The sequence below is a fragment of the Maylandia zebra genome, linkage group LG22 (genome assembly GCF_041146795.1).
Source record: "Maylandia zebra isolate NMK-2024a linkage group LG22, Mzebra_GT3a, whole genome shotgun sequence".
NCBI classification, from domain to species: domain Eukaryota; kingdom Metazoa; phylum Chordata; class Actinopteri; order Cichliformes; family Cichlidae; genus Maylandia; species Maylandia zebra.
Genome location: NC_135187.1, coordinates 19,743,026 through 19,992,158, shown reverse-complemented (window position 1 = coordinate 19,992,158; position 249,133 = coordinate 19,743,026). Strand labels below are relative to the sequence as shown.

The following is a 249,133-nucleotide window of genomic DNA, read 5'->3' as shown; positions in this document are numbered from 1 at the left end:
ACCCCAAACAATCATATAACCCTCTATGAGCAAGCACTTGGTGACAGTGGGAAGGGAAAACTCCCTTTTAATAGGAAGAACCCTCTGATAAAACCAGGGGAGGAGGGGCATCTGTTGAGACCAGCTGGGGGTGAAGGACAAAAAAGATGTTACCAGTTGGCAGTAGATCAATCTCACTGCTAGGTTTAAAACTTGATAGTAATTGTCAAGCTAATGTGACTAGCTTAACACTTAATATCAAGAATTAAAACAGCTAACCAAGCAAAGAGCTAAGTAAGTAAGTTAGTAAAATTTTGCACAGTACAGTGACTATACTTATATATATATTAAATAGATTAGAACTGCTAAATTTAGTTCTAATATATCCTTATTTGTTAGGTAGCATTATCATTAAAGACTTTGATTCAGCTGAAACATAAATCAGCCCGTAGATATCAAGGTAGAGAAAACTACTAAACACCGAAAGTAACTGGGGGGTACAGTTAGGGCTTTGCTCCATTACACATGAGCAGGTTTCCTCTGTTTGTCAGCAAACCAGGATAATTTTGTGTAATAGTTTAGTATTTTTACTGTGTGAGTATTATTTTTACTATAATGTATTATAGTTGATAATTTTAAGTATGTCTGTGAAGGTTCTCAGTCATCCAGGTCATCGTAGTCAAAGAAGCTTGCAAAGAAAAGCGTCTGGACTTCTTTAAGTTGCTTGAAGACGTTTCACCTCTCATCCGAGAAGCTTCTTCAGTTCTAAGGTCAAATGGTGGAGAGTCCCAGATATAAACCTAGTGGGAGTAACCCCCCACAGAGGGACAAAAGGACCCCCTGATGATCCTCTAATCGCCTGAGCCAAGGTGTGAAACTGGGTGTGGGTCCCAATCAGCCAGAGTTTCCCGAAACCCTTTGAATAATTTTAAGTACTATCACAGGATCCAGTGTCACTACAGGCGTTTGTTTGGTTTAAGTCAACTTGGGAAATAAGTAACATTTTGCCAGAATTGGAATATTATCACATTCTGCAGACATAAAACAAATATATAGCATTTTATTCAGCAGCAACTGTTGTCTGTGGCCTACAGGGGTTTTCAGTGTGGCTGCTATTTATCTTCAACAAGAAAAACAGATGCTTAGATATGTGGCCAGCAGGGGTGTTGGAAATTAGAGAATTCTATCAAAAATAAATACCAGGGAAATCACTTAGAAATTGCTTGGAAATTCAGCAAATTATAATGATTTTAATTGTGAGCGGAACTCCTACCTACAAAAACACTATTAGGAGACGTAGCTACCCTGTAACAATATGGCAACTGCATGATTCAACTGGGAGGTAATGAAGCTGACAAAATGCAGTCTGGTTTCAACTTGTGCTACTGAACAGTAGGCAATAAGAACAATGTCTCACAACCCTTTGTTTTAGAGGTTCATCACTGCAAAGTATAGGAGTTTCCAAACTTCAGAATGTATTGTTTTGCGCATATAATCACCATCACAGCTGAGAGTACACATATTATATTATTTAATGTTATATGGTTATCTCTATAATCATGCATAGAGGAGGACAGAATTGTTTTCCCAGAAAATAAGGGGATTCTCATCCGCTTGCCCACCTTGTAATGGTTGAATTGATATGGCAACACATTTTTTTCCTTCAGCCCAGGCACCTGGTAGCTTGAATGTAATAATTACAGCAAAAGTGTCAAAACATGACATGCAGTGTGGCCAATTTCTTGAACAAACACCACTATAGAAAATAAAGCCTGTAGGATTTTGCAGGCCCATTGTCTCCAAATGGCCCCAAAAAATACACTGTGTGTTTCTGATTTAAAGGTTGCTCTCTGCTGTGCACCCTGGAGAGATAATCTTGAATGGGCAGGCTACATTTGTCCTGGTCAAAGGGGTTATCGCAGCCTTTCTTATTCCATTCTGAAATTAAATCAAGAGTATGAGAAGAGACTGCATAAAGTAGGCCACTGCCTTCAAAGGAGCTTCAGTTGCAGCTGTGCTGTGGGAGGACACTATTTTGATTACTGTCAAGTCCTAGTAATAGCAAGAACCGTGTCTTACATAATCACACTTACAATGAATCTTTCTAACGTCATCTACAGCATAGGAGCTCCAAGAGCAAAGATGATCATTTTAACAGCAATTCCACATGCCTGAAGGTTGAACGTATCGCAAGTAAATGTGACTGTGTATACAAAGCAAATATGCAGATCGTATTTTCATCAAAATATTGCGTTTGGTGTAACGGTGAACCATGGATTTGCAAAAAGTGTGTATGATAGCTGCAAAGGTTCTTCTTGAAGGGAAAACAAGGAAATTATCTGCTTTTGGACAAAGAAAACAGACAGAAGCTGGATCCACAAAATAAGATATCATCGTTTCAGTATATGTGTATGCTAATGAGTGTACTTCATACTTACTATAGCAACATGTGGCAGCAGTATTATCATACCACATTTGGAATGAAATCAATAATACATAGGCTAGTGAAAGGCTACCACACCCACTGTCCACTGCCCTCTTATCTCTGATTGATTGATCTCTTCCGTCATGCAGAATTCTCTGAAAGCATAATCTGCAAACTATTAATTATATATACAAGCAATGAATTTTCTGTTCAAAGATTTTCAGATATAGGAGAACCCAGTTTTATCATACAGTTTCTAAGCAAATGTTCATAAATTCTTAGGCACGACTAGCAAAGATAAAACCAGTCTGTGGAATGGAGCATAACCTCAAGTTTAAAAAGATCCAGGCTAAAGTTGGATGTGACAATATGTCAATGTGTCGTCTCTGTTTTAGTGGTCGGATGTCAGATCGTCAGCTCGATAATTAGGGCCCGGGGTGACCAGAGAGCACAGTGAACGAGCTCACAAGAAAGCCAGAGTCACGCTTTTGCACATTAGCCCCAACTGTCATTCTAATTAGTGGGTATGAAGAGATCCAAACACACAAAGGCAAGCAAAAAGAATATATATATATATATATATATATATATATCCGATGAACACACATTCATCGCAAGCATAATATTCTTCACCAAACAAATTCTGAGTAGGAAGTGTACTGTAGGAGAGTGAAAGGGCGATAAGGAGAAGAGCAAAGAGAGAGCAGAGAGTTCAAAAGGAGGAATCGAGGGGGAAATGAGAGAGAGTTGGAGAATAAGTTGCAGACAAAAGAGGCACAGGAAAAGAAATCAAGGCATTTCTCTGGGTCAAGTTAATGACAGATGCTGATGCGTGAGCATGTGCCGCCCTGCAGCGCACATGCTCAGAGATAGAAGGGGTGTGCGGCAGATTTCTAAGACCTAACACCTCGACTCACCCCACCAGCATTAATTATACACAACCATCTTTCCATCCAGCAAGACAAAGAGGTGCGTGCTCTAAAGGGGTTAAAACCCACTGGATGATTTATGTGTGGGCTGATCGGCGTGGCTCTCTGTGATAAAGATGTAGTGAATGAAGAGCACTTGGGGAAATTGTATTAATGGACACAAGACATGCCCCAACGCCTCTGAGAACCAGCACGTATATTGATCACTGATTGCTTGTGGATTGCTTCCTGATGATTTCATCCTAATGGCTCCGTAATGTTTTTTTGTCTCTAGAAATCCATTACAGTCTCTGTGATCAGCTACTTTACAAACAAAGGCCTTAGAGAGGATGGATTAAAAACAAGATGCCACACTTGTGAACTTTTTCTAAAATACAGTTTTGATTTGATTTTATGGCTACAAAGTAAATTAAGTAAAATTTCAGTAGATGAAATGCCCTTTGAACTTGACATTTGAATCATCCCTAACTAACCCTGTCCAATCCTGTAAAGGTTTAAAAGTTCCACAAATCTATTAAATAAAAATAATAACCATAAAGTATTAGAAATATTTATATCACATCAATGACCAACCCTCCTACTACTGTGTGCCCATATTTACTGTGCAAACAGCAACAGGATGAACAGCAGAAGAAGGACCGTTTGTGCTTAAGTCAGCCATTATTACTCATGTGATGCACAACCTTTTCAACTATATGATCAAAATTACAAGAAATACAAGTTTATACTGTAAATAGCGGCAACGGGGTGGACAGGTTATGCTTTAATACATCTGTGAATCATTCTGAAACAGAAAAAAATAGCATTTGTTGTGTGTTGTGAATTTAAAAATGTCAAACGTGGGGGATTTTTATGATTTATATCAGCAACTGAGCAAAGATGAATTTAGGCTATTGTGCTAATAAATTAATAAATTAGTGATTATTGCAAAATAAATAATTTTATAATTGTATGATTGATTTTTCCATGCTAGAGGGGGGTTAAACTGAGTAATGATCATATGGTCAGTTCTGTCATCAGGAATACTAGGAATGATCAACATAATCAAACCAAACATGTTCAATTCAATTCAATTCAATTTTATGTATATAGCGCCAAATCACAACAAAAGTCGCCTCAAGGCGCTTCATAGATACAGAGAAAAACCCAACAATCATATGACCCCCTATGAGCAAGCACTTTGGCGACAGTGGGAAGGAAAAACTCCCTTTTAACAGGAAGAAACCTCCGGCAGAACCAGGCTCAGGGAGGAGCGGCCATCTGCTGCGACCGGTTGGGGTGAGAGAAGGAAGACAGGATAAAGACATGCTGTGGAAGAGAGACAGAGGTTAATAACAGATATGATTCAATGCAGAGAGGTCTATTAATACATAGTGAGTGAGAAAGGTGACTGGAAAGGAAAAACTCAATGCATCATGGGAATCCCCCGGCAGCCTACGTCTATTGCAGCATAACTAAGGGAGGATTCAGGGTCACCTGGTCCAGCCCTAACTATATGCTTTAGAAAAAAGGAAAGTTTTAAGTCTAATCTTGAAAGTAGAGATAGTGTCTGTCTCCCGAATCCACTGGAAGCTGGTTCCACAGAAGAGGGGCCTGAAAACTGAAGGCTCTGCCTCCCATTCTACTTTTAAATACTCTAGGAACAACAAGTAAGCCTGCAGAGCGAGAGCGAAGTGCTCTAATAGGGTGATGTGGTACTACAAGGTCATTAAGATAAGATGGGGCCTGATTATTTAAGACCTTGTATGTGAGGAGCAGGATTTTGAATTCAATTCTGGATTTAACAGGAAGCCAATGAAGGGAAGCCAAAACAGGAGAAATATGCTCTCTCTTTCTAGTCCCTGTCAGCACTCTTGCTGCAGCATTTTGGATTAGCTGAAGGCTTTTCAGTGAGTTTTTTGGACATCCTGATAATAATGAATTACAGTAGTCCAGCCTGGAAGTAATAAAAGCATGAACTAGTTTTTCAGCGTCACTCTGAGACGCTGGATGGCTTTCTTACGAGCTCGTTCACTGTGCTCTCTGGTCACCCCGGGCCCTAATTATCGAGCTGACGATCTGTTCACCAGTTCAGATTTATAGAAAACTTCTGGGCAGCCATGTTGCCGACATCCCACTTGTTTGCACACTGTATCTGCTGTTCATCTCTTTAAACCACAGTAGCATTCCTAAACTAAATGCTCTGAATGATCTGAGATATTAAACGCTGGATGGCACAGACTGTAATAGTTACTGGCCCTGATGCATCAACCACACACACACATCTAAACATCTGAGCTCCTCACTAATGAAGTTAGGCCAATATTGTAAAAACCTTGGTGTCTTTGACAACCACCTCAGCTTTTATAAGCATGTCAGTTATCTCACCCATGTTATTTTAGTAAGTTAAGCTCAGCTTCATCAAAAATAAATCCGGAGACATTGATACATGTTTTTATCTCTGGATTAAACTGCTACAAGTCACTATACACTTGCCTGAGCCAAAAAAGTTAATACAAACTGTACCTGATCCACTCTTATTTTAGCTTCTCTTCAGTGGCTACCCGTTCATTTTAGACCTGATTTAAAGATTCTAGAGCTCATACCAAACTGTATTTCACATACACCCATGGTCATGACCTGAGGTCTTCAGCCAAGGCTCTGCTGGTCATCCCACACCAGGCTTTTTCTGAACTACTAGTCTGAGGAGATGAGATCAACAAGCTCAAGCTAGTCCTCTAAATCCCTCATAAAGACATATTTTCATAGGCTTTCTCTGTGCTGGTTTTGAGTTATTACTACATCATCCTTTGTAACTGTTCAATCACCTTCTCCAAGTGATAATTTTTAATTTATTTTATATTTGCCTTGAATTAAAAAAAATTGTTCTTCACTTTTAATCTCCATGTGCTGCCAGTACTCCTGTATACGGTGAACATTTTAGGACATCGTCAGGTCTCAAGAAAAAAGTTGTCAGGTATCAGACAAAAAAATGTCAGGTCGCAGTTCTCAAGAAAAAAGTTGTCAGGTATCAGACAAAAAATTGTCAGGTCTCAGTTCTCAAGAAAAAAGTTGTCAGGTATCAGACAAAAAATTGTCAGGTCTCAGTTCTCAAGAAAAAAGTTGTCAGGTATCAGACAAAAAATTGTCAGGTCTCAGTTCTCAAGAAAAAAGTTGTCAGGTATCAGACAAAAAATTGTCAGGTCTCAGTTCTCAAGAAAAAAGTTGTCAGGTATCAGAACACAAGGTACCAGAGAGAAAATCTTCCTGCAGGTGGTGGTGTTGTCATGTCCCACCCAGTGTTGCCAACTTAGCGACTTTGTTGCTATATTTAGCGAGTTTTCAGACCACCGTAGCGACTTTTTTTCTGAAACGTGACTAGCAACAAATCTGGCGACTTTTTCTGGCGTTATTAGAGACTTATTTATGACGACTTTTTGACATGAAAGCTCGTATCGCTCTTACTCTCAATAAGCAGCGGGTGCTGCGGTGGTGTTGAGTATTGCAGCATCGACAGCGATCAACTCGAAGGAAAATGACGATGGAGGCAAAAATGTCCTTAATATTTTGGGAACTTTATTCCTCATTAACACGCAGCAAAACTTTTCTCATGGGTGCCATTTTCGTTGTGGTATACTTTTTTTTTCTTAGGGGCGTGATGACGCAGCATCCGTGCTCTTACAATGAAACAGTGCCTCCTTGTGGTGGCAACTAAAATACTGTCTCTGTTAAACCACAGTAACCATAATGCAGTTAAACACTGTACAACATGAGTACACACAATGAATATCTTAACACCCCCTCTTGTACTCAGGTTGCTGGAATCAAAGAAAAGTTGTACAATAAACGATAAACAGTTGTACAATCTCTACCACACTTCCTTTTTTTTTTTTTTTCTCTCTCTCTTTTTTTTTCTTTTAAGCACCAAACATAACGTTAGCAAACTTAGCAAGTTTTAGCTTAGAAACAGGTTTGGTCATAACATCTGCAACCATTTCTTCAGTGGTGCAATATAACAGACACATTTTCTCTTCATTTACAATGGACCTTACAAAATGATATTTAATGTCCACATGTTTGCACCTCTGTCGGCTCACAGGGTTTTTAGCCAGGGCAATTGTTCCCTGGTTGTCCTCACACACTACTGTTTGAGTGTATCTGTAGTCATCTATACCTTTCAAAAGCTGTTCTAAATATATACACTCTTGCATTGTGGAAGCCAGAGCCATATACTCTGCTTCACAGGTAGAGAGCGCCACAGTGGGCTGTTTCTTGGTCTTCCATGAAACTAAAGAACTGTTGTTACATAGACGTACACAGTAACCAGTAGTGCTGCGTCTGTCGGCAGTGTCACCTGCCCAGTCAGCATCACTGTAGGCCACTAGACCCAAATTTTCATCTATGTTTCTTCTAAAACACAACTTCTTATCTTTGGACCCTTTGAGATATCTCAACACATGTTTCACAGTTCCCCACTGTTCTTCTGTAGGCTCATGGAAATGTTGCGATAACTTGCTTACCACAAAACTCAGGTCAGGACGGGTACCTGATGCAAGGTATATAAGACTGCCTACAGCCTCTCTATACATCCTCACATCTCTTATCTTAGTAGCACCTTCTGTGTAACACAACTTCTGATCACAGGGAGTTCCTCTGGGTTTACAGTTCTGCATGTTAAACCTCATCAGTATCTTGTTGACATAGGTTTCTTGTGACATTGTTACACATCCATCAGACTGAGTGAAATCAATACCCAGAAAATGCTTAAGTCTGCCCAAGTCTTTCATCTTAAATTTGACTGAAAGCATTTCTTTCGCATCCTTCATTACCTTTTCATTGCCAGCAGCAATTATCAGGTCGTCCACCCAGATGATCATAATCACCTTACCATCTTTTGTCTCTTTGGTATAAACACAGTGGTCTGCTGGGTTTTGCCTGAAACTGTTCGCTGTTAGGTATTCATGCAAGATCCTATTCCAGTTACGACCAGATTGTTTTAACCCATACAAGGATTTTTGTAATCTACAGACTAGCCCTTCTCCCTCTTCATAACCTTCTGGCTGATCAATGTAGATTTCATAATCAATGGGAGCGTGTAAATATGCTGTCTTCACATCCATTTGATGGAGTAACAGGCTCTCCTGCGCTGCTTTCTGTAACAAAACTCTTATGCTGGTTAAGTTGGCTGTTGGTGAGAATGTCTCTCCATAATCTATCCCCAACTGTTGGCTGTAACCTTTGGCTACGAACCTTGCCTTGTATCGGTCGTTTCCCTCAATGTCACTCTTAACGGAATAAACCCACTTCCCCCCCACTGTTTTCTTTCCCTTTGGCAAAGTGGTTAGGGTAAAAGTGTCATTTTCCCGTAACGAGTGAATTTCTTCATCCATGGCTTTGATCCAGTTCTTTGAGTTAGCTGATTCTATGGCTTCCTTAAATGTGTTTGGGACACCACACACTGCCCTGTAGCAGTAGTCTATGGTAGTGTGGATCTCATCGCTGCCACTGTTGGCAGCTACAAAGTCATTTAAATGTCCCGGTTTTCTTCTCTCCCTAAGAGGATACCTTTTGTTGACAAATCCATCACTTGTCACATTTGTCTCTTTTCGTTCACGCTCATCAGGTATACCACTTTGTGGACTTGTGTCTGTCACAATAGGTTCTGGAACCTCATTGTCCTTGTCACCTTTCTCTGAAGGTCTGTTAGCCATAGGCTGTCTTACTCTGCTACAGTCATCATTTAGTTCTCCCTCATCTGTCTGTGTTTGTCTTTCTACATTTACTTTGCTCACAAACTTAACAAGTCTATGTTTCTGAACTTTCTCAGTTTCAGGGTGGTAAACTAAGTAGGCGGGACTGTTCTTATCATAACCTACAAAGAAACCTTGGTCACATTTTGAATCAAGTTTCCCCTTGTCCTGTTTGTATGCATAGCACACAGACCCAAATTTCTGCATTTTTGACAAGTCTGGCTTTTTACCTGTCAGCATTTGGTAGGGTGTTTTCCCTGTTCGCTTATTAAAGCATCTGTTCCGTGTTACAGCAGCAGTTTGAATGGCATAGTTCCATAGGCATTTCGGTAGCTGACTCTCAATTAGCATGCACTTGCCCATCTCGAAAAGAGTACGCCACCCCCTCTCGGCTGTACCGTTCTGATGGGGTGAGTACGGGGCTGATGTCTCATGCTTAATGCCATTTTTCCTTAACAGGGTTTGGAAATCTCTGCATGTGAACTCTGTCCCATTGTCTGATCTAATGCATTTTACGTTGCCATATGGTGCAACATCCGCTAGAAATTTCTCTGCTGCCTGCACTGTATCAGTTTTCGTCTTCAGGAAATATACAAACACTGAGTTTGAATAATCATCAGTGAATGACTGCACATATTTGTACCCATCAATAGATTCAGTGGCTATCGGACCTGCTAAATCTGTGTGTACCATTTGTAAAGGAGCCTTTGCTCTTGTATCCGGATCTCTGTTTCGGGTTTGTGCAAACTTTCCCTGGATACACACTTCACATTCCTTTTCAGGTCTATCGGTTCTCCCCTTAATCTGCATACCGTTAACCACACCTTGCAATCTTACTACATCTTCATAGTTGCAATGACCTAATATCTCATGCCATGCCTGTATGTCATGACAGGTGTTACACTTATCATTACCCTCAACTTCAGTCTGCAAATAGTACAACTTGCCATACACATGAATGTTAAAGTTAGTACCGTCTTTGTGGGTCAACGTGTCCTGCCCTTGTTTAAAGGTGACTGTTGCTCCTAATGCAGTGGCTGACTTTACAGAGAATATGTTCTGGGGGTATGATGGAATAAACAGCGCATCTTTCAGCGTTGCTTTGCGTCGCTGGCCTGTATTGTCAATCAGGAACACCTCTGCGTCCCCCCTCTGTTGGGCGACGCCTCTGCACTGGGTACCGTCTGCCAGTTCTACGCTGTGTGACTCCGGTCTGAACGCGTCGTCGAAGCTCTTGAACTTGGCGATGCTGTTAATGATGTGTGAGGTAGCCCCAGTGTCCACCAACAGGCCTTTCTCCTCAATGCTGTACGCTGACTGCTGGACTTTGATGTCTACGCCCTTAATCCTGAAGGCATAATCTGGCGTTTCTGCTTTGGATCCGTTGCCGCTCTCATCTGCGACCTTCCGCGCGCCATCTTGTTTGTCTTTATGTCTACATGTGGTATCACTGTGTGTGCTGCTTTTGCAATGACTGCACCACGTCCTCCGTCTGCACACTTTTGCTCGGTGGCCTTTTAGTCCACACTTGAAACACACAATGTCCACATCGCTCTTGTATCTGCATTGTGCGCTGGATCTCGTGTGCTCACGCCCGGTTCTTCCTCCTGTTTTCATTACGTTGTCGCTACACTCGGATGCGCTTGACTTTTCAGTGTCTTCGAAACTCCGTAGCTTTGTTTTGAACTCAGCAAATGTCATATCGTCTTTATCGTGAGTAACGTGTATTGCAAATGGCTTAAAATTTTCAGGTAGTCCCTTTAAAACCATAGCAATTAACAATCCATCACCTAAAATCTCACCCGCATTGCGCAGTGCTGTAATGGCGGCCTCTGCTCTGATGACATAGTCTGTGACAGTCTCTTCCCTCTTTTTCTGAAGCGATGATAGCGTGGTGTACAGGTTGATGATTCGGGGCTTCCCCTTTCCCGCGTAGTAGTCCCTTAGTATTTCTAATGCTCTTCTCCCATTATCAGGGGCATCTCTCATAATCAGTGAGAGGCTTTTATCGTCCAAGAATTGGATTAACTCGGCGTAAGCGTCGGCGTTCTTCTTACCGTCTGCTGCTACTTCAGCCGCGCCGTTCGGTTCCTTCAGAACGGTGTCTTTTAATCCCAACAAGTGCAAATATCCAAGCACCTTAGTTTCCCAAAGTTCATACCTGGTCTCATCTCCGTCAAACATGAGTCGAGGGAGCCTGCTTGCTCCGCGTTGATCCATGTTGCTCTTTAGTCGTTAGCCCGTTATCCGTTTTGGCTCCGGATCTTCATGAGAAAGGGCTCTTCTTCGAGTCGGCCACTGGGCCCATAACCTGTTGAGTATTGCAGCATCGACAGCGATCAACTCGAAGGAAAATGACGACGGAGGCAAAAATGTCCTTAATATTTTGGGAACTTTATTCCTCATTAACACGCGGCAAAACTTTTCTCATGGGTGCCATTTTCGTTGTGGTATACTTTTTTTTTCTTAGGGGCGTGATGACGCAGCATCCGTGCTCTTACAATGAAACAGTGCCTCCTTGTGGTGGCAACTAAAATACTGTCTCTGTTAAACCACAGTAACCATAATGCAGTTAAACACTGTACAACATGAGTACACACAATGAATATCTTAACAGGTGGGCACCTCGCCCGTGCCAAAGCGCTCACAGGCGGAGGATAGTCCTCCCCCAGCTGCTATCAGGGCAGGGCTCCTGCATTGACTGTAACGCAGTCAGTTCTTTTACTGTTATGTTGTTTTGTGGACCACAAAGTTTAAAACTACACACACACAATAACTCCACCAGAGTGCCTGTTTCGGGTCACTTTTGCCGGTCCAAGCTCGGATAAAGGAGCAGGGTTGGAATTGTGACATTAAAAAAACAATAATTGCTAAAAGAAATTTAATTTGTAGTTCTAAATAAATTCTAAATGCATTTAAGACGTTTTTTACTGACTTTATGTCTCTACCGCGATGTTATTTCTCTCTCCAACAGCGTAGGTTACAATTATATTAGCATGACCAATTATGCAAATTAGGAAATGACATCATTTAGCGACTTCTAGTGACTTTTAGGACAACCAATAGCGATTTTTCTTACTGAGGAGTTGGCAACACTGGTCCCACCCGAATTGATTTCCAAATACGTCATCAACGTGTGACAGTGGGAGAGCGTAAGGTCATTGACCTCACCAGAGTTTTACTGCGGTTCAGGCTCCTAACGACACAATTCAGGGTCTGCAGCCTTAAAGTGCACAGCCTTAACGGTCCACAAGGGCCGCTTAAAGGCCGGAAGTGAGAGGCTTGTCAAATGGGACCAGAGTTGCCAACTCCTCAGTAAGGAAAATCGCTATTGGCTGTCCTAAAAGTCGCTAGAAGTCGCTAAATGACGTCATTGCCTAATTTGCATAATTGGTCATGCTAATGTAATTGTAACCTATGTTGTAGGACAGAAAAAAAGAAGAGACATAAAGTGAGTAAAAAAACGTCCTAAATGCATTTAGAATTTATTTAGAATTACAAATTAAATTTCTTTTAGTGATCTTTGGGGGGTTTTTTATGTCACAATTCCAACCCTGCCCCTGCTTCTTATATTAAGTTGCGGTTACAGTATGTTGTGAAAGTTACATATCAGAGAAGGAAAGCTAGTTTTGTACGAAACCAAATCAGTACTATTTTTGTCTGGCTAATTCATTCTAGCTAGCGACAGTGGTGAAATGTGATTTTTTTGTTTTTTATTCGGAGATGTTTCTGTTTTATTAGGAGACTGTCTCACCCCAACATCGTCAGACTCATGGCAGTTGCCTGCACTGAGTCCTGCTTTTTGTTGGCAGCTGAATACATTCATGGCGCAACCCTGCAGCAAGTGCTTCACACAGACAGCTGCTACTCTAATAGTCTGTGTTATTGAAGGATTCAGCACTTCTTTTGGGGTTTTTTATCCATTTTTAGACAGCGATTAGATCGGCTACACACTCCACAGAAGCCCAGAGTTACTGTTAATATCAAAAATATAATGCTGTCCTTTGAGATTTTAACATTTAAGACTGAGTGTAATGGATCTAAAACTGTTTAAATCTCTAGTCTACATCCTGGTAACATGGAAACTTTAAAAACAGCAGCAGAAGGTTTCAATAGTGTAGTCTAATGTGTTTTTTTCATTTAATAATAATCCATATTATGTATAACAGCTACATTCACCCTGGAGAGAAACTAGTGAGGGAGACCATCAGGACCAAGCTGGGTTTCTGGGTCCAGAGGTTTGGAGAAACTTCTTCCCTTTCTTTCATCACAGCTGTCCTGTGCCAGAAGTTCTGTTGACCCACTGAAAGAGGCTTCATTTAAGAAACACCAGGAACACTGAAGCTCATCGCATTGATCAAGCAGACTCATGATCTTCACCAGCAGCTCCCTCACAGGGAAATCTTCAGAGCTCCTCTGTAGACCCGCCCCAGAAGATGGATAAACCCAGCATTTCATGAACACTGTGATGGAGACCTTTGGTTTGTGTAATGTTATAAATACTCGGATACTCCCCAGAGGCTCCGGACTTTTACATAAAGATATTATATTCAGTCCTGTAGAAAGTTATATATTTAAAAAGATATGATCCTCTCTGGTTACTCTGGCATGAATAACTCTGCATCACTTTATGGTAAATAACACACTATCTGCAAAAAACTGTGAAAACTGTGACCTTTGACCTTCATCAGGTTTTATTTAATTGTGTTAGAGAAACTCAGACATGCTCTTTATGCAGCTGAGTACATCAAGTGTTTAAAACGGAAGCTGTGCAGGTCTGAGATACAAACTGAGGTCCTGTTAATGCTGATATATAGTGACACAGTTACATGGGTGATTAATCCTTTTGTTTTTTTGTGTTTAACTTTATCAATAAAACAGCTGCAGCTTTCACTACAGCACATGTGGTACTGTTTTCATCAGGTCATTTTGCAGTTAAAATTTTAAAGATGCCGAGGAGCAGCTCAACAAAACCTTAAAAGAGCTGAAGGCAAAAGAAAAGCAAGCCGAGGACAGGAGGGGATTCTGGAGCAGACTGCTGAGAAAGAAGTGACCCAGCAGCATCGAGTTTGAGGACATCAATAGTTTCTTCCTCCTCTCTCCACCTTTCTTTCACCCCATCCTTCTTCTTGGGACGTTTGTTTGTTTTTTTTAAAAACTCTAATCTAAATACATGTACTGAAACACACAAATAAAATTGCCATAACTTGACCTCATGTTGCCTGCTTCTTTTCTTGTGTGTCTGTGGATGTAAAACAGTAACACACTTTCTGATCTGTGTGTCTTTAATTGTAAATAAATGCAATATGTTTTCATTTTAAAATGCAGTGCAAAAAACTTCTGCTCTAAATCTTTTTTTTTGAGCAAAAAGCTTTTTTTTTGCCTGTTGTGGAAGTTTTCCATTTAAATAAAGCCTGCAGACGAGCGGTGAGCGATAGCTAACATTCTTTAATCAAACACACAGAGAACAGACAACCAAGCTTGATGAAGTCCCTGCATGACCGCGGGACAGACGGTCAGCAGAGTCTCCCTGAGCCTAGCATGGCTCTCAGTTAAATACCTTCTCCAGGAACAAAAGGCAGTACACAGCTGTTTCACACCTTAAGGTTCACACTCCCTTGCTACCTCCCAGAGTCCTAGAAGACACAAAAGACTCTTCCTGTGGAGTTGTCTGCTTCCCCCAACTTCCTTACTAGACCCCCACCATTTGTCTTACTGTATGAGTGTCAGACATGTTAAAATCCAGTGGCACCAAGGTATCATACAATAAAATAATGTGATTAATACATAAGTAAAAGAAATTCCTATACAATCCCACCCTTTGATTCTTAAATCAAAGAATCACATTAATACCAGAATTTCTTTCCTGACATTCTGTTTATCACATCAACATTATTGTTCACTTAAAGGAGTTTCACACTGTGTATCCTCACTTCACTGTTCTCTCACCACCCTTTGTTCATCTTTAATCTTCCCCACAATCTAAGCTCTCACATGCAAATGGAAACAACAATGATACAGAGGACAGGCCTTCTCCAGAGTGTCAAAGTACTTTGCATGGCAAAGTGAAACAGCATGAGGTGGTCATTCCCAGTCACAGTCATGGCTCCTGGTGTCTGTGCCATTTACAGAGTCATAATTCCAACGCTGATCTCCCTCTGCGCTGTCACCTTTGGAGCTTGGCACGCTCTCTCCATTCCTCAGTTTCTGTTCCAACGCCGCGGAAGATTTAAGGCAGAGCATGTCGTACACCTTAGTTGTCTTCCTCAACGCCGAATCTCTTTCACTTTATTTTAAGGTTTTGCTGTTCACAATCTCATGACAATCTCCTGGAAGCCCAGTGGTGCAGTCCACTGTCGTTTGTCAGTTGTCCTGGAGATGGTCCCTGCTTCTCACTGGTCCTCTTGAAGCCTTCTCTCCTGGTCATGGTCTGCATCTGCGCCTCAGTCAATCCTTCCATATCCCTCATGTCACGGTCTCTGCAATTTAAAAATGAAAGCTTCCCCGGACCAGTCCAGTCAGTCCCCATTTGTTATTTGCTGACAGTAGAACCTCTCGTGACGCAATAAGTTTCTACTGCCAGCAATGACGCCATTTCAAAAAAGAAAAAAAACAATTTAGACTGGATTACCTCGTGAATCCTTTTTGGCAGGGACTTGTTTTCTGATTGTCCCAAATAAGTGGCTTTCTCCCGAGCCCATTTTATTTTGGAGAAGCTCACTTGCGATTGTTCAACATGTTGTGTAGCGCTTTCGATTCCGATCTTGCAGGCCTGCTTTTAGAAGAGAAAATTGCCAAACACAAAATCTCAGTGCATTGTTAACATCAAAAAATATGAAGGCCTAGTTTTAGGGCTTGTCTAAGCGTACTCTCTTAGAATGATAGATCAAAACTGGCAGGTTCAAAGTGGTACCAAAAGAAAATGCATCAGCCAAGTAAATCCCCAAAATTTTCATCCACCAGTCACACCTCAGACAACAACAATATTCTATTAGATGATGAGTTTCTTCCCATGTAACCAGACGTGTGTCATGATAAGACCTCCCCCACACATCAGGAACAAGAAACTCAATAATCTATTAGTCTCCACTCATCTGACCCCCCCTGCAGCATTCTGTTCACCCCTGCTATGATTCAATCATCCTTCCCCAAAAATAATACTAGTTCACTAGTCTATGTATCACTTCTTAACCTGCTAAGTGAACCGGACAAGATGATGGTAACAGAAATGCATGCTTAAAATACTGTTTGATCTTCATGAGCTTCATTGCATGTGTGTTTGTGTTAGTAGGATTAATGCATTTTTCTGTTTGTGTAATTTTTGTGTACCTCTCCTCTTTGCGGTGCTCCAGACACTTTTCAATTCTCCACGTAAGGCAGTCGTTTTTTCTTCCCAGTTTCCTAAACCCAAATTTCATTTCCCACACTAAAACAGCCTTCCTCCATGTCCTCCCCTGCTCCTTCCACTGTGGTCTCATCTCATCTCCCCCCCTTGCAGCAGTCCAGTGAAAGTCAGTTGTCCTGTCAAAGGAGCTTGCAAAGAAAAGCGTCTGGACTTCTTTAAGTTGCTTGAAGACACCCGAAACCCTGGCTGATTGGGTCCCACACCCAATTTCACACCTTGGCTCAGGCGATTAGAGGATCATCAGGGGGTCCTTTTGTCCCTCTGTGGGGGGTCACTCCCACTAGGTTTATATCTGGGACTCTCCACCATTTGACCTTAGAACTGAAGAAGCTTCTCGGATGAGAGGTGAAACGTCTTCAAGCAACTTAAAGAAGTCCAGACGCTTTTCTTTGCAAGCTTCTTTGACTACGATGACCTGGATGACTGAGAACCTTCACAGACATATCAGTTGTCCTGTGTTTTCCACTGTCTCATCTTGCCATTTTCTCCAAAACTGGGAAATGTCCAACTCAGGCAGTCTTTTCAAAGGTCCATTTACACACAGTGAAGTTGCAGCTCGTTGGAAATGCACATCCATCCATCCAGTCATGATGATGCCATTTTTCTCCTTGCTGCCGCTGTGTTGCACAGCTGCTGCTGCTGGACCTTTTCTTCACTGCTCAGGATGCTGCTGTGAGCTCTTGAGATCCATCTCGTTGTTCTGGAACTGCATTTCTTGTCTTCAGGGAGAGATTCTTGGAGCTTGTGTTCTCAGGGTGACAAACACATGGAAGTTAAGCTGTGAAATAATTCAGCCAAAACCTGGCTTGAGTGTTTCTAATGGTGTTAACCTATAATTTTCTTCCGACTGCTGCACGTGGAAAATTGATCCAGGTCTGCTCTTCACCTGCAAGTGACACACTGAGACATTTTGATCATTCTTCTTATTCCTTAAACAACACATCTCCCCTCTCTGGTTCTGAACTCCCTTTTCTTAAAAACCCAGAGAGATTATAGTTGCCCTACGCTGAAAAACACCAAACCCTCTTCCTATTTTATTGCTTATTTTTATCAACAATTCTGCTAATTTTGTGTGTGTGTGTCCACCCTAGGGGAGCTGGTGTACCACCTTCTCCCGCTAGTTGGAAGCAACTTTTACACACATTTCTACACTCCTCTCCTCTCTTTTCTTTTCTTATTTTTGTTCCCAATTTTCAAGATTTTTAACCCCATTTTTCACTGTTTTTACACACACATCAACGTTTCCCACACAACCATTCTCTTTCATCTCACAACATACTTGCACTGACATTTCTTACCATACAGTCAAATATTGAATTTTATCTCTGGCCGCTGGGTGAAACGTCCGCCGCCACTGGATCTAGATCCCATATTTACATTCAGAGCGTCCCCTGCAATGGCCTTCTTCCCTTCTCGGCAGAAAAGTGCTAAAATACCGTCACTCCGCACACTGTATTGTGCAGACGTGATTATCAACAATGGACTCGAACCACCGTTCCCTGTGATGGACCGGTGTTTTTGCAATTACTTTCTGGCAGACGATTGCTTTTCTTTGCACAACACCGGAACCGAACACAACCCTGGGGGCTCGAACCCCAGGATTTTCCTCCCAGAGACTCAAACTCTGGAGCAGCAAGCACTTCACGGCTCGGCCAGACAAAAAACTCCTCATGACTGTATACAAAGTTAGCTACAACTCACCCATCTGCAGGAGTCCCCTCAAAGTTGATGATCTCGGTGGTAACTGAAACACACGACTCCATGACTCCTCCATTTCCTTTGCTTCAACAGCTGGTAGGACAAAGGTACCTTTTCCCTCAGGGGTGATCAGCCCGTCCACGAAACCGTTGTTCAGCGACCACATGGACTATCATGTCGACAACGCCATTTTGTTGTGGAAGTTTTCCATTTAAATAAAGCCTGCAGACGAGCGGTGAGCGGTAGCTAACATTCTTTAATCAAAACACACAAAGAACAGACAACCAAGCTTGATGAAGTCCCTGCATGACTGCGGGACAGACGGTCAGCAGAGTCTCCCTGAGCCTAGCATGGCTCTCAGTTAAATACCTTCTCCAGGAACAAAAGGCAGTACACAGCTGTTTCACACCTTAACACTAGAATTACTGAGCCTTTTTTTCCCTGGTGCGAGTCCCTACTACTAGATTTACTAGCCCTGCGCAAATTTGCGTAAATTCCACTGGCACTGCGTTGTCTTTACAGTCCCTGGCACAGCAGCTGCAGCAGCTTCAGCAGCATGCGTCTGTGCTAATATTTCCTTGTGCTACATGAATCGGCAACAAAGTTCCTGAGCTAGAAGACTCAGAAACAATCTTCTTTTGCCTGTCCACCCTGTACATGCCTTGTACAAAATGTAGGCATTCACCGCACAAGTTGAGTAAGTTCATGCCAGACTTTATTCACCGTGCCCCATAACGGCGTTTTGCGCTGCAGCAGTCTGTGCGACAGTGACAGTGAAGTAAAGAAATTGTCTGTTGTGACGTTTCTCCCATCATCCAAAAACGGCTCCATCAGTTTCATGACCACGTTCTTGATCCCAAATTTGTCTGGCTTGGTTGCGATATACTGTGTGAATGGACAACAAACCTTGGTAGGGAACAGCTGTTCATCTATGGTCATGTGTTCTCCTGGAGTGAAACTCTTAGCACAGTTCTTGTTGAAGCGTGTCCAGATGTCGGAGATCACCGCAAATTTATCTGTTTTCACCTGTTCTGCCCGCGTGTCCTTGTCATCAAATCGAAGGTGTTGCATAATTGAAATGAATCTATCTTGGGGCATTGTCTCTTTGATTACTGGCACCAGATATCTTTATGACCAGCAATCCACAATGGCACCAACAGGACACATGATTGCTCTTACAAACAGGATTGAAATGAATGCCATCAGTTCATGAACTGACAAATTCCAGTCCGGCTCTGTTCTGTGGGCTTGATGGACCGTACACTCCCTGATGGTCTGCAGCATTCACACGTCTAACAGGCAAAGGAAGCTTTGGAGCACACTTGTAATCTTACGCTGTCAGAAGATAAACAAATAGAGAATGGTAAATTTACATGGACCTCACTCTAAATGGGTTTATATAAATATCAGATGTAATATGGCTGTGACAAACCTTAGCAGACTCTGTGGGTCCAGCTTGTGCAGTGAAGCACGAGCGATTTGCTACTGCACTGGGCATTCCAATGTCCAATGTTTTTTCTTGAGAACTGAGACCTGACAATTTTTTGTCTGATACCTGACAAATTTTTTCTTGAGACCTGACGATGTCCTAAAATGTATACCGTACCTGTAGCCAATGTTGTTTCACCTTTATCTCCTCTTAAATATTTTATTTGCTGTTTCCCATCTCAGCTTGCGAAACACAAACTTCGTTTTTGAAAGGTGCTCATTAAATAAAGTTTATTATATATAATACAATGAATTGTATTGCCCATAGGTGTGAATGTGCGAGTGAATGTGAGTGCGAATGGTTGTCTGTCTCTGTGTGTTGGCCCTGCAACAGACTGGCGACCTGTCCAGGGTGTACCCCGCCTCTCGCCCTATGACGGCTGGGATAGGCTCCAGCGCCCCCCGCGACCCTGAAAAGGATAAGCGGATGCGAATGGATGGATGGATGGACAATGAATTTTATTACATGCATTATATTCGATGCACATGCATTATATCATGGCACATTTGTCGTGAGCCAGTGAAAATACATAATACATGCTGAACGATACTCCCCTTTAACACGAAAGCACTGTAAGCTGATATGCAAACATGTTTAACAACAGTATGCACATAAAACATTTGAGTTCATTCACCCTCTCACTAATGCATGGTAAGTGACAAGAAGGTGTACAAAGGCACATGCACAAACGCATGCACAGGCAGCCTACTATTGCATAAAGAGACACAAACTAACTCACTCAGCATAAGTAAAAGGGACAAGCTCACAGACAGAGTAAATTGTTCACTTACACTCTCCAGCACATTAAACTATTGTATATTATGTAGTCTTAATCATGACGCCACGCAAAAAGGCTGATGAACATTTTACCTATCAGTGATAGTTAAAATCAGTGATGTTCATCAGTGATGAAGAGACATGTACGCAAAGGTTTTAACTATATACACGATCACATAACCCGGGACATTACGTTCAGTTCACTAATAGAGTGGCCGCTGCTGTTCGAGCACATTATTCACAACAGTAAGGGAACATCCAAAAATATTTTCGCAGGCAAATAGCTTAACAAATGAAATCCATGAAAGATAGATGAGGAAGTCAGCGCTTCATTCATATTTGATAGCTAAGGCTTAAGATGCATTACCCAACCAACACAGCATGCCACACAGTGACAGTCCCAGAAATAATGAGCCTGAAGGAGCATCTGTGATGGCAGAGGTGTGTGTATGTGTGCATGTGGTGGCGACGGTGGAGGCGGGGGTGGGTGGGGGGTGTTGGGGGTCTGAACATGACATAAATCTGTACACACAGTCACATTGTGGGTACCCACCTTCCTCTGGGGTACAAAAACTATTCCCACAACATAAATCATCAGTTTTTTCAGGAAGACGTGGTTTAAGGTTAGGGTACGGGTTGAGATTATTAACAGTCATTAGAGACAGCGTTACAGTAAGCCTGCAAAAGAAATTTAAAAATAATGTAATTTGATGTGATGCCCTTTGAAGTGATGGAAACGTGGCTACACAGTCACAGCGTGTGTGATTATGCCGGACAGTAGATAAGGAATGCATTCTTGCAGTGTGACAGGCAGTGGACAGCTGTTGTCTCCGCTGCCTCGTCTTTTTATGTTGCTGCAACAAAAGATGAGAAAGCGGTTTAACATTGAAGAAAGTGACTCATATAATACAGCACCCACTCAAATAAGCACGTCTCCAAGTGCTCCGTAGTAGTTTCCGCCACCACAGCAAGTCACAAAGGAAGTAAACGCACGATCCTCCAACACATATCAAAATCTGAACATTACAGGCACGTTGTTTTCTGTTTGTCTGGCCCCAGGTGCCCATTAAGGCCATCCCTATTCTGCCAGTCAAGATGGCATCAGATCAGATGATGTGGCTGGATCGATAAGCAGGCAGGCAGACTCTTCATTAGGAGTCCCTGGGGCCAGGCCACCTGCCACTCACTCACTGGCTACTCTCTGGCAGGAGCTCCGTAGTCTTCCTCTGTGTTCACTCAATAGACTGTGTGTCCCCATTTCACATCTTGCGTGTGTTTGCATCATGAAACTTTCCTAGTAGAGAAAGGAATACACTTCCTGTTTACAACATTGACGTCTACTGAGACTTTGTTTGGGATCTGCAAGGACCAGAGACAGATGTGACTAGGTGCCCTGCAATAGCCCTGGCGCAGATTTAAAAATCTGAGGGCAAATAGCATTAAAGGTTTAAAGCAGAACAACAAAAGTGATGACTTTAAAGAACAGAAGAAGAATTAAAATGTGTGTTCACGTGTTTTACATAAGGCGGTGACTCATGAAAGTGGATTCCACTCGCTTGTACAATCAATTATGTAAGAAGTGAAACCTTTTATCGTTCTCATCCTGAGAAAAAGACTTCATTTCAGATGTTTCGTTTACACATGTGCACGGTGGAAGGCAGTTGTCATTGTGTTATCTGGTGCAGAATTACCGCTTCAGAATCTGCAACATGGACTGATAGTGTCGCATTCGAGGGATTTATCGGCAAAGCGACACACAAGACGTTAAACTAAAAGGGACCGCGTTTATTCATGCAATATGTTTAAGAAATCAAAATGCTTCAGGCTAATCATCATTTTGAGTAGTTAATCAAAGAGCTGCTGTGGGAAGCAGTTTGGAAGTAACCTAGCCAACCGTGCTGGCACATTCAGCTTCCCCCCCTTCAACATTGCACAAAGGTCTAATAGCTATGACACTTGAGCTTGATGAAAGCAGGGCAATGAAAGCAGAGTTAGGCAGTAAGAGGAGTTGGCCCTGCTCGCTGCCACTCCTCCACATGTCTGCAGGCTCATTACCAGCATGCGGGGCTCAATGAGCGCGGTCCTACATGCACCATTTACATACCACTACCCGCTGAGCATTGCTCACCTGTCACTTTGGAGTACTGAACTGGGCATTTATAAAGAGCTGCGTCCTCTGCACTACACTTGTAGTTTAGCTTTCAAGGGTGAAAAGAACGTACAAAATGTTCCTATCCAGCGAGATTGTGTTCCCTTTAATAACACACATTATTTCTCAGCACAGTATTTACACAAGGCTTATTCGACTCAAAAGTATAAAAAGTACATTATGGTTACTACTTACTATCCTTGTATTGTAAAGAGCTTGTGTAAAGTATCTACACCATGTATGCCATCTTACGTTACCCAGCAGATATGCTTTGAACTTCCCCCACGATTTGGGGACCCACGCTCCACAGAAGGACCCAGGAGGCAGGAGGGGGGGCTCTGTCATACCATGGAGACCCCCACCAAGCAGGAACAGGTGAGGTTAGCAACCAAAGGCAATTAGCCATCATCTGACAGTGGGAGCCTCCTGCTTCTTGTCTCTCTGCTGAGAGGATTCCGGAGCCCTGCATTGCTAAGCCTTATCGATCAGCACGCTGGAAAGGTCAGTGACTTGGCTCACTGACAGAGCACCCCCCTGTTTTGGCATTCATGGAACTCTGCACCCATAATGCTTTGCTGCCAAACACACTGGTTCCATGTGTTAAGATCAGCATCCTTTATAGTCTATAGGTAAGAGTCTACAACCAGTGCTATCTGTATGCAGCCGAGTTCAGAAGCACAGAAGGCCTTTGAAACACTCTTATATTCACGTACGGTGCCATTTATGAAATTGTGAGGTGCATCTCTGCTATGAGGTGTCAGGGTTCAAACCCATTCATATATATTGGATTTCAACCCTTTCGCTGTCCTGGTAATAGATTAGACAGGAAAAGTGGGAGAAAAAGAGAGAAGAAAAACAGGCCTACCAGCTCAACCAACTGAGCTACACCAGCCTTGCATTGCTCCAGATTTTTCAGCTGCACATCCGTGATGCAGCCTTTTTCTTGCCTTTGTAAAAATAAATAAATAAATCAAACTGCTTTGTCAGCAAGCTGCATTCATGATCTGTGCCAGATCATACTTGAGGATCATGAGATTGAAAGCCCCTTATTAACAGAAAAGAGCATGTTAAAATGTTAGGACTTCAAGAGAAATGACCGCATAAATGATGGAAGAGCTGCAGAAGGAGTTTTAGTGGGGGGGGGATAACTAAATAACTAAAAACTGCTTCATTTAGAAAGGATACTCACAAAAAAAGCATCATTTATGGGAGAATAACCACATTGAGACATCTGATTAATCAGCTCAATGATTTAAATGATTAACACCGTGTGTGCTGTATCAATCTAAGTTACATTTCCATTGCCAGGGTATGTTGGTTGTCTGTCTGACCGAGCACATCATCACCACATCAGCAATGAATTATGCAGAAGTAGAGATAGTTTTTTTTCTTCCTTTTCCCCTCCTCCCAGACTTGGTGGCTGCTAAAGAACTCTAAGTGCTGCTTCTCCCTTTAAAGAACATTAGCCATCTCCCAGCTTGGAGTTTGACTGCTCCTACTTCTTTCTTTTTTTGTTCCTACTCAGTTTTTATCCATTGCCTCTGCACCAACAGATAAGATTAATAGACTACAATAATTAATTCCCTGCGAGTAAAATACATTTTCACTCAGAATATGCCCTAAATCTGGTAATACCGCATCTCAAGCAGACCGCTGAGTAAAACATAACACGGATAACACGTTTCTGAGACCAGCGTGTCAGGCTGCAGTCGGCACACAAACACACACTCATGCATGCTCGTGTTTGCGTGTGTGTTCCACATGTGATAGACAATCACAATTAGCTTACACAGCTGACGCAGCCTCTGCAAAGTGATGAGGCGTTAAATTCACACATGAATAAACCCAGACAGCAAGGGATCTGTTCATTTGACCTGCATCACTAACCTCCCCCACCTTAAGTGAAAAAGCGCCTCAAGAGAAGGCAGAATTCAATTTAATCATACACTGTGAAAAGCAATGTCAGTGTCTTTAGCACTTGGATTCAGGAGCACGTCAAGGCGTAAGACTTATTTCATCTCTCGGGAACACAATGAGAGCACAGCGTTAAACGGGGGGGATCTTGTCCGGCCTTTTTCTGAGCAGCGCTGTATTCACATAATTTCACAAGTCTACGAGTTACATTATATCAATAGCCTTGCACCTAGGTCATTAATGGTCTGGCTCAGAGAGAGATAATCCATTTTCCTTTGAGTGTGCTACATGCTGAATTAGTTTGATATTTTTGGAATAAGTACACTTTTTTTTTTTTGAGGAGGAGGAGGAGGAAACAGCTGGCCTGGGTCTTTTAAGTGATAACAAAATCTGCTCACCAGATCCTCTGAAGCTCACTAACTCGCACACACAACTGCAACTTACCTTTTTTTGTTTTTGTTTTTTTATACAGATTTAACTTACATAACAGATAGAACCTCATTATTAATGAGCTTTATTTTGAGCTGGATTTTGTTGCCTCTCGACCAGCTGCTTCCTCATACTTCCAGTCTTGGATTTCATGGTCATATATATGAGTGGTATTCATTACCCTGTGCTTCGTGTTTGTGTCGCCGTGGGGTTTGAACCACAATGTAGAAGAACAACTATTGGATTGGAAGAAAAGTACGAATCCCTGTTTAATTCATTTATACTTTATAAAGTAGAGACAGTTCAAAAATTTCACTATTCACAGCCTGAAACTCCAAAAACAGCTCAGGGCCACTGTGTGGACCTACATATAAAATATCTCTTGGAATTATATAAACCCGCGGCTCAAACCTGAAGTTCAGTTGACTGAACTGAACTAAGACTGATGAAATGCCTAAAAGCACAGTATGCGAGGGAAAATAAATCAACCCTCTGTCACTTTGTCCAAAGGAAATACATACAGTGTATTTTCCTGGAGGAGAGAGGCAGTCCATTTAGCAAGCAATCAAGTAATCTGATGAAGTGAAATGAATGGGAGTGGGGTGGAATGGTTAATCGCCTGTGGAAGCATTTTATCTCGTAGGAACACATTAAAGAGGTATTCTGTCCATGTAGGCTATGTTGGGGGAGGCTGTGAAAAATCACAGTCTGCCGGCGTGTGAATTGATATGACTCTGGTGTTCTCTTTTAGCAAAATAACATCATTTTTTGTTCAGTATGATTTGCTCTTAGACAGGCTTCAACATGGCATCCAGCAGGAAAGAAAACAGCACGAAGCAACTCCGCTAAAGTCGGAAGGGGTTGACTTCAACATAGAAAATGAGCACAAAAAGGAACCAAAGTATAGTGTAGAGTTATTTACATTATAAATAACACCTGTTTATTTTTTTTAGGCTCTCCCACGTCACTCTGCTGTGGGAGAGAAACAGAGTGACAGGCTCCATTTATTAGACGACAGGTGTGATATGTGCTGTTCTCCTCTTTCCCACCGTGGAAGTGCTTCTCATAATTAAAACCATCTGCAGTGTCACCATAAATATCCCATGCGATCTTTATTGTGCTGTTTTACAAAGCCAACAACAAACTGCAAAATTCGTCGTTATTAAATGTGCCTCACACGACTGCAGTGTTTTACTCTAGATTTGGCCACACAGCTGAAACCGAAGGCTCTAAAATAATAGATTTATTGCTCACCAGGCTCACGGCCATGTCAGAGGAGCAAAGGAGAGCGAAATACAGCAGACAGTTCTGCGGAGTAAATAGAGATGAACATTTTAGACCGACAGCACTGATCTACAGCCCAAAACACTTCTGAAATAGGTGTAGTCAAACTTTGCTATTTTGGAGTAACTGAAACTGAAAATGTAGGCTCTAGACCAGGGGTCCCCAATCCCAGTCCACAAAGACCGGTGTCCCTGCAGGTTTTAGGTCTCACCCTGGGTCAACACACCTGAATAAAATGGTTAGCTCATTACCAGGCCTCTGGAGAACTTCAAGACATGTTGAGAAGGTAATTTATCCATTTAAATCACCTGTGATGGATCAAGGACACATCTAAAACCTGCAGGGACACCGGCCCTCGTGGACTGGGATTGGGGACCTCTGCTCTAGACCCACCCACCCCCAACCCTGACAAGGATAAGCAGAAGAAAATGGATGGATGGATGGATGAATCTGAAAATGATGCTGGTTGGTGCTAGTTTTCATGGTATGTTGCTAGGTGAGAATTCACAGTAAGATCATAACTTAACTGAAGCCAGAAATTAATTAATTACATTTTGACACCTAAATTCCATGGAAAATGCCCTAAATCAGGATAGGTGCCTGTTTTCAAATGGCCAATTTCTAAACTACCCATTCAGTATTGATGAAACTGTGCACAAAGAGTTTTAAAAAAGAAATGTAATGATCAAATGTCCATTATTATCTCTATTTAAACTTTGGACCTCTAATCTGACCTTTTTCTGTCTGAGAAGCAGGAAATCAATAATGCCGCAAAGTAAAGCACTACTGTGACTAAAAAAAAACACTCACAATCAAATACATATGTCCTTTGTATTTGTGTTTGTGGTGACATCCATTGACAGAAATGTAGTCAAGTGATGATGACACTAGCATATATTCATGGCATAATATATCTAGACTGTTTTCTGAATAAATAAAGAGACTTTTTCAGATTTTTTAAATTGTTCCATAATAAAAAGAAGAAAAAAAGCCATAACATAATCATATGAAGTGATTACAAACAGATGAAAAAACATATGCTTATAATTTATGATTAGAATTCAAACACTGTGCTAGGCTAAAATCCAAAACATAAAATATCTTGGTCGCATAGCCGATCAGCTCATTTAAATTTTCACATTTGACTGCACATCAAAATCGATAACCATCAGATTTTATTTCTGAAGTGGGAAAGTCCTATAAAAAAACCCACACACGTCATGATTGCAGGCTGTAAAACAAATAGCTATGTTAGCACTGTTATCATAACCTTGCTACCTGTATCAGCTAATGCTAGCAAGGTTGTTCAACAAGTTACACTGATAGACCTTATGGGTACAGGGCCCGGACACACATTTCTGCTAATTAATAAGTACCTGACATGATATTAGATCTTCACTCACCAGAAACTGAATGACAATCCCCTAAAAAGGTGTTACAAGCCGTACAATTTTTGGATAATTGCTCCAAAAGATAATACACACCGAAAGCAGGTTTCGGACTAGGATGTTAAAATTTTCATTTTATATTGTAAAATAGGAAAATTTTACAAGGTTTATATCCAAGAGTTATAAGTAAGGGCTAACTTTAGCAAAAGTTAAGCTTTAATTTGTGTACCCATCATGTAGAAGATGTGAAAATAAATTGACCTGCTGGTGACAGGAAAAATCAAGTGATCACCAAAGTCATTAGTATTCATCAATTATATCTAGAACCAATTTCATGGCAATTTACCAAACAGTTTAGATATGTCAGCCTTAAACATGGGGGGGGGGGGGGTGTCCCTCTCTGCCACCATGGATAAAACCTCCAGATGCATCAAATCAAGAACAGCTTCAACATGACGATCATGGTTGAAAAGAAAAACCACCTGTTGTCACTCTGCAACAGAGCATCGTTGATCAGAATCAGCTGTGTAAGTGACAAGTGACTCGTTGCGAATGCCTAGTCCACTCATGTCTTTTTTTGGTCTGCTAATTTACAGCTTCGCTCCGACTGTGACAATAATTGAAAAACTGTGGCTCATGATTAAAGTCAAATATTCCCTTTTACTGGTTTTAATGATTTATACTTATGTTCAAACAGTTGAGACTGAGAATTAGATCATAAAAATTGTTCAGTGGGAAAATGAAAGTTTGGTAAATTATCAATTAACTCCAGGAAGGCCTTGGCTGTGTGTGTAAATCTTGGATTGAAATCACTGCATCGCACACACAAAACTTCATTGCATTTGGAAAAGCCAAGATTACTAAAATATTCCTTGAGCGAGTTTTTGGTCTAGTCCAATTCTACTGGAAAACAGTAGGGGTGATTAAAGCCCAATAAGCAACAAGTACTCTGCCTTTGATGCTGTATTGGCCGATTTCACAGACGTGGATTAGAGGAGTTTGATCCTTACATTGAAGTAGGCTGGAAACGGCTTTAAATTGAGGCACACTGGTGAATTCGACCCAGGAAGTATTTAGAAACGTATCATCAAACATTTGTTTCCTTGTTCTGTGTGTTCTCATAAGACTCTTTTTAAACACTCACATTAACTTTTATTTGAAGACGGCTCGCCTTGATTTTCTGCACAGTAAATTGCATTAAGTCTTTGAACAGCTGCATTAACGCTTTTGTACTTCTGTAGCATTAAAATTTGGGAAAGTTAATTACTTTCCAAGTTTCTCTCTCCTAAGCCGAATTCGAGGATAATGAAAATGAGACGACCAAGCAAATATTGCTACAACGCTGCACGAACGGCTGCTGAAGTGAAGGAAGAGTTGGTGCTGGTTGTTACAGATTTTACCAACTGAGAGACTTCACGGACGTCGTGCTGCTTTCTTCTTTGATTCTATCTCTGTATCTAGGCCTCACATGTTTTCCGCACAGTCTGGAGCCCCTCCTGAAAGTGAAAGTGTGTCATCTAATGTACGCTGCCAGCAGCCACTGCTCCTGAGCCGTTCTGGGTATTGCGGATTACATAAACCAAACTGACATGCAGTGTGAAAAAGGCTTCCAATCAGTGTGTTTGAGAGTGTGTGTGTGTGTGTGTTCCTCCTCCTATAGTTTCTTTTGCATCCCTGACAACTGAAGCCTGAGCATCTCCAAAGACTTGCACCGCAGGGAGCCTTGTTTTGTATTATCATTAAAGACACATATGGGGTGTGAGAGAGTGTAGTGCTGCATGTATGCCACACTGGATCAAAAATTAGCTCTACACTGAGCGAACAGACTGTGACAACATACAGTGCTACTGCGGGCGCATTTAAAATTTTTCAGAAATTCAACAAAAGGGCTATTTTGTACCACTTATTTCAAAGAGAGGTACACAAAAGATTAGGACAAGACAATACCAGAGACGGCAGCATCAAAGACTTCTGCAGCTCTTACCAGGAAGCAGCTGATTGCTGGCATGCCAGCATTTTCAGAATATGACGTTTTGGCAAGTTTTCCATCAGAGTATGCGCGAGAGAAACAAGCTCGTCTCGTGCCGTTTTTTCCCACCAAACACTGGCATAGAACTACATTTTCTGTTTCGGTGAAAGAGCAACAAGTTGTGTATTGTTAGCATGTCTAATTGAATATAAAAGCTTCCTAAAAAGGAAAAACAAAGTTGCAAGTAGTGACACAAAGACACACCCTGTAATCCTAAAAAGCCGCGCACCATCAATGACTAATTGAGAGAGACTGCAGGGCAGAGTGTCAATATCGAAGGCAACAGCGACTTGGCACGGGTGCAACATTTTACCATCTCGCTCAGCAGCTGGTGATCATTCCAATCAGATATGGTTGGAAAAACTTACCCCCCCATATCTTCCCTTTTCTTCTCTCATTATCCTCTGAGCATCTTGATTTGCATCTCCAGCAGTTTCGTGTGAATGATAGCCTGTTTTAATCATAGTGGATGTGGATGAGTCACAGCTTAATTGATAAGACAATGGGAGATGGTGAAAATATTTTTCGTATGTTTTGTTGAAGCGTTTCCAATGTTAATACACATTTCAAAAGACAAAAAAGACATGTTAGGAAATGATAAATCACAACAATTTTATATATATATATATATATATATATATATATATATATATATATATATATATATATATATATATATATACACATACATACATACATACATACATACATACATACATACACACACACACACACACACACACACACACACACACACACACACATTAAAAAAAAGCCGGCACAATGACATCAAATGTAGTCCATTTATTAGATCTACTAATTATTAAAAGAAAAAAAAACAATTCATTCATTACATTCGTCAATTATTTAATTACAATATAAGGCCACTGGAGTTACTGACGGCATTATTACAGCAGACATGGTCTTTGAATTCTTGCATTATTATTAGTGCATATTTACCACATTAGTAAACGGAAGGCCAAAAGACGGTATTTTTTGCATGATATCATACAATAGCGCTGCATGGTCACAATGCAATCATCCACTTTACAGGTTCAAGTGCTACAACAGATCCCCGGAAAATCTGTATTAATGACATGCATTTGGTTGATATAAAACTCTATATGTCCTGCCGCAGAGATATAACTCTAAACTCTCAAAATATCAATGTTATTGCTGCAGCTTGCACCGTAACAAATTAGCATACAAAAATATAACATCACAGTAAAAATGTTTTACTACATAGGGCATGGTTGGAATAACAGATGGCTACAGGGGACAATAAATAACCCTTTTTAATACCGAGAGAATATTTACCCTCCACTTAGGCCAAAGATGTAAACTGATGGAAAATTGAAGAGCTGCCACTTCTTAAGTGTTTAACACATAAAGCATTAGCAATGCATCAAACGGGCTATTTCACCGATCATGCATGATCGACACTAAAGCCGTGGAAAGCTAGGCAAAGAAGAGCCTAAGATTGCCGTGGACTATGAATTCCATGCAAGATGCTTCAAACTTACAAAAGGCATAGAGTGCTCTTCTATGGAGAGCAGGTCGACCCACTATCACCGTTTTAGCCTTACAACATATACAGTCCTGAGTCAAATTTCCTCCTTTTGTGAAGTTTCCTACTGATCATTTGGTACACTTCACGTATCACTTAGCACTGTCCACACAATAATGTACTATGCATACTCTTAAAAAAACTTTTATGGACTACTGTAAACTTAAACCCATTATTTTTTTTAAATCTACTGTTTTTTTCTGACTTGATATGCAATAAATGTGCGATGGTTCAAGTTAAAAGCTGCACAGTGCAATGAAACTGTCAATGCACGTTCAGAGCTGCAGACTCTTGTAGCATCTTAGGCCTGAATCACACAGGCCTAAGGGGCCGGTCAGTGAACCACTGGCAACCTCTGGTTGCTAAGACAAAATGTGTACTCCCCAACTAGTTGGCAAAAGGTTTCTAGGAGTTGCTGACTGTCGCTAGGTCAGATTATTTTCAAAAAGGGTGGTGCACCAAAAACATTCTTGCAATTGTTTTGGTCAGTTTTCATAAAATACACCGACTTGTCTGCGAACACACTGTGAAACTTGAAAGAATGTGATGCAAACCAGAGAAAAAGAACATTTGCCTTCAAAGAAAAAGTTGTGCCTTACCACTGCAACTAACATTTTTTGAAAGGTGCTTTAAAGGTAAACGTTCTCCATGTCTTGTTTGCGTCACACTGGTCACAGTTTCACAACCACTTGACAAATAGTGTGTGAGTATTTCTAGCCAAGATTACATTTACCAACCAACTAGCGACAAACTGCCTGCAACCGAAGCAAACTCAAGGTTTTCACTCACTGACCGGTCTCTTGGGCCTGTTTCCATGGAGTTTTAGCAATCAATTTCACAGCCACTGCTAGCATCCTCCAGCAACCATCTGCAACCTGTCGAGGAATACACATTTTTCCCTTGTGACCGGTTGTTGCCAGATGGTCACCAACAGGTCTTTATGCCTGTGTGACTGAGGCCTTATATTCATTCAATTTGGCAACAGAAGGGATCTTGACTGCTCAAGTCACAGCAATGACACTGTATAAAATGTCTTTTTCTTTTCCTACTCTTTCATTTTATGAGCATATATTCTCAATCAATAACAAAAATCCATTTCAGCACAAAAGTCCCCTAACATCAGTTTATAACAGAACTCCTTTCAGACTGATGGGCAAACAGCCTGAGAAGGTTAATGGTGAGAAAAAAGGTCGCAAATTGCTTCATTCAATCTCCTCCATTATCTGCTTCTGCTGTCACAAACTCTGCTCTTTATGTCTTATGTTCATAAATCAAACCCAAAGCACACAAGTATACAAGTATTCATCTGAGGAGGATTTGGCTGGCGCGAGTCCAAAAGATAAGCCCTCCACTGAACACCTTTGACACACATAGAAAGAAGGGGTGATAAAGAATTTGAAGAGGACCAGAGAATCAATCAGGAAACCATCTGGCATCCCAGCAGCCTGAAGACACCGACAACCGTCTGCTCCTCCACTGTGTTCCCCTTGGACTCCCTGCAGAGCCTGCAGGGCAGCCACACTAGTGACCACAGCGGCGCTTCAGAGGGATCTATAGTTTTCTGAGCCTAACAGATGGACACGGAACGAGATCAGGGCAACCCCACAGAGCGATTCGTAAGGGAGAACGCTTCCACGTCTGTGCATACGAATTGCCTCAAAATTACACAATAATTAAACTCATCTCTAAAATAAATCATTTAAAAACATACTTGACACACCACATGAAGTGAATCCTTAAATTATGGCTATAATTTAGTCTTTTCAAGCTGCATTTCATTAAAGAGCACAAAACAGAATTATGCTGGGGAAAAAAAATTATTTTAAAAGCTAGCAAAACGGTCTAAGCCATTTTTACCTCAGATTCATATTCCTACAAAGCACACAAGAACAGAATACATATGGAGATTCTCCTGTTATCAGTAGTTGGTGATTACGTTGAAGAGGTACTAGGTACTTGCACAATGCCTTTTTTTTTTATTAAGTCCCTGGTACGTAGCAAGGAGTGACAAGCACTTTAAATGTCCTGAAAAGGCTCTCAACTAAATACCTGAAAAATTGTTCCACTTCCTACTCAGAAAGAGAGCCCAATACAAGAAGGGAATGTACAGAAAGGAGATTTAGCCCCCTCTAGAGGATAAGACAAGAATATAAAATAACGCCTCATGACATGCCTCTGAACATCACTGCAATTCCAGATGCTAGCTCGTAAGATGGTCAGAGTTTGCTGACAGATTTATGAAGCCGCTGTTTTCTTTCTATATGGATGCACAGCTTTCTTTGTGCCTTTCCCTCTTTCTGGGTAAAGCTTTGCATGCAAACTAAAAGACTGCAACAGGCGTGGAGTAGGTAAATGAAAAACAGCCCCCCAAAAATATTCCCATGTGCAAAGCAGCACTAGTTTCCAAACATCTCTTTAATGAGAAAAATAATGCATAGTCCTATAGGCTTGGTTTTCCCAACAAGTGTATATGCAGTATCCAGTAAGTACTGTAGAAAGTAAATACAGATAGATTTCACCCAGTGAGCAAGAATTTATAGGAGGTTTAAGTTTGAAAGGAAGCACAACCTCATTTGACGTCCGTTAAGGTTAAGAAAAACATATCCTAGGGTTGGAGTATTACATTTTCTCTTCAAAGAACCACTTCTGGTGGAGGCTATCAGAGCAGGGTTGGAGTGAGGGTGCTGGTGTCCCGTTGTCTGTATTGTCTATTGCCTCAACACACTTCTGGCTGTGGACGTGGTACAAACTCCCATCCTGAAAAATTGGCAAAGTATTTTCAAAATGGATATTAGCAATACATGTCTAAAGAACAAAGAGCAGATCTGCTGTTACTTTCATTATTCTTTATACATCAGAGTTTTAGGAGCATCAGAGCGTACAGAACACAGAGGACCTGCCCAGATTGATCTGTACTTTTATTTTTTGCTTCACTTTTCATTTTCCCTCCTTCTACTGTCCAATTTCCCCCTCCTCAAAGACATACCCCACATACCCCGTTTTACATTCATTCAATGTTTTTAGGATCCATTTACATTTAGACTGTGTCATGTCCCGACATTCAAATCACACTAACTTCCAGTATTGTGTTTTGAATCCTCAGCTTGCTACTAACACACAATAAAAAAATAAAAAAATATATATATATATTAGGGGTGCAACATACTCGTATCGATATTAAACCGTTCGATACAGTGCTTTCGGTTCGGTTCGCATATGTATGAACAATACAAAATTTGTAATTTATTTTATCAACTTTCCTTCTGACGATGCTGTCTGTGTTGAGCGCAGATCCACTGAGCGTTCAACACAGACAGCATCTTCAGAAGGAAGAGCGCAGGGCAAGCTAGCGAGACAGAAGTTAAGCTCTCCTTGCAACATGGAAAATTGAACCTCCCCCACCCTCATTCAGATCTGGCGTTTGGAATTATTTTGGTTTTCATGTGACATATGACCCTGAAGGTAAGAGCGTCATGGACTAAAGTAAAACAGTATGTTGGATGTGCCACGCAATGCTCAATTACATGGGTGGGAATTAGTGGGTTAGCGCAGTTAGCTCGTTAACGTGTTGGCCATCTAGCCCCACGCACAGGGCGATCAGGGGTAGCTCGTTAACGGAGATTTGCCGTGTTGTGGCGTTAACGTCATTTCAACGAGATTAACGCTGACAGCACTAGTGGGAACATAACGAATATGACTGCACATTTACGCCGACATCATCCTAGTGCAAAGACAAGTGGAAGCAGACAAAAACAACAAGCATGCATGCTACAAACTTTACCCGAGTCATTTAGACAGCCGTTAGCACATGATTCTCCTTATGGGGACCTGATATGTTTAATATTGTGGCGAGCTGAGACAAGGAGGAGACGGAGGTGTCGTTTGGTCTTGCTTCCCGTGAGCTAGCCAGGGAGCACAGCCGTTTATTGACATCTGCAGAAGAACACTGCCGCTAGCTAACTGCTCAGTGCGGCAACCGCATAGCAGCAACAACAACACCACACAGGGCGCCCTCTGACCCCGGAAGGACACACCGTCGCAGCGAGAGGGCGTCACCCGTCACTATGGCAACATAAACAAAACATAACTGTACAAACAAAACCCCGAACAGCCCTGACCCGCTACAATATGCTGCTAAGAATATAGCCCAGAAGAAGCGGATAGTATAGCTTTTATTTTGGAAAGAGCCATTTCTCTGTAATAAACTCTCTTTTCCAAAGATGAGTGATTCCTCAATCAGATACAGGGCTTGCAATATCGCTAGCCCGACGTCCCGGGGCTAGCGATTTTTCCAGTCGGGCTACCAAAATCTATCTCTGCCCTGCCCGTCGGGCTATTGTAGGAAGGAAAAATATATGTCAATGCTTTTGCATTCTTTCGGAAATGTAGCTGGGTAATTATGTCATTGGCATCGGTGAGCCACTGTCAATATGTGACATATTGAAATCGCGTTTGAATTTGCGCTTGTTTTTTTCTTTCACTTTGCAATCGCGCGAACTGTGTATAGAGAGCGACAGTACTGATTGGTGAGTGATGATAATTTGCGCACCAATTCCTCTGACATCGTCTTATCAATCGTTAGCTTACTATGCAAACATGACAAGTGAAATCTCCCGCAGCTTAAACATGTGAGAGGTTGATCGCGCAGAGAATCGCTGAGCTTATGTGAGTGTGTGTGTAAAAGCAGCGGGATATAAATTTTAGTTCTGCTGAGCCAAATAAGACAGGTCAGGGTGAAGAAGTGACAGCCAAAGAAAAGCTTACCGCAAAACGGAAAAGTTATGACAAATGAGACTATAAGGCAAAAAGAAAGTGCAGCTTTATGGTTTCATGGACAAAAGAATTTCTGTGGCTGCAATATGACGAGCTATATAACCGCGGCTGCACATAAGTGGTCCGCAGGTGCGCATTCGCTGTCAAAATGGGAAAAAAAAACGCGCACAAGATATGAAGTTGCAACGCCTGTTTGCATACATAAGATTTTCTGGAGGAGGACAGACATTTGTTTAAAACTCTTAAAGATGTCGAAGAAGCTCCTTTAAGCAATTACTTTGGTGTTCCTCCACCTCCAAACAAATGTCAGAAGGAGTCCGAACCACAAAAGAAGCGCGTATTCTCGGAAAAGTGGTTGCAGGAGGTGAGCTGGCTTCAAACAAATGATGAACGCACAGAGATGTGGTGCGGAATGTGCCCACTCTAGCGGACAAAAACAGTGCTTTTTATATGGACGCAAACGCGCGTTGCAACTTCTTATCTGGTGCGCGTCTTTTATTTTGACAGCGAATGCGCACATGCGGACCACTTATGTGCACCCGTGTAAATAACATAATGTTCTGCCGGGTGTGTTGTTAGTTTTCTCTCGATTTCTGAGTCGACAAGCGCCTTTGTTACTGGGACCAGTCAAGAAAGGCCCCCATTAGAACCCATGAGAAATGCAAGAAATGCATTATTGCTCAGTCTGCAATATCTTTCCCAGAACAAACACCAATTGCAAATAACATACTAAAAATAAACCTGAAAAATCTGTTTAGAACAGCGTACTATGTTGCAAAGAGTGAACTACCACTGGCAAAATTTAGCAGTCTTTGCAAACTTCAAAAAGCAAATGGCCTAGATCTTGGTTCCACTTGTCTCTCACCCGTGACTTCAGTGGAAATTTCAAATTCAGGATCTGACACAGACTGATTCATGTCCTACACAGTTCTTACAAGTTCATAGAAATTTCTGTTCAATTAGAACCAAGTATTTGAGTTCATGATTGTAATTTTTATACAATGTTGTAATTTGTTTTTCAACAATTTTTGATTAATGTTTTGTTTCCTTTACAATATTATAATTTAATGTATAATATTGTAAAGGAAACAAAACATCAATCAAAAAATTGCTCTCTTTTTTATTCGGGCTACTTACATTTATTTTGGGCTACCAAAAACTGAAGAGTCCCTGCCCGAAGGGCTACCAGGGATTTTGAAATTTTGCGAGCCCTGAGATATATTTATTTTTTTAATTACTTTTGTTTCAGCAACATTAAATTTAAAAACTGTACTTTTGAGTTAAAATATATATTTATAATTTTAATAAATGACAAATTAAAAAGGCATGAACATTTTTTTTGTATCGAAAAAATATCGAACCGTGACACCAAAGTATCAAACCGAACCATGAATTTCGTGTATCGTTGCACCCCTAATATCTATCTATCTATCTATCTATCTATCTATCTATCTATCTATCTATCTATCTATATAGATAGATATAGATATATCTATCTATATCTATCTATAGATATAGATATAGATATATAGTTATCATCTGAAACAAACATAAACATAAATTTGAATTCAGTGTGTTTTAAAAACAGAAAAAATGACATGTATTGTTAAAAGCCTAGGGCACTTTCAGAATTTGAATTGTACAGTGTGTACTACTTTCTCTCTGAAGGGATAATAGTTGATGGAACAAGAGAAACTAAGTGGCTGGTTAAAAGGTCACTGTAAGAGTGAGGAACTATAGAGTCAATCATTTAATTCAGTGTTGGGTGCTCATCTTTTAAAACATTAGTGGCAGTTCAAAAAGGAAAATAAGTAGAAATCTGAAATCAACAAAATGTAACAGAAAATTCAACAAAGAACTATATTTTAGACGTTGATTTTATATTCCACATCTTCTCTTCCAGACAGCAACTCAAAAATTAATGACATGCTGCAATTTCAGGGCCACCACATTAATTTCCTTTTTAACACTATTAGTTAAAATGTGGACTTAGATAGGGATAAACACAGAAACTCACTAGACTAAAATACTTTACATCTTACCTTTTTGAAGACAAATTTCTGGTCTGAAGGTACAGGCTGCCCTCGTTTTCTGCACAGCTGGACAGTCAAGTAGGTACTGATGCTGTCACCCGCGATGCATCCAGCAGGTTCCCTTGTGTTGTAAGAGATCTCACCATTCACAGAGTATTCAAAGAACTGTAGGATGAGAGAAAACAACTGGGGTCACTGGGTCACTTTATTAGATACACCTGTTAAACTACTTGTTAATGCACATATCTAAACAGCCAATCGAGACACATAGGTTAGTCGAAGTCAATATGATCTGCTGAAGTTCAATCCGAGCATCAAAATTGGGAAAGAAACGCGATTTTAGCGAATTTGAACGGGGCATTGTTGTTGATGTCAGACAGGCTTGTCTGATTATTTCAGAAACTGCTGATCTACTGGGATTTTCCCCACGCAGCTCTCTCTAGGGTTTACAGAGAATGATATAAAAAATAGAAATTATCCAGTGAGCACTAAATCTCTGGATGAAAATGCATTGTTGATGGCAGAGGCTGCTTGAAGCTGAAGGAAAGCAGCCGTAAGTCATTACAACAAATTTATAATACAGAAGAGCATCTCTGAATGCAGAACACTTCAAACCTACAAGCAGACGAGCTACAGCAGCAGAAAACCACACTGGGTGCAGCTCCTGTCAGCTAAGAACAGGAGACCAAGGCTACAATTCGGAGAGGCTCACCAAAATAAGATAACACAACGTCAGAGAAACAGAAATATAAAAGCATGGATCCACCCTGCCTTGAATAAACAATTTAGGCTGTTGTTGGTGGCATATTAATAGGAGGAAATACTTTTTTGGTACCATCACAGCCTACACGAGTATCGTTTCTGACCATCTTCCTGAAGCCTGCTTTCAGCAGAATAATGTGACATGTTGAAATTCAAATAATTTCTAGCTTGCTCCTTGAACATGACAGTGAGTTCACTGTACTCAAATGGCCTCCACAGTCACCAGATCTCAATCTAATAGAGCACATTTTAGGATGTGCTGGAATGTGAGATTCACATCATGTTCCGTTGACAAATCTGCAGTAACTGTCTGATGCTGTCATGTCAATATGGAGCAAAATCTCCAAGGAATATTTCCAGCACCTTGTTGAATCTATGCCACAAAAGATTAAAGCAGCTCTGAGAGCAAAAGGCAAACCAACCAAGCATTAGCATGGTGTTCCTAATAGAAAAAATGCAACAATTTCAGTTAGCCTAAATTCAGTTAAAACAGAAGAATGGCACTGTTAGGGATCTATATTTAGGACAGAGAGATGGCTTGAGCGTGTGTTTCGTCTCTGTAGCATGCCCAGTAGTCTCATAAGGCAGCTATCCCCACTTTCTACAATAATAACATCAGTTTGTGTCCACAGAGATGTTCTGGAATAACAATGCTAAATTTCACAGTGCTTCCTGGATTACTGAATATCACAAAGGAAAAGGCACTGGGAAATGTGAATTCCCTTTGTATCAACAAAGCCATCACATAATTTTGCAGCCTGGAATAACAGATGATATTCATTATTCCCAGGTCTGTAAGAGTACACAACACGATTCTTGTAGTCCGAGAGGAAATAGGATGACTATATGTTTAATCTGAAAGAAATTGAGATGCTATTTATATCCATGATTACCTTTGTCTATGATAAATGTAAAACAGGGAGTAGTGAAGAACAGAAGGAGAAGACATGGAAGGAGATAAATGGATCTGCCACGGAGATCAAAAGCAGTTTGTAATTATTGCTATCAAACATTAATGCCACTGGATGCAAAAGTTGTAGATAATAGTCAGGAACCCAGAAGAGTCGTTCTACAAGCAGACAAACCCATAAACTACAGTGGTCATGAAGCAATCTGATTAACTTTAACTAGTCAGTAATGCCTCCCAAAGGTGTGACAATGATCACTTAATGTTATAAAGTGCTTTACAAAACTAAATAAAACCAGACATGGGCCAATAAACTAAGAATATGGCCAAAGAACCTGAGCACAGTGGAGGCAATAAAATAAAACACTCTAAATCAAAAACATATCACACATTTCCAAAAGATTTTAAAAACAAAACTCTTTATACACAGATGGTACGAAGGCTCTTTTCACAAAAGTCTAATCAGCCTTTATTACAAGCCTTGACCTGAGAGAAATCAGCTGGGCTCCACACTCTGATCTAAAGGGTCCAGAAGGCATTTATTAGGTCAATAAATCAGAGATGTATAGCGAAGCTGTTAAAGGGCAAAAGACTGACAAACACGATTGTAAGGTCAGTTTTTAAAGCCATGAGTGTCCTCTCAATCATTAGAATTGTGCCAACTGAAGATGATGGAGACAATATTTGTTTGTTTGGAATGTTTGGAGAAATAAATGTCCGAATTGTGTTTCTCCAAACATTATTTTTCTCTTTTCAAATAGCTCAGAGGACATTCATATTAGATTGATTAATGGCAGTCTTCAAGAGTGCCAGGATTAACTGAACAAGAGTAAACAAATGATCGCCGAAGCTCACATATAAAAGGGCAAACAGTGTGCTGTGTTCAAAAACCAACATTCAATTAAAATCTAACTGAAAGCTGCGTTTCACATGATTGAAAATGGGCTGTAACCAAGTAGCTAATCAGCAAACTAGCTTGTAAACCTGTTTTAAGTTTAGTGAGCTGTTCAGCAAAGGAAGATGCAAGTGGTTTTTTTTATCACTGGCATTACTTACTTGGTTCTGGCCCATTCCATGACACAGATAGAGGATGACCCTTTGGCCCACCACTGCATTCTCATCTGTAGGGTTGTAGTCAAAACAGTAGTTGGTCTTGCCCCGGTTCTTAAGCTAGCAAAAGGCAGCAACAAAATATAATTAGGTAGTGGTACAACCTGGCTTGCAGAAGCTCATAAGGTCTTACTTTGTTCTCACCATTCCAAACATGCCTGGCCGATCATGTGGGACGTGGATATCGGGATAAATGTTATCCAAGTACCACTTGAAGCTCTTGCAGCCCAACTTCTCTCGGAGCATCCTCCGCTCCGTTACATCTCCAAAGGCCTCCTGGAGACAAACATGGCAAATGATCCTGTTTGTGGACTTCAGCTCTGCCTTCAACACCATCCTTCCAGACCATCTCCGAGGCAAGCTTTCCCAGATGAATGTGCCTGATCCCATCTGCCGGTGGATCACTGACTTCCTGACGGACAGGAAGCAGCACGTGAGGCTGGGAAAGAATGTCTCGGACTCCCGGACCATCAGCACCGGCTCCCCTCAGGGCTGTGTTCTTTCTCCTCTGCTCTTCTCCCTGTACACCAACTGCTGCACCTCCACCCACCAGTCTGTCAAGCTAATCAAGTTTGCAGATGACACCACCGTTATTGGACTCATCTCGGACGGGGACGAGTCTGCCTACAGGAGGGAGGTTGAACGTCTGGTGTCCTGGTGCAGCCACAACAACCTGGTGCTGAATGCCCAGAAGACAGTGGAGATTATTGTGGACTTCAGGAAGCACACAGCCCCACTCCCCCCCATCATCCTGACTGACACCCCCATCACCTCTGTGGACTCATTCCGCTTCCTGGGTACCACCATCACCCAGGACCTGAAGTGGGAGCCCACCATCACCTCCGTCATCAAGAAAGCCCAGCAGAGGATGTACTTCCTGAGGCAGCTGAAGAAATTCAACCTGCCAACACGGACGATGATGCAATTCTACACCGCAATCATCGAGTCCATCCTCACCTCCTCCATCACCGTGTGGTACGCTGGAGCCACTGCCAGGGACAAACAGAGACTGCAGCGTGTTGTGCGCTCTGCTGAGAAGGTGATTGGCTGCAGACTCCCATCTCTGCAGGACCTGTACACCTCCAGGACATTGCGGCGTGCAGCCCGGATCTCAGCTGACCCTTCCCACCCTGGACACAGTCTGTTTGACCTGCTCCCCTCAGGCAGGAGGCTCCGGTCCATTCGCACCAGAACCTCTCGCCACAAGAACAGTTTCTTCCCCTCTGCTGTTGGACACATGAACAATAACCACATGACTGTCCCCGCCACTCACACATGACCCTACGCTGTGTCACTGCATCATTTCATGTCTGGCACTGATCACCACCTGCACTCATGTATATATCCTTCTACGTAGCACTCTTAATTCTTATTCTCATGTATATATCTATGTATATCTCATGCACATATCCTTCTTTCTACATAGCACTTTAATTCTTATTGTTTGCACTGAAGCACCGCAGCAAATTCCTAATGTTGTAAACCTCAACATCTGGCAATAAACCCATTCTGATTCTGATTCTGATTCTGACAGTTCAACATGATTATTTTATTTTCACTTTTCTGCCTTGGCAAGCTAAAATAAAATTAAGAAGCACAGAATTGCTCTGCATTTATAAAAAAATAAAAATGAATTACCAGTGATATCTCATATTCAAATGAAAATTTTAAGTGAGAGCGCTGTCGATGCAGCCACCATCAGACAGCTGTTGTGTCCGATGAAGTATTCATAATATACCAGTGGCCTGAAATGGAATACAATAGCACCATCTATGGTCCATTACTCTATACAAATGCAGTTCACTCCAAGCAATAGCTCCCCCTCAAACAAACAGAACTTCCAACAGTCAAACAGGATACATGTGTCAATTTTACAAGAGTCTCCGTGTGTGTGCGCAAACAGTTCGTGCCTGTGTAAACACTTTTATGCATACAAAGTTACACATGTACACACCACGCTGATAAAGACTAGTTAATTAGATTATGAGAAAGAACACAGTCTCCACTTTAATGTGCCAGTGAGCATATGCTCACCACACCTTCCCTGCTGCAAGAAAGATTCAGCAGCACTGCAGGATGATGGATGATGGTGGCCTGCCCAAACACAGCTCTAATTGGCTATTCATCAGTCTATTTAGTGAGAAGAAAGATTCCCAAAGGACGCAGTGCTTTGTCAATGGCTAGGACCAGCATGGACTATCAGAACAATGAGGACTAGTCCAGGACACTTACCAGGATAATAAGACTTAAATTAAGGATCAGTAAAGGTCCTGATAAAATGCAAAGGTAAGGGCAACCAGCCCAGTGACAGTGCAACCTATATGGATGAATAAACGGTCACAGGAAACGACCTAAGGGAGCAACTAGGAACCGAGAGCACAGAGGTGCCAATTAGTGAAACAGCGGTGGAAAACAAGAGCTAATGATTCCAGAGGGCTGTACTACAAAGCAAGTTAGCCAACTTTTAAAGGCAACTCCTACAGCAACTTTGTAGCCTAAGGTATGACTTCCAGAGCTCACTGCCTAGTAACCAGTATACTCTCTTTAAAAAAAAAAAATAGCATCAGCTTTCCTAGAAGATCCTGTGAAGCTTGGTGCATCTATAGGAAGATGGCCCTCTGGATTTCTCTGCGAACATCAATGAGGATTACAAATGTTCAGTGTCGGGAACTTAATTCCTTGAGTCTTTTCCTGTTAGGATGAAGCAATTTCAAAGACAATCCATGGTTTGCTAGGCCTCTATATAGCAAAATACAGTAAATCCTAAAACAGACAGTGTTAAATCCTGGTAGATTACTTGCTGACCTCATAGGAGAGTTGAAGCTGAAAGATTAAGGCTAAATTTGTTGTACATGTTATTAAAATACAGCTAAGCGACACATTTAGTTTGCAGAATACACAACTATAATTACAGTCAGCATATCCATGCCTTATTAATGAGGCAGTGATTAAAAAGCCTATTAACTTTCAGTCTGCATTTTCCTTTTTTTTGCCAGCTGTCCTTTCTGGCTTTTGCTGCAACAATTGTTTTGCTGCAATTTCTCATATTTATATTTTTTAGTTATATTTAGGATATATTTGCTCTTTTTTGTGAAAAATATGCGTCTCTAGACCTGTCGTTGTTTGCAACTGATCTCTAGCAAGCTCATAACTTAAACCAAAATTTAACGACATCAATTCATATCTTAATTACGATTGCAGTACCCGGATTTTCCCCTCAATCATCCAGTGTTAATAAAGAGTGCCCCTTCAGTTGAGTACAGTTCTCAGTCATTCCTTCACCCTGCACCATTTCATATGTAGATTATTTAGGTTTTATGGTGCCTTGTTACTAATTAACAAGCTATAAAAATAGCTCACATGGACTGGCACGTAACCCATGTTGACAGCCACGCGGACCTGCCCTTCTACAAATCCTAAAAGACTTCCAGATCTCACTGCCTGCTGGCTGTTTTTTCTTTTTTTTTGGTTTGACTTGGGGATTTCTTGCTTTGTCTGGGAGTGTCGGAGTGAAAGTGTCACAGGCTGTCAGAATGTCAGGGGAACGGCACGTTTAAAAAAAAAAAAAAAAAAGCAACCATGAATTTGTTAGTCTAAGGTTATTTTGTTCAAAATCTACAAAGCAGGGCTGCAATGATTCGAGCTCATTTCTGTAATCACCAGAAAAACCTTTACTGGGAAAAAGATGCAGGAATTCCGTTAAAAACATTCAACAAGCTCCAGTGTGAGAAGAGAACTTTGTAGCTGCTCCCATACACTCCTGCTTGTTTTAGTTAGCAAAAATCTACAGTTAAGCTACAGAAGCTAAAATTAAATATGCAGATGAACTGTTAACTTCATCTGATATGACGTTAAAATTACGCAGGTTGCAGGTGGCTTTTTCAGATTTAAAAAGAATATAAATATCATATTAATATTTATATGTTAAATTATTGATTTCTATATTGATATATTAATTAAATTGTATTAATATTTTAAAATCAAAGCAGTCATACACACACCCCTGGGTAAGCTATGACATTAATGGGCAAAGACAGACTACAGACTATAAACAGGCACAGTACATTCATCCAGGAGACTAGTATAACTTTGTGCCAAGCAAAATTGTAAAATTGTAACTTCCTTGTAAGATATGTTCGTTTATAGATATAAACCTTATCTAGTATTGTTATTGTGTATAAACACATGTTCAGCTGTGAATCAAACAGGATGAGCAAAAACAGTGTTTGTTTGGAGGGTATGATGAATTTTTTGGCAAAGCTACCTTATCTCATGGAGATAAGTGCTACCTGATCTGTGCTTAGAGAGCATTTCCTGTTAACTACACTATCACTCACGCACACACACACAAAATCAGGGCACCCCCATGGGTCGGCACTGCTCTCACCGTGTCAAGGACAGGTGGGTGACACCCGCTGGCACCAAGTAGCACAGAAAGGTGGTAATCGCACACCGGAATGCCCTGACCCCTGTCACCTTGGGTGTCTGCTGCTCATATATCCCCCGTGTCACTTAATCAGGTGAGCTTTTGCAGCGTGCGTGTGTGCGAGCGCGTTTTGGGAGAAGGCAGAGTATTTTTGATATTTTTTCGCATACCGAGAGTGAGTTCACTGGTGAAATGAAGGAGTTAATGAGACAGTGCTGTGGTGAATGCAGCTATTTAAAAAGAGAAAGAAAGAAATATTCTGCCTTCACATTCACATCATCTGCACACACTCACCAGGCGTGCGTGGGGATTACGATGATAGTAGATCTCCTTGTATTCATCCAGCCAGACCTCAGCTGCTCTCACGCTGTTTGCCAACGCTTTGCTCCGTGAGTAAGGTGCCTTTTTCGGGAAGACGTGACCCACGTGGGAGCACGGGTGGACCTCCAGGCTGCCCCCACACTGCCAAATCTAAGACACATCAATAACACCACCACGAGGATTTGGTTAGCCTCTCAGCCATGATTCAATCAGGAAACAAAGCACAGTCTTGTTGCGGAGGAGCTTGGGAACAGAAAAGCTAGCCTGTTGTTGGAAAATATTTTTGGTTTCTTCCCTTTGGGAAATTACAGTTATTGTAGGGAAGGGATGTTTAAATTCTTTGCTGCAATTAAAGTATTAAGCTCTTCGGCCTGCTTTCACTCCATGTTTAGTTTTATTTTCATTGCAGATTCCACATAAATTGAGCAGCTGTCATATGGTTCAACAAATCTAAAGCAGACACTCCTGCCTTTTTTAGTGGCTTGCACTATGAATTGGGCCATAATCCCAAAAGGAGTGCAAACTTAATGTCAATTTGGACATAACACGTGCTTTACCTATGTTATCATTACATAAATAATACTGTATATGTCCATGAAAACACACAGCTCTTACCCTGAAAGAGAATTCCAGGTTCTCTCCTCCCCACACCTCCATTCCTGTGTCATATGTTCCCAAATAATGGAAGAAGTCCTTCCTCACAGCAAACAGACCACCTGCCATAGTAGGAGACCTCAAGACACCAAAAAATAAAAATTATATTACAGGATAACGAGCTCCATCTTATATGAGACAGATGTAATTATCTCAGTATGAAGAAAAAAGTATGATATGTCAGCAGTGCAGTTTCTGTAATAATGTAGCTGCCACACTCAAAGTTACATTCCCAAATACTCATATGGGATTTTTTTTCTATTTTTGGGTAATAAAGAGTCCTTAAAACACACCTGATGACATCTACGGGTGAACGTCGGCGTTTCTGTTCGTAGTCTGGGATGGTGTGCCAGGTAAAGACCAACCGCCAATCAAACCCTCCGATTTGAGGTTCCCCAGCATGGCCTAAATACTGGAAGGTGTTCCAGTCTATCACGTCGATGACGGGGCACACCACGGCCTCCGGCTCCTCTTTGATCCTTGGCGAGAAAAAAGGAAAGGAGAAAAAGGCGAATGTCAGGAGGGAGCAGTGTTACAAAGCAAGCAATTTGTTTATCTATAAAAGTCTCCATACAAACGTTGGTGCTGCCCTTGTTTGAAAGGCTGGAGCACCGAGACAGTGAGTCAGACACGGCTACATAACAGTGCTCCTGCAGCTGGCTGATAGAGATTCAGAGCTTCACACTCTGTGACAGCTGGACTAAAAGACAGCCTTTCTAAAGGCCGCACTTTGACAAAATAATCAAGGAGAGAAGGCATTTCTTTTTTTCCCTGGCGGGCGCTCTCTCACCTGTGGAGCACAGGCTCTAACCAGCCGTCGTGACACTCGCAATGACAATCCAGGAAGGTCAGAACCTCGCCTGTGGTGATGGATGCCCCGAGCAACCGGGCCCGCACCAGCCCCTCCCTCTTTGTGGCCCGGATCAGACGCACCTTATTCAAACCTGAGACGTACTTGTCCAGTGGCTCCTTGAGATGAGCTTTCAGAAAATAAACAGATGAGCAGATAAACCAAAATAAACAATCAGGTTGTTTTTTTTATGTGTTTGTATCAAGAGTTGTTTCTCAAAATCACAACAAATACAAAACTAGAGAAAAATCTATCAGCTACAGCTGGAAGTTTCTTCCCATAAGGCAAATTTTTTAGCGTTTCTTGATCAGTATTCCATGTGAGGGGATAAAAAGCAAGCACAGACAGACAGTCGTTTTGTTATCTCTGAGTCCAATCACATTGTAAAATCTGAGAGGGGACAAAGCTGGCATGTGGCTCAGGTGTCAGAAGCGTCACAGCGCAACGTGAGACTGTTAGAAAAACAAGTCAGCATTGATAAAAGAAGGTGATAAGCTATCTGGCACACATTTCCAATGCATTTGGAAGAGGCTCCGAATTCCCACCTCTAGAGGAAAGAGAGTAAAACTGTTTGATACACATTTGCCATATTCACTAGAAAATGGTGAGCTTTCTTTGAAGCAGGTAAACAAGACACACCCACCAGTCTTTTTAGGATGAAATTACTTCCTTTTATGCTCTCAGCCAAATACGCATTAATCCAAAAGGCGAAAGTTACATCATTGTTTGATTTACTCAAGCTCAACACTTAGTAAGTAAATATAACCACGAGCAGATGTTAGTGTTGAGGGAGAGGTAGGCATTGCTTCATTTATACATTCATGATCGAAAACACTTTAGAAGCATTAAAAGTTTCTCAACTCGTACAAAACAAAAACCCCAACAGGAATAAACACTGCATATAGTATATTATTTACTTTTATTATAGGTTTATTTGAATATACTCATAGAAGATGTAAAAAATATAACACTGATGCAGGAGATTTCCCTTTATCTATATCTTAGTTTATAACTAAAACTACTGATTGTTTTAGTAATCAAGTATTCTGCTGATTAACCCACTGATTGATGAGAAACACTTTTTGTCTTACTAATGAGCAATAATAATTACTTACTACTTGCTTATTTGCTCATTGATATTATTACAAATGGAAACCAATATTTTTAATAATTTAATTGGATACAACATCTGTCAAAACACTTTCATCGTGTTTATGCGGCATATTTAAGTCATATTTGCTAAAGAAAACATATTCATTAGTGCGAAAATAAATAATCACAAATGTCAAAATGTAAATAAATAAAAAGTTTACATGTCACCTAAGCTAAACTAAGGCAGAAATCAGTCTTTACTCTGTCTTCTTGGAAAGACGGAGTAAAGACCAACCCAGATTGAAGGTTTTTGCATGTATACCTTTTCATTTATTTTTGCATTAGACAAAATGTTTTCTTCAAATACAATGTGAGTTTAATACAGCACATGAACACAATGAAAGGGTTTAGTTTGTTTTTGTTTTCTTTGGTTTACAGATGTATTTTTTTAAGCTGAAGCCTGTTGAACAGGTTTGATTAAGGACTTCCACCGGCTTTTTTCCAGCGAAAGTTTTATTGGTGGTTGGAGCAACGCTTTGTGTAGTGGGACAGACTCCGCCTCCAAGTTGAACTACTTACATTGTGATGACTGAGGCTATAGAGTTGTGGATTAAACTAAAAATCAAAGCACAAAAATTTGCATCCAGTATTTTTTTATAATTCGATGAGCATATTTTCCAGTATCTCTGTTTGACTTGCCTAACTGATAACATGTCAGTATATCCTCCTCCACCCATCTAACTGCTACCTGTCTGTGTGCACCTGTAACAGCTCCTGACTGTCAGCCTGCCACCATTCTTGCCCACTGCCTGTCCATCAGTCTGTCTGTGCCTCTACCTTTGTCACTGTAGTCATCCACCAGCACCACCTCTTTCAGCAGGATGTCAGGAGACGTCTCCAGCACACTGTGAACAGTCCTCAGCAGGGTGGACCAGGCCTCGTTGTAGAAAGCAATCACCACAGAGGTCGTGGGCAAGGACCTGTAGTCATACTTCAGCTCTTTGCAGCTGGAGAGAGAGGAGACTTGGTTGTTAGAATGCAGACTAAAAAAAATTGGAGGTGAGGCTGGGTGGCTGGAATGACACTGCACAATGAGAGCTGGCTGTGTAAATTTGCATGTAAAGCTGGATCGTGGTTAACCTTCATACTTTTAAGATTTGATGACCAATAGAAGTAAACACAGAGCATTTATTATTCCATCTTAACAGCAGATGACTCAGTTTACGAGTTACACGTCCTCTGAGGTATTTACTGAGCCGTGTAATAGTGTTGCTGGGGCATCCAAACTGCAAAGGCTTCTTTTAAACTTTAGATCTGGGCTTTAACATTGCTAACAATAGACAACAGGTTACTTACAGTGGGTTCCATCTCTCTGGCAGCCTGCGGTGCAGTGATATTTTATCACTGACATAAGTGTTAATCTGGTGCGCTTTGATACTTTCCTCTTCTTTTCTTTTCTCCTCTTCGTTCAGATTCAGTTTCACGGCTCTGCCCAGTTCTCCCAGAGCGTTTAAATCCAAGGGGGGCTTCTCGTAGACTGGCTTCTTAAGGAGCTCATACTCTTCCTCTCCTGTGACTTCCCGTCGGTTCGTCAAGCTCACTTCCCCCGACTTGCGTTTGAAAAATGTAACATATCCCAGCAAAATGGCACCAACTATTAAAATAAGTAACTTGGGCCGTTTCCTCCTTCCGTATGCAGCCATCGTTTCGTTTCTTTGCAAGGCGCAAAGTTGGAGGCTCTCATGCCCCGATGAGCTGCACTGTGCTCAACCTTTGCTGTCCAAGTTGGTTTTGCTAGACTCCACAGCCGCGTCACCTTTCCGTTTGACTACTTCCAAGTTTCTCCTCCATAGTTCAGGCAAAGTGTAACTCTATCTACGTACAGAGTCCCCAAACTGGGTGAGTCTTCTCAGTCAAACGGAGAACGGTGGTCACTCCTCCTCAATTCCGTTACCCTGCCTGCTGCTGGAGTGAAGAGGGAAAGGATTAACTAACTCAGATTAGATTAGCTAACAAGTATCTCTTCGGATTAGAGAGCCACCTAACTGCTGGAGGAAAGGAAAACTAGGTCAAATCAAAAGCCTCGTATGCTGTTTCTTTCAGTTCACTCACTGAGAAAATCAAATATTATAATTAAAAATATTTTTTTTTCGTTCTCAGTCAAGTCTTTATGAATATAGTTTGTGTCCAACCGGTTCATCAAGTGCCGGATTAACGACATTTACGTGAACAGCAGTAGAAGTTCAAGTCAACTTTTAGTAGCAGAATTAGCAACTAGTTTCCGGTTATCAAATTAAAACTCCGTTCCCTTTCAAACTACCCCGGAATAACGCCACGTAAAATACTGCACAGATATATATATATTTTTTTTTTTTTTTTTTTTTTTTTTTTTTTTTGTTCGAAGACTTCAAAAATTCGTAAAATGACTGCCAGGGGTACACTAGCTTGTATAAGTAAAATAAGTCACTTCCGCTTTCGATTTTTTTAATCATCAAAGATTGGTTCTGGTAATTTCTCAGTTTTCGAGTTTGTTGGGCACCACTGCTTTATATTATGTCACAAAGCGTTGCAAAAGTTTGTAGGCTTTTAATTTGAAAGCCTGAAAAAATGAAGTTTATGATAAGCAGTCATTTTATTTCTATATCCAAGTGATCTTTTTATAGGTTCTCATTCATACGAGGCCCCTTGTCACTCATATGAAACCGATATGAAAACTCTTGACACGAAAGATGAAATCTGACACAAAATGTATGTTTAAGCAAATTAAAATGCTAAATAATTAAGGCGATCTTTCGAGGCGAGAAGGTAATTTGAGTGGCGCACTGTTTGATCGAGTACCCATATTGTGAAAACCACAAAGAGACACGGGAAGGTAACAAGTCAGCCGGAGTGTTGTAATATACCACGGTAGACTGCCCTTGTCGTGTCTGTCAGAGACTCAACATTCATGTGAGTGCATGAATGAGGGCGTTCTCATTTAGGACGAGATGATGGATAACATTTTCCATGCAATAGATAGCCTACTGTAATAGGTGCAAATATTAAAACGGAAATTAAAACACTTATTAGTTGCACCTTTGGGGTTTGGGCTGACTTGAACAGAGGTTCCTGTAACGTGACTGGGATTAGCTCTGACCTCACCATAACTACTGGTCCAACTTGACTGTATTGTTGATCACCCAGTAAGCCTAGGCTATATTTAATCAGTACATTTGTGTTTTACTAGGGAGGGGCAGGAGAGAAATCGGGGAAACTTGGGCCTTCACTATGTGCAGCAGTATATACATTTCTACTTTTTAAATTTTGCAGTGATGTTAAATGGCATCATTCTGAGATAGCACTTTCCAACTCTCCTTGACACTCGTAGCGTTTTATACAACTTCAACCAAGCACTTTTTTTTGCTTTCTAACATTCCCACACATTCATACTCCAGTGAACACATCTGAGAACAAAATGTTGGGGTTCAGTATCTCATTCAAGCATACTTAAGACTGGAGGAATCAAACTACCAACCTTTCCGAGCTACAGCCACCCCATGTGATATCATGGGAGGCATCTTTTTAGCATGGTGTGTTCCTATAGGACTGGTGTGGATCCGGGCTTCCTCTCCCCCCTAGGCTACTTTTAATGATCCCACATTTTAAAATATGAATTTACTGAATAAAGTTTGTCATTTCATCTGCACTTTTTGTGGTCACACCTTGTTTTCAGGTCTGTGACAGATCATTAATTATTACACTATTCATAAAATTATAGTTGGGTGTATCTTGGGAATGTATCAGTCATTAAAGCGTAGGAGTAACTGGGCTTGTTTTATTCAGTACATTAGAATACAATAGGAACAACCACATGAAAACAGACTGCATATTGTTCCAGTTACAGGGGTTTTATCATGTAAGATCTGTTCAGTTGAAACACACCCTTGTCAGCCTTTCACGACACATCTTGTCATGAAAGCCAAGTGACACAAATGCCCGTGGACCTGTGGATGAAAAAACAACATAGGAACCATGACTGAGTTTTCTAATGACTAATGCATTTTTAAAAGAAAAGAAAACACAGCACCCAGCTGTCACTGAACCACTAAAAGTTGCCTATCTTTGTTGCATCCTATAGCTTTATTGTGTATATTGTGTTACCTTAAAAGAGTATTCTGTTATTTTGTTAGCTTTTTTATACCACATACTTAGAATAAGTGTACTTTAGAAAGGTTTTTTTCTTAAGTAAGAAGGTCCAAGGATATATTAGTGATACATCATCTTGAATATCCAAATTTATTACATCTATAATTATAAGATCTGTTGGGCCATTGTCATCATTCAGCCTCTAAACATCAAAAACCCTCCATACACCAATGCAGATGCTTACCAATGATGTCCTCTGCATGCCTATGTAGATATCCAATTCAAAATAACTTATGATTAATGTTCGAACCATCCATTCTCTTCCGCTTATCCTTTTCAGGGTCACGGGGAGACTGGAACCTACCTCAGCTACCATAGGGCGAGAGGCAGGGTACACCCTGGACAGGGCGCCAGTCTGTCACAGGTTTCACACCCACTTTCACAAGTATGGCAATTTAGAATGACCAATTAATCTAACCCCACTAACTAATTAGTGATTAATGATTCTATGAATAATTGTAATTCCTGATCAGTTTTATATAATATTAAAACAAACGTGCTTTTCTTTCAAAAACAGGGACTTTTAAGTGATGTTGAACATTTCAGCTGTCGTGTGTTTCCTACCTCCTTTTTAAATTGTTCTGCTCCCTCTGTCTCACCCAACATTTTGCAACAGCACTCGGCAATTAGATAAAACATACATACAGTACCAACAGATTTTTTTTTAGTGAAAATATAATGCAGTGGTTCTATGCTGTGGGGCAAAAGGTCACTCCAGGAGGCAAACCTGGCTGAGTGAATAAGATTTTTATAGAAAAAAAATAGAACAACAAAGTTTGCCGATGGCATCTTGCTGGCCTTTCCTTTGATAAAATTCAACCTGGATCAGTTTCTATTAATAACTAATAGAAAATATTGGGTGTAGGCATCGACTTTTTCTCTATTCTGAATTAGGGCATGGTAGAAAATATCTGAAAACCACTAAAACAACCCAGGTAACCAATGAATATTGTATCACCCAAACTATGAAAGATGACATTCTCACATAATATTTCTAGATTTACTGAAACATGAATTGAGAACGGAGAGAGCAAACCACATATTGTTGCTTGTGTACATTTGTGAGCCCAGAGACAGGGAGGGGGGGGGGAGTGAAAAGTAAACTAGATATTAGCCAGAACATTTAATATCATTTTGGTTTTGTTTCCACAGTTGGCAATCAAGATCCTTCTCTGTCGCCTGCCATTAGCGGTCAGTACTGATTTGCTACCAGTAGGTGGTGCCAAATTATTATGAATGCTGCAGTCCGTGAGTGCAGGGGTGAGCTGTGTGGATTGCAGGCAGCAGATTGCAATAGCAGCTTTTCAGTCTTTGGTTGTTCAAATGTGAAATGCATGTTGTCGCTTATACCATGACAACAACAACAAAAATAAAAAGTACACATTCACACCTAGTATAGCTGCAGCAGCTCACACTTTTCTCCTTTTGCTACACCTGGCATTTCATATAACGAAAAAACTTCTTCCTCATTCCTGACAGTTTAACTGTGCAATGCGCTGTTTGTGCAGGCGAGTAAAACAAAAGGCATGTGTGTTTGTGGTTAGTCTTTTATTCTTTCAATCATCCCAGCAGTCATTTTATTTAGAAAAATCCTTCCCCATCCCCAACAGTCCAACCTCTTCTTCATATCAAGTAATCAACTTCCCTTTTGCCTCATCAGTAGTTTTTACTGGTCCCTTTAACCAAGCATTATTTACAAAGCTAACACACAAAAGGAGTCATCTCACAATTTATCAACTAGTTTGAATATCACATATTCATAAATTCAAATTGCCATTGAGACCAAATGTAATTCAGTGGGAATGAATAGCAAAAAAAATGCTATTCACCAGTCATTTTACCAACAGTTTCACTGAATCTCTTGGTCCTTTGATCCCAGTAGAAACACTAATGTGGTCTTGAGTGGAAAAAAAGAAGAAAAGAAAGCCTAACAGGAGTGTTTTTGATGTAGTTTCAAGTACAGCTTACACACAAGACTCTTAAGAGAACTGGCACAGAGCTGCTCCCTTTAAGGATTCTTGTGACTAAACAAAAAACAGGCTCTAGTGAGTGTTGTTTGTAGTTTTATAGAATTGAAAAAGCTCTAAATAAATACGCTGGCACTGGCACATTTCATTTCGGCACGCACGGGTTTGTGAGGGATGACAGGTTCTCAAAAGCAAAGTGACAGATGGGTTTAGAGGGTATTCTTAATTTAACACAACAGGGGAGAATAGATCACAACATCCGTGTCAACTTGATAAACCATCTGAGGCAAAATACACTTTAATAAATACTTCCAATCTCATTCAGAAGGTATTCTACCACGAAACTAGCTCCATAGACAAAAGCTAGAATTGAGAGGCAGTCTAGTATGACCACAGCTCCTTCCTCTCACATGATGGAGCACGTTAGGAAGCAGCGGGTTTGGGGCAAAATGCTGCCGACCTTACATTCCTAATCCATCGTTTTCCAGCAGCCTGTTTTTTCACAATTTTTTTAAAAACAAATATGAGGACATAATAAAAAGAATCAATATTAATTGCACTTTAAGGCATTATTCTATAGTGCATGGTGATTTTCCGATCATGTTTCCGATCAAGAAACTGGCTTTAATCTCTTTGAAGGCACTGCTTCGTGTGCTACACATCTCGCTGCTTTCAAGTTGTTGCAAAACCCCGAGACGGCAATGACACTTCAGGTGTGCTGTGTACTCCACTCTGGCTGTAGAGGCACTTGGATGAAAACAACAACAACAACAAAAGTCTTAAATTCAGCTGGTGTTCTTTAAAAAAAGACCTCACCTCTGTAGGTATTCACAAAGGTTTAAAAGCACTGGACTGGGTGAGTCATTGGCTTAAAGTGACTTTCTCCAACACCTCTTTTTTTTCTTTTTTTCCCCCCATTTCCATTCAGTGCAGACTTGAAAAGTAACAGAAATGGGAGCAGCGGGGGTCATACCTCCGCTACAGTATTTGCACTGTGGTCACGGAAGGCCACTTAAGGTTCCCTGCTACTATCTAGCTTCCTCCCACTACCACTCAAACTTCCACTGCTGGGTTTTGTCCCCTGGGACGCAGCGCCTCATCTGGGCATCCGTGCGGCCCGTCGTTGTGCGGTAGGCTGTCACGCACATGTCTGAGTGTGGATGATAGATGGTCCTGTCCTGAAAGGTTGGAAGTTGAAAGCGTGGAGTCAGTTTACAGGAAAATGTGAACCTGTGGCACACACATTCATGAATCCCTTACCTCTTTGAACTCCCAGATGAGACTGGGAGGTCTGACTTCCTCATCACGAGGGCAGTGCCTCATTCCGATGGAGGTCTGTCCTTCCAGTACTTCGGCACACAGCTCTGTCACAGAGTTGAAACGGATCTCCTTTTGAGATGTGTATTCAAAGTACTGGAGAGAGAAAGAGACAGTTATTTGGCCATTTTTTCTCCATTTACAGTTAAAATGTATTTCTTTGACACAAGCTTGTATTCACACATTTCTCTGAAAAGAAGCAGAGACTAAGAGATTAAAACTTTTCCTTCTTCTTTCTTCAGCTACATCTGTCTTTTGTTTAGAAAGCCAATTAGTGCAGTTTGGTATTTTTTTTCTTACCCACTAGGATTACAGGATGTTTTACTCTGCTGTTGCGCCACGGCTATAAATGCACTATATGATGCGTCGGCGAGTGTGTCGAGGGATCTCATGAGCAAAGACGGGGCCTTGGCCCTTTCAATCAAGCAGACATGAGCACAAACCCGACTCTTCCCCTCTGGTGTCATTTCAACAACCTGGTCCAGTGGGACAAAAGATGCAATGCTCCCTGTGCTACCCGTTAAGCGGAGGGTCAGGTAATCAATCTTTATACTTCCCCATCCTTTTCTTCACATCTCATACATCTTTCAGTTGCACTGGGGCCCCGTTATGGTCGTTTCTAATAAAAGACTTACTCGGGGTCCACTGTCTCTGGCTTCAAACTTATTTATCCAGGCTGTGCCATTCATTCTGCCCATGAGGCTCATGTATCTTTTAAATGGAACGTGGTTCTTATGTGGGCCAGGGAAAGGGGCAGGAGGGAGGTGGTGAAGGGCCCTCAGGTTTTTGTTTCACCGAGAAGCCATTCAAACATTGATTTTCAGTCACACATGGCGCTTTTTGTGACTGAGGACACCTGATGCGGTGCATCAATGGGGTAATCAGAGATAACAGCCAGGTTGAAGATCCACAGAAAGAAGTTCTGCCTATTGTCTGACTCCAACATTAAATATACATCCTCGCAGATAAATAATCTGGTGCCTTCTAAACCAGCCGTTACTGGAATTGGAAAAAAAAAAAAGAAAAAAAAAAAAGCGCCTGTGATTCATGTGCACCTTTTTTTCCAGCTATGTGTGGATGCAATACCACATTCAGTTTTCCATTCATTACATTCAAGTCATGTTGGACACACCAGCAGAGAGTAATTTTCTGGTGTGAATCAACTGTGGCAGCTTGTTTTAGGGGTTAGCAGAAAGTCTTGACATTTCAAGATATATCTCCCACGGGGGCCACGAGAAGCTGTGGGATTGTGTCAAGAAAGAATAAACACTGAAATGCCTGATGTACCTGGTTGCCTCCTTGGCCGTGGCAGCCGAAAAGAGAAATCTGGGAACCTGTGGGACTGTGCTCTGGAGCGTTGTAGTCAAGGCACTCTGAATGTATTCCTGAGCTACGCACCTGGCAGGAAGAGAGCAGTAAATATTAATAACAAGTGAAATGCGGCACTGTATATCGATTCCTGTGAGGACTCTTATTTTCTTGGATTTATTCTTTGCTGGCAGGTTAGACTTTAAGGCCACGTAGGATGCAACAGCCCTGAAGATGGTGGATTCAGTCATCTGATTAAATCATTAAATGACGGTATATCACCAGGAAGCGAAAACAAATTGAACCTTTGCCATTTTGCTTATTTTCCACATCAGTACACATATATTAATCAATATGAAATAAAACTTACTTTCGCCCAGTTTCATAAGAAAATGTAAATTTTTCTTTGTCTGAGTAATGCCGTTCTTTCAGGTTTTGTCACCGTGTACCTGTAGTGTGGGTGTGCATGCAAATTTTAGACAGTTCTGACAGCAGAACATTTGAGACTTTGGACGATGCCCTCGCTGTAGCATTTGACTTCACAGCTGTCACTGGGAAATGTGTGTCGACGTGGACAGGTGGTGGATTTTTGGACATTATAACTAAAGAAGAAATCTTTGAGGGAATTTTCTTTTTCGCTTCAGAAAAAAACAGAGACATTGCTGTGGCTAAAATGTAATTGTTTTAAAATCCAACACTGAGCCAAGAGCAATTTTTCTGTAAAGCATTTTATAACAGGAGACTTCACCAGATGTCTGAATTAGAAAGGTCTTGAGCCCAGTCAAATGGATTTCGAAGCCTTCCCACTTTCAACGGAGTTTTCTCATATCACGTCTCACCCGAATACTTTTGTTTCACACTTGAATGATGAATGAAGACACAGCCGCATTGCTGTCTTTTATAAATCACAACAAGATCTGCCATCAGTCCAAAAACTAAATAATTAATCTTGCACTAACAGGATCAATAACAGAATTCAGACACAGCATCTGAAAAGGAGACACTTACAGCCCCGTGCCAGCCCTCCCTGTCCTCGGGTACATGTAGTTCAGGATAGATGTTCTTCAGATACCACTCAAAGCTGTTGCATTTCAGCTTCTCCCTCAAAAGTAGCCGTTCTGAAATATTCCCATATTTCTCCTGTGAAGCAACCACACAATGCATGAGTCACTGCTGTGGGTGAAAAAGCTGGTTAGATTTAGGAGAGTTTATTAAGAATGTACATTTATGGACAGTATCGCTTTATTTATACATTGCAGCTACATTTTAATCATTAGAGCATGCACACTTTTCTTTAAATATACACTGTATGGACAAAACTACTGGGTCACTAACACATTACACCTACAGGAACTACTGGAAACCATGCAATGAAGTTCCTTGTGCAGTTTTTCTGTAGATGTTAATGCCAGAGGGTGTTTGGAGCTCAGCAGAGCATTATTTTATAAGCAAATTTGGAGCATTTTTAGGCTTTATTAGCCTTACAGTACATGTCTGCTCAACCTTGTGAGTTAAACCGATTCTCAGGGCCCATTACTTTTGTACATACAATTTACATAAGATATTTGACAACACAATTGATGGGTGTTTTCATAAAGGACACAGTTAGACTTTTAAAGCAAATATTTACATCCTGGATTTGAGAGGTGAATCCGGCTCCTGTAACTCCAAAAATCGAGTTCAAATAAGAATCTCAGGAAGCCAACTAGCAGATTATTGCCAACAGCATGTTTTAAATAGCTGTGTTTGCTAAGGCGTGAAGTCTACCCTAGGAGTCTAGAGTTCCTTTGGCATGTTTGAGGATGGATTATAACAAGACCGCCTAACACACACACACACACACACACACACACACACACACACACACACGCACACACACACACACACACACACACACACACACACTAAACTAATTCAATCATAAGATTTCTGATCTATCGAGTACTTTTTCTTTGTGATCCTTACTGCATTGTGCTCCCAATCTCAAAATTAACAAGAAAAAAATATTTAAAATAAATGAACAAAAAAACAACATAAAACAATAATTCCTTATAAAAAAACACATTTATAACAGCTATTCTTTCTTTAGAAAAGTGTAAAGAAAAGTTGGAATATCAACATGATTAAATGTATTCAATGAAAATTATATAACTCATTAATCAAACTAGTCACACGTCTATCGCTCTATAGCTGCATGACAAATTATGACAGCAACGTAATAGACTTGGAGCTGATGATCTTGGTCTGTGCTGTGTTCAATCTCCCCTGACCAGGTAATTTATTGTTTGATCAAAGATCCCTGACATTAATAATGCACTTTTTTCAGATAGTTGAAACTGAGATACATGAATCTTTGATGGTGCCCAATACTCAGAACCTGAGAGGCACAGCACTCACACCATACACACACATGTGAACAGCCTCAGTACCTCAATACACCTAACCCACTCAGTCAGATACTGATCTTATATCCACACCTACAGGGGGCAGTTAGATGAATCATCTAAATCTGACACCAAAAATAACTATTCAATTTACTGTCTACACATGGTGCTGGATAGTGTGACAACATATCAGTGCATGAAACACGCAAAGTGTCTTACCTTTCTGGCTGGAGGGTTCCTGTTGTAGAAGTGCTTTTTGTAAGAGTCCATCCAGACCTCTGCAGCTCGGACAGTATTCTGGAGGAAGTTGGGCCGCGCGTAAGGGGCTTTTTTAGGGAACACATGTCCCACGTGCGAGCAGGGATGAATCTCCAGGCTGCCCCCACACTGCCACACCTAAGGGTGGCAGATATGCAATTAAGTAAAGTAAAATGTATTTATATATCACCTTTCTAGATAACAACTGTGTCACAACAACAATTAAGAAATAAAAAAAAATACAAATATTAAAACAAACTCTTTAGTGGAGTCCACAGATCTCAAATGTTAATGTTACCTCATTTCAAGTGAAGTTTTTTCAATATGTTAACGTGTTCACAACACGAGTAAAAAAACAAACACAATCACGTTTCCAGGATTGTGTTTGTCAGGAAAATTAAGGTCAAGTACAAAGATGGCTGCTGAGCAGCCCAAGCACAAACAATGTGTAAAGTGGGCTAAAAGTAAAGTGCGACGGAGCAAGTGTCCCTCTCACCTGATGCCTCTAATTGTTTTTATTTTGTAACGTATTTCTCTCTCTCATGCAAGTATCTTTATCTAGTACTTAAACCATAGATGGGTGTGAGATGTGTGCCCCACCAGTAACACATGTTCTCAGTATTCATGGGTTATCACACCTATCTTCGAACTCAGCCTTACACACATGTCAGGCGACTGCATGCTTTGCATGCTTGTGTTACTTTTGTCTTTTCCCTAATTTATGTCTTCTCTGCCCTTCATCGTCCTGCCTGCGACCTGGAAATTAATCTCAGTATGCCTTGTTGAAGGACGCCTCAATTCCTACAGGGAAGGAAGGAAGACAGACAAGAGAGGAGGGTTGCTGGAGGAGCTATAATCAAGAATGCACAAGTGTTTTCTTTGCTAGAGTATTTTTACCTTCAATGTATAAAAAAACCCCACGCTACTCAGGTAGAATATGTAAACAATAGATCAAACAGTCTGCCCTTCACTTCTTATGTGTGATTAAAATGAGCCATATTGAAAATTTAATCAAAAGTAGCCGGTAACATAAAACATCATGAACACTGTTACACCTGCAGTCATAAAAATGCAGCAGCGGTTGGGCTATAACAAAACAATTTACGACCCAGCTTTGCCACATCTTGGATTAAACTGACATTGAGTTAAAATGAGGCTCCAAGGCAAGGATGTCTCATATTGTTAAAACACCTGTTGCCTCAGCTCCTTGATCCTCGTGTCCTTTCCTCCTCACATCTTTAGTGGGAAGGATTAAGATGCAAGGAAAAGGAGTCGAGAATGTAAAATTTGAGTAATGGGAAACGGAAATACCTGTCCACAGGCAGACATATAAAGATTTATCAAAGGTGCCGGTGAAGGTTGTTTCCACTGCTGAAGATTTTTCCAAAACAACATTTTGCAAAAACTCACAAAGTAAAAACATTACCAGCTTCACCTCACTGCTGGTAAACGATTATAGACCATATGGAGACCCTTCACATGTGGGACAGGGGAGGGTTGGGGGATTACTAACACTTGGGCCACCTATTTCCTGTACATTTGACCTAATGGACCTCAACCATCTTCAATCTCGGCCTTTGACACCTGTGTAAGTTTTTTCTTTTTTAGACTGCATCATCCACAATGGATCTTTTTCCCAGCAGCCATTCTGACATGAAATCATGGGCAAAGACAGCTGTTACTAATCGCCTTAATGAGGGCTCAGCACTGAAACAGATCAGAACCGTCATGACTGCAGTAGTAACAACTGTGTTTGACTACTACATTTTGTCCAATGGCTGCTGTGAAACAAGTCTATTGTGGTGTGTTTTGACAATAACACTGTGCACAGTTTTGTATCAAATATTACCAAAATGGTGATTCAGCTTCTTAACATTATTTTTAAGTCCTTATATTATAGGAACAGCTTGAGAGAGACAGGTCATGGGGAAAAAACAGAGGGGGTGGTAAGCCGCACAGTTGCTGCTGTTAGTTGGTGTAAGGTTGGTGCACTGGGCATGTGCTGTATCTGTAAGCTGTTGGTCGCCACATGATTCTGTTTAACTTTATGTGTATCGGTCCACCTTGTCTTGATGTTCCTTTTAAGCAAAGATTACAAAACAAGATCTACTACAGGTATTATCTGAATGAAGAAACTGCTTTATCAATCTTACCACAAAGGTTCAACACATACTTTTGTGAGTCATACAGCTGCATTTATACTAGAACCTACACAGACAATATCTTTTTACCTTACATTAATGGCTGGATCGTTCACCATTGATCGAACAAAAGATTAACATCCTTAAAGAAATGGTCTGGTATTGATTTAGTGCTTTTCTACACAAGTCTTATTTACATTTACCCACACATTCACCTAAGTGCTTTTTTAATTCCCACACTCGCACTCCGCATTGGGGTTCAGTTTCTTACCTAAAGATAATTTGACATGCAGGTTGGAGGTGCCAGAGATCAAAATACTGACCTTGTGATTAGTAAATGACCCACTCTACCGCCTCCTACACAAGGCAAAGCCATTATCATAAGTCCATAGGCAAACAGCTAATGCAAGACAGTCCTTTCCATCTTAATTCAGAAAGCATTTTACGCCGCACCACTATTTTTCAACACTCCAAAAAAATAGAGACCTAGAAACCAATTCACTAAACATAAATTATGTATGGGAAAAAGTCCCGGTGAGAGGCATTTTTGTTTCCACATGCATAACATATCACTCAGCTGAACAGCCCATTCTTCTTCACAATGCAGACAAATACACACTATAAATCATACACACACAATTTACATTCCTAATCTTGCATGCTCCTGCTTAAAATCTGTGCCAGCTTGATTGACGCCAGCAAGTGAAAAGTGACACCAACATCACAACAAGGTATCAGCCAATATAAGGCTGCAGTTTCACATACCCTGACTGACTGTGATCTGACACTGACTCACGCCAACTACGCACCAGCGGGCACAGGATAAACATTTTCCAACTAAATTTAATGATCTTTCTCTCTGCTCTCTATTGCAGTAAAAAAAAAGCTGAGTAAAGATATGGTTTGTCTGGATCTGGTAACAAAGCAACTCAGATTAGTGAGTCTTTCGCAAAATGTTTTAAAAGAACCACTCAGGTCTAATATCGATTAAGTGGCCCTGTGGGGGCTAAGCAGACACTTCACTGTGATTCTGAGTGATGGAAAATTAACTCACCCTGAAAGAGAGCTCCAGGTTTTCTCCTCCCCACACATCCATGCCCATGTCATACGTGCCCAGATACTCAAAGTAGGCCTTGCTAACAGCAAATAATCCCCCGGCCATAGTAGGAGACCTGTGAGAATACAAGAAAAACAAGATCATTTTTATCATGGCCATGTTCAATCCCGTTACACAGAAAAACTCAGCGATTCCCTCTGCGCAAGTAGTTGATGATAGTGGGGAGAAAAAAAAAAAAAAAAACAACTTCCTTCAACAGGAAGAAATGTCTGGCTGAAACAGGCTTAAGGAGGGCAGCCATTTACCTTGAGCAGTTGGGGTGAAACAAAAATTACAGAAAGGGACAGAAAAAAAGATGACAGGGAGAAAAATAACAAATTATGGAACAGAAGATACAACGTTACTGAACTGTAACAGTGTCATACAAGTGAACATCGGTATGTAACCTTTCACTCAATGAATCCAATCAGTTCCAACCAAATCCATGCATACTTGCAGAGACTGACATATGGATGGTTTAGGGTTTCCTAGCAAACTATAAGGTTCAAAACACCTTAAAAGTGGAGCTAGTGCCAGTCTCTGAATTAAATAGGGAGCTGGTTCCCCAGGAAAGAGGTTTATAGTCGAAGGCTCTAAGAACCACAAGTGAACCTGCCCTCTGGCAGCAGAGTGCTCTACTGGGATAAAACGGTACCACTGTCCTTAAGATATGGTGGAGTTTTGGTTCATTAAAGGCTTTATGTGTGAGGAGTATACCAATGAGGAAGCCAATGACATTAAGATAATTTGGGAGATATATCATTTCTTATGCTTTATTCTGATTATCTGAAAGCTTATAAGAGAACTGCTGCGACATCTTGATATTAACAAGTGTAAATAGTCCAACTTAGAAGTTAAAAAAAGCTATAATTAAGTCCATAAGTTTCTGGATAATGACAGGACTTTTGTAATTTTTGTAATTGCAGAATTTTAACTTTTATTCAACTGTTTTAGCAACTGTTTAGGAAATTGCGCATGTAAGACAAACTGGAAACTGATGAATACAAACTAAACTGTCCTGGTGAGGCTAATTTAATATCAGTGTTTTTTTACCTGTATTAAAATGTTGTGTCAGTGGTGCCAAATGCAGCAAAGAGATGGGAGGACGAGAATATAGACAAGTTGATTAACTGAGGCTATGAGAAAATGATAAGGTAGCAGGAAGCATAATGGATTTCCCAGTGTTTTAAAGATCAATCACACAGTGAGGATTTCTCCTGACTCAAAATGGGCATTTGGGGAATAACTATGAATACAAACACTACTGGTCTCATTAAAGTTAAAACAGTCTCTGTTACCTCACTTAACAGTGGTCTATCTAGTTTCATATTACTCTGGCCATTCAGTGTTGCATGTTAATCTTGAGTAAATGAAATCCTCCTTTAAAAAAAACAGCCACGATGCTTTTTCTTTGGGGGATCTCTTCACTGACATGTGTCAAGCTGATAAAGTGATCTCTCATGACAGTAGGCCTTGGAAAGTACCATACTGTTACCTGATGGGGTCGATGCGAGACTTGCGCCTCTTGCGTTCCATTTCAGGGACAGAGTGCCACTGAAAGGTGAGTCTCCAGTCAAATCCTCCGATCATTGGCTCATCTGTTTGCATGTAAAACTCAAACGTGTTCCAGTCGATGGTGTCGATCACAGGGCACACGATGGTACTCGCATTCTCAGAAATCCTAAGAGACCATAACAGGCAGAAAGGAGGGTGGCAGGAAAAAATGAAAAGAAGGGGGGAAGAAAAGTTGATTCAATGTGAGTCTTAAAGCTTAAAAACAATTTCTTCCTTTTTCGGATAAGGTTGTTAAAAATGTATTTAGGCACCTTTCCAACAGAGGCTCAATCCAGCCAGGAACACACTCACAGTGGCAGTCAAGAAATGTCAGCACGTCACCGGTGGCATAGGTGGCGCCAATGAGACGTGCACGAACCAGCCCCTCCCTTTTGTTGGTGCGGATAAGACGCACACGTTGCAGATCACTGATGTAGTCGGCTAGCTTGGATTTCAGGTAGCCTATTTTTGTAATGCAAACACAAAGAAATCATGATATCAAATGATTTAGTATTAAAACAAGTGGACAGACACACAAGTACTTCTATATTTATGGATTATGAAGTGAAATGTTCATCAGCTCTTGACACAAAACAATCATCTTGTCACCAACTTATTACTCCTTCATTTGTGTTTTATTGGCTGCTCACCATGCGTCATTACCTACAGAACTGCATACTAGTCCCTGATGATTTGGGAAATACCAGCACTCTGTTTTATTGCACATTTATCATGTTTATTGAGGCAACGCTGGTATCAAAAATAGTAGTAGGTAGGTGATTCATGCAGTTTTAAACACACGTCAACACTAAAACTTGATATGCTAGATCCGGTTTAGCCAGCTTTAAAGGGGAAAGCTGTCACTCCTCCAGCAGCCGGCTGTCTGGTTTAGGAGTGGCATGTCTAACATTCCAATTGGTCAGAGTGGCTGGAGGAAAGGAAATGATGTCACCGCAACTCAGTGCTCACTGAGGTCATCTTTATGGTGTAATGTCTCTGATCCGCACAGACTAGACTTGCTGTGACCAAATACTAATTCCATTAAGACAGACAGACATCAAGCACCTCCTATATCCAGTTTCTGAGGTGTAGTAGTATCATTCTTAGAGTCAGCACAAGTCAGCAGACGATCCATTTACTGATGAAAACTGCAAGATGTGACTGAAAGCACCTCAAAAGCCAGGGGGCAGATGCAGAGTGTAGACTGTTTTGCTACTGTTGTGCTGTTCCTGAGGTCCAAATGTTCCTGCTTAAGTTCATGACTTGCTTATAAAGATGCTGGCTAAAGATTTATATTGCTTTGTTCTTAAAATGACAAAATAACAAAATTTACTGGAAAAAACCCACACAATCACAATTTTAAACACAACCTTTTTTTTTTTATTTAATTACCTGGCCAAGTTTTAAATTTCTTATCCTTCCTGAGCAGATTTATCTGCTCTGGGAATATTTTCAGGACAGGAAATGTGTCAGGACTTGTTTCAGAGGACTGTTTTTTTTCTAATTGCTCTATTCAAAGGCATTCACTATTCATCCCACTATAGACAGCATCTTTATTTCTATATATAGCAGGCTCCTTCTTGAATCGTCTTTTGTACTTTGTCACTGTGCCAAAATCAAAGCGGCACACAAATGAGGTTTGGTTCAACTGGTTTACTAAACTAGGCCGAGCTGTCAGTCATCTTTGTTGCACAGCTCGTATGACAACATTTTACTTGTACAGAGACAAAATTACACACGCTCACAAACCTCGGTCACTGAAGTCATCGACGAGGATGATCTCTTTCAAGAGGACGGCAGGCGTGGCTTCCAGCACGCTGTGAATGGTCCTCAGCAGGGTGGACCAGGCCTCGTTGTAGAAGGCTATGATCACAGAGGTGGTAGGTAAATGTCGGTAGTCAAACTTCTTACTTCGGCATCTGAGGCATGCAAGTGTGTTTGTGTGGGTGGAGGGAGAGACAGAGTTGACACAAGCTTTAGTTTACTGTATTTTCATGGAGACACAACAGCACTGTAAATGAACTCATACGGGCATGAAATTATTTTTCATATGGCCAGAGCAGGCTCAGCGACAAGTGTGGCAGGAGGAGGCTTCTGGTCCTAATCCAGATGGCACTCATTAAAACAATAAAGAGAAGCAGAAATATGGATGGGGGTAGGGAGCGTATTACACCAATGAGCAACATACCACAGCAGCGCTCTGGGAGGGGGGGGGGGGTGAAAAAAAAAGAAAGAAAAAATTGGGACCAAATCAAAAGCTGGAAACTGGACAAAGAGAGAGCAAAATATGACACAGAAAGTCAGGAGAAACACGAAAAACAAAAAGGGTAAAATGTTTCTGTAAGCTCAAGACTGTGAAAGCACAAAATTGGCACAGATTTTTAGCAGTTTTGTAGCCAGAGTTCCAATTTACAAATATGACATTGCTGGAAGTGAGTTGGACACAACAAATCAAATGAGCTACTTCGCCCTCCCCTCAGAAGCACTGTGTTTATAGTGCTGCAGTTTCATCTCAAGAGAGCCTAAAGCTAATCCGCTAAAAAAAAAAAAAAAAAAAAAAAAAAAAACACCTGCTGGAGGAAACGGGAAAATAGTAATGGACTAGGTGCAGAACTACAACAAACATATACACCACTTCAAAATTAATAAACCTGGGAGGACATGACCCATTTGCTTACAGATTTACAAGCCCTAAAGCCAAACAAAAAGACTAGCGCATCTGGAGCAGTCTGACAAGAAGAATGAGAATTTACTGTTCTCAGATCTTACTGAGTGTAATAACAGCCAGTCGTGGCCATAATTTAGTCCTACGGCATGTTATCTGACAAGCAGCGGAAGTATATCAGCTGACATAACAACAAAACAAGTGCATAAATATATAATATGTTCATACAGAAAACACCCAGAGCACTGCTGCATCCTGTGTCACATCTGCACTCGTCAAATGTCCCTCTGCCACTGCTAGGCCCATGTCACCCATCGTTACAAGGAGTTACTTTCAGCCACTGAGACATTTTCCTCCACCCGGCGAGAGCATCTTTGTGTGTGTGTGTGTCGCAGTGGTGACAAGGGTTACTCCAGTTACACCTAGGTGACCCAGGAGACTCATTTTTCCAGCTCCAGTTTAAATAACATTTAGCTTGGGGTGTTCAATGAGCATAAATAGAACAATTGTATTTAGCTGTGATTGCAAATTTGATGCTAGAAATAATCTATAATGCTTTACAAATATACTCCAGGGCATTTAAAATAAACACACGGCCTTTACACAATCGAATGACGGTTCTCGCCAAGTTGATGCTGATGCAACATCTGGGTTTCATTAGCATGAGAGGCAGTAAGCGAAGAGACAAAAGGCCAAAGGGCCGAAGGAGAAACTGCTAATAAAAGACATCACACGGTGTATTTGAGCTGCTGACAACAACCGAGGATGAAATGAATCAATTCAGCCAAAAAGCCTCTTACAACAACTTCACCAAGCCCTGCACTGGATCACACAAGCCTTCATGCTTGTCTCTAACTGTCAGTGAAAACGTGATTCCAGTAAAGAGTTCAACTTAATCTCTACTGAGTAATTTGTAACCGTTGTAGCACTGAAGATGCTCCAGGCAATATTCAAGGCCTCGTGTATTAGCAAGGAAAATAGAAAGCATTAAAAAAACAAAACAATTTAAGTGAGTTTTCTTTCGACTGGTTGTCAGATGCCGTCACTCAGTAAGTAACTAATGGATTATTCTTGTTTTTTCTGTACTCACTCTTTCATCCTGTGGTCCTGGATGTGCCGATGAAGGGAGATCTTGTCGCTGACATAAATATTGATGGCGTAGTGCTCCACACTGTCCTGCTCCTGCTTCTTTTCTTCAGGGCTCAGGTTGAGGTGTGTGGTCCGGCCCCACTCCCCTGGTGCATTGTTGTCTGGTGGTGGTTTAATGTACAGAGGCCTAGCCAGCTGCTCATCATTCCCACTCTCCTCTGAGACCAGCTGTCGTTCCTTAAGATTTTGGTCTTTAACCTCATCCTCCACAGAGGAAGAGAAAGGGAAAGAGGAGCGCTCCAACAGCAGATAGCCAAGCCACAGCACCCACAGGAGGAAACCAGCCTTGGCCAGCAAGCCCAGCTTTCGAGAAACACGCCCCCTCATGACAGGAACCACCAAGGAAGGACAGTGACAGGCTGAGCTTCAAGGTGCCCTTACAGGACACAAGCCTCTGGAGGAAAGAAAGAAATAGACAAAAGTTTATAATCACACACATTTTATGTCACATTTTAAAGCAAACCACAAAAGGAGGCGGCTGAGAAACACCGCTGACAGGAGCAGACTATCGGAACTCATCTCAACAAAGCTCTCCCATTAGATAAGGCTTAATCAAGTAAGAACCCAAGTTCTTAATCTAAACACTTACATCCACGAAAGATCGTATCTGCCTCTAAATGCACAAGTGCCCTGAGGACATCGCTCCCATTGACCAGACCAGCGGTAATCAACGCCGACATCATAAATATGCTTGCATGCTCAGGGCCACATTAAGATGCTCATTAAATACAAATTGCAAAGATGGAAGAGGCTAAATTATGGCTCACACAGCAATGTGCTGAATAAATTAAGTCTGTGATGCACTCCAACGAGAGATATGTCAGCCTGATAAAATTAATTAAAACTGAGCTGTTTTATTCCCAGTGAATCGCACTGAGTCTTACCGGAAATGTTTCTCACATCTGTGCCTCATATACAGTCAGATTTTTTCCCCCTAAATCCAAAAGTTATATCAAGTCTTTTAAACTTTCACCTTTTATAATTTTCCTTCCTTTTCATTTTTGAATACCCTAAACATATATGACACATATTTGCAGCAAAGCAGAAAACACATATTTAAAGACAGTGGTCAAACAGCCAGGTTTAAGCATGCCTTTTGTTTAGATTTGGGTTTAATTCATTGTTAACTAGGAAACCTTTTAAAAGACTTGATTTTTTAAGAACCTGGTCTTTTGAAGGATTTCTCATTTTAAGACTTGTGTTCTCTTCCACTCGGCCAAATTCAAGGCTGATTGGAAGAAACCTTAAAAAACATTAAAAAAAACAAACAAACAATTGGAATAGGAAAAAAAAAATTATTTTTTGGCTTTTTTGAAAAACAGGATTTTCCCGGGTTTATCGGTACATAAAGACAGCAGTTTTGACATTTGCATTGGCTTAGCCAAAAGCTAGAAGAAGCCTGTGGTAAAAACAGACCACTTAGCTATGTTGACACTGATCTGGATGTAATCACATAATTGTGTTGCATTAATATTAGAGCAGGGTGCCATTTGCCGTAGTGCCAGCTAATGTCAGACAGGCTTAGTGGCAATAATGATTCACACACACACATACATACACAGTCCCACACACCACAGCAGGGCTTCTCCCTCCTCACAGAACAGGCTAATGATGGTTATTTCCAACTTTTACCAGAAGAAAAATGCAAATTATGAGAAAAGCTTGGCTTAAAATGGCCTTTGAGGAAACGCTTTAAAAGCAAATAGAAAAATCAAAGAGTGCACGCATCCGCAGTGCAGAGTAAAAAAGAAACTCAATTGCCAATGGGAGTCCTTCAAGGCAGCAGCGCAGCCTTTTCACTCCAGTCTGGGCTGTGGCCAGAGAACTCTGGACTCCTGAGGTTTCAAAATGGAGACGCCTGCAAACAAAACCCCCTTTTATTAGCAGTCCATCACACCTTCCACTCTCTCTGAATCTGATAGCCTTACCCAGGGCAGCTGCTTGGATCAAGCAGGATGGGGGCAGAGGGCTAAGATGCAACGTTAATCCTGACCTGCTTTTTGGTCATGAAACAAAAACACACAAAAAGAAGGGAGACGAGGGATAACATTGGTTTCCTGGGGTGCATTTTCTGCTGCATGTCCCACCCAGAGAGCAGTGAAAGGATGGGTCAATAGCTGATAAAATAAGACTCTATGTTAGAGTCACTTAAAATTCTGATGTCATGAAGCCCCGACTTCTCTCTACGGTCAGCCTGGAATGAACACTATGTACTGCATACATTGCACGCTTCATTTCCTTGTCAACCAGTCCAGAAACGACAAATAGCTGTAAATGGTGTAATATCCAAGAGGCACTAGCTGAACAGGTTACACAAACAATGCTTGACAAAGCAAAGCAACTCTTCCCCACCAACCGACTGGCTCTATTTCATTTTAAGAAGACAGGGATCACTGACTCATCGGAGCAACACAAGCAGCTCTCAGCTGCACTCTGTGTATATGGTACTGACAGAAAGGAGCCTGGGTGGGATGAGTGATGATGGCAGGCTTAATTTAACTGTTGTCTCTGACACACAAACAAACCCAAACACACTTGAAACACACTTTAAAACAACGCTTCCCCTCCTCGCTTTATTAAAGCTGATAGGTGCTCCAAATGAAAGCAAAAGTAAATCTCGAGTAAACCCCTAACACTGCCATCTCTCTCCCCACGGCCTAGCTGATGATCAAACTTTTATCTTAATTTGTATTTATGAAGAAAGGGGAGCTTTGAGGAAAAGAGAAATAGCAGTGGAGAGAGCGCCTGTCTCGAAAGCTGCAGTCGTAACACGCAAGTTCAGCAACAGGTCTCCGGATCTGTCAAACTAAATCAGTGTTTGGCTCCTAACTAGTCGTACAGTCAGCAGAGAGAGCAAAAGCCTCCGCTGACCCCCCTGGATGAAGGTCGCATTAAACACACGCATAGCACAGCAGCAGCAGCGCGCGCGCGTGTGTATGTGAATGTTTGTGTGGGAAGAATAACCTCAACTTTCTACAAAGCCTCCACTTGAATTAGCAGCTACTAGAGGCTAAATGACAACCTCTTCCTACTTTCAAAGAAAGTCCACATTAGTTGTGGTGCCAAAGTTTTTTAAGTTTAATTACTGCTAAACGAGTGAGGAGCGCAAATAGATTTTATCGACATCGTCAACAGACAAACTGTACTTTGAACTTGACGACACATTGTAGCTGGGAGAGCATTTCTGTGAAGAAAGACGAGGTTAGCTTGTGTTGAGTTTACCTTCGCAACAAGTTACATGTCTCGGAGTTACTTCGAGAGAGTTGAGGCCGTTGTCTGTCAGCCTGGCTGCGGTCTTCTCACACTCAAACCTCTGGCTTGCAGATGTCAGCATACCCACATCCTTTCCTCCACACTGGGTTTCTGACCTCTGTCAAGACAAACTGAAAAACTACAGCGGTTCCGTCGTAACCTTTCAAAATAAAAGTCCAACAATGACAGGAGTTTAACAATAAGTATACATAGGAATAAAACATTAAAAAACATCTTTATATGTACAGAAGTATATGTTTATATATGGTATCATTAACCATTAATGTACGTTATATAAACGTCAATGTGAATTTTTTTCAATAACCTAAATTATTCAATGAATAACACACGTAATTGTTCGTTTAAGCTATACGGTACCCCATGGTTTGTACTTATGTGTGTTGTCTACAATAGATTTTTACGTCTTGACATTTCGTCATATTAACTTCCTCATACAAAATCGCGGGGGGTGGGGTGGGGTTGTAGTTGGTACTTCCGGTGTTGTTAGCAACGTCTCCAGTTAAATTGACGAAGTACTTCATGCTAGCCTGTTAGCTATTCATTTGGCTCTGTCTACAACTGAAACCCCCACAGGTTTTTAATAACTTTAAACTTTGTATGTGACTGTCTTTGTATGTAACTTTGGAGTGATGACTATAAACGTTATATCCTGACTCTGTACAATGTGAAAACAATCTGACGTGAGTTTGTCTAAACTTTAATTTGTGCAAAAACTCCGATACTTTTCGAGATAAACACTCGACCTGCACTTGAAAACAATGATCTGAAGCACTTCGTCATTTTACCATGACTTTATAAGAGCCCAAAATGTTTGGCTCATGTGTCGCTGCTTTCTAAAAACAGTCATTTTACAAAACGCTACACCCACTTAGAAACTCCTGCCACGTTTGTAGTACGTTTATGAGCTGATAACATCATCTGAATGAATGAACCTTCTATCCAGATGTAAAGAGTGTCACTGTTTGCATATCATGAAGACATAGCAGACATAATGCAAGAGAAAAAAATAACATGAGCTGGTGTTTTACCACAGCAGCAACTGCAACTTTTAATCTTCTTTAAAGAGTTAATTGAATTTAATAGCAGGCTTACAGGTTTGTAATTTTGATGCAACGAGAATTGCATGGAGATCAAAAACTCCAAAGCATGCAATAAAGTCTGTTCAGTGGATTGATGTCAGGATACATGAGGCAAAAAGACTGTAGGTATTGCTTTTTGGTTTGATCGTGATGCCATGTAGTGTCTGACCCCCCAAAAGAGCAAATGAGAAACCACTGTGATGTTCACAGGAATGCCGAAAGGATCTATGCGCCCCACTGTACAAAGGGACTGTGTAATCCACACAGACACATGCACCAACAGCCCTTCCCTCTGTGCTCTCGCTATTATGAGCTTGGTTTGTTTTCTCATAGTTCCTGGTTCCTGCTCAGGCTGGACCACACTTGCCTAGAGTGTGCAAAGCGCTAGTGCAGCCTGTTTTTTAGGCAGACACCTGCACGGCTTGGTAACTTGCCAATATCCTTTATTCCTCTTGCTCTTTACTTTTCCTTTCCGTCTCCCCATTTGAAACCAATTGACACCTCTCTCTGTGAGGGTGATGTGCCCTCATCCGGAACTGAAAAGGGTCCCATTTCCCTGATAGGGATCTCAGGCTTTCACAGCTACAAGGAGGGCTGTTGTACAGGTCTTTCCTCTATTCAAGCTGTCATTTAGTTCACATATGCAACGTGCCCCATTTCCTCTTCATTCTCAAGTTAGTGGCAAAAGTGATTTAATCAGTGTGGAATCTAGTCTTGTTATGGTTTTTTCAATGTGAGGGAGCTTCAGATTTTCATCAACCTACATTTAAATTTCCTTTAAGCTTATAGCTTAACCTAATTGTGTTATTTGTCATAGGTGCACTACACTGAAATTAAAGAAAGGAGACCCATTTCTTAAGAGATTTTATTAAAATCCGGAGCAATCCCTGTGTTTTTGGCTCTGTAGGGCCTCTTGATTTATTGGTCATAGGCTGACTAAGCCTATCGCCGTCCTTTAAGATAATCTGCATTTGGACTCAGTTCAGTAGCTGCAGAGCTTATGATTGAGATCGTTCTCATTTGACAGACTTGGAGAACACAAGTCTAGGGGGTAGAAATACTGGCAACAGGATTTGACCTGGTGCCATAGGCTGCAGGATCAAATGAAAACAGTTCAAGTCAAGAGCGCCATCTAGTGACTGCAAAGAATACATCTGTTATAATTACACTTGACATTGGACTAATGCCATACCACCTTAATGCAATTAACAAACTGAATACAAAAGGTTGGTGCCCTTAAACAGCTTTGTGTTTCAAACCGTAGAGCCCATTCAGATGGAAACTAACTTGGTCCCATCACCCTTTGTGTTGCTACTCTTGTAGAATATTAAATAAGGACAACTATCCTCCCCTGTTTTTTAATAGACATAGATACCTCTGGGCGCTTCTAATCTTTTGGAGCTGAAATAGTCATGTGGCACTGATGCGTTACTTTGTCAGATTCTGTTTCCCAACTAATGAGTGCCGTTTAATTTGAGCAACTCATTTAACCTCTAAAATTAGAAGAACAGAGATGTCATACATGCTGAGTTAAATGGCTGCGGTAACTGTAGACTTATAAACTGCTAGACCTTCACAAAGGTGATTCAAAGGAATGTGTGTCTGGGCCTTTACATATCTACAGCTGTATTCAACTACTGCTCCATTCTCCTCTTAACTGGCTTAACGGTTGGGCTGATGATTTCATTAGCCGCATGTCCTTTGTGCTTAATGTTCATTTACTTTGTTCATACAATAAATCATAGTGAATAGAGGTCACATTGTGGGACCAGGCTCCTTTAATTTAATGGAGATGGATTCCAGCTCATACTCTTCCTTAGATTATTAGCTCCCCATAGAGAAGAAGACACAGTGACCTTCATCCATAAGGACAGAATATGGTTATCAATTAGTGACTGATGGTGAACGTTAGGCCTCTTTTATGACCTTGGATATGAGGGAATAGGCTATTATTGCATGAAGTAGAAAGATCTTACACATTGATTTGTGTGTGAAAGAGAATCCATTAGATATGTAACATAATGGCGATGGCACTGGTTAAAAACTAACATTTTATTCCTCAGAGAACTTGGCAGATCTGCAGTCTATTTAGGTAGTAGGCATATACATCAATGCTTTACACTAAGACACAAAAAAGAGACATCCTTGAATTTTATTAATTAGGAATGTAGCACTTCAAAATTCTAATACAACGTCAAGGCTTTGCACATGAATAAGGCTGTGATCAGATACCGATGAAAATATAGCAAAAGTCTAATTAGGAAGAAATATATGCACCCACTTCTATATGAGCTTTGTTCACTTTGAAACACTCAGGAAAGCTTGGACAATAAAGTTGGCAGCAATGGGAAGACACCTTCAGCAGAACCAGACTCAGGGTTGGGCAGCCATCTGTCATGACCGATTTGGGGTGATGTATTAAATGTTCCAAAAAGAGACTTTTGAGTTAGTAACACTAACAGTTTGATTAGTTTTATTTTGTGATCACAGTTTTTGTTTGCTGTTGCAGACAGTTTGGTCTTTTTGAGGTACAGCTGGCTTGGCATCTTGTGTCACATGAAAGTGTATTACAGATCTTTTTGCGGCTGTCAAATGTTACAAATTGAAATCTCAATGGACCCTTTTTTGTGACCTTTTGACACTGAAGAAAAAGCACTGAAACAATTTTCAATTTGCTGATTTTCATTTTGCATTAGCGGTCTGTTGTTCAATTCAGTTTTATTAATATAGCCTTAATTCACTGTGACAGTTGTCTGAAAGCACTGTAGAGAGAGAAACCCTGTATGACAAAGCATTTAGCAACAGTAGGAAGGAAGAACTCCCTTTTAAGAGAAAAGAGACCACCGCCAGGACCATATGACAATCTCTGGAGCTGATGAAGACAAAAATTGCATCCACTTGAGGCTAGCTCCAATATGAAGTGAATCCCATAGGCTTATATATATTATAACCAACCCAACATTATAGCATTAAAGAAAATATTTAGAGCACAGTAAAAAAAAAAATTGGCCTCAATGGATAGATTCTCCCTTCATAAGAACTCTAAGTAGGGTGATTTATTTTTTGCTTGTTTGTTTGTTTGTTTGTTTGTTTGCTGTTCATTTCTTTCAGGGAGAATGTACAAAATTCATTAATCACACAAAAACAGAAAAATGCTTTGTGCCAGATTTAGCTACTAGCTAATTTCCATCTTTGGTCCCTGGGCAGGTTAAAAAAAACAGTGAGATGCAATTAAAGTCCGTCAGTGGAGACACATATGCACACACTCACATACCTGCATGTGTGCAAATACACACACACACGCAAGCACAGATAATAACTAATTGAAAACAACATGCATATCAAAATGTTAATCGCAGGTATAGAATTATATAAAACAAGGTTAAGCATGAGAGAAGATATGGAAATCTGCACAGGTTTTCTAATTATTTGGAAGGATATTCCAAGCTTTAATTGTGTTATAGCAGAAAGCAATTAGCATTCTCGTATAAAGCAATATAGAAGCCTGATAGCAGTATCCACCTGGATAGTAGAGTTACAACCGTGGCTGCATTGATTAACAGGTGACCCAACACACACAGCAGGAGCTGAGCATCGTCCGCTAGGCCTCAGCTCAACTACTTTGAGTCAAACCAGACCTCTTTGCTGTGCCTATGTGTGTGCTCTTGGATTTTCTGAGTAATAGTATGGCTTCCTGTGTGGTACAGACCATCTTAGGAGTTTGTCCTTCAGTTCTTGGTGAGTGAGAGCCTTGTTTGTTAGAACATTACTTCGATGTGTGCATCTGTACTTTACACTCACACAGTTTATGACTGTGTGGAGCCCAAAACCAGTGAGTCACACGATGGTGGCTACATCCATCTTTTATGCTGTGAGTGGTCAGAGTGCGGTTCATGGTGGAGCAGTCGTCTATGTGACTTGTTTAGGGGATGAGTAGAAGAGAAGAGACAAAATGAGAGCATAGCATAGATCAGTGACTCCCAAAGTGTGCACCAGGGCTCACTGGTGGGGTGCAAAGGTACTGCAGGTTGGCATTATATTGTCAATTTCACTAGTACAAAAGCCCACAATGCAATACTATTACATGATATAATCATGATTATGATCATATCACAATGTAGAGGTTATACTCTATAGCTGTGACACACCATACCTAATATCTAGAGGAGAATAGATGTCCCTAAAAAGAAACAGCAGTAATAATGTAATAATGATGATGTTGTATCATTATTTTGTTTTAATAATGTCTCATTTAGCTCTATGATTGGCTTTAAACTGCTGTCTGACATTTGCCCCAGTGATTTTCTTTTTCATCACAGGTTTAACTTCCATTCATTTCTCATTTGATAAGCAGCACAATGAGGGCTACTTGGCAAAGCAGTGACTTGGCTAAGTAAACTTAATGGAGGGAATTGATTTGGGGCAAGTTTGAATAAAATATCGGCATTAAGTGTCAATCTATCAGTAATAACAAAAGGAAGTGGATTTTTGGAGGGGATGTAGTTATTTTGTCCCACCCCAGTACCACCTGAGCTCTTCCTGATATAACAAGTAAAGGCACTGTGAAAAGATGTGGTGTGGTAAATAAGCATGTATGGATCTGAAGGCAGTGGAGGGAAAGGCCACTGTTCAAATTTGACATGTTGTTTTTACTGTCACGCAACGCTGAGCTGAAGCTGGAGCAGGAATTGTGTGATGAACTGCATTCTGATTGTGCATGGAACAAAACTGAGGTCAAGTGTGCCATTCTCATAAGTGGTTGCCCCCAAAGACTGACTGTGTTTCTGTGCATCGCTTTTTTTCGTTGAAGTATGCAAGCTGGATGATACCAAGGTTGCAGGACAAAGCGCCATCCACTTGTTTATGCAGCTGAAGTAGACCCGGAGCAGAACGTATCATCAGCATTACGGCGTGAGAGAGGAGGAAGAATAGAGGGGAGATGAGGAGAGAGGAAGATTGGAGGGTGTTGTCTATGTGCCAATCAGCCCACTCAGCAGTCAGTCCTCGGCAGCCAGGGGGGCCCAGTGGGAGTGTCTTAAAGACACATACAAACACAACCACCTCTTCACTTTTCTCCATCTCTCATCCAGCACCAGGCTCCTTAGGCCTGTCCCTCCGTCACCAAGGCAACTCATCACATTCAGTCCAGTGAGCCATCTAACTTGTTTGTTTCACTTCTCATCCACAGTTTGAGGGGATTGTGTGCTAAGAAAGGGAGACAGACAGGGATCGAGAGGGGTGGAAAAGGGTGAGCAGGAAAACAGAGGAGAGGTGTATGCAGACGAAGCTGCTATGCCAGAAACGGGCGCAGAGTTTTGTGTGCCAGGCAGAATGCCACGTCTGCTCCTTTGAAACACGATCTGTTGAGAAATGAGTACGACTGTCAGATTTCTTTAATTAGCTCCTTCTTGAATAAGCGTGACGGCTGTCGGTGGTTTATTCTGACGAAAAGGAGGTTCGGGGGGGGGGGCTCTCTTTCTTTTGGGACATCACATGGGTAGCAAACACCCAGACTGGTAGAGTTGAAGAGAAGGCTGTTCATGCATCAGCCTAATTTGTAGGGAAATGGCGTAATATTTGCAATTAGGAGCAAGTGAGATTATCATCATAGGGAATTATCGCACAGCTGCCAAAGATAAAAGCACATGTCTTGACTTTAAATAACGATAGTGTTTGCAGTTGCACAGTCTTCAAAGGAGCTCCGCAGATCAGGCAAATAAGCCACTGCACTTATCCCGTTATATCACTTCAAAAAATTTAGAATGATGCGAACATGAGCAAGTTTCCTTAATTTTTTTTTTTTTTTTTTGAGATGTGGTTGGTAAAACAAATGGATTTTGACACCAAGGTCAAACCAATCAGCAGTTAAGTGCAGAGGGAGAGAGATTTTCAATCACGAGGTAAACACAGAAACACAATTCTCTCCAACCCAGCTGTGAGCACAGGAACAACAAGCACATGTAGGTAAACAGAGACATAACCCACACCAGACACTATCGGTCCAGTAGTGGGAATGGCAGCCAGGCAGCATATGGACCTGCTGATGGGGCCCCTGCTGAGCTTGAGGGCCCCTTGTTTGCCTCTGTTTGCTCCTGATAACACTGCTGGAATTGTTCCCCAGCAACCCTTCACATTAATCAAAAGCCCCAGGACAATACGATTGTTCAGAGCCGGTCCACGCAGCGGTGCTTTCACGGCCGCTGGCCTCATAAAAACATCCTCGCCCTCACAGTCGACACATAATGTGTGTCATCAGCGGCTGTGGCACCAAAGTTCTGCTCCCAAATGAGAGACTGGCAACTGCTGGTGCATGACTGAGGATTTTTAATATCTTCCTTTCCGCTCCAGTTGGAGCAGCCATCACACGGCAGCTTCTTATCAGGTTTAGCTTTTAGAAGTTCCAGAAAATATCTGGCTCCTTTGTCTGGCACATGCATTATTTCCACCGGGATTACTTTCGATTTTAGTCTTTTTGGAGTGGTTTGGATGTACTGCGAGGTGATAAACTGAATGTATTGATAATGGTGAAGAGAATTGTGCCTTAACAGTAAATTATAATGAGTCTTACTTTACCCCTCCAAATCTTTTTTTTTTTTTTGCCGACCTGAACACATTAAAATTGCATTTAACTGATATATGACAATCATTATGTCTTTCAATAGAAAAGCAGGCTCTGCTGAAAACACATTATCCCAGACAGATGGGAAAATGCAGCAATCCATCACTTTCGCCCTCGTCTTAGCCATTTTTAAAACCCTGTGCCTTTAAGGAACACCCTCATTATTGGCCTCGCATCATTTCTGAGTGAATCTGACAGGGTGTCAATATTTGCACGTTCCCTCGACTCAACTGGTGAGATTTCCCTCAGTGAATGTACACAGCAATTTTTACAGCCCAGCAAGGATTATCATACGTTGTCTTTGTGCAAGTAAAGCTTAATTTGAGTTTGCCCTGCAGGGGACCTTTTTTACCCTTTAAAGTTTTGTGTGATTTCAGAACGGATGAATAAACCATAATGACAGCATGCCAGTGGGAGCTGCGAGCTGAAAGTGAACACCTGTCACTGTCAGCAGTCTGCAGCTTCCCGCCACCAACAGACAGATCAGAAAAGGTCACCTTGTGTCTGTAGGACCTGATCGGGGGACTGGCAGTTGATAACTCAGCACTGGACTATACTCCCACTGAGGATAGAGAGGGGGACACTTATCACAGCTGACCCCTATCTGCTGTCAACTGCAGATTCATTTATCATCTTCTGAAGCTTGAATCACTCTCTGTCCTCTGTTTCTCCTCCTCTGTCTTGTGTCTTTCTACCCCCCCACCCCCACCCTAATGAACTTTTGGGCTTTTTTTGCAGTCTAGCTTTTCTTCAACATGTCAGTTTTCTTTTATGTTTCTCTGGATTTTGTTTTTCTCAAATGCACGCATTGCTTTTTCCATTTATACTGCTCCTTCTTTTCTCACTGGCTCTACTTGCCTTCCTGTGAATGGCAGCTTTCAGTGCTTCTGCTTTTTTTAACTGTATTTTACCCATTTCTTTCCACTTCACCTAACTGAGAGCCTTGCTTTTCCCTGCCTGTCTGACTGCATACACACAGCACACAGACTCCTCCCTACCACACACACCCTTGAGCTGGAGCACTTGCACTTATAGGAGGTGACATGGAGAGAAACAGTGGTCATCTAATCCATAACAGAAGATGAGAAAGGACATTTTTCTCTGATGTAGTTTATTCCTGTCGGTTGACAGCAGACTGCTGTGAATATGGCATCCAAATGAAAAACTGTTATTTACTCTGGATAAATAGCTTGGGTCTGGGAAATGAAGTTCAGGTCTATTTACTTTCAGTGCAAAGAGACATCCCCTGAAATGTCGTGCGGATTTTTAATCTGTCCCCCATAACCAAAGGGAGCATCGAATTGATTTCACCTGAGGTGTCAACACAGCGATGAAATATGGGGTTTCATTAAAATCACAAGCAAATTTTCCCAAACTACAAGCCATCAGCCCAGCGAGGCTTAGCGTATGTTGATATTTGCATTATCAAAGTCACATTCTAGCAGAATCCAGGGACACTGCAAAATGTCTGACTGCCTGTTCCTACGACACAGTCCAGTGAGTTTACAGAGGAATTTGTGATCCAAATCGCTTCATCGACTTAATGAACCTTTCAAGGGCAACCCCGAGTGTGAGTGCACGTAGACAGGTGGAAGAATCCCTGAGTTATGAAATCCTCAAATCGCTGTTGTTTCTTCTCTCCTGCTAACTCTAAAATACCTTGACTCTGAGCAAACCCCACCAAATATTTTGATGTTGAATGCAAGAGCAGCCCATCCACTCCCATTATCTGAGGATCTGGAGTGGATAGCTAGAAAAGTTTTGAATTAATTCCAATAAACCTTTGTAGGGGTGTAGAGTGGGGTTGTGTTAGCAATCCATTACATTTTGGCTTACATCATCTAAGGCCATCAAGGTCAGCTCTGTGATTTATTGGTTAAAAACTGACAAAAAGCCTTATTACTTAGAAACTATTATTCTTAGGTATGGTGTGTATTGTCCATATATAGAAAGTACTGTATAACAATTTTAAATATTTTGTCAAATTTAACCTCTGACCTCTCCTTCAAGGTTAATAGATTGATTTGAAAGTCAATTTGTAATAATGTTAAATAGCAATGTTTAAAACTATGTTCCTTACTGCTTTTGTTTGTATTGACAACATATAGACTCGATATATTGGAGATTCTAAATATCACCTCACTTTCGACCTCTGACCTCTCTTCAAAGTCAAATAAGGTCAAACTATCATAAAAATGTCCTTTATCTTTTAAAACTATACTTGAAATTCTACCACCTTAGTTTCTGTTGGCAACATTTTCAAAATGATACTGGTATATGGTGATTATAGTTTGCATCCAAATATCATGTGACATTTAACCTCACTTTTACATTTCACCACCTTTCTCTCAAGTCAACCCCAAAATGTTTTATTAAAACTGAGCTACAGACTTAAGGATGCTTAAAAAGAAGTATACACTACTCCCTTAAAAATAAATAACTCGAGAGTGGCAACTCTCGGGCAACTCACTTTCTATTAAACTTATGAGATCAGTTTGAAACCAGGCAACAAAGACTGGCCGTGGCTTTCTGTGTTTTCATTTTAGATTTTATGTTCAGCCGACTTTTAATCAACCTGTACTTCTTTGTGTTCCAACATAGTACTGTATTTTTTTTTCCAGCGAAATTTCCAATGAGAGTATTATTTCCATTTACATATTTCATATGTAACTGTTAATATAAAATAGTGAAAAAGTAGTGAGTAGCATTGTCAAAGGAGCTTGCAAAGAAAGGCATCTGGACTTCTTTAAATTACTTGAAGACCGCCTCTGTTCAAAGATGGTCGCTCACAAGAAGCCATCTATGTCCACTGTGAGCGACCATCTTTGAACAGAGGCGGGGGTTTACGACACCAACTCTCTGCCATCTATAATCCAGTTTTGAGATCCCTTCCCAGACGCCTTAACGCCCACTCACATCCTGGGCCATCTGATCTCAGGAATTCGCATGATAAGGTAGGGCCAGGTTTCACAATGAACTCACCCGAAACTCTGGCTGATTGGGACCCACACTCAGTTTCACACCTTGGCTCAGGCGATTAGAGGATCATTAGAGGGTCCTTTTGTCCCTCTGTGGGGGGTTACTCCCACTAGGTTTATATCTGGGACTCTCCACCATTTGACCTTAGAACTGAAGAAGCTTCTCGGATGAGAGGTGAAACGTCTTCAAGTAATTTAAAGAAGTCCAGAAGCCTTTCTTTGCAAGCTCCTTTGACTACGATGACCTGGATGACTGAGAACCTTCACAGACATAGTGAGTAGCATGTTAACCACCAGTTCCTTACATGGACTGTAGTGTAAAAATCTGTAATTATAACCACGACTTTACCTGATATTCTTCTTCTTCTTCTGAGTTATGCTATACTCACACTCTGGAAAACAAAGGTCAGACTGTGTGCAGTCAACTTGCAGTCATGTTTTCTTTGAAATGCTTGCTTCAGCACCAATCTGTGACCACTCCCCTGCTGTCTTCGAAGCAACTTTGATGCGTTAAAACACCAATAAGACTGAGTCAGTCTTTTACCAGTTTGCAGTCTGTGTCAATACAACAATTACCTGATAAATCTTCAGAAATCTGTTGTGTCTACATACACAGAAATTCATATTAAACAAAAATTCTTGTCAACTACTTACATTCAGCCAGAACCTCGTAGAGTTGAAACAGGTATTCAGAAACTCTTCTCGAAACAGAGACATAGCTGCAGGACAATGACGTAACTGCAAAATGATATAGGTTATTTTTTACATAAGAATATAATCAGAATAAAACCAGCTGAGTCAGCACCCCTAATGCAAAGTGACTCGCAGATGAGTTGTACTCATAGACGTAGACTAACTCAGATTACTTGCACCATGTTAGGAATCTGTGCATTCATAAATTAGATGCTGATTATTTGGAAAGCTTAGCCAAACCGTCTGAGAGTGATTGCAGTCACTGTGATTCAGACTGAAATTGTTTGGACAGGTTGCCTCTGACCATACGACCGTGCAGTCACCTTTCAATCCGGTTGTTCAGTCTGACGTCACTAGCCGTGTCTGGACCTAAACTCCGCTGCAGGTCCATATATCAAACGATCACTTTGGCATTACTGAGAGTTGAAAAACTGTCTAAAGTCTTTCATCTTTAATAAAATGATCAGCGTTCTGCTCTACCAGGTGTAACAATTGAGTTTAACATCCAGGCATCCATGAAAACGGAATTTATGACATTTAACGGAGTTAGAAGTTAGCAGGAAGTTAGCTCGCTAGCTTCTATCTAAATACAACATAACATGTCCTGACTGCGGGGTTTTGGAAACAAATTAAAACATACAGCTCTGCTATCACTTCCAGCATAAATGAAGACAGAAAACTAAAAAGCAGTGACGTTTGTAGGGTTACTGAAGTTGGGCTAGCTGGTATATAATGATGTGCTACGTGACCGCTAGTGACACAGCTATGTTAGCATAATATAAACAAGCTAACTTTTTTTCCACTGGATAAAAGTTAACGTGAGTGTTGTCGGTGGTCAGGAACAAATGTAATCGCATGGCAGGATGCTGTAAAAGGACCAAACTTCAGCCAGGAGAACAACTGAGATAATCCATCCACAATACAAGGTTAGTCATTCATATACTGCAGCATGGGCTGGGCTGTAGTTACATCCTAAGGTTTTAAAAACTGAGCTTAAATAAATGATTAGCGGTAATAAAAGCCGAGGGAGGTCAACAGTGATCACTGACTGTTTTAGGAGCTTTATGAGATCAAATAGAAGAAAATACAAAACATTAAACATGTTAACAACACAAAAGCCATATTAAACACAGACTACTTTAGGCCCGGAAGTAGGATTCGTCGTGTCATCACTGAACAACCGGATTGAAATTGGTTGAGCGTGATGTACGCTCAAACTCTTGGTGAATGGTTGCTGGAAATCAATCACTAAAAGTAGAAATAGAATTCAAGTTTTACTTGTCACAAGAAGCTTGGCATCTGATTTTTACTCTACACTGACTGAGCCATTCAGCTTGTTGTCTTGAGTTATTTGTTATTCAAGCTCCTTTTACACAGTTCTTGGTGTTTTATTATGTATTCTAACATTGAAGATATTCCACCAGTTCGGAGTGGGTCCCTGCTGCCCCGGCCAATTGAATGTGCTATGCTGCTGTCACTGGCTTCTATTCTCCATCACTCACCTCTTCCTAGATGTCAGCAGCTGCAGTTCAATTTAAAGTTAAGACACTGAAACAGCCCATTTGGAGCAGGGCTAAAGGTGAGGGACCTGTGAGATGTCTTGAGCTAAAACTTGGAAAGCACATTTTACTGCTTTAACATCTTATAACCAGCCTATGTGGTGCTGTTTATAATTCTCAGTAAGATGCTACAAAATCTATTATCCACTGTGTTTTTATTTTGTGGGAAAGATAAATACCACGCAATTTCAGAAGGCTTATGGTGGCAATGGTTGTTTTGTGCCCTGCCGATGCTGCGCTGGTTCAAAATGTTTCCTGGCTATTCCTCCTCTCGAGCTGCTTATTGCACTTCAGAATGACTGGGAGAGTCTCTTTGCTTGCATTGAGATTTTTGCCTGTTTTCTCAGCAGTGGGTAAACACGCTCATTGAAAACACAGGGAACACAAAATTGGAAAAGGTGTGTGCTGGCGGTCGAGCCCTCACTCTTCTTTGTATACCGACTACTACAACACCACTGGGATATATAAAGAATAATTTTGTGTCTTTGTGTTTTCTGGTTGTGTACAGCCTCAAAGACCTCCACTGCCAGATAATTGTACATTGTTCAGAAGTTTCTTTCATTGAAGACTTGGGCACAGTTTTTGTTTCTATTGACTGATGTGTCACTCTCAGTCACCCTGTCTGAAACTCATTGAAAAGTAGCGACAGTCTCTGAAGGGCTGCCTCACTCAGTTTTAATAAATCATCCCCAGCTACTCTGTTCTCCACTTTCTCTCTGAGACCGGAGAGTCTGCCTCTCTAACTTCGTCCCTTTCACTGCTTATCTAGGCCTGCTGCCTTTCCTTCCTTGCCACTCACTATCTCTGTTTTGCCACTCTCTTTCCCTTCATTTACTTTCCCCTTTCTGCTTGTCTGTCTTTATCTCTCTCAGCTGCCAATCTTTTTGTCCCTTTCCTACCATCTCTCACTCTAATGTCTCTGCTTTAATAGTTAGTTTCCTCTTCCCGCACTCTCTCTCTACTTTACAATGTCTCTTTAGAACCTCTTATCAATGCTAAGTTTCTCTGAAAGACTCCCTCCTGTGTCATCTCCCCAGCGAGTGTTGGCACATTGTTCTAAAAGCTCGAGAAGCGTCCGCACTAATTTGTTGTTGTTTTCGACAACAAAAATGGTGCTTTAAGATGAAACTGATCTTTGCCCAGACAAACCGTTTACCATTCCAGAAATAATCCCAAGCCTATGTTAACAGGCCTCTAAGTACAGCACGGTAACCACCTTGTTGCCCATGTAAACAGGTAGCAGATCGGTTGCATGTAGGAATTTTCTCTGATAAGGGTGTACAAGTACAAGGCAGTCATAGCTATGGAAAACATGGCAACTGGAAAACTGCCTGACTCAGATGATGAAAAGGATCTTAGAGTCGTACCAGAAAGATTATGCTTCACCAGAAATGGAGAATGGAGAAAAAAATAACTACGAAGACAGAATCAATCATCTAAAATTTAAGGTCTAGCCATTAATGTTGCTTGATGTTGGTGCTGGTGACTCATAAGAACCAGTCAGAAAAGAAATTGGGGGGTCTGCATCATAAATTTCCAGAAGTCTCGATTTTAGAGGTCCTAAAACACCAGAGTAATTTGGATGTTGGGTGTAAATGCAGTAGCTTCTGCCTTTAGGGGTCACCACAGCAGATCATTTGTGTCCATCTCACCCTATCCCTTGCATCTTCCTCTGTCACACCAGCCTTTTCCATGTCCAAACTTGCTCCGAGGTCTTCCTCTTTTCCTCCTGCTTGTACTCCAGCTCCACCACCTCTCTCTTTGTCAGTGCAACTGTCTCAAAACCATACATGATGGCAGGTCTCAATACCATCATGTAAAACTTCCCTTTAATTCAGGCTGCTGTCAGTCACAAGTAAAACGTGTATGTCTTATAGCTAAAAAAGTAGCTCAGCTGTATCGCCAGGGTTGAAGGAGCCCAAGATGTGGCTGTCTCACATTTTGTAAAGTAACAACAGAAGCATATAATTAATAGAGGACTAGCTCTCTGCTGCACACTCTGCCCTTTCTTCAGTATGTTTTCTCTCCTTTTATTGCTTTTTATTCCCCACCTCTCCTCCTTTGGCTTTCTCACCCTTTGTAATGGGCACCAAAACACAAAACACATTATGACCTTGTGTGTGTGTGTGTGTGTGTGTGTGTGTGTGTGTGTGTGTGTGTGTGTGTGTGTGTGTGTGTGTGTGTGTGTGTGTGAATCTTCAGCTCCTGGAATAGACTGAGGAATTGATTTCGTGGCCACATACTCCATCTCGTAAATAAGCCTGATCTGTATTGGCAATGCTTTATCACAGTGAGCAAGCTTGACTTTATGAGTCCTCGTTGTCCACTCTTTTGTCTTTGGCAATATTTAACACACTATAATTGATTATATGATTATTATCACTATATCACTTGGAGTATACCTACAATTCAGTGTTCCTGCACATAGCCATTTTTATTACCAGAAATTCACCTGAAGTAAATAAGAGGGAGGCATAGATAACTTACTGTTTATTTTGTGATAAAACCCACAAAACTGGTACATGTACGGCTCAATATTTTACCTCTTAGAATATTACCTTGCGATTTTTGGCCCTGCACAGGAGCTTAATACACATGTGGACTGCATGATGATGCTGAAAGTCCCCAATAGCTTTTTAGGCTTCTTTTGAATACAAAATATTCACAAGTATTAATTTAAGTTTTTTATGTTGTAAATATTTTTCAAAATTGTCTTTAAATGTTATATTTTCCTAACGTGTCTACTGACAACAGTACAGGATAGAATGAAAAGAGGTTTAATGTCCAATGTTGTTGATGTCATGATGCTGCACTGCACTCACACAGTGGTGTTGGCGCTTCAGCAGCCTGACTTGCCATTAATAGACTAATAAGACTAATGTTGCTGCGGCCAAAAGAAGACAAAGAGGTAATTTCATAACACAAATCAGTAGTGCAGATTTAAAACACAATTTAACCAAAACACAGCAAAAGTTCAAACTGTTCTGATAATGTGGGAACATCGCTGTGACTTCTAAAGTCTAAAGTTTATTTGTTCTCTAAATAGCATCAATAACGTTTGCTAATGTAGCTTAAATCACTAAATATTAACTTTTCAACCACCAGTCTGCTGGGATATCGTGGGTTTCCAGCCAAGAAAATGTTGGTCAAAATTTCTAGTCCTATTCTGGTCGAATTGGGCTTCGGGAGTTTGTTCACAGTACAACTCCAGATCCAGGTGACTGTAAGTCAAAATGATGTTACCTGTCTATGTCCAGCTGTAGTCTGTAATCAGGTTGGATATTGCTATAAACTGATATATCTTTTATTGACTGTAACATTTAACTTTTGGGTGATGGCACAAAGCTTGAGAGTGGACATGTGGTCAACATCACCAAAAAAGATAAAACTGTAGTTTCTGTTTTACCCACATTCGTTGATGATGAGTTCACATAACTGAGCAGTTTCCTGTACTGCTCAGTACTCTATGTGATTAAGAGACAGAAATAATTTTGTGCATATTTGTCATCTTATCTGCTTTGCCACAAATAGTTCTTTAACTTCTTTAATGGCTGAGCCTTTGCCTCAGGTTTGATAACCAAAGGCTCCGCCCTAAAATGGGTGGAAATCTCTTATTCACTCTGAATTATTCTTAGACATTTTGAAATAATAGATGCCACGACCACAAGTGTGAAAGATCGCGATTGCCAAACAGTTTTGTCATCAAAATATCAGTCAACACGTGCTAAATTTGCTGATATTTATCACAATATGAACAACACAGCAACCGTTAGCATGACCTGAGCTGTGCCGCAGCAGATGTGATGAAACTCATTTTTTCTTACTTTATCACTCCCACTTAAATTCTGTTTTCTTTTACTTTGAGCGCAACCCTGGCTTTATTTCACCTCATGTCATCATCAATCAAATGTCAGTGTCTTAACCCGGTGCCGTGACATTCAGCCAGGGGTGCCTACCACTGCACAAATATCTAATATAACACAAAGTGATAAGACACCTGTGACAAGACCTTTCAACTCCTGATCCTGCTTTCAGACCCCGTCTCCATCTCTCCTGCTGCGAACTGAATGCATTTCTTGACTCGATATTGTTGCTGTGGCATTACCATACCAAGTCGGCTGTTGGATGGGGAGTTTAGACCACAGTGGGAGGGGAATAGCTCTCTCGTTCAAGCTGTAACTGCTGATTGCAGACACAAAGTATACTGATGTAGAAAAATCTGTAGCACAGCAAATCCAACCTTAAGACCTGGCAATCTGTTAGAACAGATCTGCTCTTCTGCCTCTCTTACTTCTTCTTTGTGTGCAGGTTTTTCCTTTTTTTCATTTAGTTATCTGGCTTCAGCGTTAGCTTTCGGTTACAGTTGTGTTTTAGTGCTTTAGACTGTGTGTTTTCAGTCAAAGATGAGGAAAAAAACATTCCAGTACAACTTTAGGCTCACAAATTAGTATATCGTATTTTCTTCATATAATCTATACAAACAATTTTTTACCCAAGGCAGGTAACAAACAGATCATGCAGGAAAACGTCACTCCCAAACTTGAAATAGTTCAGCAATGTAACAAAACTTACAGACATATAAACTGCACATTTTTAGTGCTGCTGGTAGGTGAATCTTCTCACAATTAAAGTCAGATTTGCCGTTTTCCCCCGTTGCTCAGTGAAGCCGACATGCTGCTGCTAGAAGCTGCTGTAACAGCGCTTTCATATTTTACAGAGCATATTTTCCAGGATGTTAAACTTTTCTTTCATTTAGTCTTCAGAAAGAGCGTGCTGAGCTCATTTGCATTCAATTAGTCAGCTATAAACAGTGAATCCAAGCAGAAAAAAAAGTTCCCAGGGCAGTGAAAATAAGGAGTCATTTCCCTTTAAGGCTACTTTATGATCAGGTCATTGAAGGTATGTTAAATATATTTTTTAATCTGTATACTTCTGAGACATGTATGAACGCAGGGTAAACACAGTCAGCCAATATCAGCTCGCGCAGCATTCAGCACACAGCCTCCTTTCAATCCCTCTGGTAAACAATCCGTGTGGGGGGAGATTGAAAAACAGCAAGAACCCGCGTCCAGATTTACATTCTAATCAGGTGACACCCCCTGTCTACTCTGAAGCACACGCACTCTCGCACACTTTCCATTATTACAAAGTTGCACACACAGAAACCCAGAACACCCGATGTGCACAAACACTTCCTTTCACCCCACTATCTCTCTATTTTTCTGTCTCCCACAAACACACACACACGCTGACCAAGTCTGAGTGACAGAACAAGGTGAGTGGATATATCTGGTAGCAGGAGGCACTGTACAGCATGTCTGTCCTTTTCCTGCTGCCTTTGCTTCTTTATCTCTCACTTCTGGAGTCGTCTCTGCTCTATCTAATTTTCAGCTATACTGTTCATTTACATGTGGGGAACAGAGGATGCATTTAAAGGGGCTCAGACACCCTGTGCGTGCCTCCACAGCATCTGCCCGTCTCGCATAGAGGAGCACCACTGTTGACCTTGTCAAGAGCTACTGCTTCATAATAACATTTCTTCCCTGGAAATGCCAGAAGTGCTGCTTCATTTGATGCGAGACACAGATTAATAAAAAGCTATTTGGCTTGCCTCGTGTTTATAGTTTGAAAAGTATAATAATCTTGATGGCTCTAGCTCTGCTTCCGATGTCACAGTGCAAATGTTAACAGGGAGCTGTTCTCAATGGACTGCAGCTGTACGCTTGGTGAGACATCCCATTATGATGCAAAAAACACTCCACTGTTATCATGACAAACACAACGAGGAACATTTCTGCTGAAGTAGTTTATTTGCTTTAAACTGTGGGAGAGAACATATTTAGATATGGGATAACTACACAGAATGACAGTGATTAGGCTCAAGCTAGCGGTAAGATGGGGAGCTGTGTCGGCAGGTCCACGGCTGATAAGATCCGTCCACTCCTGGAGCTCACGCGTCATCAGTGGGCAGACAGGCAGCTCCACTGGCTGCAACACAAGACACGAGCGGGGAGGAGAGGCAGGACCCATGTCCTGTGTTGCAGCCGTTGGCCCAGCCAGCAAGTCACCTTCAGCTCTGGCCAGCAACAGCTGATCCACTGTGGAGATGAAGACTAGGAGACACAGGGGAAGAAAATTTGAGGGAAGGGGCGGGGTGGGGGGTGGGGTGGGGTAGGGGGTGGGGATAAAGTCAGTTACAATCCATTCTGTGTGAGCGACATAAGGAGCAGATGGGAGAAAATGAGAGGAGGAGGGCGATAGAGAGCGGTGGGACCAGAGAATAAAGCGGTGACCTGAGGGGAAAATGAATGGGAGCAATAGAATGAAGGAAAATACTAATGGAGTGCAAATGAGAGCAAGAAACAGAGGCACAAGGACGATGTGCCACACCGCGGACACCGAATTTATCAAACGGCCAATAAAAATGTCCCTTTTCACCTTGTAAAGAAGATGTTGGCCTTCCTGTCTACAAGTCACATCCAGCTTGCTGGAAGAGAAACACTCCTCTGCCCCAAATTGCCTGACTAGAAGGTTAATGACTGCTAGTGCCATGGGCCCACAGAGAAAGATCTGTGCGAGGTGTCCTTATATAGACGCCCCGTGGTAGAATTGGCGCACGTCATTCGGAATAAACGTAATCACTACTTTAGCTGTGCATTGCACAGTGAAAAGAAATTTAATCTGTTGGGTGTGACTGAGGGGGAAGAATTACACATGCATGCCAGCAAACCAAATATTTATTCCATGTATTGGTCTCATGGGTAAGTGGTTTGTCATCAGAAAGGCAGAAAGCATGCAATCAATTCCCAAACTACCCCCAAGCTCCAGATATTCTCGATCATTTTCTGCTCTTCTCTCTCTGGGAGTCTGCCATGTAACAGGCATTAAAAGGTCAAACCTGAGCAAACTCTAAGCGGCGTGTAACACAAACAAAGGTCTGAAAATGTCACGGTTTCACAGATATGTCCTCATATCTGCGTCAGCAGGCAAAACAACAAAAAATAATCAAGGGAAGCCTTTTTTCAATGACATTTCTTCTAAATTTCTGATGTGCTGTGTTTCCTGTCAGGTTAAATCTCCGGTCTCCTAACCCTTTCAAAGATGCTTACATCAGCCTCACCGGTTACACCAGGCTCCTGCTTTGGTGATGCACTATGGTTTGGCAATTACACGATTATCTTTCCCTCGCCTAGTTCCGCGTATGAAAATGGGTCCAACCTAGATTCAAAACTTCAGGGAGATGAACTCAGAGGACACATGAAAGGAGCTGAAGGACGAAGCAAGCAAAGAAAGTAATAGAAAGCCAGGGGCAGAATTCAATTCATTTAACCTTTTTTTCTATTCTGAATAAAAAAGCACGTAAGAAGAAAAGTAGAATACCATGCAACTGGGACTCTGAATATTTTGAGGGAGGTAGAGGTTTTGAAGTTTGAAAGTTTTAGAGGTAACAATGTCAAATATAATTGCACAGATATTTTTTTAGGAAGACAGAAATGGCTTCCATTAACACTTGAGAACAATCCTTTTTAAGTGTGTTTTCATGAATATCTGACTGCCTACAAGTATGTATGGCATTACTGGGCACCAGCTCCTTTTCTAATCAAGACTGCAGGGCATTAATAAGACATATGACAAAAACGGTGACTACTAATGGTTGACATACTACTGGAAACTGCCCAAGGCAACTTGGCTTTGGTGAGAAAGAAGCCACCCTGATTCTACATTTAATCATTTACGTGAATTGCCTTTCATTACGGCAGCAACAATGGGTTCTGGCACTACTGAAATGACTTTGCCAGACAAAAATCCTGCAGACACAGAGTGCAGTTATTTGGAATTGTAGGTGAAATATTGATTATAGGTAATAAGTGCCATTTATTCTCCATAAACAGAACAATGATCGCGCAGAGCGTCGTCTATCCCTTCACCAAAACCTCGCCATTGGAAAAGATCCTACACTATTGAACGATTCACACAAAAGGAGGCTCTACAATGCTGTATTGTGCCAGCGCTAACAATGGACTGGCTATTCTGATCACTCTCTGATAGGGAGACAGAATCCTTGCCGGAAGATCATGAGGAAATGGTACGAGGAAAATCTGCATACTCGATATCCTAATTTACATAATGCTAGTGCCCCTTTCTTGCCCCTGCTCAATAGACGGTTTATGCTCATTAACAAAATTGCTGTATAAACTTGCTTATGACAAGAAAAAAAAGTCAGGGCATAGCTGAAAAAATTCTGATACAGATATCAGATTAAAAATGTCAATTACCCAGTCTGTTTAATATCACATCAGCAAAGGTCATCATCACTGAGTCCACAGTGTAGCACAGATTCCCTTATGTGCATGTGTAACATGCCTGTGTACATGTACAACTGTGTCTGTATGCGTGAGGACCTTGAGAATGTAGACTGGCTCTTCAACCACCCTTTGCTTATCTAGGCTTTGACTTAAAAGAGAAAAAAAAAAAAAAACACACTGAAAACCACTCCGAATATGACACAGCACAGCCAAAGGTAAAAGAAAAAAGAAAAAAGAAATATGAGACGTGTGATGTTTTCATAAGATATCACACCATGTACATACAAAGTGGTACTATTCTGCTTTTCCTTTCATATGTAAAAAAAAAAAAAAAAGTATAGAACCAACCCTCATTTCTTTTTATCTTGCTAGGAAAAATGAGGAGAACGCGCAGCAATTTATTCAAACATGCAAACATCCATGACTGATAGTGTTCCATTCTGTGTTTTTCTATCCAGATATGCTTTTACTGCACTAGCAGTACATTTGGGATCATTGTCATGCTGAAAAATGAAACTGTTGCCAATCAGTTGCTTTCCAGATGGTATTACATGGTGGATTAAAATCTGATGGCACTGTTCTCTCTTCATAATGCCACTGGTTTTGACAAGATCTCCAACACCACTGGCTGGCATACAGCCCCAAACCCTGACAGAGCATCCACGATGTTTACAGACAGCTGACAAATCAGAAATCTTACATTTGGATTCATTACTCCATCAGACCTGTTCCCACTGATTTACAGCCCAGTTCTTGTATTGTTTGACATACCTCAGCCTTTTCTTCCTATTTCCCTTCATTAAGAACGGCTTGTTGGAAGCCACCCTTCCACTGCGACTATTTCTAATGAGGCTTTACTGAACAGTAGATGGATTGTGATGACATCAGCCACACATAGGTAAAACGAGTCCATTCGTTCACTTTATTAGTTTGGTTTGCAGTTGCTTCACTAATATAATTCACCATTTTACTTGAACCTAACACTGATATTATGAAGCGCACGGATAGTAGCATTGTGTGGTTTTTCTAAAAATGTTTTCTGTTATATTAATTATGTTTCTCTTTCTTTGAGTTACCTGGTTTGGGATGGTGGCTGTTTCCTGTCTGGGCAAAAGGTGTGGCTGAGGACTTTAAGAACAAAATGCCTGCTCAGCAGGACCAACCATGTGCTTATCAGAAACAGGGGTGTTTTAGGTTTACTTCTGTTATTCTGTGCTTAGTTAGTATTAGTATTTATTTTTGTTTCCCCCCTATTGTGTGTAATAGGGTTTGGCCGAACCACTATAAAAGCTACCCTCTTGTGTCTTTGTAATTAGGTCAGTTTGTGAGCTAAGTTGCCCACTTTGTTTGTTTAAGTTTCTGGAAATTACTTTTTGCAGAGTTATATTTAGTTGACCTCTTTTATGGGCCCACTAATTATATTTTAGAATTTTGTCTTTTTGAACTGTTTTCGAGGGTTAAAATATAGAAAACCCATTTTGAAGAAAAGTTTTTCTGTGTCCTCTATGCCTTGGCTGCTTGGTCCCTCACATGGATCAATTGAAGGTCTAGGTGTAACTCTCAAGTCCTGTGTCTGGTTTTTGCTGGATTTTTTTCTTACTTTGCTTGGACAAAAACACAACTTTGTGCCCATCAAAACTGTTTTAACTTAGACATTTTTCACGTAAAGAGACTGTCAACAAATGATGTGTAACAAAGTGCCTTAAGATCAAATATGAAGTTGATTCTTTGCTGAATGTTGATGTGTTCATACAACACTTGTTCATCCCTTGAGTTAGGAGCATTATATATGATTGGATGATTAATAGATCAGTGTTAAATGGCTTAACAGACCAACAAAAAATAACTGAAGGTCTTTCACAAAACAACCAATGTGAAAGACCGTCAGAAAGCCTGGTGAAAACTGTTGCTGAAGACCACTTTTAAAAAAAACTACCAGAAAGTGGAGCTTCTTGAAAAATGAAGGAAAAGGCAAAGAAATGAGGGCTGGTTCAAAAAGGGATATTCCTTCTGTGACCACAGCAGCTCCATCCACCTTCTGTTTACAAGGGGCATCTAGCCAAAGACAATTTTCCCAAACAGAGAGGAGCTAAAACAGCTTGTTTCAGGCAGATGAACATAGGGGCTGCAGTAAAGCTCAGTATAACATCAGTAAGGCTTATTCTGAACTCTCAATCAAGCAAAGCTACTTTAGTTTCTGAGCTGAAATAAAACACTATATTGCCAAAAGTGTTCACTCACCCATCCAGTGACTTCCATGGTGCATAAAATCAGGCACCAAGCGTTGCAGACTGATTCTACAAACATTTTTGAAAGGATGAGTTGCTCTCAGGAGCTCAGTTAATTCCAGTGTGGTACTCTGTTAACTCTTGTAGGATGCCACATGTGCATCAAATCCATTCCTGAAATATCGAAATATTCTAAATAATATAAAGCCACTAAATATTCCACAGTTAGTGTTATTTAAACAAAGTAGAAGTTATTGGTCAAGACAGCAATTCAGTCATGAAGCAGTAGGGTATGTAAAAATCACAGAGCAGGGTCAGCAGATGCTGAGGCGCATAGTGTGTGTGAGGTCACCAACTGGTGGCAGACCTCCTTCAGGTTAGCTGAAGAACAGTGCGTATAGAACTTCATGGAATGGGTTCCCATGGCACGCTGCCACTGGACTCGGAACAGTGGGGAAGTTTTCTCTGGAGTGACGAATTACGCTTCTCCGTCTGGCAATCTGATGGATGAGTCTGGGTTTGGCGGTTGCCATGAAAACGGTGCTTGTCTAATTCCATTGTGCCAAGTGTAAAGTTTGGTGGAGGGGGCATTATGGTGTGGGTTTCTTTTTAAGAGGTTGGGCTCAGCCCCTTAACTTCCAGTGAAAGGAACTCTTAATCCTCCAGCGACAATTTCATGCTCCCAAGTTTGTGGGAACAGTTCTGGGATGGCCCCTTCCTGTTCCAACATGACTGTGTGCCAGTGCACAAATCGAGATAAAGACAAGAAGGAGTTAATTTGGTGTAGAAGAACTTGCCTGGCCTGCACAGAGTCCTGACCTCAACCCAACAGACCACCTTTGAGATGAATTAGGGAGGAGACTGCAAGCCAGGCCTTCTCATCCAACATCAGTGTCTGACCTCGCAAATGTCAGTCTGAGTGAATGATAACAAATTCCTATGAGCACACTCCACAACCTTGTGGAAAGTCTTTCCAGAAGAGTCGAAGCTATTATAACTGCAAAACTTGGCCCAATATATTAAACCCAGTGGACTAAGAATGGGATGTCACTCAAGTACATCTGCAAATGAGTGAATACTTTTGGGACTATTGTGTATTTGCAAACATATTAACATATTAAAATTAAAATTAAACATATTAAAAGGCAACATGTTTGGTAATATGTAAAGAGGTTTAAATGATTATCATTTTACCAGGGAAGTTTTGTTTACCTATAAGAAGGATTCTAGTGTTTTTCCAGGCATGTCTTTGAAGAGAAACTGGCTACAAATCCCTTTTATTATGAACAGCACATAATGGACGAAGGCTTTTCTATTCCTCACTTTTCCTCTCCTTGTTATTCTCTAGGGATACACAACCTTTATAAAAAGACCTTAGCTGGTCCCTGCTCTGGGTCCCTTCTCTTGATGTTGTGTGAATGAGCCACTGTTCTCTCGGGTTCTGGATGCTGGGATCGTCCTGATTCAAACAAACAGTGTTTGTAGAACATCTTTGTTCTCCTCAACCAGATTTGCATGGTGCAGTATTCTGTACCAGCAGCTTTGGCTCACAAACAAACACACACACACACACCAGCCACAGCGCTTATATACACAAACACATACAAATATACACATGCATGCACACACTTACAATGATGTTCTGCCTCTGGCTTGTACACAGAAAGCACACATGCTCTCATTGTCTAAAAATGGACATCAATAAATGATTATGCTGTAAGGCAATGTTTAAAAAAAAGTTGATATAAGAGGAATATGTAACAAGGTCAGATAACCAGATCACCTCCTTTTAGGTTTTCCCGTCTACAAGCGTAGTATAAGCGATGAGAAGGTTGGTTGAAAATAGCACAAGAAGAAAGTCTGTTGGCCTGTACAAGTGCAGCTTCCAGTAACAGTTAAGTGACTCAGCCTTCTTCACAAATAATCTCAGCGGAGGAAATAATCACTTCAAAAAAAACTTAATTTTTTCATTTCAAAGCAGCTTTATGAAATAGCATTTCAAAGCCACCAGACTATTGATTGTAAATGAAGCCGAATGAGCTGCCATCCTTGAAGTAATGTGTGTGCGAGTGTGTGATAATTCCCAGAAAAGCACCAACAACATCCAGCTTGCGTTCAAACCAAATTCTTGAGCAAGTGAGGCTGTGACCTTGATCTTCTTTTTCTCTCGCTCTGTTTTTCTGCAGACTATTCATCTACACTGTGGATTGCGATTAAATGCATCACAAGCTGGGTGTGTTTGAAGAGCTCACACTCTGAACGATGCATTTACAAAGGAAATGCTTCCATAACTCGAAGACAGGGTCTGCCTGCACATGCATCCGTGTTTGCACTGATACAAAAAGAGAAAACCAGAAGCACTTGCTGATTAAAAAGTAGCAAATAAGCTCAGTTTTAACAAGACTGCACTGACAAGATGACTGCACACAGAACATTTAAACAAACGCAGCCAGTTATAAGGATGCAGCATACAAACGGACTCTCTGAGTGACCTTAACACTATTAATTTTTAATTCAAGTATATAATTAGCCTTGTTACTGAATGGGCTGTTCAAGTCAGCAGAATTCCAGCTTGAGACATGTTTAGTCAAATGTCTGCAGGGGAATGCCCTCATATAACAACTGCAGACCAATTAATATCAGTAATATGCATCACTGTGTAGGGGGAAACTGCTTAAAGTAGACTCTTGAGTTGTGACCACTCTGTAGCTGACATGTGCATGCATTTTAAGCACACGTGCATTTACAGTAGCACAGCGCATTGTGCCTTTTCTCTTGAGCTATCTCAGCACTATTGGAGTTGGTGTTGCATTTCAGAAGCGATAGCTGGCTCGATAGCTCATGCCGATGCTGCTGCTGCTGCTCGGATTGGCGTTTCCCTGCAGATGCTGACAGAACACTTTGGGGGGGTGTCTCTGCTCCCCACTGCGAGGTCCATACGTGGAAGAAAAGTCCCTCTGGCACCAGACCTGCCTCACCACTGCATTACGGAGACAGGTGTGGTTCTACATGGCTCAACGAGTAGTGCATCAGTGCCGTCAGGGCTGCAGGTTCCATCCTCTGTGAGTCAGCAGAGCACAGACAATTTCAACTACCTTCTGGTGAAACTAATTCTAACAGTCTGCAAAAATGTATGCTGAAAAGCTGCCGGCAATATGTTTTCTAATGTTCTCCTGCAAATATAAATGTCCTCACTTTCACACCGCCTTCAGAGACTTGCTAACACCACAATACTGCCTGGCAGTTATGTGATCACTCTCTATAGGCTTCAGGTTTCCTGTGCCCTGCAGGAAAATTGTTACTGTTCAGGTCAGGGGAGAAGTATTCCACAAGTCTTTGATCGTTCAAGCTGAATTTATTTGGCTCATCACAGCAGCAACATTCATCTCTGCCAATTTACTGCTACATTTCAGTGTTAGTGAAAATGAAAGCAAAATGCCTACCTTCCCATCCCCGTCCAGGTCCAATTTTATTTCTGCTGCACGCCTGTAAAGAGGGGATGAGGATGTAGTCGTACTTTATAGCACCATATCAACCTCTCTGACTGTCTTTGTGTCGCCCAGTCTGACTCTCCTTCGGACTCGCGAGTCAATTTAGTCCTGCAGTGAGAGGAGAATCCCTTTATCCGTGGACTACACTTTACGCGGAAGGCACCGACTTGTTCATTTCATTCTTGCGTGGAGGCGCCTGCCTGCCGGACCCTGATAAAGTGGAGATTTACTCGCGCACCAAGTGAGGAGCTATCCCTCACACTCCAGCTTACTCGGTCAGTTTCTGAAAGCTCTATGGCCCAGTGATTTAATGTCGTTTCAGCGTCTGGTGGCAGACCTCCTAGCCCCCCACTTGCCTCCCTAAACGAACGAATGCAAGCGCGCACACGCACGCGTGACCACAACCTGTGAAGATAAATAACTTCTGTGTTAATGGGCCGTCAAATTCACAACAGAAAGAAAATTGAAAAATAAAACTGAATATCTAAAACATCCGCAATGGCCGAGATAGTAATCGGTGGCTGATATAAATTCAAAGTCAAATAAAAAAAAAAAATAGACACTGTAAGATGATGCCCCAAACTCTACATTATACTGTAATATTAAAATTAAACTTCTTCAAGGGAAATGATGTTGAACTTATCAGCTGAGGGGATGTCGTCAGAGGTTATTGCGCCTTTCAGGTTCACGTGGGACCGTGATAATTTAGAGAAGGCTAAACAGTATTCCTTTGACTTGAATGTCAGTATTTGTACAACACGAAGGCTTGGAAACCTACCGAGAGACCGAATCGACATACCTGAAAAGGATATGCGTAAAACGCATCGGTCCGACAGTCAGTGCTTGGACACGCTGGGACGAGAGGGAGACTGTGTTGTCGCTGGTGGTGAATAAAATCTCTTATGTCGTGTAAAACCTCCTTGTAAACTTCTCTCTTGTCATCTTCGGTCTGTGTTCTGTTCATCAAGCGTTATATCTGACTGACCGGCTCGCTTCTTTTGATGTCGGTGGTAGGAGGGTACCCAGAGGCGCGCACTGGGGAGATTCTTCCTCCCCTCTGCCGCTTCAAAATATCCAATTTCACACACTGACTCTTTTTTTCTCCCCGCATAATTCCCTTCTGGAGCAGGTGCAATAATTTCACTGGATCCACCCGGAGTTTTATCAGAGTTAAGAACCCGAATCCATGTCGCATATATGTGTGGTTTCTTTCATGGTTTTGCAAGGTTTGCTATTGCTTTGGTAAGCACTGAACACAGAAAAAGGGGATATTAACATATCTCATGGCCATTTAACGTTGGTAAGTCATGATATCCAATAAGCTTCAAGGAATGATGACATCAAAGGGTATCTGTTCAGTACTGGGATGACTGCACTTGCGCAATTACGTTTTGGGTTTTTGTTTTGTTTTTTACCTTAGTTAATGACATTTAACTCAGTAATTGTTGACTCCAAACAGGGCCATTACAGTCATTGATGATACCTTAGACTAAATAGCCTTTATCGTTTAAACTTCGAATTTTAACATTCAATTAATTCCCAGTGTCAAGTGATATGCGATTATTTTTTTATTGTAGTTTTTTAGTTTTAGTCTTCTTCTTCTTTTTTTTTTTTGCAATATCAAATGAGAGAATGATGTTGAAATCAATACGCTCCGCCATGTGTTCCCTAACTACTCCGTTTCCCATAATCCAATGCAAGTAACGTCAGAATCTCGCGACCGGAGGTGGCTAACTGGAACGCTAGTTAGCTCAATGCAGACTTGATGAGAATTAGAATTTTCTACAGTCGTTCCGCTGCAGCTTCTCCAGTAGTGGAAAGGACGCCTGTCTAGTCTCCACTTTGTACTTGTTAAGCCGGCTAATCATTTACGGAGGAAGTTTTTATTTGCATTCGCAGGAGAGTTTCCGTTTTCTCACGTGCATCATCAGAAAAATGGAGATTTCTCCTGAGATAAAATCAAACAGCTTTCTGCTGGACGCTTCTCTGCTGTATAAGGATAGCTGCCCGGAGTTATCGCGCTTCTACATGTAAGAGACTTCACTATAACCAAACACGAATACCACTTAAAAGTATATTTTACTTGCAGTCCTTTATTGTTGTGATGCTAGCAAGTGGACGCTAGGTGGAGGTGTTCGCCCAGTGTGACCGGGAAAGTTTCTAGCTCGACGATGATGTCAGGGAAAATTATGATTGTAGCCCCCATTATAGTTCCTTATTACTCAGGCTATAGTTTCGCAGTTATAAGGAACTATAGCTTTGTAACTGATGTCCTGTCAATCATTTTGGGATTGGTTGAGCTCTGACGTCTAACATATTAAGCCACTGTTTAATTCTCATTCTTTTTTCACACGTTAATTTAAATAAGAATGGGTTATGTGCTCGTGCTTTCATTGCTTTTTTATAACTTTTTGTGTTACAGTCACCTCGAGGATAATCGGATCACTGGTGGCTACAGTGAAACTGCAGAAACACATAATACAGTGAAGTCTAAAAATAAGATGTGGCTGCTGCTTACGTTGGTCTTTAGTGGTGCCTCAGGTGTCAATAGTGTTGAAGTTTTGGAGCATGAATTGTTGTACTTTTCCACTGAAGTTTAGCCTGCTGTAGTTCTTCTACAACAGTGACTTACTGTAGCTGGACATGAGCCCATGTGAGAGTCCCAGCCGTGGCTGCTCGTGTTTGTGGGCAAGTTTGCAATGCCTCAGTGATAGTTTCAATTTAAATGAATTACAGTTTGGTGAAATGGTTTCAATTGGTGAGAACGAGACACCTTCCTAACAAGCTCTGAAATCAAAGCACAAGGAAGTAAACAAAGTGGTGGTGGTGGTGCAGACAGTCCCTCTAATCATCGGGTAAGAGAGCCAGGCAGTATGTAAGCCTCAGCCTCATCCTTGTATGGTTGGTAAACAAACCCAAACAGAGCCCTGATCCAGCATTCCCAAGGTGTCTTATTCTTTTTAGATTCCTGTAATTAAGTCTTTGAATTTTTACTCAGAATTAAACACATTAGTTATTATAGCCACTTTATGATTTTATTCATCATTTACAGTTCACTTCTTGAACTTCAAAATTTTGGTGTCTGATAGCCGTTCCAGACATTGGTGATTGCCGTGTTGTGGTGAAAGCTGGAAGTAATTTCAAGAGAAATCCTCTTAAGCCTTTGTCTGTATGTGTGTGTGTGTGTGTGTGTGTGTGTGTGTGTGTGTGTGTGTGTGTGTATGTGTGTGTGTGTGTGTGTGCGTGCGCTCATGCATGCGTTCAGGCTGTGCCCACTTGCTGGTATACAGACTTTTCTTCTTTATTAGGGTTTAAATTGAGCATTAATGCATCTAAAATGTTTTAAAATGTGCATATGTCTGTGTAGGCTCTTTCCACAATCCTTAGACTGTGCATATATGTGTGGACTCCTGCGATTCGTGCATTAGTTGGGTTTCAGCCATGTCCCTGTGTCCTTTGGCTTGTCTTCTCTCTTACCTGAGCCAGGAAATTTGTGGGCAGAACCATGAATGGAAAGAAAAACAGAGGTTTTAATGGTGAAAACCCCAGTCCGGGTCGTTTTCCGGATGTGTGTGAACCCACTGCTGCTTTAATAACATTGATCTGTTCCCCAGATTCCCCGGCTATGATTAGCTGTGGTATTTGAGAACATTTTGAACACATTTAACTCTGACCAGCTGTCCAGCAGGCAGGACACAAATCTAAATGTTTGGCTTTGTAACTCAGAGACCTCACTGGTTTTATGCCAAAGTGCCTGGCAGAGAAGACACAATGAACAGCCACTGCCAAAATGTACACTTAGCGCCATGAGCTAATTAAGTGATCCGAGTGATAATATGAGAGGCAGCATACAGGAAGGAACTCATGCTACGAATGAAAGCCTCAGACGCATGCTTTGAATGCACAACTGATCAAACCGTGCACCCGCGACAGGAGAGGAACTGAAAATATTTGAGTCGGCATACATTGGTGTACGTGATCAGAGTGCATTGATGTTCTGAATCCTGAGGAATTACGACCATGTCCATGTGTTCCTTTGGGGGTTTCCACTGTCTCCACTTTCTGCAGGCCAATGCGTCACTGGAGTGTTTGTTCTGTGGGTGCGCAATTACTCATACGCTCATACTCCGCATATTTGTAGGAGATGGTGTTACTGCCTTCTGGCACAGTCTTCACCTTCTGCCAGGCCAATGACTGAATGAGTTAGTATGTATGTTTGCATGGGGCATTACACCTATTGTTGAATTCGATGTACAAGTACTTGGTGTGCTTATTGTGGCTCACGTTGTTGAATCAGTGAAGCTTTTTCCAGTAAGTTCGTAATCATAGTTGCGTGTCTGGTAACTAGACCTTGACTGGCTGTTCTGATTACCAAAACAAATATGCATGTCGTCTGCTGGACAAACAATTTGGAAACTTGTTTTGGTTTCTTGTTTTGTCTTTTATTGTCCTCACACAGGCCTCACATGGTTTTCAGTCTAGAAGTACAGCTGCAATTGCTGTGTGTTGGTTAATATTATTGGAACTCTTGAGTAATTAGTGTGGGAGAAATATATAGCAAAAGCAAGAGGGCTTCAAGGCATGATTGTTCCTTAATAACTTCTGATTGTTTTCTTCATTTTGGCTGTGACATACCACATTCCCAAAAGAAATCACCTACTTAGTCGGCCTAACAAACCTAATTCAGGACCAATGTAGTCAAAAGAAGGTTAATATTTCCATCTGCAGTAGTTTATATTTGGTGGCGTGGCTCTGTTTTGGGACCTCCCTGCCTCTCCATGTGAATATGTGGAGTGCATAAGGCAACTGAGTGTAGGCTGAGGTATCTTTTGATAGAATGCCCTATATCAGATTTACACGTAGATTTGTAGAAGGATATCAGCCACGTGTTGTCAGCTCACCCTGGGATCAACTTATATGCCACATTTGCAAAGTAAACAGAGAAATCTAACCCTCTTGTTTGCTAGCTTGAAGCAATGATTTTGTTGCCTTTTTTGTTTTTTGTTCACCAGTTGACCTGCCAACAAAGCATTTTTGTTATTTTTATTTCAACTCATATCTGCCATTTCTTGATGTATGCTCTATCATCAAGGTAAGGAAAGGTAAGTCGATTCTGGTCATCTGGACACTGTTTTTAGCGGGAGAAAACGTCTTCAGTGTGGACCTCTTCAGCCTCTTCAGAGCCTCAGCCCCAGTAAGCTGTGTAGGCAGAGATCATCCTCACTGATCTTTGATGCCCACCCAGTCATTTCGTTCTAGAAGCAGGCCTGAAATATGACAAACCTCTCATTAAAAAAAAGAATTATCCAAAGGGCAAAGAATTAAAGGTTAATCCAGATATGCTTGGATTGCATTCTCTTAAGCCTCTTTTTCATTAGTACCTACTCAACTTGACTCCAATATGCGTAGGGCCATTACAGCAAGGAGGTCGAAAGTCCTCTGACATCATTTGTATACGACACAGGCTATATTTATTGCTTTTTTTCCAGACTCGGTTACCACGGTGTTGTTTTTTATGTAGCCATTTCCCTCATCGCTGCGTTTCAACAGTACCAGTTTTGATTTTTGTCACTCTTATGAGTCCTCGAGTAACTCCACTGACTAGCCAATGCTGATGGACGCCCATGGAACTCCGGGCAAGTGGCTACAAAAAAAATATTTGGTCCTAGGTATTACCACCTAATGGGAAACCATAAAAACAGAGTTGCGTCAAGCCAAGCCGAGCTATTGCTGACTGTCCTCACTGACCACTCGAGTGCTTAAGTCAAAAAGCTACATTTATTCAAAACACTTTATGAAGCTCACATCCAGAACCGATTCTAGAATCACCAGTTATCCTAACATGCATGTCTTTGGATTGCGGCATGAAGTTCAAATTCAACCATCCAGGAGATTTGAACCCAGTCTTCCTCCTGTAGGGCAGCATCACTAAGCATGGCATCGCTGTCTTGTTAAATTTGTCACTGCATTTTTTTCCTGCTGTTTGTCACCACCTTTTAAAGGCCTTTTTCCCTCTTCCGTTCCCTTTATCCAACACTTGCCCTCATTTCCTCTCGTACTGTATCACTCCTGTTACATCTTCTCTCAGCAGGAGCAAATGATCCTCAGACTGAGAAGGACCTGCTGGCCTCTTTCGCTGTAAGGTCCAGGTGATGAATGAAACCATGTGAATCGGTGCTGTAGAGGGGCATACTTTCTAGACTATTTCAAGGACTGATTGTGAAGCTGCTACCTGTGCTAGGCCTTTGTGTCTAAATATCTGAATGAGTTACAATCTCCGGTGAAGGTTTTTCAAGACATGCCAGCGGCCCTGTTGTTTTCCCTGATGGTAGCAATAAAATATTCATAATGCTTTTCATTTCATGCTGCAGACAGCACTTCTGTCTATAATCACATTATTACCTTGTAGCCGACACATAATTTCCCCTCACTGCCCTACTGCATCCTCTAGCGCTTCGTTGATCTCCCAGCTGTCAGCAGTTCATCCGTAGGACGCGTATCTTCAGCGTTTATCGCCACAACCGAGCATGCACTTAAAAGGAGATGCATGACAAGTATGTTAATAAGATTTGCACACTGGAAGCAGTCTTTGCGGTGCAGCCTTTCGGAGAGCTGGCTCATTCAGGAAGCTGTGGTAAGGGAGAAAAAGATTCCCTAAAAACATTCCTCGTCTCCGAACTTGAGTCATTCAGTTGTTTTTAGCAGGCTGGTTGTTGGAGGATTGTCTTTCATCTCATGCCAACAAACAGCTCTTGCTTTTGTTATCAATATGTATACTGTATAGTGGTGATGTGAACTACCATGGGAAATGTAAATCAACTAACTTCCTGAAAAGGATTTTTTTTTTTTTTTTTAAATGTCAGCAGAGAATGATTAAATAGCTTTCCGAACAACTAACTGCATTTCTGGAATTGTTCAAGGTCCATGAGTCATTATCACTTCACAACAGAGTGACAATCCACCACATCGGCCTCATACAGTTTCTCTTCATTTCCTGTATTATCTGCTGACAGGTCGTCTATATAATCTGACAGCTTAATCCAGTCACTGATTATTAAATTGGGGGTAGTATCTAGAGACAGTGATTCAGACTGTGCAGTGACTGATGACAGATATGTTGCAAAGCCCACAGCGTGCTCAGCTGTATCTGAAATCATCCATCAGTACAATGCACCGTTTCACATATGGCGCGGTTGAGAATGCCGGCGGAGCGTATAAACAAACGTCTGCCACCAGACGCCGCGGCAAAGGCCCGTAGGTTAACTCCAGATTAAAGCCGACCCCGCGCGCCCTCCTCCCTTTCCATAAGCAGACAGCCCTATTTCTGTCTGTCCCTGACACACATGCAGCCGGACAATAAATGTCCCTTTATCGATTTAAGCCCTGAGCTAATTTTAGTGTGGCTTAGTTGTGACTCAGTTAAAATATCTCATTGCGAGTGTTCCCAAAGCGGGGGCAGCCGCATGGGCGGTGAAGCCACTGAATTGGTTTGGAAAGCTGCCCCGTATTGTTTGGGAGAGACCAGTTTTTCCGGTTGCATGTTTTCCACTCCACATAATGGGAATAGATAGTCTTTTTTTTTTTTTTTTTTCCCGTCCCCAAAAATTGTTTCCATCTTGTAATTTGTGTGTTTGCAAACATCTATTTTATGCAAATATGCAAGCAATAAACATATTTATTTCAATATTTTCCATCACACTGTCTCTTACCTTGTTTCTTTCACTGGTCCAGCGTTACAGGAGTTGTTGTGATGTAAATTGAGAGGAGCATTTCAGGATACATGCACGTTAAATGACAAATAAAGTATTTTAAAAATGCACATATACAAGATGTACATTATTAAAATGATGCCTCATGATCGTGTTGTTGTGTTTTGACATAAACTCGGTTATAATTGAAGTCTCAAACTCGTCTCCTCTTTCTCATTCCCAGGCAGGGGTCTTTAAAGGCTAACGGTAAGTTCACGGAGACGTGAGTCCTTGAACGAACTCCCGTTTCATTAAAATTTCTTCTTCCTGTTTCACTTTTGCATGTTTTCATCAGTTCTGCCCCAGAGTGTAATAAGCACGCACAGAATGCAGTAGTAAGTAGGACCTTGTCACTGGCTTGTCAAGGTTGATAAAACTCACTAAATCCTCCGCCAAATACTCAGAGGCAGCCAGCTGTCTCAAACAGACTGCCCAGTGGAATCAAACACCCACACGTAGACACTCACAGACACACAAACTCTCAGACCCATGCCAGCCGAAACCACATAAAACGGGAGTGGTGCCATTTAGTAAGACTCCTCAGACTTTTCTCCTTAAATAGCACAAAGACTCGTCCCAAACTAAGTAACGTGGTGTTTGTTTGGAGTTCTATTAAAATGATCACATTTTTCTATGGAAATAGAAATATCGACTATTAAATGATAATTCCAAGATCAAACTATCACCTTTCTGTTATAAATCTCATTTCCTCGTTGTTTAAATTGTAAGGGGCCAGTCTCACGCTTGCATATAGTATTGTGCAAAAACCTTGAGCTACCCCTCGCTTCTTTATATTTGGAAATGTTTGTACAATTCTAACGAGTCTGAAAGTCAATATCTGGTGTGATCTCCTTTATTCTTTAACACAACCTGAACTCTCTGAGATAGCTTTCATTTTTTTTAAGTAGTCTTCAGGAATAAAAACCAAAAAAACAACTAGTTATTGGCCAAAGAAAAACCTTGAAAGACCTTAAGCAAGCCTGGAGAACTATTGCTCAAGAGCACTTTCAAAATTCCAAGAAAATCTAGTTACTTGGAAGATAATGTAAGACAAAAAGGAGGGTGGCTCAAGACTTTCAATTCAATTTATTCAATTCAATATTTATATAGCGCCAAATCACAACAACAGTCGCCTCAAGGCGCTTTATATTGTAGTGTGGACCCTACAATAATACATACAGAGAAAAACCCAACAATCAAATGATCAAAAGACTTTTGTGCAGTACTGTCCATTTCAGCAATTTTTGGTTGTTTGATTGTTATTTTGTTCAAAAGATACGTTTTAGATTGTCTGTGTCTTTCATTTGCTTTCAGGACCTCTGAAACAAAAGTTCTCCAGTATGCTGCACAACACTGGGGTGTGTCCGTACTGTTGCCAGTGGCTCCACCCTGACAATCACCATGTGCGGCTGAGGCCCAAGCAGCGTCCATCAGCACGGGTGCAAAGTGTCCTGCTCAGGAAGGCCAGAGGCAAACGGCTCAGCCTGGTGCAGAAAAATCTGCTGTGCCGCTTCCAGAAGTCCTCGTCGGTACTGGTGAGAAGGCAAACAAACTACAAATCTAAGCACCTGATTATGTGTTTTACTGCACTGCAGCATATTGTTCAGGAGTACAATGGAAGTGACAATTCAAAACCAAGGCAACACAAGGTGCTTTACATAAAACATGCAGGGCCAAAGGAACATAAAAGAAAGGCACACATGTATTTACAAAGAATAAAAAATAAGATAGCACCAAACACAAGAGTAAACATCACGGACGAGTCCAGTGCAGTGCGAGATATAAAGAAATCTCTCCAAAAAAGGAAGCAACGCATGGCAAACATGGATTTAAAAGAGCAGAGCACACCTCTGGTTATGTCTGGGAGTTTGTTCTGGTTATATGATGCATGCTTCTCCGTGTTGAGTCTTTACTCGGTTTAACCAAGTAATCCCAGCTTTAAGGCTGAACAGTTTCCTCAGCTGTAGTGATGTTAAACTAAAGGTCAGTAGTTATTTTGTGATATGTGGGATAGCTGCTGATATGTGATTTATTTGTGAAATCTGTATTTTTTTAATTGTTGGTAATACGGCTGCTTCTGATAACCCGCCATATTCTAATGATTGTATTCTCTTAAATATCACTTGGACTTTAGTGTGGACTTGACTGCTTATTCTGTAGCTATTATTGACCTCAGAGCATAAATGAGCCAGGGGAGATCTACACTGCCCTGCCTCTCGCTTTTGTAGAGCGAGAGGCAGGGTACACCCTGGACAAGTCATCCGTCTGTCACAGGGCTAACACAGAGGGACAGACAACCGTTCATCCTCTCATTCACACCTACAGCCAATTTAGCATCACCGGGTTTCCTAACATGCATGTCTTAAGATTGCGGGAGGAAGCCAGAGTATCTGAAGAGAAACCTCACAGACACATGAAGTACAGGAAAACTCCACAAGAAAAGCAGAAGCCTGGATGCAAAAGAAAAAGAAGAAAAAGAATGATCAGTTTATTATAACTTAACTAGTCCTGCATTGTCTCATAATCTATTTTTTGAGCCATTTTTGCCATTTAAATCGATGAAGTTATTAGTATTCATTCCACAGAAAGTGTCTGGTATCATTATGGCGCTCCACTTACTGCTCCAGCCTTACAGTTGTCCCATTAGGCTTAACTGTAAGAGCTAATGTTGCTAGAGAGTGCTTTGTCAACATTCACTCTGTTCACCCCACAGTCCTCTCCCAAATTGTTATAGTGGTCCCCTTTGTCTGTCGTCTTAATGGATGGCACCAAGCAAGAATAAAATGTAAAAACAGATTTTGGCCAGCACACACCCACTCTACTGATAAACCCATTTAGATGAGGAAGCTAGTGATGGAGCATGCAGCTATAGGGTCATTTTCCCCAGCACCGGTGATAGCACTGAAGAGCCCCTCTAGCGATCTGACATCAGCCTAATGAAGAGCAGCTTTAGTGGAAATGCTGCTGCATCATTAAAATCTGGTCTGGTTCATTTAGTATGCAGGTATTCACGACACAAAGCACTTTGAACCCACTCTCCACTTTGTATCTGTTGACTCTGAGGGCTAAGAGGTAGATAGAGAATGAGAGCGGTAGCAGGATTTAAAAAAAAGAAAGATAGTGAGAGGAATAAATGCAGAATGAAGTTCGAAATATTAAAAGGGGCAAGAGGGAGAAAGGCAGGTAGATGAGGTGAAAGGAGTCAAATCATGGACTGCAAAAAGAGCTGGGACCTTGTGTTATAATTTCTAATGCAGCACTTCTACTTTTAAGGGCTGTTGTGAAGGTGAGATTGGGGGTCTGATAAAGAGATTTATCAGATCCTGGATCAAGGAAGGATACACAACATGATAGTAAGGTGAACAAGCTATACTTGCTATACTTGTTAGATAAAATAACAACAAAGAAATAAAGGGCTGGGCACAATGTCTGTGTAGGTTTCTGCGGTAGTGTCTGTGGTAGTCTTAGGAGCTTGAAAAGAACTATCACGCCATGTTAAAAAGCTCAAATCAAACTCAAGTCATGCTCAAACTGGTTTCTTTAACATGATAATTAGTTCACTGTATTTTAATGGCCTCCAAAGCCAGCGCATGGGTCGTGGGATCATGGATCTGCTGTCACACATGTGGTCCAATCAGTCCCAGACATCCTGTCCTTAAGCGTGTGTGGCTCCCCTGTTATTAAACTCGTAGCTAAACAGAACTATGCTGTGTGTTTTATACTGAAGGCCACTCTTAAAGACATTGAGCCGTGATTATTCACGTTTCCGCCGACTCATTTGTCAACAATCATCACGATGAACAGTGTGGATGTTTGTCCATCACATGACTTCCTCGTAAACCAATATGGCGCCAAGAATGTCCTCCAAGGTATTTTTAACCTCTGTTTTCATGGTCACTAGCCTGCCCAATGTTCAAAAGACAGCAAGTCAAGCCACACATGCGGGTCATGATAGACTTGTGCTCAGTAAAAGGGCGATAGCAAGCTGATATGCTTAAAATGCACATTGATAGAGTCGTGACGATAAGAGGTGGAATGTGAAAAGCTTCCTTTGCTTTTCCTCCTTGACACGACGCTGATGAAAAGAGCAAAGCAGCTCTGACAGGAAGAAGGGCTCAGCACGAGCTTGGATAAAAAGATTGGCATCCACTTGGTTTCATAGTTAGAGCATAAAAGGGGAATCATTATTTTATTATTTTCCAAATGCATGAAAAATAATCCACAGAATGAGAAATGAAATGTGTCACAGTGACCATTGAATTTGGCACCTGTTGTTGTTGTTGTTTCATTTTTTAATTGCTTCATTTCAGTGGGCCAGAGTCAAGTGTTATGGCTGTGTACACAGTATATTAGTCTCCTCTTACGGTCAGCCACGTAAGTCTGTTGTGTAAATTTACCTTTGTGTGTTTTTTTTATCTTGAGCAGAGACAGGTGTTTATTTTAAACAACGTATGACTATTTGTAGATGCAAAGACTCATTTCTCTTGTGCGCTCATTTGTTTTCAGAAGCATCAGAACAGTTACGGGGCCTTTTTGTGGATGAGATTTGTTGTCAATAATGTCAATATTTTTATCGATCTTTTATAGTTTCATATTTGCATTTCTCTCACTTACCTGCATTTAGAAAGTCTTTGCACGAATTATCAGTTAAACTCTTTAACATTGAAGCAGTGTGAATAATCTTGAACATGCACGCTATATGCATGCTCCACCCTATATGCATGCTCCACCCTATGTGCATGCTTCACCCTATGTGCATGCTGCACCCTATGTGCATGCTGCACCCTATGTGCATGCTTCACCCTATATGGATGCTGCACCCTGCTGTAATAGGTGCCATTTTCAATGCACATGCCTTAAAACAGTGTATTTTTGCAGTAAATTTAAAAGAGCAGCTTTTCTAGCTAAAATGTAAGCATGCAAACATCAGAAGGGACCACTGGACCAGTAAATACAAATTTATAGTCATGCACACAAGCGATTTGCAGCGTTTATACTCCAGGGTGTAAATCCCCTTGATTTCACACTGTATTGCTATTGCCGTTTGGTGTGTGTGTGTGTGTGTGTGTGTGTGTGTGTGTGTGTGTGTGTGTGTGTGTGTGTGTGTGTGTGTGTGTGTGTGTGTGTGTGTGTGTGTGTGCTGCCCTTATGGTGGGATGACAGGCTTTCCTCAGCCCTGTGAAGTTGTCTTAGTGCTGCGATAAATCACTTTGTTTATGCGTGCTGAGCGGGTTATCCAGCAGTGGATCTGGGAATAGGTTGGATGCAGCGCCACAAAAGAGGCAGAGACCCTAAATGGAGCGAAGAATAGCCTATTGTCCTCCTGCATTCTTCTCTTCTTTCTCCTTGAGTTTAGTTTTAGACTTTCTATCAGAGTTGCTTGTCACAAGGAAAATGTATTCTGTGCTTTCATGTTTTTTCAGGTGATTAGTGCATGTCTGCATTAGGAAAAATATTTCTGTTGGTCCTTTTATTCATTCTCATTCAGTTCGTTTTCAGAATACAAGATGAACCAGATATGAAGGAGCAAAGTGACAGACCATAGGTCGTTCTGTTTTTGGCACATTACACACGGAGCCATCTTTCTGATGCGACTCAAATCTGTGATTTATTTTTTAAGTCACCACTTCTTCTTGACCTCACTGACCAGCTCTCATTCTAGTACCTTTACACACTCCAGTCTCTCTTGTTACTTCTCTCTTAAGTTCTATCTCAGCTCATCTACCCGACCACAATCTGACCTCTCACATTATGCTTTCTCCATTTCTCCTTCCTTTCTTGGCCATGTCTTCACCACATTTCGCTTTCATTTATCTTTAGTGGAAAATGTGCCGCTTGAGGCCATGACAGGAAACAGGAGGCAGCGATGTCTAGCTGGTGTTTTGCCTGTTTGCTGTCAGGGAGCAGAAAAGGTTCCGCTGAGGGGGAGCAGGATTACAAGAGGGGAAAAAATATTGGGAAAGACAGATGATTAGAGATGAAAGCATTTTTTCGATACAAACAGAGGAGTCACAGTGGGAGGTGGAAACACTCACTCTTGTGCCACGTGTTTGGGTATTTAAGTAAAGCATTTGAAATATGTTAACATCTACATACTGTACGTAGCAATGGCAGGAGTCACGGGAAACTGATGCCAGCTGAACTTGACATCCTTGAAGAGCAAACGAAAACCAAAATATGCATAATGTAACATACAGTTTAATTATTTTAAGCATCCACACTTTCTTCTCTCCACTGTCATCATGTCTGTAGTTGAGTAGACATGCGGGATAAACCCCATATAGAGAACTTAAAGTGGTACCACTGCAGCATGTCATCTCTCAATTAACGTCTTGATGCAACTATTAAAAAGTCTGCTTTGGAACTTGGCGTTCCCTCTGTTCGGCTTTCGCATCCTCACTCACCAGCATTTGAATCATACGCTTTCTGAAATTGAATCTGTCAGCACGTGTGTGCATTAATGGCATTCGCTGCATGTCTTCTGTAAAGCCAAGTACGGGCCATTCGTCATCTCTATAATAATCAGGGCAGAGTTCTAAATCCAGATCTGTCTCTGGGCTCTTTTCTTTATTCCTCAGCCTCAAAACTTCACCTGTGTTTTGAACAGCCTGATGGGTGGAGATATATCTCCAAGGTAAAGATTTTTGTAAATTTAAATGCAGACTGTACTCTGTGGTTGTGTTTGTTTGTTTGTTTGTTTTAAACTTACAAATGCAGACAGCTCTAGGTCATCAAATGTTGCTATTGTATTCTCAAACTACTCAGAACTGCATGATTTTATAAATATATTAAAAGTATGTAGTGCCTGGTTTGCATAAACTTCAACAGATAATGTCTGAGGGACTTTGACAAGTATTTCTGTCACTTTTTTTTTATTATTATTATTTATTCAGAGCTCTTTTTGAATGTTGGCTGCCTTTTCTTCTGTTCTCTGTCTCTCATGCTGCTTTAATAATATTGTGTTCTGGGCTGTTGGTAGGCCTGCCCATGACTGATGGTGTTCCATTATGTGTTTTTATATCCAGCTATGCTTTTATTGCATTAGCAGTATGTTTGGGATACCTGGATTTAAAGGGATCATGTATTGTTGGAAAATGGGAGTCGTTGCCAATTAGATCCTTTCCAGGTGGTTTTTCATGGTCTAGCAAACTCTGACGGTACTTTTCTGTTTTCATAATTCTTGTTTTGACAAGATATCCAACACCACTGGCTCAAACGCAGCCCCAAGCCATGACAGAGCCTCCACCATGTGTTTATAGATGGCTGTAGACACTCACTGTTGTACGTCTCTCATAACCAGTGTTGGGCAAGTTACTTTGAAAAAGTCATTAATTATAGTTACTAGTTACTTCTTCAAAAGAAAAACCTGAGTTACAAGATACAAGTAATTAATTACTTGAAAAGTAACTATTGCTTTACTTGAAAAATGAGGGTATAATTGGCCACTTTTGACTACTTTTGATTTTCCCTCTACATTTCACCTTTAAAAACTATTTACTTTGTCAGCTTCAACCGTCTGTTTGTTGAAAAATAGTAACGCGACCGCACCGCATTGTCTTGTTAGTAACGGTAGCGGCCTTGTAAAGATAGGTATAGTAATTAGTTAGATTACTCATTACTGAAAAAAGTAACGCCGTTAGTAACGCCATTACTTGTAACGCCGTTATTCCCATCACTGCTCATAACCACCTCCCTACAAGAGCTTTTCTTTTATACATATAAACAAAAAGAAAAGGATTACAGATGATCTGTACATTCAGGGTAATTAGCCCGTACCTTTAAGGCTGTGAAATAAAAGGAAAAAAGAAGGAAAAAGGGAAATGAAGAGAAGCAAAAACGAGAAATATAAACATTTGTATGATATTTCCCAAAGAAACATAATCGCTGCAAAATAATCCCATTCATTTACTGACTACAATTCAAAAATTTCAAGTTAGGATTCATCACTCCATCAGATCTGTTGCCACTGATTTTCAGTCCAGTTCTTGTGTCATTTGTCATACCTCAGCCTTCTCTCCTTGTCCCCCTTTCTCCAGAATGGCTTCTTGACAGCCACTCTTCCACTGAGACCATTTCCAATCCGGGTTGAGGTAGTAGATAGATTTAAGTGAATGTCCAGATGGATCTCTCAGGTCCTGTGACAGGTTTGCTGGATTTTTTCTGTCAGCACACACTGCACACCGTGCCCAGATTTTCATTTTTGCCATGTGTTTTTGTGACGGGATGATAGTGCCTAAAACTACAATTTGGGTTCTCTGCTGTGTGTTATGTGTAGATGCAACATTGGGCTGTCCCTTGAGTTAGCTGCTTGTGTTAAAGATTCACAGGTCAGTGTTAAGTGGCTTCATGAATAAGAAAACAGTCCTCTTAGAAAAACAACAAATGTCTAAAGAAAAGCTTTGAAAGACGCTCGAAAGCCTGCAGAACTGCCAAAACTTACAACCCTCTATTCAAGTGCATCACAGTAATGATGCAACTGCATGCAAGGAGTGTTTATGAACTATTTTACATTGCTGCAAAAAAACTATGTTATTTAAAAAGTCAGTTACTCCAACTCCAACCAAATATTGTTTTCAGTGGTTTGTGCCATGCAAATATTTTAACTGTGAAAACGAAATTCATAACTAATCAGATCTAATCTGTTTGGCCTGAGGGGAAAAAGCAGGATGGATTCTTCCTGCAAAACTAATATAACTATTTTATCCATTTGTCTAAAATGTCTCTATGTGACCAGAAACTAGTTCCAGTATAACATCTTTATACACCTGCACCTTTTTAATATTAGTGCATTACTTTGCTTATAGATACTCCAGACTTTGTGTGCCTACTTTACTGAACAGCACCAGTTATTCCAAGTTTGGAATACTTTGTTTGAGGAAAGGTTTTTTTTTTCACTGTTGAATGTCCTCTCTCAGCTGAATGTGCCTTTCTACATTTATTTTAGACTCCTTATAAGATAACTGCAGTTTAGGAGATATCCATCCATCTATCCATCGAGGGCTGGAGCCTGTCTGAGCTGTCATACAGCAGGAGGTGGCGTACACTCAGAAGAGGTCACCAGTGCATCACAGGGCTACTCAAAAACCATCAATAATAAAATCTTCATATTCAAACCACATACAATGCATAGATTAGAAATTCCACATTTCTAAAATACTGACCCAAGATAACTTCTTAAAAGGCAGCCAGTTATGCCTTTCCTTATTTTTGTGTCCTACATGTACTGCTACAATGGTGAGTGCTCATACTAAACATGGATTAATGTTTCAATTAGTGAGCACACGCACAACGCATGTGCTTTGCCTCATCTCGGGGTACAGAGTTATATCTAAGCACAGTTGACGTCAGATTTAAACCTTCAGTTTGCAAGAGGCAGCCAGTCAGAAGAAAGGTGGCTTAAAGGCCAGAGGAAACTACCTAAAATGTCTTATTTCAATCAGATCCAGCCCGTCATGTCAATCAGATGACGTGATGGGCCACACCAAGCACATTTATTTAAACAGAAATAATGATTATAGTGCACTATTATTGTGCTTTATTAATTGCTGCATGTTAGGTGTGTTTATGCAAAGCTACTCCTGTTCAGTACAGGTTTTTTATTTATATTATTTTTTATTTTTGCTTGAACACAAAATTCTTTGTGGTTTGAATCTGTTTCACGTTACATCTAGAGTACAAGTAAATAATAAACAGCATTTAAATGATCAGTTATTCAGCAGTATTTACTAAATGCAAGTGTTCTGAGTTTGGATCTTTTGTTAACAAATAGACTTAATCAAAAGATCTTGCATGCACTAGTAACACTGCGATCCATCCTCTAGAGAAAGTCTGGGGTTATTTAGTCCATCTGCTTCACAGAGCATTGGTCAGTCCTCATTGAGCCACACCCCTATGCACAGATGGGTGGGTCAGTTGCTTGGCTTTGTCACTATAAAGCGGGACTGGCAGGCTCCTTTAGTAAACACTTCTCTAACGGTGCGGTAAAAACGAAGAGGAACCCAGAACTAAGTGCTGGTTCACTGAAACCCAACTCTCCAACACTCGGCAGTAGCCACCTGTCAGAATCTGAAATGGCTACATTTGTGTCGGTGAGTTTTCCATCTCCTCAGCATTCAGGACTGTCAACAGTTTGGCTCAGATTTGCTGACCTCTGCAGCGGTGGTCTGTTCAAACCAGTTCTAATGTTGTGGCAACTCTGGATAGCTTCTGTCACTACTGGGATTTTTTTATGCTTAGATTTTGGAGGGATATTGAGGTTTTATTGAACACTGTGCACTGCATTTGCTACTTTAAATAAAGTTTTACTTAAGAGGAAAAAAAGTGTAAATGGCTCTTCTGTTCAAGATTTTTATTTTTCCTGTGCTGGAGTTAGCTGAAGTTATTTGACATTTGTTAAAACAGCAGAAAAAAATGGCATATCTTATAATTATAGCAGGGTCATGATGCTGGGATGATTTTCTATATTGTTACCATCACTCAGTTCATTCTGTGGTGTCTTATAATGGGCTGCAATTGATAAGAAGTCCTGCCTAATACTGAAGAGTATATATAAAGTAATTGTGGCTTACAATAGCAGTCAGTTGTTTTGTTTTTTATCTGTTTGTCCGAGTCACATTATGATTCCATAACTTATTTGATTAATCATTGATGGTTTATTAACAGCCTGTGTGCACACCATGACATGTACTGCTGTTTCATGCACCATTTCACTTGGACACACAGTCATAGGCCAAGAGTTATTATGCATGTTGTCTTAAATTGCAAGGATCTCCTGACCTGTAGTTCTACCTTGCAACTTTCCTGCTACTTGTTTTGCCTTACATGGAGTTTATATTTTATTTGAATGCAGTGTGTCTTATTTTGAATTACATAAAACAGTAGGCTCAGCTCAAGCATCAGAGAAGTTGTAGGGGAAAAAATGTTATAGAGTTAAACTAGAAAGAACTAGCCAACAGCTCTGATAGCATCTGCGAATCATGCACAGCTACACCTTTAAATCACAGAATAAGAATATGAAGCTGAATGTGAGCATGGTACATCTAATTTATTGATTAGTACAGTTTTGTTTTTCTTGAGCACAAAGTTCTGCGAGTCTTTGATCTGTTACCCGTTGTAACCTTTCCACATTGCAGTGTACCCTGAATAGGCGAAATTGCATGGCAACAGCCCCACCTTGCCGTCTCATAGGCTAAACACATTGTTTTCCCATCCTGCTTCAAGCAGTCCAACTATTTTCATATCTGCAATGTTCATTGGTAAAATTATCTTTGGCACAGCCAGTGGGAAGAGCCTCAGCTGTTAAGTGAATCTCCTGTCATTAGTAAGCTTCCTCTACCTCATTGTAAACTTTTCCTCAGCTTTGAGATGTCAGTACGTGTCCCTGACATCTGTGAGGCTTGCGGGTTGGCCTGCGTCACCTGTGGCATGTGCACCATTTTTATTACAGCTAGTCAGGCCCAAGTCCACACCAAACTGTTGTGCGTCCCAGAGAAAGCCATTAAACCGTGGAAATGGTGAGTTTTGATGAAAAATAATAGCTAGAATGACAAAAAGCTTCACCTTCCTCTCTAGGATTTACATAATTTGTTGAAATTATACACAAGAAGTTTCAACGGATTTCCTTCCAAGTACTCCTCTGGGGATGCCATGTATGCCTTCACCTCAAAACCTCATTGTGTATGAGCGCAGTGTAGACGCAGAGCATGCATTATTAATGGATATGTTCCTTTCCTTCTCCTTATCCCAGATGGCCACCTGCCATGCCTGCAATAAGACATCCAGGTACAAGGGGGTGAACAGGGATTTTATAGCTACCTTCGCTAAGACCCACAACACACCAGGGAGTGCTGGCAAGCACAAAACCCCACAGTCAACCAGCAGATCCAGCATGAATGCCCACAAGACTCCTGGCAAGGACAGGGCGCCTGCTCATACACCGAGGTAAGTTTATTTTGGTTTGCTGTTACTAATATGCGCAGAGCCAAAAGTTTAGTTACAGCCTTGCTTGATTAAACTTAGTTGGTTCTGCAGACATATGAGACAGTGATGTGTCAGGCATGTTGGGATTTGAGTGATTGAGTTTCTATTAAGTCAGCATTAAGGGAACAAGATGTGCGGGCGGCACGTGTTGGTTCCACGTTTTTCGGATCGTGTCGCTGGTGATAGCTTGCTTTTAACATTTCCTGCTAACCAACAAAATCTTAAGTTACTGTAACTCTTAACTGAACTCTTCCTTCTCTCTAGATTCTCCTCCTCCTCCTCCACCTCCACCTCCACTACTACCACTTCAGGATCAGGCTCAGGCTCAGCTTCCTCCAAGCCTCCTAAAATTAGAAGCTGGTTTGTCCGACATCTAAGCAAGATTCTCCAGCGAGAGGACAACCAGGGCACCAAGAAGGGGGGCTTGAAAGATTTTCTCTCCTCACTTTGAGCATCTTAAGATTATATGCGCTTTATCTTTGTGAATACTCTTAAAAAACAAAGAAATGGGAGGAGGCCCGTGTCGTAATCTGTGTAATCCAGAGCATCAGAACTTGAGAAACTAGTTGAGTTTCCAAGCCAGTGAAAAGGCACACAGTTTGTCCAACAGCGTGACAGTTGCTGGGCGGATTGGAGCGGCGCTCCTAGAATCCTGAATTGTAACCGGGGGCACCGAGGTCGCTATTTCAGCTGTCAGTCAGTTTCTGCATCTTCTGCACAGTCAGAAAGATGGGCGGACTTCTTTTCATCTAATTTAACACATCCCCCGTTTGTAAACTCCCGAACTGTGGATGTTGAAGGATTATAAAGTATTTATTTATCAAATTGCCGAAGCATCACAGGAAATCCGGCTTTTCTCTGTGGTGGCATTTGTGGCATGACGAGCTGGTTTACATATATATTTTCTCCATTTTCTAATGTTACAAAAATAGATTTATATAGAAAATATATACCTTTAACTACAATTCATGCTATTTGATGTTCAAACTTTTGTATTTGATTTATTTACTTATTTCAGCTTTCAGTTCTCTCCAGTGGGAACATTTTTCTGTTTTTGTTTTTTTTTTATTACAAAGTTGAAATATAGAAGTGATAAATGTAAATATCTCATTGTTACATATTTGTAAATGCATACAAATCAATCACCAATGAAAATATTTGATTATCATTCAGAATGGGACTCACCAGTCACTGTTTACAATGAAAAGGCACATCTGCCAAACATCTGTAGACTTACAATTAGTGTCATCTAAACTTTACATTTTCTTTTGATACTTTCTTTGGCTACATGCTTTTGCACCATTGCTCTATTAAATATGACTTGTGTGTTTTTTGTAATGTCTGATTACTTACGGTTGTAGATTAGCTGTTCAGTGAACACACATTTGTTTAAATCCTGAAATACCTCACATTTATATTTCACTGTGAAATACCTGAAATAAAACTGTGACTTTCAGTCTGTGAAAGTAGGCTCTTTACTTTGTTGCTCTGTTTACTGCTGCTTTTATGTGCTGTCTGCTGATAAATGCACATATTATATGACTATATATTTGGTATTCAGTATGCAATATCAGTTCTTGCCTACAATCTAGAAACTGAGCAATGTTTAAGACACTAAGATGTGGCTGCAAGAAAAATGTGATCAATAACTTTAGAAAAATTAGCTTAAAAAAACGAAATAAATACACTCATCAGCCACTTTATTAGGTACACCTTGCTAGTGCCAGGTTGGATACTCTTTGGATATTTTCTCCTTTTCAGGTTATTGTCAGTAAACTCTTCTGTGGGAAAATACGAGTGGATCGGAAGCTTCTGACATGCCATCATGTCCTCTTGAACATGTCTATATGCTTAAATGCAGTTTTAAAAGAATGTATTTATAGAGATCTTTAATGCCCTCATGGGGGAAAAGGCTTTGCAGACACTAGTCCGACGTAATATATATATTTAAAACTTAGATCCAAATGAACTCCGATGTTACCATGACTCAAATTATTCAAAATTTATTTAATAACGCAATAAGCAGATTGGAGCCATCTGAATCTATTACTAATTTTTAGGAAAGCCAAACCTTTACCTTCAAATGGAAGCATTTGAAACGCAACATGCATGAAAAGATGCTAAAGGCGCACGCTGATGGTTTGTTCCGTTGATGTTAAAGGTCACTTAAACGAGGCACAGATGATCTAAAACATACAGTGACATTTTGTTTCCAGTATCCTGTTATTAAGATTAAAACTGCCAAACTAGAAAATCATAGAAAATGGGTTGGGAAACGGATTCAATAAGGGAAGAATAAACATTTTTATCAGTGTTTACGGCTGAGAGAAACTGTCGTTTGTGTTTAAAAATAAAAAGAGAGAGAAAGAGAATCCAGGCGCACTTCCTGTGTTACCGCCGGTGTCCTGCAGGTGGCGCCGGACTTTAACAATCGAATCTGACTGCACAGGAAGTGCAGAAGCGCTGGAGCGGCGTTTGCTAGTTAGCTGCATGTTAGCACGATTCATCTTCATGGAATTAATAACGTAAAAGCTCCGCATGCACTTTTAATAACAACGGTATTTTTTTTTCGGGTGATCATTTTGTTCAAAGCAAGATGTCGGACAGAAAGCGAGCAAGAGAGAAGGAGGACAGACGACACCACAAGAGGGACAAGATACCAAAAGATGATTTGGAGAAACTGAAGAAGCACACGAAAAAAGTCAGCCAAGAAGTCCAGAAACTGAAACACATCGAGACATTGTGAGTAACTCCAGTTTCACTCTGGCTTTTCCTCTTTAATCCCGCAAACTTGTGCATGAATTATAAATGCGTCTTAATTGACACCCATTTTCAAGTTGATCAAGCTTATCCGCAATAAGCGAGGGGCAGCAACTTCATGTTGTTATTTTTTGTTTTAATGTTTTTGGCAGCATACTAACCATTTTTAATCTCTCTCTCATGCAGCTATGAGAAACCTCCACCGGGATTTATTAAGGTAACGTGTTCGCAGTAATAGACAGCTAAGAGTAAGAAGTAAATTACATGTGGCTTTTTTCAGGTAAAGACAAATCGTGAGAATTGGTGACAGTGATCGGTTTGTGTTGCAGGAGCATGAAGAAAAACCAGAGGACTGTATCCCTGCAGAACCAGGAAATGAAGAAGCCAGAAGCTTCCTGGCCCACGCTCCCACGAAAGGGCTGTGGATGCCTCTAGGGAGGGAGGTGAAGGTGATGCAGTGTGAGTATAGTGTGCCCGAGTTTGCACTGACGGGAATAAACATGCTGTTTACAGTTCTGCTCATGCAAATGCAGTCTTTAACTGAGTTTTTCACATCCCTCGGGAATCTTTTCACAGCTACAGGAGTTAGGTGTTGATATCAGAGGTGACACTCATTGCTAATTAGGCAAACAGAAGGAAATCTATCCCAGGAGGCAGCCTCTTGCCTTTAGAACAGGGGGCATAAGACACATGACAGTAGTGATTACTCAGCTGCTCACTTCAGCGTGTTTATTTTAAAATTTTATGCTTGTCTTCAGTGCTGACTCTAACATATTTTCATTATTAATCTCCTAGAGCTGTGCAGTGTTTTTGGCCTGGCAAGTTTCAGTCCTTTAGTTTATGTTTTTAATTTACAGTGCATACACTACAGGGTGTCTGCAAGTCCTATAAATGTTTGAAATGTGGTTTGCTGAGAACCTAAATGATTTCAAGTACAGCCATTCCACTCCTTATTAATATTTTTATCTGTAACAGAAATTGTAATCTTATTGATAGTATTTATTTCTCATGCTTCTTTACTTAAAATGAATTATTTGAAAAATTAAAAATCTGTTAAACAAGCTCACATGGATGCTGGGAAATGTTTTGAGTACGGTTTATTAGTGAGGTACCAGCAGCACTTATAGGTCTGGAACTGTAGGTGGGAGTAAATCTCCACTGTGAGTAGGCAGCAGTTATGATAGGTGATAAATGTTAACTGCGAGATCTTGACATTTATCACTGTGTCTATTGTTTTTATGACAAGAGTGATGGACCGAAGACTAATAATTGGTGTTGCAGAGATTATCTTCTGTCTGTTTTTCCCAAAACAATGAATGTCATTATGTTCAGTGTCCATTCATTCTTTCGTCCCACACATTTTCATGCTGCGAACAGCAAGAGCTCAGACACAAACATGCACACGCAAACAAAAAAGTGGTGTTTGTGTCTTTTTTCTTTTTTTTTTCTCCCTCAATCCTTTGTGAAAAACTTGTACATTTGTCGTCCTGCTTAAAGGAACGGCGAGAAATTACTTCTTTTACGTGGTGAACAGAATTCCTGCAGACTCGCATTAAAAACACTCAAGTCGTTCACAGATGCTACGCTGCCACTTGAGCAGTTAATCGGTGTGAAACTTGGATAGAAATTGCTGATTTGTTTTCAGGGCAGAAAAAGTGATAATGAATTTGAGATGATCTGTCACTGATAATCAGGCGCCTCATCATGAGCAGCGTGTTTTTTCGTGTGCGACTCTTGAGTTGCTGTTGCGTGGGGTTGTTGCGTCCCTCGCCGACTGCTGTTCAACAAAATCCAATTTAATAAAATAATATTTCTTTCAGGATTTTTTTTTACAGTTTGTGTCTTTTAATGCAGTTTGAGTTGTCCTTGATTTGCTTTATTAGCTAGATGATGAGTGGTCTAGACTGGGCTTACATACATATCCACCAGTCAATTTATTAGGTACGCTTTGCTAATACCAGCTTGGAACCCCTTTTGACTTCAGAACTGTTTTGATTCATCATGCTGTAGGCCTGTCTACATGTACACAGGGATTTTTGCATACGTAGGTTTTTCAGTAAGTTTTGGTCAGTTTTAGATGTTCGGTCAGTTTTAGATGCCTAAACTGAGCTTTTGAAAAGCTCCTTTCAGGGTGAGGCTTTCCAGTAACTCTGCGGTTACATATGGACAACAAAAATGGGGATTTTTGTCTTGCAACATCAAAGGTGTGCGACTTTTTGACGTCAGACTGTGGCCATGTTATTGTTTGTAAGGTTTTTGATTGGCCAGTATTTCTGTACAGTTGGGGTTATAACACCACATGTTCGCTTGGAAAGCACTTGACACCACTTGAAGTTGTTTTTGGTGTTTTCATGTGGACCGAAATGTTTTTTTCAGAATGAATGCGGAAAAATCCTTGTTAGTATACATGAACGTAGCCATAGATTCAACAAGGCGCTGGAAACATTCCTCAGAGAACCATGTTGACGTGGTAATGTCACAGTTGCGGCTGATCATCCTCCATGTAAATTTCACAACATCCCAAAGGTAGACTTTGGGATGTCGTGAAATTTACATGGAGTAAATGACTTGATTGGCATGTTTGAGATTATTGTCATGGGCACTGTAATTATGAAGGGATGGACATGGTCAGCAACAATAATCGGCTTGGCTGTGGCGTTTAAATGATGCTCAGTTGGTACTAAGAGGCACAGAGTGTGCATAAGAAGACATAAAACACATCATTACACCAACAACAACCTAAACTGTTGAAACAGTGCAGGGTGGATTCCTGCTTTTGTGTTGTTTGCACTAAATTCTGAACCCGACCAAGTGTTGCAGCAGAAGGACTCCTCAGACCAGGAAACATTTTTCCAATCTTCTTCTGTTCATTTTTCACCAGCGTTTGTAAACTTTACCTTCGTTGTAACAAGTGGTTATTGAGTTAGTGTTGGCTTCTTATCAGCTTCAAGCAGTCTGTCCATTCTCCTCTGACATTAACAAAGCACTTTACCAAGGACAACTGCTAATCCCTTGATATTTCCCTTTTTTTCAGACCCAACACTGGTTGTCTGGGGAAAAACCCAGTAGATCAACAATTTCTGAAATACTCAGACGAGCCCATCTGGCACCAACAATCATGCCACGTTCAAACACATTAAGAACTTCAGCTGCTTGTCTTGATCATTTCTGCATGTCTGAATGCACATGATGGCTGCCACATGATTGGTGACCAGTTGGTGCATCTGCGTAGTCATTTATGGCAACTCGCGATAACCATGACACTGAGCATATTCTATCGAACTACTGTTGAAAGCACCATGAGTTCGGGTTATTTTGGCAAACTAAAGTTCTTGAGATGAGGAAAATCAGTTTTACGTGGGACGTCTGTTTAATAGCAACTCTGCTGCCATGTACGTGAAATGTCTGATTCGTTAGACAAACAATGATTTTTGTTTCCTTTTGTAAAGGCTGGAGGTGCAAGCGCTACGGCCACAGGACAGGTGATCGGGAGTGTCCTTTCTTCATCACAGGCAACCAGAAACTGGAGCACTTCAGAGTGGTGAGTTTGTTTACTGCTGTAGAATGGTTGGCCCACCCACGGTTCCTTGCAGTAGAAAAATGCGTGAATGCAGTAGAAAAAAGTTAGTAGTCGCGTTTATGTCGTGGAGCTATGACAGAGACAGTTTGTGTCTGAGACTAAAGTTAAGTAAGGTCAGATTTAGTTTACACATGTGGGCAGCAGATCTCTGCACACAGCTCGTTCCAGTGTACTTTTAATGAAACAGTGCTCGCTGCAGGAACGCTCAGCCCCTGCAATGATTACCATAAATGCAACTGTGTCATATTTTCCTTCCTTCTATTGTCTCGATATTCCTAAAAGTGCTGACACAACACAGTTTGGAATGTATAGTTCCTGGATATAGTGTGAATTGTAGCACCTTACCTTCTTTTTGTGTGACATTGTGTACTTTATTAGGCACACGAAGACCCAATGTACGACCTGATTCGGGAAAACAAAAGGAATGAGAAGGAAACCAGGTATGTACAGTCATTTTCCTGCTGTGTGCATGTTAATTTCCCAGAGAAAGACTCATAATTTTCCACCGCTATTAAAGGACCCACTCGTGATACTCAGATCATATACTTGAAAACTCAGTTTTCCACTGTGTCCTCTCGCTGGAGTGGGACAATCTCAGATGACCTGGAAAGTCTCTCATGGTTGCTGGCTGCTTGTTCCAGTTTCTAGCAAATACTGTTTGACACCGGGATGTTTGAATTTGAGGCTAGTTCAGGAAGAAGAGCGTGCGCGATTGTGCGCGCACACATGCTTGTGTATTTTTGCATGCATATCAAAAAGGTTATTTAAAGGCCAGTGGCGCTTTGAAGTCTTACTTGCGTGTCTGTGCCACATTCATTTTGGCATCTTCTTTGAAAGGGGAGTGAAACAGTCCAACCTCTGCCAGCCTGCTTTCTAATTGCATGTAAGGTGCTGTCTATTAAATTGTGCTTGATGCGGTAGCCTTGTGTCACAATTGGGTAACGATGAAGAAGTTAGGAAATGAGAGTTTTGTTTTTTTGTTAGAATTACTTTTTGGCTTATTATTTGAGTGTATGACTTTTAATTTTATCATATATGTCACCCAAATAGTTTTTTGGGGGGGCCACATTTTTGCGTTGAATATGATGACGTTTTTCTCTCAGAGCACCGCTTCAGTTCAAGAAATAGGGGACAAAATCTGAAGCCGCCATCCTGTTCAGAAATTCACTCCAGAGTTTGGCTGAGCCTGACGTGAAGCAGTAACAGTCTTACTAAGCTAAAGAGGGGTGGTATTTTCAGAGTTACAGTCCATTTAGGACAAATTTCCCTGGAAAGAAGTGCCGTACCACGCTGCAGCAGAAGGATTCTACTGGAGCCGTGTAAGTTTTGTTGTCACCTTGCTGCTCACGTGTTACAGCGTGACTCAGAAATGCAGTATGAACACTAATATTTATGCCAGACATTGAATAGCGTACTCTGACACGTGCTTCGATAACAAAATCTAATCGTGCTGCAGCTTCTTTAGCACAAATATCCTGCTTAGCTTCATGTTATTTATTAAATTTACTCTGGTGATAATTCACACATGCCATTTGTCTTTTTTTGCACTTGAATTGTCAGCTGCTGTACGCACAACTGATCGTAGCACAGCAGTGTCCTTCAGCCTTATCCTCGCAGTGTGTCTCAAGCTGATGCAATTGTTTTCTAAGAAATGGGCTTTTGCAGACATAGTGTTGATGCCCAGTTGAAGCAATTTCTCAGTGGAAATCTGTGGACAACGTTTGCTAGCTCTTTCTTCCTCCAATAACATCGTCAGTACACACAAACTCTACTCTGTATCTGGTACAAGGCAGCAAGAAATTGAGTCTGTTTGAGGACAAGACAAACCGCTGCACTTTATTAGGTACACCTGTCCATCCTGCTGTGTATCAGGCTGCTGGTGGAGATGTAATGGTGTGGGGGAATATTTTCTTTGGGTCCCTGAGTACCAGATGAGCGTCATTGAAATCCAGTTTGCCTGAGTATTGTTGGCATTTCCATCTCTTTATGACCACAGTGTACCCATCATCTAATGTTTTGTAACCCAAAGTCACAAAATATTAAAGATACACTGTTAAATCTGTAAAGTACAAATTCTGTTCCAAATTATAGCCAGGATGTGCAGGAAGTCTTTGGTGTTACTGGACAAGTAGCCCAAAATCACCTTTTAAAATCTTGCAGTGGAGCTTGTTTTAGAAGGACCTTACCTCCTGCACCAGCACCACCATCACCACCTGGATGGTTCAGGCTTTAGAAGACCGACTCTGTGACAGGAGTCTTTGGCCTTGGTCTCGTTTAAATCCTGTTTGTTTTTGTTGTTTTTTTTGTTTTTGTTTTTTCCTAGCTTTCTGTGTACTGCAGGTTTTAGTGTGAGCACAATCAAGTAAAGGAATTATAACTAAAAAGCTGTTTTAGCACCTCAGTTTAAAGGTCATGTAGACATGTAGACTAAAACATGGCTGTTTTGGCTTCTTTCTGATGATTATTTTTTGAACATTTTAGACTGTTTAGACAAAGACATTGTAATTTTTCTGAAGATTATTCTAATTCTTCTCATCCACTCTGCTTTAGAGTCCTTTAGAGCTTGTGTATTTTTTCTAAGGGTGTCCTGCATCACTGAAGGGCCCTCCAATACACTTTTTTTTTCTTTGAGTCCTGCCCTTCAGTCTGTGTTGTCTGATTGGCTGCCTAGCCCAGTTTAAGAAAGCAGCTAGAGACACCAGTAGTCTCAGTTCTGTGAGTCTGAGCCTTCATTTGTGATGCACTTGTCTTCTCAGTGTGTTTCATGTAAAAGAGAATACATCGAAGCATGCAGGTGCTAAAGATATAATAATATGTAAGTCTTTTTGAATGTTTCCATAGTAGTCTTAAGATTTGTTGTGTTCTTATTAAACTAAACCCCAAATCATACGTGTGTGCAGAATATTTTCTTACAAAACTGAGCACTCCAACAAAAGTGAACATTTAAATTAAAATGAGTTTTACTTGTTTGGTAAAGATAAAGATATCTGTGAGACTTCCCAAAAAACTTAGAAGAAACCATTTAAAAATGCCTGAAACAAAATTGACGATGAAGTCATTATTGTCTCCTCCATTTTGGATTTAAGCAATAATGGACACCTTTTAAAAAAGATTAATTGAAAACTAAATATGTGCCCAAGACCTGAAGTTTTAATTGTTACTTGGACAGGTTTGCTAACATTACTAGAAATACGCAACCACAAGCGGGCACGTGGCTCACTCTGCCTTCTGGAAATGCTGGTACTGGGACAAAGACAGTGTGCTGCTCAGTGACATTTGAGATGCTTGCCAACCTGGGCATCAGTATGCCTCGGCTGTACTTTCCTCCCTGCACTTGACTTAAATACCACATCCTCTTCTCTCCTGCCTTCCCTCCTTGTCTGTAGGATCCAGCAGCTGCAGCAACTGCTCCAGGACACCACTTCCTCTTCCGCCTCCGACTCAGACAGCTCCTCCTCTTCTTCATCCTCCTCCTCTGATCACCATCCCAGAAAGAAGAGGAAAAAGAAGAAGGACAAAAAGAAGAAAGACAAAAAGAAGAGCAAGAGGAAGCGAAAGCACAAGTCCAAAACTAATGACTCCTCCGATTCAGACTGAGGGCATGCTGATACGCGAACTTGAGTATTACGTGTTTTGCACATAAAAAAGGAAAGGGACTGAAATGCAGCACAGCGAGACCTGCACCCTGAAGACGCCCCCATAAGCTTTTCCCCCTCAGGTTAAAAGCTGTTTATGGACCAAGCATGATGACTTCTCCCTCACATTTCTTTCCCCCCCAGGGCGACAACTCGCCTTTACGTCCTCTCTGTCGGCTCACACAGCACAGAGTCCGATGGAACAGCAGCTTAAGTATGAATGTGTGCCTTGGTACATATGTTTGTCAAAAAGGATTTGCTGCATGGGCAGTGACTCTTCAGCGAGTATGGAATGAGCCTTCTGGTTTAAGAGAATGTTCTTACATCGATTCTGGTAAGGTCATATTCAGAGATTGTATTTTTCTCTGGCATTGCATTCTTATTAAAAACTTTGATTGTAGAGTGCATTAAATGAAAATGGGTGGAAAAAATGTAAACGTTAGAATGTTTTTCCACACGAGCCAAAATGTTTGAATGCTTGTGACTGTACATAAACATTTGGAAAGATTTGAGGTTGGAATATGCTTATGTGCTCTGAGGAAGCCACAGAAATGTGGAAAGAATCTTTTGAGATCTCTGTATAGCCGTATACAGAGACATGCACTGCAGTACTAAAGTTTTCAAGGCATCTTTAAGTATAACCATCAGGCTTTGCAATGCTCTAGATCGGGTTTCAAATGTGAGGCCCACGGGCCAGAATCGGCCTGGCAAGAACTCCCATCCGGCCCACTGGATGGCTTTGGAAAATGTAAAGGAGGGCTTAAATTTCACTGTATTTTAATACATTTTACTGCATTTCCTACTGCTAAAATCCTTCCTCATGAGCATTCATACAACACCAAAGTAATTATGTCAAAAATAAACAACTAAATGACAGAAAAGTTCCCATTTTTTCACCAATTCCAATAGAAATTCCCTTTTTTTTTCTTTTTTTTTTAAATTTATATATTACAATGAGTCCACAGTAAGATGAATAAAACCATAACAGAAAACTTTCTGTGAATTAAAAACTGATTATGAAACAATGAAGTATCAGAACTTTTTCTCTAGTCTTAGACATTTATTTTTTACAATTCCGAGTCCAAAGAATCGTGATGACAGATCTCCATCCAGCCCTTCACTCATCCTTTTCAGGGTCGCGGGGGGCGCTGGAGCCTATCCCAGCTGTCATAGGGCGAGAGGCGGGGTACACCCTGGACAGGTCGCCAGTCTGTCGCAGGGCCAACACACAGGGACAGACACTCACATTCACATCTAGTGGCAATTTGGATTATCCAATTAACCTATCCCCACAAGTTGCATGTCTTTGAACGGTGGGAGGAAGCCGGAATACCTGGAGGGAGCCCACGCAAGCACGGGGAGAACATGTAAACTCCACACAGAAAGACCCCGGCCTGATGTTGGAATTAAACTCAGGACCTTGATGACAGATCTTTCATTTGAAATTGTACTTCCCTTTTCTTCTATTAAGATATCTGAGGGATTAAATGTGTAGTCCAACTTCTTTACACTGACAAAAAGGGGAGATTCCCTCTGCCCCTGCTCTGTGGACAGGGTTGTTGTTGTTGTTGTTTGGGTTTTTTTGTTTTGTTTTTTGATGATTTCTGTGAGAGGGGATGTCTTTAATATGACCCTGTCGGAGACCACAGCTGTAGCTGAGTGCAGAATCTCCACCCACCTACTGTTCAAACTACCTGAAAGACATCAAATCAAAAGCCTTAAACGAAGCAAGGAGGAGAGAGGAAAAGGCTCATTTCAGGCAGCGAATGAACTGAGAGTTTGCACCAAGTATGGTGTAAATAATGAATGTTTTTAAACTTCAATGCAAAGAAAATCTGGTGGTGTCTATGCATAAAAATGTGCAACAGGAAATGAGCATAATAGGTTCTCTAGAAACATTCCAGCTCTATAGTGACAAAGTCTGTGAGAAAGGGATCATTTCAGGGAATTCACAAAGTTATTGTCATGTGTCATGGGCGCTGTCGCCGGGCGTCACTCCTTCCCGAAACCGGATGAGTGTTTCCAGGTGGGCGATTCAGGGATGTGATTGTTCCGACACTGTCTGGCCTTCATGTGAGATAATAGTTTTTGACTCTATAGCTCATGTTGCCTTTGACTTGATGTTTTTTTGTTTTGTTTTGTTTTTTTAGAAACTTCACAGAGAGGCTGTCCATTAAAAATTACACAGCACAGTAATGGGGTGACCTTTATAGCCAAGCAACATTTTTCTTTTGATCTTGTCCTGCTAGCGGTCTGACGATACTTAAACTGAATAGTTTTAGTACACACTGGACAGGAATCCCTGCTCTCTGTACTCAGCTACCATCAAGAAGTCTTCAAATTGACTTCTCTAGGAGCAGATTTGCATGCAGACCAACAGTAGCTACTTAAAACAAGCATTACTCTTTAAGCTGCAGTTGAGGAAGTCTGCTGCTTCTCTTCTTCTAAACTACACACATTCCCTCTTCCTAATGACCCTGACAGAGACAATTACAGTAGACCTACAGGGAATAAGCAGGCAAGATTTCCATTTAGATTTGAGACTTAGGCTTTCTGAATAGCTCGTACACAGGGGACTGTATGTGTTTGTGAGAAATTACAGCTCCATCAAAGAGTAACAGATAATGCAGCCATGAGAGCGTTTTAGTTGCTTATTGAGAGCATAGATCCAAGTTTTCTCTCGTCATACTTGACTCTTCTCACTTGCTTTCTGTGGCAAATTTCTTTTTTTCTAGACGCTTGGACCAATAAACGAGGATAAATCAGCTTCCCTGAAACATTTTGTTCCGTGTTGACTTCTCTCTCTCTCTCTCTCCCTGTCTCTCGCTTCGTCTTTGAGTAGCACAATGAATCTCCCAGATGAGGTGCAGTCACAGAAAGCAGCTCTGAGGGAGGTTATGCCACGTAGAGAGAATTTGGTCAGTGGAGAGGCTTTTTATTAAAGCGCTCCGTCTTTTTGGACAGGGTGCAGGTCAGACAGGCTGCCAGACCCGAATCTCTGCTGATTGTGTTTTAGCCTCAACATGCAGTCCAGATTGGGAGCATTGGAACAGTTGCATGTTTCATTCTTCAAACTCGGCGTCTCTCTGCAACATTCACTTTCAGATCAAATAAAAAATACACTAAAGGGCCAAGTTTCATCTTTAAGTTCACATCAGTTTGTTAGGATAGTGTTTTCATTCATGCCTACGCTCACTGGCCTCTTCATTGGGTACAACTGCTCGTTAGCGCAAACCAGCCAATCACATGGCAGCAACTCAGTGCATTTAGATGTGGTCATGGCAACCTGGTGAAGTTCAAACTGAGCATCAGAATGGGGAAGAAAGGTGATTTAAGTGACTTTGAATATAGCGTGGTGCTCGGTGCTAGACAGGCTGGTCTGCTGGGGTTTTCCCACATAACCGTCTCTGAGGTTTACAGGGAACAGGCCAAAAAAAGGAAGTATCCAGTGAGCGGCAGTTCTCTGCTTGGAAATATCTTGTTGTTGCCAGAGGGCACGGAGAAATGACCAGAGTGCTTTGAGCTGATAGGAGGGTAACAGTAGCTACAACCAAGTTATGCAGAAGAGCATCTCTGAAGACACTATATGTGAAACCTTTAAAATGATGGGCTACAACAGCAGAAGAACGCGCTGGGTGCCACTCATGTCAGCAAAGAGGAAACTGAAAATACAACTCACACGGGCTCCCCAAAAGTTGACAGAAAACTGGTGAGACGTTACCTGATCTGCTGAGTCTCGATTTCTGCTGCGAAAAACAGGGTCAGAATTTGTTAAACAACACGAAACCATAGATCCATCCTGCCTTGTATCAGCTGTTCAGGCAGGTAGTGGTGGTATAATGGTTCTAGGGATCATTTTGTAGCTCATTTTGAGCCCTTTAGTACCAACTGAGCATCATTTGAGCACCGCAGCCTGCCTGAATATTGCTGCCGGCCATCTCTATCCCTTCATAACCCCAGTGTACTCATCTCTTAATGGCTGCTTCCAGCAGGATAACGCTTCTTGTATCAAAACTCAAATCATCTCAAACTGGTTTCTTGAACATGACAATAAATTTACTCTACCTTTGGGATGTGTAACAGGCAATTGACCAAATGGATGTGCAGCTGACAAATCTGCAGCTTTGTGATGCTGTCATCCATCGGCACCTTGTAGAATTAAAGCACTCCTAAAGGGAAAAGGGAGTTCAACCTGGTAGTATAAGACCTTAGGTTAGCTGTGTGTGGATTCAACTTGTAATTTGAAGTTAATAATGTATTTCCAGACATTAAAGGTTGTTATTTCCCCCAAAATAGGCAGCTGGGTTAATTTAGAAACAACAAAGGGCAGGGATAGCTCAGTAGGTAGAGTGGTGGCCCCATGATCGGAAGGTTGGGGGTTTGAATCCGCTGAACGGCCACCCTGAGGTACCCATGAGGAAGGGACCGTCCCTACACACTGGGCGTCCAATGGCTGCCCACTGCTTCACTGAGTGAATGGGTTAAATGCAGAGAGGAATTTCCCCACGGGGATCAATAAAGTACACATTATTATTATTAAATGGCAGGTGAACACATGAAAATAATAAAATGTTATACAGCGGAATAAAAGTTATCTGGATGAGTGGATTTGTGTGTTTAAGAAAACCCTGTTTTATATCTGCAATGTGTCACGAGTCCTTGTCAACGATCAAGCAAAGACCTCGAAGCCTCGGAGGACTCACAATTACAAAAAAAGCCCTGCATCATTTTGAATCCAATTTCTGTGGGATGCTGAAAGAAAACATGAATCTGTCAAAAACAAATCATGTATAGAGCAAACTGAAGAGAACAAGGAACGACTCACTAGCCGAAACACTCATTCATCATCAGACTCGGTGGTGCTTCTGTTTGAGCATGTATGGCTTGCCAAAGGAACTGGCACGCTGCCATCTATTGTTATTGTTGGTCTATTGCTGGATGTAACAGGGTGGTCTATATGAGCATTCTGTGTGCTCTAATTAAGCAAAATGCACTGAAACCCAGTGGACAACGCTTCATTAAAAAGAATGGAAACAAACAACAAACAATGATCCTAAATCCTGGCCCGTTTATTCACTTGATCTCAGCTTGAACGAAGACAAGTCTAAAGGTAAGAGCATCGTGTTTAGGCAGGTAAAATCTGATTTTGACGTTCTCTGCTGAACACCAGTCTTCTGTTAACGATCAAATCAAATCTGAAACAAAGATATGCAGCCCTTCAGATACTTATGGTCTGGATTTGCTTTCCAAAATATGGGAGGAAAAAAAGAAAGTAGACAATTAAACCTTTATGAGCAGATCTGCTGCACTTAACTCATGAATAATAACCATGTTTGCCAAAAGGGAAAATTAAGCAGCACCAAGGCTTCCCTCTGTTTTGATAGTGTTATCTGATATGACATTAAAGTTTCACACCAGACGTGCAGATGAATGGAGGTTGGCCCGCTGTTTGTGAAACAGGATGTGTCCAAATCAGAGCGAGTTACACAAGTGACAACTGACATCTATAAAAAGAAATCAGTCCAGTGCTTACCTTCTGAGTGCAACGCCAGAAATGAGAGTGACTCTGCAGTTTTACCGGCTTGCACTGTGAGTTTCCACTTGATTGAACGCATCATGTGATGCTTTTTTAGAAGTGTGGGCTGTCTTAAAGCAATATGGCAAAATAGAAATAAAAGATGAAAATATGACCTCATCTCTGAGCCCTTCGATTTGCTCTTGAGCCCTCTCGAGTTAGAGTCGGGGATCCAAAGGTCACAGTGACCAAATGACGCAAATAACACAGAGGGATAAAAGAATGCTTTTGTTTGCTTCCCCAAAAGAAAAGCAGCAGTAAGTGCTGTTTAGAATATATTACATACCATATTACATATCACGCAGCATTCATAGGTCAAACAAAGATTTATTATCTGAGTCAAATCTGTATGCTTGCACAGAAAAACAAAATGTGTTGACGCATCTTGAAAAACCCATAAAAATATCTGTTTTCTTCCTCTTACATTTTTGGGTCAGGTGTGCCTGTCCTCGCAGCCTATTTATGGAGTCAGATTGGGTGTGAAGTCGAGGACGAGGGCTGCCATTTAAACGGGCCGAGCTTTGCATCCTGTGTTTTTGCAGAGAGAAAAATAAACAGAATGAGGGACTAAGAGATTTCTGCTGGGTGTGTCGCTCCAGATTGTTTGCCAGGACGAACAGGGCTCCTGTATTAATCCTCCTGCTGCTGCTCCCGCTGAGTGGAGACGAGGACGAGCTGCAGAGCTGCCTGCCACACACACACTTTTTCTCTTTCAGCCACAAATGCCACTCATTCTGGTACCAAGCACAGCAGGTAATTAACGATCAAAATTAAAGGGACACCGTGGCTCGGAGATGCTGCAGTCTTTACAGAGTGCCTGCAACATTATACCCTCAGACATAAAGTAACACTAGAAGGTCATAATCCCACCCTCCAAACAGGAGGACATTCAATAACCATGAATTATTGAAAGCTCTGTTCCCGTTTGCCTTTCCTTTCCCGAGAGACTGAAGACCGATCTGCTTTTGTTTCATCAGTTACTGTGAAACAAAAAGACGTCTCCTTCAGATTTGAGTTGTTTGTCAGGTATAATCTGTTCAATCGTTGCTGTAGCAGGCCCACCATTTGTCATGTTGGTGTAGGCTCACTCGGGGAGGCAGAAGTCCTTTCTAATATTTCATTTTTTCCTAAATTATTCTCAGCCGAAAAATAAGCGCGTATTTATTTTCAGCCTTGTAAATTCTCTGTGCAAAGTCATTAATGATGAACTGCAAAGTACATTTAGTCCTCTTTAGGAGACAGTCCCTTCTTTATCAAGAATGATGTGTTTTTTTAAGGATCGTAGTTACTAAAAGACATCAGGGAAAATCAGCGAGAGCATGAAGTAACATTTAAGTATATGATGCAACACAGACTATTGTCTTCTGCTCTTGTCTTCTCTAATCAGTGTTTTCTTCCAGCCTGTTTTTTTTTTTACTCTTTTTAATAACTGCCAGATAGCCTACACATGATTTTACACGTGAGCCATATTGGGTTTTAATGTCAGTTTTTGATTGCCCTGCTTGTAGGAATATAAACAAACAGTAACAAACATAAATTAGAGAAGAAAATACATCAAATACACACAATTTGTTGTCATTTTCTCGGAAAGTGTGCTTGACTGTGCAAGAATGTTATAACCGATGAACGAAAATCAAACTGGGATGGTCATCTTCTTGCTTATCTGGCAATTAATCTAATCCAACACTGATATCAAATGCTTTTGGGATGATAAATCGATCTTTATAGCACATTTATTGAAGGACTCATAAGAAAAGATGCTTCCTGTTTCCTCAGCTTCCACATTTCTGTGATATTCCTGTTAGGTGATTTTGCTCTTGCATCCTTATCCAACACACTACACCTACACACACCCATACACACCACTGTCACCACACACTCCCTCACTACATGTTTAGGTAAATAAATTGACAGGGGGGGTGAGGAGAGGATTACTTTTACAGAGTGAAGGTTTCCACTCAGAAATACTCTGTAAAACAAGAAGAAAGTTTTCATTTCCCTTTCTGTATGTTGGCACTGGACTTAAAACTGTTATTTACCAAACCGAGCTGAGCTTTGGGGCTAAAATAATGAAATGACGATTTTCCATCCTGTAAAAAAATAAATAATTACTAAAAAGTCCCCTTCCTCCTGTTAACCAGTGACTGCTTGAGTTCTGCTGCTGTCGTGCATTCGTGCATCCTCTGTTTGGCAACACAAGCCAGCCAGCAGACGGCAGAAGAAAAGAGGAAGTGGAAACATCAGCACTATCTCTACGGCAGAGGAGGGAGAGAGAGAGAGAGAGAGAGAGAGAGAGAGGGAGAGGAAACACCAGTGAGTGACACGCTCTCACACACACGGACACAAACACACTCTCTCTCTCACTCACAACACACAACTCCGGACCTTTTAGTGGAAGAAGCGTCCTCGCGTCGTCAGGTTGGTGAAAGCCTCGTTTCCTTCTTCCTGCAGAAATGTTGTTGTTGCTGAAATTCCGTCTCACTTCCTTCGCGTTGTGGCGCTAAATGTTCCTGGGGGGTGGCTCGCAGTGTTTTTGTGTGCTCGCTGCGCTCTCGCCACGGCGTGCCCGAGTGTCTGTGCGTTACACCGGAGCGAGGCAGCGAGTGTGCCTGCGCTCACGGCTCTCTCCTCCTGCCTGTCGCTACTTTGTTTTCGGTGGCCTCACAGCGGCTCCGGGCGCTGTTATTTTATTGACATGCTCTTTCTGATTTTCTTTTTTCTTTTTTTTAAGCATCACTGCTCTCTCTCTCTCTAACATGCACGTTGAACTGCGATGCATAAATGAAAGTGCCAGTAAATCCAGGCTTTGTCCTCGGTTTAGTTTCTTGTTTTCCCCTTTTTTGAAACAAGTGCACAGCAATGCTGCAAGTTGCGTGTTTGCTGCAGATATACAGCCAAGAAGCAGCAGCGGTCTCTGCTTTTCCCGGCTTGTGTGATGGAAGTGCATGCTGCTGATGGCTAAATGCAACAACAAAAAAAAGAAGAAGAAAAAGCTGTACGTTTTCTCCCCCCCCCCCCCCCCTAATTAAAGAGCTGCTTTAATTGTGCGCCGTGTGTAACTCCAACCCTGCACGCTGGCCACACCGCGGGCCTGTGATTAGGCAAGAGGAGGGAGAGAAGAAGCCGGACAGCCTCTGATTCATGCAGAAGCTCTCTGCTATCCTCAAAACGGATCAGAACCTGCGATACCAACATGAGCTTCACTCACACCCTTTAAAGCGGTCTTCTTCACTTCTCTCTTTTCACTTCCGGTGGGTTTTCACCTGACCTCCCCCTTCAAATCAATGCGTTTTATTGAGTGCTGTTTCCCAAACTTCTGATTAGTCTTGTCCCTCAAAAAAAAAAAAAAAAAAAAAAAAATGAAGAAGAAGAAGAAGAATCTGTTGTCACTCCTCCCCTTGCACTGGCTGGATATCCAATCTCTTTGGGTAGAAAGACAGTAGTTAATCAGTTTTTCATCATTGCTGATTTAATAACCTTCTGCTTTGTTTTCCTGCCTTACTCCTGTGGCAAGAAACAAGACGTTAGACCACATTAGACCTCTGTTTGCAAAGATTTGGCCCTAAGTAGCTCCCCTTCTTCTTCATTACCGCAGAAAGTATGTTAATATTGTAGATAAACAACACGGGGGCTGGGTGCATCATTCCCAAGCATTACGTCTCCAAATTGCTCTTACGAGGAAAGACTGTGGAGTAGATCAGCTAATGTGAGATGTATATCAATTTTGATTTCATTAAAATATGATATCAAATGTTCTTCCAGCGTAGCCGGCGGATATCTGGACGTATTGGGCCCAAAGCTTCCTGTTGTGTGCGGCGGTCATAATCTAATAACGGATCCAAATGCATTACTCAAAGTAATTAAAAGCCTAAATGCCAATCAAAGGAGAGCTGATGATTTTGTGACTTTGATTCTTCCGGTGCATGTATTTATTGTTTAGTTCTCCCTACAGATTGTTTACTGTTTGCAGTCAAACCCCAAAAAAGAAAAAGCTTCTGGCACTGAAATCTTGTCTCTTGTCTGCAGATTCTATAAATGCATAAGCAGATATGTGTGGATTGGAGTGATTATTATCTCAACGCCTCATGCTGTGATTGAGAGTACACGACGAATAGGTAGAAATCAGTGAAAAACAGACTCAGAATCCATAGGCTAAAGGGGTGTAATGGGTGTTAAATCTGAAAAAAACCCTGTAACAGGATCGCTGTGACTTGATTCCAATGTGCAGCAACAAATCCATCGCACTGTTTTCCCCGCAGTGAAACGAGAAACAGCTCCATAATGCTTCCCTGACAATTGCTTTAAACTTGTGAGATAAGATGAGGTGGATGGAATCCATGCTGAAGATGAGAAAATCTACCAATTTGATGCCACGAATCCCACTTTTGTAACCACCTCACTTCAATCTGTAGCTGTTCTAAAAAGACCTCAACAGCAGACAGCTCAGCGTGTCTCGGCGCTGTCCTCGTCGCATCAGTCATCGTGCAGCCCTGGGTCTGCGCTGTTGTCTGCGTTCGGACCCTCTGCTCCTCTGGGCAACTTCTGGCAGAGTGAGAGCTCGTTTATACGCCCCGTTAGCCGCCAAAGACGTCCCTGTTGTGATGGAACCGCAAGCATGTTGGCATCATCGTGTCATGGTGAGATAAGATAAGATAAGATAAGATAAGATAAGATAAGATAAGATAGAACTTTATTAATCCCTCGGGTGGGTTCCTCTGGGAAATTCGACTTCCAAAAAGCACAGCAACGACCGAAGTTACAGTTACAGAATTGTTATATATATATATATATATATATATATATATATACACACACACACACACATATATATAAATACAGAGACATATATAAATAAAATATACAAAGGGGATAAATAGAATAAATAGGAATAAAAAATAAAAATACAAGTGAATTGCACATTTCAAGTATTGAGTCTATTGCACTGTTGACTATTTACAAAAAGTATTGCACAAGGTATTGTACAGTGAGGTGAAGAGGCACTACAGCTTAGTTGTTCCCTCCTTTGTCCTCCTGTTTCCCCTCCCTCTCCCCTCCAGAGAGGAGTTAAACAGTTTGATGGCGTGTGGGACAAAGGAGTTTTTAAGTCTGTTAGTTCTTGTCTTGGGGAGAAGCAACCTGTCACTGAACAGACTCTTCTGATTGTTTATGGCCGTGTGCAGAGGATGCCCAGCATTGTCCATAATGTCCATCAGTTTCTTTAATGTCCTTTTCTCTGCCACTGTCACCAGAGTGTCCAGCTTCATGCCGACCACAGAGCTAGCCCTCCTGATCAGTTTCTCCAGCCTGGATGAGTCCTTCTTTGCTGTGCTGCTCCCCCAGCACACCACAGCATAGAAAAGTACTCCAGCAACCACCGACTGGTAAAACATCCTCAGGAGCTTCCTGCAGATGTTAAAAGACCTCAGCCTCCTGAGGAAGTACAGTCGGCTTTGGGCTTTTTTATACAGGTGCTCTGTGTTGCATGACCAGTCCAGTTTATTGTCCACCCACAGCCCGAGGTACTTGTACTTGTTGACCACCTCCACCTCCTCCCCCTCTATCTGAACCGGCAGTGGACCTTCTCTGGACCTCCCGAAGTCCACAACCAGTTCCTTAGTCTTTGAGGTGTTGAGTTGCAGGTGGTTTGTGTGACTCCATGCGACAAAGTTCCTCACCAGACTTCTGTACTCCTCTTCCTGATCATCCCAGATACACCCCATGATGGCCGTGTCATCTGCAAACTTCTGAATATGGCATAATTCAGAGTTGTAGCAGAAGTCAGAGGTGTACAGGGTGAAGAGAAGAGGGGACAGCACAGTTCCCTGTGGTGCTCCTGTGCTGCTGACCACAGTGTCAGACGTGATGTCCTTCAGCCTGACGTACTGTGGTCTGTCGGTGAGGTAGTCGGAGATCCAAGCCACCAGGCAGGGGTCCACCTCCATCCTGTTCAGTTTTTCCTGAAGCATACAGGGCCGGATGGTATTAAAGGCACTGGAAAAGTCAAGAAACAGTATCCTGACCGTGCCTTTTCCCCCATCCAGGTGTGAGTGGGCTCTGTGTAGGAGGTACAGGATGGCATCCAGATTGTAGCCTAGAAGCAAAAGCACTGGGACACACGCAGTCGTTACACTGGAGATGCAGAACTTGACCAGAAGGGATTCAGTGGAGTCGTTTTTCCAGTATTAATGTCCATAAGAATATTATTGTATGCATTTTTTGCACTTTTGTCCTATATGTGCACCCCGTGACTTCTTACGACTGTGAGTTAGAGATTTTCAGCAGAGGTCTGGCACAGCTTTACCACTCAAAGAAGGCCATTCATGAGCCATACTGGGGAACAGAGCGCTACCTGTAGCCCCATCACCCTGGCTGTGAGGTTAGTCCAGCAGCGTCATATTTTAGGTTTACGTTCACACAAGGGACTCGTGTGCTTAAGTTTTTATCAGCTGCGGCAAACCTTCATTTCTTGTTAGCTCCCCTCGCCGAGTAAATATTTCTTTAGCTCTGCAGGGTTTTAAAAATCAGCAGCAGAAATGGAGTGTTGCAACACAAGAGCAAAACAAAGTTGGATGATGAAATGCGGCAGCAGTGACTCACCAAACAAACTGATGGAATTAAAATTGAGTACTTGGGCCTTTTTTTTTTTTTTAATCCCGAAATATAATCCAGGAAATCAGATTAGTACACAGAGGCTGAGATGGAGAGGCATTTGGGGAGAGGATGGGTGCCTGCCCTCGCCTCTTTGACTCGCATCACATGTGAGATCCTTCTCTGTACCCATTTGACGCTCCCTACTGTTTGGCATCTTCTCACCACCTCCTCAAGTGCAACCCTGTTAATTTCCTACTCCTCATGTCTGACAACCCCCCCCCCCCCCCCCCCCCCTCGCCTTTTTCTTATTAGCTTGCTCCCTCGCTTATGCTTCCTTTCTCACACATGCAATCCGTCTCTTGCAGTTTCCTCTCAGCTGCGCACTCTCACGTTGCACCCCCCCCCCCCCCCCATTTACTTTTTCACTCTCTGTTGTTGCTCCCCAAGGGAAGCCGAGGTATGTAAATTGTTTTCTCCCTGATGTATCCCGAGCTTACTGCTTGTTCATCTTAAGCTGCAAACACGTAAATGCAAGTTGTTCCTAAAACAACGCTTTTAAAACTGAAGCGATCTTTATCCCAAGAGTGCTTTTAGCACCTGTTCAAAAGCAATCTCGGTCTATTACAGTGAGCTGCCATTCAGTTACAGTGAACTCGTGAAAATGCAGGACACAAACTGACTATTAAGACCCCATCGGTCTCTGTCATTCTGTCCAAATACTCTCTGCTTCTGTGTGACGCCAGTAAAACTCTATCCTGGAGTTCTCAAACTGAAACAAAGGAAGTAGCATTTCCAAAAGTCTCAGTTTTGGGAGTTCTGAAATGCAGGATTGCGTAAACACAGTAAAAGTCATGTGTTTTAGAGCAAAAACATATTAGCGTGGTTGTGAAATATGAACTGAGCTTAAAAAAGCTTCACAACTTTCTATGCCTTTTTAATAGACGTTTAACATTATTATTAAAACAAAAAGTCTCTTTAAAAAGAGATCCTTGCTGTTATCCTTGCTTCCACTGGTCATAGATAGGCCTGTCATTGTACAGCTTCAGGGGAGATTAATTTGCAGTTCCAAATTAGTTGAATGTTGCCTTGCATAATTGCTCCCTGTGGTATGAAGTTAATTAAAACAGTACGTAGGTACTGAAGGTGCGGTGGGGAAGTGCCAGACAGCCAATCACACATAGATGGGTGAGAAGAGATCTCATCGGTACTGCTGCCATGTTCTGCTCTTTACTTTACTGATTGTTGCTTCGGGCTAAGTTCAGAGCCGAACAACTCGATGAGAGTAAATGAGAAAAAACTGATGGAGAGTCTTATTGTTTTTTACCACAAACCGTGATGTCTTGGCGGTTGCATAAGGCAACATGCTCGTGGGTACGTTTTGACCCTTAACCTTGGTTGGGCTTGTGTAACTATACATATCCTGCTCCTCGGGCACCGAGCCCATCCATTCTCAGAATATGAATCAGTTTAAGCGTAGACCATCCATTGGTGAATTTTTCGGTCCAAGTCTAGACTTCATGCGACACGAAGCGGCCCTAGATGACCCAGAAACTCATACGGATCCCTCTGTATGCTTGCTCTGCCCGCTGCATTCCAGCCGTGGTTCTGCCGCAGAGCTCTGTAAATACTGAGTGAGAGGTTAGCCAGCTCTCTTGCTCTGTGTTTGTGGTATTTAGCATCTCTTAGCTAAGAGGCTCTCAGGCTTAGAGCCTACTGACCCAGTAGGATAAATGAATAGATAGCCTCTCTGTCTACTATATCCCCACTTAGCTGTGCGAGAGGCTCGAGATGATTTTACATTTATAGCTGGCCACTTTTTCAGATGGCCCGACTGTGAGTAGGCATTAGTCCCTGCTGTAGTTGGATCGTGCTCACGTGCTTTGTGTTTTCAGCATCACTCGGTGCATGAATTATGGCACGTGTGCACAGGTGCTGCAAAGATTTGCAAAATTCTCTGCTGCGTCAGTTTTTATTTCTCTCCACTGCTTGCCTGTGTCATTTTCACAGCTGCTCGTGTGTCAGTATGACCCAGGTGCTTCAACCAGGTTTTATTATGTTGTAAACTAATTATAGCTCCCCCCCCCCCCCCCCCCCCCCCCCCCGTGTGTCTCTGAGCCCTTTGGGTGGTGTTTAATATTACAGGTCACCACCTAATCTGTCTTTTGGTGTCCATATATCGATGGTTTTATCAATACTTCTGTTCCCTCTTTCTGTCAATCCATAAAAATATGATGTGCCAACCTTAACTGAAGAACACACAAGTCACTGCTGAGTCCTGATCTCAGTAATTTAAAAGGAATCAAAGTTGGGAATGTAAATCTCTTTAGGTATATCTGGCCGGTAGGTGCCCTTGGTACCAATTTGGACAGCCTGCAAAAAGAGAAGACAATCCACCACTGTACATTTACTCCACTACTCACTAATTTGACCTGCCTAATGGTTAAAAAAAACTATTATCCACTAAAAAAATAAAGACCGTTACCAAGCTAAGAAGTGCATTTCTTGTTCTCAGTGATAAAAACTCGAGGATTTAGGTTCTTAAACGTGCCCCTAAGTGTCTTGTCCACTTGGATCTTAAGTGAGCGTGAATTGATGGAAGTGCCCTAGTTTTCAGCCCTGCTCTCCCCGAACTGTGCTTTTGATTTTTTATTATCCTTTTGATGTTAGATTTGTGGAAGTCGAGAGAGAGACTTTTATGAACTTGTTTGCCTTGCACATAAAAGGCAAACACTTCATCGTACTAAAATAACGAAAAATTATTGATGCATTTATTTGACTTTCATCTGATGTAAACTCTTTAAAGTGGAGCCCCACCAGTTGCAAATGTCAGCGTTGGTTTTGGAGAACTATTACGTAAGTGGGGGGGGGGAAAGCATAAATAAAGGCCTTTTGGATACAGAGGGAGCTGCGTGGAATCTGAGGATTATTTAGATACTCAGTTGGTATCAAACCTCTTAGACCTCTGTCTGCTTGAGACTAGTGGCTCCATGGTACTCCACATGCAGCGTAACAAACCCAAATTTCTGACCAGACTGACTGTGGCCCTTCTGTTTCATTGTTGGTGCTGGTGCGAGTTTTTATTACGGTAAAGTAATGTAAGGAAAACATTAAGTTCTGCTGCATAGAGTTTAACAGTTCTTTAAACGGTCCTTTACTGGGTCTGAGAGTGTTATGTGCTGCAATAAGTAGAGGTTTTTTTTAGTAAAATGATAGAAACCAAAGTTTTCTATTATTCTACTTTTTACTTCAGCCATTTTTACACTTTAACTCCATAAAATGACCATTTCAGAGGGATTCCCACTAGTGGAAGTACTGTGGTTTAAAGGGACGAGCGCTACCTGGACAGAGTGTGCATGTGTGCTGTTCTCACAAGGGTGCAATTACATGTCACACAGACTTCGTCCTAAGAAGCTGGCACGTTAAAGACCGTTTAATATTCTCACATGTGCCGCTTGTCAAGTGACGTTGTTAAAAGTTTAAGGGCATGTTGGAAAACGGCTTTTCAGGGCTGCACGTTTTAAGCTCGGCAGTTATTGGATGAGATAGAAGGTAGCAAAGTCCCGAGAAGTCCTCACGAGTCCCTCAGTAAATTTAACAAGAGCTTTAGGCTCTCTTGGTTTTCTTTGGGAACTCTCTGTAAATCCAGCAGAGCTTGCTTGAAGGAATTACCCAAAAATGGCCTTTAAAAATCTTGCATTTTTGTAGAAGAGTGAATTACAGTTGAGGTGAGAAACCCGCAAACCTATTTCACCCTTCATCTCCAGTGTTGTTGTGTTTTTGTGGGTTTATCTGTCTTCATTGTTCTTCTGTTTCTAAAAGTAAATTTGAGCAATTATTATAAAGTCTGAATTTTCTTTGATTTATGTATTGGTTAAAAGCAACTCTGTTAAGACTTAATTTAATGCTTTGAAGGAAAGCAAAAAAAAAAAGAGGACAATACTGTTAAAATGAGTAGCTGCAGTTTTTTAATGGTGTTTATGCCTCACAAGCCTTAACACACAAATATGAACACATTTTCAGGTATTAGCCTTTCTGGGTGCTTGCTATATTTCTTGTTGCTGCTGCGAGCTTTTTCATTTCTGGTTATTTCTGTTAATGTGAGAATAGAGGTGAGGGGAACGGTGCGATAACGCTTGGCTAAATGAACAGTATAATTAATGTATGGGCTGAGATTGTGAATTTTATCCCTTTCTGGCTTGACGCCTCTGATGTCAGTGCAGCAGGAGTGTTTTCTATTAGACAAGTCAAGGCTACATCTACAGAGATGAGATGTAGGAGTGGAGGGCCTCTCGTAATATACCAAGGTCACCAGCTCGCTCGTTCTCTCCAGGCCCGGGAACTACAAGCGCTGGATTGAAGATATGTTGCTTTATATTGGAGCTGCTTCTGGCTCTCTGAATAAATCAAAACGCGCAAGAGCGTACGAGAAGCAGAGCATTCTGATATTTCACCCTCTCGTGGTTGCATCCCTTGGATACCCAATCTTTATGTCGCTCTTTTAAAGAGTGGTTCTGATTTAGAGCTGGGCTGGGCTTTGCAGATGCACATCTGCCTGTTCAAGCAGTTTGCTGGTACTCGGGACCAGTTTAAAAAATATGTGGAAAAGCTACAAACAAAGGCCACTATTGCTCATGTTTGTGGTAGTCCTTTATCTCTGCTTCAGCAGAGGAGGGGTAATCAGACTTTGTTTTTTTGCTTCCTCCTTTTGGTGAACTCTGGTAAGACTGATGTCTTTCCAGTTCAGGCCAACCCTTTACCCAATTACTACTTGAACTTTTCACTGCAGGACTTCATGCAAGTGCATCTCCATAGCCTTTGTGTTGGTTAAATGTGTGTCATCCCACTCTCTATCCTGCATGTAGGTGGAGAGCTACGCAAATGAAGACGATGTATTGGCCTAAAGACTTTAATTCCTCCTCTTTTTCTAGCATTCTTGTCAGTGTTTCTGACTCGTCTTTATCTTCTATCGTCATGTTTTCTCCATTTATACAGCTCCACATATTCATATTGCCCAGTCTCTGACCCTCACTACCCACACACTGACCAGCAGCAGCAGCATTCGTCAGGGCATCATTGCTCCAAGCCTCATTGGTCATCTCTCTTGCTGCCACTGTACAGCTCAGTAGCAGCCTGAGGTGAGTTTCTGTTGGCTCTAAGCAGCCGGGAAAACAACAAACCATAATTAGTTGTCACACCCTGATGGCAACGTTATCGCTTGTTAGAAGGAAGAAAAAATCTCAAGCAGGGTATTTGATCTGGAAAACAGCCACAGCGAAAAGAAGGCCTCCCAAAGCCTCGCTCAGGGGGATGTCGAGCTGTCAAAGAGCATCAGGTCAGATGGTGAAGCTCTTTTACCTCTTTTCCAATAGTACCTTGGCTCGGTTCAATTTGACTCTACTTTCTTTGGGCAGTTTTCTATTACAGTTGAGTACCGCCTCAATGTGCGTGGGGTCATTATTGCCAAAAGTCTCGTGTCGTCATTTGTATGTGACACAAACACAACAGTAGAGGACATTGATGGTATTTCTGCTGCAAAACGTCTACGCCTCATCCTTGAACCACAGTGTTGTTTTGTGTGTAGCTATTTCCCTCATTGCAGGTTTCAAAGATGCCGGCTTTAATTCATGTTAAGGAGTCACTATTGTGACTCATCCAGTGATGACAATCTTTGGCCAATCAGTGGCACGCAGTCTGACGATGTCACATTTTCAGCTTAACTCAGCTAGCTTGTAACCCCGGACGAGTAGGCACTAAAAAGGTACCTGGTACCAGGTAGTAACACCTAATGGAAAACCATAAAGGCTGAGCTGAGCAGATACTAGTGGAGGCTGTTAAGACGGAAAGCTAATGGATGCTTGGTCCAAACTTGCCTCATCCCACCTCAGTGAACTATGAAAGACATATTAGTTTTACGTAACTGCCCAGGTTTGTTAAGTTGATCAGAAATACGTGTGAAAAACGCCTCTGTGTGTCTCTTTCTTGCCTCGTGAGCTGAGTAATTAGTACAGCATAAGAGTGCCAGCTGAGTTCACAACAAAATTAATGCATCATTGTCAAAAGCAGAGTATGCCTATGTCAAGACACCCATGTGGGAGATGGTTTTCTTTGGCAGAGACAAATATTTTGTCTTCTGTTTAGTTCTTATCAGAGTTTCTGCTTCTTGTTAGTTCTGCCAGTCACACTGTTGTGTCTATAGACACGAGTTCTTCGTGCCATCTGAGAATAAACACCGTGTTTTTTGTTGCTCTCACACTCGGCTGAATCATTGTGATGAGCTCGGGATTCTTCTGCCGTTTGTGGCTCGCTCAGATTCTCCATCTGTAAACCACCTGTCTTACCCCGTGTCACCCTGGCTGGTCTGTGCTGGCCACACATCAGAGTTTTCCATTTCCTGTGGATGTCACACGTCGACTGTGTGCTCAGCCCTTATCTTTTACCCTGCTATGTCGAAGTGAGGAATAACACATACGGCTCAGCTCGCTTGGTCACAGCATGGCTCTCTATTGAAAGAAGAGGGGTATTGTAGTGGCAGACAAGCTGGGTTTAATGTTGCCTTCGGGGCTTGTTGCTGTGTCTGTTCTTTTGTTGTTCGGAGGGGAAGCTTAACACCCAGTGTTTGTATTTTTGGTGTGTGTGTGTGTGTGTGTGTGCATGTTTGACTTGTCGAGCTGCATTTTCCAGCCCAGACAGCAAAGTAGAAGAAAGGTACAGGAAATACCGAGGGCAGTTTTACAATAATAGGGGAACTGTCAGATGCAGGACACTCTGTAAAAGCAGTGAAGGTTTGCTACATGCAAAGTGCGATTTCCCATTGGGGTTAAGAAGAGCTACTGTGGTTTGCTCTTATAGCTACTATATAGCACAAACCTCATCTGAACAGAAGGTACAAGGTGAGCCACTTCCTGTCGATATCCACGTGTAAACCAATCCTTTTCCTGTTGACAGAAAGTACGTAGACAAAGGTCAAAAAGCACAGACAGAACTACACAGCCCAATGTTATCAGATATTAATTTGCTTCCAGTGTGAATTGCAGGGCAGCCTGACCAGCTGAAACAAACAGTGTCTGTTTCCAGACACTCTGTGAAAAGATGTACAGTATGAGGGCTTGATATGCACCGATTACATCATTCCAATGACATCGCACCCACAGCAATGAAAGCCTGGCCTGTGGAATGCCCACCACTGGTGTTTTTCTTTCTCTCTTTCCTCTTCCTTCTTTTTCTGTCTTTGTTTCGCAAAAATGTGGGTTACAAGCAATTAACCCATAAAAGGCAAACATGAACCTCTGAATCCTTTGCCCCAGTTTATAAATAGCAAGACTTCAGCCTCATTTCTGCTTTTGCTGCCACTGTACCACAAGCAAAGCCCTCACCCCTCAATTTTACTACATAGCTTGACAATTATAGGGCATGGGTGAAGCCCAAATGAATAGCTTTTGTATGACTTGGGCTGGGGATGCATACAGGATGAAAGTGTTTTAGCCGTGGCCAGTCACCGCACTGCTAGGGTGGAGGCTGAGCTGGCATTGTCACTGGTTTGTGACTGACCAGACCAGGCTGAGGGCTGTCACTGGGTAAACATATTGAGGGGAGGGCATGGTTGTAGCATATGGTTAAAAAAAGATGTGGGGTGGGGGGGGTAAATAAATAATAGGAAGGGGGTGGAGAGTGGGAAGCTTAGGGCAACGCTTGGGGGTTAACAAATTAAAGGGTGAGCCCAGTGGTGGGGCACGGGGCAACTGTCAGGAGAGGGGGGAGGGCATTGTGGTGAAAGGGCGTAGTACGCCCTAAGTGGCTGGGGAAATAAGTCTAGCAGGCAAGAGAGAGAACAATAACAAGCATCTTGGAGACTTTAAAAGCAACAAAAAAAAACTGCCTCATGTGGAAAATATTCTCAAAAATAAGCCTCACCATGTTTTCCGTGGCACACATGAGTTCATTGTTGTGGGTGTGTGCAGTGGTGTGACGCTGATGAACCGTTGGTGGATGGCGAAAAACATTGTGCCCCCCAACAGTGCGGTCAGTCAGTCATTCAGTGTGGCAGATAGGCAGTGACCACGCAGCAGGGAGGAAGAGAGTGTTTTGGTCAGACCAGGTCCTGAAGCCACCCAGGAGATGCTGGGTGTGTTTGCGTGTGGAATTGAGGTTTGCTTGATGTATAGCCACAGCTGGGGGACAGTGGGAGGGGATGAAGAGACAGCTGGCAGGGCAAAGGGTGAGTGTAACGAGGAGTGTGTGTGACAGCCACAGTGACTCCTTTGTTCCTACTCACTTGTGCCAGTCACAGCAAGTAGATGGCTGGTGTGTGAAGTGACTGAATCCTTTCATAGCACCTAGACCAGATACACAGTTTAGCTTTACACTCAGCCTGTGTGTGTGTGTGTGCAGGCAGGGTGTGTGTGACTCTATGCAACAGAGAAGTGGCAATGGCGGCAAGAGATTTCCACAGGAGAGCCCATAACCATCTTCCATAATGCCAGTGTTCCTGTAGAGCGTTTATTATGCTTGTGATGATAGTCATCAGCGCTAACATAATTGTAGCGCCAGCAACACTGAACAGTGGCGTGCTTGCTATATGCTAAGGTAATGAGTGTTGTTGAGGGCCTGTGTTCTCTCCAGAGTTATGTCTTAATAAGAGGAGTAATTTTTGCTCTGGTGGAGAGGAGTTCTGCATGTGTGTGGCTTCTGCTGGAAACGCTGCTAACGTGTGGACTGAGTTTGTCAAGGTGCAAGGTCACATGAGACGTCTTCTTCACCACACCTTTTATTAAAGCCCTCTGGTTGTGTGTTTGTGTGTGTGCGTTTGCGCGCATGAACATTTTCCAACGTTTTCATTTTCACCCGTCAGAATACCAGCAGTCTTTCAGTAACAGGCTAATGGATAGAGGATAGCTTATTGTTCTCTACTATTAAAAGGTGCTTTTTTCCCCCTCTTTGAAACCTCTACACTGAAGCATACCCTCTTCCAACACCATTTAGCTTTCCAGTGATATTTTTTTATGAGTTCAATAAGCCCTTTCAGTGCCTGACATCTTCCTGTGAGTATCTGAACCATTTATTTCAAGTAGGACAAGTAAAAATAGCCATGAATCAATCTCAAATGTTCTCGGGCTTTTTGCACATCTCAATCTAGGCTACAACCCAACAGGGGATAGAGCATTCAAAGCTGGGCAGAATAACTGGCACTTCGGTGGAGGGGCACAGTCATTAAATACATGACTGGTGGCAACAATTTGGACTTTGACATACTTTTAAAAGCCATTAAAGGTGCAGCGGCGGATTATGATTTGTTGAGTTATGATGATAATACGACCCTTTGGTTATTACATGCTTCAGTGGAGATGGTAATCCTCTGATACAATTGATTTTAGTTTAAGTGCAGACCATGTTTCCGTTAGAAGATGTATCTTTTGAAGTTAAGTGTGCAACACTGTAGCAGCTGCAGACCAAATTATCAGTTCCCCTGAAATGTCACAGTACGATACAGAGTGGTTTTTGTTCAGTGCAGGGATGAGAAGCAACGTTCAAGCGGGGGAAGAGCAATTGTTTCATGTAGGATGCACATGGTAGGAAGTTGTGTTGTTTAGGTGTCTTGTGCCTAGGTGCTATATAAATACTGTGAAAGCATAAAAACGCTCAATTGATGGAGAAATACATTTTAAAAATCAGTATGTATGCAATGTGTGCTGCCAAACGCACCCTCAGAACTTCCTTAAGATTCATTCACACATTTACAGTCAACGCCCTCAGCCACCCTCACAGCATGACCCGCTTGGGCCCTCTGTCGAACCTTAAGTCACCTTAAGAAGAAAAGGCTCTTTTAGCGCTAAAATTTCTCAGTTAACAGCAAATAGAAAATCTTCAGCTGTTGGTTGTAAGAGTGAGCTCAGTGGCCTTTATGCCCTTCCATCTGTTGGATTGCTCTTTATTTTTTATTTTTCTGACCTAGGATATACTAATGCAGGATACTAACTACATGTTGATCTTAAACTTCTTTTGCAAGTCATTTTCCTCGGTGCTTTGCATTGCATAAAAAATTTCCATAAACCTCAGCTAATACTGCTGAGGCTCTATGTAAAATGAGAGATGTTAAAAAGTGAATGTCTCATTCACATCTGTGTCAGCTTCCACATGTTCATCTGCATATGCTTGTGCTGCTCTCATTTGCTGCTCTTGTCTGGCGTTCAAAGACCTCATCCTCAAAGGGGCATGAGCGGCAGCAGCTGACTTGTATTTAACTCTGCAAACGTGCGGGCGCACAAACACACACGAACTATTTGATCTGAGCTAAAATCCAGAAATGTAAACTCTAAACGAAAAGGACACTATGATGTCTGAGCGGCGAACAGGTGGGTGGCGTCTCTCTTTTAACCCCGGCCCCGTGATCAGCTGATCACAGCTGATCACCGGCTGACAACGTTTAACCCGAGCAGCGAAAGTCCGCGGTGATCTGAAAATGATGTGCCGGGAGTTGTGCCATTCTCGGCCGCATCAGTAACCCTCGAGCTCCCGGCTAGCTATCGAGCTGGTGGGTAGCAGACGTCTCCGAAAACGTCGAAGCACTTTAGCAAAGATGCGATATCTTGATAAACCGAGCAGATATTTGATGTTTACACAACTACTTTCTCGCCTGAAAATATGTTAAAAGTTTATTTCGTGACCCAGAAAGATTAATAAGAGTAATTTTTAAAACTTAGTAGCGGCCTCCATTAGCCGGAAACTGGAGCTTGGCTGGGCCGCGCTATGAATTCTGGGATATGGTGGGCCACGAAGGACACACCCGACCCATCCTTCAAATTCGGAAAAAGGAGCACGCATTTGTCGGCTGCATTCGGAGTGGTCTACGAATTTGGACAGCCTTCGGCGCGTCGCTGTGACGTAATCGGTCTACAAATGCGGCCTCAGGAGAATGCAGCCCATGAATTTGGACACGACATATATTGCCAAAAATATTCAGTCACCCATCCAAATAATTGAATTCAGGTGTTCCAATCACTTCTGTGGCCACAGGTGGATAAAATCAAGCACCTGGGCATGGAGACTGCTCTTACAAACGTTTGTGAAAGAATGGGTCGTTCTCAGGAGCTCAGTGAAGTCCAGCATGGTACTGTGATAGGATGCCACCTGTGCAACAAGTCCAGTCGTGTCTAAATAGTCCAGTTGTTACTAAATATTGGACAGTCAAGCGTTCGTGGTATTATAACAAAGTGGAAGTGATGGGAATCTCAGCAACTAATCCCAGAGGTCTGCCAACTTTTTGCAGAGTCAATCACTACAAACCTCCAAATTTCACGTAGGCTTCAGATTAGCTTAAGAACGTGTACAGAGCTTCAAGGAATCTGTTTTCATGACCAATCATCCAAACGTTACATCACCAAATGCAATGCAAAGTGTCGGTTGTTGTGGTGACGGAGACGTGTTCTCTGGAGTGATGACTCACACTTCTCCGTCTCGCAATCTGATGGGCGAGTCTGGGTTTGGTGGTTGCCAGGAGAACAGTACTTTTCTTGCTGCGTTGTGCCAAGTGTAAAGTTGGTGGAGGGGGGGTTGTTTTTTAGCAGTTGGGTTCGGTCCCTTTGTTTCAGTGAAAGGAACTCTTAATGCTTCAGCATACCAAGACATTTTGGATAATTTCACGGCCCCAATTTTGTGGGAACAGTTTAGGGAGCGAGTTTGGTATGGAAGAACTTGCCTGGCCTGCACAGAGTCCTGATCTCCAGCTGATAGAACACATTTGAGATTAATGAGAGCAGAGGCTGCAAACCAGGCGTTCTTGTTCACCATCAGTGTCTGACCACACAAATTCCCTTCTGGAAGAATGATCCAAAATTCCCATAAACACTTCTAAACGTTGTGGAAAGCCTTCCTAGAAGAGTTGTAGCTTTTACAGTTGTAAAGGGTGGACCAACATCGTATTAAACCCTATATATCAAGAATGGGACATCGCTCAAGTTCATATTCACATCAAGGAATACTTTTTACACTATAGTGCAGACTTAAAAGTACTTATATTAACTTTTTGCTTTATTTTTTTAGCATTTCCTTATTCCCATATTTCTTCAGCAAAGAACTTAGAATTGGCCAATTCCCGTGATATTTTCCATGTATATTGCTGTTGTGAAATCGGTGCAAATACTAATGACTGAAATGTAACCCAAGTGCTGCACGATTCATTTATCCATAATTTCATGTCAACTTGTTTTTGCATGGCAACAGTTCTGCAGTTGTTAGGGAGCAGCAAACAGCTCTTACCCATTAAACCAAGTGCTTCTAATTTGTCCCCACATTGCATCAGTAAATGACAAAACTGTGGTGCACGGCATGACAGGCTTTTCACAATCGGGAAACAAAAATAGAAGTAATATGTGTCTGTGTGTGTTGGCAAGAGAGAGAAAAAACAGTGTTGAATACTAAAGAGTAAAAAGCCAAAACAAAATGAGCTTTAATCAAGGAAAACTCGCATTATTTATTAGGAACTGGAAAAACTTCAGATTTTCAAACAATATTTTCCTCATTTGCGGTGGTTTCATAGGGTGGAGGTTAACACATTCACTTAACGCATGAAAGATCCCCAGTTCGAGAAAGTTAGGAAACACAGAACCACACGAGAGTTGTATTAGGAAAAGCATCCAGCATAGAAACTGGTGTCAAAGTATGCTGATCCACCCCCGCTGAAACTTACCTGTAGCAGGGTAACACTGCATGTCTGAACTTTTCTATTACCTTAAAATTATGATTAAAAGTGTCCAAAAAATCCTACCTGAGCAATGTTCAGTGTGTGTGTATGTGTGTTGTCATGCACACAAACATTGAATTCTGCGTTTGAACAACCCAATAACAGTCAATCAATGCTTCATGGGAAACTTTACAATGCAGTCTGAGTTTGAGGGAGAACATCCAGCATCTTCCTGTGTGCGCATCTGTGTGGGTCCCTCTGACGCCGACACAATACCGTCTGAAAGCAGTCCCGGTTTGTATGTTTGTCTAAATGCCGAACAAAAAGAAAGCCTTGCCTTAGCAGCTCAGCAGCAATCATTTGCAATGGAAATTCCCTGACCCGGGATGCCCAGTCCTTCACATCCCATTTGATTCAATGGAGCACATGCCAACTCTGCCAGCGCAGTGAACAAAGAGAGTTAAGCTCATAATATGTAACAAAACAGGTCTGAAAGAGCTTTCTAGTCATCAGCTTAACAGTAACCTTTCATTTTAAAACCTGAAGACTGTAGTCATATCTGTAATGCCTTTCTCATCACACTGTTAATATCTATATCTTTTTTTGTTAGTTTTTTAAATAATATGCTGTATGAGCAATTTTATAGTTCCTGTCTTTTTGTAAATGGTTAACCTAAATCTGAAATCATCTCAAACATACCTCAGCAGATAATAAGGCAGCCAGTCCTCCTTTTGTTCAGTTGTTTGTTACCTCGCCACACTCCACCTGATGAGTTGTTCAAAGCGTCCACGACTAGTTCTGGTTCTGTAAGTCAGCGTATGCTCTCGCTTTTTTCTTTTGCTGCTGAAAAAGATGTAGAACACCAGCACCTTTCAAAGCATCACAGTCAAACATTCCAGTATGTGAACAACAGTAATAGGAATAGGATGGTTATATCATCAGATCTAACTTGTGGACCAGCGTGTAAGGTGCAGAGCTGTTCAACTGTGGCTGTTCAGGCACACATTCGCTAAAAATGAAAGGATTTATTTGAAAGCTGGGCTTGAATGGTGTGTTCGCTCCTGTTTGTGTATGATGCAATGCAACAAGTAATTTTTTTGTTTTGTTTTTTATATTTTCCAGTGACCACTCATAAATCTGTTTCTCTTGTCATGGTTTAGGCATATAACCAAAGATATTTTAAAGCGCACATGAAGTGGGTGCAGTTGTTTCTCATTTAGCCATAGACGGTGTAAAAGATGATGAGAGGGGCGGGTCTGACTGTGAAACTGCTTGCTCATTGGCTAACAACTTGTCAATCGCAAGTCGTTATCCAAGGCAGCTATTTTTTTTATTACCCCTCAGCCATAATCATGTATTATCATCACTCTGCTGGGCGGGAGAGCGACGTGGACACTCAACTTTGTGAGCACGAGAACGAGACGATGTAGGATTTTCAAATTCGTACCACAAGTGCTTCTATTAAAAATCTTAGACGAGTTTGAATCACAGTGACCTCAGCCTCAAGGTCAAGGTCAGAGGTCGAGTTTTTTTTTCTGTTTTTTTTTTTTTTTTAATCTTCTGAATCCAATAAAAGTCAAGACGGAAGTTACAGAGGATCTTCAAATTTATACCACATCTACTAGAAGGCTGAAGTGTAGCATTAGCAGCCGTCAGTGTTTTTTAGTATGATATAAATGCGTGACTGAGGCCATAAACTCAGCAGGAAAGTTCTGACTGAGGTCAAGTCAGAAAGTCTTTTCCCCATAGACTTTTATGGGACCAGAAGACGTGTAGCAACTACAGCTGTCGCCATCCAGTGGCCTTCAGATAAAATCCAGGTTTAAGCTACGTCCGTGTTTTACACGGTCAGCGTATATAGTGTAAAAGAGTGAACTTTACACCGTTATACTTTTTCAGCCTAAGGCCTCAATTTTACTCAGCTGCAGACAAGAAGAGCTGGAGATCAGATGGCCGAGTAGTTATTAGTCCTGTTGTACTTCTTTGAAGTCTGCCACCTTGAGCAAATATGTACTTGGTGCATTGTAATATAAATTCTCCACGGAGAAGTGTGCGCAGTCACAATAACACACACGGACCCTCACGTTCAACATCTGATTAAAGCTACGTGATGTGGAGGCGAGCAGACATGTAATCCCTCCCTTACCTGAACCACAGGGGTTATAGAAGAGAAAGTTTGCTCTAAGATAATTTAGAAATCAGGGTCAGAGGAAAGAATGAACCATCTTTTATTTCTTTAAATCAGATTCGAGTCATTTGTTTTTTTTATCCCTCAGCCGTAAAAGGCTGTTGGGGTATTGTCATCACCCTGCCTTGCAGGCGGGCGACATGGACACCCAAGTTTGTGAATGAGAGTTTCAAATTGATACCATAGGTGTGTCTACTAAAACTCTTGGACAAGTTTGACTCTCAGTGACCTTGACGTTAAGGAGGTAGGAAAACCTTGTGAATGCAATAACTTGAGAACAAGGCAATGTAGGATTTTGAAATTGATACCATGCATGGATCTACTAGGAGGCTGAGAGGTACCACTGGTCAGTATTTTTAATGTCCTGGTGACCATTGAAATCAAAGTTAATGTAGACATTTCCTTAAATAAAACTGCCCACACAAGAGATAATACCAATATGGCTGGCGAATGGTGAGACTTGCTTCTGAAATACAATACATGGTATTAAGTAGTTGTTATCAGTAACCTCAGAACAACCAGAACATTCTCTACTTTGCACATTTTCAAGCAGCAAAAATAAAATATAGTAGCAGAAAGATGAGCAGTTTAAAGTTATGCTTATATTTCCTGGTTAGTATCTTCATCTGTCCTCGTTGTTTCTGTTGGCAAGGTGGGCTGCGTGACACATTAAGACTAACACTCACAGTAATTAGCATAACATTGCCATACTGCCCGTGCTCTAGGGCAGTGCCGCTCTCTTTTCTCTCCAAAATGAGTGAAACTAAGCCTTTAGCTACAGTATTGTTCTTGCATAATCCCCTCTGCTCTATTCTGAGGTGTACACTTAGCTCACGCCTGGTCGGCAACAGTGCGTGTGCTCTGTTTTTGCAGCTTCGTAGGATCCTGAGTGTGCAAGTAACTTCCCAAAGCATCTGTCTTTTCTGTTTGCTGTTTAGCACACAGAAGCCGTACCAACACTTCCTTCCTTACGAGCAATGATAATCCTGTTGAGAGATGAATACCCTTCAAGAGCAGTTTTCACTTAGCTGCGAAGAGATAACTACCGTCTGTGTTTTATGAATGAGAAACCTCACAGAGGAGGCTATAAAAGACAAGTGCGATGTCTGTTGTCTCCAGCTTGTGTGCGCTGCTTGTGGTTATGTATGCATGTTTTCCGTAATAACCTTTTGTCCGGTGCATTTCTTTCCTGCCGTCTGGTGTATAATTTTAGCATTTTAGGAACACAAATTTCAGGGCTGATTATTGCTAAACTGCACATTTGAGAGACTGCTTTAGCCTGACCTTGTTGAACGAATTTTGAAGAACGTTTTACCTTTTTAAGATATTTTTTTAACACGACAGGAAGCAATTTAATTATCCAATTGCTGCTTTTGTTAGGATTTTTTTATGACCTCAGTGGCAGTTTCAATGAGCCAGATTAGCTGGCATTTGGAAAAGCTGAGTTATTGATTTGCCCTCCAGAAACGAGGGTTGATTGGTAACATAGCCTGAAACTGGAGCTTGTTATAACTTGTTCCCTGTCCTAAATTCGGTTGGTCGGTTGTTTTTTCAATGAAGGCCAGTTTCATAACCTCAACCGTGTCAGTGTTTTAAAATAGGCAAAATGTTTACGTGGTTGTTTGCTTCTCTAAAATGCGCCCACCTAGAGCGAGGGGTGGGAGGATTGTGTGATAGAGAGGTGCTCGGATGCGCTCAGTGTTCTGCTAGAGTAGTCAAGGTCACTGTATGATGGAGGCGGGTTTAGATTTTTTTGCTTGTGAATGAAAAATGCTGCGCTGGTTTCCTCCCTGTGTTACAACGCCTTCCACCTCCTCCAACACATACCTCGCACGACAATGGGACTATAGACCTAGTTCTATAACTTCCCTTTCTATCCAATCGAAAAGCACCATAGACCCCCGCCTTGGTCATGTGACCTGACAGGGTTTTGTTGTGTGCCTACCATCCCCACTAAACACCCTCCACACACACACACACACACACACACACACACACACACACACACACACACACACACACACACACACACACAGATGGGGGTCAAGGGAACTTTTTCAGGATGGCTTGTTCCTTGAAGCGTGGCCCCTGAGGCTCCAGCCCTTTGTTGTCTGCAGTGATCAGTCAGAGGGGAGCTCTGCTCAAACTCTTTCTGCCCCAACTCTCTGCCGCTTTTGAAGCATTGCACGTTAGTGCTTTTCTTCATCACACACAGTTGTGGCTTTGGCAACTGTTACACACATTTTTATGGCGCTGAAGAAGAGATTTCATATTTGGTTTTGTCAACAGCGAACGGACATTTACGTTTCCGCAGTGGTTTTTTGATTTATTTCTTTATTTTTGAGCCAAAAGTTTGTTTTACCTCAGTTTTTAAAAATGTAAAAGACAGAAAGACAAAAGAATATATTTTGTATTAGATTTACATGTGATGTTCTTTCTCTTGATATGAGAGACTTAGAAAATGGTCATTGGTCACATTTGTTAATACTGCTATGATTGCTGCAACATAATTGTAGTACGCCTAATTCACAAATGTAAACTCACATTTATAAAATACGATCATACAAATACGAGTTTGGCTGGCTTGAGAAACTGAACGACACTTGGTCTAAATACACTAACAGCATCCAAAGTATTATCCTTCTTGTGTAATTCTGAAATATACCTGACCATTTTTGTTAGATGTTGGATAGGCTCAAATGTTTGCAATGGCTAACGTGTAATACTTAACCTCATGTAATGTAACTAACATTGTGCCTTGTAGTAACTATAGTAGGCTACTCGGCAACCATCCAAACATTTCATTCAGTGTCCTGCAAACAAAATATAATATTAGCATCTTCTCTTTTCAGCTGTTGTTGATTTTTTTTTTTTTTTTTTGTTTGCAGAATTGCTTTTTTTTGTAAGATTCTATATTTGTTTTGTTTTGTTGGTATTGAATTGGGTATTAAGAATCGTGTAATTCTGTTGATCCCAACTACTAAATTTCTGTTATGAAGACATCCCTACTCCCCACTTGATAGTCATCATGGTATCACATTTGGGCCGTTATTGTAAAGTGATTTATCTAAATGAACTGCATCTATATCCTCACAAGTCAACTCTAATAAACACAGCATAAAGACTTCACTGAATTTTCCCCAAATAGGTTTTTAAACAGTCTTCTATCTCCCATAGATTTCAATTTCTTCAGGTCTTTGAGTGCTTTATCTTATATTGTCTCACTAAGCAGTTAGTTAGCTTGTAATAAATAACTTGTTATATGTCTGTGCTGCAATTATTACATACTGTAAAAAGTCAGTCGGCACCATTGTCAGGGTTTGTTCAACATCAAAGGTTTGAGATTATAAGACTCTAGCAACTACATTTTTTTTCCTTTCTTTGCTTACACCCCGTGAGTTTTCTGTGGAGCCGTTTATTTCTAATAAATATATTTAGAACATGACATTTAAATAGTGCTTGTGCATTTGAATACCTTACCTAAAGCCATTTTTACTGTTATGACTATAAATGTAGTCACATCAGTAGTAGTCAATCTGTCCCTTTAAGTATCCAGCCCCCTCTTTCCTGCTTCATTCTAACAGTCCAAAATATGTAAGTTGATTACACCCCAGACCCTGCGGGCCTACAGCCAGACCAGCCACTGGAGACTGGAGACATGCATAGCATAACTGACATTTTTATCTCTTTAACCAGAATCTCTAGCTGAGGTAATTTAAGGTTCAGAAACCGCTGTTATCAACCTCAGGATTTCATTGAGGTCCGTTTAAAAATCCCGATGGTGAAGTCTGAACCGACCACTGGTTGAGTATGCGGAATTTTCTTTGGAGGAATTTGTGATGGTACTGTGTTTTTATAATAATTCTAAGCATGCATCCCATTATTATTACTAAGGGTCTAAGCCTGCCTTCCACTAAAGTAGACGTTAAGGTCTCTTTGCTGATTGCACACGTCAGCAGTGGTAACCATCCGGCACACTGATGGGTTTCAACCCAGCTGGATCCCAGCAAACTTAATGTTTCCTACCGCTGCGACAGATTACAAGTTTGGATCTACTTTTAAAGACAATATTGGATCACAAAGTATTTCCATAACTCAGTCCTACTGTTCTGTTCTGTTTGGAATAAATAAGCTGTGGAGACTGTGTGTTTGACCTGGAAAGGCTGCTAAGAAGCCCAAGAGCAGAAGGTCACTCTCACACTCTCGCACACACTTTTTTTCCTGTAGCCAGCAGTGGAAAGGCTTCCGGGGTAAACACCTAATTGCGCGCCTCTTTTCTGTTTTAAAGCTCTCACCGCCGACCTTGGTGCTGACTGATATTGAGTTATGTAATGGGCGAGGATGGCATGTTATTTTTAAATCTACAGAGAAAAGGGATTGTGTTTGAACAGAGCACATCGCCTATTGTGTATCAGTAAGGAAAAAAAACAACGTGTAATAGTCACCTTATGCAACACCCTTGACAACGCGCACTGTAAGTGCTGATTTAAATATACACACAGGGGTATTTTTGATGATGCAGATCATGTTTCATAAGCGCTTACATATCCTAAAATATCACACTTTCCATTTAGATTGATCACAGAGCAGTGAGGAACCTCATTCATGATCAGTGGGTCACCATATTTATCTGTTCACTTCTCAGCAGTTTATGATGCATGGATGCTGTAAACACCTGATATAATTAGATAAATAAATACATTCAGTCATTACTCATTACATTGGTAAAGAGATGAAGGTACATACATAGCAACTTTTTGCATCTGTTATCGGGCCACTTCTCATTTGTTTGTCTATGTTTTAGAGTTGTGTTTAAAAGTATAATCATGGGAAGGAAGATTCAGAGCAAAATGTTAAATCCCCAACCAGTTGTTGAGTGGTTGCTGGTAGCTGGTAGATGAATTTGATTGCAAAGAGGTATACAGTGCTGCACCAAAAATCTCCTTGCAGTTGCTGTGGTTGCTAGACTGATTGATGCGGTTGTGACACCAGTTTGTCTACAAACGCTAACCAACCACCAAGTGGTAAGTAAACTTAAAAAACTGCAACACAAACCAGAACTGCCACCCTGTTTGCAACCAATTTCACCCAGTGACACCCAGCAACCACTTGCAAACCGTCTGGCAAAAACTGTTTTTTTCCTGACAACCAGAGGTTACCGGGAGATCACTGGCCAGTCTCCAGACCTGTGTAATTGAGCCTTCATATGATACGCTGTGTTAGCCTTGTTCAGTTAGTGCACTGAACAAGGCTAACACAGTACAGTGCATGACTTACTTTCTTAAATTCCAACATTGCCTTTTCATCCTCAGTTTAAAGTTGGCATGGGTTAAGCGCCTGAGCCATTTGCATTATTAAAATGTAACTGTTTTTTTTTTTTTCATGCATTACAGATAGAGAAAGGGCAGATGATAGAGTGACTGATGGTCTGTGAAGAGTGCTGACTGCAGCATTGTGCAGACAGATAACGATATGGGCAATTAAAACAATTTATCATTATACACAAAACAATAGTGTACAAGTGAGTTTCAATTACGCCAGAGTTTAAGAAACTTTTAGTTAACATAAATATTTGACCTTTCCCATTTTGAGCTTAAAAAAATGATATAAATAAACTTTTTAATACTAACTAAGCTCAATTTGTAATAATTTCTTCCTTTGTGTCACAGTAACCCTGTTAATTTAAATAATAGTGGGCACTTACTTACAGTTACTCATATTAAAATGAGAATACTGGTTATTAAATGTATTTGCATAAGGCTTTAGTGGTGACCTTTTCTCGATAGCTTGAGATTTGCCCCATAAGACTTTATTAATAAATTGAGCAGAGCATCACTCTGCACTCTCTTATCTGCATGTGGGTTGTCAGTCATCCAGGTCATGGCACTGCCTGTATCACTGAGAGGTGTGAACAGGGCAACCTCCAAGAGGAGAAGCCCACTATGGGTTAAATACCTGGGGCTCTATCAGTTTTTAAAATGAATGAAATGTGAACCTAAAAAATAAGCCGACTTGCCTCCATTTCAGTCGCATAAGACTCTTATCTGTGTCAACACGCCGATAATCAAAAACCCCAATGCACAATGGTGTCACTGCTCACTTTCTTCACATAAAGGGAATAAATAAAGCCTGAGAAAATAAACTGTAAGCATAATGGAACAAACATAAAACAGTCATGAAAACAGAACAGGCATAATTATGAACTGCAAGCTCTGAGCTTCCTTGACATGCACGCTGCAATATTAATAGATAAGTGCAGACTCTAGCAGACAAACATCTTCTTCCTGTCTTTCTTGATCATATTAAGTGCAGTAAGTGCTTGCATGCATATTTTTCTCAGCCTGACTGTGTTTAGATAAAAGAGCTGAATGCTTTCCTGACTACACATTACTGACACAAGACATCCATCCATCCATCCATTTCCTTCCACTTATGCGGTCCAGGGTTGCAGGAAGGCTGGAGACTATTCCAGCTGTTCTATCAAGGCAGAGTACACCCTGGACTTATCACTCATCTATCACAGGACCAAGATGCACACACTTAGACTGAATTAGGAAAAAACAAACAAACAAACAAAAACCACTTTTAATTGGTATTTAGATTATTTGGGTTTACAGTACACCTGTCTGGTGTGCTGCACACACAGGTTTAGTCAATTGCCCCTGAACCTGTGTGCTATTACTACTGTCAGACAAGCAAGGAGTCAGCAGCACATTAGCGTGTGCAACGATGTTCCAGTCATTGTTATTCATAAGATAATAAGTGGATACTTGCACAAAACTTGGCAGTGAAACTCAGCTAAAACACTGTATTTACATTTGACATTTTCTGCATTAAAATACGCCCAGTTGCGTTTGGACCAATTAAGGAGCTGCTGTCGAAAATTTTGTTCCTATTAATTTTGCTTCTGTGGTTTTGCAGACTGTTGCTGTTTCTGCTTCTGCTTCTTTTTCTGGCGGGTCACTTTGGGGTCACCACCACAGCAGATCGTCTGTCTCCGTCTCATCTCCACCCTCAATATTCTCTGTGGTCTAATCGGTTGATGACACACTGCTTTAAAAGCGTCATTTGTAGAAAAATAATGACGACTATATTTTTGTGTTCTAATAACATTACTTTGATTGACGCTGTCATCGCGTAACTGTAGATTATTGTTTATCTTGATGGTTTACAGACCTAGCATATGCATGCATGGAGCATTGTTAATGATGATAAGGACTGGCAAGATGTAATTCATTTCTTTGTCCAGTAAGAATGGTCTACTGGTGCACGATAACTCCATTACAGGTTATCTCTCTTTGCATTTTATCTAGTTTAGAGTCTAAAGCAGGAAGTCTGTCTTTCTCAGTGCCCCGTTCAAACCCCAGGACTTTCCTCTTTTCTTTTTCTTTTTTTTTTTTTTGCAGGCTAATAGCTTGTGTTCATTTACGGCTGTAGTTTGATCATGCAAGTGAAACGTGTTACTCTTCTTAAGTGGAATAAGTGTGGATGTGGCTTTGAATAATAGATGAACCCCCGAAGTGTTATGGAATTATCTTGGCCTGACAACCTCCTCTGCAAGCACAATGTGGGAATGTGCCGATTCATTTTATGTTTAAAAAAGAGAAAGTCTGTGAATAAGAAAAGAAGCTTTTGAAACACCAGTCAATTGGATGACGTCAGCACCTCCCTGACTTTATTTAAAACCTGCATTTGCTTTAAATTTTCAGTTAACGCTTTGATCTACAACCATGTAGAAAGAAGTGCATCCACAAGCTCACATTCCTCGCAAACAGTGGTTATCTAGGCCATGGTCATAGAGCTGCTGACTGATATCCAGCTCCTGAATTTTATAAACAGTAACACTTGTTTTGAATATTTGCCCATGTGTTGTTGTTAATCAACATCTTGCTGCTATGTATGTGAAAACTTCTGTTTACTTTTCAGAAATAGGTCAGCATAGCTGGTAAATGAAACAATCAGCTTTAAATTATTAGTATTCTAATATGCCAAATTCTTTGTTTTTCCGCTGAGTAATAGCTGCTTTTAAGCTCTCACAGTACTCTGCAAAAGTCTAGTCCATAGTTCTCCAGGCTTCATGAAGGACAGTCAAAGCTTTTCTTTGGATGCTGGCTGCTTTTTGTTCTGTTCTCCATTCTGATGATCCCACACTGCTTAAATAATGTTGAGGTCGGGGCTCTGGGGAGACCAATCCATGACCGATAGTGTTTCAGTGTGTGTTTTTATATCCAGCTATGCTTTTTCTGCAGTCTCTGTGTGTTTGGGATCATTGTCATGCATGTAAACTCTTCATCACCTCCATATATACCAGTGACAATTTGAATCAGACAGTTCAAACTTGGTTTCATTACTCCATAAGACTTGTTGCTGTTGATTTTCAGTTCAGTTCTTGTGTAATTTAGCATACCTCATCATTTTCTGCCTGTTTCCCTTCTTTGACAGTCACCCTTCCCCTGACACTATTTCTGATGAGGCTTCAGTGCACAGATCAACTGAAGGGCCACATGTATCCGGTGTCAGGTCTTCACTGGATTTTCCCCTATTTTTTAATTTTCAGCTACTGTTCGTCTGGTATAAACAGTTATTTATAGTTACTTCTTCTTTTGTCCTCTGTTTGTCCAGCTTCCTCAAAATTATTGAGGGCGCTCGGCAAACCATCCAAAAAACATACAAGTTTTTTAAGTGTACAAGCTTTTTAATAATAATAGGGAATCACCTTTTTGGTGTTAAAATACTATTTTATGCCTGTGAAACATTGTTATTTTTGAGACTGTTAGTAAATTCAGGTAAAAAAGTGGGGGGAAAATAAATGTATGTGATAGGCTGCTAGTTACAAAAGTCCCCAAAGATAGACACAAAACTAGCTCATCCCGTGGAGTTATGTGCTCTGATGTGCTTCAGTGTTAAGTGGCTTAATTTAAAAGACAAACAAAAAAAAACAACCTCACAACATTAAACTGACAATGCTCTGGTAGGAAAGTGAGTAAAAAAGGCTTTTTGAAAGTCTGCAGAACTATTGCTCAAGACCACTTTTTAAAAGAATTTCAAAAGCTTTTGGCTTTTGAAATTCTTTTAAAAAACCAGCTAAGGCTGAATGGCCCAAGACTAGAGCCACAAACAGAGGAGACTGCTTCAGTCAGTCTGCTGCTTTTGGATAAACTCGACACATTTCAGATCTAACACAGAGATCATAAAATCAACTAACCAAAAAAAAAATATGTATGTGTAAACATTGCAGCAGGTCAATCAAGAGTTTTGAGTATCGACCCCCTCGTCACTTACATGCTTAAATTTTGGGTGGTACCATTTAGCGCCTTTTCTGTTCTGTTAACGAGGAACATTTACGGGCGGCTTAAATTCTTGTTCATCATTACGTAAACGTCTCAAAACACTTGCACAAAATAGTTTACTGAAATGCTGTCTGTCCACATGCTCAGAAAGGTCCGAGCATAAATATTTCCACCTCGTTGTGGTTTTTTTTTCTTTCTTTTTTTCTTCCTTTTTTTGAGGTTGTGTAGGTTTGGACTTTTTGTTCCATTTTGGAAGAGGGATATGCATATTAACTGCATTTGTGGAAATATGCCAAAATGAGCTCGTTAGAGTTTGACTTCAGATCATAAGACTTTTAACTCTGAAAGAATGGGGTGGTGTAATTTCTTCAGTAGTGTTGTGCAGTTTTTGAGTTTTAGTCAGCAGATGGTGACATGGAAGAAATGTCACGTTCGCCAACCTCGACAGATATGTCGTAGCATCCTGGATGAATCATGAGGGCTTAAAGCGACTACAAAGTCAGGACATTCAAGGAGGAGTTTAGATAGTTTGGACAGATTAATAAAGCTCTGGCGTGCTTCTCTCTTTGCTAGCTTTCGTCCCTCTGTCACAGTTTGCTGACAGTCGGAGTATATCCCAGATATTCTTAGCTCTATAGCCAGGACATAGGTCCTCTAAATATTTTCACTTCCTCAGGTCAGGATAGTTTCCAAGTTAGGCTCTGACGGCACGGCCGATCACATGACCGCTCATTTCGCATGCAGGCCTGTCATCTTGGTCATATTTCCGTGTCTTGGAACATGAAAGACTTAAATGAGGATATGATATATTTCAATTGGCATGTTTTGTTTTCACCGCTGTGGCTGAGCTGAAATGTTTTCCCGCTTGGGCGCTCGCCTTTCGGAGGCTCCCTGGAAGAACCGAGAGTCCCGACTGTTTGTATTTATGGGGCTGACTCTAACCAAAGTTGACCTCAGCCTGGGTGGAGCAAACATCTGTTTTTTGTATGTGTCGCTTGCACAGATGGCCTGTTGAGCTCTCAGCTGGAGATGAAGATGTCATCGTCTTGCACAAGCTGTAAATGTTTAATTTAGGCGTTTGGCCTGATGATCAGCGATCTTTTGTGACAGTATAAAACATCTGAGTCACTCTGTTGTTGCAGACTGTGGTAATTAGGGGGAGCGAGAGGTGGAAGTGAAAGTGTGAGCTGCACTGGTTGATGATATCTGAATCCATACATGAATTCATCGTTACTCTCAGCCCATGTTTTAATGCCAACATTTTAGATGCAGCAGCAGCTTGGCTCTTGAACAAGGGCGAACCTTGCTCTTTATTTTTGGCGTGCTAAATGTCACTGATAGGTTAGCTGTCTACTCTGACATATACACACAGAATAAGTCTTGGGCTTAATTTGTTGTGCTTGTAGATGGCTATTAAGGCTTCAACAGTTTAGACTAACACAGTGGAGCTGGAGTAGGGGGGCACTGATGGCATATTCATAAGCTATAATTACCCTTAAGTAATCCAGTCACCTCACTGAGTGTGTTTTTAATTCCTAGGCTTGAAACAGATGCATTGTTTGTCTTTCCTTGCATGTGAGCTTTAAGTTTTCTCGGCTGTTGTCGTCTTATCTTTGAATTTACCGCTTTTTTTTTTCTTTAACAGACAGACCTGTTTCCTCCTCACTCGAAAAACGCCTACTTCCTCTACTTCCTCCTTCTGTCTCAGCACTCTGTCGGTTGTTCTTTTGCCTCAGGCGAAGCACTGCACAGACCGTGGTGAACTTTTTGTTTGTGGCTTGTGATGCTGAAGTCACTTTACTTGGAGGCAGATTGTCACACCGAAGTCGCCCTCTCCATCCTGTTATTGTAGTCGCATGCACAAGAAGCAGGTTGATTGGGAAGAAAGCTAAGAGTACTGGTGGATGTCTTGCGGGTGAGTCCTCAAGTCTTCAGTACTTTTCACTCTTTAAAAGGCTACACAGGATGCAGTAGGCCTCAGGGTGTGGCTCCGTGTGCTCCCCTGCCTCCTTTAATCTCCAGTGTGCCACCTCCTTAAGCACGGCCATTGTGCGGTAGGATGTTTGCCGTCTGGAGTGGTAAAAGTCTTGGTATGTCTGTTCCAAGAACAGGGAACTTTCGTGGGTTTTCCTCCAGCAAACCAAAGAAGAATTGCGCTGTCAAAGAACGGACGAGTTTAAAGACAGCTGAGCCTTGTGGCCTCGTAATTTGGTGGGATGGAAATGTGGTGTCAGTAGTTTATGATTTTGGATTGGCTAAAGAAAGTGTATGCTTACACAGCTGATAAATCTGCTGCATTGGAAAGTAATTACTTGGCAATATGAATGTTCCCTCACGATAGACATTAAGGATTAGTTTTGTGCTTTGGAGCCTAATTTTGCCTTAGATTTTTTTTCTATTTCTCTGTCTCTGTTTTTTTTGTCTCCTCATCACTAATAATTTCCGTGTTTTTATTACTTGGTTTTACAGAATATCATCCAAGTACCTCTAATTGTTTCTGATTCACTTGTTTACCTTAATTTGCCAGCTTGCTCTGCTCCGAGCGCTATACTTAGGCTATGTTTGTTCTGTGTTTGGTAGTGTATCATAGCTCCATGCTCATTTCTTTTCTTGTGTGTGTAGATTTATGTTTAAAAAAACACAGAGATGGTATATTGAGTGGCACATGTAAACTCATAAATGCAAAAGTCAGCTTGGTGTTAGCGGCATAACTGCCTTGAAAGAGATTGGCTGGCTGCTGCTGAGAGTTGCTACGAGCAGCTGGTAGCGACCTTTGACAGGATATCCTGCTAGTGTTGTGTGAGCGAAGGCGGTTTGTGACACAGAGGCCCGCTGAGAGGCACATGGGTCGCACAGAGACTTTAGAAATTTTAGAAAATGGTCTATTACATAATAAAAATATTTTTAAAAAATGACTTGGCTAGATTGTTTTCTTTGTCTTGCTGGTATGCGAAGTCCCTCAGAACGTGACGCTTCCTGTTTGTTTGAATCTTGATGCCACATTTCTCAACCCTGTCCCTAGCTTTACCCTTTATGTCTTTGTCCTTTATTTGAAGCCTTTTTCTCAGCCCTTTGTCTTCCAATCAGTGGTTTTTCCTGTCGACTGGGTGTTAGGTATACGTGTGTTGTGGAAGAATGGGAAAACAACTAAATAAGCATGAAGATTTTAAGATTAAGTGTACTCTTGCTGTTATGCCTTTCATGGCTCTTGGGACTGTGCTCTGTTTTGTGTTGACACTCTATTCATCAGTGATTCCCAGCCAGGCGAGTTTTCTTTTTTTTTCCAACCTCCTAAATGGTTGAAGTGTTTAATTTATGCCAGCAGTAATAGTGCAAATGTAACTGAGCTGTAATAACTACTATTATGCACACTTCTGTATCGTTAATTCAATCATATCAAGTTAAAGTAACATATTTGGAACATGAAGCGTCAGATGGTGTTCATAGTTGATTTACCTTAACTACAGGGTGTGTTTTTTATGTACGCTCACAATAAGTGTAACGTGAACATCTACTGTGTGTAGATGTCTAAAGGTGTCACCTTTAGAGCGACAATAACTCTAGGTCCTCTGCAGCACGACTGTGGCCTTTTGTCTCAACTCAAATAAAAGATGGTGGTCTATTTGAAGACACGCACACACGCACACACACACACACACGCGCACACACACACACGCACACATATATACACAGACACTAACCCCTGCAGCTAGGCGGGCCCTTTGTAGAGGCATCAGATGAAGAGCTTGAAGGGGTTCTTTTGAAATCCAGCCAGCACACAGACTAATACAGACACACCCACACAAAGACAAAGTTACTGATCTCTCCATATACAATTCTTGAAGCTCTCATGCGAAAGCAATAAACATGAAACCTCTCCCACACTAATAGTTCACATGATACCGTGAAACCTTGTGGTGCAGACACACTTCAGGCACACAAGAGCTTGGGTGACCAGATGTGTTATGATAGGATTTTTTTACATTTACATTGCGTTTTGCTTGGTCTTTGTGGATATAGGGGGATAAAAAGGTCTTGTTAGTACTTGCACGTTTTGGTTTTCTTGAAGCATAATTAATACTGTTCAGCATGTGCAGGTAAGCCCTGATTCAGACCGCTCCAATCAGTCCCTTTCTGCTCTTTTGTATGATGAAGGTGAGCGCAGTAAAGACCACGATGATATTATATGTCACGTACCAGCTATTTGCTGATAAGTTTAATAAATCGCAATCGGTCAAGCCCCACCCACCTGCTGTTCAAGCCTTCTTTTGACAAGGGTCAGCCAATCAGAATAAATGTGGCTGAAAGGTAGTGGGAATGGCTCTCGAACCAGGAGCTGGTCAGACGATAAGTGATGTGCTGTGCCAAGGCCTAGCGAAAGAAATGGGGACTTCTTTGAACTCTAGTAGAACCACAGAATGATAACAGATCTCCATTATGTAAGTTGTAAGAGGTTGAAGTTATAATGATGAGCAGTTAAGAAACTTGTTACAATCATGACAAGTAAGATGAGTCAAATAGAGAGTTGTCTTGGAGAGTGGAGAAATTTGGCTACATTTTTTACAACTTTAAATTATTTCTTTTTTTAAAAAAGAAAAAGGTAAATGCATTAATTATTAAACTGTGTATTTAACCAGACTTTAATAACCAAATAAAAACTATGTAAAAGTGTTACCCGATCAGACTGTGTAATGCAGGGATGGGGGCTTATTTTCCTAGGGTTCGGCCCTCCACAACAGTCCCAGTTTCTAATGTGCCCAGTCCTGATCCTGGGTGAGGGTGTTTGCACATAACAGCCTCCTCAGGTCGTGCTGCTTTAAATGCCACTTAAATGTCCGAGTTTGAGAGCGACACTGAGGTAAATGTGTTAAAGGCGTCTGACGTTCATCAAGTGCTGCTAGGCGACACATCACGGTGTTTAAAAAGTGCCGTCTCATGGTCTCTGTCACAACATTGACGCTCTCACAGAAAGTTTCTTGGTGGAGCAGCCCAGTCTCACCATACTCTAGCACAAGTCATCCTGCGGTCTGATACGTCCATATAATGCGATAATAACCCTTGTCTTTCTATTTTTAACCCTCTGTTTCTCCTTTTCTTTTGTTCTACTTTCTCAGATGTCTATAATGTGCTGATTTACTTTCTTTTTTGCTTTATTTCTGTTTTTTATTACATTTTCTCTGGCTTTCTATTTATTATCAGTACCCTTCATTTTAACTTTCTCTGACACGCTGTCGGCCCCGCTTTCATTTACGTTGCTTCTCGTAGCCTTCCTACCTCTGTTCCTACTCATGTTCCCTTGCCTTCACCTTCACCCTCCCCTCGTCCCTCCACAGATTGTGGGACCCTCCTATTACACATCATGAATTATTGAGGTGAAACCTAGTATTGCCTAACAAAACACAAGATTTCTCTCCCCTCTGTTTCCTCTGCTGTCATCATCTCTCTTCTCTTTACTGATGGCTTTGTTCCTTAATTTCTACCTCTGGCAGGTGACAGAATCACACAATAATAAACTGTTTAATGGACTATATGATTAAATTAAACTTATAAATGGAAAGATGCATAAATTGTACTTTGATAATTTCACAGTCTCAGTCTTTTTTTTGTATTTGTCATTTATTTGGGTTTAAATAATGTTCAAAAGCAAAACAGTCATAATCCTTTTCTCTGATTTTTTTACTTAAATCAAATAATATTCTCTCTCTAAAGAAAACTGGTACCCTCTCCAAAATTCCAGTATCAACAAGGCTCTAGCTTCTTCTGTTTATATGTAATCATGGGGAAGATAGATACTGTAACCCAGCACTAAATGCCTCCTGGTAACAGCAGGTGGGCGAGTGTATAAGGACAGATTAATTGCACACATGTACTTTCAAAGCTTACAATAACTTTGGGCTTGACTCTGGAACAGTTAAACTGCGGGTTCATTGTATAAGAGTCATGGTGCTGAATACAACGTGTAAATATGAAGATTGCACCAAGAGAATTAAAAAGAGAGCATCCAATAAGGCTTTTCTGGTCCTCGACTTACAGTACCATGTCAAATTCTGACCCTACATTCTGAATGTTGTGACAGAAACCCAGACTCAGACCGGTCAGTATATTTTTTTTCATCTTCTGTTGTCCAATTTTGATGAGCTTGTGCAAATTTCCCAGTTTTTCTTTGTTCTTAAACACTGCTCTCAGCTGACAGCAGGGGCACCCGGTGTGGTTTCTGTCCTGCAGCCCGTCTGCTTCAAGATTTGACGTTGTGCGTTCAGAGATGCTCTTCTGCATACCTTCAGTGGTTATTTGAGCAACTGTAGCTCAAAGATGTCTGGCCACTCTCCTTTGGCAGCAACTATCCAGAAAACTGCGGCTCAGTAGATAACAAAGCCAATCTGAGCCATGAGCTTCCGAAATATAAGCAGTATATTAAGCAGTATATTAAATGCCCGACCAGAGAGGAGAGGACATTAGACCACTGCTACAGCACGATCAGCGGGGCCTATCGCGCGGTGCCCCGCGCTTCACTCGGACTTTCTGACCACGTCATGATCCACCTAATCCCCGCGTACAGACAGAGGCTGAAGCTCTCCAAACCTGTCGTGAGGACAAAAAAACTGTGGAGCAACGAGGCTGTGGAGGAGCTTCGCACGTGTTTGGAGTCTACAGACTGGGACACAATGAAGGCTGCTTCTAACAGCTTGGACGAGTTTACGGACACTGTCACCTCCTATATCCACTTCTGTGAGGACAGCATTGTGCCATCACGCACCAGGGTGAGTTATAACAATGACAAACCCTGGTTTACTCCCAAACTCAAAAAGCTGTGGCTGGAAAAGAGAAAGGCGTTCAGAAGCGGAGACAGGGACTGCTACAGAGAGGCCAAGTACAGGTTCACTAAAGAAGTGGACATTGCTAAACATCAGCACTCTGAGAAGATGCAGCAGCAGATCTCAGAGAATGACTCGGCCTCTGTGTGGAAAGGTTTTAGGAATATCACAAACTACAAGCCTAAAACCCCCCACTCCACTGATGACTTGCTCTTAGCCAACACCCTTAACGACTTTTACTGCCGTTTTGACGAGCCATCAGGCAGCCTTCACACCTCCAACGGCCCCAACAATAGAGGCACTTTAGACACTAATTCCCCCACCTCTCCCCCCTCCATAGAGCCATCACCACCTTCAAACTGTTCACCTACAACACCCCCCTCCTCACCCCACACAAAAGAGGATTTCACACCACCTCCTCCCACCACAACTCTTCATATTCATGAAGCAGGTGTGAGGAAGCAGTTTAAGAGTGAATGCTCGGAAAGCTCCCGGCCCAGACGGCGTGTCTCCTGCCACCCTCAGACACTGTGCAAACGAGCTGGCCCCAGTGTTTTCTGGCATTTTCAACTCCTCACTGCAGGCATGTCATGTGCCTGCCTGCTTCAAGTCCTCTACCATAATCCCTGTCCCCAAGAAACCTAGGATCACTGGACTAAATGACTACAGACCCGTGGCTCCGACATCTGTGGTCATGAAGTCATTTGAGCGCCTGGTTCTCTCCTACCTCAAGACCCTCACGGCCCCCCTCCTGGGCCCCCTGCAGTTTGCATACAGAGCCAACAGGTCTGTAGACGACGCCATCAACATGGCTCTACACTTCATCCTGCAGCATCTGGACTCCCCAGGAACCTACGCCAGGATCCTGTTTGTGGACTTCAGCTCTGCCTTCAACACCATCCTTCCAGACCATCTCCGAGGCAAGCTTTCCCAGATGAATGTGCCTGATCCCATCTGCCGGTGGATCACCGACTTCCTGACGGACAGGAAGCAGCATGTGAGGCTGGGAAAGAATGTCTCGGACTCTCGGACCATCAGCACCGGCTCCCCTCAGGGCTGTGTTCTTTCTCCTCTGCTCTTCTCTCTGTACACCAACTGCTGCACCTCCACCCACCAGTCTGTCAAGCTAATCAAGTTTGCAGATGACACCACCGTTATTGGGCTCATCTCGGACGGGGATGAGTCTGCCTACAGGTGGGAGGTTGAACATCTGGTGTCCTGGTGCAGCCACAACAACCTGGTGCTGAATGCCCAGAAGACAGTGGAGATTATTGTGGACTTCAGGAAGCACACAGCCCCATTCCCCCCCATCATCCTGACTGACACCCCCATCACCTCTGTGGACTCATTCCGCTTCCTGGGTACCACCATCACTCAGGACCTGAAGTGGGAGCCCACCATCACCTCCGTCATTAAGAAAGCCCAGCAGAGGATGTACTTCCTGAGGCAGCTGAAGAAATTCAACCTGCCAACACGGACGATGATGCAATTCTACACCGCAATCATCGAGTCCATCCTCACCTCCTCCATCACCGTGTGGTACGCTGGAGCCACCATCAGGGACAAACAGAGACTGCAGCATGTTGTGCGCTCTGCTGAGAAGGTGATTGGCTGTAGACTCCCATCTCCGCAGGACCTGTACACCTCCAGGACACTGGGGCGTGCAGCTCGGATCTCAGCTGACCCTTCTCACCCTGGACACAGTCTGTTTGACCTGCTCCCCTCAGGCAGGAGGCTCCGGTCCATTCAGAATCAGAATCATCAGAATCAGAATACTTTATTGATCCCTGGGGGAAATTATTTTTTGTTACAGTGCTCCATTTTAAACCAACATTAAGACAAGACAGACAATACGCTAACTAAGAATAGTACAATATATACATATATATACATAAATACATACATAAGTCACTTATAAATAAATAGTTGGAAAAGAAACATGTGTAGCTGTAGCAGCAAACAGTGTGTTAAGTGGATGCGTTGTACAGGGAGATGGCCACAGGCAGGAATGATTTCCTGTGTCGTTCAGTGGTGCTTTTCGGTAATCTCAGTCTCTCACTGAACGAGCTCCTGTGACTGACCAGCATGTCATGGAGTGGGTGGGAGGTGTTATCCAACATTGTCTTTATCTTGGACAGCATCCGCCTCTTCGACACCACCTTGAGGGAGTCCAGCTCCATCCCCACAACATTGCTGGCCTTACGGATCAGTTTATTAAGTCTGTTGGCATCTGCGACCCTCAGCCTGCTCCCCCAGCATGCAACAGCATAGAGGATCGCACTGGCCACAACAGACTCATAGAAAATCCTCAGCATTTTCTGGCAGATGTTGAAGGACCTCAGTCGCCTCAAAAAATAGAGACGACTCTGGCCCTTCCTGTAAAGTGCACCAGAACCTCTCGCCATAAGAACAGTTTCTTCCCCTCTGCTGTTGGACACATGAACAATAAACGTACGACTGTTCCCACCACTAACTCATGACCCTACGCTGTGTTCACTGCATCATTCCATGTTTGGCACTGATCACCACCTGCACTCATGTATATATCTTTCTACGTAGCACTTTTAATTCTTATTCTTACTTTTATTTTTTCATGTCTATTTAAGCGCAATTTATGACAGCATGTTTGCACTGAAGCACCGCAGCAATTTCCTAATGTTGTAAACCTGCTCAACATTTGGCAATAAAACCCTTTCTGATTCTGATTCTGATTCTGATTTTGTACCATTCTCTGTAAACCCACGAGTTGGTTATGAGGGAACATTCCAGTAGATGAGCAGTTTCTGAAAAACTCAGACCACCCTGTCTGGCATCAACAACCATGCCACATTCAAAGGCACTTAGATCACCCTGCTTCCCCATTCTTATTCGCCTTGACCACGTCTACATGCCTGAATCCATTGAGTTGCTGCCATTTGATTGGACGATCAGATATTTGCATTAACAAGCGGTTGAATATATGTACCTAATAAAGTGGCCGGTGAGTGTATATGTATTATTTGGGTCAAATTCTGCAAAATAATATGTTTCTGGAGAGAGAAGCAGAGCACGGAGTGGAAAAAGAGGTCGATGAAAGCAATAAAACATCAGATGCGGTAGAAAAGCAGAGAAGAGAAAAGAAGCGGGGTCAGATCCAGAAGATAAAAAAAGATGGAATGAGCTCTTTATCCCGCTGGCCTGCTTAACCCTCTAGCAGAGTGTAAAATAAACACACTCAGTCACTCAAACTCAGCTAAACCAGGTTGCAGCAAATCACCTGCTCTGACATGATGAGCTGTGACAGCAGCTAGCGCGATAACAAGGTTCCATTTACAGTGTAAAGAGGCTGCAGCGAGATGCCAAAGTGACAGATAAGGGAATTGATACACAGACCACATGGCTCATGTAAATCATGATCTTTTGTAGATATGAAGGCAAACGTATACGGACGCCAGACATAATCCTGGTGTGAAAAGCTTGTTTCTAAGAAGCTGTTTGCAGGAGCGCGGCGTGTCGATCGCTAGAAAAACATGTTGATCGAATGAGTCCTGGACCACTTGTAGCTCTGGTGTGCTATGTGTGTTGAAACGTTGTGTTTCTCAATTAAATTGAAGCTTTAGATAATGTGTGCGTGTGTGTGGCCTGGTACGTGCACATGTGTGTATTTCCAATCAATATGCCTCAAGGCAGTCCATCTTTGAGTCATCTGAAGTTCTTGGAAGATGATGACAAGGTGCTGGGAACACACACATACAGATACAAACGCACAAACACGCACACACTTCTCATCCTTATTGGAAAAACAAATCCTGTGTCAGGAGAATGAGCTTGTGCTCTGACTTAAGGTACAAACAAGTCTCTCGAATTCTTCACTTAATGGATCTTCCTGTAATTTTTGGTTATTTCTTTGTGTTATCACAGCAGGGTACTCGGTGAACTGAGCCTAAGTCTTGGTGCAAACATATCACAGTAGCTATCTTTGGCATTTATGCACTCCAGTTTCATGTTACTCATCAGATCCTGTTATGTCTGTGATAACATCAACAGAAATATGTCCCAGTGGACTTTATTGTTTGCCTTTAGTTACAACTGGAAGTCCCAGAAATTGCACTGGTAGGTTTAGTTAAAGCAATACGAAACAATTACATTCAAATAAACTGCTTTACTTATTTACTTTTTGTGAGTGTTTTTAAAAGACAAAAAGGGGATTGTTGATTAGAGAAATTATTTAAAAACCCAACATTGCACTCTGGTATCCAGCCATCCATTTTTTTTATGGTTATCCAATTCATTATTCACATTTCATTTATTAGATGTTATAAATGCCAGTACCATCGAATATCATCAAATAGTTAATATAGGCTTAGAACCTAAAAAAACCCAACTGGGTTCTGTTGGGGGTCCCTGATATTTAGATAATGCTAACATGTTGGTGCAGAAAACAGTGTCAACTTAAAGTCTTAGATTCACTGTGATGGTGTGTTAACCTTAAAGGATAAAGTTTAGCATGTACCCTTCATCTCATGAGGGTCTTTAATGCACTGTGTTGTATGTGTGCTGGAATAATCAGGAAAACTTTGGAAATGGGAGCATCTGAAGAGCATGTGAATGTACAAGCTTTAGCTAATGTTATGGCTCTTCATCCAACAGCTGTTGAGATATTTCACTTAAACGTTGCTGTGATATTTTAACCTGAGGAAACTGACAAATTAAACAGTGGACTAACATTAAAATCACTGGAATATCAGGGCTAAAAATGTTGACGGCAGTCTCAAGAACAGCAGATTTCTAGCTTTCATTTTCTGTCTCTCTGTGACTTCGGGTCAGTTTTGAGAGGGATGATTATCTGTACATAGATGACTAATGCGAGTTTCTTTGTGTAATGCAACTGAATGAATCATACATGTGTTAGTACAGTAAGGCTCCTGTATTTGGGACATGTATTTTTAACATGGAAAAAACAGGATGAGCCTGAAATTAATTTTTTCTTCTTCTTTTCTTAAAAGGCACATTTTTGTGAACAAATAGAAAAGCAGGATTCAAGAATTCAGTTTATCCAGATGTTTACATAGATCTCTTTCAGTGTTGTCTTTCCATTTTGTTTTTCCTCATCTTTTGTGGCATTATCTTTTCTGCGTAAGGTTACAGAGCTGGAAAGCGGAGCAAAACACTAATTTACTGAACATCACTGAAGGCAAAGTGTATCAGAAAGTATTTAACATGCATTAAGAAACCGTTCTAATCTTCAGCAGGCACGCTTGTTCAACGCAGAGGGCTGGAGTGACTCATTTTTGTGAAGTTGTGACAAACGTGACTTGAGTATGGGCATGCAGTTTGGAAAGAAAATGCATCCACATCTCAAGCTATTGATGCAGCAGCTGCCATGGCAACGGGCCCTTGAATAAAGGCTATGTGGATTATTATGGGGTGAATCACACACAACGCCAGGCCGGTGTCCTTAAATTAACACACTCTCTTTAAATGCACACGTGCATAGATTACATGTGGTCAGTGTTTGTAAACACGTCTCCAGTCATCCATCCACAAGTGCTTTTGCCATGTGTATTAACACTATAATAACACCATATTCCGCTCAGCAGTTTTCTCCCAGGAATTAGTCTGAGCCAGCCATTATACAATATGCATTTTCAAATTAAATATGTAATCAGACTTCTTCACCAGGAACTAGGATTATCTGAGTTTTTTTAGACAAGCTGAGAAGGTAAATTATTGATGCCTTCCTCAGTTGATTATGCGGATTTCTATGCTACATTTTCCACTCGAGACTCGTCCACTGGCGGGTTTCATTAGAACCCCTGCAAGGACACAGAAGTGGTTTTGCTCAGCTCTCCCCGCACGGTTCCGGGTGACTCTGATTTGCCTTTCTTTAAGCTGTGGAAGCACAAACTGGCTTATCCACAGCCTTTCAGGTCGATCTGGCTGTCGTCTCCTATGTGAGATATCATGCCGTTTTTGGTGCCCTGAAGGGCTGTGAGGAGGGGTCAGGGAGGAGGATTACAGGTTCAGTGTTAGCGTAGGGGTAATTGCATGAAAGTGGAGTGAGTGTTGACGTCTTTTGCCTTTGCTTTGTTTATGAACAAGAGTTCACATGGTTGCTTGTACAGATTCAAGGTATAATTGTTAAATTCAGTTACGTTGTGACCCATCCCCAAGCCAAGTACTAACATCCATCTTCTTTAATCTGTGCTTCATCGTTTTTCTGCTTTCCTTTTGCAGATCAACTTTTTTTTGTTTTAGCTTTTTTTAATCTGCAGCTAATCAAGTCTTTTTATCCATCCAAGCTAAGATATCTGGGTCATGTCACTTAAGTAGTTTACTCAGACTTGACAGAGCTCACTCAGAATAACAGAAGACATTGCTCAGATCTTTTTAAGGTTGTTTTATGCGCCCCATAATGAGTAAACTGACCTTTTATATGCTAAATTGAAGGGATACCCCTTGAAGCAAGTGCTACTGCACAGGGCTGTGGAAGAAGCTCTGCACTACTAACGTGTTTAACCGCTTGCTTTTGACTCTTATGTTCATGCTAATGTGGTTTAATGTGGCAGTTGCATCCTCTCTCCAAAGCAACAGGAACTATTATGTGAAAATGTCCAAAGGGACTTTCAAACTGAACTGTTCCACTGCTTGAGTCACAGGAAGATGCTGCTGAGTGGTTTATGGTTTTTCTGCTGGACAAAAATGTCTGAATTGAGAATAGAACCAAGAGTAGCAGTTGAATTTTGACTCGAACACCAGTGAACAATTTGAATATATCCAGATGTGTGGACTTTTTGTCTTCCCTTTTGGCAGTGGGAGTAAATGCACTTAGTTGCTCTAACGTCCTTCTGAATTCTTGTACAGAAAGTAACTGCAGTAACCACATTTAAAACTCCCGTTTTACAAAATACAGAGAGATTTACGTGGCTGTGATAGGCTTAATCAGCATTGTATGAGCTTGTTTGGCAAGGGCTCGAATTTATTGGATGGTTATTTATATGTAAATGTACCACACTCCAACTTTAAATTAGTCTACCCCTGGAAAAATTGATCTCAGAGGACAAATAAAAAGTCTGCCTGCCTTAGTTTGCATAAGCGATAGAAGTTTAACTGCATTCACGTATGACTTTCAGTGCCAGTATTTGCAGGAATAAGCATGCAGAGCATAGTTCTTAACTGAAGAGCCTGTCCTAGCTGTGGGCTAATGAACAGCATGCAGTGTATTTGTGGTTTTTAAACTGGTACTGATGCTAAACCCCCCACTGTTGTTGGCCAGCCTTACCTGAGATGATTTCTTGGTACGAAATAAAAAGAGCCAGAGTGTTTACTTTCTTGTGGGTGCACAAATTATAGTAAATTGATGTAAGTAGGTCAGTTGACTAACTTCCTCTAAAAATTTAAATGCTATACGAAAGTGATCTTATTGGTTTTAGCAGTTCACTAGCTTCTCCTGAAGATGAGTTTCATTTGCTTGCGCTCACCCCCCCCCCCCCCCCCACCCCCAGAGCGCTGTGTCTTATTTTTCAGCGCTGTCCTTGTTGGCCTTAAAATAGTCTTTGAATTTCAACAACTCTAACACAAGCAAACATCAGTGACTAATGTGCCTCATTTTCTGCTTCTTTTTGTTCCCCTTCACTCTACCCTACAGGTTTGGATGAGCCATCTTCAGCAGTACTGACAGAGGTGTGAGGCAGTGAGGCTCTCACCCCCACCCTGGGAGCCATGCCGCCGCCGGCAGATATTGTCAAGGTGGCCATTGAGTGGCCGGGGGCATTCCCCAAGCTCATGGAGATAGACCAGGTATGTGCCTCAGTGCAACAAAAGACACCGTCATCTCACCTGCAGACATTACTGTCCTTTAAATCCAGCACAACCAGTAAAAAATGTTTGGGGTCTGTGACGCTCACCGTGCAGATTTAAAAACCATAATCACAGTGCGTGTTTTGTATGAACACATTATTGCGCAGTAATCCGTTGCTGTGTATATAATGAAATCGCTTGGATGTTTGTAGGTGTCGCTCTCTGGAGCGGCTGGGCGGATGTGCTCAGGGCTTGGTGCAGCTTTTGCGTTGTTCCCATCAATTATACTAATTAGCCTCAAGGATGTGGCCTTGATTAAAGATGTTTAACAGTTAGTCACAGCTTTGACATAGCTTTAAAGAAATTTCACTGAATGCAAAGAGGCTGGCTCTGTCATTAAGAAAAGTGACAAAAAATATGGATGTTTGTGGGTAAATACCTGGGCTGTTTAGCTCACTGTCAGAGCAAAAAGTATTCATATGACTGGAGGTGAGATTTGGTATAAAGCACAACACCATGTACAAAACAGGTGAGCAACCTTCTCACTCTTACATTGTCTGCTATGGAAAACAAACTCAGTTAAAGCTTTATGCATCTGTCACATTACAATATCAATGAATCTTAGTGATGCTGTTTTTTAAAATGTAAAACATAATGGTCACAGCTGTGGTCAGAGGCATTATGTGATATCTCTTGAACACCTTCAGGGAAATTTCAGTAGGTTTGGACAAAAGCTCAAAGGAATAATGGATTAACTTTGCCTGTCAAAGGTCAGGGTCTCTGTGACCTCCTGTTCTTTTGACTGTGATGTCTGAGGAACTCCTCGAGCGAGTTTCGCTTCATCTGACACAAATGTTCACTTAAAGTAATGGTCGTGGTCAAGGATCATTGTGATGTCACGCAGTTTGGGCCATTACCCAAGACGTTCAGCATCACAATGTTCTGTTTGTGGCGATTATTGCACTGTAACTCGGTAGCGTGAGGAGATCTTGCGACCCTCTTCGCCTTCTTTCGGTTTCTTCTTTTCACCATCACTCTCTTCCGCTATCTCACCCTACCCCTAGTGTCCTCTTCTTCCAGCCTCTGTATGAACTTTTTTGCTACATCCATGAATCTCCTCTGTGGTCTTCCTCTTTCTTCAATCTGCAGTGTTTTCACTATTAAATTTCTTCCAAGTCTTCACTTGATATATTGCATGCATCTGGACAAACACAGATCTAAACTGCAACTTGATTGGTTGGTGGAGCTCCACGACTGTAAGGAGGGTTTTATCGTTTGTTTTTTAAAAACTGTAACATTAAATAGCTGCAATGCTAAAGCGCTATGAAACCTCATCAGTGCATAGCTATATATTCCACTGATTTACATAATGCAGTTGCTACGTTTATGCTCAACAGTTAACAACACTGGTGTGTGCTTTTTAAAACTGAAACTGCACTTCTGTGTAGATTTGCGTCGCAGCTGCTTTCGCCTGCACGCAGCTCGCATCCATTACGAGCCCACAGATAATGGCCATGCCGTATGTCGGCAGATTGTCGGGGTCTATCCAGCGCTAGATTACATGCTAATAAAATAATTAGCCCAAACAGCGACTACCCCGTGTGTGTGTGGGGGGGACATTTTTGCTGTTACTTTGTTTGATTGCACATACAGTTTTATAAATTGGCCTGTTTGTTGTTTGTGTGACTCACAGATGGGCTAATGATTGTAAAAGCTATGAGTCACCGTGGTAACCGGAGTCACAACTGCCCTTCTCAATGGATGAACTAGTGAATGAAGTATTGAACTGTGAAGTACATGTGCTTCTGGTGCTTTAAACACTTAAGTAGAGATTTAGGGGGTGTGGTTTTTGTATTAAATGCCCCCCCCCTTATCAGCAGCGCTGTTCCAGTCTGAGTAGATTGCCTTTAGCTTTGCTTAGGTCTGTCTTTACTTCTTTAAGCCACCTCTCCTCCTCCTCCTCCTCCTTTTATCTCTCCCTGTCATCTTCCTCTTGTTCCACCTCTGTGTTGCCTTCCTCCTCTTTGTCCTTCTTTGCTTTCGCTCTTGTTCGCTCCCCCCTCGCACTCCTCCTCCCCGTGTTTTGTTGTGACTGCGAAACTTGCGCGCGCTGTGCCTCTTCCTCTCTTGTCCTCCACCATCAACCCCCACCTCTTCCTCCTCCCTCTGCATCTCCTCTGTACAATAGGCCCTGCAGCAGCATATGGCTGTCTGACTCATGCGACGGGGAGTGGGCTTCTGCAGCTCGAGCTGTTTTGATACCCAGAGAAAGTGTGTGTGTATGTGTGTGTACATGCCTGAAAACTTGTATGTGTAAATTTTGTTTACGCAGGTAAAATTCTGCTTATGTGAAAATGTGCGTGGGTGTGTTTGTGTGGCAACATGGATCGTTGTTACTGTTCATGCGTGTGCATGCTCATTTGCTGTGTGTGTGCATGCATGTGCCTGTATCCATGTGCATGCCGACAAATATGTGTATTTTTATTATTTCTGTCTGTTTGTATATGCGCCTCTGCAGTGCACGCGTGAGTGTGTTTAGGCTACATCTGCTTCGGTGTGTGTCTCTGTGATTTCTGTATCTCTCCAAACATCTTCAGGCACAGAAGTCCAACCTTTATGTAGGAATGCGGGGGAATCGCTACAAGTTTAGACAGTTGTTTTTAAGTGTTTTTAATTGCTTTTTGTTTATCAGAAAGGCAATAGAGAAACTGGGGGAGGATTGGGTGGTGGGGTTTCTGGTGGAGTAGAGGGATGAGAGGAATGTTTGCAGGTGGAAAGGGGCAAGAAACAAACTCTAAGACTAACAGCCCACTTAGTTTTAGGTAATGTGCTAAAATTGGTTTTATATTAGTGTCACTGCTGTGGTTAAAAGATAGAAAACTAAAAATAAAGGCATTTATTTATATTTTGGTGTGTGCTTGTGTGCACGCATCTAAGCACAGTGGTTAACAGAAGAAAAGTCCAGAGGGATGTATTAAACTGTTTCCTTGAGTGAAATAAGACTAAATACCTTCAGTGAATGTGCAAAAATGGCTAGCAGGTTCTAGCGGGTCATGCTTTATTGCATATAAATGATCTCGGAGGGGGAAAAAAAAAAGAATAACCACCAAATGTGCTAAAGTGGAATAACTCCTTAGATAAACTATTGTGTGGTGTAACAGGAGCTGAAATCTAGTGGGTGGTATAGGATGTTATAGATAACAGCTTTGCTTTTCACCTTTGTACAAAGTGAATTCCGGTTATGTAGGTGCTACCCTTGAACTGTACTCCCGACTGGGCTTACAGTAAGTTAAACAAAGTGGCTCGTGTGGGTTGAAAGTAATAGTAAAGGAGAGGAAGATGTAGTGGGAGGTTGGACAGGGAAATGGTAGACGGGGAAACAGAGTCAGTTTAAAGCTTGGAGAACTGCTTGTATTTATAGGTACATAATAGGCAACATATAAAGTAGGGTCACTGGAAGCATCTCTGTGTTTCTCTCTTATTTCACATTAGCATGACTGGGTATAAAAAGAGTTTACCAGAGAGGATGATTCACTGAGAAGTTAACATGGGAAGGGTTTTACTACTCTGTCAAGAGCTGCCAAATAATTCAGCAATTTAACAATGAAGTTTTTAATCCTAAAGTTGCATCATCTGCAATCTCTGTAAGCAAGGAAGTAATCAAAATCAGATTTGTTTTTTCTTTTTTAATCATGAATGCTCCATCCTCTGAGCTTCAGTTGCTGTCGTGGGAAAAATAACAAGCCAGCATCCATGATGGCTCCTTAGTGCGCAGCGGCTTGGACGACATGCAAACGTTGCACGTATGCAGGTTTTGGAGCAACATTTTCTAGGAAGGGTTTGCTTATTCCTGAAATGCCAAACCACATTCTGCTCGTGTTACTGCAGCATGATCTGTAATGAAAGAGGGACTCTCTGCAATCCATGTCTGTCAGCGTCACCACTGAAAATATTCACTTTCAGAGCTACAGCATCGGTCCCTTTTAGCTCCCAAATGCCTTCTGAGTGTTTTTTAAAAGAAGTGATGCAACACAGTGGAAAACATGCCTCTGGTTGAAACATGTAACTGGCACTAAATTCTAAGAGCATTTATTTTTCCCAAAAATGATTAAAAATGTCTTTGATGCAACATTTAACATGTTGTGAAGGGGGGGTTAAGGTAAATATGGGGTTTAAATAGCTGAAAACTTTTAGAAACGTGGTTGTAGCGTCGAGTACTTTTATGAGTGTTTGTGCTTGCGTGAGTTTGTATAGAGATTATGCATGTAGCCTAGCAGCATACTGTATCTCCCACAGAGCCTGAGGATGATGGCAGTGGCAAGCAAGCAGATATTAAGTTAACACTGATTAGTATTTCTCGTGCACACGCTGCTTTTATTTATCTCGCTTCCCTCCTCATACACATCTTGCATGCTCCTAATTTTTCATCTTTCTGTGTCCATCTCTGTTTGTTGTCCTCGTTATTAGCTGCATTGCTTTTTATAAGTACACTGAGAGCAGGAAAAAAAAAGACTCAAACTCCTTTTATGCGTACACTTTTTCTTTTCACATACTTTTTCCTGCTTTTGTTTATTCCCCTTCTCCCTTTTGTTCACAAACAGCCCACCCTCTTTTTCTGTCACCACTCTGCCTTTCTTTCCTTGTCATATATGCCCACCATCCTGCCATCGTTATCTTTTGTCTGTCTGTCTTCATCACCGCAGCTTCTCTCACTGTCTGGGCTAATCCCCAGAAAAGCAATAATGCAATATGCTCGTATATTTTGATATATAGATACTCAAACGAATCCATCTTCATGCGTTTGGGGGGGGAAGAATTTAAAGAAAAGAGTGGTTAGAATTGGCCCAGCAGAAAATGAAGTATCCTGATTCAGAACCTGATATTGTTTTTCTGTACTTTTATTATCTTTGGTTGATCAAAGTCATTTAAAAAAGGTGCTGCCCCAACTACGTAATGAGTAAACATTGTGTAATTGGCTCAGTTTGTTTGTCTGTTCTCAAACTTCACAACAATATACCAGGCCCTGGAGGACCAGAGTACATAGGTTAGCTGAGCATTTGGCTCTGCTACTTTATAGCTAGCACCCAAGGTCAAAGTTAACACTGAAAACTTTTTTAACAAACCATACTGAGTAATATATCATATGAAAGGGCATGGAGAGAGCTGTACAACACACATTAAATTTTTTCAATGACACCATAAAATCTCAAGTTTTACAGCCAGTTTTAATCCAATAATATGGTTAAAGATAATAAAATACTCCATTTTAGTTTGTAATGCTTCAAGATCATAGGTCAAAGGTTAGACATCAGCGTGTTGTTGTGAAAGCAGGCTGACGTCAGCATCATAAAACATCAAAGTTTTAGTGTAGCCTTTGCCCCTCGGGGGGGAAGGTTGGCCTCAACATGAGTTGACTTGTAATGCTAAATCTTTCACTGCTGGTATACTAAGGCTGTTATTAGATGTCCCCAGATCTAGATTAAGAAACTTGTTTCACTTTAGACAGTATCTTGTTTTAGGCTTCCTGGGGAACTGAGGGGTTTCTGTATATTTCATTGAATCTTCATTCAATTTTTTAGCTGTGAAATTGTAAATGTGGTTCTTGAAAAGATGTACTCTGCACCGCTGTAGAAACACTGAATCACTAATAATGAATGAAGCGGTGCAGCAGCCATGGTTGATGATCCCACATCAGCAGTTGGATAAATACAGGCTCCTGAAGAACAGCCTCTCATTGTGCCAGTCCCGCAAAATAAAATAATTGCAGCCCTCTCTGAATTGCCTGTTGTTTTAGGAACTCAGTACTAGACTGTGAACTAAATGTAGTTTTGCCTTTTTTTTTAATTCCCAGAAAAAGCCTCTCTCAGCCATCATTAAAGAAGTATGCGAGGGGTAAGTCTTCATTTGCTTTTTTTTTTTTTTTTTTAATGTATGCACTAGTTCATGTCTTTTGGATTAGAATTTAACTGTCCCCTACCCCCATACTTGAATTCTATTTGCTGTTTTTAATGCACTTTTAAACCAAGTACACAGTGTATTTTGTCTCTATCCAATGCCTTTTAGGTGGTCCCTGGGGAGCCCTGAAAACTTTGCTCTGCAGATTGCTGACGCGACAAATTTCTACATCACAGAAAAGGTTTGCTCATCTGCAAAGCTGCTGTATCCAAGAGGGGGATATAAAGGCCTGAAGTGCACACTAACTTCTGCTTGTGTCCTTGTAATCCTCCACAGAATCGCAGCGACATTAAGAACGGCTCGATCCTTCGTTTGACCACTTCTCCTGTAAGTGTTTTGCCATTTGAAAAAGCAAATTCTGTGAATACGTATGAAATCGTTCACAATCTGGGACACGTCCTGTTTCCTTTTCCCTTTTGCCCTCCAGTACCAGACGGCAGTGCAGCTTCATGAACGGATCCAGTCATCAAGCATGGACGCCAAGCTGGAGGCTCTTAAGGACCTGGCTAACGCGTCCCGGGATATCACCTTTGCCCAGGAGTTCATCAACCTCGACGGTATCTCGCTGCTCACTCAGATGGTGGAAAGTGGGACTGAGTAAGTGAGAAGAAGACTGTTTCTTTTGCTGTTTGGATTTGCCTTGTTTGCACCGTTTTCCCCTGCAGCATCTTTTTTGTTTGTGCATGTGTGTTATAGGGAGCAGGGAAGAGTACACACTTCCAATGTTTTCCTCTGGATTTTGGATTTATGTGGCAATATTAGACTTTGACTCAAGAATGTGATCCATCAAAACTAGCAAACACAGACTCCAGTTCGATGGGATACCTAATTCAAATCTTACCATATTTAATTTCACATATCGCTGACATTATTTTTTGCAGGCCTGATGTAACGAACCACAAATTTGTAACAAGACCCCGGCGTTATTTAAAAGGGCTGCAGGTTTGGATGGTATTCAGGTGGATCTCCGATTTCAGTGAGAATAAAAGGGGATCTTTGGAGTTGCACTGTGCAGTCTGACCGGTTAAGTTCAAAGCATTTACAGCAGCTGACTGGCCGCTCATTCACTGACATTCCTCAGTTCACTCTGTTAAGCTGGATTTATTTTACTGGTGTCTCGTGTCATCGCCATCTTTGTGAAGATGCCTTTGATGTGGAACGCTTTTATTTCAGCGTGCTGCAGAGTTGTGCGGATGTTATTAGGTCATATAGCAAATGTCATTATATGCACTGCATGAAATAATCAGTCGTACATTTGCGCTGAATGAAAACCCTAACCTTGTGCATAAGTTTTGCCTCGGGTTCAACAATGCTACCCTGTGCTGCAAAGAGAAGAACAGGTTCACACAGTGCCCAGCAGCTCCTGTTCATCTTTGGTGACCATGATAGTGATATTGCACACAGCTGAGAGGAAATACTCTGCCTTTTGCATGTTCAGCACATCCAAAAACTCACAGTGTGTGTTGAGGTGGGGGGTGGAGGGCAGGCGTAGTGCCCTGGAGACCGTCTCAACTGAAGGTTAAAGCGAGGACTTTTTTCGCTGAGGTGAAACTTCTCAGCCGTGATGCCAGGGGAGGGGAGTGGGCGGGCGAGGGAGATGGGGTTTGTGCCAGTGGCGTGCTGTGGGGAGTGCAAAGAGCTCGCCAGAACCAAGAGTTGAATTACAGTATGAGTGCAAAACGTGCACGCAATCACACAGAAGTAGATGGACGGTGCAAACTGGCAGGGAGGGCAGGAGCGGCCAGCCGTGCGAGACGTGCTCGTTTTCTGCTTCGTGCAATTCCCATTATCCAGCCCTTCTTTTTCCAGGGGGAGAAACGATAGATCGAGGAGTTGTTTTGCACCTAATGCGTGGTTATAAACACACGACATTCAGCGTGTCCCGACAGAAGAGCAGTGAAAACCCAAAGTAAGAACTGCAGTTTTTTTGTGCGGGTGTCGTCTTGTCACGCTCATGATTGCTTTTAAATGAAGGTTCAAATTCTGGTTAGACATGTAATGGCTTTTTCTTAGCAGAAACCACTCAGTGATCTAGTGTTTGTGGGTACAGCTTGACAGGAAATCAGTGAGGCCTCTTCTCCTTTTTGAATATGATGTTCAAATTAGCAAATATTTGATCTTAATGCAAGGAGCTGTCACAGCAGCACCGAGGTTCCTCCTGTTGCTCCTGGCCCTTTGATTAAATATGTTTTTCATCTAAATTCCCATCAAATCCTATTCAGGGCTTGAGAGTTTGAGCGGCGCGTGTAAGCAAAAGAGAGCAGGGCGAGTGGTTCTGCTGCATTTCCATCTCAACAGAAGGAGCTTATGAAACAGGCATGCAGATAGGTATCAGAGGCTAATGCACACACTCTCTCTCTCACACACACACACACACACACACACTCATTAGTGTGCCTGCCAACCAACTTGGTGAACTGTAATTATTCAAGAGGCTCTGTGCTCGAGACTCATGAGGGCAGAGCAGTTCTGTGATCTGATGCTTCTGCCAAAGATGCTGCACAATATTCATGTGTAGATCAGCTGCCCAGCTAAACTCCAAGTTTAAGGCAGACATTGCCCTCTACTGACAAAAACATGGAGCAACTCATACTGTGGTTTGACACACGTTCAGAATGTACAGTGCAACTTCAAACTGATTAACACCGCCAGACTTACTATCAACTTCGGTCTTCTTTGACCAGGTTTAACATATGCTGCCACCTTGATATTGTCATTCATGTTTTTTCTGTTTTTGTCTTGTTAGCTCCCAGCATAATCTTGGCTGTTAAATTCACAAAACCTGTTCTAAACATTATTCCATTGAATTGTACCTTATTAGCAGTGTCATCCCTTTGAAAACTGGATTTACAGAGTAAAAGGAACACTGATACTGAAATCAAACTCCACTGTTAAAACAGTTTTTTGTTTATTTTATCAGGTGAAATTAAGAAGTTCTGCAACTCCACCCATTAAGAGCAAAAAAAATTGTCCCTTGTTTAAATCCCATGAAGGTTGTCTCTTTCTGGACCTGGCCCTCGTTTCCAGGGCTGCTGCTGTTTGTAGATCGCTTCCAGGAAGTCCCGTTCTGACCAATCCTGTTCTATCAGATTTCTCCAAATTAACAGTCTGACCCTGAGAGATGAATTCATGGTGAATTCACTCCATACCCATGTTTGCCCTCCTGTCTCAGTGCATGCTTATCAAATGTCTTTGAGCTATTCAGCTAGTCTAGTCTGAGACCTGGATCTTCCTAGCAGTGATGATCCACGACATAAAGGTTGAATCAGTTGGACACAGAAGCTGAAGTTTGAGATCCATGCTGAAATCCCAGAGCCCAGATGCATGTGGTCGGAAGCAGACTGCCAGATCTCTGAAGCAATACAGAGGTGCACATGGAGACAACCTCATTCATATTAGCTGATTTTTGCACACATGGGTAGTATCGCTGAACTTCATGAGTGCACCTGTCATCTCGAATCTATTCAGGGAAAGTTAACTCTCTGCAGATGTTGCTTCCTTTTGCTTGTTTAGCGTAAGGCATTTCTCCCACTGCACCTGTCACATATTTACAAGTTGGTCTCTGCTTTTTGAAATGTGCAAAACTCCGTTTCGTTATGCTCACTGTGGCACATTAGGTCTGCAGCAAGCCGCTTTGTCAGCCGTTTCTGCTTGGCATGCTTTGAGCACCTTAGCGATCCAAAGTGTTTATTTTGAGTCGGTGTATTAAAGTTGTTTATATTGAGACTTGTTTTACATTTGCACAGTAAGGAATCCTTCTTCTGTGTATGAGAGTGGACCTCCTTAGAGTCTGGTCTCTTTGAGGGATGCTTATTGTTAAAAGATTGTGATTTGTGTTGCTCCCTGCTGAGACTTTAAGGTTTTGTTGTGTGTTTCCCACCTGTGACACCTAAGTTTCTCTTTACAGGCGCTATCAGAAACTGCAAAAGATTATGAAGCCATGGTAAGCCCCTCCCATCCCCCCGGGTAACGTCATTGACTCTGTGCTCTTCCTAACCTGCTGCCTGAGTCTGCATGATGAAGACTCTGGCCCCAAAGCCTTATGGGGAATTACTATAATTATGTGTTTAACACAGCCATTTACAGGCTTCTGTTTTGAAATCAGTTTTGCACTTAAATTTTTATTTTTTTTTGCATGTGGTTTTGGGCAAAATAATCTTCTTACGTCTTTGCCTCAGACTGTTGGAAGGCCATGATTTATTTCTAAAAATGTAATGCCGTGAGAAATCTATAAAAACCCGATCAGATATGGCTATGGCCATTTGGGGTTCAGCGGAGCTAATTTATTAGTTTTAGTCGGTGCTTACATTGAATTAAATCTTGGTCTTCTTTCCTAAATAGTGCTCAGGGTGAGGGGGATTGTCTCTGCACTCACTATTAGACTTCAGCTACTTTTACATTATTAGCCAATAGCACATCACACATGAAGACATCACACATTAGGATCATCATCCATCTGTCAAATAAGATTTTCTTCTCTTTCTTTATCTTAAATAATCTATCCTCTAATTTCAGTGTTCCTCGATTTCATTAAGCATTTACTAGTTACAGTAACTACATCAAAATGCCCAGTACCATCTGCAAAGGCCTCTTCATTCTTCAGCTGTGGGTTACTAATGACTGTTACTAATCATGTACCATGCAGCAGTACTGACCCGTGTGCTGAAAGCATTTCTTATCATTTTATCTTCGGTTTCTGGTTTGCTGATTTGACGGTCGATGCCACTCTGTTGTGTTTAAAACGGCGATCTTCACTTTTGTAAAAAGTGTATCTTTTTTTTTCTTCTCGATAGAAGTTTCAGGAAAGATGCCAACATTTTTTAGTCAAACATTTATTGTATTTGACTATAGCCTCATAGGTGTTTGCTATATTTTCATGTTGCATCTACTAAAGCACCTAACAGTAAATCAGTGTAAGATAAACAATGAGCAACACGTTTAGGCCAGGTCACAGTATTTGCCTGAGCAATGCCAGTTGTAAGCAGTAGAGGTCAGTACTGTAAAAGCTACTGGTGAAACTAATAAAAGGCCAGAAATCCCAAAACTCATGTAAAAGTTAAGTAGAAAGGTAATGAAACTCCAGAAACTCCTACTGCTGTGATTTATGAGGAAGTAAAAGCTTCTATATTTCATCATTTGCGATTTTTTTTTTTTTCTCATTAAGTTCATGCAGCAGAAATATGAAGTGGAGGCTGTTTAATGTGGTCCTTGCTTTGGCCCCCTGTGACTCTTGCAGAGCTGATTGATTTCTCTTGATATTTGTGTAACTGCATGACTTCACTCTATAACATAGCTTTCTGGTCCTGATTGAACGCCGCCCTGTGCTGCCCGGCTCCTGCTGATTTTCTGATGGCCCCTGCTGTTTCTCGAAGGCCAGTTTGTCTGCACTGCATCTCAAGCCTCTGTCCCCATTTATTCTTCTCTCCCCCTCCGCCTGTCTTCTGTCTTTCTTCAGCCAGCCTGGTTGCGGCATTGAATTTATTTTCATATGCACCATTTTCTCTGTTTCTGCCTACCGCTCGCCCCTTGTTGCCGTCCAAGCCATCAGGGCTTTGCAGATTATACACTGCTCCAAGCCATCTGCTAGAGAGAAGCGTCCTATGGTTTGCGTGTGTCTCTGTGTGTCCTGCCCTTTAGTTTTGGAGACTTGCTGTCCTTCACTTTGACGGCCTTTGTGGAGCTGATGGACCACAGCATCGTCTCCTGGGACACTTTCTCTGTGGCATTCATCAAGAAGGTCAGACCAAGAAAACGTTTCATTAAAGGCAGCCCTGATTTATTAACGGCATTCAGAGTGCTGTTGTTATTCGCTGAATAAAGCTTTGATCGAACATTTACATCATGACATTTACAGCCTCTGCAATGAAGCTTGTCCTATGATAATGTCCCGAAGCTCAATGTCTATAAAAGTGTTTGGCAATGGTTCGATTTTCAGGACATAAACATTAAAGGCAAAAATACTCATTATGAGATGTGTGTTTAATTTTTTCCCTCATCTCAAAGTGTTTCTATTTTTTATTTTTTTTTACCTTTGTGACCTCTATGAAATGTGTTTTTGTAAAACATGTTTTCAGAGTTTGTACCTAAGTTTGAATTTAAACTTTTAAAAGTTATGAAATCTTTTCCATCCTATTTTTCCAGGATCCTATTGCCTTAATTTTCAATCAAAAATTGCTATGCAAAATTTAACCGTGTCTGCGACAGATCCTCTAAACGCTTTGCCCTGTTTTTTTTTCAGATTGCCAGCTTCGTGAACAAGACGGCCATGGACACGGCAGTGCTGCAGCGCTCCCTGGCGATCCTGGAGTCCATGGTGCTCAACAGTCAGGATCTTTACCACAAGGTGGCACAAGAGATCACCATTGGACAGCTTATCCCGCATCTTCAGGGGTACGTGAACGAAATTCTTCTTTTTTAACATTAATCGAGCTCGCTGGTTTCTGAAAAGCTTCATAGTGATAAATGCCTTTAACCTCCTATTTGGACTGTGTTTTAATCACAGGACTGATCAAGACATTCAGACCTACACTATAGCTGTCATCAATGCTTTATTCCTCAAAGCTCCTGAGGAGAAGAGACAGGTGAGGCTGCGGTGCACGCACACACACAAATACACTGCATATACTGTATCGTGCATCATTTCATGTTGCAGTCATCAGCATTTTTCAACTCTAACAGTGTCTAACTGTGTCTTTTGTATGCATCCGGTGTGCATCTGTATACAAAACTATAAAACATCTGCAGTGTAGTGCAATAAATAAAACCTGAGTGTAAAGAAGTGCTACCATGCTCCCATTTCTCCAGTCTTTCCCGCACACACACACGCTCTCTCACACATGTCACGCGTTTCCCTGTAGCTCATCACATGATCCCTTGCCCCAGCATCATAGGGTCCAGGGATGCGCTCTGACATTAATAATGAATGATGCTAACACAGAGCCTTTCTCCTGCGCAGCGCACAAAGTTGAAGGCACGCTAGACCGAAACGAGCTTCGCCGCAGTGCTGAAAACAGACTGCGTGTGGCTGTTTATTATCAATTTAACACTTTTTGTCACCGATCTTGCTCAGAGAAGATGTTGTGTTTTATAAGACTCTGTTTAGGGGACAAGCAAGCTGTTTCTCTTTTAGCTCAGGTTACGTGTTTGTGTTATTTCTGCGAACAGGCCGCTTTTAAAACGTGGGGCTGTGGGACCACAAACTAACACTAATCCTGATCGTTTATTTCAGCGTGATGCAGAAGATGTGAGGTGCTGGCTGCACTCTTTTTGTTTTGTTTTTCCTCTAAGGTCAAGAGTGTTTTGTGTGTCTGTGTGCGTGCGTTAAGGACTCGACCATCAGTAGACCTATTATTACAAACCCCCAGACTGTCCCCGTTCTGCTGACTCTGTTGCCCCCCACCCCCCTTTCTCCCCTCTCGCCACAGGCTGCTCGGCTGACAGAAAATGTTTTTTTTAACCTCCTCTCACACTTTTTTTTTCTCCTCCACATTCACTCACTCACTCACCCTCTCTGTCTCTCTGTCTCTGACTTTGTTTCTTCACTGCACACGATATGGTAGTATGATGAGCACATTGTGGACATCCTAAATTGTCCCCTGACAGTAAGTGCACCCTTGATTAGCACCCTTTGTAGTTTGCACTGTAGAAGACAACAGTTAGTGCATTTAGTATCCCTTCTTAAGTTCCTTTTTTTCGGATGGCTTTCTTACTTTTTTAATTAATTAATTATGTATTTTTCATTTTTACCCGTCTTAATTCCTCATCGTAGCATGGACAATCCTAAGACGCTTTGTCTTGATATGGCGTTGTGTCTCACTCTCTCTCCCGCTCTTCCCTGTTCCTCCCCACTGTTCTTTCTCCCCCTTTAGGAGATGGCCCATATTCTTGCCCAGAAACAGCTGCGCTCCATCATTCTCAGTGTAAGTCTACCCATACCCTTCTCCTCTTTACCCCTCCAGTGTCTTCCTCTGTCTCCTCCTCTCTGTCTTTGTCTCTCCCTGTTGCTGTTCGAGTTTCAACCTCTTCTCTTCTGTAACAAAAATGACACCTGCCACATCTTTCTCTGTTTCACCCCCTTGGTCGTTATCTCTTGTGGATACTTTTTCCACACCTGTTCCCTTTTGTCTCTTCATCATCTCTCTCCTGTGTGAAATCTCATTCTCCGTCCCCTTTTCCTTCGTCTGCCTTCTAATCCTCGCCATTCACATCCAAATCCTCTTATTCCTCTTTGTCATATCTTGTCGTCCTCCGGCATAATCCACTTCTCGCCTTTCTGACCCTAAACCCTTTCCCCTCTCCTTTACTTTTCCCATTTGTCCTCTACGCCATGCAGAATGTGATCCGGAGCAACACGCCCATTAATGATGAGATGGCACATCAGCTGTACGTGCTGCAGGTTCTCAACTTCAACCTGCTCGAGGACCGCATGATGACCAAGATGGATCCTCAGGACCAGGTGTGGAGTGGGACAGTCAATCAAAACGGGTGGTGGTGGGTGTGAAAAGGGAGGGAGGTAGATTACCATCAGATTTGCATATCATCTGCAGCGGCTTCATTTCTCAGCTCAACAAAGATCCCAAACAGACTGCTAATACGTTAAAAGCATCCCTGAATAGAAAAACACTGTAACGACTGGATGGATCATAGACTGACTTTCAGGTTCGTTGGAATTGTACAAACTCTGTTTTTGCCGTATATACTCTGTTACCATGTGTGTTTGTACCTCTCCCCCCATTTTTACAATCATTAATCTTCTGTTCAGTGGCTCGTGGGTTGTTTGGGCTGGAAGCATCCAAAATAATAATAATTTTGGCTCAATATTTAAATCGGGGAATTGGCTACTGTCCAGATTGCCTAGGGAGCTGCGAGACCCCAGACGATGGAGAATGAGGGTGAAAGATTTTAAGACTGTAAAGTGGTAAATGGAAGAAAAGACTGATGGGTTTGTGAGCAGCGCTTTAACATTCCTCTCTGTGTGTGCAGGCTCAGAGAGACATCATCTTTGAGCTTCGGAGAATCGCCTTCGACGTAGAGTTGGAGCCCAACAACAGCGGCAGCATTGAGAAACGCAAGTCGATGTACACCCGCGACTACAAAAAGCTTGGCTTTATTGTAAGTCTTTTTAGAGGGCTTCGTTAATCCGCTTCCTCTCTGATGTTATCCTCCTGGTAAAAAAAGCTTCTTTTAAACATATCGCAGCTAGTGCAATAACAGGCTGTATATCAAAGATAAACAAAGCTGACATGATGTCACCCACTGGTTTGCAAACTTCCTAAAGTTAATGATTTTGGCTCCTGTGGTCTTTGAAAGCCACATATCACAAGTGAAGTGGAGATCTCACTGAGAAACTGAGGATGTTCCACACTTACACAGGATAGTCGTGACCCAAAGGTTACTGATTCATCGTTCTTTGACAATGAAAAGAAGAAAAGGACTATCATGTTGTATTAACCTCTGACTATAAACTCATCATGCTTATGCTTTGGCTTTGCTGTTCATACCCAGTAGCTACGTTTTTTGTACAGCCTTGGATGCAATGTACCAAAATAAGTATAGTATTGTGGAATGTGTGTGTTCATGTGTTGCTTTTGTGTTGTATGCAGCAGTCTTAACTATGGCATAAGAACTTAAGCAAAGCCACTGTGGCTTGGTGTAAGCCCAGAGCCGTTTCGGGGCGCTTCCCATTCACACTCCGACTGCAGTGTGCTCAGTAGAGATAAGGCCAAATTGGCCTGTCTTGTCTCCACTGTGTGGAGAAAACCCACCCTAAAAATCCTTAGTCTGCTTTCAGTGCACCTCAGTTTGCACAGACACACACATACATACTCCGCGTGCACACATATAAAACTCATCGTTCTCTAGATCAGCCTTATCACTCCTGAGAAAAGTTGTTTACCTTCTAATATACGCAACGTCTATGCAGTAGATATTGTTGGACATGCTGGGAGATTGTTCACATTTGATTAGATATGCATGTGCCACGTAGTCTATTTCTGGTTTAAGCCTATAAGTCTGCTTGCTGTCAGGCAGAATTACAAAACTGATGAGCCAGGTCTCACTGTCCTCCATTTCTCTTTCATCCTCCGCTTCCTTTACTCGTCTTCCTGTTGCTGTCCTCTTCAGTATTCTGCGTCACATTTAAAAGTCAAGAAGATTCTCAGAGTGACGCGTCTTCGCGTGTATCTGTGCATTTAATTGTTAGTCGTCTGCAATGTCTGGAAATAATTACGTCTGACAGACTTTCAGCACAAACGGTTTCTTCCTGCATGTCTGATGCAATATTTAGATGTTAAAAGTAGTGCCTGTGTTTTTGTTATTTAAAAGTTTTGAGTCTGATTGTTGAATATTGTTGAATATTTTAGTATAAGTTAGTATTTCATATTGTTCCTTCCCCATGGCCCTTCGCTTCCAGTTAGAGTTACTTACTATATTTCGAAATTTACTTGAGTTTAGTGTCGTAACTACGATATCCATCTCCAAAATGTCAACTTTTAGCCCAATAATCTTTTGCATTTCACCTACTGTGGAAGATATTTTAAGTGTTTATACACTAGTAGAAGATATTCAGACTCTCAACAGACAGATATATATATAAACACCTAGCAAGGCTTGGAAAACAACCTTTTTAGTAGTTTCCATTGTAGTAGATCTTACAGGGTATCAGCCATGAGTGTGAAGATCATGTATCTGTTTAATAATCAGCGACAAGTGGTGTATTTGTTTTTACTTAACAGATTTCAAGTGGGCAGAGCTCTAGTTTTAAAAATAAAGTCTGCACCAATTATAATTTTGCATTATTTTAACCTAAATCTAATTACAGTGGGTTATTTGAGACTGCCAGCCTGCTGCGAATAAATCAGATCAATCCACACCCACACACTCCTCAGTACTTTTCTACTGTTTGTTTAGTGTTTTTTTTATTAACATTGTCTTTAATGGAATCAAAAGCTTTGAGGGGCTTTAAAAGGATGACCTCCTGCTCCACTAATGCGGCCCTAAAACTCCAAGTTTCCTCCCTGACAGAAGGAGTGTTTATGTTGTGCATGTGATCCCTCAGCTGGGGGGGAAAAGGGGAAATGGGATGTTTAATCGATTATATCAAAGAGATTAAAGGTTAAAAAGAAGATTTGGTGAAATGTGTTTAAAAACATGTCTCACACTGCACCTCTGTTTTTCTCAGAACCATGTGAATCCAGCTGTGGATTTCACCCAGATTCCTCCAGGCATGCTGGCTCTGGATAACATGCTGTACTTTGCCAGGCACCACCAGGACGCTTACATCAGGGTAAGCACGCACGTACAACCCTAACGCACACACAAATGCCGCACAGAGATTCCTGTAGTGTCCTACAAAAGCCTCACTTCCCTCCAGCTCATTCAGTCACTGAAGTTTCTGGCTCGTTCTCAACACATCTTTCAGTAAAACTGCATTTCACGAGGTTTCTCAGCCCTGACGATAAAACGTATTTAATTTCTTTCACCGCCAGTCTCTAAACAATGCTGCACTGACATTAAGTGCTTTTTGTCATCCTTTCATGATAGCCAGCATGATTTTATACAGCTTTCATCATTATGTGTGTGACGGTTTCTAGACACGATTGTGGGAAAAGAGAAGCGTTAGTGGTGCCCGCTCAGCCCTTATCAGACGAACAGTGGGAGAAAACACAGCCTTCAATTCCACAAATGAAACTGTCGCCAGCTAAAATGATTGGGACCTTGATGGCCTCGGTTATGGCGTGCTGCCACCATCCACGTAATTAGAGTGGGGTTTTTTGCTGATGACTTTTATGTGTAGATTTAATTTATGTTAATCCACGAGCTCTAAGGGGTCAGATAAGGTCAAGAAAAAGACTTATAGTTTCTACCTCAGTGTTTATTAGTAAAATACCTTCAGTGTGACATTGAACCCTTTTAAAAGGGTTTAAGGCCCCTGCACCTAATTAGTGTCAAAAATGCAATGCGTGCTAATGCTCACCTGTCACTGCAGCAGGTAGCTCTGAATGTTTGATTTTACACCGGATAGACTTCCTGACACAACTCCAAAGGGCATTTGTTTCCCAGGCTGGAATTAAACCAGCGACTTTTCGCTTTTCCAAGTGAATCTGCTTTAACCAAACCCAGTAAATGCTATTAATTCCTGTCAGTTAACCTGTCAGAGTGGAACACAGCGCAACATTACAAATTATTCTTCACATAGAGCTGGGGTATCAAACATAGGATCTGTGGGCCAGAATCGGCCCAGCAAAGACTCCCATCCGGCCCCTTGGATGGCTTTGGAATATACGAAGGAGGACATAAATTATGGCTTTTCCTACTGATAAAAACACCACTCACTGCTATTCATTCTGCACCAAAGTAATGAAGTAATAGATTTAAAAAAAAAAACCGAAATTACAGTGAAAAATCATGAACTTTTCTATCAAATATATAGAAGCAAAAATTAAAAGAAACAAAACAAAACAATTCCACCATCAGGCCGGGGTCTTTCTGTGTGGAGTTTGCATGTTCTCCCCGTGTTTGCGTGGGTTCTCTCCGGGTACTCCGGCTTCCTCCCACCGTCCAAAGACATGCAGTTTGTGGGGATAGGTTAATTGGATAATCCAAATTGCCACTAGGTGTGAATGTGAGTGTGAATGGTTGTCTGTCCCTGTGTGTTGGCCCTGCGACAGACTGGCGACCTGTCCAGGGTGTACCCCGCCTCTCGCCCTATGACAGCTGGGATTGGCTCCAGCACCCCCCGCGACCCTGAAAAGGATAAGCGGTAGCGAATGGATGGATGGAAAACAAAAAAAAATAATTTTCTGTAAATTAGGAAACATTCAGTTTTTTAATTAGTCTGAGCAATTTGCTTTTTTTTTTCAGCCTTCGGGCAACACACTCACCAGAAATGTCTTTTTTTGTTTTATAGCCCTGAGGAAATACAGTCCTTATTTCTTGCCTGGCTTATTTTATAACCTTTTGTTTCCAGATTGTCTTGGAGAACAGCAGTCGAGAAGACAAACACGAGTGTCCGTTCGGCCGCAGCAGCATCGAGCTGACCAAGATGCTGTGCGAGATACTGAAAGTGGGCGAGCTCCGTAAGTCTATATCAGCAAACGCACACACACACACACACACACACACACACACACACACACACACACACACACACACACACACACACACACACACACACACACACACTTTGCACACACTTTGCACACACTTTGAATAAAGACATAAAAAAACCCAAGATGCTTTACATGCAGAGATGCATATAGTTGTGTGCAAGAATACAAACATCCAGAGACACAAGTACACACAGCCCCTAACTGTTAAGATGAAAGCAACCATTATGCCCTGTAATTGTGCTGCCAGGAGTTCATTATTTAGTGATGCACCTCGCCCCCACGGAGCCCCTTTTCAGCCTAATATGCCGCCTCTGGACGGCACACTGCGCAGAGAAAGAGACGCTGTGCCTACGTCCACTTCAAATTGATGTGCCCTTTTCATCTGTCTTTACTTGTTTAAATAGCTGAGCTGGTCTCGGTTCCAATCCAGACTGACCCCTGCTGCTGCCTGTGGGGAGGAAGGAGGCATTTTTAGCTCAGTTTTAAACAGATCTGCCCTTTTCTTCTGCTTATATTCTTTTTTTCCAGAGGAGTTGGCTGCAGTGCAGGTTTTTGTTTTTTTATACTCTTGTCGGAAAATTGTCCCGATAAAAGTACCAAGCTAGGATTCAATACCAGATAAGAAAGTGTGGAAACACTGCTTTTTTTTAAACGTATTGTAATTGCCCTGTCTATTTTAAACATGCTCTTATCTCTGCCAGACTGAGCTCTAACGCTACATTTCTATCCCCGACTTTCCTACCTTGGTCACATTCTGCCTGCTCTACTTTTATCCCGCGAATGACCTGTAGACACGTCCTGACCGGGAGAGATGGGCTGGGTGAGTGCAGGGCACCGGTGGTGTGTGAAAACATGCTGAGCTTTTAGTTTTTCATGTTTCAGTGATCACTTTCATTCTACTCTGTGTTTGCCTGATGATTCTTTGCAGCAGATCTCTGGGTTATATTTATATTCCGTGTATGTCAGTGCTCTTTTTTTTCTTTTTTTAAATCCAGTGCTTCACTCCACGTGCCCTTTAGGCCTTTTCTCTTAGCAGACTGAAATTCTTCACTTCAGTCTCTCTTAGAAATATCAGTTTGACCTCATTCGTACCAAAATACAGATGAAACAGCCAGACTTGTCCCTAAATAGGGAAACATGTGTATCTCTAAGGCTTTTTCTAAGCTTCGAATTGAAGGGCTTATGCAACAGAGCTGGATCCCTGGGATGAATGCCAGACTGTCATTATAAATAAAACTTTCTGTTTTTGAGAGACTTTCTCCTTCAAATACAGTCCAAATTTCCCCCCCTCCCAAAACAAGATTTGGGATTCACTTTGAAATGTAAGAGCCGTGATGCCAGCTTTTGAACTGTGCACTCATAACGAGCCGGATGGTCCCTCTCTTCTTTAGCCCGAAGGATGCGACTAAGCTGACGATACTGTTATGTTATGACACAAAAAAATTCCCCTCCAGGACCGGATGCCCTAGTTGAATTATAGAAGTGACCTTGACTCGTACTTTTCAGCCTTTCAGTCCCCAGTGGCTGTATAATGTCCCCTTTACTGAGGGTGTTAGTCTGGGACACTGAACATACCATTAATATTTATGATGCAGCAGACTGTGTTTATGTATTTGTGAAATGGGAGGGCAGATAAGAATTGCAAAGGTGAACCCATAACCTGCAGAGAATGACCGATCTATCTGCGATATTATGCTCTGCTGACATGATAACGGCACATACGCCTGGTTAAAACATGACACGATGGCTTTATACATAAGTAGGCCATCGTTGGGTACAAGGTTTTAAAAAAAATGGATGTAGAGGAAATGAAAGGAAACAAGGCAAACACTGGGGACAGGAGAGAAAAGACAACATTTTGATATATTTTTATTTACTGAGCTCTAAATCTTAATCTTCTCATCCATCTCCCTCAGAGCTCCAGTAAATATTTGCTCAGTCTCACACTCTTTGAACATTGTATGAGTCCAATCCTTATGAGAGGATGCCACTGTGCCCCAGAGTACTCATAAGCTGCATTGCTTTTCTCCTGTAGTGAGCTAAGTGCATTTTCATACACACCCCATTAGCCCTGTGTATATTAACACACACTAATGAACGTACGAGTAGGACAAATGTAACATGGGCCTGGCAGGTGCTTAGAGAGTGACGGCTAGTCATTAATAGAGTGTGCGTGCGTGCGTGTAGCACTTTCCCCAGAGAGATGATGGTGGAGAAATGAGTCTTGGCTCTACACTGACATCATTTGGTTGACCTTTCGTTGGAGAAACAGTGAAATACCTGACACTAATGAGGATGTTAGAACTTTTCTCTTTTTATCAGCTTTGATGGTATTTAAGCCAAGATACTGTTGTGCGTTGTTCCACCAGTAACTTAAAATGTAACAGCGACGTTTCTCTTTATTGTAAGAGTTTGTACTGTGGAAAAAACTGTCTGTTTCTTGTTCACTACAAAAAAGTATGAAAACTAAGTCATGGACGAATAAATCTGACTCTTGACAGTTTGGAGGGCGGAGCCCAAAGGCCCTAATGTGATTGGTCACTTTCAAAGCGGTGACACCTCCACCTCTGTAAATGACAGACCACAGTGGTGCTAGAGATGGCAACGTTGTTTGGCCAGTTGGTAAACAGTTTTGGATAGGGCATCTAACATAGGTGGAGTTGCCATAGTAACATCACCTATTTAATTTAGGACTTACATTTTAAATTAAGTCTGTGGCTGTGAACATTTTTTTATGTTGTTGTTGATGTTTTGCTACTGTGTATTTTGTACTATGCTATTAACACGACACATTAACGCTAGCAAGTCTGGTTAGTTCTTAGAAGATTAACTGGTAGCTTGAATGTGTTTGCTAAATGTCTGGATAATTAGATGAATGGGTTTCAGATTTTTAGCGCTGACTTGCATCCTGCTGTCAAGATAAACTGTAAAAGCTTTGTAAAAACCTTGTTGAGCTTATAAGTTTTTATGCAGCCCCATCGCTACAGCCCAGTAGTTCAATCAAAGACTGAAAAACATGAAGAAATTTAGTAATGGCTGGTGTTGTTTTTTGCCAGCCATCTACATGGTGATGCTTTTATTATGAGTGTGCTGCTAAGCTATTTCACCACTCATCTCAAAGCACCACTCTGACTCCTGTAAGCACAGTTGCACACGAGCTGCTGGAACGTCTGCATCCATCACTGTAAAACAGTAACTTAAATGTTCTTGTGAATAATGTTCCACCACACAGTCTTAGTGCTGCAGAAGATAAATAAGAAATTGATACACTGAGAAAGCTGTACTCCCTAAAACTTTGATGCTACCGAGCTACACGCTGATGCAAAGCTGCAAAACAGGAAAAAAGTGTTCGCTTTTTTTTTTCTTTTTTCTTTTTTTTAAAAAATCTGCTCTGTATCCCTTTGTGGATAAAGGCAGAAGAAAGAGACCGTGGATTAATGGTGACAGCAGCGACGTCTCTGTGGCTCATTTTCTCTCTCCATCTGTGTGAAATGCAAGTATGGCTCTGGCACGCAGACGCTCTCTTCTTGTTTTCTCACGAGGATGAAACGCGGAGGGATTCTGGATTTGCCGGGGCCTGCTGAAGTTGCCTTTCTTCCCTGCTCGCATCTTCAAGCGCTTTCATTCTAACCACCTTTTTCTCACTTTTCTCAATTTTCGTTCTTGCTTTCATGCATCCTCCTTTTTTTATTTGTCCCTCTTGGTGTGTCTGAAGAACATCTGTCCCGCTCAGACTTGTAGTCCTTTCTCCTGCTTTTATGGTCTCGGTTGCTGTCTTTTCCCATGAATTTGACAAAAATGGCACAAGCACACCAGAAAGTAGCATTATACCATTGTCTAAAAGAAATACTATATAATCCACTCATGAATCTGCAGTGATAGTTTTCTTAGTCCTCGCTCAGGTGAACAAACTTTCTTCTATTCTGTTTTTCTATTCCACTCTATCCGTGTTTTGAGACCTTATAGTATTTTGCCTTTGTTGCTGTTGTTCAGATGTCACTGTACATATTTGATCTGCACAAAGGAGGCAAGCTTATATCAGCGCTGATAGAGCCTACATAATTCATAACAGCAGGTGTCACTCTCTGTCCTGCCTCCCAGTCTCTCTTTCTCAATTACTTCCATTAATACATACCTGTCCTGGCTCTATTTCTCCATTTCTGATGCCTCGCTTCGGATCCTAAAAGATTAATTGTCCCAACAGTGTTTCTGCTGGAACACGGGGCCTAATGGAATCTGTGTCTTTGAGACGCCGAGCCATGACTTCTCTCTCCCCGCTTAAGCCGGCCCATGGAATATTTATGAAGTTATTTAGAACAGGCCAGGCATGGTGAGTAATGGCCCTGCTTGGTGATTCACGGTGTGTCGTCTCTGTGCTGAGATGGAGAGCTGGGTGGTGAGGCATGGCGGGTCCAGGTAGGACGCACGCATGCTAGCAGACACGGATGCCAAAATCAAAAGGAGACCAAACCCCATTTCTAAGAACACAGAGAGAGGCAGACTGACGGTCACGTGATGTTCTTCAGGTTTGTTTCTGTGTCTTTCTTTAGAAAGCCATCAGCCAAGGTCAGAACAAAAGGCCGTGTACAGCACTTTGGTCAAATTCACTGTACATTTCAGCACATGAGCAGCATCGCAATAAGGAACATTTACAAAATTCTCTTAATTCAGTTTTGTTGTTTATATCGCCTCATCTGTGTATCTCTTACTTTAAGCAAAAATTTATTATACTGTTCATATATTTGCACCGCCTTCTAATATTCTAATAAACTCTAAGTGACGCTAGTTAGAGAGTAACGGGGCTGTTGTGATACATATGGCTAGTTGAGTCCAGTCACTCAAAGGTTTGTGTGTGGACTTGTGTGTATGTAGTATGTCCAAGCCCAGCAGGTGACTCAGAGTCATCCAAACTCATTAACCTCCCCTGCTGTTACCCAAAAAACAACACACACACTTCCACACATACACGTACAACCCTTGAGAGGTAACACAGTGTGAGATTAAAAGGCTGCTATGTGTTCGGACTGGGCCGCAGTGTGCCAGTGAGATGTAGTTTTTGCACACACTCACAGCCGCGAAATGGATATTCATGTTGGGACATGCAGCCACAAATATCATATCTCACATTCTCAGGCTTTTTAATCAGTCCGTTTCAAATGGAAAGAAACAGCTTCACAGCTTTAAAATGTATTTCATTACGACTTTATGGTTTCTGATTGTTTTCTATGGCACGTTAGTGTCTGTAGTCGCTATCTTTGCTATCTGTACCTTAACTAATTTCTATCCGTGAGCACATCTGAGGGACGAACGTGCATTACACACCATGTGGTGCATAAAAGGATGAGGACGCATTGCTCAGGGATGAAATTCTACCTCCTGCTCGTATGTCACACGCTGCGGGGAGGCCAACGCAGCATAAGAGCAATAAAGCCGTGCCAAATATTCAACAGTGTCACTACTTCAGAAAATCATATCAAACAAGAATAAGCTCAAACTTGCCACCGGTAAATGGTCCTTGAAGTATCCGTGACTCAGCTCGCAAGGTATTTATTTTCATCATAAAATGTTTCTGATATTCTGGAGATTTCCTAATGCTGGGATATTTTTAGTGCCTAGCAGCAGAGTTTGCTCTGCAGGATTGATTTGAGACTTTTGGATTATGTTTTCCAGCCTAAAACTTGTAACCTAGCATGAGTCCAAGCACATCAGAAGTAATCGATTTTGAGTCATTTCACTTTTGATAGCATTATTCACACTTCTGATTTGACGAGGCATTTTCCAAATTCAGCAACTTCTCCAACTACAAGTATTAAAGTGTACAAACATTAAGTTTTAGCTGTGCATTGACGTGGAAGCCGATCGTCAAATCACAGCTGCCACTGCAAGCCACCTCCTTTGTAATTCTCCCTCAGTGAATCAGGAGGAGATGATGGCAGAAGGATGTAAAGGCCAAGCGCAGAATCCCAAGTATCCCTCGAGTCATGACATGAGCATCTATTTGGCAGTCAGCAGCCACTTCTCACAGTTGTCAGTTGCAGGCTTGTGTTAACTGGGGGGAGGATAGCATTCTTCAGGGTTTTCCACTTCATAGCCTCGGGCATACACCAGGATTGTAAATTTGAGAGCACAAACAACAACAAACTTGACAGATGGGTGCTTGAGAATCTCAATTTTTGAGCATCATTGGCATTTTCCAGAAACTCCCGTCCCCTGTCAGTTCTCAGCATGTTGTGATATACTAAAGTGGCTCAGTGGATGAAACATAAGCCAGCCTATGCAAGTGCTGCCGATCTAAATTTTGCTTGTATGTGTTTTTTGCTCTTGGAGGTCCTTGGATGTAATTTACCAGCAAACCATGCTCTCAGCAATCTGTTTCCCCAAAAGACCTCTTACTGGCAGGCTGTCGAGGGTGAAATCAGACAATACAAAACCGCTGAGGTCTAGCGTCTTTATATAGTTGTAAAAGCACCAAAAGGTAGCTGCTGCGGAAGCTGAGAGTTACAAACGGGACAAAGTTTTCTGTGCTGTTAAAATGAAGGACGATGTGAATATGGTGTAAATGCACGTTTCTTTCCTATCAGATACAAAATGAGATCAAATGCAAAATTCTATCAGTGTAATCAAATATTCAAAAGAGGCCATTTCTGCGCTTGGAGGTTAAATTGTGGTTGCTAGCTAGTTGTAGTTTGCATGGAAGATGCGGCTTGTCTGCAAATATTTGGCATTTATTCCCCGAGCTGTAGTGAAACATGAAAAAGTACAACACGACCTAAACTGAGACAATATGGCTTCAGAGTAAAAGCAAAAGTTCTCTCTTTCCAGTTTGTGACACAGGTTTCACAGGTTTCTACCGCTTGGTGAGCAGTTTGCAAGTGTTTGCAGACCAGTTGATGTCTTTCATACAACCTACTCTAACTGAAGTAATCATGGGGCGATTTTCAGCACAGAGCCTTACCATCACTTTCACAGTAGTGACTGCCAGCAACCAGTTGTCAACCAGATGGGGAATAAAGCTTTTTTCCTTAGTGACCAGTGGGTAAATGGGGCTTTAGCAATCAATGAAACCAATTGGGGAATACATCTTTTTGACCACTGATTGCCAGATGGCCACTGCTGGGTCTCTAGGCCTGCATGCCTGGGGCGTTACGCAGCATTTGTTCCTTTCCAAAAAGTGAGGGCATTCCCAGATTAAAAGGAAAATGCACGTTATCGTTTCCACCTGACGCAGCTACAATCTTATAAGTCTATTATTTTTACTCGATGCACAGTACCTGTGTATGAATATGTTTCGTTCGCTCGTGCAGGCTGTGTTTGTGTGCATACCGCACTAATGCACGAACACATATGTGCATGTAAGCTGGATCATTTTCTGTTGTTTTGTAATGATTAACAAACAATTCTGGTTTTTTGCATTTGGACCGCCGCAGACAGATTGTGTGTTTGTTTACGTAAGCATGACTCACGCCATCTGAGATATTCCTTCAGAAGAATCTGGCACGAGGCATAATAGAGTGCATGGTTTAGCCCCCATATTTTGCATATTAAGATATAAGTTGTGTTTAGTACCTTTAATAATTGCAACCCAGGCACAGCAGACTCACAAAACTCACAGCTGGATGCAAGCCTCATTGTAGCTGAGAAAGGAAGTCTGTGCGAGCAGATGCTGTGAAATTTGTTGGATTTCTGTCTCAGTCCACAGCGCTGATGGATTCACTACATGCCTCCCTCTGTCTCATTTTCCTTTCTCTCCATCTGTTACCCTCCTATCCTTTGCTCTTCCCCTGTCCTCTAATGCTTCTTGACCATTGTGAGCAACACCACATGCTAAAGTGGTTTTGTTATGCAAATGAAAGCCCCCGAATTTCGAGGCTCCGACTTTTCCCTTTTTTTCATCCTTATCTAATCTGCATCCCTCCCTATAATGGCACAGTTGTTGTTGTTAGGAGATTCCAAATAAAACAAATGTAATATTTTGAACAAATGGTTTCCCGTTTATGTCTTGCATCTCTTGCACTGCCTCTTTTTCTTTTCTTTTTTTTAATCTTGCATTCCTGAGCAGAGCCTTGGACCAGCGACCCCCTTTCTGCTGGCATCCTTATTTAATGATCATTAGTTTCATGATTGAGATACTTTAATCAGAGCAGAGCCTTGCTGGTCTGGCCCAGATATTGTAAAGTTTTTATTGTTATTTCACATAGATTCCCGCCCCAAAATCTCATTGACCGTGCATTTGAAAGGGACACACTGACCCTATAACATTTGGCAGGGTCTTAATAGGCTCGTAGGATCATTAAAATCCCTGCTGAATTCATGTAGCAGTCTAGCACATAGATGGATCTACAAAAGCTCTCTCCCCTTAGATCCAGTATATTAGTAGAAACGCTACGCTTTGATGCATATAGGTTAGCTTTGATGTGTTTATTTTAAGCCTGATATCCATTACTTATGTGGTTTTAGTGACACTGTGCTGTAGAAATACATAGTCATGCAGCCAGCTGTGGTTTGCATCTCTGTGTACCTGCTGCTTTGGCATCCTGTACACTCACGCAAACAGTGACTGGATCCGAAAGATGATGCTGACGCTGCTTGCTGGACACACACACATACGCATGCACACATTCACACACGCTCTCCCCTCATCACAGTTGGACATGAGGCCATGCTGGTATTGTAATTAGAGTGGGGATGACACTTTTTGCTGTGTATTCATGTGGCATAGCTGCAAGGTGACTCTGAGAGTTGTTGTGCTTGCTTTGTGCACGCTCACAGACACGCATGCACACAAACAAATACACAGCAGACCTTGACAGATGTCAGGATGGCATTCAGCCTCTGTCTTCCTCTCACACATGCATAGAGATGTGCGCTCATTCTCTTTGGGCAAATGCTTAGTCACCTCCCTCATGTCCACGACTCATCTGTTTGGTCGCCAGTTGAGTAATTAGCTTTCAGCCGATGTCACCGAGTCCTCGGAGCGATCACGTCGAATGGACTCTAATAACATGACGGGTGATGGCGGCGTACACACGCAAACGCGCACACAAGTCCACTTTAGGAACGTGACAGTGACCCTTGAAAGCAGCCCACGTCCCAGAAGATGGATGAAAGGAGAGGAGAACTGCCCGAGCCCCCTGAGTGGCCTCGTCTTCATGATTAAATTTGTTGATGTCGTGGAACATCACTGTACCGATGTGTCTAATTTAGTCTGCAGCCAATGGCTTTGAACTCCTCTCTGCTGACAGAACTTTAACATCCTATCAGTCAGGCCATGAGCTACTGAAGCAGTGTTAAAAAAAAAAAGTTCACATACGCCTTCGAGTTGTGATTCTGAATTATACATTTTCCAGTATTTTATAATATTGCTTTCCCTTTGGTGAAAAGAACTATAAAAATATCAACGTTCTTTTAAAAATTCATTCAAAAAGCCTAAACTTGCTCCTACAGCACCAGAAGTCTACTTATTATTTTATTACAATTGGTATAGATGATTTAAAAAGAGCCGATGAAGATGGTGCGTCTACACAGATGGCAAAACAATGTAGCAAAAACGTGTCAGGAACAAGTGGCAGCCTGTGAAGCTGCAGAGTCGATGCAGACGTGTCAAAAAGTGCAGTTCCTCAAAGGGCCAGAGATGTGAAAATGCCAAGGCTTACAGCAGAAATAAATATGCTTTCAGCCTGGTACAGAAAAAAAACAAAACTTGTCTCAGTAGCCAGACAGCTGCATGGGCATGAATTTCTTTTAATAACTCGCTCGTTTACATTTTTAATGGTTATGCATCTTTTTAGTGGCCGGTGGCTGCAGACGCAGGTATCTGCAGATATTAGCTGTCTGCTAAGTTTCACCTCCGCTAATTGGAGTCGCTGAACTGAACCTCATGACTAAAAAAACGTGTTTAGGGTGCTGGTGAATTTTTCATGCAGTTTTCTAAATAAATGGCTTGCTGTGCATTTACTGGAAATAACGGACTGTCCGAGAAGTGTGTGCTCCAGTTTTTTTACAGTAGGTGAAATTCTATACTTATTTATATTTAGCACTAATTAGCAGGTATGTGTCGGTCCAGTGCACCTACACAACTGTGAGTGCTTTGCGCTTAGCAGGCAGACTGATTTGCTAAAGCGGAGGCTTCCACAAACCAGTCTGTGCGGTCTCTATTTGTATCGTGCTGTTTTGGTTTGCTTCTTTTTTCTATTCTAACTTGAAAGCTAAATTTATACCTTCAGTTCTTTCTTGTATATTTTGTCTGTCAGCTGTCGCTGTCTCTTCATTAATCTGAATGAGATCAAAGCTGTTATAGGGGCCTCATCTTAAGTTGCAGAACTTCTTGTTTTTCCTCTCTGGTTTTTCACAGCAATGGCTTTTTGTTTTGGGTCATTATCTGCATGCCAGATGTTTCTGTCTTTCAGATTTAATAATAATTTGAAGACCTACGTTTAGCCAGTGATGGGTGTTACTCTCTCTCAGTTCATCAGTCCTTCAGCTAAGCTGGACGTCAGGGTGTCTGTCCGTACCGACGCAGTTCATAGAAATCATTGTTTCTCCTACAGTTTTGGTCAGAATTGAGCTATCATGTCACTGAGCTTCCGGTTCTCTTCGGGATTTCAATGATCTGGAAAAAATAGCTTAACGGGCAGTGATTGAAACAGAGCATAGAATTGTTTGCATAGCCTCAAGCAGGAAGAAACAGGCATCAGTCACTACAAAGGCAACTATCTGTACCACCAAAGATGCTCTTTCATCATTTTCTGTTGAAAAAAGTATTGAACCAATGTTCTGCTGACCAATGTGAGCATATGGTCAAGCATGATTTAAATGAGCCATTATAGTGTCCTGTTACTTACTCTGAGCGATACAGGCACTGAACATCTGTATATGCAGATGGATGAAACACACACAGGACAAGGAATACTCATTAGAGCTGGGTTATAATATCACTCCAAGTGTCTGCTGTGGCCCCATATGCTTGGCCAGAAAGAGTCATAAATTGTGACTTTAACTGAGTATGAGTTCACGGCCGCCCTGCTGTTTCAGACTGTGTTTAGCCAGCTACAAGCAGAGTTCAGTATCTGGGTGTGTGTTCAATGATGTGAGTCTTCACAAAGTCATCAAAATATAAACTCATGGTGTAATGTACTTTCAAAACACGCACACACACACACACACACACACACACACACACACACACACACACACACACACACACACACACACACACACACACACACATATATATATATATATATATATATATATATATATATATATAGAGAGAGAGAGAGAGAGAGAGAGAGAGAGAGAGAGAGAGAGAGAGAGAGAGAGAGAGAGAGAGAGAGAGAGAGAGAGAGAGAGAGAGTGAGTAAAATGTTACTTGAAATATGAAATTTACACTAACTTTCTTAATGGAAAAAGACCAAAAATCAGTTTTTTTTTGGTAGAATACAGATGAACTCTTAAGTAGGAAGTTGTTGTTGTAATGGTCTGGACTTTATTTGTTTTACTTTTTTATTTTTAATTGTGGGGTTGAATTTAACCCTGAATGTGTGCATTTTGACCATCATCCTATTGCTTTATTGAAACAGCAACGAGTGGATGAGTCACCCCTTTAATGGTCTATTTTACTCAAAATGGGACAAAATTATGGAAAACGAACGTCTTGCTTTAATAAAAAAGAGCTGAAACCAGCAATTGAGACATTAAACTCAGTAAGAAAATTTTTACTTTACTAACTTTACTTTATTGATTTATATAGCACTCTTCACAGGATAAAAAACAAAAAGTGCTTCACAATAACATAAAACAGTACAATTAAACATACAGCACAAATCTAATTAAAAGCTAGTCTAAATAAGTGAGTCTTAAGATGATTTTTAAAAGAATGAATACAATCCAGGCAACGTAGAGATGGAGGGAGAGAATTCCACCGCTCTAAAAGATCTATCACCTCTGGTTTTAAAACGTGCTCGGGATACTACCAACAGCCTTTGATTGGATGATCTCAGGCTGCGAGGTTCTAAAAGATCAGAAATATAGGCAGGAGCGTCATGATTCAAAGCTTTAAAAGTCAGTACTAAGATTTTAAAATGAATCCTAAAATGTACTGGAAGCCAGTGTAATGAGCGTAAAAATGGTGTAATGTGCTCTCTTGACTGACTGGAGGAGGTGAAGATTCTTTTTGCTCAAACAAAGACAAAGACTGTTACAATAATCTAAGCGAGAAGAAATAAAACATGAATAATCATTTCTAACTCAGATTTAGACAAAAAAGTTTGCAGTTTGGAGATGTTTCTTAGCTCAAAAGACGTCTTAGTGGAGCCGTAATTCAAGTGAGAAATGGGATCGTTTACTTATAAACTTCTATCAATTAGATTGCAACCAGAAGAGTCGCCTCCTTCTGGCCATTTGAATGAATGCAGATTTTGACATTGGCTTCACTTTTCAAACCTGGAGGCTTGATCCAGTCTGTTTGCTGTCAAAAGTCAGACTGAAATAAGCCGTTCGCGTTGATTCCCGGCTCTGATTTCACTTGCAGCTGTTGAGAGTAGTTTTATTTTTTTTTTATCATCTTAGTTGATTTTGCTACTCAGTGCAAGGCAGTATTGTAAGTGATTAAAACGTGGATCTTATATGACATAAAATCACAATTTCGATCTTTACTGTATATTTATTTTTTATATGGATACAACTGATCGTATCACAGCTAAAAACAAGTCTCTCAGTAAATTACCTTGGAGTATTCTCAACATCCATTCTAAATTTTAATTAAAAGTTTATTGCGTGACTCTGCAGGTTTCCCCTTTTAGAAGGACATTTTTAAAAGGTAGCTCCATTCACCAGTACTCCTTAATGTCAGGTCAGTAATGCCAGCCTGTGCACTGAAAGAAGTTTTCTAATGGATTCCTCCTTTCATGCACACAGCGTGATGTCTCTCAGCTTCAAATCGAGGTCGTGTGCATGATTTGAGACGAGCAGTAACAAGAAGCTAAATACTACTGTACATCGATTTCAGCTGCATAGCCCCTTAAGTCAGAATAATGGGCAATACAGTTTTATTGCGCCTCTATTTTCATTTCGTTATTGTGTTCATAGTGTCACTCAGAAAAATGCTAAACCGCCACTCTGGTTAGGGAAAAAAACACAAAGGTTTGTTAAGGCTAGCAAGGCTTAAAGCTCTAGTTACCTAATCATGGCAACAAGACTTTGCACTCACACAGTTCCAGCTCCATTCAGGTGGATAATTTTAAGTGCCTTTGTGCAGTGTTGAGAATGAGTCAGTGGCATTTCAGCTAGCTGAAAAAAGGGAAGTACTAAATTGTTCAGCATTTCCCTCCATATGAACTACAGCACTCTGCAGTCAAAAAATCAAATATCAAAAAGCTGAAAACAGCATCTATATGTAAACGTGATGTATTTAAATTCGAATGAACAGACTAAGGATCGCAGCCATTTCTCTGCTACAGTCGCATGAGAACCATTTAAGGCTCGTTCCTAATGTCGATTAAACGGCATCTTAAAGTGCACGTTTTGGTGTTTTGCTTTTTCCCACTTACCCTAAGCTAAGTGTGTTTGTATTCAACCATCCGCATTCTGTAAGCATTTGGATAACGGCGCTCTTTATAACCATTTGGAGCCATCCGCACAGTGCCATGTTTTACTTTCCCCCCTTAGCATCGGTGCTTCTGGAGGTAATAAAACCACCCTCGACTCAGCACGCTTTACAAAACCCAGAGATGGACAAATCTCTGCAGCATCACACCAGAGAGCTCGCTGTCTGTATCTCCAGAATAAACCTTGACATGTAATTCCCCTCACCTTGGCACCTTGGGGCTCTGTTGGTCCTATCAATAAATAACCCATTTAGCTCAGAGGTCACTTCAAACTTCAGCCTTCCCGACACCTTGTCCTTGCCAGATTAAAAAAAAAAAAGGGGGGGGGGGGCTGTACTTGATTATTGAGGGAGTTTTTGTAATCTGTCCTTTCTTTTTTTATCTCTTTCCTTTTTTTTTTTTCCTGTCCCCGAGAGAAAGACTGTAGACTAAGCAGGTAGTCAGCATCTGTTTTGGCTCACCTCTATTAGCTTCCTGATTGACTACTGGCACGGGTAACACATTTCCCCGGATTCCCCTCTCGCCCTCCCCTTAATCTCGCATCTATCGCTTCAAATCAAGGCTCAGGTCGCTGTGCCCGTGGGCTGAGGGCATCACTCATTATACTGTGAAGTTTCAATTGCAGCCTGACCCCTTCCATCCAATTTCATGGCTGCTCCTGGTGGGCGAGTGCTCCCGCTGCTCCATTCTGAAACTCTTTAAATGAACCAACCTTTGGCTCAGGGCCGCCACTCATCTCAGCAAGACGAGAGGGAGACGAATTTAGTTCAAATGAATGTCAAGCCTTGTTATTGTAGCTCTTGGTTAATGCGGTTTGGGCACTCAAGAGCCTCGGCTTTCTCTCTTCCCTCTCGTTCTTATTTCGTACATGCTCTCGCACAAATGGTGAGGATTGAAATGCTTCAGTGGGCCGCTAATAAAAAAAACAAACCACCTCTGGCTTTGGAAAATGGAAAGTCTCGACGTAGTCCACTTGGAGCCGTTTGCAGGTCACAGTTTGCCTCTGAGGGGCATTTTTGTGTTTGAAGTTGATGAGTGGCGAAATTTTCAATAACACGCAGTTTTGCTTCATTGGGAAACTGCATCTGTTTCTCTGTAGTGTTTTTCTTTTTTTTTCTTAATGAAATAACCTTATAAACACGTCAACTTCCTGCCACGTCTGCAACGCTGAAGCAGACAATCCCTATCAGGCTTCTTAGATTTTCTCTAATGAACCGTGTGTCATATTCCATAATATTCTGTCGCTAGTGGAAATTACATTATTTTCAAGGTGGCTCTTTAATATACACAAACCTGATGATTCTGCTTTCACACTTAAGCGTCTCTGTGATCATCAGACACATTTGTCAGTGTAAAGCAGAACCTTTAGTGTATGATTTTATTTGTAATGTTTCTAGCTAAGTGATGTTTATTTGCCGTGGTTGTTTGTGTGGGATGCCCGTCCCAGTGTGCTTCTGTCAGGTGTCTCGACTCGAGCTTCAGGCCACAGTCCTTAATTGAAAGGAGCATTTGGGTTAAAATAAATGCACCTTTGCTTTGCTCAGCAACTGGCTAATCCTTTGGCATTTTGTTGTGCCTGAGGCTATCTGTTAACTAACAAGATCACACTTTTTAAAATATTTATAAATCTAATGATGAGTTCAGTGGTACCAGAAGTCACAGTTACAAACAAAATATCCAGACTAATGTAAGATGATTCGCTCTTGTGGTATTTGCACAAAACAAGCTGTTTGCCAGGCATCATGTCAGGATATCAAAGATGTTGCCTGAGCCGTCTTCTAGTTAGCGTAGCTTAGCATAAAGAGTGGAAACGGGGCCAACGGCTAACAGGGTCAAGCACACATACAGACTGTATATAAAATGTCATGTATGTCATGTTTCTGAGCTTTGTTTTTATTAGTTAAATGCAGCATTATTTGGGTTTAGTCAGATTAGAGCTATCTGCTCTGTACTTAAGAATCTGTATTTTTTGTGTCCACAGCCAGTGAAAACTGCCATGACTTCCACCCCATGTTCTTCACCCACGATCGCGCTTTTGAAGAATTCTTCTGTATCTGCATCCAGCTGCTCAACAAGACCTGGAAGGAGATGAGAGCCACAAGTGAAGATTTCAACAAGGTATGCTGCGTGCGTGTGTGTGTCTGTTCTTTTTCTTTCTTTCTTTTGAGGGAGCAGGAAGGTTGAGATGAAGACAAAACATCACAGTATTCATGAATATTATTGGGCCTAGGTTTTGGTTTTGTACTGAGCTTTCCACATAGATGTGTCACAGCTGGAAAAAGCAAGTAAGTGTGCTTGTATATTTCATCATTACTGCAAAGTTCATGCACAGCTCTATTTATTCATTAAGCATGGAGACCTCTTTAGTTTATTACCCCTCAGGCACAAAAAGGCTGATGGGGGATTGTCGACTAAGTTTGTGAATACAATTAGTCAAAAAAGAGGCGACATAGGAGCTTCAAATTGATACCCTAGATGCCTCTACTAAAAATCTCAGATGAGTTTGAATGTCATTGACCTTGTTTTCTGAAATCCTTGTGAATGCAATTCTCTAGGAGGATTTTGAAACTGATACCACAGGTGTGCCTACTTGGAGGCCGAGGGGTAGCACTGCCTTTCGCCAGTATTTTCCTACTGGGATTAAGAAGTGGATTTTTTCATTTAAATAAGAGGAAATCTGGTGTAAGGAGCATCTTACAAAACTTAGCGCACCACTTAAAAATGACAAACCTAAATGCTGCAGTTTTACAGTTATCCATGCTCTTGTGATACTCATTATTCCAACATTTACCCAGTTGCACTCAGTTCAATATTCTGCAGCAAGGCTGCTCACTAAGACCTCGTATAGCTCTCATATCACGCCAGGTCTGATGTCGTTACACGGGCTTCTGATTAAATTTAGGATTCAATTTCAGTTCCTCCTCATCTATAAGGCCTTGAGTGGTCTGGCTTCAGAGTATATCAGTGAACTATTAATGCCATATATCCTTTTAGACCCCCTGAGGTCCTGTGAAGTGGGGGCTGATGATGGTAGCCAGTGCTAAACTGAGAACACAAGGAGGCTGTGCACCCCACTGCCGGTAAATGTTGCTAAGATGCGTTTATTTCTCGTAATATGTAAAATAAAACTTAGACACAAAGGGCTGAAAGATGTGACGGATGTGAAAGGTGTGATTTCTCAAACAAGATGCCGCAGATTTAGAAAGGAAGCTTGCACACATGTTGGAATATTTTTCCTGCATTGTTCTGCTCTGGTTCTGGTATAAAACATTAGCTTTCTCTGTTGGCAGAGAGAGCCCATATAAAGGCCCTACATCTTCATTTGGGGATCAGTGGAGTTTGGATGAAGATGACATACTTCCTGTTAGCTGGCTAATGTTGAATCGGCTCACACGGGAAATTTATGTAGGTGCATGGCCAGACGGTGTTGGTAATGAGGTGTTTATGATAGATATTGTATGTTGTGAAGTCAATTGGGCATCAGTTGTAGCAGACAGCAGATGCTCTGTGTCTTTTCTCTAATTTATCAAAGAAGTTACGATTACGTTACAACGTCAAATGCCAAACCGGTACGAGCTTTACCACTGAAGAAACCAGCCCTTATTTCAGCTCCAAGGGTAGATGCTGTGTGGTTCACTCTACCATAAGCAGACACACACTGTGCTGCATAATGGTGACACTCTAACTGTCAACTCAGACCTCAAGCGGCCCCGAAATATATCTTCAAAGTTTGTTTTTGGTTGAATTTGAATGGAGTTGGTGTGCATGAATAATTGCATCATCTTCAGGTGTTTCGTCGCAGAGTCAAATGATGGAAGACGGCAGTGGGAGTTTCATAAGCCGGTCTCAGTGTCAGCGCAAATGTAACTCGGTGTTCAGATGGAAAATTGATGGAAAACTCTCACGTTCAACTTTCACAGAGGAAATGAGAAGTGATATGGAAAATGTGTCGGTGTTGTTTCCAGACTTGTTTTGATCCAATGCGAGAGGCTTTAGGAAGACACCGTGTTGAGACCGAAACAATAAAAACCTCGTTGACTCCTTTTTAGCATTCGAGCAAATGTCAAAGCCACCTACTGTCGATTGATGTGCTCACCAGCAGCTGTGTTTTTATCTCCAGTTAATTTGACAGCGTGATTGTCCTGCTGTTGTTTTCCATTCACAACCGAATGGAAAATGAGTGATTTTCAGTGTTACACAAGAGATTTGTTATGTCACCTGATTGTCTAATAGACTGAAACTTGGGCTTTATTTAATAATAGACACAGAGTGATGGAATAATCTCCTAATTGACACTTATTGTAACACCACAACTGGCTAGTGATCCTGTTACCCAGTCCCCTTCCCTTCACATCGTTCACTTGAAGCTAGAATCAGTTTCAACTGATAGAGACAGAAGATGCTTACCTCCCCAGCCTCGTCTTTCATTGCGCATGACTTTGAAATTCAGCAGTAGCTGTTGATAGTAAAACCATTTGGTCTCAAGGACTGTGTGTCAGCTAAATGGGGCGTGTGGAGGTCAGTGCTTGCATCCTCTGCTTATTTCCCCTATGACCTTAAAAGGAAGCCTTGAGACATCTACCCCACCTGATGATATTTAAAAGTTGTCATTTCTACCTAATTTGGTAAAAAACGATCTAGTTTTTTGTTTTTATCTGTAGCTGAAGCAAAAGGATAGAGAAGAGGAAAATTCACACTGGGAAAGCTCAGATCCTTTTAAATGCAAAGTCTCAACTTGCTCAGTTTAAAATCAGAACGTGATACTTTGAACAAGAATGAAACAATTTAGTGGAAGCAGTTTATCCAATATATCGCTAAAAGGCAATAAAGAAAATTACAAATCACAAAAAATTAACATTTAAAGTCATAAAAAGCCTTTTGAATGTTTTAAACGTATCTCTCTGACAAACGTCTCAGTACATGAGCCCGCTGATCATTAACACCGAGAGATCTACTGCAGTAATTCAGCCAATTGCAAAGAGGCATGGTATTAGCATTTGGAAAATGTCTTGTTTTTATTATTGCCTGTGTTTTTAAGGAGTAAGAGTAGGAGAATTTCTTTAAATGAAGAGTAAAGGAGCAAGAAAATGTATAGTTTGGAGAAGGCCAGAGACAAATTTTCTAGATATGTCCTGCTTTAATTCAGCTGCTTTCTTGCAGAGAGTGCAGGAGGCAGGAAACATAATGGCCACTGGCTACCTGCGCTATTTTCTCATGGACGTAATGAGGCATTGCGTGAACTTTGTGTACGAGGCAGCTCACGGCGTAAAGACCATTTAATGCCGTGTGAATGAGTCAGACATTTGCTTTCTCACATGCAGCTCTGCCGAGTGATGTGGAGTATATGGATGCAGATTATCAGTCTTTGTTGCCGTTTGTCTTTATCGCCTATGAAGGAATGATTTTCACAAATAAATAAGTAAATAGCAGACATTCAAGCCCAGGTACGCTCTCTTGAACAAGCAGATATGGCTGTGCTATAAAAGGACCAGCCCGTACCTATAGTGTGTAGATGTGTGCCACAGCTCCAAATGTGCACACAGTATATAGGAGGGTATATCCTCTTTGGAGAGGACGCATGGATGTGTGGGTGGATAATTCCATGTGTCAAGTGTAATTCTGAGGGCGTCCACTTTAGATAAGGTTCCCATATGGCTAGATGTTCCTGTAGGTTCTACATTTGCCAGGCAGTCAGCTTTCTGAAGTGCTGAATACTTGTTGGGGGAAAAAAATCCTTGGTCAGGTTTTGTCTACGTTTGGATGTGAAGTGTGTGAGTAAATCTCGATGGTTCTTTCAGTGGCTGCATCTTCACGCTCGATGGAGCATCTGCCCAGTACACACACACACACACACAAACTGTGGATTTAAGCTCATTTAAGACAAAGGCACAAGGCTTAAAAGAAGCTTAAAACACTATGGCGGTTAAGCCCGTGCACACAGCACCACTGCAGAGCAGCTGTACATTCTGCCTTATTGGTTTTTTGAATGTTCAAAAAAAAAAAAAAAAGACAAAACATGAGAGCATAAAGGCGTGTGTGCTGTGAGTACATGATGTATGTATGTTTAATAGAGGCAAGTCTGATGCTCCCAGGGCACAGCGCCGACCGTCAGCAACCGTTTCCCCTGTTTCCATAGCAACCGCTGTTCAATTACCTCTGCTGTGCTGCACTACTCTGGCTCTGTGTCGGTAAGATGGAGCCACTGTGCTGCATGCGTGCATGTGTGCATGCGTGCACGCTTGCGTTTGTGTGTGCGACAGCATCTATCAGAGACTGTCTTGTACAGCTGCCTGTCGTGCCTTCATCCAAACGTCTGTGCTGTGCGCCGCTCCTCTTCCTCCTCTTCTCCACAGGAGTGGGGAAAAAAACACCTTCATCTCTCTCTCTCTGCTCAGGCTCTTGGGAAAAAAAATCCCTCAGTGATGTAGCGGCTTGCAGCCACTCACAAAACCCCTCCTCCTCCTTCTCCCCATCTCTTATCCTTTCCTCCCTCCCTCTTCGTCCAAACTGCTCTCAGACAAACACACACACACACTCTTATCATGTGATCCACTTGCTGCACCACGATTGGTGTCTCTGATCGTGGCGTGTGTCCAATCAGGGCATAAGCCCCGAGATCAACCTAAGTGAAGCAGAGCAGCCTGGCTGATGCTCTTAGAGTCACAGAGGGAGGGAGGAAGGCAAATACAGAGGCATGCAAAAATATAGTAGAATTGAGATGGGTAAAGTTTTATGAAGGGGAAGAAGGCAGGGTTTTTTATTTTTAAATTAAAGAGAACATGCTGAAACAGCGAGTGAAGCAGGAAAGCTGATTTAGTAGGATAAACAGATTCGAAAAGGCAAACCGGAGGTGGTACACAAGCTGTGTTGACAGACAAGTCTCCCCTTATTGTGGCTAACGCTAAAGCTAACTGTCCACAGTCAGCTTGACTGCTCTTCCGAGGAGCCATCTGCTCCCTCCGTCCGTCCTTCCGTCCATCCCTCTCTCGCTGAGCTCTAAAAACTCCCGTTTCCTGGCAAAAGCACGAGGATTCGTCAGCCACTGTGGAGAGTATCACACCACGCTTGGAACCATGGAGGTGACATGTAAGTACTAAGAATGGAAATGAGAATGAGAAAGAGAGGCTGGTTTGCAATTAGCCTGCACGGATGGGGCGAGGGGAGGTGGTAGTAAGGGAGGAAGAGGGACTGTTTGTGTTGTTGCCTGGATGCGGAGGAGGAGGCGGAGGATGGAGAGATTGAGGAAAGGAGTAGAAAAGGCAGGCATAGATGGAGAAGATGGGACGGGGCAGAGCGGCAGAGAAAAGGGGAGGGACAGATGGGGTCATGTAGATTCGGCGAGGCGTAAACAGGTTAGACCGGGACCCAGATCGCATCCTTTTCATTAACAGACACACACTCGGTCACACAAATATAATCTGTCTTATAAGCTCACACCCACAGCTACTTACACTGCATGCGCACATTTCCCTGTTCACCTACCCCCCCATTAGACTCCAGGCATCATCTGTATTCCTGTTCGAGTGAGTGTGTGTGTGTGTGTGTGTGTGTGTGTGTGTGTTGGGGGTTGGGTTTTGTTGTTGTGAATGGGATTACTCCACATTACCAACACCCACTGTTTGTCACCAGAGGAATTCAATGCCACTACTACTGCTCTCCTCTACTCCACACTGTCTCTCTCAGCCTTGGATGAGCTTCAACCAGTGTTTTAGCCAGAGGGGTTTGACACAGGATTAGAGCGAGGTCAGCCCCAGACTGTAGAGCAGGCGTCTGTGCAGTACTGCCAGTACCTGATTTTATTTGTTTGGGACACAATGCAGAGAGGATTGCGGTCACATGTTGTGCTGCTCACCCTATTATTGTGATGATGGATAGCATCTTAGCTGTCGGGTGAACTATACGCTGCTGAGGTTAAAGCTGAAATGATTAATCAGAGAAATTAATATGCTGACTAACTGAAGTTAAATCGAGAACTAGATACTTTAGGTAGTTTGTTAAAGTCATCACGCTTTTTGAAGTCTCTTAAATGTTAGGATTTGTTGCCCTTTTTTGGTGCTAATGTACACCAATGCTATATGTAGGATGTAGTTCTCCCTCTTCCTTTCTGCAGCAAATCATCAAACTTTGACATGTTATCCCAACTACCCTCCCCTAACTCCCAATTGGTTCCTGCAGATTGCTGCCCCTCCCATGGGCTGGTTGTGCTGGAGGTTTCTTCCTGTTAAAAGGGAGTTTTTCCTTCCCACTCTCACCAAGTGCTTGCTCATAGGGAATCATCTGCTTGTTCGGGGTTTCTCTGCATTATTGTCGAGTCTTTACCTTACAGTGCCTTGAGTTAACTGTTGTTGTGATTTGGCGCTAGAGAAATAAAATCAGTAGTATTAACATCTTTCAGCTGCTTCTTTATTCACAGGTTTTTGCCATAATGGATAGATCAGCATGTTTGATTTTACACACATGTTTCCGACATGACCCTTTCAGGGAACTGTACCTTTTCCCAGTCGGTTTTTGTTTGTTCATTTAATTAAGAAAAATCTCTGTCTTCTACAACGGTTTCCTGTAACTAGTGAACACGCTGAGATATCAATCTGAATTTTGAGGCATGTGTTTGAAATTTGTCTCAAACAATCAAGGGTCACGACTTAGTCTGCGGCCCAGTTTGGTAATGACTGATTAAAGTAAAAGGGTTTTACCACAACCAATACACATTTCTAAGCACTTCTAAAAAAATGTCTCCCACACAGCATGAAACAGTCAATTAAAAGTCCATCTATATTTTTGAAAATACGCTCAGTCAGTGTGGGATTCTCCTTAAATCATGCTTGTTTATATGTTTACATTTCAATTTTCTGTCATATTTTTTTTGAGCAATTAAAATAAACATGCAATACTGAGCCACTCTAGATTTACCAGAGTATTTCTTGCCAGGGCCGGGATTTATGCCAGCTGCGTCCTGGATCGAGCTTCATTCTGAAGTCATCAATTCTCAGAACGAAAGCATTGCATGTCTTACTTTAAATCAATACTGGAAATGTTTATTTGCAGTTTCAGCCCTGTTAATGATTGTATTCTCTAAGTGACAAGCCGAGCTCTATCACGAAATCCATGTGTCTGGTTATCGGTGATCAGTAAGCTGAACGAGAGACCTCGAGCGTGGTGAAGGTAGCACTTCAGCTAAAGCCTCTTTTCCTTTTTTTTTTTATTGGTGTTTGACATTTCTGTTCCTGCCTGTGGTGATATAGAGGAGAGTAGATAATCTGCTTTGTTCAGCCATGTTGAAGAGTGACTATCCCAAGTGGGATTATTCACATAGCAATCCCCAAAAGCCCTTGGTACTGTAACTGCAGTTCAGAGAGTCTCTCATCAGCCCAACCCTGATAAATCGCTTGCTTTTTTAGAACATAGAAATGTGGTTTTTAGCTACTATTTCAGCTTTATTTAATGGTGCAGATCAGCTAAGGCCGCTTAATGCAAATCAATGCAAATGATTTCTGACTGTGCTCTTTAGCAAGCGGACACTTCTTTCACTTTGCCAGAAGGTTCCCATAGATGCATGCATACTTGATTAATCGAGTGGGTGCCGGTGCGTCCAGTCAGAAGTGATGTGACAGTAATAATTGTGAGTGCAGGTGACGAAGGCTTTGGGCGAGTGCCATGTTTGGATTCCAGAAAGCGGCTCGGGACAGTTGGTGAAAAGTGCTCGCACACACCACCATCAATATGCCAACAACTGTGACCGCTGCTGTCCGGCTTTGTATGGAAATGATACGTCTGATGGCGAAAGGGCACCTCCCCCACTCCTCTCCCACAGCGAGACCCCTCCTCATTTTGTTATAGCACACTGGCTTTACGTACCTCAGCAACTCTGCAGATGTTTACGTTCCTCTTTCCTTCCCTCGATTTCTTTTTGTCTTTCTCTCTCCTCCTCCTCCTTAGTCGTGTCTCTTGACCCCTCCCCTTTCTCCCCCTACACCACCACCACCACCTCTATTGTTGAATTCAGACAGGCTATTTATATCTTTCTGCCTGGCTGCTTCACCTCCCACTCCCTTAACAAGGTTTTCTTTATTGTTTTTGCTTTTTTGGGTGCACGTGAAAGCGAGCGCACACATGTGTGTTTGTAAATGCGCCGCAGCAAAGTGGCGTATTTGTGTCTGAGTCTTTCTACAGAGCACATGAGGTTGCGTTAGCTTGGTGTGTGTGTGTGTGCTTTTGTTGTCCACATGGTTTGAGTTTGTAGCAGGAGGACGGTCCGGATGCTTAGCTGTGTTTCTGCGCTGGGATTTCGTTCTTTTTTTTATGAGTACATTAGTTTTTCATGACTGTGTGTGTTCCTAAGGGGGTATCTCTGATGTCAGGCAACGTTGGCCCACTCACACTGAGAACACCAAAGCTAAGCTCACTAATCAGACCAGAGAGATCATCAGTCATTAGCATCAAACCATCTGAGCTGCACAGGCAGAGATGCAGAGCTAACATTTTTTTGTTGTTGCTGTTTTTGTTGCTTTGTGTCAGGATAGAGATAGTCTTGTCTCATCTTCACAACAACAACACACTGAAAATCAGCAGGGGAAGAGATGAGTAAACTCCAGTTTTCTTGTCTTTTGATGCGGTTATTTATCTATCTCTTCATTTATTTATGTGTGTTTGTGTGTCTCTGTGTGTGTGTGCCCAGCAGTCAGCAGTATATAAAGTCTTCTTGCAAGAAAAGTCTCTACAAAGGTTTTGGTTGTGTGTGGGTGAGACTTATTGTGCATATGTGCTGAAGGCCCTGTAATTAATATTGAATAATTATCAGTGATTAATTTAAAGCACCTCCTCTGTCTGCGGATTGATACTCGTGTGCGGGAAAAGGAGACAAACCCAGAATCTCTCTCTGTCTGGTGTTTTTTTTCAGTACCTCACTTTCCTCTGCCGACAACAAAAAGACAAGATGTATGATTGCAATTACCACTTTGGACTAAATATGCAAGAGCAAATCATGTGCACAAGGATTCATATTGTTCTTTTGTTTTTTTGGCTCTCTGCTCTCCTCCTTCTATTTGATATTTTCTGCAGCAGGTGAGAATTTCTATTCAAGCCGCATCAGGAGACAGTGGTTGCATACGTAATGGCATAAAGCCTGTTTTGCACAAATCAATTTTTCCACCGCCGTTCTAAATTAAGTGAAGCGCAATAAACTTTACGTCCTGACAATGTCTGGATCCCACTGTGTGTAGAAAATCACTGCTGTTGCATGGCTTCTGCAGCGTCTTCCATATGCTTTTCTGTACAGTGCCAAACTTGCACTTTTAGTGTAAAAGCTCTGTAACTGGCCTAAGTAGGAGCTGGTTGCATTATTAATGGGGAAGCTGTGTGATTTAGTTTTCCAGACAACTTCAGTCTACCCAGCATTCATGCATGAACGAGTGCTCTTAGGCCCTTTCCCCCCCCCCCTTATGCATTACTTCATATAATTAAATAATACCTGATTTTATGTCCTTGATGAGATTGTTAATCACCACCAATTTACTCACGCCTGTGGGACAATTAATACAGAATGTTCATATTTCCAGCAACAACTTTGTCATAATAATACACTCATTAATGCAACGCTGTACACAAGCCAAGGTCAGCGCTCGGCTTTCATCAGCATTTCTTGATAGACTTGCAGTAAGTGGCGATTTCCCAAGCGACTCTCTTCTGCGGTCATCCATATGGGCTGTGCTGCGCCTCACACAGAGCTGGTTGTTGAAAAAGAGCTCCTCTGACAGTTTGTCTCAGCATGCATTGCTAGCCCTCTAAATATGGCAACAACAGCAGCCAACAGCAACAGCCGGTGTCGACCCAGCATCACTCATGTGGAAGGAAGACTAGAACCGATGCAAGGAAGGTCTTCAGATGTGGTTTGCGGGTACGTGGAAATATTAGGAATTTCCATTAATTACTCAACTAATTGTTGTGTGCGCTAGTGGTGCTTGCTCCTACTGAGTAATGCTTGGGAGAGGAGGAATACAGCAGCGTATGTGCACTTTAAATGTGCACATTGGGAGTGTGTAGAAGTGTTTTGCCTACAGTACAGTATGTGTGCTTCTCTGTGGTGCAGTAATGCTGTCAAATAGGTCCCCGAGGCATTGACTGAAAGAGAATGGAGCTGCTTTTCCCTGCGCTTTTAAAGTTGCATTTACCCCGTACCACTCTATTTTATTTCATTGAAATACCCAGATATCATGACTCCTTGCATGTCAGCTGTAGGGGGGTTTGGCACATGATTGAAATTTTAATGGATGAGACTAGCGCCTTATCCTCTCAGCAGAGTTAACATAGAGCCGCGACAAAGTTTGTCAGTAGAGTCTAAGAAAAACCAAAGGCTGAAGTGGTGCTGTGACTGCCTCGTTGTTCTGTTGCCGAGCAGTTTGTTTAAGGTAACTCCAGTGATTTTCTTAATATTTTCCTTATATACAGTACTGTCAAAAGACTTCTGCCACCCCTTATTTCTTTAGATATTGCCAGGAAAATGGCAAATGGCTGCAGCAATTTATTGAAATGTCAGGGGCCATGCTGAAAAATTAACCCACTGCCATTCAAAGGCTTTCCAGGTGGTATTGCATGGTGGAAAATCCAATGGTACTTTTCTGCGTTCATAATTTCATCACTTTTGATGAAAGATCTTCAACACCACTGGCTAAAATGCAGCCCCAAACCATGACGGTGCCTCCACCGTGTTTTACAGATGGCTGTAGACTCTCTCATCACCTCCTCCATACTTAAAGAAATGAGGGGTGACTTGAGACTTTTGCACAAAGGGAACATTACTATCCCAGTTATGATAATTATTACTGATATTTAAAGATATATCCTCTCAAGTTCCTTTCAGTTGTCCCCTCTGTAACCAGCACATGTATGCCACTGACAGCAGCTAGCACGCAGTCGTTGTTTCAGCTCAAGCTTTCAGTGCTCCAGACCAGTGCGAAGCAGTTAAAGCACAACACTATGCCAGTGTGTTTGTGCTGTCTGACTCCTGTCAGACGGAGATCTGTGTTTTGTCGTGCCTCCCCAAACGTCTTCTCACACAGGCTGCAGGGCTGAGTTAGAGCAAGAAACCGCACATTTGGCATTGTTGGCAAAGATTACTGTCACTATGATTTCGGAAACAGAAACCAGAGTGAAACAATGTCTGTATTCACAAAGGAAGCTCGTCTTAATATGGATTTAATAAACTAGGCAGCTTGCATCATCGATACTGATGTTTTTTCCCAGGATGTTTTACAGCTTTGATGTAAGTCGTATCCTACCTATAAATCTTCAACCACATAAAGATTTATATTTTTTCTTTATTTTTAAACTCTGCCTTTTTATCAGCTTTTAAATTTAATACAAACCGTACCCACCTCCCCTCTCCAGGCAGCGTGATAAGAAACGGGCATCTTTTAATGTCCATCTCTGTGGCATTGTTTTACTTTCAATGACATCATGGTCAGCTCTCAAGAAGATAATTGTTTACTGAATGTGGGACATCGTTGCAGGGAGGAGAAATGTAATGAATGATCCCCTTTATTAATTTTTTTTCTGCTAGTCACTTAAAAACCCCAAATCTGACGGGAATGAACTTGTATGTGCAGATAATTATTGCACAAACACGTGCTGGCGTACATTCCTTTTGTATGCGAGCAAGCGTGCATGGTTAGTCTTCTTCATTTACGGCCTCATTGGCAACGTGTGAGATCGACTTTTTGATTGCTTTCACTGAGTTATCAGCGAAGTCGTTATTCTGTGATTACTGCGTTGTTACTTTGCCCACCAAAGTCTTACCAGGACAATCTCCAGTTTTTACCACACAGGCGTGAGTGGCGGGTGAGCAGTTGACTGGCAGCTGGTAAATGATGTCATTAGCATCTCTCAGGCAAATGGAACGGCGGTGACAGTCGATTGGTCGTTGAGAGGGGGAAGGTAATTTGTTCCGGCCGATGATGGAGAAGCCGACTAGAAGAAAGGAGAAGGACGAGGAGATGGGAGCGTGGTAGACGCGTCAGTGGCCGGCTCTTCATTACATGGACTTGATGGCTCATGGGATAGCATTTAATTGCTTTTGCCAACTCTTGCTCTGCTGTCCAACTTCTCTCTTGCAAAGAGCTACAAGTAAGAATCACTGACTGTTGTCTAGAATAGATTAGTGCATGAGGGGGAAAATGGAGAGAGGCAGAAATAAAGATAGAGGCGACGACCGGGATGAACGATTGGCCACTTAAATCATCTAAAGTGTACTTTAAGATGACGCCATTCCAAAAGCGGAGCCTAAATTTGGTGCTGAGGATTTCTCAGCTCAGGCGGTAAAAAGTTTGTTTCAGCGTTGACGTCATCTCACCTCTGCCAAGGTGCTCTCTGAGCAATCGGTGGATAACAGAGAAGGATGAAGATAAAATATTCATAATGCCCTGTTGTGAAAGGACCATGTGTTCGTATTAAATGTGATGAATATTCGCAGTGTTAATTAGCATCAGAGCAGCCACATGGGCCAACAGAATTGTTTTCCCGGTGAAGACATGACTGCAAACAAGGCATATTAATGAACAATCCCCAGAGACAGCTGGGCTGAAACACCAGAGCTGGATGGCGGTCTGTCCCTGGAGATTGAGATTAGGTGAGAAAGCAGGCTACAGGTGACAAGAAGATTAGAAAACGTCATTTCAGGGGTGGTCTTCAGTGTACTCCAGATTCCAACTGCAACTGTTTTTGTCACGGTTTTATTATTTTCTTTATTTTTAAAAAGATTCTTAGTGACATAATGTTCCTTAATGGCAACCTGACACCTCATTTGTAATCCTAATGGGGAAATAAATTCATTTTAGGCTTAATTATCACTTTTATAGGCGTGTGTGTGCAAAAAATGATGGGGAAGTCGGTGAGGGTGTGATTAAAAGTAGGGGAAAGAAGTGATGAATCTCTGGTAGCGTGATTGCAAGTTGTGGCTTCATCCATTTGCAATTTTCAGCTCAAAGAGGAGGATGAGGAGGAGGCTGGGGTGAGGGGCTGAAGCTCAAAAGGCAGTCTCGGGGTGCTGTAAACCTGTCACAACCTGGACGCCTGTTTCACCTCGTGAAAATATGGCATTCATGTTATGAGGATGCACAGGTGAGGACAGGACATGGAAAAACAGATGGAGAAGTCATCCAACAGTGGGAATATGGATGTGCATGGATTTATGTCAATTTAGTCCCGACTGGTGCAGAGGGAAAACGTCAACACTCGCCCTCTAGTGGACACACTTTTGGGGGGGGGGGCGTTTATGTTTTTTAGCCTGTTCATGTTGCACTACTGCACATCAGTTAGTAAAGAGATTCATATCTCATCACTAGAAGAAGCCACATTGTCCATGCAGTTCTTTTTAAATATAGTAAATCATAACATTTTTACTCAGTGAGCATGTTGGTTTCAAAGAGCCCTCGTGCACAGCTGTCGGGATTGTTATGAAAATGAAATAATGAGGTCAATACGTTGCATAAATGGGCTTTATCTTCATCCAGTATGGAGCTTCTTTGCGACCAACCAAAGATCCTGATTTTGGCTTTTATGCGCTCCGTTAGGGGGGATTTGAAGGATGCACTTTTGTACAGTCGTTGATGTTTTGCATTAGTTATAGTGCCACTTAGATTTGGATTATATTAGAGAAAAACCACAAATCCACTAATGCGAGTCTGTGTCTGGGCTTTGTAAATGAATCACACTGCATATGGTCAAAGTCTCAGCTCTGTAAGTGATTCTTCAGAGGAATCTAATGGCCTGTCATATCTGGTCGCTTAAATGTACTAATTTCAGAGGCCAGCTGTAACATTGCCAGTGTGCTTGCGGCTCTGTGTAACTCCCTCTCTGACCTCCTGACACTCCTTGTCTCCGTGCTTGTCACCTTTTTGCATGTGTTTAGTTCCCAGGATTAATTTGTTGCCCATTAGTTTGGAAGTCAGTCATTACCACCTCCAAACATATTTTATTCCAAAAGTTAATCCCCAGATTAAAGTTTGTAATCGGTTACAAAAATACTTTTTTGTGGTGAAAGCTTAATACCAGCATTTTACCACGAGACTCCATCAGATCTAGAATTAGACATGGGTTAAGTTCTTTTTCTGGCAATATTGCTGAGCTGCTCCAACTTCCCCACAGGAGACTTTGGGTCAAGGCCTCCTCTTAATGCTTTTTAACACAGAGTACTGCTGATTCTGATCTAAGAGGATTAACTTCAATCGCCTGCGTCATCTGGAGTGTTTTTGTTTTTTGGTGCCGAGCTGGGGTTTATTCTGTGCCTGCTACACTTTCACCAAGTCCAACCTATTTTTAATGCCCTCACCCCTAGATCTGAGTAGTGTGAGGCCACAGGTTAGCAAGTTGATGAGTAATCGCTTTGCAGTAAAAACAAACAAGAATAATATTACGTAAGACGATGTTTGGGATCTTAGCTGGGTTTTGGCATAGCTGTTAAGAATGGGAAGCTGAAAGATTTCACCGATCACGAATGTAGAAGTATCCATTTGTTCTGTGCACGTGTTAGCACAAAACATGATCTCAAACTCTCATCATCTCCTAATTTAATAAAGTTTGTAAGAAAGCGTCTCCAGAGGCTGGAAACAAGTGTGCTCTTAAGCACTCGATCAAGCCAAATCAAAGAGAACAGAAGGCGGACGTTATTTCTTTGCATCACCTCAGTGTGATTCAATCTAGCGAATCAGCATCTGCAGGCTCAAACGGCGCTTCTGACAAAGTTGATCTGTCATCGTATCTGCCGTCACATCATCTCCAGTTAGTGGAGGAGCAGTGCTTAGCCAGAGAGAAACGGTAAAAAGTGTTTTTGAATGAAAGCTGCTCTCTTTTTGAAAGTTCTGTTTGAAACTTTTCAGGACGTTTTCAGTCAGATTCCTTTTTCGTGTGTTGGGAAAATGCGTTCGCAGATCAAGAAAATTCAGGATCTTTGGATCACACCAGTGTTAACGTTCTAATTATGCAAACTGCACATCACTTGTCAGAGCACAAAGTTAAATGGAAGCAGCTGTCATCGAGTGTTTGAGCACAGGACTCATTTTCTAAAATGCTTCAGTGTGACTAGAGAAGGATGAAGAGCTTTTATATGCATAGCCAGCGTGTTACGGTCATAAACCTGGTTTATTACTCGTCCTAGCTTTTGTGTGATTTTAACCATTCTTTATGGTTTCTGGCACTTTTGTTATGTCATGATAGAAACTTGTGTAAGCTCTTCATTTGTCAGAGAATTTCCTTGCGTGTGTTTTTTTGAGTTTTCTTGCGTGTGCTGCACACCAACACGTCAATTACTGCGTTTCATTTTTATTGCACGAGCAGTTAAAAGAGGTCATTTATTGATCTGGCTCTGTTGTCTCTTTTGTCATTGCTCACTTCAGACAGTGTGCAGATGCTCTAAAATAAATAATCCAGAAATGCTTTTGATGACTTTGAAGAGCACTCCTATCACGCTTCTGCACCCATTTCCAAAAAACTGGTTTTAGCTGAATTTTAATACTGTGAACAAGTTCTGTCATGTATTTCCCCGATATACGATACTTTTATTCGACTACCCACTGCTAAACTGATCTCCTTTGCTCTTTTTCTACTTGATGCCCAATGAACCAGACTGGATTAGAAGCTCAAGTTCTGGAAAAAATAAAAGGCATAAATCCTTTTGGAGTGAAACGCTCCCCTGAGCCTAAAATTTGGGTGGGGTTAGAGTCAGGGGGGTGATTTTGACTTCCTGTGTCTTTTTAGATGTAGTACACGCTCTCTGTCTTCACCCATTATGTCTCCTGCACCCTCTATAATCTCATCTTGCGCTCTTTTGCTTCTCTGCTCTGCTGTGCAGGTAATGCAGGTGGTGAGGGAGCAGATCATGCGAGCACTCACTGCCAAGCCTAATTCCCTGGACCAGTTCAAGAGCCGCCTGCAGAACCTGAGCTACACAGAGATCCTGAAGATACGTCAGTCAGAAAGGATGAATCAGGAAGACTTCCAGTCCCGCCCCATCCTGTGAGTCATGCAGTCATTTTTTTTGTTTGAGTTTTGTTTTGTTTTTTTGCATAAACTCTAAACTTACAAAAGCATGCATTTGACAGAGGGTTATATTGTTTGAAGTGTTACACCAAAGCTCTCAAAAGCAGCAGCCAAATGCTTTATTTAATATGAATAGTAGCTACTAATGTTTTATTCATTCATGTTGTAGAGCTTTGCAGGAAAAGCCACTCTGAAAACAATGAAAACTACAGCTAGGTGATATTCCTGCTGGTATATGGAAGTGCATGAGAGCATAATATGTGTCTACAAATAGCTGTAGTACTTTTCTCCTGATCTCCAACTTGGCCCACAGCAGGTTGCGTCTGCGCTTTGCTCTTGTAATTGAAAATATACATAAAATTCAAATTGATTGCAAAAGGTATTCCAAATGAATACTCCATTAATGACCCTCCTGCTCACTGCGCTCGGAGAGCTAGCCCGTAATAGATCACTCATTCAATGATGCAGGTCCGGTAATGAAGAGCATTGTTTTGTCCTGCCTGTATTTAATGGAGTAGGTAGCACTATTGAAAAATCGTTGCATCAAGAGAGCTTGTCCCTTTGAAGAGTAAACAATGCCTTAGGCAAGGGCTTATTGAATCAATATTGGAGGGGTAGAGACCAAACTTTAGTAAGCAATTAAACCCGGTGAAAAAAGCAACACAAAATAAAGAAAGTTGCACAAAAGTTGTTATATAATCATATTTAACAGATTGGTTTGAATCACTTTCCTGGTTAATCTAGCACACACCAATTCATTGCTGCGTCCTTCATTAATGAGGAAAAGATGAGATGCACCCAGTCTATGTGAAGTGATTTAAAGCCAAGTGAAAATGAAACGGCACACTTTAAAACTGTATCACAGCTGTGGAGAAGAGCTGAGCATCGCAGAGCCTCTTCTAAAGACTGCCGTCGGAGTTTTCCTCTAATCTTTGCAGCACGATTAAGAATTGTAAACACAATGAGCTGAGCACGTCAGACCAGATATTTAAACGAGCCCTGCTTTACTCGCTGCGACCGCTCGCACTTCTCTACTACAAATTATTGGGGGGAATGAGTTAAATGAAAAGAAGGTGAAGCGACACTTTCACTTCACTTCAAAGCTGCCCGTCTTTGTAGACGTTCTGAGCTTATTATTTTATGTAATTTGAGATGTACAAAATCTACACCTTAATTCAATTGTAATAAGTGGCCAAGTGTACATTACCAGGAGGCCCGTGCCTCATTGCTTTCATCATTTAAACACTTGTTAACAACCACAGTGCCTTTTTTGCGGAGGTCTGTTCGTACAAGACGTTCAATTTTCGGTGAATGGATTCAAATTAAAACTGAGGAGCTGCTTCCCGAAAAGACGAAGCAACAAAGTAATCTGAAACTCTCAGGCAAAAGCAGCCTCGCCCGTGTCGACCTCAGTCATGAGCGCGGCGCATGAAGTGGTAAAGACGAGCTATCGTCATCCATCCTTTCCCAGCCATGCCTTTCTCACTAGCTGTTTCTTTAAAGATGTCAGAGCGAATGTCCTAACACAGATCGGTGTAATGACTGGAATCACCAATGAGGCAAATACATGCCTAGGGAGGGCCAAGCAGGGAGACGGATGAAGGGAGGAATAAGCGAGTGAGCCCGAAGGAAGACGACGATGCGATCAGGAACGCCGAAACATAAAATTCTCACAGTCAGTAATATTTCGACGGTAGAAAACAAATGTATAGTAAATGTGATGAGAAAGGACTCGGCTGTAATAATGATGGAGAGCGGCACTGCTCAGGCAGATGATATACATAATTCATGTTGACCGGTGCTGTGTGCTCTGCATTCGTATGCAACGGAAACAACACACATACATGAAGCTGCATGAATAAACGAGAGGAAATCGAGCAGATGCTTCAGAAACACAGGTTTCCGCTGATCCAACCTCACGAGATGCTGTGACATATTTGCTGTGAAAGTGTATGTCTGTGTGTTTTGGCCCTCTCTGTTTCATTTCCAACAATCTTATTGACTGGGAGGGTCTTGTGACTTCGCTGTCACCGGCTCGCCACACCGGGTGCGGTTAACGGGATTTAAACAATTCTCTTAAAGCAAGGGTGTGTGCTTGTTTTTCGGCAGGGAGCTGAGAGAAAAGATCCAGCCGGAGATCATGGAACTGATCAAGCAGCAGAGGCTCAACAGGCTGTGTGAGGGCACTTGCTTCAGGAAAATCAGCAGTCGCAGGAGGCAAGGTGAGGCGCAGCATTTACACATGTACGCGCACAGGAGCAAACACGAATTTACAACCTTACAAACTTGACTTTTGGTCATACGCATCAGAATCCACTGCCACGCCTCTTGCATCCACAAAAGATCTGCTTCTGTTTCCTCCTTTGTCTTCTTCTGTTCTCTGTTTCCATCGCCTTATTCTCTTTTCCATGTGAAAACACCACGGGAGATATTTTATCTGAGGGGGATCTTTGAAGCTGTGGACTGCTGTGCGTCTGCCGTCATGATCGCTCAGAAGTTTTCTGGCTCTCTGAGCCTTTGAGGCAGACACATAGTGAAACTCTGCCTCTCTCCTCGCTGCATACAGAAAAGCAGGAACACGCGTGTCTGCCTTGAGGTGCACGCGCGGTGTCTTCCGTCTCCTTTTGCTTCTGCACATACAGGGAAAGGGCGCGCTAACAAATGCAAAGGCGCATAAAGCCAAAAGCCCTGTAAACACACTTCTGTTTGCTCTTCTTCAGACACATTTGAGGGGAAAGCTTTGAATGGAAAGAATGAAAGATGACTGTGATAATCCCCAGTTCTACACTACAGAGGATGTGGTGAAAATATCAACCCGGTGTATTGCCTTTAGAGAATAACACGAGTGTGTTGTTCAGGAGATATTAGGACGCTCCCATTTAAAGCAGCACAATGGAGATGAGAGCAAAAGGAATAAAAATTGAAAATCCGGCAGACTGCTTGCATTCAAATCATTCCACCTAATATCGCATTTCACACTCGCTGCCACGAGAGAGAAGGAGCAGAGAGGAATAAGAGAAGCGGGAAAGAGAGGAGTAGCAGGTATAATATACTGCTCTTCACTCACAGAGGATTTAATCTGCCTGAGGCCTCATCCCTTCACTCTTCTGTCCCCCCACCTTTCCATAACCCCTCTCTGCCACTTTTGCCTCTACAAATACATTAAATTAAAAAAAGGAGCCCAGTGACAAGCTTAGGATGTGGTTTGGTTCGCTGTTATTGCATTGCTGTCAGAAGCTACCCTGCAGGAACTGTACTTTTCAATAAGGCAAATCAAACTGACTGACTGAGTTTAGACCTCGTCCTTTTTTTCTTTTTTCTTTTTTTTCCCTCCATGCACCAATTTATTCTGGCATTTTAAAACCTGATCACTGATGCATTCATCTTGGCAGCTGTCATCCAGATGTTGTCATAGCCGGATGACGGAAACGGAGAAGTCGAAAAGAAGCACAGAAGTGAGGGAGAAAAACAATTGAGTTAAAAAGATTATTCAGGACAGACGTTCAGGTGGAAACCGTCAGCCGGATTAAGTGTCTGATCTTCTTCGCTGCTTGTGGCCGACTGATTTACGCTTGTCTAGGTTTTCCGGAGCAGCATGCTGTGATTGAGCTCATATTACCATATCATGGTCATCATTACTTCACAGAGATCCTAGAAAGCTTCTCAGTGGAACTGGGAACACGCAGCCTATGTGGATCCTACACAAAAAGAAAGCACGCTGGACCCTTTTAGAACACGAGTGTATGTAAAGCTATTTTGGAGCCCTGCTGGATCTGACACCAGCCTGTGGGGTTCCACCGGCTTTAATCTGCTGCAACAGCGCGCTAACTATAGCCAAGTCATCTGCCTGCTACAAGCTAGCTGTAGCTGATATCGCCTCTGAGGACTCTGAGGAGATTGCCGTTTATCCACAACACTCCTGCACCCCCATTCATCAGCGTCTCTCTGTGGCTTGCTTTGTATCCTTCCTCTGCACGTGTGAATTTATGCATTCTTTATTTACTTCTTCCTTCATTAATACATGTTGCTCCTATCTGTTTTCCCACTCTATCTAAATCTCTAAGGCTTTGTTCTCGTGCCGGTACTGACAGCAAATTCATGCATTGAAAAGTGAGAAGCTCCTCTTCTTGCAAAGCTTAAGAAAGCAATGCCACTACGAGGCGATCATGCTTACCTAGTCAAAATTTTCCTTTATCTTTGGTGCTTTTCTTAGACAGATTTCCCAGTTATTACTTTATTAAGTCTCTGTATGCTGGAAGTGTTTATTTTATACATGCAGTAAGTTAGATGGGCTCTTACTGTCCCCTCACGCAGTCCTCAGCACTCCACGGCTTCTTGTGTGATTATTTCAAAGACTCTCGTTCCGACATAAAATATTAATTAAGCTGACTTCAGTGCATTTGAATCCTCTCTCTACTCCCCATGCTGCCCATTACAGGAAAACACTTTTTAAAAGGTCAGCTTGATGGCACTTTAAAGTTGGAAAGAGTGCTATGTGTGCCGTCTTAAGTGCAGGATACTGCAGGCACTTTGTGTAAATGCAAAAGTAAACTTTAAAATTTGACCTAATTCTGTTAAACGTTATCGCTCACCAATGTTCTGGTTGCTGACTTTGTGAATGTTACAAGTGATACGAGAGATAAGTCTAACATCAAAGACAGCAAGAAGACGAGCATGCACTGCTGCACAGACACACCCTATCAGTTAAGATGAGCAGTTTGAGAGCCTCCCATCCCCTCACAGCCACTGCGCAGATCTCTTCTCAGCTCCCTGTGGACCAGTTCCACTCGAACCAATGGCCTGGCAGCACCGACTGTCTATTTTCAACAATTAGGATTTGGACTGTGCACGCACCGAGCCGAACTCCCCAGTCTGTGCACTCTTTCTGCCAGCTCAGCTCGATGCCCCACCTTGCCAGGAAACGGCCAACAAACACCAGGCTGGAGGCAGAGGCTGCTGATGGAGACAATAACCAGCAGTGTGTACAGACACAACTGGTGCTGAAGCTGCTGGGGGATTGCTCAGGAGAGCGTCCACGAGAAAAACACACCAACACGATTTTGACTTGAAGGGTCCTCTTAACGGTTACAATGATGTGACAACCTATGCACAGTAAATTTTTTTGCTCACCTAATTTTAGGCCACTTTTTAAAAAAAAAATCCGATAATATTTTGCTGTCGTATATAGCTGATATAATTGATGCTTTATCTTTGACAGCCTTTGTAATGTTGGATGTGAGCTTTGATTGCCTTTTAGAGAGAACCTTAGCTTTTGATATTAAAAGACTGTCATTTTTTACCTCATTTCCACAGTCTTCACAGAAAAGTAGCTTGGATCCCATGTCTCTGCCAAGGACCCGATATACACTTCGTTTAATCAGGTCACAATTAAGGGTTCATGCTCTTTTGAGCCTTTTGAGTGAGAGTTAAAGAAACCTGGATGTCCTTTTGTGATCTTGAATCGACCGTGTTTTCTGCTGTTGAGTCATTGTTCGGTGAAGAAGGCCGCCAGTTTTGTTGTTTCCCCTCCAGATCCCTCCCTCCCTCCCTTAGTGGAGATCATCGTTGCCCATCTGTGGATTTTCCTCAAGGCTGTTTTATTTTTTGACACATATTTTTTGCCATGCTAATTTTCTCTGCTGTTGATGAGTCATGCAAATCCATACCCGTGTGATGCCTTTGCCAGCTACTGCTTATTTCATAACACCTCTAAATCTGCTTCTTACTCCCTTCTGTCTTCCTGTCTTTCTCATCATTTGTTCTAGATAAGTTTTGGTACTGCCGTCTGTCTCCGAATCATAAAGTCCTGCACTACGGAGATCTGGAAGAGAGCCCTCAGGGCGAGGTGCCCCATGACTCTTTACAGGACAAACGTGAGTAAAACCTTTAATAGTTTGTTTGTTTTTTTACAGTATTTTAGCACAATTTCTATTTAACTGCTTTCCCAATGACTTGCAGAGGAAAATATTTATCAGTATTTTATGTTGATTTCCTGCAAAAATGTGTGTCTTGCTGAATTCAGAGACGAGCAGCAGTCACCGACACTAACAGTTGGCTTTTTACAGACAGTGTTAACATCAGTTTTTCTTGTGGGCCTTGCACAGTGACAGATTTGGGGAAAATTTAAAGTTTTAATCACTTGAAGGAAAAAGGAAAAAAAACAAAAAACAAGAACCCATATGGAATAGCACAGTTGTCAAGAGGATGATGATGATGTTGTTGTTGTTGTCGTTGTTGTAAACTCACTTCTGTCCTCTCTGCAGTGCCTGTGGCTGATATCAAAGCTGTTATCACTGGCAAAGACTGTCCTCACATGAAGGAAAAGGGAGCCCTGAAGCAAAACAAGGTATGTGTTTGTGTGTGAACGTGCGCACACACATGCACGTGCACATGTGCATGTGTGTGGGCGGGTGGGTGTGTATCCAGGCGAGAGATAGAGTTCCTGTGTATGCGAGAGTTGCATAACGAGGACGTCGGTTACATAATTTCGCTTTAGGAAATAACACAATAACTTGCGTCTCAGCGCTCTGCACAGAGGCGTCTCCGTCAGAGGCCTCGCGTAGAAATAAGTCACCGAATAGTCCGTTAGTTACAGACGACAATTACGCCAGAGGCGCTAAAAACGTGCTGGCATCTTTTCTTCGCTGTGAAGGTGTGATAGTAACGTTTGGGCGCGCCCTCTGCGGTGCCTCAACCAGGGTGAAAGAGCCATCATGTCTGCATCTGTGTACACATCAGCTCTTCCTCGTTCGTACTTTTCCTCTGCAAACCCTCGGCCCCCACCCACGGGACTCCGATATATTGGATCTTGGATAAATAGCCTTGAAGACAAAGGAGCACGCCTCCTCTCTGCTTTGTCTCTTTTATTACCTTGTCGATAAGCGCAGGTCTAGGAGAATGACCTGAGGGGGGTCTGTGGGCTGTCTAGCAGGCCTGTCCCAGCCTTGTGAATGAGAACATAAGCACATTTCATTACTCACTGTTAGAAGACCAGCCAAAGTCACCTCTACAGACTTGAGAGCAGAGCAGGCAGTGCACCGTTTGTGGGACACTGGAAGAATAGAGAAGTGTGAAGTGTTTCCATATTATCTCCCAAATTCCTCCAGATATGTTACGTTACAGCATCACACAAATGATTGGAGGATATATGACAAGTGTGGATGATTGCATGCTTTGCTGTATTTCCACAATGTTCCAGCGATTTATAATGGGACCAGTTTATGTGGGGGGGAAAAAATCATCATCATCTAAAAAGCAAGTGCACATTTATTATTTAAAAAAATATATATTGTGGGAAAGAGGAAATTAAATTAACCCATTACCAAAAAGACTGCTGCAGCACCAGTAAAAGGTGCATGCACTTAATAAGTTCATAAAAAGAAAAGCAGAGCGGTAACAAATGAACACGATCTGTCTTTTAATTGCACCAAAAAAGAGAGGAATTAGCTTTGAGGTCATAAACCTGGAAAAACTAACAATGTTGTTCATTTAACACTCATTTCCTGCTTACCGCTGAAACGCTCAACAACTGTTTCATGAAATGCACGGACATCCTCAGGAATAACTTGATCTACAGTATCCAACAACCAGTCACTCCATCAGCTGTTCTTTGAGTTAAGTAATTATAACAGGTTCTTTACTGAATCAAGAGGGTAAATATAGTAACGACTGCCCTTTTAGATGCTCACTGTGTGAGTGTGCAGCTTAAACCGGCTGCACAGAGTAGATAGAATTACTCTCAGCACTACTTTGTTTTTCTTTCCCTCTCTGAGTCAAATCTGACCACAGATTCTTTTAAGCTCTCCTCGGCTCCAGGCTCAGCCTCTGACTGAGTAATCCCCTACTGGCTTCGTAAAACCAGACGCTAATTTCACACAGATAAATTACTTGCATACATCTACAAATCTGGCTCTGTCACTACACTGTCCTCCTTCTCCGTCCAGTTAATTTCATAAAAGAGACTGAAGTGAATTTGTCTTTTTTGTCCCCGATCCCCAGCCCCTACTGTTATTTTACAGTAGCTAATATAAAAAGATCCCTACATATATCTCACCGGTACCGGATGAGTTAATGTGCAGCTGATATAACAGATGGTGATGGGACGTGGAGGAGAGCAGCATCGCGCTAGTATGGCAGCATTGTACTGTAAATCTCACCTGGTATTTCTTCTTCTTTTCTTTTTTGCTTCTACCTCTCTCTCCGTCCCACCTCCTCCACTCTCACTCGGTCTTTGCACCATTTTCTCCGCCTCATATTCTCCCTCTGCTTTTCACTCTGTCCTCTCTGCAGGAGGTGTTAGAGCTGGCCTTCTCTGTCCTCTACGAGTCGGACGAATACTTAAATTTTATCGCTCCTGACAAGCATGAGGTAAGCTGACCCTGCAGTTGTTGACAGTGTCACACAGAATGAACGTGTGGGATTACGCATAGAGATCCAATGCATGGTTTATGCAGGTATAGAGCTGACACTTAAATAGTGGAAAGATGCCTTTATGGACAGATATAATTTCATCGAAAAACAAGTATAAAGCTTGTGCAGGTAAAGTGAAAAAAACATGTTTTCTGACGTGTAAAGCATAACTAGAACTGTTTAAACGTTGCATATGAAATGATGAGCGTTCATAGTGCACCAGCCTGTTTGCCGTTGGCTCGGAATGAACTTTATTTGGACTTCTGACTTAACAATGACTCGACCCAGTTTGCCTGACTTCATTTTAGTTTGCCCCAAAAGGCTTTAAGACAGCTCTACTTATAAATATCTGATAGTCCTTGGGGAATGTGGCAAATAGAATTGCAATGTTGGTGGTTTTTTATAGATTGGGGCCAAATATAACTCACTGTAAACAAAGGTGTAATGCCTGAAATCTTTCGCTGAGGAATGTAGAAACTTTTTGCCTTTTTTTTTAAGGTGTTTTCTCTGTTTCGCAGAGTAGATTTTAGAGGTTTTGTTCTTTGTGCCGTACCTTTTTTTTTAACCATTCTTATGAATATTCTAATTAACGTGCCTCTGCCCGTCTCTCCGCAGTATTGTGTGTGGACAGATGGTCTGAATGCCCTCCTGGGTAAGGAGATGACCAGCGAATACACCAAATCTGACATGGACACCCTGCTCTCTATGGAGATGAAGCTTCGCCTCTTGGATCTAGAGAACATCCAGATTCCAGAGGCCCCGCCCCCGATTCCCAAAGAGCCTAGCAACTATGACTTCGTTTACGACTGTAACTAGGTGTACGACCCCACAAGCCCGAACCCGAAACAAACCCCAAACCCACTGTATTCACTGGACCGGTCCCCTTTTCTTATAAACTGGAACAAGAATAAATAAAAAAAAACATATAATATAAAAAAATGAACTGTGATTGAAAGAAAAAAAAGGATTTCTTGAACTATTTTCCTCTTGCTTCTTGCTAGATGTTTATAAGGGAGAAAATGGTGCGTATTAACGATAACTGTTTGCACTTGAGGGACTTGGGGGTCGATGCAGAGTCATCACGTTGCCATGGAGAAGAGAAACCAGGAAGTGTTTGTTTGGCCTGTCGTTGGTCGTCCCACGTCTCCTCCTCCTCCTCCTCCTTCTTCACTCTCCTCCAGTGTCTGGTGTTTGAAGACATTCACCCTTTTCTTCTTCTTGGCTGCGGCGCTTACTGTCATTTTGCTTCAAGAATATTGTGGACAAAAAAAGCTTAGAAATTCCATTGGATTGTCCTTCCTTTATGTTCATGTTATTATTGTTCCTCAGGGCTTTTGTCACTAGGGGGTGAAGGCTATAGGGATCAAGATGGTGGTTGTGGGATTCAAGAGCAGGGAAGGACGATTGGGCGTCAACGGGGAGGGGGGCGTCAACTTCCCAGTAGTATTTCCTGTCACATTCCCACTTACAGTAGGACAATTGTGGCAGCTAAGTGTTTCCCAAGAGGCTGAATTACCTTTTAAGATGAATACTTTTTAAAAACAGAAAGAGAAAAACTAGTGTCGTCTGTCTACTCTGCCCTGCTTCACATGTAATAGAGACTGTTAGAAAAAGTCAATCCTTGAAATCCAGGCACTGTACCACAGTAAAAAGCCTCTTTTTGAAATATAAATGTAATTATCCCACCACTGCTTATTGCTTATTGTACACACCTACACAGTGGCTTTGCCATAGAACAACTGTAAAAGCGCCACCATTGTGCAACACGCGCTCAAACACACACTTGTCTCCCGCTCGTTTGGGTCTCTCGTTGTAAAGACTGCTGTACACAACATTCCTAAGCAATATTTTAGCTTTTTTTTCTTTTGTTTCGTTTATCATTTGTAAAATGACTACGATTTAGTGATTTTGCTTTAGAAAAACGAAAAAGAACAAAAATTGTGAACGTGCCGGGTAGTTAGTATTGCAAAATGTAAGTTAGTATTTGATCAAGGGAAGTTGACATTTTTTGTGTATGTTCAGGACCATATGGCCACAAAATTGAGAGTTTATGTATTTTTTTAATTTAAAAGCAGATCGTGGTTGTTATTTCTAAGTATGATTTATATATTCCCCCCTCCCCCTTCCTATTTAATGCCTTCAGATTGTTTTGTTTTTTTCTTTAGGATTTTTTTCAAAGCCCCTCAAAACTGCTGTTTACATTAAAGGTTTAAGAACTGTAACCACTCTACACTGTGCCTCTCTTCATTCACAAAGCACAACCGCAAGGGTCCAAGACATGACTCGTGATGAAAAGCAGTAATAGTAATTTCACTCTGTACTGAGACATTTATTCTGATTTGTCACTCAGGCCGAATCCTTTTAACAATGAAAGACACATCGCTATAATTAATAGGTAACGGTCCTGGAGGCAATCTGTTTTTAATGGAACAGATAAAACAAGATTAACTATAACACAAATGAAAGCACTTCGATATTATCTGACCAAATCGCATGTTGGCGCAGGATTCAATTCACAGGCATATGAAGGAGTTTTGTGTCAGTCTGCATCTGGACACAGACTTTAAGATCATCAGTGTCAAACAGCTACACTAACGCAAAACCATTTTAAGAGAAGTTACCAGACTTTGATGAAGTATCACAATATGGTCCTAAATTATTCTTGGCTTTAAACTTTAAAGTTTGCTTGATAAACCCAGATCCAGCACCAGGGTTCTTCTGGGCTCTTGATATGTGATACAAGATTTCGCCAAACCAACTTGTCTGGACCAGACATATTGCAACTAAGTTAAGTGGGTGTTTTCCAGTCTGTTCACCTCAGTCCTTTTCTTGGTTCTTGAGTTAACCAGGTTTTTTCTCCAGTGCATCTCAGTCTGCAGATGTCTTGGTTAAATCCTCAGTTTCCAAAAACAGTCAGACTCACATCTTGATATCTTTACGAACCTTTCGTTGACCATGACAAGCTTTCCGCAGTATAGATCGAGTCCTTCACTTCAAACGCCACCGAACTTTTCACGATTTTTGTCAGACTGTCTAGCAATTCTTTAACGTGGTCTTGAGCAAACGTTTAAAGACCTTCTTTGGTCATTGTCTACTTTTTCACTCCTTTTCAATGCAGTCCTTGTACCTGAAAATTTTGAAAGTGATGTTTTGGTTTGTTTCTGAAGCCGTTTTATTGTAACTTATCACTCAAGCATTAGAAAAAAGCACCTAACTCAACCAGTGTTGTGTCGACACAAACAACTTAACTCATTCACTGCCACTGACGTCTATAGCCGTCAATTGCAGTGAATGAGTTAAACCCATTGACTCATGGCTGGCAGTGAATGAGTTAACAAAGAACATATTTAAGACTAAATTTCTCTATGCATTTTATTAGAAGTAGAATATTTTTTCCCCATTTCTTTAGTTGAGTCTAACCAAAGATCATGCATAAAATTGTATTTTTGCACAATTAGCTACAAACTTGGGATCTCCTGCCATGGTGTGCAGTGAGTCCTTTAAAATGTGAGGAAACTGAACAAGTCAAGGACAAAAGAAGAACTGTCAGGTCTTAAAAAAAATATCTGGGGCATATGAATAGAATCTGAAAGTCGTGTCCTTAAGAAATAGGGAAAAGCCCTGACACAGGACCCAAGAGATGCATCTGTCCCTTCAGTTGATCCATCAGCGGTTCACTGAGGCCCCAACCTGAAATGGTCTCAATGGAAAGGTGGCTGTCAAGGAATCATTCTTAAGGAAGGAAACTGGGAGGAAAAGGCTGAGATATGCCAAATTATAGAACAACTGGACTGTAAATCAGTGGCACTTGTATTTTTTGGTTCAAATCATGGTCAATAAGTACACAGCTGTATGTCAGCCAATAGTGTTGCTGATTCTGTCAAAACTGATGGAATGGACACAGAAAAGTACCATCAGATTTAGATCCGCCATTCAGTACCAGCTCTAAAATACCTGCTTTGTTTTTTAACATAAGAATCACTCTGGCAATGCAGTAAAAGCAAATTTGGATAAAAACAGAATGGAAATATATCAGTCATGGATTGGTCTCCCCATTGTTAGTGAAGCATTGTAGGATCATCTTGACTAAGGATAAAAACTCAGCTAAAAATAACCAAATAATGCAAGCTAAATAAAAACGTTCGGCATCTGAACAGTAAATCATAAACAGCACACACCTTGCATTCAGGTGGGTGAGAATTGTCTTGGTGAGTAATAGTTTCTCCACCATCCCACCTCACAGACCTCCTGCAGAGACCGCAGGTTCATCTCCGTCTGTCCAGAAGCTGTTACAGCTCCATTCAAAGCAACCACAAATGTGGCATTTTATGTTGTGCCACTTTCAGAGCAGGCATTTCTCTCACAGAGAATGTCGCCTTTAGTAAAGCAATATTTCATCTTTATGAATCTGCCCTTTTACTTTGAAATAGAGTTCTGTGTGGAAGTCGGCAGAAAATGCAATTTTCAAAGTTTATATTATATTTCACAGCTAAATAGTTCAACTTTTGTTAGTGACACATTACATGAATCTCAAACTTATAATATTGCTACTTTCAGAGCAGTCACTGGAAAATCCTTAAAAGATTTATGAAAAAAAAAAACATCAGTGAAACTCGTGAACTACTAAGCACCAGCTTTTGTTTTTAAACTCAATATTTAATCTCAGTTTGCCTTTTGTGTATACATCCCTGGTTTTGGTGCTTGGGTTTCCCATTACATGCCTGGCTGTGTCACAGGATGTTTATTTCCCAACACGCAGGTCATAGCGGCTCCCTACTCCCTTAGTGTGTGACACCATTTCCTGCTTGACGGCTCTATCTGCTACCCGGCCCAGGAACCTCCACCGAGCTCCGTCTTTAGGCGAAGATTGTTCTCACACTAATGGATACTGATGCCCTGTGCTCATTAGAAATGTAAGTCAGTGCCTAACAGCATCTGTCTCTCACTCTCTTAAGCGAGGAAGAAAATATTCTACCTCTTGCCTCCCACCCAGCCTTCGTTTCAGTCACAGTGTCTCTCACTCACGCGCAGCGTGCAGTTATTTGAACTGTCACAGTTAAATGGCTCCATTCCTGCTGTGTATGTGAGAACAGCCAGTCTGGTAGAGTGGATTACTCAGTAGACCTGATGTTCTTTGTGAATATCTAGTAGCTACTCATTAGAGGAATACCAAAACCCTAAACTTAAAATCAGTTCATGTTAAGTGTGACATACGGTTCACATATCAAAGCTTAACACTGACAAACCTCACGCCGTCCTACAGTCCCAAATATTCATAATGGTGGCAACTCGATGGGCTCGGATTTTGTGCATGCCCACCTTGTAATATGTCTCCCTGTATAGATTTTAACTGGGTTAGTTCAGTCTTTTCTATTTTCCATGTTCAAGAAATCAAACATTCCACTTTCCAGTGCCAGAGGGCAGGTGATTTACTAATCATGTCTTCCTGAGGTGCAACAGATGAGGAATGAATATGAGCTAAATCCAAATTTGGTTGTATAGAAAATTACAGTCAGCTAAATGAGAGAATCAGATTAAAATACTGACAGTAACTGTATCATTTAGGCTACTGAAGTAAAAGGGGCCTGGTGTTGTGTCAGGATCACTTGAGTCAAAAGTGGGATTGCTACTTTATCTGCAGTAACAGAAGTTGGTGGTATGTCTCTGTTCTAGGACCTCCCCGCCCTTCCACACATGTACTTGGGGAGCTTAAGGAGGCAAGAGCACACATTCCCATTCTTCCATGTCTACACAGGGCAGGCAGCAGCAGAGCAGATGTTAGTGGCTATGGGTTTGACACTGACTAAGTTAAAAGGTTATGAACTGTAGGTGCTTGGGTGGGTGTGGGTTGCACTAACGGTAAAGCAGGTCGCGTAGCATGCCATCAGAAGGGCATCAGCAATTGCTCTGATGTGTCATAACTAATGCTATGCAACATTTCTGTGAAGACCAATGCATTGCATTACAGTGTTTCATACTGAGGCACTTGTATTATTTGCTTGTTTTACAGCTATATCGATCAATATATTCTGAATGCATCCTCAGCTGCAGATCAGTGGGGATTTTATTTCTATATACCACAAATCCATATCTGTTTTTATTATATAAGGTGCACTCTGTGCTTCGGTGTTTGTGTACGCAAGAGTGCTGTCTGTGTTTATTTTTCCACGCACGCTCATCTGCGACAAGCAAGAGAAAAAGGACTTGGCTGGCCTCATTACGAGTTCTTGGAGACTTCATGCAGAGAGCGAGACAGCAGCCCGAGGGCCGGAGCCAGCAGGGCGCATCTCGTCTCCTCATCCAGGAGGACACACTAATCAAATCAGATTAAGGCTGGGACTGATTACATGGGCATGCACACTTCCACAGCAGGTTATCAGACAAGCTAGCATGGCAAACTCATCGCTCCTTCTGCACTCACCAGCATCCACTTGATAGCATTTAAGGGTCAGCCCAGACAAACTCACAAACAACATGGTTGCATCTGATACTATGGCGGCGAGGTCTGCAGATCCGCAGCTATTTTTTTTTTTTTTTTATTGCAGTAAAATTCCTTTTATCTTCAGAGCAGCAGATTTGCCAGCTAGAGATATTTCAAAATCCCACTAAACTTCTCTTTGGGAAATGTTTTTGTGTGTGATATGGTTGAACTAATCCTTTTAAACTCTGAGTTAGAATTGGTCTTGTGCTGTTTGTTGCTGTTGTCCCGCTTCTATTTCCATTGCATTGAAGACTTGGGGGGTCAGGAAGCTTTGTGCCTTTTTAGAGATTTCTTACCACACCAGCAAAGCATCTTCAAAGCAGGATTAAGGGTGAAGCCAATACAAACAATGAAACTATACTTTTATTATCGAATGCGCTGCCATAGTTCAGTTTCTCCCTAAGGGTGTTATTGACAAAACGTCGTCTTACTCGAGTAAATCACAAATCTAATGGTGCCAAAATAGCAGCTAACAGGCAGAGGAGAAAAAATACATCGGAGAGTGGTTCCAAGTTCTCTTGCTCATCATTTGTATTGACTTGTTTTCTCCGCTTGCATTCACTTTCTCATTTCTTTAGACTTTAGTCCAATCTGGCACGTATCAGAAACAACACTGATGCTATTGATGAGTGCAGGGACAGATCCATTTCCCTTGTGTGTTATTATTCACCTGACCCAAGGGCAACAATTTTCAGTCCATATGGAGCCGAATGAAAAGAGCTGGAAGCTGCAGTCTAATAGCTTTTCTTAAAATCCAAGTGTTTTTTTTTTTTTACATATATAAGTTAAAATACACTTTATAAAAATCTCCATATACTGTGGTAGGAAGAAGGCTTTGTTTTCTCTATATTCACAATGAGACATAAGCAGTTTGGAATTACTTGTACAAGGAGTTGGTGTAGGAAGAAAAAAGGAAAAGCGTGCTCACCAAAGGGATTGCGATCCATCTCGAGGGGAAAATGAAAGTGTATAGCCACAAATAAATTACACCACACATGCATAAAACATCAGCTCCATCCGAACAATAAAGACAGAAACTGTAAGTAAATTACTTCTGAACAGACGCATGTGCACTGACTCTTACTTTTCCTCCTGCTGCTGCAGCACCCGGAGCCCTGACCCAGGATTATCAGGGCGAAATGATTGCATCAACCCAGACAAAGATCATCCCGCTGAAAGTGGGGAAACTGTGATTTAGATGAATGAGTACAAGTCTGGAAGTGATTTCCATTCCCGCCCCAACAGTTGCTTAATCTCAGCAATCTGAAAGTCTTATCGTCGTTGGTGCTGTTGCTGTGGTGATTGATTGAAGAGCTCTTCACAGAGTGCTGCAGTCACTCAGCAATTGCAAGTGTTTTACAGGCACAACGGGACTAATGCGCATCTAATAGAGCCAGAGGTGCAGTCTGCCAAGACGTGCCCGCCCTGAATCACTGGGAAACTGCTGTAAATTTAGAAGAGGCCAAGTTCATGTGTATCGCTAATTGCAACACCTGAAATGGTTTATGACCACAGCCGAGCAGAGACGGATGAGAAAGCAATATTACCACAAAATCTAGAGGATATGTTGAGGAATCTACTAATTCGTGTTTCACTGAATTAGTAGATTTCAAAATTTCCTGTTTGTTTTTTTTCCAGGGTTCATTTAATTCCTGACATCAAAAACCAAACCGCCTTAGAAAATTCACAAATATTTGGGATGCTAAATTAGTTTTCCCTCAGTTTCAAACTGAACTTGTCTTCAAATTACTGACACTTTAATAACTACAGAACAATGGTGTCTGTATTCATAAAAAAAGAAAAGAAAATGCCCTACTTTTTCTTGTACCTTGCAGTCATATCCCTGCCAGGAAATGTACCTGTCAAGAAGAAACAAAACCTAACAGAGCTAAAACGGTCCCACACTCATCTCTCATCTCCGCCTCTCACTTATTCCATTATATGCATTTTAGTCAATTCCCATCACAGCATCCCTTATTATTTTTTCTATTTCTCATATATCATCTCTTTTCTGTTTCATCTAAATCTGTCACAAGCAAGGCCTGTTCTCCTTTGCATTGATCAGCATCTAATTTTAGTGAAGGCTGACGCCTCTTGATGTTGTAAAATGAACGAGTGCTTTGTTGTATACCAGAGCCCTTGAATCAGTTGCATTGACTTTGAAGAGCTGGAGCACCAGTGATGAGGAGGTGGTGGTGGAGGAGGGGCTGATGATATGACAGTTAATGAGGTAAACATTGCCCCGGGTGCCTGTTTTTGGGATTGGAAATTTAGCTCCTATAATTTCCACCCAAATTCACCAAAAGTCACCATATGTTCAGCTGCGTGGCGCTTTGATGAAGAAGAGCCGTGGGAGAATGAAAGATGGATGACGATGAACTCACAACCACAGGGAGCGTTTGTCTGATGCACCAATAAATCTTCTGGATTTCCCCACCGCCAGCCCTCTAACCTGCCAAAGCTGCTTCAGATAAAACAAATGTCTTATCCCTCAACCAGGTGTAAGATATGTTCAACCTTCATTGCACGTTTGTTTGGTTTTTTTGAGACACAATAGGTGTGGCTCCTAAGCAGACTCTGCCGTGCTGCTTCTGCACAACTGGCAGACAGAGAATTTCCTGCCCCGTGATCAATAAGGCAACAGTAATTTTTCCTTAAGTCCCATGAGACGGAAATGAAATGCTTCTAGTCAAAGTCCTATTTGTGCCGCCTCCTCCTTTGTGTAATTTTAAAAGTGCTTTCTTCATGAATTTATGACTTTGCCTCATTACAGGTGAGACAGATTGATTATGAAGCGGAGAGACTCCCACAGGGCCATTTTTTCATGCTGCATTGTGTGGGACTGACACAAGACTAAAGGAAGCCAAAATCAGCGCTGAGTGTCTATATTTACCAGTGCAGAACCTGCCAGTGCCTGTGTGTGTGTAGGCTGAGAGCAGGAATATCGCTTCAGTAGGAAAATATTGCGAAGGCTGTTTATTGCAACGGCTGATGAACAGGGTGAAGAATCAGGAAAGACTCCGTTTGAGGTGTTGTGGGAACCTTTGGTCAAAAGTTACCGAGATACAGGACCTGCAGATATTTTAGGCACTGATCGGTTAAAACCAGTAAGAAAAGGACGATTGGAGCCAAACAGAGGCCATGGACACTTTGGAAGGGTTGTTGTTTGATCCTACTGTTTCTAAAGCTTTTTATTACAACTGCTAGAACACAAGAGTGCATTTTCCTAGTATTGGTAGATGTTTTCATGGTGTTTTAAAACCTTGAAAAGCTTCTGATTTTGAAAAAAAAAGATCTTCAAACAGACTGCTGCTGCTAGACTGATAGATTTTGGTGATATCCCTGTGTGCTGATTATAGTGCAGAAAGGTTACAGCCATAGACTCCATTTTCAGATTTTTCTTTTTCTAATTTGTCTTGACTTCAATCTTTCTCAGTGCGGTTTTATATTTCTAGCCATTAACATAAATCACTAATCTGTGGCATCTGTGTGACCCAGCAGCTGGGTGGTTGGGACCTACTCTCTCATTTGATTCGTAGCCAAGTAACGAGTAAAGTAAGGGATTACTATTGCAAAAACGGTAATTAGATTACCGTTACTTTCCCGTAGGAACGCTGCGTTACTGCGTTACTAAAACTGTGATTTTTTGCGAGAATGTCTCATGACAGTGACGTAAGCGAGTGCGACGTTCGTGGCAACAGCTGTGTGCAGATCAACAATGGATCACATATCGATTGTGGGAGAGAGTATGAACGTGCAGCGTTTAAAGCGTGGAAGTACTGACCTTACTTTGAGTTTGATTCCATAAAAAGTGACAAAAACATTAGCGTCCATTGTGCGTGGGAAGAAAACTTCTTTTTACAGTGAAAAAAAACCCTAAACTTCCAAGCAAGCACAGAGTAGCTATGACGTGATGGGAAACTCACAGAGAAACTCGCGGATTCTTCCACTGACCGCTGCGGCACACCTGCACCAGGGTAAACCTCTGCCTGCCCTACTCCTGCAATACAGGTGAAAATAGAGCAACAGGACCGCTGAGTCTTTGACTTTATTTATTTTCTGCTGTTTTACTTGCATCTATTTCATAGGTGTCAAACTCTGGCCCGTGGGCCAAATTTGGCCCGCAGCCTAATTACATTTGGCCCGCGAAGCCAAACCAAATTACTATTAGAGCTGGCCTACTGGTATTATACAGCTAATATATATATATGTTGTTTAGTATTAAGCTTTGCTTGTTCCATATTCAGTTTGAGTCCATAAGAAAAGATTAATTCTTATATCTGGAGGATTAAATATATTTCAATAAATATTAACGTTAGCCCGCGACTTTGTTCCAGTTTTGAGTTTTGGCCCACTGTGTATTTGAGTTTGACACCCCTGATCTATTTGAAAGACTGAGTGTAAACACAAAAAAATATATTTTATGTGCTGGAATGTGCAGAAAATAGGTTTAAATATTAAACAAATTTCTTCCAGTCAGAGAATGTTGCATATAATTACATTTTTTCTTGATGCATAGAGCTAAAAGATTAAAACTAATAAAACAAGTTTTAAAAAGAGACT

At 41.7% G+C, this 249,133-nt stretch overlaps 5 protein-coding genes and 1 long non-coding RNA gene across 11 annotated transcripts; 3 read left to right on the top strand and 3 right to left on the bottom strand.

Moving 5' to 3' along the window:
* Window positions 1–30,413: 30,413 nt before the first annotated feature.
* On the bottom strand, window positions 30,414–50,321 carry galnt12 (UDP-N-acetyl-alpha-D-galactosamine:polypeptide N-acetylgalactosaminyltransferase 12). The gene is made up of 10 exons (XM_004547986.3): window positions 49,476–50,321; window positions 48,957–49,126; window positions 46,968–47,157; window positions 46,471–46,656; window positions 46,139–46,256; window positions 45,497–45,673; window positions 40,921–41,052; window positions 40,723–40,836; window positions 38,007–38,162; window positions 30,414–33,948 (listed from the first exon to the last, which is right to left on the bottom strand). Exons 1-10 carry the CDS (start codon window positions 49,820–49,822, stop codon window positions 33,811–33,813), a joined length of 1,728 nt encoding a protein of 575 aa, XP_004548043.1. The 5' UTR covers window positions 49,823–50,321; the 3' UTR covers window positions 30,414–33,810.
* Window positions 50,322–53,833: 3,512 nt separating this feature from the next.
* On the bottom strand, window positions 53,834–71,527 carry poc1bl (POC1 centriolar protein homolog B (Chlamydomonas), like). Its single transcript, XM_004547987.2, has 11 exons — window positions 71,366–71,527; window positions 68,085–68,537; window positions 66,079–66,248; window positions 64,602–64,791; window positions 64,271–64,456; window positions 62,734–62,851; window positions 59,500–59,676; window positions 57,905–58,036; window positions 56,876–56,986; window positions 55,532–55,684; window positions 53,834–55,449 (listed from the first exon to the last, which is right to left on the bottom strand). Exons 2-11 carry the CDS (start codon window positions 68,468–68,470, stop codon window positions 55,318–55,320), a joined length of 1,755 nt encoding a protein of 584 aa, XP_004548044.1. The 5' UTR covers window positions 68,471–68,537; window positions 71,366–71,527; the 3' UTR covers window positions 53,834–55,317.
* Window positions 71,528–90,135: 18,608 nt separating this feature from the next.
* On the bottom strand, window positions 90,136–99,601 carry LOC105940848 (uncharacterized). The gene is made up of 2 exons (XR_001167492.2): window positions 99,169–99,601; window positions 90,136–90,457 (listed from the first exon to the last, which is right to left on the bottom strand). It is a non-coding gene; the product is annotated as an uncharacterized LOC105940848 (long non-coding RNA).
* A 470-nt stretch (window positions 99,602–100,071) lies between these two features.
* rmp24 (ribonuclease MRP subunit p24) lies at window positions 100,072–119,552 on the top strand. The gene is made up of 5 exons (XM_004547989.5): window positions 100,072–100,399; window positions 106,302–106,324; window positions 107,432–107,652; window positions 117,864–118,057; window positions 118,361–119,552. The coding sequence occupies exons 1-5, from the start codon at window positions 100,305–100,307 to the stop codon at window positions 118,545–118,547; spliced, it is 720 nt and encodes a 239-aa protein (XP_004548046.3). The 5' UTR covers window positions 100,072–100,304; the 3' UTR covers window positions 118,548–119,552.
* Window positions 119,553–120,500: 948 nt separating this feature from the next.
* Window positions 120,501–128,508, top strand: rp9 (RP9 pre-mRNA splicing factor). Its single transcript, XM_004547990.4, has 6 exons — window positions 120,501–120,838; window positions 121,043–121,073; window positions 121,186–121,315; window positions 124,306–124,397; window positions 124,815–124,876; window positions 127,823–128,508. The coding sequence occupies exons 1-6, from the start codon at window positions 120,693–120,695 to the stop codon at window positions 128,031–128,033; spliced, it is 672 nt and encodes a 223-aa protein (XP_004548047.1). The 5' UTR covers window positions 120,501–120,692; the 3' UTR covers window positions 128,034–128,508.
* A 7,406-nt stretch (window positions 128,509–135,914) lies between these two features.
* elmo1 (engulfment and cell motility 1 (ced-12 homolog, C. elegans)) lies at window positions 135,915–240,311 on the top strand. 6 transcript variants are annotated; one of them, XM_023153913.3, is made up of 23 exons: window positions 135,915–136,064; window positions 178,834–178,985; window positions 184,837–184,877; window positions 185,049–185,121; window positions 185,217–185,267; window positions 185,368–185,537; window positions 188,848–188,883; window positions 190,578–190,677; window positions 191,179–191,330; window positions 191,443–191,521; window positions 192,500–192,541; window positions 192,809–192,859; window positions 193,273–193,395; window positions 193,923–194,051; window positions 196,120–196,224; window positions 197,908–198,016; window positions 213,635–213,771; window positions 229,493–229,656; window positions 231,790–231,902; window positions 235,446–235,553; window positions 235,944–236,026; window positions 237,970–238,047; window positions 238,705–240,311. In XM_023153913.3, exons 2-23 carry the CDS (start codon window positions 178,908–178,910, stop codon window positions 238,903–238,905), a joined length of 2,223 nt encoding a protein of 740 aa, XP_023009681.1. In that variant the 5' UTR covers window positions 135,915–136,064; window positions 178,834–178,907; the 3' UTR covers window positions 238,906–240,311. The 6 variants fall into 6 exon arrangements, with proteins under 6 accessions (XP_023009681.1, XP_076735860.1, XP_076735861.1 ...); XM_023153912.3 differs by lacking the exon at window positions 135,915–136,064 and adding an exon at window positions 166,112–166,306; XM_076879745.1 differs by lacking the exon at window positions 188,848–188,883.
* The last annotated feature ends 8,822 nt before the right edge of the window (window positions 240,312–249,133 follow it).

Excerpts from the sequence above, each read along its gene's own strand:
- poc1bl (XM_004547987.2), bottom strand. The coding sequence starts at position 68,470 with ATGAGGGGGCGTGTTTCTCGAAAGCTGGGCTTGCTGGCCAAGGCTGGT. Across the intron at positions 64,792-66,078 it reads CGATGACTTCAGTGACCGAG|GCTACCTGAAATCCAAGCTA; the intron begins GTTTGTGAGCGT and ends TTACAAAAATAG. Across the intron at positions 55,450-55,531 it reads TCATCTGGGAGTTCAAAGAG|GACAGGACCATCTATCATCC; the intron begins GTAAGGGATTCA and ends CCAACCTTTCAG.
- rp9 (XM_004547990.4), top strand. The coding sequence starts at position 120,693 with ATGTCGGACAGAAAGCGAGCAAGAGAGAAGGAGGACAGACGACACCAC. Across the intron at positions 121,316-124,305 it reads GGAGGTGAAGGTGATGCAGT|GCTGGAGGTGCAAGCGCTAC; the intron begins GTGAGTATAGTG and ends CCTTTTGTAAAG. Across the intron at positions 124,398-124,814 it reads AACTGGAGCACTTCAGAGTG|GCACACGAAGACCCAATGTA; the intron begins GTGAGTTTGTTT and ends GTACTTTATTAG.
- elmo1 (XM_023153913.3), top strand. The coding sequence starts at position 178,908 with ATGCCGCCGCCGGCAGATATTGTCAAGGTGGCCATTGAGTGGCCGGGG. Across the intron at positions 185,122-185,216 it reads ATTTCTACATCACAGAAAAG|AATCGCAGCGACATTAAGAA; the intron begins GTTTGCTCATCT and ends AATCCTCCACAG. Across the intron at positions 188,884-190,577 it reads CAAAAGATTATGAAGCCATG|TTTTGGAGACTTGCTGTCCT; the intron begins GTAAGCCCCTCC and ends CCTGCCCTTTAG.
- rmp24 (XM_004547989.5), top strand. The coding sequence starts at position 100,305 with ATGGAGATTTCTCCTGAGATAAAATCAAACAGCTTTCTGCTGGACGCT. Across the intron at positions 106,325-107,431 it reads GGGGTCTTTAAAGGCTAACG|GACCTCTGAAACAAAAGTTC; the intron begins GTAAGTTCACGG and ends ATTTGCTTTCAG. Across the intron at positions 118,058-118,360 it reads GCGCCTGCTCATACACCGAG|ATTCTCCTCCTCCTCCTCCA; the intron begins GTAAGTTTATTT and ends CCTTCTCTCTAG.
- galnt12 (XM_004547986.3), bottom strand. The coding sequence starts at position 49,822 with ATGGCTGCATACGGAAGGAGGAAACGGCCCAAGTTACTTATTTTAATA. Across the intron at positions 41,053-45,496 it reads GTAATCCCCACGCACGCCTG|GAGGCCTTTGGAGATGTAAC; the intron begins GTGAGTGTGTGC and ends GTTTGTCTCCAG. Across the intron at positions 40,837-40,920 it reads GGCCAGGCATGTTTGGAATG|CTTAAGAACCGGGGCAAGAC; the intron begins GTGAGAACAAAG and ends GCCTTTTGCTAG.